At 40.1% G+C, this 226,098-nt stretch overlaps 2 protein-coding genes across 3 annotated transcripts; both read right to left on the bottom strand.

The window, feature by feature from the left end:
- Positions 1–33,783: 33,783 nt before the first annotated feature.
- On the bottom strand, positions 33,784–159,844 carry IA-2 (tyrosine phosphatase IA-2). 2 transcript variants are annotated; one of them, XM_065224072.1, is made up of 10 exons: positions 158,948–159,844; positions 123,117–123,512; positions 45,813–45,866; positions 44,094–45,474; positions 43,948–44,031; positions 43,642–43,886; positions 43,310–43,565; positions 37,835–38,111; positions 37,353–37,771; positions 33,784–37,288 (listed from the first exon to the last, which is right to left on the bottom strand). In XM_065224072.1, the coding sequence occupies exons 2-10, from the start codon at positions 123,274–123,276 to the stop codon at positions 36,865–36,867; spliced, it is 3,300 nt and encodes a 1,099-aa protein (XP_065080144.1). In that variant the 5' UTR covers positions 123,277–123,512; positions 158,948–159,844; the 3' UTR covers positions 33,784–36,864. The 2 variants fall into 2 exon arrangements, with proteins under 2 accessions (XP_065080144.1, XP_065080145.1); XM_065224073.1 differs by having other exon boundaries at positions 43,310–43,562.
- Positions 159,845–188,986: 29,142 nt separating this feature from the next.
- LOC135702987 (cytochrome P450 4c21-like) lies at positions 188,987–209,172 on the bottom strand. The gene is made up of 6 exons (XM_065224068.1): positions 208,826–209,172; positions 208,451–208,703; positions 208,264–208,390; positions 208,023–208,199; positions 189,616–190,036; positions 188,987–189,550 (listed from the first exon to the last, which is right to left on the bottom strand). Exons 1-6 carry the CDS (start codon positions 209,169–209,171, stop codon positions 189,324–189,326), a joined length of 1,551 nt encoding a protein of 516 aa, XP_065080140.1. The 5' UTR covers position 209,172; the 3' UTR covers positions 188,987–189,323.
- Between the last annotated feature and the right edge of the window lie 16,926 nt (positions 209,173–226,098).

The raw sequence follows: 226,098 nt of genomic DNA, 5'->3' as shown, positions 1-226,098 counted from the left end.
TTGTATATCAAATCGGCGAGGAATCGATATTCTTCCAATGGTGGAAGTGTATCTATTGATTCGGCACCGATTGTCACCGCCGTTGCATATTTCTGCCAATCTATGTTCCTTGTAAGATCAAATGGAACACGAGATGGTTCTGCAGAGTGAGGGGCACACTTAATTGAAATGATGATTGGCAAATGATCGCTACCATGGGGATCATTGATAACCTTCCACTGACAATCCAATGATAGCGATCTTGAACACAAAGATAGGTCGAGTCGGCTTTCTCGAGCCGGAGGTTTTGCTATACGTGTCGCTTCGCCAGTGTTCAAAATAGTCAAGTTGAAATCGTCGCATAAATCGTAAAAAATAGCCGCTCTATTGTCATCGTATAGATCGCCCCACCCAGTACCATGGGAATTCATATCACCTAGAATTAATACTGGGGATGGAAGAATCGAAACTAGATTCCAGAGTTGACTACGGCTAATGGAGGTTCTTGGTGGAACATAAACTGAAGCTATGCAAAGGTCTTTGTTATTCACATTTATTTGGCAAGCGACGATTTCGACGCCTGATAGAGCAGGAAGGGAAATTTTGTAGAAAGGGTAGCACTTTTTGATCCCTAAAAGTACTCCTCCATAAGAATCGTCTCTATCCAGGCGAATAATGTTAAAATCGTGGAAGTTGAGTTCTTTATCGGAAGAAAGCCATGTTTCACAGAGAGCAAATATATCACAATCAGAATTGTGAAGTAAAAATTTGAACGAGTCTAGTTTAGGCACTAGACTACGGCAGTTCCACTGTAGCACCGTGATCATATCTTCAACCTCGTTCGACGAATTATCCATCGAAAGATATGATTGATGCAAGGAGGGGCCATGAAACAGTCAATTGCTTAAGATATGATTCTAACGTTGGAAGCAAGGCAGAAACTAAGCTTCTTAGAGGGTCTTGTATGTTGAACATGTTTAATATGAATTCCACAATGTCCGAAAAAGCTAGCAAACCTCGTTCGGACTTGGATTTCTTTTGAGAAGTTTGAGGAGCAGCTTTTTTATTTCTTTTATCTTTGTTGGGCAATGGCGGAAAATTCTTGCTGCATCCAGGGATTGGATCAGCAGGAGCCTTCGGTTTTGTTTTTTCATCCCCATTACCCTGGGAATTTGGCAATCTTCTGGAGGTGATTTTAGTTTTCTTACGGCGCACTTTCGGGGAGGGGCATTTTCTTTTTGAGGAACCGTCTATTTTTGAAGGTGCGTGTACCACCGTAGAATCACCTTCATCGGATGAGTCAGAGTCCGATTCTTCAGCTGACAAAACCGAAAATTGGTTTGCATCTTGGACGGCTGATGCAGCCTTCAACATTTGAGCATATGTCTGCTTGGAGCGTCCAGAGATTGAACGCTGCACTTTATCGGAGTGCTGTTTGTACATCGGGCACTCCTGCAAGGGGTGAGGATTCTCGCCACAGTAAGCGCATTTTACTGATTCTTTGTGGCAAGAATCCTCTTTGTGGTTTTCACCACATTTGCCACAACGAGTTTTGTTGCCGCAATGGCTGGCCGAGTGTCCCAGCCTTTTGCAGTTGGTACAATTATAAACCCTCTGTACAAACAACCGCACCGGAAAAAAAGCACCATCAACTTTGACAAAGTTTGGGAGAACTGAACCAGCAAAAGTCACCCGAAACGAGTCTGAATGCTGATAAACTTTCTTGCCATCTTGTAAAGACACTGAATGCAGTTGCCTAACATCCAGTATCTTTACAAGCTCGCTTGTGACTTTTCTGTTTTTAAAACAACCCGAGGCACGTTTCAAGTCCTCGACAGACAGACTCGCGTCTTCTATCTCCACATCTCGAGAAGGGATGTAGATGTTGTACTCAACACTAAACAACTCGTGATCAGCAATTTTATTTGCTACATCATAATTCGGTGCTTCTACACGCAGTTTGTTGAATCTCTCCTTATGTACCAAGATTCCCGGATACTTACGCAGCAAGTCTCTCGAAATATCGAGAGTTTTCAAGGGTTTATTTTTAGGCCGAAAAAAGACAACCCATGGTCCTTTCGAAAGTGGTTGGTAATACCTGGTTCGCGCAACGTTGGCATCGGAAGATGCCATAAGTGTTGCGCAAAAGCGGTGCGCAACCGCTTAAGAAGGAAAAAAATAAAAACCTTCACTAATTAATTAATTTTAATTACTAGTAATTAAATTTTTTGCCCGACGTACGAACAAATCAAAAAGAAAAAAAAAATCGAAACAAAAAAAAAAACTTATATCTAGTTGCAACAAGTTGTCTCACTATGAACCATACTCCCTTACCAGGGGTGAGAGACAGAGCCACGCGCCACGAGGCAAAACAAAACTACAATAGGGAGGCAATGGACTTGCAAAATGTATTGTACTATACTTGTGCCGGTTGTGTAAACAACCTATCAGCCGGTGCAGCTAGGTATTCCGTTTGCTGCTGCTACTATTGCTGCTATTGACGGAGATGGTGCGATGATGATGGTGATGATTTTATGATGATCAATCACTGGGTTAAAGATGGACAGTCTATACGTAAGACTCAGCTTACGATAGCTGCTTCCGAAAACCGTGCGCGATTCACCTGAACACTTTTTTTAACACGAGAGCGATGGAAACGCGGTAAAAAAACGAGTGTCGTATGAAGAGACCAGGACGCTGTTAACTGGCTCAGCGCTCGATACGGAATGAGGAATAATTGTAGCGATGCTGTCGATGGAAAGAGAAAGGACTCCAATTCCAAAACTTCCTGGGATGCCCAGCAGCTCTGACTGAACCGGTCAACAATAACAGAACAGCCGACTGAGAAGAGTGAGTGAATGCGGGTCACTAAGCACTGGAAGCCGTCAAATTAGACGCTTACAATTGGTGGGAATACCCAAATTATTGTCAATGGCGTTTGTGACACGATCTGAATGAACACAGACCAACCTTCTCTGGAAATTGTATTTCGATGATGATTCAAATAACATGCATCAGTGCCAAACTGGGACTGCGGAAAACTACCGACAGGAAACTTCAGAAACTGTCAGTCAGCTGGAAACTTACTGCCTACCGAACAATTGCAGTGGCTTCATTCGGCGAAAGGGTCAAGTAGGTTCCGTTTCAACATCTTGATTTTTTTACCTAGGGGATGAGTACTTAAGGGGGTTAGATTTTGATAAGTTCTTTAGTGGGAATGACACTGATGAAGACTGCACATTGTAGTCGAAATACGTATCTGTCATGGATACCAAAATTTATTAAGTGGAATTAAATGGAAGATAACCTTTTTTGCTGTTTTATTTAGCATTCCGCTAACAACCCAATTTCATTACTTCAATAAAAAAAATAAGTTTAATCAACGATTTCCGAAGGCGGACTTATTTTTTTCGATCTTTCGAAGCACATTTCACATTAGATTTAATCTGTCATCTAAAAATAGACCACAAAATGAGAACCGCTTTGATATTTTTGTAATTTTTTCACATTAGATGAGGAAATTTTAGAATATTTTTGAAAGATTCATTTTTGAACCATGAATTTGGCAAGATCTGATGATATTTATGTATCCCTGTTTATCTTGATTGATGCTTTATTTTCAAGCATTGGCAAGCGTCAACGACAAATGGCACAAGTTTCGATGCCAAATGGTTTTTACTGTAGTTTTGATAAGGATTTCAAATGGTTTCGTCGTATTACCTTTTTGCAGCAAATCAATCTTGAAGTGCCTCAAATATGACCAGGGTTTTATGAATGTTGTTTTATAGTAGCCTTGTAGTACTTCATAAAACGTTAAATGTTACTTGGGTTGTATCAGTAAATTAGTTCCATAAGAGACATGTGTAGGTGATACCAATCTTCACGTTTGCTATGAATTTCTTTTTACTATGCTGGATGGGAAAGCTTGCAGTACGCTGTCACACGAAAAAGCAGCAGCTAAGTGTTACATTTGTGGCGCAACTCGAAAATATATGAACCATACGAAAGTCCATGATAAAACTGAGGATACAAACAACTTTAGATTTGGATTATCCGTTCTACATTGTTGGATTAAGTCGTTTGAGTGCCTTCTGCATATCGCATATAGGTGCGTAACATTTATTTCCTCACTAAGATTTGTGTACTAATGATTTTTTAGGATGACCTTTAAAACCTGGCAGGTTCGTGGAGAAGCAAATAAGAAGAATCACGAAGAAGCAAAAAAAAAAGAGGATTCAGCAACAGTTTGAAGTTCAAATGGGATTTATTGTTTATAAGCCTAAGCCAGGATACGGTACTTCTAATGATGGCAACACTGCGTGTAATTTTTTTTCTGATCCTGTTACAAGTGCTGCTATCCTGGGAATTGACGAAACTCTCATCGAAAAATTTGGTACGATTTTGAGAGTAGTAGCCAGCGGAAAACCAATTGATATTCCCAAATATCAAACATTATTACAAGAAACAAAGGATCAATACTTAGCGCTTTACAGCTGGTATTACATGCCTTTGATGGTTCATACACTGTTTATACATAGCGCCAACATTATTTCAATGTTCGAGTTACCCATTGTCGAACTTTCGGAAGAAGCCTTAGAAGCTACCCATAAAATCGAAAAATCGACTAAACACAAGGAAAACATCAAGAATCAATACCAAGAAGACTTGATGAGATCATAACTGTTGAATTCGGATCCTTTTGTTTCACTTAATCGAAAAACATTTTCAACTAAACATCGCGAAGATGGCGCAACTGTTTCATATTACATAAAACATGCCGAAACAGGAGAAGAGTAATGGAGTTTTTGGAGAACGTAACCATCCTTAAACATTGAAGAAACATCGTTAGTAGACAAGGCTGGAATCGGAATAAAGCAATCAAAGTAGAAAATAAAAGAAAGTTGCATTGAAGATTTTCCCTAAGATTGATACTAATTGAATTTTTATGTTCTTCTTGTGTTATTTTGTAAAATAAAAACAAAATTTTGTATGGTTATAAATTCAAATCATCACAAAAATTCAAAATAACAACCTTTTCCAATAATTTTTGGTTAACCGGGATATGAAACACTTTTGCAATTACATAGAAAATGGAAGAGGAATTCAATTTCATATTAAACATTTTTTATTGGATAGCACAATAATTATTTTGAATTATTAAAATTAAATTTGACATATCAGACATATATGCGATCACTTACTGCATATGTGTCAGTAATGCAAATTGTAGCTCTGAACCTCTAGAGTAACTTTTTCCATAACACCGATGGGGTAAAATTACGATAAGTTCATCTTTTTGTTTTTGTTTTTTACATTCAACGCACTGTGAGTTGTTTTGAATTTTGGTTTGGGGCTCTTAAACCTATTATCCATGCAAAGTTCCAGTTTGCTACCCATTTTTGAGTAGCTGGGAGTCATGTTGGGAGATAATACACTGAAATAAAAAGCTGCTTTGGTTATAGGGGCCTACCTTGTACGTTGTCTCGCCCAATGTCAGTACATATAGGTGTTGTAATGGGTCAAATTAATAATTAACCATTTTGGATTTTTGTATGAGACAGCGACCGAGTTTGTTTACAATTAGCTTTAAAACCGCACTCCTCACCCCCCCGTGATCTTCTCGCCGATATATAACAAAGCTTTATCACCATCCTATACCCACCATCGTCGTCGTCTATCACAATGAAGGTAACGGCGTTGACGTCATCGCCAACCTTGCAACGGTGCATCCATCGGTTGTAAGCGTGATCACCTCTCACCCCAGCAGGCCTGGGTTCACTCCCAGTCGGTGCCGCCGGGATGTTCTGAGGCATAACATCTCTGATCACGCCTTCCTTCGGAATGAAAGTAAAGCCGTTGGTCCCCGGTTCATGAGTTGATGGGTCGATAGGTAGGGTCCAGGTGTGGGAGCTGCCTCCCTGGCGTCGGTAGCATTGGTGCTCAGCACGGAAAACAAGATCGACGGAAAACAAATCAAAGAAAAAAAAAAAAGAAAAAGTTATACCTAGCAAAACTATAAAAAAAAGTCTAATCCCTATGCAGATGGTGTTTTAGGTTAATTTGGATCATCCTTGGCGATGTGAAGAAAAATTCAATACATTCTTATGTTGTGTTGTGTTATTAGCGCTTTATCTTGACCCCGATTTCAAAGGCACCAGTGAGCAGTTCCACGCCAAATGACGAATGAAAAAAACTCGACCTTCTCCGATTTGCATGAAACTTTGCATAATTGTTTGTTATGAGAAATGATGCACTGCTTTGCTGCTAAAATGGCCGCAAAACAGTTGTTCAGTTGTTATTTTTTTTTTGAATTTTTATTAAAACTTACTATAAAACATTCCGCATGTATGTTTCCTATAAAGACTTAATTTTTCCCTATAACTTTGCGTCGGACGTCATTTCGATTAGAAGTGACGTTTTCATGCTACGATTTATGGAACACGTCAAATACTGCATTTTTTGAAAAAAATGCAAGATCCAAGATGGTCGAATTTTATCACAAATGTGAATGATTGCCCATGACAACCAATTCAAGAGCAAATTTTCATTATGTCGTAAGTAACATTCGCACCGATCCGAGAAAAATAAAGTTTTGTTTTGATGACCGAAAAGTTATTCCTATTTCCAAGTAAACACATATAATCTCATAGTGATAGCAATGTTTAACATATTTAGCCAGGTTTTAATCATACAAATGCAAATCGCTAGCTTTCATGCTAAGAAATACTGGTTTTTGAGTCAAAGTGTATTTACCAGGATATTCGGGAGAATTATCAATTACGTCTCCTTACGTGCAGCCCATTCATCATTTTAGGACCACCGACATCATCTTAGCAACAAACAGTTCGATTTATTCACTTTAATAATGAGAAAGCAAAACGACGAAAGTACACTTTTCACGGGTTTCTCAGTGCTGTTACTTAAGGCAAACGGCATCTCCATAGAAATCGGGTGACTTAAGTAACATCGAAAACTATTTTGATCGGAAGGTGATTACGTCAAAAAGCAATTCGACTGGTAAATAAATTTAAAAATGGGATGTGTTCCTATATTCGGACAGCATATAGTGTAGCAGGAGCATCGATTGACACTGATAGCTCGACTTTGTTTACCTTTGTTACATTCGACGTAATGAAAATTTGCTCTTGAATTATGCAAAGTTTCATCACAGACAAACATACGTAACTCTTCAATCTGGATCATCGTTTGCGTATTTAACGATTGGTTTGAATGTTATCGTTTCCGCGAACTACTCGTCGCAGCGCTGGCATCGGATCACTTTGACGTTTCTATACACACTTAGAAATTACTATTTTTGCACGAGACGTAATTTAGCTTTGACGTAAATCATGGAACGTAAACAAACATGTCATGTAAAATGGAGTGTTCTGAAACTGAAACACATGCAACTCGACGAAAAGTGCGTTTGATTGAATTGATTTTCTCGTCCTTTTCAACTGATTCTTATGTCAAAATGGCCACTTGCATGTGTCGATCTCAGGGCACTGAAATTTACATGACTTTTTCGTACTGTGTATGTTCGGTTTTTCTTGCATGCAAAATTATTTGTGAATCAGTGAGCAAGCTTTTTCTCCGCTAGATGTCGTTAACGTAGTCCTATGTTTAGCGGTACTATGTTTTGAAGATAAAGTTATTCAAAGAGTTACGTCTGTTTGTCGGTGGTTTCATCCAAATCGGAGAAGGTCGAGTCTTAACGATTCGTCATTTGGCGTGGAACTGCTGCAGTACAAAGCATTGATGTTCACCAGACAAATATTGATAATGGTGATATTTTCCAATCTCGAAATATACTATTTACGTACATCATCATCGAAGATCGGCAAAGAACCGGAATGTTGACTTGAATACAATATGTGTAATGTTTACCTAGTAGTAAATTATGATACTCTGTCAAAAGTGCGAGCATCGTGCACTCAACAGCCGTTTAGCTCGGTTTATGTTCAAACACAGACTATAGGTAAACCACACAAAGGCTAAATATACCAGCTCAATAAACGTTTGGAAGTGATCATATCGGCGTACGAAATGGACATAACCATTGACTGTGTACTTTAGCGTTAACCTATCACACCCAATCCGGCAATCTACATGACGTAATTATTTAATTGAATGTTCAACCACCAAGTAAAATTTACTGTATTTTCCCACTTTTGAAGAAACAGATCAAAAATCTTTCCAATGTCATTGGACCGGCTCGGCGAAAGTTCACACAGTGGATAAATTCGACTACATTTATATACTCGGTATACGTGACAGGTCTGCCTATAACCAGGTGGGTACATGGATTCATTACCTGTTTATTACAGCTTTCGATGGTTTACCTTTCACTTGGAATGGTACCGCGCGGGATGCAAACTGTGCTGCTTATTTCCTTCGGAATATTCATTCAATGGTATGATCATGCATTTGGTGATTTTCCACCACCAATCCGGATATCGTACGAGGGAGAATGTTGATTTTTTTCAATTACTTAAAATTACTCACGATTTAAGTAGGTGTTCCCTGATGTTGAAGATGCAGGCAACATTGTTAGCGGGGAAGACGAGGTAAGACGGATTCACTCTAAGCTTAAAATATAATTTGGCATATATTTGGCATATTGCATGGAGTATTTGATTCAAATAAGTTTAACCTTTCTAATGCATTAGGAAAAAGTTACACATTGTGCATTAGCGGGTCAAAAAAAAAAAAACCCAACTGCACAAAAGTGCACTTCCAAAACCTCATGTACTGGTATCGTCCGACGGCTTAAAATTTATGATTTTTCGTCCAGAATGTAACCTGCGTGTTACAATTTATGCCGTTTTGTGTAGTTTTGCCGCCGAGTGTAATTCAGCCGTGTTTCACACGAGCGTGTGTCGTGTTTGTTATGTTTTGTTTTTGTTGTCATTTCACGGCCGGCAGCATACTCACCACTATGCTTTCGCGAATCAAATTTAATTTGTAAATTTTGCGCTTAATTTGATTTAGTTTTGTTTAGATTTTGTTAGTCTAGTTAGCTAAGGATAAAATTATCGTTTTATGTTGTCTCGCGTATTCAATAAAGTTAGGTCCTGTTTCTCCTCCCGCTGCAAAAGAAGGTGAAAACATAATCAACATAACAGTCGAGCGATGATTGTCAGTACAGGAGAGGAGAGTTACAATCCACGACAGGAGTACGACACGTTTTTGCCCCGTCTGTTGATTTTCCGGAAAAAAAGCTGGACATCCTCAGCATCGTCGGGTGTGTTATAATGGAGCTCCCCCGAAAAATGCCGGCCCGTGGATTGTGAACTGGGCATAGTGAAGGGTGTTGGATCGCCGCCATTGGGAAGCTAAGCGTAAAGGAGTCTTTCGCTTTCCCGGCTAATCACCAAGGATCCGTTAAACACCCACCGTCCTGACTGCGGTGGCTCAGCCAATAGAGCCAGTTTCGCCACCGCAGTTAATCGTCAAGCAGGACGAAGCAGGCATTCATAGAGGTGAGTCCTCTTGGGCAGACACACTACGGGATTGCCTACGGCGAGTCGGTAATCCGGTGATTCGTCACCAAAGGGGTTCCGAAAAAGGAGCCTCGCTCATCCCCCCTGTAACCAGCGGTTACAATTAAACGTAGCAGATGACTTTGTCACCTTGCGATTATTTTTTTTATAAGGTGTTCCATCCCGAGCAAAGTAGAATAACAACCCGATATCATCTAGATAACAAGTCTTGTTATCCCAGATATTATTTTGTTTTCAGTTGTTATCGCATAACCTATTTAGTTATCAGCCTTGATCAATTTTGTTATCAGTTGTTATCATTAAAAATTCACTATATATTTATTAACGATGCAAGGTTAGTTCAAAACTTCAAATATTATTCGCATTGAAACAATAAAAAATAGTGCTTTTAATCCCTAATCATATTTCAGTCATCAGCATAAGGCTTTGATATCAATATGACAACATGATTTGAAATCTATGGAATAAATTTGTATGGCTTACAGAATTTGTTATCAAGATATTATCAATGATAACAAAATTAGTTATTTTCGTGATACCCAACGAGCAATTTTGTGTTATCATTTTTGTTATGTTGGCTGTTAATTCAACCATAATGATAACATATTCTGTTATCAAAAAGTGATATCCGGGTAATAGAACTTGTTATCAATTTGATATTATACTTTCCTCGGGATCCCAATACAGAACCCTATTTCCTAAATATCACAATCATGTCTGACTCTCACTGTTTGTTGGCAGCGGTTTGAACCAGCGAAATATATCGTTTGCCGCTCCGCGGCGCCGTAAATATAAAGCATGACCACAAATGATGCCACGGAAGAAAGTGACACAAAGAACATCGAGTGACAAAGACTCGATGTTTCATAGCATGGGTTGATCGGCTCAGCCGTAGAATTGTTCGCTCTCTTCTGTCCGTGAACTCCGTAGGAAGTGGAAGTGCGCGCGCGTTCCTAAAATTAAAGATAAAAGTTTGATATATATTTAGGGGAAATGACGGCTTCGGCATGACAGACTATTTTCGGCAACCCAAATTGAAACACTGTTTTCACTGGATTTTCTTACGAAAACACTTCGCTGAATGCATGCAAACGATTCTTTATGCTTTCAGCTTCAATTTAACTATATTTTTATCACTGAGAAAAAGCAATCTAGCAGGGTTTTCTTGAAATGAAACACACGCACTACAAATTGTAGCTGATTTCGAGTTGCCGATAATAGAACAGCAGATTTACATGCAGTTCAAATGGAACGGTTGCCGAAGAAAAACTGGTTGCCGACAATACTCGCTCTAACTAGAGAAGATTGGAGCTTTGTAAAAGCGTTTCAAAACAGTTTTTGACAATTCTTTCGACTGAAATTGTTAGAGCAGCTGGCAGCAAAAGATTGTAAACAAACCAATACTGCATATGTGTGCGTTCCTTAGAGAAAAAGGCAATAGAAAGAAGGTTACTGCTTAGGTTGCCGAGAATACGTAAATTCCCCTATGTGGTGTTATAAAGTTAATGGCAGTAGTTAAAATCATTTAAAAGGTAGTGAAAATTAAAAGTGATTAAAAGAAGGATATTGTAAAAATTAAAGCTAGGGTAAAGTAAAGTTAAAAAGAAAATATTTTCTAATCTCCATTAGGTTTACTGCTGATACTGCATTCTATTAGTTTTTCGTGTTATCCAACGTAGAAATTAGGAAAAAGGTAATTAAATTGTTAAATTATATAATGTAACCCCGGACAGCCTATATTGTGACGTCATAGCACTAATGGGTTGGGTAGGTCCATTATCTGGGCCTATTTTCCTATTCGGACAAGTTCCGAAACTCTCTTCCGCAGAAAGAGCCAAGAGGAGCCAAGGATAGTGGCACCGGACAATTCGGTGAGCGTTCAGACTAGTCGCCACTTTAGTCACCGATACCAGCCAGGCGATCCACGTTAGTCAGTGGTATCGGAATCGATTTCTTCACGGACAGAAAACCCCATCAGCGTCCAGGTCCACTATCCTCATCAGACATTCTTGGAAGAATCAGCGTGGAGCAGAAGATCCGCCATTGCTCTCGACGATCAAAAAGGCCACTCGAGAATAGACGAAGGACCGCCATCTTGTTGGCATCAAGCAAGTGGCATCATCCACATCGTAACAACGATTCGACGTCGGCGTTTTCATCAGCCTCACCGCCTCACAACCGGCGCTCTGAACGGTCGATTGCGCCGATTGATCCACATTGCCACCGGTGCTTCCATCGGCGATCACCGCATAATCGTGGACTCAACGGCGACCTCATCATCAGCTCCGACGGCAATCCACCAGCAATCGAGACAGCAGAAACGACGCCGAAATGTCAGCGATGTCATGCTGGTCGCTACCGCCGAATCATCGATGATCCTGCTACGAAGGTTGACCTACCCACCTACCAGAAAACCGCAAGTACCCAGTGCAAGTGCATGGACGTCACCCTAGATTAAAATAAAAACAGCTAAAATGTTATAAAAGGCGGCTATTTTTTAGAGAGTGCAGTCCTTTAAATTTTTACCACCACCTTTTCGTTTGTCCTCGTTTTCCCCGGACCCGAAAGGGGTCTTCAGGCCTCGTCCGGGAGTTCCTAGTGCAGACATTTGAACTTCGACATTTGATTTTCCCCGAGTTAGTCTAGAGGCTTACACCCCGCTAAAAATAAAGGACCGCTGCTAGGCAGCCAAAAGTGAAGGAGAAGAGACGCTCGGCACATATCGTGTCTGGAGCCGACGTGAACAGAAACCACTGCCGCTACCATCGAAGGGCCCCACCGAGACACCGAGGACAGCGAGGAGGAAAAGGGAAGGTCAGGTTAGACAGTATAAGTAGACGTCTTAAGTTGCATTTTCTTCCTCTTTCTTTTTTTCTATCATAAACACCCAAAATCAGAACGTCTTTGGGGGAAGTACTGTGCTCATAGCCGCCCCGCCGGGGTAAATCGGGCCAGCTATAGGCTGGCAGGCAAGCCGTTGTAGAATCCTATCGCCATGAAAACAGTTCGCCCTGTCACACGTTTACTTCTCAACTGAACTCCCATCACCACTGTTCCATTCTTCATCCGCAATCATAGAACACTCACACTAGCATAGTAAACAGGGGTGTATCCAAGGCACTATCAAGTAGTTGTCAACTCTACAGCCGTAACTTTCAAGAAGTAAATAGACTTCATGCCACGGACCGAAAGGTGGATCTCCCCACATCTGGATACCCAGAACCGGTTCCGGTAGGGCCCCATATAGGACAATTCCAAAACCTCACGTACTGGTACCGTCCGACGGCTCAACATTGATGATTTGTCATCCAGAAGTAACTAGACATAATGCCATGGACCGAAAGGTGGATTTGGCAGATTTGGATACCCGGAACCGGTTCCGGAAGAGCACAAAAAGAAAACTTCCTAATCCTCATGAACTGGTACCGCCCGACGGCTCAAAATTTTAATTTTTCCTCTTGAAGTAAATAGTCTTCGAGTGACACGTGGCCTGTGATATTCGTTGCCATAAAAGATGTAGTCGCAATTATCAAAAATCAACAATAAATAGGTCTGAATTTAACGCATGTATCTCAATCGATATTTTTAAACATTTCTCGAAACTGGTTCTGGGTACCCGGATATTGCCAGATCCACCTGTTGGTTCATGGCATGATGTATATTTGCTTCTGGATGCAAAACCATAAATATTGAGTCGTTGGACGGTACCGGTACGTGAGGTTTGGAAAGTGTTCCTTTTTGGGGCCCTACCGGAACCGATTTCGGGTATGCGGATGTGGCCAGATCCATGTGATGGTCCATGGCATGATGTCTCTTTACTTATGGATGAAAAATCATACATTTTGTGCCGTCGGACGGTACCGGTACATGAGGTTTAGAAAGTGTCCTTTTCGGGGTCCTACCGGATCCGGTTCCGGGTATCCAGATGTGGTTATATTCACTTGTTGGTCCATGGCATTAAGTCTTTTAAATTCTGGATGAAAATTCATAACTTTTGAGCCGTCGGACGGTACCAGTACATCAGGTTTTGGAAGTAACGTTTCTGGAGCCCTACCGGAACTGGATTCGGGTATCCAGAAGAGGCCAGATCCTCCTGTTAGTCCATGGCATGATGTCTATTTACTTCTTGATGAAAAATAATACATTTTGAGTCGTCGGACAATAACAGTACGTGATGATTTGGAATGTGGCCAGATCCAAATGTGGCCAGATCCACCTGTTGGTCCATGGCATGATGTCTACCAATTTACTTCTGGTTGAAAAATCGTAAATTTGAGCCGTCGGACGGTACCAGTGCTTGAGGTTTTGGAAGTGTCCTTTTTAAGGCCCTGCCGGATCCAGTTCCGTGTATCCAGATGTGATTAGACCCACCTGTTGGTGATCCATCTATTTACTTTTAGATGAAAAATCATAAATTTTGGACAATCGGACGCTCAAGTACATGAGGTTTTGGCAGTGTCCTTTTTGAGGCCCTGCCGGAACCAGTTCCAAGTATCCAGATGTGGCCAGTACCACATTTCAGTCCATTGCATGATATATTTTTACTTCCGCATGAAAAATCATAGATATTGAGCCGCCGGACGGTGCCAGAACGTGAGGTTTTGGGAACGCTCTAGTTGAGGCCCTGCTGGATATCCAGATGTGATTCGTGGCATGATGTCCATTGACATCCGGATGAAAAATCCTAAATTTTGAGTCGTCAGACGGTACCAGTACGTGAGGTTTAGTGTCCTATTTGGGGCCCTGCTGGAAACGGGTCTGGGTATCAGAAGTTGCTAGATCGACCTATTTGTTTGTGGCGTAATGTTTATTTACTTCTAGATGCAAAATCATTGCAGTTGCAGTCTGGATCTTTTTTAGACCCTAATGCACAATGGGTCACTTGTTTTTAGCGCCACTGCGAAATGGGAAATGGGAATTTTGCCGAGATCTCAGCTAACAAACATAAATTATCACTGAAATCCAGCAAAATCAAATGTCGGTAGTGCCCACCTCGACAAAAAAATCTAAGTGTGTATTAGTATCCTATCTGAGATTCTAGGAGAATCCTATTTGGGATTATAGGAGGATCCTATCTGAGATTATTGGAGAATCCTTTCTGGGATTCTAGGTCAATCCTTTCAAGGATTCGAAAAGTATCGTTTCTAGAAAAAAATCTAGGAGAATCTATTCTGAGATTCTAGGAAAATCCTTTCATGGAATCTAGGACAATCCTTTCTGGGATTCTAGGTCGATCTTTTCAGGGATACTAGGTGAATTGTTTCTGGGATTCTAGGATGAACCCTTTCCTTTTGATGCTTGGAGAATCCTTTCTGAGATTCTAGGGGAATTCTTTCTGGGATTCTAGGAGAATCTTTCATGATATTCAAGGAAAATCCTACTGGGATTCAAGAATTCTTGCTGGGATTTTAGAGGAATCCAATCTGGGATTCTAGGAGACTTATTTTCTTTTGATTCTAGGAGAATCCTTTCTGAGATTCTAAGAGAATCATTCTTAAATTCAAGGAAAATCTTTTCTTGAATTCTAGAACAATCCTATCTGAAATTTTTGGTCAATTCTTTCTGAGCCCTTATTACTAAGGATTCGAGAAGAATCCTTTCTGGGATTCTAGGAGAATCTTTTCAGAGATTCAAGGAAAATCCTTTCATGGATTCTAGGTCAATGCTTTCTGGATTTCTAGGTTAATTTTTTTCAGGGATTTTAGGACAATTCTTTCCTTTTGATGCTATGGGAATCCATTCTGAGATTCTAGGGGAATCCTTTCTAGAATTCTAGGAGAATATTTTCTGAGATTCAAGGAAAATCCTACTGGGATTCAAGAATTCTTGCTGGGATTTTAGGGGCATCCATTCTGAGATTCTAGGAAAATCCTTCCATGAATTCTAGGACAATCCTTTCTGGAATTCTAGGTCGATCTTTTCTGAGATACGAAGTGAATTGTTTCTGGGATTCTAGGATGAACCCTTTCCTTTTGATGCTTGGAGAATCCTTTCTGAGATTCTAGGGGAATCCTTTCTGGGATTCTAGGAGAATCTCTCATGATAGTCAAGGAAAATCCTACTGGTATTCAAGAATTCTTGCTGGGATTTTAGAGGAATCCTATCTGGGATTCTAGGAGACTTATTTTCTTTTGATTCTAGGAGAATTCTTTCTGAGATTCTAAGAGAATCATTCTGAGATTCAAGGAAAATCCTTTCTTGGATTCTATAACAATCCTATCTGAAATTTTTGGTCAATTCTTTCTGGGATTCTAGGGGAATTCTTTATGGAATTATAGGGGAGCCCTTATTACTAAGGATTCGAGAAGAATCCTTTCTGGGATTCTAGGAGAATCTATTCTGAGATTCTAGGAAAATCCTTTCATGGATTCTAGGGAAATCTTTTCTGGGATTCTAGGTCGATGTTTTCAGGGATACTAGGTGAATTGTTTCTGGGATTCTAGGATGAACCCTTTCCTTTTGATGCTTGGAGAATCCTTTCTGAGATTCTAGGGGAATCCTTTCTGGGATTCTAGGAGAATCTTTCATGATGTTCAAGGAAAATCCTACTGGGATTCAAGAATTCTTGCTGGGATTTTAGAGGAATCCTATCTGGGATTCTAGGAGACTTATTTTCATTTGATTCTAGGAGAGTCCTTTCTGAGATTCTAAGAGAATCATTCTGAAATTCAAGGAAAATCCTTTCTTGGATTCTAGAACAATACTATCTGAAATTTTTGGTCAATTCTTTCTGAGATTCTAGGGAAATTCTTTATGGAATTATAGGAGAGCCCTTATTACTAAGGATTCGAGAAGAATCCTTTCTGGGATTCTAGGAGAAACTTTTCTGAGATTCAAGGAAAATCCTTAAATTCTAGGGCAATCTTTTCTGGATTTCTAGGTTAAATTCAGGGATTTTAGGACATTTCTTTCCTTTTGATGCTATGGGAATCCATTCTGAGATTCTAGGGGAATCCTTTCTAAAATTCTAGGAGAATATCTTCTGAGATTCAAGGAAAATCCTACTGGGATTCAAGAATTCTTGCTGGGATTTTAGGGGAATCCATACTGAGATTCTAGGAAAATCCTTTCATGGATTCTAGGACAATCCTTTCTGGTATTCTAGGTCGATCTTTTCTGGGATACGATGTGAATTGTTTCTGGGATTCTAGGATAAACCCTTTCCTTTTGCTGCTTGGAGAATCCTTTCTGAGATTCTATCGGAAATATTTCTGGGATTCTAGGAGAATCTTTCATGATATTCAAGGAAAATTCTACTGGGATTCAAGAATTCTTGCTGAGATTTTAGAGGAATCCTATCTGAGATTCTAAGAGACCTATTTTCTTTTAATTCTCGGAAAATCATTTCTGATATTCTAAGAGAATCATTCTGAGATTCAAGGAAAATCCTTTCTTGGATTCTAGAACAATCCTATCTGAAATTGTTGGTCAATTCTTTCTGGGATTCTAGGGGAATTCTTTATGTGATTATAGAGGAGCCCTTATTACTAAGGATTCGAGAAGAATCCTTTCTGGGATTCTAGGAGAATCTTTTCTGAGATTCAAGGAAAATCCTTTCATGGAATCTAGGGCAATCCTTTCTGGGTGTCTTGGTGACTTCTTTCAGGGATTTTAGGACAATTCTTTCCTTTTGATTCTAAGAGAATCCACCTTTCTGTGATTCTAAGGGAATCCTTTCTAGGATTCTAGGAGAATATTTTCTGAGATTCAAGAAAATCCTACTGGGATTCAAGAATTCTTGCTGAGATTTTAGGGGAATCCATACTGATATTCAAGGAAAATCCTACTGGGATTCAAGAATTCTTGCTGGGATTTTCAGTATGGGATTGTAGGGGAGCCCTTACTACTTAGGATTCTAGAAGAATCCTTTCTGGGATTCTAGGAGAATCTTTTCTGAGATTCAAGGAAAATCCTTTCGTGGATTCTAGGACAATCCTTTCTGGTATTCTAGGTTGATCCTTTCTGGGATTCTAGGTGAATCATTTCCTTTTGATTCTTGGAGAATCTTTTCTGAGATTCTAGAGGAATTGTAGAAGAATCTTTTCTGAGATTTAAGGAAAATCCTACTGAGAGTTCTTGCTGGGATTTTAGAGGAATTCATACTGGGATTCTACGAGACTCATTTTCTTCTGATTCTAGGAGAATCCTTTCTGAGATTATAAGAGAACATATCTTAGATTCCACGAAAGTCCTTTCTTGGATTCTAGGACAATCCAATTTGAAATTTTAGGTCAATCCTTTCTGGGATCCCAGCGGAATTCTTTATGGGATGTTAGGGGAGTCCTTACTAGGATTCTCGGAGAATCCTTTTTTGGATTCTAGGACAATCCATTCTGGGATTTTAGGTCAATCCTTTCTGGGAATTTAGGTGAATCCATACTGGAGAATGCTTTCTGAGATTAGAGGAAAATCCTTTCTGAGATCCAAGGAAATAATTCCTGGGATTCAGTTAGAGTCTTACCTGAGATTCTAGGGGAATGATTTTTCATATAAAATATGGGTAAATTTGAGCATTTGTTTTTATGGATCACTATTCTCTCAGTATTTTCCTATGGTATATATTGGGATGTTTTTGTTCATAGTCCCCCGATAAAAAAATTCAGATATATGTATATTTAATCTCTAAATGAAGGCAAATGTTCCCTCTTTCGAATGGTGCCGATATTTTTGTTTTAGTGGTATGCAACAACGGTGTATTTTGTGTATTTTCCATAAATAGGGTTAATATTAGTATCGAAAATACTTTTCCCTACTACCGTCAGGAGGGCAAAAAACGTTCTTGATAGCTGAAGCCATTATGCATCGTACTTGAAACGTATCACCTCACGCTTTCATCATACATTTTAGCTCAAGACAGAAACCCCACTTTTTGGATACCAAAATCAACTTGACTAGCAACCGAGACCTAAGGCCCGAGATGAGTGGAATTTGGACTAATCTTTCTTATGTTATACCCGATAACGGATAACCATATTCCGAAAATGTTGAATCTGTTAAAGATGAGTCAATTAACATGCACGCAGAAATGTTGCTCGGGTTCGTCTAGTTTATTGTGGTATGTAATTGAGTAATAAATTATGCTAATGGGAGAGCACCTTAATTCGCTTTATGCAAGCAGTTGGATATCCAGGATGGTAACGATGACCAATTTGTTCAAATGCTACACGTTGACGGCTGATGATTCAAAATTTGGGCAAATTTAATAATGGTTCGCTCATTTGAGCGTGTGTTAATCAATGGAATGAGAACCATAAGGCTGGAAATTCGGAACACAGAGAATATCGGCATATACATATATATATTTATGATCTTTTTTATAAAGCACGAAAATTGTCTACAATTTCTAAATGCGTTTATGGCGGTTTTGAATTCAAAATGTCAATTTCGTTATTTTCCCAAAGGAAACTAATCACATCTAGGAACACTCTATTCCAATCGAAGTGCATACACAACTTGTTCTATGCCTCATAAAATTGATGAGTTCTAAACTATGCTAGTAACATTGGGGCCTCCCTTAGCTCAGTCGGTGCGACTACAAAGCAAGATCATGCTAGAGGTGGCTGGGTGTAAATTCCGGACCGGTCTAGGAAGTTTTCAAGTTTGAAAATTTTTCGACTTCCCTGGGCATAGAGTATGATTATGATTGCCACACAATTGCACTAGTGCAAAAATCGGGAGCTCTCAATTAATAACTGTGGAAGTGCATCTAGAACACTAAGTTGAGAACACGCAATAAGCTAATATGCAATAAGCAATAAGTTTGAAATGCAGAAGAAGTTAGTAACATTACGGTAGCTCTATCAATAATGGCTATGAATTCAACATCAGTGAGCTTATATGAGCAACAACATCAATTGAATTACGCTTTGAAAGCTTAAATTAACTTGAATATCTGGGTAATTGTTTAAGGATGAAGCCCTTGTTCTAGTATTGTGCATCCCCAGAATGTTCCAATGCTCTGAATTAATAGCTTCCTTATCGCAAATGAAAGAATTCGATGCGGATATTAACTACTATGCAACAATCATGAACAGCAAATTGGAAGACATTATGTTCATCCTATTTCAATCCGTTTCATTTTCAAAGAGCTTTCGAGGCTTTCATGCAAGACAGCATTGAAGTAGTTGAGTAAACTGCGGTGTAAACGAAAAGCTCGCTTATGACGCTGGGTTTATGATGTGTTTATTGAGGTGTAACGAAAAGCTTGGTGTTGCGGATTTTTTTGGAATGGTACTATGGTTTTTTTCACATAGTTTTGTTTCAGAATTCCTCTAAAATAAATTTAAGAATCACTCCGGGAATCACTTGATGTTTTTATAGCAATCCAGAAATTCTATAAAAAATCATGGAATTCATTCTAAGATTTACTATGAATTTTTAATGATTTTTTCAAGAATGCATTAAAGCTTTCTTTCCTATTTAAAAATAACGTGAATTCTCCAAAGAATTTCCATGCAATAAACGTCAGCTAAGTCTGAAAATTCTGCTCATATTTAGCTCTGTCTTTCTCGAAATTCATTAGGAATTATCCTTGGAATTCGTTTAAAACCTTCAATGAATTTCATAAGGAAATAAACCAACACACTCAAAGCTTTTCATAAAGGGATTCCGTTAAGAGGTTCGACAAATTTAAAAGATTGATCAACAAATTGTTCCTTTGGGGATCTTCTAAGAATTTCTTTGGAACTTTCTTGAGAATTCACTTGCAATTAATAGTGGAATTACCTTGGAATTTGCCCTAGAATTATTTTGGAATTATCCTCCGAATTCAGTATCCTCGGAGATTCCTTGAAATTATCATTAGAAATCTCTAGAAAAACTTCTCAAAGCTTATTTGTAATATTCATTAGAAAAGAACCAGGAATCCTTTTCACAGTCGTCATTGAATTTTCCTTCAACTCTGAACTCTCGTTAAAACTCACCTGGAGCTTTTCTCACAGTTACTTTGGATCTCTTCCTACACACTTAGATTTTTTTGCCGAGATTGGCACCACCGAGTAGCCTCGGTATTTATTTTTACTGAGATCTCAGCAAAAATTATGTTTGTTAGCCGAGATCTCGCAAAATTCCCGTTTGTTGACTGAATTCCGGCAAATTTTTCAATTTCATTGAAAAATAACACATTACAGTTACTTCCTTGTGGTACACCAAACGTGCTAGCAAATGTCGATGAAACATAAGATCCGTGTTTAACGTATAGCGTTCTGCCGAGCTACGCGTGTTGTTCGCGTTTGCTGAATTTCAATAAAGCGTCGAGCAATGCGTGCTATTGGCAAATCAAAGTTGGCTCCAGTGTAGAATAGAAGAACTATGAAAGTGATGATGATTTCAAAATTTTCCATCTTATAAGATCTGATTTTTTTTTATTATATGTCTATTGACGAGCTCTTAAGTTTTTTTTTTCTAACGTAGCATCAACCCGAATTTATTAAAATAATGTGTTCGTAAAATAAATACATTTTTTTCAAACCATCATCACTTCCATTGTTCTTCTATTCTCCACGGAGGCCAACTTTGATTTGCCAATAGCATGCACAATGTTATGTTGGATCTGGGAACACTGGGTCGAGTAGAGCAGAATAAAATGTGGAAGGAAGAATTTATTAATAAAGTAGTCCTCGATTCGTGAACATGTGTTTCATTGTGTATCCGAATATAACACTACATTTTGGCGACAAGGATGTTGGAAAAAGTGTCGAAATCGAATGGAATTAAGTATTCGTGGTTATCTTCGCGAAAATCCGGTTGAATGGGAGTAGCCCGGTAAGCGAAAAAGTGGAAAATTAAGAAAAATCGCGGTGGCGTCGTGAGTGCTTTGTTCGTGGTAGAGGCGAAAGTAATGGTGGATCTCACGCACACATATAAATAGTGCTGGTAGTGAGCGAAATGAATCAAAATATTGCACATTTTGTGATCAGGGAAGTGTCGTCGGTAGGAAGAAGATGGAAGGCATGGAAGCGCTCGTTCGAACTTTATTTGGAGTGCAATCCTACGGCAACTACAGCAAAGAAAAAAGCTCTGCTTTTGCACCTGGCGGGTCTCGAGGTCCAAGAAGTGTACTATGATGACCCAAATCACGACATTGCGCCTCCAGAGGGAAGTGATGTTTATAAACAAGCCGTTGCGCTGTTGGACCATCATTTCGAACCGATTGTTTGTATTCCGTACGAGAGGGCAATGTTCAGGAAAATGGCCCAAAAGAATAGTGAAAGTGTTACTGCATTCGCGAGGCGATTGAGACATCAAGCAAATTTGTGCGATTATGGTGACGCGTTGGATATGCGAATTACCGAACAAATTTTTGATGGAAGTTCCTCTAGTGGACTACGAGAAGCAATCTTGAAAAAGCGACTTGTCGATTTAGATAAAATTATCGAAGAAGGAAGAGTGCTTGAAACGATTGACTCAAACCAACAAGAGGCAGTTGGAGAAGACTCTGTAAGTGTGAACAAAGTGAGAAGTGCTACTAATCGTTGTTTTCGTTGCGGGTCTACGGGACATTACGCGAATGACAAAAGGTGTCCAGCCCGAAAGAAGACATGTGATAAGTGCGGGCTGATAGGCCATTTCAAGAAGTTGTGTAAAACGAAGAAGCCGGTAGAACAGAAGAAGAAAAAAGTACGTCAAGTGGAAGATTCTGAGGAAGAGGGGGCACAATCGGTTGGTGAAGAAGAAGGAAGCAAAAGTGAAAGCGAAGAAAGCGATATTTACCACATATTTTCGACCACGGCGTGCGAGAAGAAAAAGTGTGGCTCTAAATGCAACGACAAATATAACACGAAAGTGAAGTGCTTAGTCGGTGGTGTTCCACTGCAGTGGACGATAGATTCTGGGGCATCGGTGAACTTGATTGCCGAAGATACCTGGAAACTGTTGAAGAAGAACGGATGTAAAGTGAGCTTTGAGACTAACGAAACGCGGAAGAAATTAGTAGCGTACGGAAATCACAAACTACAAGTAAAGGGTATGTTCAAAGCCGATATAAGCCACGGATCGTTGACGGTGCACAGTGAGATTTTCGTGATCAAGGGGCAAGGCACTAGCCTGCTGGGAAAGACATCATCGGTGGATCTTGGTGTGCTGAAAATTAATTGTGAAGTGTTGCAAGTTATGGAAGACAAAGTTGCGAATATTGGAAAGGCAAAGGATTTGTTAGTGACAATCAACATTGACCGGAATGTCTACCCGGTACAACAGCCGTGTCGACGACTACCAATACCGTTGCAGAAGACTGTTGACGGGGAAATCCAAAAGCTCCTCGAACAAGGCATCATTGAACCAGCTACAGGTAAGATCACTTGGGCTTCTCCTTTGGTTGTCACACCCAAAGACGGAGGGCGTCGGGTGCGTTTATGCGTGGATATGCGCAAGGCAAATACAGCGATCATTCCACAACGACACCCCTTGCCTACTTTCGAGGAATTGATGCCATATTTGAACGGATGTAAATATTTCTCCAAGATCGATTTGAACCAAGCTTTTCACCAGCTGGAACTCACCCATGAGTCGCGAGAAATCACAACATTCGTCACCTCTAAGGGGTACTTTCGTTTCAAAAGATTAATGTTTGGAATGAATTGCGCGGCTGAGATTTTCCAGCGAGAGCTTGAAAAGATCCTTAAGGGCTTGGAAGGAGTTGTGCATTTCATCGACGACATTTTAGTTTCTGGGCGTACGAAAACTGAGCATGACCGAAGAGTAGCTGCGGTAAGAAAGCGACTAAGAGATCATGGATTAACCGTGAACGAAGGAAAGTGTCAGTGGGGACAAAAGAGAGTGACGTTTCTAGGACACGAGCTTTCTGAGGATGGTATCTTGCCAACGGAGCAGAAAATTAGTGCAGTAAAATCGTTCAGGCGTCCAGAAACAGCAGAAGAGGTGCGTAGCTTTTTAGGGCTCGCTAACTATGTGGGAAAATTCATCCCTCATCTATCCACTATCAGTGCACAACTGCGTGCAATAATACGAAAAGGAGTTCACTTCCAATGGACTAAGGAAGCAAACAAATCATTCGTCGAGATTAAGGATGCTCTGTCCAACCCGCGGCATCTTGGATTCTACAATGCGGACAGCGATACCACATTAGTTGTTGATGCAAGTGCGACAGGTCTTGGGGCGGTGTTACTGCAAAGCGACAATGACAAACGACGAGTGATCAGTTATGCTAGTAAGAGTTTGTCAAGAACGGAGCAGAAGTATTCGGTGCTAGACAAAGAAGCGATGGAGATCTACTGGGGAATCGGACGTTTCGAAATGTACTTGAGAGGAAAATATTTCACCGTGATCACCGATCATAAGCCGCTGGTGAGAATATTCGCCACCGATTCAGCTCCTAATGCACGACAGCAAAGATGGGTTCTGCAACTACAGGGATATAGTTTTAAGTTGGTGTATGCTGCTGGGAAAAGCAACATAGCCGATCCGTTGTCCCGATTAGCTCAAGACGATGGCTGTCGTAGTAATGACCGTGACTGTGAAAGTGATCTATGTGCCACGATCGAAAGTGCCTTACCATCCACGATGTCAATGACAGAAGTTATCCAACACTCAGAAAATGATGCCGAGTTCCGGAAAGTTCGCGATGCAATCAACGCTGGAAAATGGAGTTGTGAACTAAAGCAGTACTTGCCGTTCCAAAATGAGCTGTGCTGTGTGAATCAAGTTATTTTGCGACTAAACAAAATAGTAGTTCCTGAGAGTCTCCGTGGAAGGATTTTGGATCTTGCTCATAGTGGTCACCCAGGCAGCAATAAAATGAAGCGGCGACTGCGAGCATCCGTATGGTGGCCGGGAATAGACAAGGATGTGGAGCAGAGATGTAAGAAGTGTATCGAATGCCTAGCCGTTGGAACGGGTTCTAATCCGGAACCACTGCAGATTCGAGCAATGCCTTCGAAGCCATGGAGCCACCTGAGTGCAGATTTTCTTGGACCACTTCCGAGTGGAAGATTCCTATTCGTACTGGTAGATTACTACAGCCGATATTGTGTGGTGGAAATAATGTCCACTACGACTTCCGCAGCCGTTATACAGCATTTGGAGCGTATATTCACTCGACTCGGACTACCCGATGTACTGACTACGGACAACGCAGCCAATTTCTGCAGTCAGGAGTTTAAGGATTTTTGCGTCGATAACGGGATCAAGCTTGCCCACACTACACCGTACTGGCCGGCTGCAAATGGTGAAGTAGAGCGGCAGAACCGCTCGATTTTGAAGGTTTTGAAAATCGGACAGATGAAAGGAGAAACGCTGGAGCGATGTCTGCAAGAATACCTATATATGTACACGGTCACACCTCATTCCGTGACCGGTGTATCACCAGCGGAGTTGATGTTTGGGAGAAGGTTCAGAGATAAATTCCCACAAATAAGTGAAGACCCGATATTAGAAGACGAGATTAAAGATCGGGACCTGATGCATAAGTATCAAGCCAAATTGTATCGTGACAAAAGAGTGAATGCACAAGAATCGAATATCGGAATTGGAGACCAGGTGTTAATGAAGCAGCAACACAGAATGAACAAGCTTGCTCCAAACTTTCATCCTGAACCAGCTGTGGTAATCGACAGAAATGGAAGCAACGTAATAGTCCAAACAGAAAAAGGTGAGATTTATCGGCGAAATTCTTCACACCTCAAAAGGATTCCGCAAGACTCGATCGACCAGAGTGGTTCGGTCAAGGGTTCGGTGGATATACAGCAAGGATCCAGCTCGTCAAATTCCAGCAAGTATGGCCGAGTATCATCAGCAACCACATGCACCTCTATACGAAAGAACCATTTACCAGAATCTGCTGAAGCAGGCGAGGAGGATACGGAGAACATTCTAACTCGTTCAACAGAGCTGACGGGTAGTACAGTCCGACCCAGACGTCAATCAAAGGTTCCGGTAAAGTATAAAGATTATGAGATGTAATTTGATAATTGATTGGAGGGCTTTACATTTTGTTTGAGAATGGGAGAAGATGTTATGTTGGATCTGGGAACACTGGGTCGAGTAGAGCAGAATAAAATGTGGAAGGAAGAATTTATTAATAAAGTAGTCCTCGATTCGTGAACATGTGTTTCATTGTGTATCCGAATATAACACTACACACAGAGATGAAAAACTACCCAAACTTAAGTACTTTTCCCTCAATTACGGGGTTCAGCCCAATAACCCAAATTTGAGTAGATCGCGGATAGTAGCCTCCATTTAGTCAGCAAAAAAAAATGTATCTACTCTTAAGTATATTCTACCCAAAGTTAAGTTTAATTCACGTAAATTTGAGAATATGCAATTTACTCCAAATTAACTTATTGGGTTGAACCAAAGATATCTAATTAACAAGATATCCCACTAATCAATTCCTCATACAAGGCATATAATTCCACCCGTATGTGATCGCAGTGCCATCTGTTGAGTGCACATTGAAACTGTTGGGAGTTCCCCGCCAACTTCACCACCTGGTCTCAATAACTGACAGGTGTCAGCATGATAGATGTCAATCCGGACGTTGATGATCAGTCGAGGAAAGAGGACGATATCATTCTCGAAGTCATCATCATTATATTGCGATATCAAGATTCTTACTTGTTTGTGATTGTTCCGATTTTCAATCATTACCACTTTATACGCAACAGAAACACTTGAGATTACAATCACACATCCAAGCACGCATCATGATGTGCTTGTAATATGTTTTGCTTTCGAGCGAAAGATTCTCCAATATATCACCGGTACCAGTAAAACGCAAATCTCTAATAGTAATTGATGATTTGCGGAGCTGGTGCTCAAAAGAATCTTAATAATCATAGAAGTAAACATGGGAAAAGCATTCACTCTCTCTAAAGAATTATTGCAACACCCCAGTCAATGGAAATGCAACGTATCGAAATCATTGCTAAACGTAATATAATATGCCGTCTTCTTTGGCCAACGCAGCACGCATTTTATTCAAAAATTACATTGAAATAATCATTCTTTCCTATTTTATAACGTAGGAAGTATTTGTCAACGCCGGTGAAAGCAAACGCAAATGGAAGTAGCAAAAGCTGAATGAAGACGATGAGTGATGACACCGCTTCGTGTTTTGATTTGCGCTGTACCGCCCGCTCAGTTGTGTGGGTTCGTACATGTTGGTGTGCGTGTTATCTTCCAGTGCTGCAGTTCAACGTTGTCTCATCACAAACCGTTTGGCGCTGTTATCTGTCTCTAAAAATCCAAAGAGTGAAGGGGGTCTGGTTGAACTATATCGTTGGATTTAATTTCTCGTTCCCTTTTTCGACAACAATAAAGAGGTGCAAGTGAGAGACTGAACTCAAATTTTGGGTAGTATTTTTCTCCGTGTATATGAAATATTCAACGCGTTTATGAAAGCGCAACTCGGATTGTTTTCAGTCAAAATAACTGGTCTTCACGCTAATTCAAAACTACCCAATTGTCATTAGGATCTACTCAAATTCTGTCGAAACTAGGCTACTCAAAATTGAGTGCTAAAAGTTTGTACTAACAGGATGACAAATGAACATGTAACATGTAACAATTAACAATTTACATATAACAGGTAACATTTAATATTCAGCATTTAGCATTTGCCATACACATTCAGCGTTTAACATCTAACATTAAACATTTAACATTAGCAATTAACATATAACATGCACATTTAACATTTAACAATTACCGTCTAACATTTTTATAATTACCATCCAATATTTGGCATTTAACATTGAAAGTTCTGCATTTAACAGTTTGCACTTAAAAGTAACAAATTTAATATTTAACACTTAACATTTATCAATTAACAATTAAAATCTCACATTTTACATTTAGCATTTAACATTTAACATTAAGCATTTAAACAAAGATTTCTAATTAACAAGATATCCCACTAATCAATTCCTCATACAAGGCATATAGTTACCAACCTTATGCGATCGCAGTGCTATCTGTTGAGTGCACATTGAAACTGTTGGGAGTTCCCCGCCAACTTTACCACCAGGGCTCAATAACTGACAGGTGTCAGCATGACAGATGTCAACGCGGACATTGATGATCAGCCGAGGGAAGAGGACGATATCATCCTCGAAGCAGCGCTGCCACTTATACAGATTTATCTGTATTATACAGATTTTTTAATCTTAATACAGACCCGATACAGAATACAGATTTATCACAGATTTTTAAATTACAATACAGATTTATACAGATTTTTATAAAATGCTTGAGAAAAAAAATCTATATCAAAATAAGTTATCACGCAGTTCTTACTAATATCAATATATATAATAATTTTGACATTCTTCGCATATTTTTTAGCTCTCATTTTTGTTCTGTTAGCCATCAACTCCATCAAAATGAAATCAATTTGAGTTATCAGGAATAATGAAAACAACATAATTCTTGTTTTCATTTTGTTCTCACCCTCTGCTCGGGAACCTATCAAATTTCCATCGACAATTGATCATGTTATGGTGTTTTTGACAGCATTCACAACCAGAGGACCAACCGCTTTCGGATGCATATGGAGCTTGTAGTAAACGATTTGAGATTGTATGGGGATTTACAGTATTAATTGAATATTTCCAATATAAGCATGTATGTTAAATACAAGAAAAGTGCCCGAGCACATTAAAATGGTACAAATACAAGTACTCGTAAACATTTTACTTGCATTGAAAATGTATTTCGTAAGAAATTGCGGATTTTCTGATATTCTCCATACTGCAAAAATGATTTTACCAGCACTGGCGGGGCGACATCTCTCGACTTTTCGGTGTAACTATCACACAAATGATGTAATTAATTGTATTCATCTATATTAAAAATATCAAATAGTAATGAACTCGTGCACTTTTTTGCATTTAAAACTGCTTATCAGGAAGATAATGAATAGACACTAAAATCTCCATATATTTACAAACGGCTTCATAACACTCTTATAAATAAGTACGGACGATATCACAAATGGCGCAATTATATCCCGCATGGTTAGTACGATAGCCCTAATAGGTGGTTAAGCACTTTTTATGGTTATTTTGTATGCACTGTATTTGTAAAACAACAAAACATGATTAATTAAGATAAAAATCGTCAATACAGAAAATACAGATTTTTTAATAGAGTGGATACAGATTTTTTATAAAACCACCTGGCAGCTCTGCCTCGAAGTCATCATCATTATATTGCGATAGCAAGATTCTTACTTGTTTGTGATTGCTTCGATTTTCAATAAATAATAATACGCATAAGAAACACTTGAGAAGATAATCACACATCCAAGCGCGCATCATGATGTGCTTGTAATATGTTTTGCTTTCGAGCGAAAGAGTTTCCAATGTACCACCGGTATCAGTAAGATGCAAATCTCTAACAGTAATTGATGATTTGCGGAGCTGTTCTTCAACATATCAGTGCCAACATTTCAAAGGGGCGTAATTGCTTTTGTAAACAATGACTTTAGCCGTCAATTTCTCGCGAATGAAATCTTACCTCTCCAAAATAACAATGCTAGCTGGTAGAGGAAACATTCATCTACCTGCTGGTGTCATTATTTTTCATGAGTGAGCTGTTATTCGTGAGAAATCGACGGCTAAAGCCATTGTTTACAAATGCAATTACGCCCCTTTGAAATGTTGGCACTGATATGTAATCTTAATAAGCATGCAAGTAAACATGGGAAAAACCCCTTCCCTCTCTCTAAAAAAATATTCCATCACCCCAGCCACTGGAAATGCAAAGTATCGAAATCATTGCTAAACGCGAGGCTAAAAGTAATATAATATGCTGTATTCTTCGGCCAACGCAGCACGCATTTCATTCAAAAATTACATTGGAATACTCATTACGTTCCTATTTTATAACGTAGGAAGTATTTGACAACACAGGTGAAAAAAAAAACGCAAACGGTAGTAGCCGAAGCTGAATGATTACGATTCGAGTCGGTGTATAATGAGTCACGCCAAGAGAAAAACAGTTGAACTCGCATCACGGGTTTCGAAAGATTCCCTTTCTTTTCACTTGGCAACAGAGGACTGCTACATCAACTTCAAATGACTTCTAGCGAGCAAAAAAAAAATAGCAGCTGTTGTAAATCATTATATCAGTGATTTTGTCCAATCATCTTAACAAAAAATAGTAGAAATTCTCATTACTGATCATTACCAAACGTATCCCATGACAATTTAATGTTCACTGCGTGTTTATGATCATTTCTTCAATTATGTTTTAAATTTTATTGCAATACCTTTCGTGGACCTTTCATAGCATCGTAATGTTTGTTTACTTTGCACGATAGGTAGCCGGTTTGGCTTCACTCTTGGCGTGACTCATTATACACCGACTCTAATTACGATGAGTGATGACACCGCTTCGTGTTTTGATTTGCGCTGTACCATCCGCTCAGATGTGTGGGTTCGTACATGTATAGATGTTGGTGTGCGTGTTTTCTTCCAACGCAGCAGTTCAACGTTGTCTCGTCAAAAACACAATAACACAATAACCGTTTGGCACTGTTATCTGTCTCTATAAATTCCAAAGAGTGAAGGGGGTTCTGATTCTATTCTCCCACAGGTGTCGAACAAACCATGGTTCAAAGGGTTGGACATGAGCCATGACTTTATACGCGTTATGTCAAGGCTTATGTCCAATCACTGTTCGTTAGACTCGCACTTCTATCGAATTGGGCTCTGTGGCAGTGGTTATCATGATATCGAGCATGTTGTTTGGTCATGTACCCTACACCGTGTTGCCAGATCTGAGTTATCCACATCCCTCAGGGCCCGAGGAAAACAACCCGCGATTCCCGTTAGAGATGTCTTGGCTAGCCGATATTGCGACTATTTGAATTTAATTTATGTGTTTTTAAAACGGATAGATTTGAGGATTTAGTAGTTAGTGTCATCTTGTGTTCTCCCAAGTTGTTAGCTGCCCATCGGTGGACCCCCATGTTTGTCTTTTTCATCAGTATGTCGCTTAGTTCGAGATCAAAGGCACATTGCTCTCCAAATCTTGTGTTCTCAATCCCTACCCTGCCATCCATTGGTTACAATTTGTCACCCCTAACCGCGAGTAATCGGCCCCCGCTTTACTAACGTTAGTTTTAAGTAATTTTGTGATGTAAACAATGAATATCGGCTCCGCAAAGCTAGAGCAAATGAGCCTGGAAAAATAAACAGATAATGAATATAAACATGACAAACACAAAAGTATGTATGTATGTATGTAAGGTAGCCACCATCCCTTCAAAGATCTTGTCTTGTATGCAGCTCCACTTAATAGCAAGATCAATTTGAGCTACCGATCTGAATTCACAATATCGCTGTATGAAGGGCCAAAAACGGAGGTGCGGACCCGTAAGCAGAGACACTTACACGAAATCCACGGGAATTTAAGAATCTCCTTCCAACGATACGATCCAACAAATCGAATAACACAATTCGCAATACTTATTAAGCTTCCTACAGGATGGTTTGTAAAGAAGGACGTGCCAATCTCACTGAAACTGTTGAAGTAGAATTCACACCACCACAATCGAATCGGTAGGATAAAGAAAATGATAGTGTTTATTCCCTCCTAGACTCCGGTTGTCATACCACTCCATCGTCCAGTCTCAGGTCAAATGATACCCTGATGCTCCCTCCCAACCCAGTATTTATTTATATAATGAAAATATATGTAGTGGAGAAATTAAATATGAAATAATGAATATAAATTCTGATATTCTGCAAAGAAAATAATAATAAGATGCACATCCACAATATCAAGTGGATGTAACACTGAACTTTCAAGGTTATATTAAGCAAATATATATTTTTATCTCTAATTACTAATAATGTAAGGATGTAAATGTAAAGTGTAAAGTGTGATGTATAGCTAACATGATTAACAATAAAATGGGATTACGAGAAAAATAAAGGAAAGATCTCACCCGATATGTTTCAAAGGAATCCATGACATCACGATGATTTCGAAGAGCTCCTATAGATATGCTGCCGCTACTTCTTCAACCGGTGTTAAAAACAGTAGGTACTCTCGCCTTTCGGTTCTCACACAGCAGAGCAAACCCCATCAACCACGAAATACACTCTAGAGGGATCTCAGCAGAGAAAAAAAGGACTGCATCCACTTTCCATCACCAATCACTCGCGACGGCAGCTCCTCACCGGCCCAATCAACTCGCGACCAACGCCGAAATCAGAACCAAACCAGGGATGTGTTAATAATTTATTATATAAATAATGCTCAATAAACAAGACAAACACAAAAGTCATTATAAATTCAGGGTTGCCAAACTCATGACTTACTTGGTCATGTCCAACACAGCGCTACACGGTAAGAAAAAAGTACCCAAAATTGAGTTCCTTTCACTCATCACGTGGCTTCCGTGGGGCTAGGTAAAATTAAGTTAAAGAAGAAAACTCAATTTTGAGTAATCCTGATCGTTGACCAAGTTGACAAAAAATAATAAAACGGAGCAGACTGGAACCGAACCATGGACGTTGAGATTACGGGGCCCGTGTGTTGACCACTTGTCTATCAACGCTTGTAAAACTGAAATGGCTTAAGGCGCATAAGAGCAACCTCAATGAAAATAAACTTATATTTGAGTTCATTTATTATTACTCAATAGTTGAGTAAATTTTAACCAACGCCGCTTTTCTGATTCACTCAACGGCAGACCTCAAATGATAGAACCCAACGTTGAGTTTTTTTAAACTTAATTTTGAGTATTTTTTTCTTGCCGTGTAGGCTTAGCTTTCGGTACAGATTATTGTGTGCAGAGTTGAATACCCCTTGACAACTTCCTTTAAACTCACCTACACGAAACGAAAATCAATTATTTAATTTATGTGTTTCACTTATACATTTTTGCCAAAGCATCAGTCTTATACATTCCATAAGACAAACCACATAGGTCCTATTAGAATGCATAAAAGGTATGTGTGACCGCTTATACATTTCATTTGACACATGATCTTTATTAACTTTTTGCAAGGCGTCTGCTTATTAGTTGACTTATACAATTTATGAATAATCAGCAATGGAAATTTGCCAAAAGTTATAAGGAGATTTCTATCCGTGTAAGTTGGTTTCTGTTGAACAACCACTCCTCCAACACGTTCAGGAGACAAATCCAAAACTGTGATATTCAACCGGGCAAACAAGGCAAAGGAAACCACCACCGCCACCAGACACGGCGACTGTATTGTTTGTTACTCGTGACTGTCATAATTGGACTTTATTACCCTTCTGTTCGATTTTCTCTTTTTTTCTGGATCCTCGTGCGCCTACTAGGACGCCCGCCGCATTCGCAATTCCTCTCCCCGTCCTCTGTGTAATGTTGGCATGTCGTGTCACGTAGATTTCTTCCCCGCCTTCCATCTATTTCATGCATCAATTTGCTCTCCAGTTTGTTCAGTTTTATATTAGTATATTCTGTGTTTATATCTCAGGCAAAAAGGTATTTCACAACATTATACACATTTGATTACAATAACTCTCTGGATCGCTCTGTTTGTATATAGTACATAATTCATGTTTGTTTCTTTGTTTTCATTAAGATTTTTTTTTTGTTCTGATCCACCTCCGCGGAAATCCCCACCATTTCGGTACTTTTTTGTTTTTGTTTCTTTTCTTCAATTCAACATTCCATACGTCAAGCACTTCTCCAACGAGTTCTTAAAATCAGTTAAAGAGATAATCACATGCAGTTGTGTATTTTGTTTTAATAACGCAGATGGTTTTGCTCATATTCATGTTTGCCTTTATTTGCTGGTATTGGTTTTTCGACTCAGTGGTTTCTGTGTATGTATATATTTGTATAATAATGCAGTACACAACAGTTAATAGAGATGTGTTGGTTGTATTTTTTTTTATCTTCTGTTGACATATTGTGTGTATTGATTATAATTTGTGGCAAGACAGTTAGAAGTTTGATATTATTTTAAGTCCTTCTCTTCTCCCTCGTGCTAATTAGTCAATTATTCATGGTGGCATTTGAACTTCTCTTTTTAATTTTTGTTTCTGTGGGTGGCTTCTGTTTTTTTTTATCTTCTCTGGTGATTAGTGTTTGGTTGGAAACATTGTATTTTTTTTAAAGAGTGTGGTATCCACGCGATAAATATGTATGTATATGAATGATTTCTCCATGTGCATGTCGTTCGATTCCGTTTTCCGTTAGTTTTTCTATCATTTATCCTTTGTTGCGTTGCCATTGGTTGTCGTCGGTTTTGTTTCGTTTCATTGTTGATGGTTTCACTGAGATGTGAGTGTTGAAAATATGTTGTGGGGGGGACTGAATGTTTAAAAAACGTAATTTAAGTGTTTCTCTTTTCGTGTTCTTTATTCATTGTTCGAATCGTTAAGATTTTGAATTTTATCATCTGAATGCTACATAAAGTTCGTACTGATTCCAATTTTTACAAGCACATTTTTGCACACTTATCCGTTCGAGACTAGCTGATATACACTTTGCTTCGGCGTCGGCACTGCGCTTCTTCTGCTGTTTTTCCGATAAGATTATTATGCTCTATTGTGTGTGGACATTTATACACAAGAATATATGAATATTTATCTTTGCTTTCCGCGTCTACCGCAGAATATATAATGTCTATAAGTTTTTTTTTGTTCTTTGTCCTAAAGGATTAGGTTGTATTTGTTTGAATTTTGTTCAACACCTTCAATGCTTCTCTTCTCACAACAAACCGCACTGACGGCCCGGGAGGGATGCCAGCAATCGAATGTGCACGTTTGACAGCTTCGGTTGCCGTTGCTGCCCGCGCCATCAGTGCGATATTCTACCTAAACAACAAATGTTTCTCCGTCAACTGATTGTGATAAGTTGCTAAGATTAAACAATGATTAATGTATAATAATAAGCCCCATTTTGTGATTCTGTATTGTTTTAAGGATAACTTTGTATATACTCGTTTTCTTTTCTTTTGTTTATGTATATGACTCTCTGTATTGTATATATATATATATGTAATACGTCTACAACGTTAGGAATAAGGAATTAAAAAGTTTGATGCATCATTTAGTTTTAAAAACTTTATGACATTGAATATTTTGTAAGGTTCCTTCCTTATAGTGTTTGTCGGATAGGTTAGATCTGCTTCTTTGTGAAGTTTTTGCTCCAGAAGAATCAAAGGACAGATATTTTTCCAAAACAAATTCAATTGTTAAAGTATCGGCTCCCGGAACCAGAAGTAGTGGGACAAAAGTCTAGTAGCAAAAATCAAACTGGTGTAGTAAAAAGTATATATAGACATCAGTCTCTGCATAACTCGTTTGACAGTTCAAATGTAAATAAATAGTTGCCTCGATTGGATGTTTGTCATTCTTTTCTTTTAATATTCAATAATCAAGTCTAGCTCCTGCTGCGTCTCTCGCTCAACCGGACGAGCGGGAGGCAAATTTTGTCGCCAGCGTAGGTTTGTTCAATGGGGAAAAAATGGTATCTATGCTTTCGGTATGGCCCCCGAAATTAGAAAATGTAAACAAACAGGGAGGAATACGGCGAAAATTTGCCTCCACTCGCGGTGAACGTCGTTTATTCTTTGAAAGGGAAAACAGCTAAAAAGTTCTTTTGTTTTTTTTTATGATTTCTCCTGTCAACGAACCTAAACTGGCTGGATAGTTTAGAGTACGTTGACAGGAACGGGTGAGCCAATATATATTTGTTTATGTTTGTGTGCATGTTTACATTATACTTTTTTGTTTGTTAGCGATATTCAATAATTCATAAATACACCTTGCTGTTGGAGACGTGCGAAAATGTACCATTTGCTGTATGTTTACGGTGTCTTACAAGTCTAGATTTTTTTTTCTGTTTGCCTTTAGGTATAATATTTAGGAAATGCGTGAAGAGCCATTTCTATACTTTTAAAAGCTACTTAATGCTACCATGTTCATCATTTTCATCGAACAATCGCATGATTTTTGCCGTGACTAGTACTCAAAATAAGTGTCCGTGTGAAGTCTTCTCTTTTCCTTACGTTGTCAAATCCAATAAGGAATCAAAAAATATATATTTTCAAATCTTCCACTTGACTCTGCCCGGAGGGCTCTCCAGTCCAAAGTGCCAAAATGTCCCCCTATTAATCTATCTAATAGCTGCACCAACGTTAATTCAACTAATATGCCACCAGATGGCACTCTGTACTCGTTTGTTTATGTATTTGTTTGCTTGCGCTGTTTTCTCATAGCCTGCTAGGTGTGTGTGTTTTGGATGATGTGTACCGGTTGCATCTGATCTGTCATTCGAGCGATTGATTTTCTACAAACTTCATAACGTCAACTTACTTTCTGCTGCTCCTTCGTCCGCTCCACGCTTCAAAATATATACTTTTCAATTCGGTTATCTTCATTTCTAACGTCGATTAAAATTCATCTTTGTCTTAAAAAAGTTTCTCTTTAGAGGTACATATGTGAACTTGGTATGTGGTTAGATGTCAGAGTTGTGTTGTTTGCGCTATTTGTTTATATGTATGAGTTTTTGTTTGTTTGTTGTGTTTGCTGTTATTACTGTCTCGTATGATAGTTTATAGAAATAATTCAATAATGATATCTTATTTTGTTTCCATTCGTCTACTCATATTTGTCTACACACACACGTTTTACGATTGGTTGTTTTTGTTTTGTTTTTCAGGGCGGTCGGATCATCCCCGGATCGCACGTCCAACCGTCCGCGTGCGCTGGCTGGCGGCGGATCTTGATCGGAACGGTTGACGGCCTCATGTGATGTTGAGTAAGTTGTTTGTTTATTTTTTTATATATAAATGTTTCCCAATAGATGCTTGAAAAAACTTTGAATACTGAGCGGCGGGCTTTTCCTGGAAACTGAGCGAGGAAAAGCACGCCCCTTTTCATTGAAATTTGTGTTTTTTTAGTGTAGGATGCGTTGTCAATTCATTTCCTATTACTAGTCAGCAAAATTGACAGATAATAATTATTTTTTTCAAGATTTTTTTTTGGTTCCATTACTCTTATAAGGATCGATTAAATAACGGTTATGTCATATAATTTGTTTTGGTTTTCATCTTGTGTCATTCAAAATTCCCTAAGACGTTTGCATTGGTTTTCCAGTATCGTGTGATTCAGGTTCTGTCAAATCAAATTGCACTCAAACAATTTCATTTATAAACAAAAACAATTGTGCTAAGGCAAAATACTTTGATCATGAAAGCAATGAATTCGAACTAAAATTCAATCGTCAAATGATCAAACGCAAACCGTAAGATACTTCTTCTCTTTGAGCAACGTGTTTTTGGGGGGCAAAAACCGAACCTCAAACAACGGAAAAATTTCATAGATCATCCACATTTCATCCTAACCTCTAAAACAAACGAAAATATAAAAAACCTTAAAAACTCCCTGCTCTGACTTCATCTATTGTTTACTTTTCCGCCGGTTTGCTGTCCTTTTTCTTTGCCTCTGTGTCCTCCGGTTCCTTAGCACCACTTGGCGCCGCTACCGTTGCCGTGGCCGCTTGGTCCTTTTCCCCCGCCGCTGTCGTCGCCGCTGCCGTCGTTGTTGCCGCCGTCGTTGTCGTCGTCGTCGTCGTCGTCGTCGTTGGATCGCTGGGTCGCTTCTCGCCACTGGCATTGGAATTCTGCGGCAAAGCCTTCAGTATTGCATGAACCTCCTCGGCAACGGCCATCAACACAAACTCAAACTGCTGCCTCGTGGCCACCAGGCCCGCCCGTTGATCACGCAAGTGCTCCAACGTGGCCGCTATGTCGATCTCCCGGGCGCCCTTGTTCATCCGGCCGAGCACCAGATCCAGCAGGATGTATGCTCCCGTGCGACCGGATCCATTACTACGCACAAATAAGCACATTAGAGCATTCAAGCTTTCGCACAACCCAAAACCCATGAACTAACCTGCTGTGAACGACGATCGGGCACGATCGTCCCCGGTAGGACTTGTTCACCTTCCGCCGGAAGTCCAGCAGTGCCTTGGCCGAGGTTGGTACTCCACCCTGAGGCCACGACAGGAAGTGGAACTGCGTCACGGTTCGAGTCTCACCGGTCCGGAGGTTCTTCAGATAGAACGATCGCACCAGGTAATCGTCGCACCAGATGTGTTCGCTGACCAGATGGACCTCGTAGATGTGGTACACCTCGGCTCCTTCCTCTGGCCAGTAGCGAGCACATGCCGCTTCGCCGTTCTCCTGCAGTCGACAGAGAGCCACCAACACGACGGCTCCCTGTTCCCACACCATCTGCCAGAAGTGTGCCAGCGTGGACTGCATCGGACCCTGGGCCGCTACGTATGCCGGTGCCCGAGGATCATGATCCGTCTGAAAGGGAAAGAACTGTATCATTCTAGGGACCCCTCTCCGTCCCCGTCGGATTCGACTTACAATCGTTGAAGCGTTGATGTAGTCCATTCCTTCCGCGTTGGCCAGATGGTTCAGCACCACTCGCGAGTGGTCGTACGGCAGCGGAGCTCCCGGCCGATTCAACGGAGCACACTGAGTCTGCAGAGCCGCATCGCGAGCGCTCGGTTCCGCTTCGTACCGGCACAGTGCTTCCCACTCGCGCTGAAGTCTTCCCTTGTTCCTCAGATGGTCCTCCATGTACGACAGAACCATATGGCCGGTAGAGATGTCCATGTTCGTTAGCGCGGGTTCCTCGCTCCTGGAAAGGGTTGCAAGCGTTTCAATCAGTGCTGGAGGTTAGCTGGAAAATTGTTTTGTAAACAGGGGATTTCTACCGGGTCTACCCCGTTTGGCATAATGGTCATTTGTCAAAATAGTCGTTTAGTACTTAATACGCTTGGTAAGCTAATATGGTGCTTGAAGCTGTTAACCGATCAGTCGATTGTAATGACATTTCCGGCGTGATTTGAGATTTGGGCGTAATTGCTTTTGTTAACAAATATATCAATTACTGATTTCTCGCGAATAAATGCTCAATCTCATAAACAAACTATACCCAATGATAGAGGAATCATTATTTGTGTTCGAGATTGAGCTTTTATTCGCAAGAAATCGGTGAGTGACGTGTTTGTTTACAAATGCAATTACGCCCAAATCACACCGGGTTTTTGAAAAAATAAATAAACATAATGATTTTGAAAATCCGTTCCTTTGCAACAATCCAAATATATACTGCGCGACATTGGGGATGAATCGATTATATTAATAAACTGATTTTGAGCAGAATATTTCCCAGAATGACTGCCACCACCGGCAAAAAGAGATGATCGCCGATTTGCTCATGTACATTCGATGTGTGGAAACAGTTCTATCGATTGTACCGCACTCAAGTCGTTATCTGAAGAGAGGCATCTCTCTCCAACTGGGGACTTTGGTAAAGAGAGATGATTAACCCGATTCGTACCTTCCTCAAAGTTGCCCTTGCTCGTTTTCTACTATCTATGTACAATTTTTACACTGCCGTATTTTAACGTAACTATCAATTCTATACTTTCATCTCCTCATCTATCGTATAAAATTACCACTTTAAGTCTTTTATTAGACACTTAGCATCTTCAAATATGTTTAACGATTAACGATTCACGCATGAAGTAATACAAACAAAATAGTTAAAGTACTAAAAAACAACTTTCTTACGGCATTGTGCGAAACGATTGTTATGACCAACGACTTTATGCCAAACGGCTGTAACGTATGCATTAAAAAAATGGACTGATTTTAGCGATTTTTCTTGCGATTACCCTTCCACCTGCCGGTGAATCCACCTATGCATCGGCAATCATAGCAACCCTGTTGTGTACAGAAAAAAAAAAATGACAGTTGATTTGCAGCAGCCATGGCGAAAACAGTCAAGCAACTACGCTCGATGGTTTGTTCGTACTGCAAGCTCCAGCCCGGAGCGTAGAAGTTGGACATCCGTTTCCACCGGATATAGCCGATCCGGCATTTACAACATCCTCTCCCTTCTGGAAAAAGGCGAGAGCTTCGAACGGAAGCCTGGTTTCGGACACCCGACGGTGCTGCGTGACCTTAAAGTGCAGCAGATGCTGAAGAGGAAGACCTAGGGCAAAGTGGCCTCATCGTTCCGCGCCTTGGGCTGGCCAAACGGTGAATAAGTACCGGAAGCGTCCGTCGAGGCCGGCCATGTCTGAGCAGCAGGCAATCACCCAGAAAAAGCGACTGAAGGTGCTGGTGAAAAACATCTTTCCGGCGAAGCGCGACACCGTGGTCGTAATGGATGACGAGACCTACTTGTCGCTGGACGGCAATGACTGGCAGGGGACCGTATACTTTTCGTCCCCCTCCAAGGAGGTAAACGATGACGTCAAATATATCTCCCACGCCAAGTTCTCGAAGAAGGTCCTTCTGTGGCTGACGATCAGCGAGAAGGGAATGTCCAAGCCACATTCCTTAGGGGATTGCGGTGAACGGGGAGCGATACAGTACGAAGTGCCTGCCGGAAGTTACCGCCTTCATCAAGAAGTATCACGCGAAGGAGTATGTGGTATTTTGGCTGGACCTGGCTCAGTCCATTATGCCAAGAGAGCACTAAAGGAGATGGTCCGGCTGAAGATAAACCTTGTGCCTAAGACCGTCAACCCTCCCAACGTTCCCCAGCTGCAACCGATAAAAACTTGTTGGGCGAACCTCAAATGGAGGATCTATTCCAATAATTTTGTGGCCAAAGCAGAGCAGCAGCTGATCGCCAAGGCCACGAAAGAGCTGAAGAACATGCCGATATCCATCTTTTCATCGACTAAGGTTCCGGTCAACTACTGATAGGCCGCCCAGCAGTACGTCGAAGCATTTTTGTAGAAGGCTTAGCAAACGTAGGATTTAAGGAAAATTTGTTCCATTGGATTACCTTTTGTTTTTTTTTCATCGCCTTCCGAATTAAGTCCATTTTTTAAAATGCATAAGTTATGTCAAACGACTGTATGTCAAATGCATTATGCCAAGCGAAGCAGTAACTTTCTGCCAAATTTTCTGGAGAAATCGTTACCATAAGGTCTGAATCAAGTCTAATCAAGGTTCAAAACTTCAAGAAACTGTCAGAATGCCGAAAGAGGACTGAGTTCTAAGATCCAAAAAATGCAAATTCTAGGACTTTCTTCCATCCCAGAATGTCGTAGAGAAGCCTGAGATATGTACGTCTATCACACTTTGGAAGGACTTCTAAAAAATGTCAAATGGTAGCCTAGAGAGATTTTACGAGAAGCTCAGAAAATTCTGTGGAACATTTCGGAAAAAATCCCTGAAATTCAGAGCACTTCTTTGGGTAGTGTTCCATATGCTCAATGAATTACAGAGGCGTGTCCATAAACTACATAGTTAGTTTTTGAGAGATAGACTCCCCTCTCCTCCGTGGACTATCTTCTTCGTCAATATTGCATGCAAATTTCGAGGTACACGTGAGGCCAACTTAGTTCCAGTCTAGAATTCCTTTGGGTTTTAAAATTTATCGATTTCCCTGGACATTTTGCTTGCTACAAAACACATAAGTCTGTGCATCGGTTAGCACAGAAAGCTCTCAATGAATAACTGTGGACGTGCTTCGGGAATACTTAATTTAGAGCAGGCAAAACAAAACGTCAAAAGTCAGGAAAAAGTAGAAGGCACTCGTGAATTCGTTAAAGAAAATCCAGTGGAAACTCGAAGCAACTTCAAATAAAAGCTCCCTCAAAAGTTGCTAGGAGCTTCTAGGTGGAAATTCTGGAAACATTAGCATATCAATAACAGTGGAAGTGCTTCATTTCCGCACAAAGTGTGGATTTCCGGATAAACTGACGCGATTAGTCAAGGTGACGATGGATCGAGTGATGTGCGTTGTTGGAGTATCGGGGACACTATCGAGTCCCTATGAATCTCGAAGGAGGTTACGGTAAGGTGATGAACTTTCGTGCCTTCTATTCAACATCGCGTTAGAAGGTGTGATCAGAAGAGCTGGGATAGACACGAGTGGCACGATCTTCAGGAAGCCCATCCAGCTTCTTGGTTTCGCCGATGACATTGACATCATGGCACGGAACTTTGAGACGATGGCGGAAACGTACATCAGACTGAAGGCTGAAGCTAGGTGGATTGGACTTGCCATCAACGCATCAAAGACAAAATACATAAAAGGAAGAGGTTCTAGGGAAGACAATGTTAGCCTCCCACCCCGAGTTCAGATTGACGGTGACGAAATCGAGGTGGTCGATGAGTTCATGTATTTGGGAGCACTGGTGACCGCCGAAAATGATACCAGCAGAGAAATTCAAAGACGCATTATGGCAGGGAATCGTGCCTACTTTGGACTCCGGAGGACGGTCCGGTTGAATAAACTGGTCCTCTACGGCCACGAGACCTGGACTATGCTGTGAAGGACCAACGCACCCTTGGTGTTTTCGAACGGAAGGTGTTGCGTACCATCTACGGTGGAGTGCAGATGGATGACGGAACGTGGTGGAGGCGAATGAACCACGAATTGCACCAGCTGCTGGGAGAACCATCCACATTGCAAAAATTGGGTGACTACGGTGGGCTGGGCACGTCGTAAGAATGCCGCACGACGACCCAGTGAAAATGGTTCCAGAAAGCGACCCAACAGGAACAAGAAGAAGAGATGCACAGCGGACAAGGTGGATCGACCAAGTAGAAGGTGACCTGCGGATCCTTCGCAGACTACGAGACTGGCGAAGTGTGGCCATGGATCGAGTTGAGTGGAGACGACTTCTTCGGACAGCAGAGGACAACAAGGCCTTAGCCTGATTGGTAAGGTAAGGTAAGGAAGTGCTTCAAGAACACCAAATTAAGAACAGTCATAACAAAGCGTCAAAAACGAGGAATTCGTTAAAGAAAATCCAGTGAAAACATGAAGAAACTATCAAGAAATGCTCCAACAAAAGTTCCTACAAACTTCTTAGAGGAAATTCTGGAAACATCTAGGAAGAATCCCGAATTAGTTTTAGAAGCAAATTTTGGGAAGTCTCATTGTAAATCTCGTTAGGCAAAATAACAATTCAAGTTTAATTAAGGCACACACCAAAAAATTATGAATTTTAAGGGTGATGTAAATATCCATGCATGCTAAAATTGAAGCATGTAAACTTCCTTTTAACGTAAACTAGCAACTTGCAAGAAATATTGCTTACAAAGATGGATGGTTGCATACAATATTTAGAATATTTCATTAAATGACTCATAAATTTACACGATCTGTAATGTGAATTTGTATGATATGTGACGCTCCATTTATGTGCATCATAGTAACAGAAATTTACACTACTTTTTCGAACTGTGCAGAGAAGCTTTGGAAATCTTAGAGAAGGTCAAACACTCTCAGAGGAGCTGGAGGAACCCTCAAACAAATTTATGGATGTTCAAAGAAATTCAGGAGAACTTGAAGCTAGATGCTCAGAGAACTTGAGAGTTTTGAAAAACTTTCAGAAATTTCAGAGAACTTAATTCAGGAAACCTCAGGATAATTTTGAAAATCTCACTTACTATCACCTAAGAACGGTTCAGAAGTCTATTGGAGTTTTTAAACGCTATGAACGGGCCCTTTTAAAAGGTCAAATAGAATTTTGCTACATGTCATATGAGATTTAAACGAGAAGTTCGAGAAGTAGATTTTTCTTCGTGAAGAAGTTCATATAGAAACTCCTAAGGGTAATGTTCAAAACATACAATAAATCTGGGAAAAGCAATACATTAAAGGAATGGGAAAAACGCGACGAAACGGGATTTTTAATTTTTTCTGCATTTCGCATGAATAACATGCAGTCATTCCATAGCAAAACAATATAGTGGTTATCAGAATTTCGTGAAAACTGGTAGTTTCCTTAATGCATCATGGTCTTCCTCCTTCATTTGTAAACAAGAAAATTTCCCGGCATAACTCCAACCCAAACCTACCAAGAAGACGTACTGGACCGGGACGACGGTGGCCGCTCGGCTTCCTTCGCGAGCGAAGTTATGCGTCCACCCGGGGATTCGGTGCTTCCGGTCTTGCCGGCCATCCTGGCCCGGCACAGATCCTGGTAGTCCTTGCTGCAGCTGTCCGCCCCGGAGAGCCCGGCCTGCAGTCCACCTAGTTTGTCCTTCTTTTTATCGTGCTTCTTGATAAGAAATAAGGTAATCACGATCACGATGATTGCCGCGGCACCAGCTCCTGAAAGGGAAGAACGTCCCACACTTTACCAATCGATCGATTCGCATATGATCGCTGCAATCGCACGCGAGCTCACCTGCAAACATAAATGCCATCACGTGCGTTACATCGGGACCCTCCTCGATGCGCCGTTCCGACGAAACTCCATCTGCGCTGTCCTTGGTCTTGTCTCCGACTCCGGCCAGGGTCACCAGGACTCCGTACCGTCGCTGTAGATTGTTCTTGACGCGTGTGTCGTTGTTGATCTGCTTCGCAATGTCCGCGGCGGTCTTCTTCTCCGGGTTGGTCTCGACGCGAAACGTCACCTCGCGACGGTCAACCCTGAAAGAGGTGCGAAAAAGTTGTAGGTGGGACATATAGGGTCGCTCTTAACGTTACTCACCTTGGATGCGTGAAATATCCCTGCATGTGCAAAACTTCAGCCAACGCAGTCACAATCCGTGCTCCATCCTTCCAGTTGTCGATCCTGTAAACGAAATAATACTCATTCAAATCTTCTAACACCTTCTAAAATTGACCAAAACTTACGGATTCTTCAGAATGACATACGCGTACTCCGTGTCAACCGAATGTGGTGCATGGTCGTCGTCCATGTGCAGGTGCAGTTCCTTCTTGGATTTGGGCTTTTTGGCGTTTACGTCGTCGGCCGAATCGCTGGGTAGTGCCTCCTTGGGTAGTTCGTTCGGTGTTTGTGACGATGGAGGCGGAGCGGCCGGTGGTCCTGGTTTCTTCACGTCCAACCGCTCGTGGCGGGTAAATCCGAGGATATTGTCCAGCAAGGCCCGTGCTTCCGTTTTACCCTTGTTGGTACCGGCCTTGGGAACGTACACGAAACCTCCTTCGGTGTAGAGGCCAGCTTCCGAGGGAGCATACTGGGCATCTTCTCGGAATGTATCCGGGATTTCGTTCAGATCGTTCAGATGGTGATGCGGCTTCTTGTTGTAGAACTTGTCCAGCTTGGAAACGTCCTTTTCGTGCGCTACGCTGTTCACATTTTCCGGGGCAAAGTTGGAGATCTTCGGGATGTGATGCTTGTTGGCGTATTCGCGGAACGAGGAGGCTTTCTGATTGATAAAGGTGTAGTCCGGTGTGTCTATGGGAGTCAGATTTTCGACTAGCTTCTTCAGTGCCTTCTCTTCGTCGACATCGGCTTTCTGATCGTTGAAGATGTAATGATCACGTTTCTCGTTGTACGAAACCTCCGGCTTGATGCGCACGTTGAACCGTTCGATTTCGTTCGGGGCTTGATCATCCAGGTAATCGCTCACGTCCGGACTGGGGTAGATTTGAGGGCCTGGGTATCTGAATTCGAACTGTTCAACAAGTCGTCGGAGCGCGGCACGATTCCGGTCATCATGGTGCCGATTTCTTCCCGACTCTTCCGGTATACGGTCGATGATTGGTATTGGGATGGGTTCCATGGTTTCCACGATTGGTACAGGACGAATTTTCGGATACAGGGGATTTACTGGCTCGGAGAAGATTTCACGTCCTGGAGAGGATTTTTTGGTAGGTTTCCTGGCCGACACGAAGAAGCGTTTGTCGTTTATCGTGGAACGGGGGTTAGGAACTTGGGATTTCTTCAGGGGCGGATAGTACACCTCGTCGGCGTACTCATCATTGGGAGGGGTAAACCGAACAAAGGCCAGAGGGCTTTGCGGGTCAAGAACTTCCGGATCGGGTGCCAGATTTGCGCAGAGACTGCGTGGAATCTCGGAATTGGTTCGCATCGCGAAAAGGGCTCCCTGCATGCGACACTGGGTAAAGGGGTGTTCCCATCCCAGGCCGGCTCCCTGCAAATCCTCCAGCATGACCGCCAAAAACCGAGACTGTTCCTCGTCCAAAGCTTCCCGAAAGAGCTCCTCCGGTTCCAGCCCATACTGCGGGAGACATTTTCCGAATGAGAAATCTGCGAAAACAATGTAATAGGTTACAATCGAGTTACTCATTAGCGGCCAGGTTGGTTTCGTTATCAATTAAATAGAAACGATACGTCGTTGGATGGTCGGCACAGCAGCCGACGGGCAGGAAAATTACCAATTAGGAAAGTTTCTACTACGGACTTTGCGCACAGCGGAAAAATGTAATTTCCTGCAAAGGCATGATCCACGGCCATTGAAATTGTGTGTTTGTGTGTGATGCTATGAAAATGTAAATTCATCACGTACAACAAATGAAATAAAGTTCCATCAAGCTGTGTGCCGTGACGGATCCGTAATTTGTAATGCAAAGCAATGTAACACCTACCATCGTAGCACCATTCCAGATGTTCGATGCATAGCGTCTCGGCGAAAAGGCAACCTGTAGGATGAAAAGAAGAAGGCATTCGTATCAATTGTGTTGTAGTACCCATTTATTCAATGCGAGATCGATTTTATGCTTCAACGGTATTAATTATAACTTTTCTGAGGTGGAAAGCTTCGTGGATGGGGGTGGGCGTATGTCACGCATTCAAATAACTTATGTCAATGCTAACGATGACACGGATACGAAGTGGGAATATTCTTTCACAAACAGTTTGAACAATTATGTGCATGATGGAAACTGATCGTTAGCCAAACAAAGCCACTGATGCAAGTGGCTGATCTAAGATGCTGCTATCAACTGAATCAATATTAAATGTGGGTCAATCCGCGCCAAGTGAGCGAGACAAATTGCAAAAGTGTATTAACCTCTGTCGATTTTGACCAAATTTAGAAAAGCAGATTATTTAAACCAAATTTTAATTTTTTTTAGATTTTTGAGCTGATCGGGAGCATTGTATACTTTTCGAGATTTTAAATAAAATACTACTTTCATTTGAAAATATCTGCGGATCAAATAAAGCATTAGTTACTGCTTCATTAGAAAATTAACTAAGATTTTTAACTAAGTCTGGAAAGATTTTTCTGAACAGTGTTGCCAAATATTTTTAATTTATATTAAGTTTCTCAGAATTAGTGTATTTTAAATTGACATTTGACGAAACCATCGTGTTACCCATTCTTTTTCACATAAGAAACACTTAACAATTGAAAGTAATTTGCGTAGTTCCTGAGATGTTACGGTTTGAATCAACAAAAGCAAAAAATATGAAATACAATACAAAGATAAGTTTTTTTTACAGTGTTGTCAAATTTAAGTGTAATTTAGCGACTGATAACTTTAGATGTGCTTGTCAAATTTAAGTGTAATTAAACGACTGATAACTTTAGATGTGCTTTTTTAAGTGGATGCAACTAAATATACAGGGTGTTTGATTCCGGCTTCTATATTGGATAGAGCACCCAAAGTTTTGAAAAAATCCTCATGAAACATAGGGTTGAAAATAACTCCTAAGTTTCAACATTCTATGTTTCTTTCCATAGCCAACTTTAATTAGCTATATTTTTTTCAATATTAATCTTCAGAAGTTTTGGCCTAGATTTAGTACTAAGCAGCAGGACAAATCAGCTAAAATCACTGTTAGGATCATCAAAAGATTCAATAAATATCTTACTCTACATTGGTCCGATGAAAAGGACTTTGGAAACAAGGTTTCAGGAACACATCGCAGAGGTAACAAAGGCTAACAAAGAGATGGATGAACGAATTTAAATCCAAGGTTGCAGAACATATCTTTAAAAAGGGGCACAATTTGACAAAGGATAACATTAATATCCTGCGGAGTGTATCTTCGCCTTGAAAACTAGACGTAGCAGAAAGTTTAGAAATATTTAAACATAATCCATCAGCATTGCTTAAGGGGAGGTTTACTTGGATTTTTTAAAAAAAATGATTTTTTTTGCATAAAATGAAAGCTACAAGTGTGTAGAATATGTGGCCAAAAGGATTTTACGATCCGAAACTATTTAGCGAGTTATGGCGCTTTGAGTGAACCTTTGTCATGCGCGCTGAGGGACGCACCAAAAACTTTAAACGCGTTTTTCTCGAAACCATATTTTTTATAACAACTTAGAGCATAGGGCTTGAACAAATGATCCGATTTACAATCGGAAAATTGCGCTTTGAAGGATACTATTTTTTGTATGGCTTATACCTAAAATGAAAAAAAAATTGTTAGTTACTATTTTTTAAGCAAGGTCAAAGTGAGAAAAAAAGGGGTAAAAAAAGCACTAAATTTTCAAATGTCCATAATTTGGTCAATTTTTGTCGGATTTTGTTCTAGTTAGGTATAAGCCATAGGGAATATTATCAACTTTAACCACAATAAAAAAAAAACTTCATTTCAGTTCACCAGAGGGTGTGCACTCGAAGTTCTGCAGCAAAACCTGACTGACACTCCCCCCCGCGAGCCGCCATTTTGTTTTTTGCCTTCAAAAATTTCCAAGTATTCAGGAATAGTGGACAAATATAATTATCGAAACCGGAAGTTCGTATGTCTTTTCATTCTCCTGAAAAAAAAAATCCAAAGTTCAACTGTTTTTCAGCCAAATCCAAGTAAACCTCCCCTTAATAGAGATCAAGGAAACGGATACTCGAGACTCTTTAGCATGCTACCTAAAACCGCACATCGTAGCATGCATCTAACTGTTGGAGACTAAATTTAGGTACCTGTTTAGGTAAATTGTGACATGGCAGTGGATACCTGATGATTTTTAGTACCTATTGATTAGTATTTAACTCGTAGATAAAAGATGGATTCTTCAGTGGTGTTGAGTACTTGGCACTGATGAAGTCTGCAAGTAGTAGACGAAATACGCGTATCTGTCAAAAGATAAGCAATTATAACGGAATTTAAAGGAATTAAACTAGGATTGGGCGACCTTCAGAGAAAGATCGATCTTGACGGATCGATCTTATATTTGGCTCTAAAATCGATCCACGATCGTTACAAAAGAATCGATCTTATGACCATTATGACGTTTATAACTCGCACACTTTAGTATTGCTATTTTTTCAAGTGCTTAGTTTGCTATCCTCACTTTCGCTCTAGCCAAAAGTATTGGTTTGTTATTGTTATCCTCACTTTCGGACCATCAATAATCTTGTTTACGTGGTACCCCAAGAAATTATATCCTTTATAATATTCAATTAAATGTTGTCGTGACGGTAAGGAGCAATCAGCACAGGAGGGATGTAGTTAAAATCGTCAAATGTTGTGTTCGTTTAATTTACCACGCAGTATGGGGTGAGGTCCAAGCGCAACAACAGCGGAAACGGAATGGCAGCGGCAGCGGAAAAGCCCGATCTGAGTAAGCCTACTTTTCGGAATGAAAACTAGTTAGAACAAAATCGACTTCGGTTAGGCACCTTGATGTTATTTTTGACAACTGTCAAACTTTCCGTTTCCGTTCCGCTTCCACCCACATTGCGTTTGGGCCTTGACTCGTTAAGATCGAAAAGGTCGGAAGAAGGGATCGATTTTTTCGATCTTTTCGTGGACAAAGAATCGATCCGAAAAATCGGAAATCGGAATGAAAAAGATCGATTTTCCAAAGATCGATCCAAGATCGCCCAATCCTAAATTAAACTAACCCACTCAAAGCTCTTAAAGGGATCCCGTTAAGAGGTTCGACAAATTTAAGGGATTTAATATTAATCTGTTTTTTTTTTATACCAAATGAAAAATGCAAGTCTTATCTATAAAAGCTTCTTTAAGAGGAACTCGATTAAGGTTAATTGCGATACATCAAAATTTAAAAGTATGTTTAGAGTATAAAAAAAAACTTGTAAAATTGCGTACATTTCAGTGTTTAAAGTTGAAATTTTTAATTACTGGTAATTTATTTGATCTTCAAAACATTATTCATGCAGTTCCCTAGAATGCCATCCGATGAGCCAGTAGCAACGAAAACTCGGATTGGTTGGGTGGTATTCGGACGGAACCGAGGTCCCAACGAACGTACATCTCGCCGCATTATTCACATGTGTAGCCAACCCTGTGATCAGCTACTTCACGACCTAGTGAAAGATGTTTTTCGGGTCGAAGGCGCGGGAGTATCCTCGCCAAACGCTTTGGATTCTGCTGACGACCGACGCGCTCGAAGAATTCTAGAAGCCACTACAGTTCGTACTCCCAGTGGACGGTTCCAGACGGGGCTCTTATGGAAATATGACCAAGTAGAGTTCCCCAACAGCAGACTACACTGTCTGGAGAAGCGTTTGCTGAAATCTCTAGAGCTGTATTCTGAGGTCAAGCAGCAGATCGTGGCATATCAAGCGAAAGGCTACGCCCATATAGCAACGGATCCGAAGCAAGTGTGGTACTTGCCCTTAGGGGTCGTCGTTAACCCGAAGAAGTCGGGAAAGGTGCGCGTAGTTTGGGATGCAGCTTCGAAGGTTCAAGGTGTGTCCCTCAATTCCGTTCTTTTAAAAGGACCGGATCTGCTTACTCCACTTCCGGCGGTACTCAGTCGATATCGGCAAAGACAGGTTGCCATCAGTGGAAATATACGGGAGGCGTTCCACCAGATCTTGCTCCGTGTTCACTACAGTTTGTTAACAATTTGAATGCGGATGAACTGGCAGAGGAGTTCCCGAAAGCAGCTGAGGCGGTGAAGGAAAACCACTACGTCGACGATTATTTAGACAGCGTAGATACAGTCGACGAAGCGGTACAGTTGGTGGATGAAGTAAGGACGATTCACGCTAAGGGAGGATTCGAGATTCGACATTGGTTGTCGAATTTGTCAGATGTCATCGATAGAATCAGCGCATGCAGCGAAGGAATAAGCAAACGTTTCGTGATGGATAAATGTAGCAGTACAGAGCGTGTATTAGGCATGGCGTGGCAACCGGCGGAGGATGTCTTCTCATTTTCAATCCAGTTGCGCGAAAACCTCCAGCCTTTGATGACTGGTGATACAATTCCGACAAAACGGGAAGCCCTGAGTCTTGTGATGAGCGTCTTCGAACCACTGGGATTGCTGGCTGTTGTTCTCGTTCATGGAAAGGTGTTACTTCAAGATCTATGGAGAGCCGGTGTAGACTGGGATGAATTCATCCCGGCAGACACGTTCGGTCGTTGGAAAACATGGATCCAGATTTTGCGGCAGTTCAATGAGGTGAAGATCCCCCGTTGCTACTTTCCCGGCTACGGGCCTCAGGCGTACGATTCTCTGGAGTTGCATATCTTTGTCGACGCTAGCGAAGCAGCTTATGCAGCCTGCGCGTACTTTCGAGTGTTAGACCATGGGATCGTTCGCTGTTGCCTAGTTTCTGCGAAAACGAAAGGCGCCCCTCTCAAACCGTTATCTATCCCCCGGTTGGAGCTACAAGCCGCTGTTATGGGAGCACGCCTGTTGAAAACCGTTATTTTTAACCATACACTGAAGATTCACCGCAAAGTACTCTGGAGCGATTCCACGACAGTTCTGTTTTGGCTGGGATCCGATCCACGGCGCCGTACACAGCGTGTGGCATTTAGAGTCGGTAAAATCCTGGAAACTACGGACATCAAGGACTGGAGATGGGTTCCGACGAAGTGTACCGTTGCAGATGACGCTACAAAGTGGGGTATTGGATCTAATATTGAAGCCAATAGCCGCTGGTTCAAAGGGCCCGGTTTTCTCTATGAGAATGAAGACTACTGGCCCTAACGTGAGCTTCCGTTGGCTGATCCTCCGTTGGAGCTGCGGCCGACGAATGTGCAGATCCATGTAGAAGTGGAACAAGTGATTGACTTTAAGCGTTTCTCAAAATGGGAACGGTTATTACGAGCGATCGCATTCGTGGGCCGATTTTACAAGAATTGCCTTAGCAAAACTCGGAATGAACCGACTTGTTCTACATCAACGTTAAGTCGCGAGGAGCTGAGGAATGCAGAATTCACTGTTTGGAGACTGGTTCAGCTGGATGCATATCCGGAGGAGTTTACGATGTTGCTGAGAAACCAAAAGAAGCGTCCAGATCATCAGCAAACGATCAAGAAAAGCAGCCGTCTTTATGGAAAATCTCCAGTTATTGGCGAAGGTGGACTGATCCGTATGGAACGACGCATGGGCGAAGCTGATTGGATTTCCGACGACGTTAAATTTCCGGTGATTCTGCCGAAAGCGAACTATGTGACCTTCCTGCTAGCTGACTGGTATCATCGCACATACAGACATGCCAAATGGAGAAACTGTGGTGAACGAGATCGTACAGAAGTATTCCATTTAGGCCTTGAGAATGCTTGTACGGAACGTAAGCACTCACTGCAATTGGTGTAGAGTCTATAAGACGAAACCTCAAACACCACGGATGGGACCCCTACCTGCTATACGATTAACCCCTTACGTTCGGCCGTTCTCTTTCGTTGGGTTGGACTACTTCGGCCCGATTACGGTGAGGATAGGTCGCAGTAATGCTAAGCGATGGATAGCACTCTTTACGTGTTTGTCAGTTCGTGCGATCTACCTGGAGGTAGCATCGAGTCTCTCCACCGAGTCCTGCAAGATGGCCATCCGGCGATTCATTGCGCGTAGGGGAGCTCCACTAGAAATATATACGAACCAAGGAACAAACTTTGAAGGTGCAAGTCGGGAACTTCAGAAAGAGATCTGCGCCATCAACAACTCCCTCGCCGAAACCTTCACTAATGCTAAGACGCAGTGGAAGTTTAACCCTCCATATGCCCCGCACATGGGAGGCGCCTGGGAAAGCCTTGTACGCTCCGTGAAAGTCGCTCTAAGAAATTTACCAGTATGCAGGAATCCTGACCAAGAAACTTTGTCGACGGTGATGGCGGAGACAGAAATCATGGTGAACACTCGCCCGCTAACGTACATGCCACCGGAGAGTTCGGAGCAGGAAGCGTTGACTCCAAACCACTTCTTACTTCTGAGCTCTTCCGGTGTAAGTCAACCAGTAGCGCTTCCGCAACGCTCCAACAGGAATCTGGCACGTGCGATGTTAGACCGCTTCTGGGCACGGTGGGTAAGAGTATTTACCGGTCATCTCGAGGCAAACCAAGTGGTTCAGCGAAGCCAGGGCACTGCGAGTTGGCGATTTGGTAGTCATTGTGCAGGAAAACGTGAGAAACAGTTGGACAAGAGGAAAGGTGGTACGAGTTTACCCTGGACCGGACGGACGTGTTCGTAAAGCAGACGTTCAAACCTCTACTGGCATTAGTCAACGACCGGCGACTCGGATTGCTGTGTTATATGTACAAAGGCCTGATTAGGGTATAGCAGAAAGAACTTCGTGCAATACGGGTGGGGGCGTGTTGGCAACACGGGCCAGCACTTTCCCGCAGGGATCAATGCGACCAAAGTGACATTCCTTGACAATGACATGGTAGGGTAACGATAGAACTTTCGGACTTTCCTACAGCCATACTCAACCACAGTACAACGAGTTCGCTGTAGGAAAGTCCGAAACATCTCCGCTCCCGTAACAATTTCTAAATATAATTAATAATCACACCATATAAAAGATATTCGATAACCGTAGGTAGTATTTTGGAAAATAGGCTTTTTTCAACAATTCATAACTTTTTTTGTTTATGAATTTCCCAGCAACTACACATTGTCAGTGAGTAGCACTTTATCTAAACTACAAATATAAAAAAATATGTAATTTGATTACTTTTATTTTTTTATATTTTTGATTTTTTTTGTAAATAATAAAATAATTTTTTAAAGTGTATATTTTTTCTTGAAAGGTACAATACGAGTCCGCAACTTCGCGCAAGACACCATCTCGATCAAACAAATCGTTTATGAGATATATGTTTTTCTATTGGTGTGTTTCATTTTTGCGTAAGCCCTTTTCAAGTGTTAATCGTGTACAAAACTAGGGAACTAGATATGTAAAATATCATGTTGTACAATAACACACAGCTGTGTAAAATAACAAGTAATTCTAAAAACATCGATCCGAAACGATTTGCGAATCTGTGTGGAACTGCCCTACTACTACCTAAAGCTACAACACATTTAAACAGCATCTCTAAGTGCTCAATAGTACCTGCCAATTTTCTATCTTGTTCGATTTTTATTCCTCTTCGATCCTTGTTTGGACCCTACCCGAGGTTATCCTGCTTGGACATCGACTTGGAAATTTCCTCCTCGATCCTTCGGATTCTTATAGTAATCTGCTTGGAAGTCAATTTGGAGAAACGTTTTACTGCCGCCATGGCGCCTAAACGCAAAAGAAAACGGCAGTCTCTTGATCCCCCTTCTGATGAAATTTATTTGAGCAATCGATTTGATATGCTCACGGGTGATGAGAATGATCCATCATCCTGGAAAAAAATCCAGTAAACTTTCCTGGCTTAATGCAAAGAAGAAAAAGGTCCCCCTTATTGTGATAACCACTTCCGATTTCCATGCTCTTCGCACGGAACTTTTGAACTTCGTGAAATTTAAGTTTTCACTTTTCAGGTTAATGCCATGGCTGTAATCTTGGACGGATTCAAACGTCTTCTCAAGTATCTTACTGAGAAACAACACAAATTTTACACTTACGACATCAACACTGCACGTCGCACCCCGAACAAAACCTCTAAAAATCATGTTTTTATATTTTTTTCTAGGTTTCCTACACATTGAACAACGTTTTTTTTCCAAATTTCATGATTATTGGATACGATTTCGATCTACCATTTAAGGCTCACTTAAAATACCTGATACGAACTCAATTTTAACCCAATTTGATCACAACAGGTTTCATTTTGAAAGGGAGTTAAAACATATTATTCCTATGTAAATAAGCTTGTTCAGGTTGCTCTAAACTATATAAAAAGCTTTATGATATATGTTAAGTCGTTTGAAAAATGAAGCTCTCCTGATGGGGAGTTTTGCAGGCCACGAACAGTTCAATGAAAAGGGTCAACAGATGAGGTTGTTTTTGAGTTTATACTCCATGGCTGTTCGATCAACACAGCACAGCTTCAAGTGGACGTGGGGTAATGGATTTTCCAGAAGTCAGGTTGATCATTTACTTACTCATCTCAATTTCAAACTATATTTGAGAAAGATGTGCTGTGTTCGACCAGGTACAGTTTCAACTGATCATCAGCTATTAATTCGTGATATAATCGAGACTCGTACTAATGCAACCACTCCTGATGACTGAGGGACTATATCATTCAAGGCATCCAGCATGCCTAGGAAGAACCTAAATGTAGCACTTTTGAAGAATACAGGTGTTCAGAAGAAATTTCATGAAATATTGGGTCTGCAAGAGGTAGCCATTTCATCACAGAACAGCTTGGAAGATAATTGGCATTTTTTAAAGGAGAAGATACAAGGCATATGCTGTATTGGCAAAAACGTCACCCATTCCACCGGATAGAGTCTGCCGATTGGCCTTTGCCAAGGTTAAGAAACTCTTGTTCTGGGCAAATCGATCTTTTAATCCAAAATGGACTTATAAGCTCGCTGAGGCAAATGAAGAGTATAGAAAAATTTTGAGAATCTTTGAAGAGAAAGAGATCGAGATGTTCTTTCGAGACCTTAACCAGTACCCAGCCGGAGAAAGGATCAATCGCACTTTCAGGTATCTTAAAAGCTTCAATAAGTAAAACAAACCTCGGTCGAATAGGGTTCGTTTGGATGAGTGGATACTTATTAGCTCTGGTCCCTCAATGATTCCTGGAAATCTGCCTGAAGATTCTACAAGTGTCGTTCCTAACCCTCCTATCTTGAGTGAGGTGCACCAGATCATCAACAGCATGAAGAACGGGAAGTCTCCTGGAATAGATGGTCTCTATTCCGAATTTTTCAAATACCGCGATGACCGAACGATATAAGAGCTCCACAGCCTTCTAGTGAGAGTTTAGAACGTGTGGAAGAGAGTTCTGGTAGTTCCAATACCAAAGGTTAGGAACGCTAAATCGGTGGATGAGTGTATGCGTCTTGGATTCTACAGAAACTTCAAGGATCAATTGAGTCAATAGGACTTCACCAAGTTGCATTTATTCCGGAACGGCCAACAACTGATCATTTACATGTGTTGCAGAGGATTCTGCAGGAACGATGGGATGGTGGGAGACCTCTTCTATTGATGTCCCTTGACATTGATAAGGCGTTCGATCAAGTGTCTCTTGATGCACTACCTGGCATTTTAGGAGGTATGTTTTATTGATGTGAATGACGTATGCTAAATCTGATTTAACCTCTGATTTCCTCTCCTTTTTTCTCCCTTTCAAGGCAAGGGTGTTTCGGGCCTCTTCATAAATCGGATTATGGAATGTCTTAGAGATGAGCAGCAGCAAGTGTTGTGGGGAGGGCAGCTGTCGCGACCTTTCCAAGCAAGGTTGTCCGTTATCACCATTTATATTTAACTTGCTGATGGAATCTGTGCTCGGGTCAGTTGAGGATGAAATTGAGAATCTGAAACTGAATCAGTCGGAGCGTTTTACGCTTCCCATGATTTTAGCGTTTGCGGATGATCTTATAATCATTGCGGAATCGAAGGAGGGTGTTGAGAAAATTTATTCGAATCTGCAAGAATACCTGTCCTACGTCGGACTCAACCTGAATGAGAAAAATGACTACGCGCACGAGATGCCGAAATGCAGTTCGTGTCTCTAAAGCCGTTATGCAATTTCTTAAAAAGTATCAACCAGACTGGAGAATTGGGCGAATCATCTATGAAACTGTTATAGCACCTGTTATGCTGTACGGCACACAGGTTGCCGTACTAACGAAATACAGTCGAAAATCGATACGGGGATACGAACAACAAATCGTGAAAGGGATGTCCGTTCTATGTAGCAGTTCGGGTAGATCTCAACTTCCACGGTCTGTAAACCAATTGCTGCAGAAACGGCGGATCATCAAGAAGGTATGCATGTACCAGATGCGATGGTGGGGCCATGTACGGAGACGACCCTCATCTCATCCACAACGCTGTGCAGCTCGTATGAGAGCACAACATTTGCGCCGCTGCAGACCTAGTTTTACTTGGTGGGACAGTATCCATCAAACAATACAACGCTACGGCGATTTTACATACGAGCTATGGAAGGAACTAGTGATGGACAAGACAAGGAGGCATTTCACAAAAAGTTACTTGAAATCTACTATCAGGAAGAATCCGATTCCAGCGATTGGGGTATGGCCCTGAGAGATAAAAAAAAGGTTCACTGTATGTTTATTAACACTCTCCTTTTCTTTTTCAGAAACCACGCCAACCTCCGGGTAAAAAGCTCATCCGAACGTTAAGTTTTTTTTTTTAAATGCGTTTATTTTTCCAGGCTCATTTGCCGTAGCTTTGCGGAGCCGATATTCATTGTTTGGATGACAAAATTTCTTAAAACTAACGTTAGTAAAGCGGGGGCCGATTACTCGCGGCTATCTCGAGGTTAGGGGTAACAAATTGTAACAAATGGATGGCAGGGTAGGGATTGAGAACACAAGGTTTGGAGAGCAATGTGCTTTTTATCTCGAACTAAGCGACCAACTGACGAAAAAGACAAACATGGGGGTACACCGATGGGCAGCTAACAACTTGGGGGAACACAAGATGACACTAACTACTAAATCCTCAGATCGATCCGTTTTAAAAACACATAAATTAAATTAAAATATTCGAGATCTCGGCTCGCCAAGATGTCTCTAACGGGCCGCATAGGTTGTTTTCCTCGGGCCCTGAGGGATGCGGATAACTCGGATCTAGCAACACAATGTAGGGTGCATGACCAAAGCACGTGGTCGATATCGTGATAGCCACTACCACAAGCGCACAAATTGCTGCCTGCGAGCCCGATTCGGAAGAAATGCGAGTCTAACGAGTAGTGATTGGACATGAGCCTTGATATGACACGTATAAAGTCACGGCTCATGTCCAATCCTTTGAACCATGGCTTGTTCGACACCTGTGGGAGAATAGAATGTAACCATCTTCCCAGATCACTCTCATTCCATTTTTGTTGCCAGTTGGTGAGGACGTGCTGACGGGTAATTGAGAAAAATTCCGCAAAGGCGATTTGTCGATCAAAAATATCGCCTTCCATAGCGCCCACCTTAGCTAGCGAGTCCGCTTTCTCATTACCCGGAATTGAGCAATGAGATGGGACCCAAGCTAAGGTGATAGTATAGGAGCAGTTAGATAAAGTACTCAATTTTGCTCGGATTTCGGTCAGGAAATACGAGGAGTGCTTCATCGGCCTCATTGATCGAATAGCCTCCAACGAGCTAAGGCTATCAGTAAAAATAAAATAGTGATCAGATGGTAGTGAGGCAATTTGCTCTACTGCGTAAAATATGGCTGCTAGTTCCGCAACGTATACGGAACAGGGTTTTTGCAGTTGATATGAGGCGCTATGAAATTCGTTGAATACTCCAAATCCAGTGGAAGCGTTTATAGTTGACCCATCTGTGAAAAAACTCTTATTGTTACTAACATGGTGGTACTTGTTTGCAAAAATTAAGGGAACAACCATCGATCGATGGTGATCTGGTATTCCACGGATTTCTTGCAACATGGTCAGATCAAAATTTACAGAGGAACTATAAAAGTCTTGGAGGCAAACACGAGAGGAATTGAATGAAGAAGGGCCAATCTCCAGCGTCATGTACTCGTAATAGAGACTCATGAATCTTGTTTGAGGATTTCTGTCGAGCAGCTTCTCAAAGTTTTCTATTACTAATGGGTTCATTACTTCACAACGGATAAGAAACCGGAAGGACAGTTCCGCGAAACGATCTGTCAGTGGGAGAACACCCGCGAGTACTTCAAGGCTCATCGTATGCGTCGAGTGCATACAGCCAAGCGCGATTCGGAGGCAACGGTATTGAACCCGTTGCAGCTTCAGGATATGTGTTTTCGCCGCGGATTGAAAGCAGAAGCTTCCGTACTCTAGAACCGACAAGATGGTTGTTCGGTACAACCTGATCAGATCTTCCGGGTGTGCTCCCCACCAAGTTCCAGTGATTGTACGAAGAAAATTGATTCTTTGTTGGCATTTTTGTTTCACATACGCAATATGTTTTCCCCATGTGCTTTTGGAATCGAACCAGACACCTAAATACTTGAAAGATATACTTTGAGTGATTGTTCTACCCTTTAGTTGAAGCTGTAACTGTGCAGGATGATGCTTCCTAGAAAAAACAACCAACTCAGTTTTCTCCGGAGAGAATTCGATACCCAGCTTCATAGCCCAAGTAGACAAATTGTCTAAGGTATCTTGCAATGGTCCTTGCAGGTCCGGTGCACTTGGCCCTATAACGGATACAACGCCGTCATCTGCAAGCTGCCTTAGCGAGCAATTTTCATCAAGACAACCATCAATGTCTTTTACATAAAAATTATAAAGAAGGGGGCTTAAACATGAACCCTGGGGGAGACCCATGTAACTAATTCGTGAAGTTGTCGAGTTTCCATGAGAAAAGCTCATATATTTCTCAGACAACAAGTTGCTCAAATAGTTGTTCATAATTGGTGAAAGCCCACTATCGTGGAGTTTATCCGAAAGGACATCGATACAAACAGAATCAAAAGCCCCCTTAATATCCAAGAAAACTGAACCCATTTGCTGTTTTTGCGCATAGGCCAGTTGAATTTCAGTTGAAAGCAACGCAAGACAGTCGCTCGTTCCTTTGCCTCTCCGAAATCCAAATTGCGTATCTGAAAGTAAACCATTCGACTCGACCCATTTGTCTAGACGAAAAAGAATCATTTTCTCCAACAATTTCCGTATACAGGACAGCATCGCGATGGGACGGTACGAGTTATAATCCGACGCGGGTTTACCGGGTTTTCGAATGGCGATAACTCTTACTTGCCTCCAGTCATCCGGAACAATGTTGTGCTCCAGAAATTGATTGAATAAGTTCAACAAGCGTCTCTTCGCGACATCTGGGAGATTTTTAAGCAAGTTGAACTTGATTCTATCCATTCCTGGAGCTGAATTGTTACATGAAAGGAGAGCAAGTGAGAATTCCACCATCGAAAACGGGGAATCTATTTCGATATTACCCGACGGACGATCACGAACGTTGGTTTGAACCGACACCGAATCCGGGCAAACTTTCCGCGCGAAGCTGAATATCCAACTGTCCGAGTACTCCTTGTCTTCGTTAATCGGTGATGACGCGTTTCGCATTCTCCTGCCGACATTCCAGAGTGTTCTCATGGAAGTCTCTCGCGACAAACCATCGACGAACCGACGCCAGTAACCGCGTTTTTTTGCTTTAATTAAGTCCTTAAAAGTTTTCTCGAGGTCGGTGTACCGCTCGAAATCCCCGACCTTGCCGTGTTTGCGGAACCGTTTAAACGCGGCGGACTTCTCGCTGTTCGCGTCGGTGCAATCCTTATCCCACCACGGGGTGGGAGGTCGCTTGCGGACGGAAATACCCGGAACACGTTTCGTCTGTGCTCGCAGCGCAGAATCGATGATAAGACGCGCGAGAAAGGAGTACTCGTCCAGCGGAGGAAGTACGTCAACCGATTGGCTGGCATCAAGAACTGCGGTCGCGAATTTTCGCCAGTCAATGTTTTTTGTAAGATCGTACGTGATGTCGACCGAACGAGTAGAAGATGAACCATTGGTAATAGAAATTTTGATTGGCAAATGGTCACTACCGTAGGGATCTTGAATTACTTTCCACGAGCAATCCAACGATAGTGAACTCGAACAAAGTGAGAGGTCTAATCTGCTTATTTTTGCTGGAGGTTTGGCTACTCGTGTTGCTTCCCCGGTGTTCAGAATTGTCATTTTGAAGAAGTCGCACATGTCGTATATCAAGGTTGAGCGGTTGTCGTCGTACAGTTCCCCCCAGCCTGTACCGTGAGAGTTAAAATCTCCCAAGATCAACCGTGGCTCCGGCATAGTCGTGCAGATATCCGAGAAACTTTGACGAGAAATCGCAGTTCGCGGTGGAAGATATACTGAGGCAATACTGAGGCATTTACCTCGAATATTAACCTGACATGCAACAACTTCAATGCCTGTCACCGAAGGCAGATCGATTCTGTAGAAGGAATGGAGCTTGTTGATCCCCAGAAGCACCCCTCCATACGAATCTGCGCGGTCAAGGCGAATAATGTTGAAATCGTGGAAAGCAAGATCGTTGTCTGAAGAGAGCCATGTTTCACAAAGGGCAAATGCATCAGAAAGTGAGTTGTTAACTAAAAATTTAAATGTGTCAAGTTTTGGCATAAGACTTCTACAGTTCCACTGAAGAACAGAGATCATATCCCCGACCTCATTCGGAGAATTATCCATCGAAAGATATGATCGATGCAAGGAAGGACCACCTAGAAGCTAGTTGCTTCAAAAGAGTTTTCACCATTGGCAGCACTAAATTAATAATGCTCCTCGTTGAGTCAGAGACATTGAATATACTGAAGAAGCTATCCACAATACCAGAAAACGTGAACATGGGGGCATGTTCTTGCTGATTATTCAGCTGCTTTTCTGGCCGAAAAACTGGGACATCTGGGGTTTTAGATGATCCTGGAAGTGACGGAAAGTTCTTGTCATAATTACAAGGTTTAAAACCCGGTGGAATGGGTTTCGGTGTATTTCCGTTACCTCTTGAATTTTCCAAGGTGGAAGGGTGGTCCGTACGAGTGGCCTTACGAGGCTTTTCGGTGGTGTGTTGTTTTGCTCGTTTTCTCGTATTGCCTTTAAAGACAAACGGACTACCCTCACCGCCCTCTGAGTCAGAGTCTAGATCATCAACTGGCAAAATGGAGAACGTGTTACTGTTTTTTGGTGTGGTCTGAGAAGATGAAGCGGTATTCTTCAAGAGTTCTGCTAGTGTTCTCTTGGAGCGAGCTTGCAGAGACCGCTTAAGTTTTTCTCCCTGCTGTTTATACCTCGGGCAGTTAGTCAGGGTATGCAGGCTCTCCTTGCAGTACACGCATTTTGGTGGAGCACCGCAAGGGCCCTCTTGATGTTGCTCGCCACACTGATCGCAGCGTGGTTTGTTCGAGCAGTAGTCCGATGTATGACCAAGTTGTTTACATTTCGAGCAGTTCATTACCCGAGGTACAAACAGGCGTACAGGCAGCCGAACCTTGCCAATAGCGACGTAGTGAGGTAACGCTGAACCCGAAAACGTCACACGAAACGAGTTTGACAAGGAATAAGTTTTTTTGGAGCCTACTACGGATACTGACTGCATTTGAAGGCAGTCCAATATCTTCACCTTCGGCAGAGCACGGTTTTTAAAGATTCCGAAGGAATCGGGACCCAAGAAATCATCACTAGTCAAACTCGCTTCGGTGACCACTCCTTCAATTTCTACCTCACTACTGGGTATGTAGACTCGGTATTCCAATGAAAAAAGCTCGCACGCAACAATTTGGTTAGCCTGCTTCCGGTCATCAACGGTAACGCGCAGTTTTATTGGTGTTACCTTGAAAATATCGGTAACGGCCGAAAAATGTGTTGTTAGATCCTTAGAGATCCTCGGAATGTTCAAAGGTTTTTGTTTGGGCCGGAAAAAAACAACCCATGGGCCTTTCGAGGCTTCTGGGTAAGCCTTTAGGCGGGGGAGCGCAGAGGTTTTTGGGGGCAATGGTGTGGGGGGTGCAGGTGGACGAGGAGGAGATGGTGGGGGAGAGGGTTGTGGGCGATACCTTTTCTTGGGATATGCTCCAGTATTTTTGCTGGAGAGCGAGTCAACTGGAACGTCAAGGGTTTCCATTTCCACAACTTCCTCGAGACTTTCGTGTGAGGTGGAATTAAGAGTTTCGTCGTCTGAGATGGAAAGCGACCATCCCCCGCCTTTATCATTTTCATCCATTGCGGTTAAATATCGCCGCAATGGTGTTTTTTGTAAATTTTTTTACAAATAATTGCAGTAATTTCAAATAATATCAAAAAAAAAAAATATATATATATATATATAGTTTCACTCTACTAACGAGTAATACATGCAAAGAAAAAAAATCAAAAAAAAAATAAAAAAAAAAATAATGATTATATACTATTTACAGAGTTTTGGATCACCCTAAGTAATACAAAAATAATAATAAAAAAAAAATCAAGAAGAAAAAAAAATCCAGCGAAAAAAAAAAATTGGATTTTTGGATCACCCTAATTAAACACCAATCTAATATTGGACCAGGGAAACAAGGAAGATGCTATACTGGCGAGAACAATACAAACGACACGATTTATACCTAACGCACTGAGGCGGCAGCAGACTGGAGAGATATAATTGTTTGATCCAACTGCTGCAGAGTCAATAACCTCGATGCTGGTGTGCCTCGGTCGACTCGGTAGGCAATATGACGCTCTTTCGTTGTTGCTATCGGTGGGGTGATGTACCGATAGTGGTGATGATTTTGCTGATGATGTTGCGATGATGCTGGGTTAAAGCTGGACCGTAATGAAAGCACTCGGCATATCATTAACGGCTTCCTCACTCGCGCACTAGTCGTCTAAACACTATGCCAATTAACTTTGGCGAGAAAAAACCCTCGCGTGGGGAAAAACTCAAAACTAAATGATAGTGTCGTACAACGAGACCGATGCGACTTGATCGGCTCAGCGTGCGAGACGGAATGAGAACGTTAAGTTAAGATGTATAATTTTAACTTTGCACTTTTGCTGATACCATTTCTTCATCTGTTTTATTTTTCTATAAACTGACGAAACTCCAATTTTCTGATTGCCATTCAACAACTTGGTTAACAACTGACAGACCTTAAATAGCTAATGTGTGGAATAGCTACGAAAAACCAAATCGGGCGTGTTGCCTGGGATGCATTTGTCCCCTGTTCTATCCTTATTGCATTCCCGATGCATCCGACTATGCTGTAGCTGGTAGCGGATGTGGGCTGGCTGCCCTTTTGTTCGGATTTTTAATAAATTCAAGCTCAGTCGTCGTTTCCCACATTTCAGTATTGTTTTCCACAAACAATGAAAATAAAAAGGACATTGAGAAGGAACGGGTAATTAGTGCACACGGACAAATGGGATTACTCAGCTTCGAATAATCCATTTCCAATCAAAGTGGAAGTTCAACAGTAATCCCATCCCGCCTCATCTGTTCCACTGTGATTGCGGTCGTGGGTTTTCGGTGTTCAATGTTGCACAATGATGTTCTTCTAACGAGCAGTGTTCCTCCAAATCAGTAATTCAATCATTTCGCGGAAAATTCACGATACCATGATTGATGCTTCTGAAACGTGTTATGTAATCAGCTGGAAAAGTCATATGCTTTTAAAATTGCTTTCCTGGAAAGGGCCATGCAAAATAGACAACAGCGAAATAGGCGTGGTGTCCTACAAAATTACTAAAGACGCCATGCCATCCACCCACTCATCCCTCCCTCGCTAGCTATTCGTCAACTATCGTTCCAACTGCTTATAACATGCCTCGCATTCGCATAAATTGAATTGAAAATATGCGCGACATTCGTTGTTGTTTTCCGCTTTTCCGGGGATCCAGTCAGTGAGTCAACTAAAATCAGTTCACCATCATCATAGGCTTGATGGCGGCGCGTTTTGTTGCTACAAACAGATGTAAGAAAGGCCGACCGAATTTCGCCCCTTTCATCCTATAAAGCCGATGAAGATTGACGCGCCTCAAGGATGCCCTTGAGCGTGTAGCAGCTTCAATGAAAATGACTTCTTCCGCTCAAAAACATGACATTTGGATTTATCCGACATTTCATGGCAGCGCACACCTACCCACGCATAGAAAGGTTCAGTGCAAGTTCAGTGAATGAGTTAATATTTCCTCGATTTTCCGGGAAACACCTCTTGAATATGAGGAAAATCGAGCGATATTTCACTCTGTCTTTTAGTAGACTCATAAGCAGGGTTGTTTCCACTCACTTCACTGTAAAACGTTGTGATGATATGCTGTAATTATAAATTACAAGATGAGATTTTAAAGTATGTGTATGACACATGAAGCCTGTCACTTGCGCTTTCAGAGAGTCGCAATCAGCGATTTTAAGAATCATGAGTTCACACTAGACAGATGCATAGTTTTAAATTTTTCGCCCACAGTGATCACACAGTTTCAAATTGGGTCCCAAAATTTGAACTCATTTAGTAAAAAACTGACTTGGCACAAACCATTTGACGTTTATATTGAAATTACTATGGGTGAACAATTTGTTCTGTTCATATCTATCTAACAACTGACCATATAGCTCTGATTTAAAATGATAGCTGTGCTTGTAGCAAATTTTCGCAGCCACAAATTTGTTATTTGTGATTCAAGTCGCTGGTATCTTATGATTATGTTCAATCAACTGATCAGCAGGTGAATAATATGGCACAAAAATCAAGGCTACTATGTCACACTGCAAAATATAGTGTTGCTCACAAAACAGCTGTTTGATCATGCCATAAGATTATCTATCTTTTAAACAATTAATAACTATTTAAATTAATGTTTGAATGAAAAATGGTCTTCCGCAAAATTTACCATAATAATAGCTAAAGAACTTTTTAACAGTGCAATATGGAAAATGGCTATAAGACAATGAACAAAAAGTTTGGTTTTTCCACAGTAATTTCCATATAAACTTCAAGTTGTTTGTGCCAAGTCAGTTTCTTATCAAATGAGTTCAAATTTTGGAAGGCTAATCAAGACCCGATTGAAACTGTTTAAGCACTGTTGAGTGAATTCTTGAAATTTTGCATCAGTCTAGGGCTCACACTGACTGAACGCTCACGAACAGGGTTGCTTCCACTCACTTGCTAACAAAATGATATTCGGAATTTTGGAATCATTAGATGGTATAAGGATATTTTGTACTTGTAAGATACAAGAAGAGGTTGAAAGGCAATTAAAACCAGTCAAATTCGCTTTCCGATAGTCACAATCACCGATTTTACGACTCGCGAGCGCTCACTCTGAGTGAACACTCACGAATCATAAAATCACTGATTGTGGCACTCTGAAAGCAAAATTGACAGGAAAATATCTAAACTTTTCCGCAGTCTGCTGCAAATAACACGAAGACTTCTTCCCTTTAGCGGAGATGCCTGTGTCACACGCTATGTCTGAAGGCACTTTTTTTGGGCAAACATACTTTTGAACATAAAAACCAATAAATGATCCATAAAATATTGGAAAACGTTCCATAAAAAACATCCAAATGATCCATAAAACTTCGGAGAAAATCCTTAAAAAAGTGTGAATGATCCATAAAAAATATCAATATGATCCATATTTAATGTAAAATTTAGCAACACAATTGTAAAAATGTACCGCTAAATTTCTAAAGAATGAGCATTGAAATTGTACGAATTACCCATAAACATATTGCAATTGATCCATAAAACATTCAGCAGTGAACCTTAAACTAAAGAAAGTGATCCATAGAAAATCATGTTTGCGCACTTAAAAATATAGCCATGTTCGTATTAATGAAAGCAACTTCCTCAGAGCAGTCTCGTTTTGGACAGCTTGAAGCTGAAATAGGTTTTATTAAACTAATATAAAATCAAAACCAATCTTAATGCTTATAATGAAACCTATTTCAGCTTCAAGCTGTCCAAAACGAGACTGCTCTGAGGAAGTTGCTTTCATTAATCCGAACATTCTTGAAGAACAACATCGGATATAACCTCAAAATGTCAGAGAGATCAACACCACTGTACGCTTTGTGAAGGCCATGACCACGTAGATGATATGGTTCAGTGTGATGTCTGCGATTCCTGGACCCATTATAGTTGTGCTGGTAAGACAACAGCTGTAAAGGAGGTTCCGTAGACGTGCTCTAAGTGCACAAATATGCTGAAGGTGGCAAAAGGAACCAAGAAGTCTGTCTCAAAGAAACCACCTAGCAGAAATAATAGAGTGAGGAGTGATGCCGCAACCGAATCTGGGAAAGGAAGTACCAGTGAGGTCAGCCTGGAAGAATCCCTAGACCAGTTGCTGCAGGAGTAAAGCGCAAATAAGAAAACGCTGGAGGAAGAGAAATTGCTCCATGAAAAGCGATAGGAGGCTGAGCGGGAGATTTTCAAACCGAGAGTTATCTTCCGTCACTCTTTCAACAAAGATTTGGCTAGATTTAGCATTTAGGGATTCAATTATTATTTTAGTTAAGCACGCAAACGATGTAGAATGCGCTACTTACTAGTTACTTAGGGTAAATCATGTATATAGCGTTTAGGAACAAATTGTAGGTTACCAGATTTTAGGATCAAATTGTAGTATCTAGATTAAGCAAATATAGGGTTATTAAATTCAATATTTGCACGAATTCCACCTCCAACTAACCTACTTCAGTAGCTACATAGAGGTAACTTTAAGACCAGAAGGTCCCGAAGAAATGTACTCAACGTTTTGGCTAAACTCTGGTACTATCTTCGGTCCCAAGCTTATCGATGCACCCCTATAAAACACGAGAAAATCCACGAACCCCTCATTTTACCTGTCAAACTTTCATTGCGAATCAAAACAAACATTGTGTAGTACTAGAATTTTGACTAGAATGGGGTACGTTAATCGATTTGCTTGGGACCAATAGGCAAGTCAAGTAGTGAGCCAATTTAAAATCGTTAGTTTCTATTGATTGTTGGTAGCTAGGTCACTACAAATAACTACAATTTAATTAAACGATAAGTATATTAACAAATTTAGGCAATTAAAATAATTTAGCTATAAAACGTTTTATAGATGGTTTGGAATTGTATCTTCTTTTCCTCTTTTTTCTCGTTCATACTCCGACCTATCTAAGGTTTGGCTCAACGGAACTGTGAGTTCACAGTTCCGTTGAACCAAACCTGACGTCTGTCATTTCTGACAGCGACCGTTACCGTAGCTCTCTGAATCTCCCACAGGGTTGTCACTGGGTGACATGATCCATAAATTAGACGTATATTATTCACGTTTTGGACACTGTATTATTAATTTTGATCCATAAACCATGAAAAATAGCTCCATTACTGCTTAACTACTTAGATTTACTGTCCTGCCGTGTTTTTAGGTAGATGTTATCGATGGTCAAGCGTCTAGAATTAGCTTCCAAAAGAAGCTTCTATAATAATCTTCTTAAGAAAAATGATAAATAAATGTTAATTTTATGGATCATACCTAGGGTAGGTGTTCCAGTTGTTGGTAGACTGCTTATTTTGGTGTGTTCCAATTATAGTCTATATCGAGGGGGGCGACATACCCAAATCTCAATTCTAGATGCTCAACAGATCTACCACTAGCGAATCAATCTTCGAAAAATATTCTTTCATTTCTCGCATCTACTTGCATCGCGCCTCATATTTATTCTTACAGGAAATCTTCAGAATCGTCATCAATCTTCTTTCTATCTACTCAGCGTGTGCGCAGCTAGCCGAAACAAAACACAATTTTTCCTGCATCGTAGCTAGAATCGCCCCCCTCGGTCTATATACATATGTTTTTTAATTTGATCAATAAACCTTGGAAAATTTCTACATTACTGCATAGCTACTCAGGTTTACTGTTCTGACCGTGTTTTTTTTTTGTCAGAAGAGCAGAACGATGAGCGAGCGTCTAGAATAAGCTTCTTCCATAGGAAGCTTCTTTAGAATATTATTATAGAATCTTCTTTTGGAAGCTAATTCTAGACGCTTGCCCGTCGCTTCGCACATCTACCTTAAATTCACGGGCAGGACAGTAAATCTAAGTAGATAAGCAGTGGAGCAATTTTTCAAGGTTTATGGATCAAAATTTAAAAAAATAGTGTCCTAAACATGAATAATATACGTCTAATTTATGGATCATGCCTATATTTTTAAGTGTGCAAACTTGATTTTTTATGGATCACTTTCTTTAGTTTAAGGTTCATTGCTGAATGTTTTATGGATCAATTGCAATATGTTTATGGGTAATTCGTACAATTCCAATGCTCATTATTTAGAAATTTAGTGGTACATTTTTACAATTGTGTTGCTAAATTTTACATAAAAATATTGATAATATTGATATTTTGTATGGATCATCCACACTTTTTTAGGGATTTTCTCCGATGTTTTATGGATCATTTGGATGTTTTTAATGGAATGTTTTTCAATATTTTATGGATCGTTTTATCAATTCTAAAGGTGCAAACTTAGGGCTGCCCTTTTTTTGTAACATTCATGTACCTCAGATTTTTCTTCACATGATGTTAGGATTGATTCTAACAATCAAATCTGTGATGGTTTGAAAATATTTTATCTTGGATTTTTTGAGAACAAGTGTTTTTAAGTATCTTCTTCTTCTTCTTCTTCTTCTTCTTCTTCTTCGCATTTCAAGCTTATTGCATATCGCATATTAGCTTATTGCGTGCTCTCAACTTAGTGTTCTAGATGCACTTCCACAGTTACTAATTGAGAGCTTTCGATGCCTGTACCATTTTTGCATTGGTATAATTGTGTGGCAAGTCCAATCATACTTCTATGCCCAGGGAAGTCGAGAAAATTTCCAACCCGAAAAATTCCTAGACCGGACCGGGAAACGAACCCAGCCACCTCCAGCATGGTCTTGTTTTGTAGCTGCGCCTTTACCGACTGAGCTAAGGGAGGTGTTTTGAAGTATACAAAGCTGATTATGAAGGCGTATATGGACTATTGACCATACAACAGCATACAAATGCAGTCAAATAAGGTTAAAAAGTTGATTGCATTAATCCAAATGGCATTAAAGAAGTTTTCTTTGACTCCCAAGTAAGATTTATATTGATTTTGTCGACTTTGTGATAAATCAATTAATATTTGTTCGTAACACAATATCTTGTTTAATTTCTCTTCGCTCATAAAAGTAAAAGAGAAAGAAGCGAGCTGGACAATTCGAGACATCCACGTAATCATAGTAGGCGTTGATTTTCGTCCTATTTCGAGCGTTTTTTTTATAGATGTATCGTGTAGAAAATCTGGAAAAATTAAAAAAATCTCATGAAGAAAATAGATAGCTCGCTTGTCGTGCTTCGAAAAGCGACTCTTTATAAAAAAATGAAGCCACTTTAGTAGTGATGATCGTTGAAAGATTTTTACCGGAGTTAAATAAAGGAGATAGTAAGTATCCGAAAATGTTGTGGCTTGTACTCAGCAGCTGGCGAAGGTGGCATTTACCACTAAATCATCCTGAGGGGCGGAAAATTTGGTTGGATTTTTTAAAAATAAATAGATATGTTTGAGTCAACGGCGAGATCGAAAATAAAATCTGGCAACCATGACGATATTTTTTTAAAATCGTTTAACCGATAATGCCGATAATACAGGAATGAAACTCACATGATGTTAGTTACTCTTGCCCAGTGAGTTTAGGTAGTCCTCACCTTGAATTACTACAGAGTTGCTAGAGCTTCACTGCAGTTCCCATATTTTGTCCATGGAAATTTTCAGGAAGGTTCAGCGACCTTCTAGGAAATTCTGCGATCTAAAGGGAACTGTGATGAATTCTAGGAAAGTACTGCAAACTTTAAATAATTTCCTCCAATAATGCAGAGAAATTTAACAACTTTCTGATAAGTTCATTGAACTTCAGGGAAGTTCTACAAACTTCAGAAAAATTATTAAAACTTTAAAGATGTGTTTTGATCTTCAGAGAAGCTCTATAAACTTCAGGAAAATTCTGCCGACTTCAGGGACGTTTTGTGAGCTTCTGGGGAGTTCAATGTCGTTCTGGTAAGTTCTACGAACTTCAAGAGAGTTCTGTGAACTATAGCAACATCAATGATGCTCTGCAAAAAGTTCTTAAAACGTGAAGAAATTTTGGCAAACTTTAGAAACACAGGGAAAATTTAATAACATTAGGAAAGTACTGTGAACTTTAAGAAATATCTGAGAACTTTAGGAAAAAAAAGCCAAACTCAGAGACGGTCAAAGAACATCAAGAAAGTTCGAAGAATTTCATCGAAGTTCAAGGAAATCAAGGAAAAACAGGGCTTTGAATTTGAATGTAACTTCTATAAGCTGTTTCATCGGGTCGTTGGTTGAACAACTCCTACTCTATGTCTTAGAAAACAGGTATAGTAGAAATAATTTCTTGTGATATCTCTTTCTCTTTTACGCTTCCCTTATGAAATGTGATCGAGGGCATGAGCAGGGTAAAAATGAGAGTTCGCCACCTAAACAAATATCGTGAATACGACTCATGCATGTTACATTGCCGTTTACCGGTATAGAAAAGGGAGCAGTTTATGAAAATTGAGGTTCACAAATATCCAGAAGAAAGATGTTAGCAAGAAGTTCAAACCAAATTCGACAGTCAAAGATGTGCGGGTTTGTAGATATTTGTTAGAAAAAAATCACCGCAGAAAAAAAAGAAATTCATAAAAATTGCAAATTATGTCTGACGCACCTTTCAAACGTCATGCATGTAGTCATGCATGTAGTGAAAACCACTTTGTCGCCAAAAGCAGGCAAAAAACTAGCCAAGGTTATTTTTGTAAACGTCGCAGGAAGACCAGGAATCAATGTTTTCAATATAAAATCCCAGTTTTTTAATAACGTTTTTTACACGAATTTTTAATTACCTTTCATTTAATATTTTGATCTTTGAAATCAGCCCAATAGTTCGAAAGTTATAAATTTAAAACAGAGGCATTTAAAAAATAAAATGAAAAATAAACGATTTTTTGGACTACTCTAACGTTGAAATGGTTACCCTGATGACACAAAATAAAATAAAAATATTTTGCGATAAGGAATAAAATTACAATTTTTTACCAAATTCTTAGAACCACTATATCGTTTTGCAATGGAATGGCTGAATAATAGTAAATTTAGAGACTACACAATTGTTTGATTATTTTATTAATTTAAACATTATGAGATCATGACAAAGCTATGATATCTTACGGTACCGAAAAGGGAATCTTACTTTACCAGTATTTTGACAACTTTAGTCCCATTTTGAATCATTTTCAGCTGAATTTGTTTCGATCCGTAAACGCCTTCGTAAACGACTGAGTATACTTCAAAACACTTTTTCTCTAAAAACCCAAGATGAAATATTTTAAAACCATCACAGATTTGATTGTTAGGATCAATGCTAACATCTTGTGAAGAAAAATAGGAGGTACATGAATGTTGCAAAAAAAAAGTGCCTTCAGACATAGCGTGTGTTATCAGCGAACAAAGATTTGTGGCAATCCTTGAGGCAAATCAGGGAGGTCCGAAGTGAAAATGTTATACAATATAGGCCCAAGAATGCTACCGTGAGGAACTCCTGCTCCAACAGATAGTCGATCAGATTTGGAATTTTGATAATTTACCTGCAGAGTTCTGTCAGTTAAATAATTCTGAACTAATTTCATAATGTAAAGTGGAAAATTAAACTTTTTTCAATTTAGCAATCAAACCTTCATGCCAAACACTGACGAATGCTTTTTCTATGTCTAGAAGAGCAATTCCAGTTGAGCGGCCTTCAGATATGTTTGAACGAATGAAATTGGTTACTCTTAAGAGTTGATGAGTAGTTGAATGCCCATGGCGAAATCCAAACTGCTCATCTGCAAAAATTGAGTTCGTATTGATGTGAAGCATCATTCTATTCAAAATTATTTTTTCAAAAAGTTTACTTATTGAAGAAAGCAAACTTATTGGACGGTAGCTAGAAGCTTCAGCTGGATTTTTATCCGGCTTCAAAATTGGAACAACTTTTGCATTTTTCCATTTATCAGGAAAGTATGCCAAATGGAAACATCTGTTAAATAATTTTACCAAGAAAGACAAGGTACTCTCTGGGAGTTTTTGATGAGAATTTCATAATCACCTGGAGCTTTCATATTATGAAAATTTTAAGTTATAGACCTTACTTCGTCCAAATCAGTCCCCCAGGAATCATCAAAAATATTTTCCCGAGAGAAAATATTCCGAAAATCCCAAGCAACCTGATTCTCAATAGGACTAGTAAGACCCAAACTGAAATTATGGGAACTCTCGAATTGCTTAGCAAGTTTCTGAGCTTTTTCCAAATTTGTGATCAAAATTTTACCACCTTCTTTAAGCGCTGGAATAGGTTTTTGAGGTTTTTTCAAAATTTTTGTGAGTTTCCAAAAGGGTTTGGAATTCCGGTCTAATATAGAATCATTATTTTCAAAAGTTTTGTTCCTCAGGGCAGAGAATCGTTTTTTAATTTGTTTTGCAAATCCCGCCAGATAACTTTCATGGCAGGATCGCGTGTTCTTTGATATTGTCTCCTACGGACATTTTTAAGACGGATCAAGAGCTGAAGATCGTCGTCTATTATAATTGAATCGAATTTAACCTCGCATTTTGGTACTGAGGCAGCTCTTGCTTCAACTATGGAAGTAGTCAGAGATTCAAGAGCACAATTAATTTCATCTTTGGTTTGCAAAGGAATATTTGGATCGAGGTTATATTCCATAAATGTTCGATATTGCTCCCAATCAGCTCTATGGTAATTGAAAGTAGAGCTGTTGGGATTAGAAATTATTTCTTGGGATATTTCAAAAGTTACTGGAAGGTGATCAGAACCGAAGTCAGCATGGGTAACCAGTTGGCTACAAAGTTGACATGAATCAGTTAAGACCAAATCAATAGTTGAGGGATTTCTTGCAGAAGAAAAGCATGTTGGGCTGTTTGGATATTGAATAGTGTAATAACCTGCAGAACAATCATCAAACAGAATATTACCATTGGAATTGCTTTGAGCATTATTCCATGAGCGGTGTTTTGCATTAAAATCACCAATAATGAAGAATTTAGACCTATGACGGGTAAGTTTCTGAAGGTCACCATTGAGAAAATTCTTTTGCTGGCCTACGCATTGGAATGGCAAATAGGCACCTATAAACGTAAGTTGTCCAAATTTTGTTTCAACAGAAACTCCCAAAGTTTCAAAAACTTTGGTTTCAAATGAAAAAAGAATTTTATGTTTGATCCATCTATGCACAATGATGGCAACGCCACCACAGGGTCCATCAAGACGATCATTTCTATAATTGAAATAATTTGTGTCCTTCTTAACCTTATGGTCAGGTTTAAGGAACGATTCAGTTATAACGACAATATGCAAGTTATGAACTCTCAAAAAGTTAAAAAGCTCGTCTTCAATGCTAATGCTAAAATATTTAATGCTTTAAAATCCATTACTGAATTTTAAAGTCATGACAATATTGTTTGCAAATTTTACTGAAGTTTGAATAGCATCAAACATGGAGTTAGATTTAAGCATTTCAGAAATCATGTCAATTAATGATTTCTGTAAAAATTCCATTTTAGGGGCAGTAATGCTTCCAGTAAAAGTCAAAATTGTCAAAATTTCCGTTAGAATTACGTTGGTTAGTATTTTGATTTCTACCCGCTGCAATAGCAGCATAGGTAGCTCCATTAACTCGCTGAACATTGTTAGCAGCGAGGGGAGTAGGTATAGATGAAAAATTTGAACCAGGGGTGATATTTGTACCTATGGGTACGAATGTAGCATTTGTTCCTCGCTGACCGCTGTTAACCGTTGTTGCCAGCGGCGCCGGTGGTGTAGTGGTAAGCGTGATTGTCTCTCACCCCAGCAGGCCTGGGTTCAATCCCAGTCGGCGCCGCCGGGATGTTCTGAGGCATAAGATCTCTGATCACGCCTTCCTTCGGATGGGAAGTAAAACCGTTGGTCCCCGGTCCATGAGTTGATGGGTCGATAGGTAGGATCCAGGTGTGGGAGCTGCCTTCCTGGCACGTCGGTAGCATTGGTGCTCAGCACGGAAAAAAAAAATCCAAGGAAAAAATCGTTGTTGGAGCGTTTACTACCTGTCGCTTAAAACGAGATTGTAGGATCGCTTTGCGATTCCCAAAAATTGGATTAGTGATTTTCACCACAATTTGAACATTTAAATTTCATAGGATCTTCCTTCACAGGACAGTCGTCCTTTGCGTGAGGGGAATCACCACAATTCATGCATTAAGGTGGCATGTAGCAATTTTCAGCTCCGTGACCCCATCCCTTGCACTCACGGCACTGGGTGAGGTTTTGGAAATTTCGTCCAGTCTTCCGGAAGTGTTCCCACTTCACTCGGACATGGAGCATAAGGCTAGCTTTTTCTAAGGCCTTAAGGTTGTTTAGTTCACTAGACTTGAAGTAAATTAAATAAAAATCATTAGAAATCCCGTTGCACGAATCGCCAGGACGGGACTTCATTTTCATTTTGATTACTTGGAGTGGCACAACTCCAAGTAATTTTGCCAGTTCATCTTAGATCTGATCCAGGGATTCACCACTGAGCAGTCCTTTCATGACAACCTTGAACACACGTTCAGTTTTGGTGTCGTAAGTAAAAAATTTGTGCTGCTTCTCAGTAAGATACTTGAGAAGACATTTAAATCCGTCCACGGTTTCAGCCAATACACGGCATTCACCCCGACGTCCAATTTGTAGTGAAAACTTAACTTTCACGAAGTTCAAAAGTTCCATGCGAAGAGCATGGAAATCGGAAGTGGTTATCACAATAAGGGGATTTTTTCCTTCTTGGCATTAAGCCGGGAAAGTTTACTAGAATTTTTCTTGGATGATGGATCATTCTCATCATCCGTGAGCAAATCAAATTGATTACTCAAATTAATTTCATCAGAAGGGGGGTCAAGAGTTTGCCCCTTTCTTTTGCGTTTAGGCGCCATGGCGGCAGTAAATTTTTTATCCAAATCGACTTCCAAGCAGATTACTATAAGAATCTGAAGGATCGAAGAGGAATTTTCCAAATCGATATCCAAGAAGGATTACCTCGGGTAGGGTCCAAACAAGGATCGAAGAGGAATAAGAGTTGAACAAGGTAGAAATTTTACAGGTGTGCTGTTTAAATTTGTTGTAGCTTTAGGTAGTAGTAACACTTCCTTCAGCAAAAATAAAATAAATCCGCACGGCAAGAGAGCACGATGCGGACTGAACCAATCTATTGAGTGGAAGTAACCATGTCCTAGAGTGAGTAAAATTTCTGTAGATTTTCCTAATATTCAAGCTGTTTTTTTCCTGGAATAGTGAGGAAAATTTTACTCACTCACTGAGCAGGACCGACTGGAGGTCGACAGGGAAATTAGATTAACTGCATACACTCTGAGAGTGAAGCTGCACTCAGGTCGATCAGGGATAAAAGGGAATCCAAATAAAGTGAATGCGGTTAATTTTTGGCATAACAAGATTCCCGGGGATTGTCTGCCTTGAGTTCGATTGAGATTGGAGTGGGGGCATTCAAGGGTAAGAAGGCATGTGGGGGAGTCAAGGACGAAAAGACACTTATCCTATATGCCTGCCGTCAAAAGTGCCATAAAAATAAAATAGAGTTTTTTATTTCAATCAATACTTGAGTGCTTTCTTAGTCTACCATTACATGAGTTTGTGTATTATGTGGCAAACCCTATGAAACCCTGTATTGAGTTGGGGCAGGGGTGCGCATTGATCCGGACGGAAGGTGAACGAGATTATATGCAAATGAGGTATTATGCTAATTGTACAAGTGAATCTAGGTCAGCCATGAAGGAAGCAGAGAATAGATTGCCAAATTTTTCTTTTCACACAACTAAAAAGTTGTGTAAAAATTTCGAGTAATACACAAAAATACTCTCGCCAGAAAAATGTGTGTTTTATAAGAAAAGACGATCTCGTGCTTTGATTTATTGAACATTTTTAAAAATGACGAATGTGTCAAAATGGTGGAATTTCAGTCCTGTGGCTGAATGGGACTGAATTTTGCTACCACTCAAACTGCCAAACCATAGAAGCAGCGAAAAAGGATATCAAACCTGCAAACTGCGAACCAAAAGCGGTGAGATGCTAGTTTTCATTGTTATGACGACGATTGAATTAAGGGGCTTAGAAGCAGAGCTTGAGCGACCACCCACGGTTGCTACTCTGTTATTGCCAGATCAGCTGTAATTACACAGAGAACCAACAGACGATTCTTGGGACTAGCAATCATCCTCAATGTGTAAATCTCAAATTAGACAATACCAGCGCTGGTCGCGCCTGAACACAGGTCAAGAAAGGAATGGGTAGGAATGTGTTGACGTGAAACTCGCTTTGATGGAAGCCGAGAACACCTCTGCACTTCCACGAGGAATCACTGGGATGCTGGATAAGAGAGTTGGGTTTGCAGCAGGGTTCGTTTTGGTAAACGATAAGCTGAATTGATGTCCTAACGATCATATAACGCGAAGGAGCTTGGGATTAAACCACGGTCTTCTGCTCAGTAAGCAAAAACGTTTGCCACTAGGCAGACGAGCACCTTTTTAATCATCGAGTTGCTGTTATTACCATGTAGTCATATTATCAAATAAAACGATTGACGAATCTTGAATGTGTATGGGCCTGAGATTAGACTCATGATGTTCTGTTCAGTAAACAAAAGACGGTTGCTCTAAGGCCACCGAGCCCCTCATATCACATCACACCGTTGCTCAAGTTGTTGTAACCATTCAAAACCGGTGCCGACGACAACAACAAGTTTCGCAAAATACACAATACACAAGCGATTTTTACCATAAATCTTTTTAATATAAAAGGATCTGGAACCGCGTGAGGACACACCTAACAATACAACAAAAACTGATCGGTCAAGTGCCCAGAATGCATGTTCGATCGCGACATTTATTATCTTAACGAATCTTGCTTTAACATGAAAAAATAAATCATAATGGATTATTCGTAGACACATAACCGTAAAAACCCGAGGAACATGCTTCATGCGATCGAGATCCTCTCTGGAAACGATGAAAATAAATCTATATTACTAGAATTAAGGTCTAAGCCCCAGAGGGGTGAAAGTCAATTCTCTTCATCGATTGCCTCTTTTGATGACCATGGCTTCACTAACCTATTTCGCATGGCTTCACTAACCTGCTATGCTCTTCTATCATCCAGAACAACAAACGTATCAATGAATGTGTTTGCCGTCGAGTTATTAACGAAACAGAAAGTCGATGAAGAGAATCGATCAACATCACTTGCACCCCTACTTCCAAGTTTGGTTATAAGATTACAACTCTGGAAAGCATTTTGTGTGGTCTTTGGGGGCGTGTGATTCTGAATATGGTGATGAGTGTTCAAAATGTTACGCAATTGCATCCTTCCTATTCGCCCACGCCCGAAGATCGGAGGCGAATGCCACTTCAACATGTTTCGACTTCTACTAACGATTATCTGATGACTGTGTTGGGGAAGCAACATATGCATGTACGGAATTAATAGTTTTGTCAGTTATTTCGACGCTTTTGGACAATGCTTGACATTTACCACTTTTTCAATAGTTTATTGTTTAAAATCAACAGTCGTAGAAATATTTCTGATCGATTGGTGATAAAGTTATTGAAATTGGTCGTGGGGCAGCGGAATTATTAACGTTCAATATATTTCATAATTTCGTTACATGTTCCATTTTCGGGTTTCACAAAGTGTACGCCCATATAGAAATCACAGACGTAGTCCTACGTCAAAAGAAACTTTGATATCTGCCTTCTTGGGAAAGGATATAGAAGTTGGTACAGAATCATCCTTGGATTCGGACAACCTTTCGAAACTAAGATTTTTTTGAAATCTCTGATATTCGAAAATATTTTTCTGTATCGGACTGTGAGAAAAATAATCCTAGAATGCAAGATTCAAATTCAATGTTTCAAGATACTGATTTTTTTTACTGACATGGACAGGGTGATTCCTGGAACATTAGCAGAAAAGAATTGAGATCTCCAAAAAAACATAAAAGAATTTCTGGGTAGCCATCAATAATAAGCACTTTGAAGAAGTTCTGAGAAAAGAATGGAAATACCGAGGATTTTGAAGAAGTTTCATGAACAGACTGCGGGATACTATGGAAAATTCTGTAACACTTCGGAACTTTAGGCTAGCTTCGAGAGCTTTAAGGTGGTTTCATCAGCTTCAGGGAAACTGCAGGAACTTTTATGAAGCTATTGGAATATCAATAAAATAAAGAAAACTCCAAAGAAATTCAGAAAACTTGAGCAAAATTGTGAAAACTTTAGAGAAATTTCAAGGACCTCAAAGAAGATATGTCTAGAGATTATCACAATAACTTCAGCGATGTCCAGACTTTCGGGCAAGATTTAGAACCGCGTTAGTTTCGATGAATTCAGGACCGCACCATGAACGTCAGCAATATTTTGAGAAACTTTAAAAAACTTACGGAATTTCAGGGAAGTGAAAATTTTAGAAAATTCTAGACATATTTTGTGAATTTCAAAAAAAAAAGGTCAGAGATTTTCAGGGAAGCTTAAAGATTTTTACGACTGTTCTAATTTTTCAGGGCAGTACCAATAACTTAAGGATGGCTTCGAGAACCTCTGGGCAACTCAGAAAATTTCAGCAACTTAACAAAAGTTCCAAGAATCTTAGGGAATTTCCGAAAACTTCAGCAAAGTTCCGAGAAATTTCATATAACCTTAAAAACTTTTTAGAACTTCAGGAACCGCGTAGGTGTTCTGGAGATCTTCTAGAAGTACAACACCTTCATAGAAATCCAGTGAACTTCGTAATACTTCAGTGAACTTCGTAGAAATGCAAATTATTTAGTAGAACTTCATCAAATCTTATAGAAATTAGTAGGGAAAGTTTGCTAAAGTTTTGGCAATTTTCTTTATCTTCAATGAGTTTCCTTATACTTTAGAAGCTTTGGAGATGTTCAAAACTTTTCATGGAATTCAGGGAGTTTTGTGTATGGGAATAATGTAAAGTTTCAACATGATTTTCTGAGATCATGATCATATTTCTGGGAACAGTGAAAATAGGAAATATTAACAAGCTCAGCAATCTCGGTAAAAATTTAGTTGTAGTTTGTGTAAGATATAAACAATGAACCTTAGTCAATATAGTTCAAAAAACTTCGTAGGATGCAAAATTCCAGCAATTCACAGAACTTTCCACAAATTTAGGGAACATCATAGAAGCTCAGGGATAAGTTAAATTTATAAGAAAGAAGTTCAGGGTGCTTTAATTGATTGTATGGAATTGAATAAGTTTTGTAAAAGTTCAGAAACCTTCGTATTAGTTTTATAGAACTTAGTTGATATCCATGGATTTTCAATATGATTTCAATAAAATTCTTTGAATGCTTTTTAAAGTCTTGAAAGTGAAAAGGTTTATTTTGAAATATTTTTCTGAAGATCATAACCAATTTTTCACAGTTTTACACATATTTTCAAAAATAATACATATCTTCAAAACGAATGAAGAAATTCAACCTTTATACGTCACGTTTGCCTGTAGAAAAAAAGTGAATGGAAGGTGACGGCAAATAGGCAATTAATTAATTAATTCAAAGTTCCAGATTTATTAATTAGTTGCCAGCTCTGAGTTTATTTTAGATAATCTGGGCTAGCTCTTGGCTCGGTCCCCTCTTATTTTCGCCAATGATGTTCCAAGTATTTCGAGGAAGATCCGAGTTAGATAATTAGTTGAGCGAACTTTCATGAAACTCCGAAGACTTATGGAATATTCCAAAAATTTCATGGAAGTTCTGAAACTTTCTGTAGATAAATGGGGTATTCAGGGAGGAAGTTCAATTAATATTAGGACAATTGTTGGAACGCTAGAGAAGTTCCGAGAACTACTTGAAAAATTACGAAAGTTAGGAGAAAATTCGAGAACTTCCTTCTGAAAATTTAGGAAATTTCCAGGAAGTTTTGAAATTTTAATGGTAGTTCCATGAGCTTCAAGAAAGTATCGGAAACATCAGAAAAATGGTGGAAGCTTCAGTATAGGTCAAAGAACTTCAGAGCAGCTCAATTATCTTCAGGAAAATTGCGTCAATTTTTGAAAAAAAACCTCTGAGAAATTCAGGTCAGGTGCATGTTATGGAATGGATTGAAGTCAAAGATTGATAGCGATAAGGATGATCGCATAAACCAAACACTAAGTCATAGATAATTCAGCTTAGAACCTTACCAATTATTGAAACTAATTCAAACCCTCATCGAGTTATCACAAACTTTTCCATCCGTTGTATTCAAATGTCAAGTACACAATTATCCCAGTACCCAAACAAACAATCCCCCGACAATCGGACAAGCATGGCAGTAGAACGGAAATATCAAACCATTCCATCTTCGAGTGTACAAAAGCAGCAAATAACAGCCACCCTTTTCCATCGAAGACGAGTTCACGTTAGAACATAACAATACACACTGTATTCTTGCGCTATGTGCAATCGAGATCGCTGAAAATCCCACCCAACAACTTAATTCACTCCACCGTCGTTTCTCCGCTTATTGTATTGTATGTATGTCAGTTCAGGTCTATGTGCCTGGTGAAAATACACTTTTCACTTTGACGTCATCACGATCTGACGAACGACAAGAGGGACAGAGAGCGTGAGGAGGGAGGGGGTGTTTGAGCACGCAACATGACTGCTCTTTTTCCCACTTCGAGCTTTGATATGGAATTCGACCGCCCATTCTTCCCACTTCAGCCCACAAGCCTCACATTTTTCGGAGCAAGTGAGCTTTGGGACGGTTCGGTTTTGCGAGTGTGCATTTAGAGTTCCTATACACAGTTGACGGCATGGCTTGCTGGGAGTGGGTATAAGAAGCGTTCACAGTATTAACTTGGAACTTTGTTTTTGCACGAGAAAAATCGATTTCGGATGTAGAGACGTCATTTCTTGATAATGGATGCATGGGAAAGGAGGGAGATATCTTCGATGGCGGAACTTTTGTAAGAGGGAGGGAGGAAGCTGTTGCATGCGGTTTTACCGATGAACTTTTTCGACAAGTTTCGTCCAATATTGACTGTAATTAAAATGGACAGCACGTCCAGAAACTTCAGAGCGATAAAACTATCCTCTTGAACCTTAGTCAAACGGTTCAGTTTGGGTTGAATATATGATGTGGGGGGATGTAAAATTTAACCATTTTGCATTCGACTTTATTTTTGACGTAGGACTACGTCTGTGATTTCTCAGGTATACAGGGGGTACACTTTGTGTAAACCGAGAATGGAACATGTAACAAAATTATGAAAGATTTTGAACATTAATAACTCAGCTGCCCCTGGACCAATGTCAATAATTTTATCACCAATCGATCAGAACTATTCCTACGCATCTGATAAATTTAAGACTTTATCATTTTTCAAGGTATTGTAAATTGCACGAATGTACAACTGTTGCTGTGATAATTAAAATTACCACCGATTGCCTGCGAAAAGCGATTTCCCTAACACAGATTTCAAAGTTGAATTCCCTACGTTGTCACCAGAGGGTGTATATTCAATCACCGCGGGGTGAGTGGTGGTGTTCTCTAGCACACAACGAAAGGCTGGCTGCAAGCAGCGAGCTGAAACTCACATGAGCATCCATAGAAAGCGTAAGAAGCCGCACCGCTATTGATTGGAATCAGTAGCTCTTCATGAGTCGCTGTGGGTCGTCTATGTCAAGCGCGTCATACTAAAGAGTATAAATAGAAAGAACCCCGCTCAAATTCCTATTCCTACACAAAATACAAGCTCCTGCTGCAGTTAATTTTTTATTTTCGTTTATACACGAAATAAGCGCGTAGAAATCCGGTCATGTCAAGTCGAAGTTTACGGTCGAAACAGTCGGGCAAGTCTGGTGAAGTGGTGAAAAGTGCAAATGATGGTGTGCAAACGGTGGTCACGGAAGATCCGGAGGAGTCCCATCCCGGCCATACATGTCAGGTGTGCCGAGGAGAAGACACGGATGATATGGTGAGGTGCGACGATTGCCTGAAATGGCATCATGGCACATCCTCCGATGCCTATGCCGTTTCTAGTTCAGGGTACTCCACAGAATTATCCAGATTTTCCGCCTAGGAGATTCAGTCGTCCTCACGATCGCGACGAAGAAGATTTCGATCCGTGTCCGCTTACTCGAAAGCAACTAGCTGCAAGACAAGCTATCTCGAAGGATCTACCCATGTTTTCTGGGAATCCTGAGGAATGGCCTCTCTTTCTCTCTACCTTCAACAGCACTACAGCAATGTGCGGGTTCACCGACGAGGAAAATATAGTTCGTTTGCAGCGAAGTTTGAAGGGTCGAGCGTACGAATCGGTGAGATGTCGGCTGATGCATCCTGCCAATGTTAACGGAGTTATGTCGACGCTAAGGATGCTGTTCGGGCAGCCTGAAGTGATAAATTGGAAACGCTCGTTGACTTTGCAGTCAACGTAGAAAACTTCTGTGCGACAGTGGACGCGTGTGGACTGGAGGAGCATCTCTACAACGTAACATTTCTTCATCAACTCGTCAACAAGCTGCCGCCTTCTATCAAGTTGAATTGGGCTCAATATAGGCAATCTCTTCCAACGGTCAACCTTCCGTCGTTCAGCACCTGGCTCTATTCTTTAGCGGAAGCCGCCAGCGCAGTGATTGTTCCAAACACCAGCTTCGATCCCAAACCAGTTCGAAGCGATGTTCGTGGAAATAAGAAAGGGAATTCCTTTGTCAACGTACACTCAGAAGAATCTGTATCGGATCCCCGCACCACATCGTCATCCAGATCGAAAGTGGTTCACGATAGCTGCCCAGTATGCAAGGGAACCTGCAAATGGATCGCCAAATGCAAGAGCTTCAACTGTCTATGTCAAGCGCGTCATACTAAAGAGTATAAACAGAAAGAACCCCGCTCAAATTCCTATTCCTACACAAAACACAAGCTCCTGCTGCAGTTAACAAATAAGATTTATTATATAAGACCACGTAGTCCTACGTCACCAATGCGTACAACCTCATAGGGCTGTTCCTTATAGTTTTTATTCAGGAAATAATTCTCTAAACTTGAAATGCGCTGTATCTTGAAACCATTTTTTCGTAGCTTCTGGGTGGAATTCCAGGACAAAATATCCGACAGATATGAAAATGGTTGGTTATTTTTTTTTCTAATTTCGATACCTTCCAATCAGTCTTTTTACTGTAGTTTCTACATTCTTCATTCTACATTAATTTTTTTTTCTCAAAATGGGGGTTAAGAATATGCATAATTTGTCAGATTTTGAAGCAATCTCTATTTAAAGATACAATGGAGTGATTTTCCGGCTAAAAAGCTCAAAATTTTCCAGTCACTCATCTTGCCATATTCCATAAACCATACACTTAAAATTTCATAAATCTTGTTTGGTACTTTTTTTGCTGGATTCGTTCTGTAAAATATGAAAGCTTTGTAAAAAGTATTGATTTACCAATTTTCCGTAATCAAAACTGCTGAATTTCCGTTTTTTATAGAAATCTACCGAAAACTGTAAATCAAAATTACTGATCTAAATTGTTAATGGCTGCAATTCCGCAATACTGTAAACATTGTGACGAATGTGCTGTAAACATAATCTTTTACAAAAACAAACAGCAGTAATGTACCAGATTTTTGTAAAAAATACAGAATAGATTTGTAAACACTGTAAGCACTGTAAAGCTTTGCTGTCATTTTGAAGTTGAGGATTCTTCAGCTATCCTTTGTGACTAGTAAGTTCGTTACATTTTTCCTTTAATCCGTCCAATTTACGTCGAAAGTGTCAATTATATCATTCTTTTCATTTCTGGGCCAATTGCTTTCAGACGACATGGACAAATGTCACACACAAACCTCGTCCACAACAGCAAAAAGCGAATTTGTGCACGGTTCGCTACTGGGTCGCTAACCACGGTCAGGTTCTTACTTACTTTATATACGGACGCACAATGAAAATGTATGTTTATAGATAATAAATAAATGATTAGTCAAATAAATCTTCAGGTTTGTTGATAGAAATAAATAATTAATTAATCAATAAAAATCATGTTATTAATGATTAATTCAGGCACATTAAGTACAGCCAATTCGGTAAAAATTATACCAAACGCTGTATTGCAAATTTCACCAATCATTTAGCAAAATTTACAGTCCTGGTCAGTACATTTTGACAGCTCACAAGGGAACAAAATAAAATAATTACCGAATAGATAACCAAGTGTTCAGCTGTTCCATATTCGGTAAAAAAAATTACGGTATACTGTAAAAAAAATCTTAGTGTGTGTATTAAAAGCATTTTTTTTTATCGGCTACAAAGCAAGCTACACGTTCGGTCTTGGAATTTTTCCGGTTTGTGAATTTCTCGACTTCCCTGGGTTTAAAGTAAGGACCGTATCGTTATTTATGAATACACCTTTGGGACTCTCTGTGACTTGTTTTGACAGCTGTTGATTTTTGGTGTGTTGTTCACATAATAAACAAACATAAATGCTGACTAAAAGTAAATTGGTACGCCCCTCGCGCGCCGCTAGCACGCCTCTAGTGTCGGGAGTCGAAAATCTTTGACAGTGGTTTGTTTACACTTCTATACAGAACAACTGGTACAAGTTTGATCAAAGTAGTCGATCGCGTTCAGAAATAACGTCAAATGGAACTCGAAAAAAAAAATATTGTGCACAACACCTGGAAAATCCGGAGTGGTCCCCTTCCAAGCTGGCTAAAGTGCTGAAGATGCCGAAAACAACAGTTTGTCGAGTGCTCAAAACCTACAAGGAAACCCTGAGTGTGGAAAGGAATCAGCGGACCTACGAAAAAACTGGAACCAGGGATCGTCAGCTGCGCAGCATAGTGACGAAACACAAGGGCTGCACTTTGATCGATGACGAAACATACGTCAAACTCGATTTTAAGCAACTTCCCGGTCAAAAGTTTTACATCGTGACTGAACGTGGGAATGTGCCGGGAAGATTCAAGTTCGTGTTTGCCGACAAGTTCGCGAAGAAGGTCATGATTTGGCAAACGATTTGCAGTTGTGGCCTGAAAACGGAACCATTCGTCACATCCTCGACGATGACATCCCAAGTTTACATCGAAGAATGCCTGAAAAAGCGTGTATTACAGTTCATAGGGGCAAAGCCATATTTTGGCCCGATTTGGACAGCTGCTACTACTCCAAGGTGGTTTTGTAGTGGTATGCTGCCAACAAGATCGATTTTGTCCCCAAGCTAATGAATCCTCCGAATTGCCCGAAATTTCGAACAATCGGAAAATACTGGGCAATATCAAAGCAGCGACTTCGATGAAGCGGCGGAGCAGTCAAGGACATCCAGCAAATGCGGGCAAAATTGAAGAAATGCGCTGATTCCGTGTCCGTTCCCACTGTGTGGGCGCTGATGGGCTCCATCAAAATGAAGGTTCGGGATTTCATTCGAACTGGATAATGCTGTAACTTTGATGTTTTAATAAAAGTACTTTAAAGCAATTATTAATGAAATTTTTAAACATGTAGAACGAATTTGTAATGGCAAACGTTATAGTTTATTTCATAGTCTTCTAATTGATCTAATTTAGTGTAAAATTATGCTCAGTTCGCGTTTGGCTTTCAACTTTAGCAGTTCAGCTCGTGCCGTGTTCTGTGTGTGCATCTTGTCTTCCCTTTGTTTGTGCGTGCTGGCGTTCCGCCTCCCGAACGAATGTTGTTGTTGTCATCGTTGTGTTTGTGCGTTGAGGTTGTGTTTCATGCCGTTTTAGTTTGGTGAACCAGGTTCGAAACTGGGTTAGTTTCTTCAAACTATCACTCTCGCGGTCAGCGTTGCCAGTATTCCAGATTTATCAGGATTTTCCAGATTTTCGGTCATCTGGCCAGACACACAAACAGATCACGTATATTTCCAGATTTTTAAAATATGTTCCAGATTTTCCCAGATTTTTCAAACATGTTGCTTTAAAAATATCATTGCAATTAATTTACCCTCTAATCAAAAAATAAAAACTGCTTCTTTAATTATTAAAAGCCATCAACGATGGAAATTACAACATCGTACATGGAATTGTTACAACATGTTTGCATGTTAATGGGTTGCAAAATCATGAAAATGGAGCCATTTTCTAAAGATTATTCGCTGGAAAAAATCTTCAAACTCTTAAAAATAGTGGGCCTGAATGTTTGTTTAATTGGAATTTTTATTTATTTGCTATATTAAAAAAAATCAAAATTTCAATATGGAGGGATTTTCATTTTTTTTTTTTAATTTAGTGAAATCGAAAACTGTTCAGGATTGAAAACAATAAATTCAGCCTTGGAAGTATGTTTGTGATATTTTTGAGGATAATTCACAAGGAAAATTTGAAAAGCATCTGATAGTTTTTACCATTTTTTTAAGTACCTATGAATATTGTGTTCCAACAGTCTGAATTGCCCTAGAATTTCAGAATTTTAAGGTAACGTTGAAAATAGTTTGCAGTGAAGTGTGTGAACCAAAGGAGAATTTCAAGTTAATTCTGAGCAGAGTTCCATCCATCTTTATAAGCTTCTTGGTCGTGCGGTGTCACTCGTCCTTCAGGCGTAATATGAGTGTCACGAAGGGAGGGTTCGATTCGCAACTTGAAAATTCCCCTACTGGTCTACTGGGTGTGGTGTGTTGTCAGTAAAACTAGTGTTAAGTTTTCAGTCTGTGCAACTTCTGGTTGAAGACAGGGTCAGTTGTCTTTTAAAAACTCTGATGACAATTGCATAAAGATTTTGTGAAGAATGGAAATAGAATTCGGAAGAGAAATCAAAAAAAAAAGTTCTTATGATGAAACTTAAGGAGTATGTTGATACGAATCGTGAGAATAATTTCAATGGAATTCTGTTCAATGTTTCTATGGAGATTCATTTATGTAAAATCTTAAGAAATTTAATCGGAATTATGCCAAAAGAACATCTGACAATTTCTGGGAGACTTACAATGCCATTTTGGCAAAGAATTTGAGTACTTAGCAAATATTGAAAAGGATTTCAAAAACAATTCTGACCTTACCTACAAAGCAGCTCAAACGGAATTATCGGATAGGTCTGAAAATAGTGTGACGGTCATTCTGAAGAGTGTGCCAAGGAAATTATTAAGAATATTCTAATGGAATTTCATAGAGAAAAATGAAAACAAAATTATGCCAATTCTTGGAAATTAGTGCTAGTTTGAGGGAGTTGTCGAATCGGAGAGTGGTTTATAAGAGATAACAAGAGAACTCTTAGAATGTTACTGAAAACGTTTGGAGGGGAATCCAAAAAAGATGTATGATGGAATTCGGACGAAGATTTCCCGTAAAGAGTTCCAAGTAAATTCAGACTAACAAAAAGTTTCATGATCTGGGACCCAGGAAATATGTTAATTCCGCTTTCAGACTTTCATTTTAGTTATATAATAAAATTATTCGTAATGGTAATGCAAACAGTTGAGTTACCTGTAGTTTAGGTAAACTGTGTGTCAATACCATGATGTTAGGCTTTGATTTCCACTCTAGCCTGGTGAATTTTACTTTAAAATAAAATTGCCTTCTGCCTAGTACGATGTCAAGAATTACATTGTAAGTCTGATCAACCTCAGGGTAATATTAGAATTATTTAGAACTATTAAAATCATTAAGACATATTATGGTACTGCATCAAAAAGTAAGGACTACATCGACTATTAGTTTAAAAAATCCATCCCATCAAAGTTGCTTGATTATTTGCTTTTCTTTTTTTTTAAGTTTAGTTTAAGAAGCAATTCTTAAAATATTTTCTGCAGTATTTTACCAACAATTTAACTCAATTTTTGAAATGCTGCGTAATGGATATTCAAACTTTTTGGGCACACTGTGTCAATACTTTTCTTAACTTTTGGACGATTTAAGCAATGCTAACAAGTTGTTTGTTTTATATAATTTATTTAAACATGTATTTCATAAACATTCTAGTACTTTGAATAAATTCCAGATGATCATACTGACCGATTTTTACGGGAGATTGGCACATCACTTCGATTTCAATACCATTATGTTAAAAACAGGATTTTTTGGAGCCTTCCCGATTTTTCCAGGTCCCGATTTTAACTGGTACAGATTTTTATGAAAAAGACCAGGCAAAGCTGCTCACGGTAAACTGAAATGTTGCGTACATGTGTATATGTGACTTGAAATAGACTTTTGACTTTTACCCATACCATAAGTTTTGAAAGTATGCGTGAAACTGTTGAACGTCGAAAAAAAATCGGGTTCGAACCTAGTTGTTTTTCAGGTTGCTTGGTGGTGAACCTAGGTTGGTAACTGGCGTTCAAACTATCAGTTTGACAGCTCTTAGGTTGCAATTCGGGTGAGGGTTCGCTTCAAACTAAAACGGCATCAGAAATGCAATCGAAGTGAGCCGTGGCCGCTATTAGACGCGTGGGTTTTTGGTCGCTGGAGTTTTCGGTTCTGATTTCGGCGTTGGTCGCTAGTTGATTCAGCCGGTGAGGTGCTGGTGGTGCGTCTTCATTCAGTGTACTGGCGAACTGAAGTCGTTGTGTCGCGAGTGATTGGTGATGGAAAGTGGATGCAGTCCTTTTTTCTCTGCTAAGATACCTCTAATTGGAGCAGCTAGAGTGTGCTTCGCGGTTGATGGGGTTTGCGCTTCTGTGTGAGAACGGAAAGGTGAGAGTGCTGTTTTTAACACCGGTTGAAGAAGTAGTGGCAGCATATCTATTGGAGCTCTTCGAAATCATCGTGATGTCATGGATTCCTTTGCAACATATCGGGTGAGATCTTTCCTTTATTTTTCTCGTAATCCCATTTTATTGTTAGTGATGTTAGTTATACATCACACTTTACACTTTACATTTATCTACCTCCTTACATTATTAGTAATTAGAGATAAAAATATATATTTGCTTAATATAACCTTGAAATATCAGTGTTACATCCACTTGATATTGTGAGCTGAGGAAACATAGAGCTGCATCTTATTATATGTAAAATAATTCTTATTTTCATTGCAGAATATCAACTATTTTATCCATATAAATTTTTTATTTCATATTTAATGTTCTGATATACTTCATTTCTCCATTACATATATTTTCATTATATAAATAAATACTGGGTTCGGAGGGAGCATCAGGGTATCATTTGACCTGGAACTGGACGATGGAGTGGTGTGGTGTGACAACCGGAGTCTAGAAGGGAATAAACGTATCGTTGGAAGGAGATTCTTAAATTCCCGTGAATGTCGTGTAAGTGTCTCTGCTTACATGTCCGCACCTTCGTTTTTGGCCCTTCATACAGCGATATTGTGAATTCAGATCGGTAGCTCAAATTGATCTTGCTATTAAGTGGAGCTGCATACAAGACAAGATCTTTGAAGGGATGGTTGCTACCTTACATACATACATACATTACATACATTTAGTGTAAAATTGTGCTGTGTGCCGCAGAAGAATTGTTCCATAGCGTGCCCCGTAGCACTTTTCTATCTGGATAAGGTCCTGTTCATAAACTACATAGACAGTTTTTTTGGGATTCTTGACCCCCCCCCCCCCCTCCCCCTACGTAGACAATTGTCCATACAAAAATTTTAAAATTTGTATGGGCCGTGGATAATTGTCCACCCCCTCCCCCCTAAACTGTCTACGTAGTTTATGGACAGCCCCTAAGTTGAAAAACAATTGACACTGCAGCTGTTTCTCAATTAATTTACATTTTTCTTACGCCGTTTTGGTGATATCATTCCATTTTTATCTAAAAATTAGGAATTTGGGGAACATTGGAGGCATTTGGTGAAATCCTCCAATTATACTACATGATATAAACCATTCATTACATCACATATGATTGTTAAATTCACTCTTACTTAACTCGAAGCATTTTTTACGGTATGTCCACGCATCCTGTAGATTCACGAAATGCATAGCTGTTTAAGGTGATTCCTTGTAGTGTCCACAAATGGCAACCACGTAGGGTATACATGCACTTCCACTTCGGATTTTCAATTACACAAATTTCGGAAATCGGTGCTCCATTTCACCTGAAATTGCTACTTCATGTATGTTGCAGTGCAGTAAACGTGTAGTTACAATTTGAGTTTTGCACGTGTCGTAGAAGCTGATATTTGTGCACTTAAAGATTCGACGTGGTGCCGAGAATAAGGATATCACAGCTATTCACCTTAAATGTATTTATTTTAATTCGAATCATTTCACGGAATCTTCTTTGCGGCAAATGCAACGTAGTAGGCCTGGCCGTTTTGATATTTGTGTCATATCTCAGATATGCTGCAAACATCAATGTTGGCAAGAAAAATGATAAGGCTTTATCTAACCTAATCATTTTCCAGGATGCTTTCTCGTACTGGCTGCGCTTGTAAGGCCTGCAGGAAGGGCAACAGACGCTTCTGGAGGCTCTCGGTGCGGTAAATTTCGCTGTTGATGGTACCCATTGTGATGTACGGTTTACTCAGTTTACCGCATTGGCATATGGCCTGCCAGAGCAAATATTTTTTGGCGAATTTGTCCACTTTCTTCTTCCTTATGTCTTCCGGAACATCAAAACGTGATTTGGCAATGTAGAACTCCGGCCCTGGTATCTGCTTTGCGTCTGCCTTGATGTAGGTTTCGACATCCATAACCACACACATCGGTGCAGCTTCCTTGCGTGGGATTTGACCACCGTGTTTTGTTGATCACGCCGGTTCGGTGCCCTTCGGACCTTGAATACACGAAGCCCAGCTCGTTTCATGGTTTGCTGAACGAACCAGGCGGAACACTTTGCCTTCAGAGCCGCGTCACGAATCGAAAGGTTCGGATTACGGATTACGGAAACACAGTTGTATGAGTTATTCACAGTTGTCTTCCGAGCCATCTCATGGTCGCAGTCGGACTTTCCATGACGGCGCGCAAAATTCTCCGGCGATTTTCTTCTTGTTTCGATGACATATCAATAACCACTGAACCGATTGTAATGAAATTTTGCACATGTAAACAATTCACTCAAAACTAGTTATACCCAGATTTTCATCAATTTTTATCCACGGATAAAAAAGTTACACACGTTTAAAAATTGTGAATTTTTTTCAAGTACAAGCCTTTTTAGATTAGAACAATTGTTGAATGATTTGTAACAATGTGCTCGGAAAAAACTGCGCAGATTTAGTATGTTTATTAGTTTGTTAATTTTTTCCAAATCTTTCTTAATTCCTTTGTTTTAAATTTTGATATAATTTTAAAATTTCAAAATATTGGTAAAAAAAAAAACTACAAGGGACAGCTGCAATTGTGACGTAGGACTACGTGGTCTTATATCATAAATCTTATTTGTTAACTGCAGCAGGAGCTTGTGTTTTGTGTATGAATAGGATTTTGAGCATGGTTCACTCTTTTTATACTCTTTAGTATGACGCGCTTGACTTAGACGGCCCACAGCAACTCACGAAGAGCTACTGATTCCGATCAATAGCGGTGCGGCTTCGTCCTCCTTCTATAGATGCTCATGTGGGCTGCAGCTCACTGCTTTCAGGCAGCCTTTCGTTGTGTACTGGAGAACAATGTTCAACGGCACGCGCTGAAAGCACTGCTGCTGCTGCTGATGCTGACGACCGGACACCACCACACACGGTGATTGGAACTGAATTCGATCAGTGGTTGTGGACATCCTTGATAGCTAGCTGCTTGCAGGAAGCCTTTCGTTGTGTACTGGAGAACACCACGCGGTGATGGAATTCTACTTTGAAGTCTGTGTTAGGGAAATCGCTTTTCGCAGGCAATCAGTGATAATTTTCATTATCAAAGCAACAGTTGCACATTCGTGCAATTTTCAATAGTGTCATTTAAATAAAATGATGCAGTCTTAAATTTAACAGATGCGTAGTAATATTTCTGATCGACTGGTCATGAAGTTATTGAAATTGTTCCAGGGGCAGCTGAGATATTAACGTTCAAAATCTTTCATAATTTTGTTACATGTTCCATTTTCGGTTTTCACAAAGTGTACCCCCATATAGAAATCACAGACATAGTCCTACGTCAAAAATCATTATTCAAAGTATTGTGATGTCTTCAATGTTCATTCGCAGAGATCCCAGAGTGTAAAAATTGATCCAAAAAATTATAAGCTCTAGTTTTTATTTCTTCAAAATTTTGCCTGATGGAATTCTGCTTAATTGCCCTACACCAACAACAAAAAAAAATTCAAACTAACTCCAAAAAAAGGACTGTCTTTCGTAGAATTTTCCTTCGCCTTCAATTTATCGCAACCGGAAAAATCAATCGTGTGATCTTGGTCAATCTGTACACAATGTAAAATTAAACTTCAAATGCCAACAACAACACCAACAACTGTAAGCCATGCTGGCGACATTCGCTGGAGCAGCAAAAGTTCCGCGAAAATGCTTCCTCAAACAGACGCAAAACTTTTCTGTAATGTTTTGTGGGCACACCACGGTTTTCGCTCCCGTCAGCCGTACACCGGCCCCTCGCTACCTCAGGTAAAATACATGGCTGGGAAAAGGACCATTCCCCGGCATAGTTTATGAACCGAAGCGAAGTGCTATTTTTAGAACGTAACGCCGTTTTCCATTTGCCTACCACCGCCTCAGCCTTGGCTCGAACATTTTTCAAGTTCCACCGGTAGGTTTTCTGCTTCCAACAATAAAGAGCTTATGTGCGAGAGGGAGAAGGAGCAAAACGACATCACCGTGTCGATGCACTGCTCTGGCCCTGCTGGTCGGAATGAAACCGATCCGGCGGTGGTGGGTGGTTTCTAAAAATAGCATCATGCTGAAGTCGTGTTTTTTACGCTCAATCAAAACTTCCATATTGTTGGTTCGCAGGACTAGGGAGTGGGAATAAGAACCGGGAATTTGCTTTCACCAATATTGCGCTCCTAAAGTTTCTTCTGCGGGAACTGTGGGTGTAACACCACGGAAGAGTATTCCCGGTGATCCTCTGTTTCACCTCAAGGATGCTGTCGTCTGGTTCTCCGGTCGTGTCAAGAAAATGCTCGTTTTTCTTGAAGTTAACTCGGAGAGGATGTGATGGCAATCATCGCAGCCATTAGAGCGGAACGGTGGTGGTGCTTTGTTCAATTGAATGCGTTTATTGTCATTGATTTCGTACCTTTGAGAGCTTTTGTATCGCTTTGTTATGTGTTGAAGATTATTTTATGACCATTTTCAGAAGGAGGTTGTGAAATATAACTGCAGCTGTGATGATAAGTATTCGAATAATTTCTAATTTTCACCATTTCCGAATACGATTATTGCGATTTGGTGTTTCCGATAATAGCTTTTCCCAGATCCTTTATCACGATGGATTAATTCCGACACCCACTGTTCCGTGGGAAGATACCATGCTGAGCTGATGTTCATTTTGCCACAGGTCAGCTCGCCCACGTTTCGGCAGTCCAAGAACGAAGAACGCACAAAAAATCCAATTAATATAATCTAACCACCATATGCTAAGTTATGCAGTGGCAGTACCCAAAGTGGTTTGCATGATGAAAACATATTTTTCAGATTGATGTTTTCGTTTCGCTTCTTGGTACTTATACAGCCTAATTAAGTACCTGTATCCAAAGCCACTGAATAAGTCGGTGGTATCAACATGTTGCACATCTGCTTGTACATCAGTGTAAGAGGAGACATTTTATCATTTTACTCTCTGAACATCTAAAGATAGATTATTGTTAAACAGGCTACAATTAAATAAAAATTATGTTTTCCCCATATAGTTTAACCTGCTTTACTACCAGTCCCCAGAGAGCCAAAAAAAAAATCAAATTTGAGAGAGAAAATTTGCTCTCACGACCTAAATCTCTCAACATGCCATGCATTTTGATAACACTCGATTAACGATTTACCCTTCACAGATTACAAAATAGAGTACCTGACACTACAAAACATGTCTGGTACCTCTATGTATGCATTAAGTTTAACATTTGAAGTCCCTCCTTTTTAAATATTCTGCACAAAAGATACTTTCTGCTCCGCCTCATTCATAAAAATCAGTGGTAAATTCTGTGAGGGGTGAGCTATTTTGTGTGCAGAATGTGTAAAAAAGGAGGGACTTCGAATATTAATCTAAATGCATATATAGAGGTACCAGACATGTTTTGCACTGCACATTGCATTACAATCAACGTTTTTACTCTCGCGCTCTTCGCAAGCCGGTTGCCGTCAACGACCTGAGTTCGGACCACCAACCGGTGCTGACCGAGCTGGGCTACAACGTGGCCCCTGCACCGTGCCAGCGGAAGGACTACCATCGAGTCAACTGGGTTCAGTTTCGACGCGTGGTCGACCGCCACATCGACGACAACCCACCGCTCGACACAGTGGATGACATCGACCGGGCCCTGGAGGGTCTCCATCAAGCCATATCCGTGGCTGACGAAGAGTGCGTTCGACGAGTTCCTGTGAGGGGTAAGTTTCAAGCAATTGATTCCCACACCAAACTCTTGATTCGGCTCAGAAATGTTCGTAGACGCCAGTTTCAGCGGACTGGGGATCTGCAGCGTAAATACGAAATGGTCGATCTGAATCGGCAGATCGCTTCCAGAATGGTCTCAATCCGGAACGAGAGTTTCGGGCGGCTCGTTCAGAACCTGGACGACCGTTCCAGACCATTCTGGAAGGTTGCCAAGGTGCTGAAGTCTCACCCCAAGCCCATTCCACCACTTAGAGTCAATGACGAACGGCTTATCACCAACGAAGAGAAGGCCAATGCGATTGGGGAGCACATTGCCCAGTCGCATTTGCTTGGCTCTAAAATCCCAAGTCCACTCGAGAACCAGGTTGCGCAGTGCGTCCTGACGTTAGATGCCTCCCCTTGTGCCGTCCCTCCAGAAGAACGGATTACAGAGGAACAAATTTGCTCAGCGCTGAAATACAGTAAGAACATGAAGGCTCCCGGGTTTGACGGAATATTCAACCTAGCGTTGAAAAATCTCAGCCCGAGGGTGCACTCGCTGCTAGCTGCCACCTTCAACAGATGCTTGGAGCTGCACTACTTTCCAAGCATCTGGAAGGTGGCAAAAATCATCCCGATCCGCAAACCTGGGAAAGACCCTTCACTACCGTCAAGCTACAGACCGATTAGCCTGCTCTCAGCGCTGAGCAAGCTGTTCGAAAAATTGATCCTCAGCCGACTAAACAAGTTTGTGGAGGAACATGACATTCTTCTTCCGGAACAGTTCGGGTTCCGTAAGGGGCATTCCACCAATCATCAGCTAGTGCGGGTGATGAATAACATCCGGAGTAACAAAGCTGTATCCAAGTCCACAGCCATGGCCTTGTTAGACGTCGAAAAGGCGTTTGACAATGTCTGGCACGACGGACTTATATACAAGCTTTGTAACTCCAACTTTCCACCATACCTTGTGAAAATCACCCGTAACTATCTCCAGCAAAGGTCGTTCAGGGTGTCGTTGAATAGTTCCCTTTCGGGACAATTTCCGATCCCAGCAGGTGTTCCGCAAGGGAGTCTGCTGGGACCACTGCTTTACAGCATCTACACGTCGGACATCCCTCCTCTAGGAGACGGTTGCGTGTTCTTTCTGTTCGCAGATGACACCGCGATAGCCGTCAAGGGTAGGATGCCTCGTGAAATTACGAACAAGCTGCAACGATGCCTTGACACCTTTACTGATTATGCCACCTCGTGGAAAATCAAAATCAACGCCTCGAAAACCCAAGCGATCATGTTCCTTCACAGACAATCACCAAAACTTAAACCGTCTCCCTCCTGTACCGTAATAATGGATGGTACAAGGGTCGAGTGGTCCACTGATGTTACTTATCTCGGGATGTTGTTCGATGAGAAGCTCCTGTTCCGCTCGCACATAGAGAAAACCCTAGTTAAGTGCTCCGCCTTGGTTAGGTGTTTGTATCCGCTCATTTGCCGCAGATCCCGCCTCTCAAGGCAAAACAAACTGGCTGTCTACAAACAGATCATAGCCCCCGCGATCTTCTATGCCGCCCCGGTGTGGGAATCGTGCGCTCAGACCCACAGGAACAAAATCCAGGTTGCACAGAATAGAGTGTTGAGGATGATCCTAGATCGTCCATTCGACACAAGAATAGCAGACCTCCATCAAGAGGCAGAAATTCCCAAAGTAGATTCCAAAATTGATGATATGACAACTAAATTTATTCAAAAATGCAATCTTTCTGAACATGCTTTAATAAGCAATTTGTACATAGTAGGTTAAGTGTATATAGTAGAGTAAGTTAGTTTTAAGCTGTAAATAGTAGTATTAAGTAGTTTCTCTTCAAATTCTAAAAACAAAACAAACCAATCCCACCAAGGTGGTCGACCGTGTACTAAGTCTAGGACTAATCCTGTAAAACAAATTTTAAATTTTGCCCATACCTAAAGATGAAGAAAGCAATTAAATCACTTAGTAAAAATTTATATGGTAATCGTCCAAGTTAAACTAAAATAAAGATCATTTAAACTAAACTAAACTCGCGCTCTTCGTTCGTTCGATTGCGTTGTTCTGTTTTTTTTTTCTCGCGTTGAATAGTGACGCTCTCGCTAACCCAGCCATGGGTAACAAATCGCGCGGTGGCGCGAGCGCCGGCAATCCCGGGAAACGGTCTAGGCCTGAAGACAACAGTGACAGTGCGACAGTCGCGAATAAGCTGCTCGACAACAATCGGTTCTCCGTTCTGAAGGATGGTGCAGAACCCGTGACGGAAACAACAGGACCGCCCTTCTACGTGAAGGGCTTCCCTCCCGGATTGCGGGAAAAAGTAAACTTCATCATCAGCTGTGCACGGAAGGATACAAACTGATGGTTCCGGCATTGAAATATTACAAGGCGGTAAAGACCATACTGGACCAATCTCAGATGGAGTACTTCTCCCATGACATCGAGGCTGTTAAGCCGTTCAAGGTGGTCCTGCGCGGACTATACGACACGGACACAGGCGTCCTCTTGGAAGAACTGGTGGTTAATGGACTGAAGCCGGTCAAAATTCACAAGATGGCCCGCCACAACAAGGCCGTCAAGTACCGCGACCAGCTATACCTAGTTCACCTTGAGAAGAACTCAACAACTTTGATGGCATCCGCGCCCTGTTCAACATAGTGGTGAAGTGGGAGCGGTACAAGCCGGTCAGTCGTGGAGTCACTCAATGCTCGAACTGCCTGATGTTCGGGCATTGAACGAAGAATTTCCATATGGTCAGCCGCTGCATCAAGTGTGGCAAACAACACAAAACCGACGCCTGCGGTAGACTCGATGAAACCGATCTCATTTGCTCCATCTGCGGTGCTGATCACAAAGCTACAAGCAAGGCCTGCCCGAAGTGCACCGAGTACATCGAGATCCGGAAGAAAGCATCGACGAGAAACCAGCCTGGCCGCAAGAAAGTGCCAGAAATTAATGACCAGAATTTCCCACCGATACCACGACGACCGATTACAGTGCTGCCACCGCTGCCACTCAATCAACGATTGACTTCTGCTCGTGCCACTGCTATTGCTGCGGCGGCCGCCACCGCTCAAGTTCAAACTGCCGGCGTCCCTGCAAACTCAGGTCAAGAGACTACTGCTGTTCCACAGCCCCTGGGCTAAACTGGCGTCAGGGCGGACCGTCCCTACCGCAGCCAGAAATCAACGATGGTTCGTGGTTCACCGCAGCGGAACTAATTATCATCTTCCTCAAGATGCACGACATTGCCAACACCATCAAGAACAAATCCGACCAGCTCCAAGCTGTGGCTACCTTTATGCTAAGTTATGGACCGTGAAACCATCAAGATCGCCAACTGGAACGCTTGCTCGATCAAGAGCAAGATCATCGAGTTCGTTGACTTCCTCAACAAACAAAACATCGACATTGCCGTTATCGCCGAAACCCACCTGAAACCGGAGGTAAGTAAACATCTACCTTCCTGACTTCTGGCTTCTAAGACTTGATCGAACCAGCTCCGGGAGAGGAGGAGGAGTGGCCATTGCTGTAAGGAGAAACATCTGCTGTCGGCTTCTGCCGAGCTTCCAGCTGAAAACCATCGAAGCTTTAGGGGTAGAAGTCCCACTCCTGTCGGCCCTATCACCATCATTGCGACCTACTGCCTCAAGCAAGTCACCATCAGGGACGGGTCGGCAGCAGACCTGCGGAGGGACATCATCAAACTAACTCGACGGTGCGAAAAGTACATCATCGCTGGCGACCAGGCTTGGGGAAACAGTCGACGCAACCAAAACGGCACCATCCTGAACGACGACCTGCAAGAGACTCGCTACACCATATTAGCGCCGGACTGTTCCACCCGGTTGAGCCGGTCTGGCGTTCACTCCACGATAGACATCTTCATCAGCAACATGAGAGACAACATCTCGCTACCTGTGACCAATCAGGAGCTGAGTTCGGACCACTATCCGGTGGTGGCCGAAGTAGGCTCATCCGTCAACCGAATCCAAGCTTCCCGATGCAACTACCATCGTGTCAGCTGGGAGTAGTTCCAACACTGTGTCGACTCCACTGTCGACTACGGTGTCCTTCCGGAGACGCCCGAAAACGTTGACCGGTGTCTGCGTTCCATCGAGGAGGCGATATCCCGGGCTAGGGAACAACACGTGCCAGTATCCAGACAGGTGAGCAATACTTTGAACCTTTATAGAATTACCAAAGATCTCATCAGACTCCGTAGCTCCATCCGAAAGCAATACCAGCGTTCTGGTTTACGTATTTTGAAGACCCATTGCAATCGTCTTACAAAAACTATCCATACGTGGTGGACCTCAGAAGTCAAGATTTTGCTAACAAGATCCGCTCTCTCCCAGATTGTGCAAAGCCCTTCTGAAAAGTAACGAAAATCCCTAAAAATAAGCCAAGATCCATTCCACCACTGATCCCACTGGATCGTCCCCACAACCCAGTGGTTCATCTGATAACTCCTGAAGAGAAGGCTGCCGCGATAGGTCAACACTTCGTCAGCTCCCATAATCTCGGACAAAAAATCACCAGCCCTCATGAATCTGAGGTTGTTGAAAATCAGTGGTGGACAAGAAAACCAACCGGTACACACATGTACTGGTACGGTCCTCAAAATCGCAACACGTGTGAACGAATGGTGCACACCGTGTAAAGTTTTCATTTCGTTTACACGGTAAACGAAACTGAAACCAAAACCGGGCCTCGGTTTCGAAAACACAACCGAATCCATCAGCACCGTTTACACGTGTACACGAATTTGGGGTCGGGTGTATGGAATATCAACCACGGATTCGGTTCAGTTTTTGCAAACCGAACCTGGTTTTTGCTGAACATGGTTAAACGGTTGGGCGAAGAAGCTGTAAATGGAGGTGCAGTGCTGCCGAATGTGCAAGTGAATTAAAGCTTAGATAATCAAAATTCAAAGTGCCAAACTGTCAAATACCCCACAATATGGGCATTTTTGGAATCGTGGTGACATGTAGGAACCAAAAATTGATGTCTGACGCCACTTTGAAATCCAAGATGGCGGCTTCCGGTTAGAGAAAAAGTTGTGGAATCGGAAATCGATATCTGACGCCATTTTGAAATCCAATATGGGAGCTTTTTATTAGAGAAAAACTGAAAAATACTGTCAAATACTGCACAATATGGGTATTTTTGGAATCGCGATGACGCTAAGGAACCGGAAATCGACGTATGACGCCATTTTGAAATCCAAAATGGCAGCTTTCGGTTCGATAAAATCTGAGAAATAATGTCAAATAACCAACAATATAGGTATTTTTGGAAACAGGATAACATGCAGGGTCCGAAAATCGATGTCTGACGCCATTTAGAATTCCAAGATGGCGGCTTCTGGTTAGAGAAAAACTAAAAAAATACTGTGAAATACCCCACAATATGGGTATTTTTGGAATCTGGACGACGTGTAGGGACCGGAAATCGATGTCTGATGCCATTTTGAAATTCAAGATGGCAGATTCTAGTTAGATAACTGGGAAAGGCTGTCAAATACCCCACAATATGGGTATTTTTGGAACCGGGATGACGTATAGCGACCGGAAATCGAAGGAAGTCTGCTAGGCCGTTTGCTATACAGCATCTACACTTTCGACATTCCTTCCCTCGAAGAGGGTGGGTGTCCCTAAACGTCATCCCCATTCTAAAAATACACATATTGTGGGGTATTGACAGTATTTCCCTATTTTTCTCTAACGGGAAGTCACCATCTTGGATTTCAAAATAGCGTCAGACATCGATTTCCGGTCCCTACACGTCATCCCAACTCCAAAAATACACATATTGTGGGGTATTTGACAGTATTTCCCAGTTTTTCTCTAACGGGAAGTTGCTATCTTTGATTTCAAAATGGCGTCAGGCATTGATTTCCGGTCCCTACACGTCATCCCTATTCCAAAAATACCCATATTGTGGGGTATTGACAGTATTTCCCTGATTTTCTCTAACCGGAAGTCGCCATCTTGGATTTCAAAATAGCGTCAGACATCGATTTCCGGTTCCTACACATCTTCCCAATTCTAAAAATACCCATATTGTGGGGTATTTGACAGTATTTCCCAGTTTTTATCTAACCGGAAGCCACCATCTTGGATTTCAAAATGGCGTCTAACATCGATTTCCGATCCCCACATGTCACTCCAATTCCAACAATACCCATATTGTGGGGTATTTGACAGTATTTCTTAGTTTTTCTCTAACCGAAAGTCGCCATCAGACTTGGCTACTTCTCCTCGTGATGGAAGTCAGCTAAAGTCATACCCATCCGGAAACCTGGGAAGGATCCGTCCTCTCCTTCAACTTATCGACCAATCAGCCTTCTCTCAGGATTATCAAAACTGTTCGAAAGAGCAGTCTACCACCGGCTCCTAGCATCTGCCGAACAAAACAACATCTTACTCGAGGAACAGTTTGGTTTTCGGGAAGGTCGTTCGACCGTCCACCAGCTGACTCGAGTAACAAACATTCTCAGACGGAACAAGTCTGTTTCGAAAACATCTGCCATGGCGTTGTTGGACGTTGAAAAAGCGTTCGACAATGTCTGGCATGATGGCCTGGTGTTCAAATTACAGCAGTACGGTCTTCCAATCTTCCTAGTGAAGATAATTAACAACTACCTATCGAACAGGACGTTCCGAGTCTCTCTGAATGGTATCACGTCGGATGCTTTCAACATCGGTGCTGGGGTTTCACAAGGAAGCATCCTTGGCCCCATTCTATTCAACCTGTTCACCTCCGATGTGCGATGTTGTCTTTGTTCGCAGATGACACATTCATCGTCTACAAGGGTAGGGTCATCGGAGCTCTGACTGCCAAACTTCAGAGAGGCTTGGACGTCCTGTCTGAATATTTCAACAGCTGGAACATCCGTATCAACGCGGCAAAGACCCAGGTCATTATCTTTCCAAACTCAAAATCTCCCAGACTTGTTCCGTCTGAAAATAATAAGATCTGCTTAAACAACTAAGTGGTGGAATGGTCCAAAGAGGTCGTGTACCTCGGGCTAACACTAGACAGCAAGCTTCTTTTCAGGGAGCACGTTGCCAAAACCAAAACCAAGTGCAACATCTTGATAAGATTTTGACGTTGGATAACGTCTTTCGGCAACATACGGGGGTACAAAATTGAAAACAGTCATTTTGGATGCATTACGAAAAATTAAAAGATTTTAAACGATAATAACTCAACCGTCTCTCGATAGATTTACGAGATAATGGCATCAATCGATTGGAAATATTTCTAGCAATTTGCTGAATGTTTCAACTATTGATTTCATTCTGTAAACTATTGAAAAATGGTTAAAAGTAAACCATTGTCTAAAGATGGTGAAAATCGATTGATTTTTTTTATATTCTTATACTTTCTCCAACCGAGACATCAGATGCGAGTATCTGACACCTCTGACATTTTCTGTTCTACTATATAAGCGTCCAACAAGGTCACCCGTTCCATCATTAGCTGCTTGAACGTCAAGCAGTACAGTTCGGTCTTTGCTCGCTCTGTCGAGTTGTTCGATTAACCTATAGTTTGTTACAAACGTTCGCAGATATACTGCACGTCGCGTCGTCAGTAGTGTCGGTCGCATAGCGTGATGGGAAGACAGCGCTCTCGGAGCAGACTTCGTGACCAAGCGGAGAAGAAGAACAGTGGCGAGGGTAGCTCGGTACCTACCTCAAATAGGTACGCTACCCTGCCCACCGATGTTGGAAATACCAACCCAGTCCCGGTGAAGCGGACGAAAAAGAGGAAGAAGAACCAAGGACAGTCCGATGGTACGAGCGGACGCGACGATGTTACCGCGACGAACGCCAGCGACATCGGTGATTTCGGCGACGCCGTCGAAACCGAGAATTCTGCCGGCCCGAGTGCGGTGAAAATCAAGCTTCCTCCACTGGTGGTGAAGCAAGTACCACTCAACACGCTGATTGGCGATCTCTCATCGCTGGGCGTTGCCGCTGAGTTTAAGCTCGGCAGGATCGGCACCAAGGTGATGCTGCGAACAAAAGCGGAGTACGAAGTGGCCGTGAAATATCTGAAGGATTCCAAGGCGGAATTCTTCACGCACGACATCCCCGGTGAGAAGCCCTTCAAGGTAGTCATCAGGGGTCTACCAAATTTCGACCCCAAGATGGTCGAAGCTGAAATCAACCGGTACAAGCTAGCCCCAATCGCTGTATTCCGAATGACAAGGAGAGACGAAAACGTGAAGACGTACCCGGATTGCCTCTTCCTGGTGCACTTCCAGAAAGGGACGGTGACTCTCAATGCGCTGCAAGCCATCCGATCGATCTACTCCATCATCGTACGATGGGAGCCATACCGTGGCGGCCATCGTGACGTAACGCAGTGCCAGCGGTGCCTCAATTTTGGTCACGGTACCCGCAACTGCAACATCAAGCCACGCTGCAGCAACTGCGCTCAAGAACACGCCACTTCCAACTGCCCTGCGGATGGAGCCGTGGCGTTAAAATGCGCCAACTGTGGTGGTGCACATCAAGGTTCCGACAGACAGTGCTCCAAACGCGAGGACTTCAAACGCATCCGAAAGCAGGCGTCAAGCAACAATCAACCAGGACGCAAGAAGGACAAAACCCCAGCATTCAGGACGGAGGATTTTCCGCCTCTTCGTGCTCCCCAGCAAAGGCAAGCGAATTCGCGGGTGCAACCCGCCCCTCCTCAAGAAGCTTCCGGTGATTCTGCTGGCCAAAGCTCTCCATCCCCCCCTGGATTCTGGAGACAACCAACAACGCAAAACAACAACCCCGATCTGTTCTCAGCGGATGAACTGATGGAAATTTTCGTCAACATGTCCGGTGCTCTTCGTAAGTGCCGCAATAAGCCCGAACAGATCCAAGTGCTCGGTAAGTTCATCATCCAGTATGGCGTCTAAACCGCTAACTATCGTCACCTGGAACGCTTGCTCCGTAAGAGCAAAAAGGATTGAGCTTGCCGACTTCCTCCGCAAGCACAGCATCGACGTGGGCCTTCTAACCGAGACCCATCTAAAGTCCGGCGACAGCTTCTGGTTGCCTGACCACAATATTATCCGGCTTGATCGCACCAGCTCCAGGGGGGGTGGTGTTGCGGTCGTCGTCAAGAAAGGAATAAAATACCACACTCTGTCCCATATCCGCACCTCTATCATCGAGGCCCTTGGTGTGGAGGTGGAGTCGTCGACTGGATACGTCCAGTTCATCGCCGTCTACTGCCCTCGACAGTGTGCCGCCAGCAGTGGACTAGCGGCTAAATTTAAGAAGGACCTGTCCACCATCACCCGTACCGGTTCCCGCTTCGTAGTTGGAGGAGATCTGAATGCTCGCCATGAGGCCTGGCGGAACTACCAGCAGAACCAGAACGGTCGTCTCCTGTTCGACCACTCACAGCATGGGCTGTATTCCGTTTGGTTTTCGGAAGAACCAACATTCATCTCACCGGCGGGTAACCCATCGACGCTAGACCTGTTCCTGACAAATATCGGCTTGTCCAAGCCGGTAGCCTTGAACGAACTCAGTTCCGACCACCAACCGGTGGTGTCTGAGCTGGGCTGCAACGTGGCTCCTGCTTCAAGCCTGCGCAAGAACTATCATCACGTAAACTGGGCCCAGTTTGGACGCGTGGTAGACAGGCACATCATCGACAACCCGCCGCTTGACACCGTGGAGGACATCGACCGAGCGTTGGAGGGACTCCACCAAGCCATAACCGTGGCTGACGAGACGTGCGTCCGACGAGTTCCTGTGAGGGGTAAGTTTATTGCTATTGATTCCCACACCCAACTCTTAATTCGCCTGAGAAATGTTCGTAGACGTCAGTTTCAGAGGACTGGAGATCAAGCGAGGAAACGTGAAATGGCCGATCTGAACAAGGAGATTGCTTCCAGAATGGTCTCACTCCGGAACGAAAGTTTCGGGCGGCTTGTCCAGAATCTGGACGACCGCTCCAGACCATTCTGGAAAGTTGCCAAGGTCTTAAAGACGCACCCTAAACCCATTCCGCCACTAAAAGATGAAAATGATGACGATCGGCTCATAATCACCCCTCAGGAGAAAGCAAATGCGATTGGTGAGCATATTGCCAAATCGCACATGCTTGGCTCCAACATCCAAAGTCCGCTTGAAGTTCAGGTTGAGCAATGCGTACTCAACCTTGATTCCTCCCCTTGTGCCATCCCTCCGGAGGATAGAATCACAGTGGAACAGATTTGCTCAGCGCTGAAATGCACCAAAAACATGAAGGCCCCCGGGTTTGACGGAATATTCAACCTAGTGTTGAAAAATCTCAGCATGAAGGTTCACTCTCTGCTGGCTGCTGTCTTCAACAGATGCTTGGAACTGCACTACTTCCCAAGTATCTGGAAGACAGCGAAAATCATACCTATCCGCAAACCCGGGAAGGACCCAACGCTAGCTTCAAGCTACAGACCAATCAGCCTCCTTTCAGCGCTGAGCAAATTGTTCGAGAAACTCATTCTCAATCGTTTGCTCAAGTTTGTCGAGGAAAATAACATTCTCCTTCCGGAACAGTTTGGGTTCAGAAAGGGGCACTCCACCAATCACCAGCTAGTGCGGGTGATGAATAACATCCGAAGTAACAAAGCTGTATCCAAGTCCACAGCCATGGCCTTGTTAGACGTTGAGAAAGCGTTTGATAATGTCTGGCACAATGGGCTTGTATACAAGCTTTGTAACTTCAACTTTCCATTACATCTGGTTAAAATCACCCGTAGCTACCTCCAGCAAAGGTCGTTTAAGGTATCGTTGAATGGTTGTCTTTCAGACACGTTTTCCATCCCAGCAGGAGTCCCGCAAGGCAGTCTGCTGGGCCCCTTGCTTTACAGCATTTACACTTCCGACATTCCTCCCCTTGGAGACGGTTGCGTGTTTTTCCTGTTCGCAGATGATACCGCAATAGCCGTCAAAGGAAGGATGCCTCGCGAAATAACGAACAAACTTCAACGATGCCTTAACGCCTTTGCTGATTATGCCACCACGTGGAAAATTAAAATCAATCCCTCCAAAACACAAGCGATCATGTTCCTACATCGGAAATCGCCCAAACTGAAACCGGCTCCATCTTGTACTGTAATCATGGATGGCACAAGGGTTGAGTGGTCCACCGAAGTAACCTATCTCGGGATGTTGTTTGACGAAAAGCTCCTATTCCGCTCGCATGTGGAGAAAACCGTAGTCAAGTGTTCCGCCTTGGTTAGGTGTCTGTATCCGCTGATTTGCCGCAGATCCCGCCTCTCAAGGGTGAACAAACTGGCCGTCTACAAACAAATCATAGCACCTGCGATCCTCTACGCAGCTCCGGTGTGGGAATCATGTGCAAAGACTGACAGGAACAAAATTCAGGTAGCTCAGAATAGAGTGCTGAGGATGGTTCTTGATCGTCCTTTCGACACTAGAATAACAAATTTACATGAAGAGGCAGGCATTGCCAAAATAGATTCCAAAATTAACGAAATTAAGACTAAATTTGCACAAAAATGTAATTTATCAGAACATGCTTTGATAAGCAATTTGTATATAGTAGGTTAGGTGTACATAGTAGTTGTAGGTTAGTTGTAGTTGTAAATAGTAGTTATAAGTAGTCTCCTTTTTCCAATTTAAATCAAACCAATCCCACCAAGGTGGTCATACTTTAAAATAGGCCTGATAGGACTAGGAACTGTAAATAATAATTAAAATCTCAAATGTACTAAAGTTGAAAAGACGCATCTGTGTCACTTGAAAATTCATACATGTAAACCACACAATCACAAGAAATAAAGATCATTTAAATGGCAAATGGCACCCGTTCCATCATTGTCTATCCGATCGTCGACCCAGCAGCAGAGCAGCAGTACCAGAGCAGCGGAAGCAGAGCAACGGCAGAAGAGCAGCGGCAGCAGAGCCTGGGGGCGAAAGGGCAACTACGCCGAGTGCGTTGGTGCCAGTGCTCCGGTATACTGGGCCGCCGTCATGGAATGCCCAGCTGCTGCAGTTCTCAGTCGGTCGTATTCACCGTCTGCTCCGCAAGGGCAACTACGCCGAGCGCGTTGGAAAAATGGCCCTTTTCAGGGCCACAACATTATCAAGAAAGAGTTTAACGTACGTATGCGAGTATCTGACACCTCTGATATTTTCTGTTCTACTATATAAGCGTTCCATCATTGTCAACAACATCAGCCCAACAAAACGGCCCTTTTCAGGGCCACCAAACTTTCGCAAAAGAGTTATTAAGGAATATTCCTAAAATATAATATACACAATTAAGTACAACACATAACAGACGTTATCCAACGCCAACCCTGCGGTCGTATCTAGCATACAACCCTTCCAACTTTTTTTAATTGTAGCTAGTTTAACAATAGTTTCCGGGAAAAAACTGAACGACAAAGTCCCTGATTAATTTCTTTAGGTTGTCGTTAACGTTTTTTCACCTGAATATGCACTCAAAGCGAATTATTCATACTTCTCTCAATTTCTATATGGGGATTTTTATCACTTCCTACCAGCGGAACAGCGCCATCTTTGTGGAAATGGTCGAACAAAATGATTAATTGTAAACCACATAACAAATCAAAATAAAGAAGAATTTTACGACTACTTTTGCACTGCGCTGTCCTCTGTGAACAATTAACGTAAAACAGATTATGAGTAGTTTTCGATAGATGTCAACGCAAACAACAGCAGTGATATCTGATGGAGCATGAATGCAGAAGCTTGACAAAATGATTAATTTGCAACCAATCAGTGTTCGGTGCAAATTGTTGTACGTCCAAATTGCGTTTGGCTAAACGACATTCGACCAAACGGCATTCGACTAAATGGCCCGGAACCGTGGTTTCTGTTTATGTGAAATTCGCCAATACAAATGTGTGGAATTTTATATGATTATGAATAATAACTGTTCACTTTACAAATATGTTTCGCCAATTAACCCTAACCGAGCTGCTCGAGATTAGATCAACCTTAGTTGTCAGTTATAGATCCACGCTTCTAGCCATCCGCATCCACATCCAAGACGACAGCCCTTTTGCGAACGTCTCGATTCCATTACCGCAGAGCGACTGCTGCAAGTCATGTGAATAGAGGTGTCACATGACTAATACGTAATATGTTACTTTTCCGACGGTTTTCCTTTTATCGCATTCCGTGGGCTGAGAACTGCTCCATCAACGGCAGAGGTTCGCTTTCACAACGCCACCGCCACCGCCACCGACACTGCACATTGTATTTATATACCCATAGTACCTACATTATAATAGCAACAATGAACATGATATGCCGTAGCAAGAGCGAACGTGGGTTGAACTTTGACGGCATCGGGGATGAGTGATGTGTATATTAGGTTGAGTTTTTTTTTTTACGAGGATCATAATATTTCGTTGATCCCATTATCTTTCGGCCTGTCGCGTTTGGGGAGCAGGATGAGCAGGGTTGATCCGTCCTACACAAACATTACGGGTATACATGCCCGGGGAGAATGAGCCTGAGCGATGCGGTGTGATTTTGTCACGTCAAAGTTGTTCGTTGAGAGCGAGAGCGAGACTCCCCGGCCTGGACAGACCGGGATAGTCAGTGTCAAGCCCAGGCGTGTTGGCCGTGTGGGCGAGTGACAGCTCCGAGCGGGGATGCGAGCTGCCTCCGTTGGGATCAGGGAACAATATTGCTGCAAAATGGCGCTCTCCATGCGGGTGATGCAGGGAAACCAACAAAACACGTGTATCCAGTTTCATTGTGTGTTGACTGAACAAATGAAGCTATTACGGCAAATGATCTCGGTTAACACTTATGGGTTCGTAAACCGTTATGAGTGTACTTCCGAGTGACGACATCGCGATACAAATTACCATTGTGGGGAGACTTTCCATCGGTTAGATGGTATCATTTAATGGCGTTATTGTCTGTCAATTAACGTGATGGCATGTTTTGTATCGATTTAAAATAATAAGTAGCTGTCGTACTCTTTTCCGACTCCGAGCTAAGATGCTCTAAAACAGATTGAATAGCATGTTGTTTGCGTTGATGGAGCGCTACACAGTTGATTTGTAGCTAGAATTGGTGTACTCAAAGCGAACTTGCACTAGGGTTTTTGATATAATTTCCGTCCTACTAAGCACAACCCGCGCTTTACCTCTCTTTTCTGAACGAGTTAAAATAAAAAATGGAATATTTCTGTCAAAGATGACTTCTAAATTTATTCACCTTTCCATACGTACCGTTGAATTTGATAAATAGTTTCAAATTGTTGAGATATTGTTTAAAATCTAATACTGCTTCTTGATTCTAAATTCGTTCTACGAGTTTCAATTCCGTCCTAACGCATTGAAACGCCATTAGATTTTCTTCGTCCTACGGATAAACGGAGAAAAAGGGGATTCGCTAGGAGCGCTTCTTTTGTTTTGAGAACAATGCGCTCTAACATGATTTATGTTGTAGCTAATGAACTAACGCATCGGAACAAACCTATTATTGATTTCTGCGCGGTGAAATCATTGATATTATTGACCGTTTCTGATCGATAGAACGGAAATAGGCGATTACAAAGAAGTAGCGCTCTACCCTACCAGATTTCGAGAAGTTTTGTCACAGGAAATCTTTGAATGCTCAATGATGAATGAAAATTTTAGCCCAGTTATATTCAGGACCAGGGGTCTACATTTTCGAAACTCTAAAATGAACTCGAGTTTTGTTTCTCTCATACAAACGTGTTCAACGGTTCATTTCTATAACGCCTAGCTAGACTATCAGCAAGAAATGATAATGAAAAAGAAGCACGCTTAGAAGGAAACGTTGGCTGTGAATCTTCTAGTCGTTGCTTTGCTCATCGCTTTCAATGTAAGTAATGTCGATTTTCTAGTTAAACGAAACCTCATTACCTCATACCTCAGATTGCAAAACGGTCGCACTATTCGATTCCTTTTGATATTTTACACAAAATGACGCGAGCTTTTTGCAATCTAAAATAATGTGTCGAAAAAAACTGCATTTGAATCTTTAAAAAATGCATCAAAGTTAATTGAACCTTAAAGCAGTTCAGTACGTAGATGCTCCTTCACTTTAACGGCTCCATGTAATTGTTTTGCTAAAGTCATTTAATATCGTTTCAAATTTAGCTAATAAAAAAAATCTGCACATGCTTGTCAGTGACAGCATTGTCACTGAAAATTGACATGGTTTGCCTTGACGATGACTGTTAGCTGAAATGAGTGACCAAAGAAGAATTTTGAATATCGCCGTGTATTGTCGAGATTTTGCAGCACTGGCCAGCAGTCTCTTCGTCGCATCGATTTGGTCGATTGAAGCTGATATTGTGACGCCCTGGTCAGGACTAGGCGAACAATAGATGGCCAAAAATGGTTTGATGATGTAGGATTTGGCCATATGGCAACAGGCTGAACGTCATTAGGCCGAACCCTATTATGCCGAATGTGATGAGGTCGAAGGAGTAATTTTACCGAAATAGAAACTTCAGTGAGTATAAGTATTTTTCAAATGTGCATGGTGACGAGCAAATCCGGGTTTGACAATAATTGGTTATTTTCTATGTTTTCCCGGAATTATGAAAATCCATCATGCCATGAACCAAAAGGTGGATCTGGCCACATCTGGATACTCATAACCAGTGCCGGTAGGCCCCCACAAAGGCAATTCCAAAACCTCATATACTGGTACCGTCCAGAAGTAAATAGACATCATGCCATGGATTAACAGAAGGATCTGGCTACATCTGGATCCCCAGAACCCCAAAGGGCTCAAAAAGGAAAATTCCTAATCCTCATGTGTTGGTACCAATGACATCCCATTAGCCATGAATACGTTAACCATACGGAAGAGTGCCAAAATGGACGTTAACCATAATTCTTATAATCAAATTAATTAACATTTTGAAACATATGTTTGCTGTCGCATATAAATGAATATTTCAATTGAAAAAATATTAAAAAAAACAGCTTATGCTGTAAAGTAGCAGAAAACAGGCATGCTTGGCATGCACAGTTGTACACACCAACTACTCATTTATTAATAACTTTTAACTCAGTTGTTGAATTTTTTTTTTCTTCAAAGTAATTGATAGATTGGGATCATGGATTACTATAGACATGCAAAGAGTTGGTAAATCTAAACATTTGAAGCAACACCAATGAATTTTTACACTTAAAGTCCGAGATGTGCAGCGAGCATTTCTCACTTCATTTTTGCAACGCAAAATCAAATACAGTTTATTACTAAAATTAAAGTCTACTTATTTACGTATCTATAACAAGCAAGGGGTAAGTCACTCGGCACATTGTGCCGAAATTTGATTCGGTACAGCTTAGGCACATCCATCGGTACACCTTCGGCACAATATCGCAGGCATTGGATTGTTGTAAATAAAATGGGAGCACTGCTGGACAACTATCATTGAAGTTGTTCACTACATTACGTGCTTTTTCACTGTATATTCAGGAACATCCTCTAATTGAATATGCCAGAGGAACTCATACCAGCAGACTCAAGAGAAAGAAGCAGTTAATCAGACCCCATTAGTACCCTTAATTCAAATAATGCTGCAAATCACATAAAACAAACTAAAGAAGTCTATTCATCATCCTCTATAGTCGGTTTCCAACAATGCTCCCCACCGGTTTCAACTCTTTCCGACCGCTGATAGATCGTTGCTTTTCACACCGCGAAAGGCTAGGTTTCTGGTCTGCCTTTGAGGACATTATAAACCCCTAAAACACAGGACTTTTATTATTCTATGAACACAAAACACCAAAATTTCACACACCCGCGTCTTTCTCAATCCGATTTGTCCTTGCGATTTCAAACCAAAACATTCAAGGTGTCAAAACTACCGGGTTGCCAGAATGGACTTTTTTTACAAAAATTCGCAGCTTGTCACAATCGGCACACCTGCAGCACACCTGCAGCACACCTGCAGCACACCTGCGGCACACTGACAAAAAAGATGACCCAATATTGGTGTGCGGAGTGACATACCCCTTGATAACAAGCTTAAACCAACAATCAATTCGAAACTAACGATTTTAAATTAGCTCACTACTTGACTAGCCTATTGGTCCCAAGCAAATCGACTAACGTATCCCATTCTTGTATAAATTCCAGTACTACACTATGTTTGTTTTGATTCGCTATGAAAGTTTGACAGATAAAATTAGGGGTTCGTGGATTTTCCAATGTTTTGAGGGGTGCATCGATTTGCTTGGGACCGAAGAGAGTACCAGAGCTGAGCCAAAAAGTTGAGCACGTTTCTTCGGGACCTTCTGGTCTTAGAGTTACCTCTATGCTTAAACTCTATTCTATCGACTGCTTCAAAAAGCGCTGTTTCGTCAACTCTGTGCAAAGTTATTAGCAAATGACCAGGTCGTTACCAAAACTGTGTATGTCAAGCATGCCTAGGAGTATCCCACTCTTAACTTTAGATCTAATATCAATTACATATTTTAAAATATGTCATAAGTATTTTTAACTATTTTCAATCATGGTTTATCTTCATCTTAGTGACCAGTTACTAGTGAAGTTGTTTATTGTTGTAGTCTACGATACGTCTGATACAGACCATGTTCGTGACGTTTTCTTTTTAAAAACGGCTTCTGAAAGCCTTAACCTGTAATTGCAATTCTATATCGTTCACAAGACAGCACGCTGTAATACACGATACAATTACTCTAGGCCAGAAAACAATGCAAAGATCCTATCAAGTCAGAGACTTAGGTTTTATCCTCGACTCTACGTTAACCTTTGCTGATCACTACAATAACATTATCTGCAAAATAAACCGATTTATGATTATTTTTTTCCAATTATTACTGTAGCTTCCCAAGTAACCAAAAGTTCCGCATTCAACGATTAAAATCACTTCCAAGTTCCATAAAGTTCAAATAAAGTTCCGACAGAAATTTCAAGCCACATGAAGCAATCCGCACAAGTCTTTATTAGTAACAACATTTAATGTACGTAAATATGAAATGATCAGTGGCCCGAATAAATCATAATTCTTATATTTATGCAGTGCATCAACAATTTATACAAACATACAAAAAATTAAAGAATAATTTCCTGGATTCGAACCCGTGTATTCGGCATGCGATCTACGATTGCTAACCACTGCGCAACAAGTGTTGGAATACCGTGCGGGTAAACACCAATTTAAAATTCATCAAGGTGTTGTGTTTCGTATTCAAGTCAGTAAGCTGGCACTGAAAACTCCAACAGTAGGCGGGACAACAGCTCACTTTATTATATCTCAGATGACGTAGCAGTTCGTGCTGGGGATCTCACGCAGAAGGACTGGGTTTAATTCTTCAAACAGCTAAAATTCTACTACTAATGCTGATAAATCAAATACACATTATACAAATTACACATTATACATCTAAAGGTAGGTATTAGAAATTACTTTCATAAAAGTGCTAAATATAGAATTGGTGTAGAGGACAAAACCTTTTTTATTTTATTTTCTAAAAGTTACATTAAAGTTCTGCCAGAAGCTGCTTAGAATGCTCTTCAAATTATGGTACCGGAACTTTCAAGTTCTTATAATGACTTAAAAATGAGGCTGCTTAGAATTCTATAGACCACCTTCAACAAAGCTGCTTAAGCCACAAATAGGCGTTTATCAGAACTTTTGGTTACTTGGGTTTATTCTGTTTTAATTGGAATAAAGTGTGTACACAGATTGAAGAGCAAATATTAACTGACAGTCTAATGTCTAATGAAGAACAGTATCAAGACCGTGGAAGCCATGCTGACATGTAACTGATTTGGGAGAAAACATCTATTTTCAGAGCGAAGAAACGTATGCAAGACACTTGTCAGGTTGAGGGTGTCGTCGTCATATATCAGATATTGAAGGTCAAACTGGTCATCACTACCCGAGCAAAGTTAGAGATCAAATTGAAATCAGAATTTGCTGTTATGATGTAACTTATTTTGAATACTCCATTTGATCTCATTTTGGTTGACTTAACACAGCAAAAATTAGAGCAAAATTTACGCTGTTGAATCAAACGGAAAACTAATTCTGCTTTCAATAAAATCAATTTGATTTCTGATTTTGCATTCATAATGTTTGACTGAATACGGGCCTGTTGTAAATGGTTAGCATCCATGCTTCTCACGCTGAAAGATTTGAGCTCAAATGTCAGCTCGGGAAAGTCACGAATGACCTAAAATGTGTTAAACAAAACAAATAAACAATAATCGTTAGTTCAACGACAGATGAACTAAAATCAAATTTTAAACAAGAAATTAACCGCAGAACTTCAAGTGAAGTTGCTTTGATTTTAAAAGTCTTGACTGCATAATGAAATCACAATATGATATCAGACTTCTGTCGCGACAATTGGAATCAAAATGAGTTTTCATTATGATAGGAACTGCGAACTTTAATATCGATTTGCTTTCATTTTGCTACCGACTTTGCTCGGGTAGCCCGTCCATCCGACAACGATCAAGAGTATTTTGGACATGGTTTTTGCTGAGCATTGTAGATGTTCAAGCAGGTCAAGGATAATGGAGCTACGCTAGTCATTTAACAGAGAGATATGACGGTGAAGTGCACCATTTACAACTGCAGCCTAGGGGCATTCAACTCTGCGCACCTTAATCCATGCCGAGTGATTTAGCTGTGCCTAACGTGTCTATCAAGGTGTCAATCAAAGTGTGCCTATCAAAGTGTCAATATTCCATAGGTTTGGCAACCCCGAAAGTTATGACTTTTGTGATTGTGTTTACATTCTCAATTTCTCTCATGGATCACGGCAAGCATTCAGGTTTCCTTTATTTTCATTAGCGCGTTAGTGAATCGGTAGGTGGAAGAGGAAGTAGAACCCATCAAACCTGTACGGTGTTCAGGTAAATTCGACCTTTCCACCAGATTACGGCTCGATGTCCCTTTGAACTGCTGATTTCCTCCAGAGGTACAGAAACGAAGGCGATCGATGATGGAGGAAATTTCCAATCCTACTCTAAGGTTGAAATCCTTGAGCCAGTTTTTAATAAAGCCTCGCATCAAATTTTCAGTAATGAGCAAGACCTTACAGTTGACCGATCGGTAGGCCACCTATCGCTCTGGGGTCCCTTGATACGAGCTAGTTCAACAAAAGGATGATGACAGAGATGCATCTGCAAAATTACCGGACCTGGTTAACGTGACGTGCTTGATTTCGGACGCGTGCAATAGAATGTAATTGCATATCTAACTGCAATGATCCGTTCCTATAAATCCTATACTGTTACTGCGCTAAGGCAATCGCTTTTTGGATGTACACACAATTCCCTCCTCAATTCCGCGATGATACGATAACAGACTTCTTCAAAATGTCCTTCGCAGCCGGCTTAATTTTAATGTGTGTCCCAACAAGGATACGTACTACGAACGTGCACAAAGGACGTTCAATTTCTCCAGGTTTGTTTTTGTTTTTCGTGATCACGAGATCCAACCAGTCTGCACCGTACCGTCGTATTGGACGACCAAATCTCCCAGGCTTTGGTTGGTGTGAAGCCCGAATAGAAGCACTTCTAGATGTAATCACGATCCGCTGGGTTTTTTGCCGTGAATCAGATGAGATGGACAGAGTTTTGCTAGATTTGAAGAGGTATACGATTCAGGAAATACTTACAGATTTTTTTCCAACGATCCTTGAAGCCAGCTTGTCCTTTTTGAAGTCTTCTTCTTCTTCTTCTTTCCACTCAGTTTAACGCGGTTTCACAAGAATGACCTTCCCGGTATCCCGATTGTTCCGGTATCAACAAACAGTTACTATTTAAATATTCTAACAGCTGGCCTTTTACAACAAGTTCTAAAATTTTCTTTAATGTGTGCAACATGTTGATGGGACGAAACTCTTCGGCTTTAATCGTCCCAGCAACTTTTTGTATAGGAACAACTAAAGATTCTTTCCAAATATTCGGCACGTTCCCGGATTGCAATGATTGATTAATAAGGTCCCGCGGAGTGTGTCAAATGACATGAAAGCAATCTTGAATAACTCTAGCATTAACATTATCTACTCCAGCCGTTTTTCCCAATGAAAAGCAAATAGTTTTAAGTTCATCTGATGTACACTGGAGTCGCTTTTTACGCGGGTGATACGTCCGCGTAAAAAAAAACCGCGTAAATTCCGGAATCCGCGTAAAAAAAAACCGCGTAAATTCCGAAATCCGCGTAAAAAAAAACCGAGTGAAAAAAGACCGTGTAAGAAAAAACCACGTAAAAAGCGATATACCGCGTAAATTCTGAAATCCGCGTAAAAAAAAACCAAAATCCGCGTAAAAAAAACCGCGTAAATTCCGGAATCCACGTAAAAAAAAACCGCGTAAATTCCGAAATCCGCGTAAAAAAAAACCGCGTAAAAAAAATCCGCGTAAAAAGCGACTCCAGTGTAATTGGGTGAAAACCATCAAATCTACAATTATTTTTAATCGGCTGTTTTATTTCGGTTCATTGACCAGTTCAATAGATTGATTGATCAGTGAAACGCTCACCACGAAATAGTCATTAAACTTAGAAGCAATTACTGGTTCTGACTGTTCTAATAGTCCACGGTTTACAATTACTAGCCTTCATCAAAGATTTCGAAATTTTCCATAACTCTTTGCTGTTGTTGTGATGCTGTTAAAATTTCCTGTGAATATATACACATCGAGTTTTCTTTATCGATTGTGAATCTTTATTACGCGCGACCGTGTACCTATTCCAATGATTATCACTATTAGATCTACAAAACTTGTTGTACCATTTGTCCTTCTTATGTTCCAAATTGTACCAGCTGTTCGAGTTTTTCAAAGAAGCAAACTTTTGTTCAACTAATTTATTGGTACAAATTTTCAAATCGTTAGTAAGAACAGCTGCATCTTCATCTATAGTTCCGGTAACTAATGGAAAATCCACGCTTCTCTCAACAAGATTCGAAACAGCTTGCTTCGAATTGTTTGTGTCCTACTTGTCAAAGTGTGTCCTATCGTACCGAAAAGTGTGCCATGCTGTGTTTTGGCACAGTGTGCAGAGTTGATTACCCCTTGGCTGCAGCAGTTCGTTCGTTTGGTGAACTTGGACATCGTGCCGCGTTTTGAGGAACAGATACATTGGAAACACTGTATTATGTAGGGCTGGTTAGAGAGTTGAGTATCCTGCTAGTAGCCCATGATTTCTTTTAAAATCAACATGAATTTCATACTGTTAGGTTTCGAATCTACCAAGGTCAAGAAGCTGATGATTAATAATAACAAAAACACTCGGCTTGTCACCATTCTGTTCTATAGTGGCAAACATATGACACGTATGGCATGGAGAGCGGAAAGGATTATATTCTGAAATGTAAATTTATTTAGTTTTACATCCTTAAAGACTTTATTTCAAAAGCTTGTTGATCACATTTCGCAAATAACAATCCAAAGTTATATGTATTAAATTTATTTCAAACTATTCCCTAAAAAGGCCATAAATTGATGTTTTAAAATATCACAGCCGTTTCTGATAACTTGAGTTTTCAGACCACGGATATCCACTGACTCGTAAGCTCACTGATCCCATATTCGCTTGTTGGTATACCCGGAGCCCTTGGTCTGAAAACCAAGGGCTTTTAGAATCAAGGTTAAATCGTTTTCAACGGTTACAAAAGAGAGTAATTCATTTCGATCTGAATCCAAGGAATTGTTGTCCACTTCTAGATTAACGCAATCGACAGGAAGCTAAGAGATGTTGCTCCTCCGGATGCTAAAAGTACGGTGTGGATGGTGTAGAAAGTCTAATCACGTTTTATTCAGCTTCGGTCAGCCTAATGCCACGGATACACTTGGTTGACTAACTATTAGCATTATTTGTGTAATAATTATGAGCACTATACAACAACTATACCAGTGTCACCAGGGATGTGCTCATAATTGATTATGCAAATAATGCTCATGTTCATAGTTTGTCATACAAGTGTATCCGCGGCATAAATGACTTCAGTTGTCATCACATAGCCAAGATCCTAATGGATGGAAATTGCACCTATAAACACAACGATCCAATCCAAATAAACGAGCAATGGGTGGAAGATTCTGATTCTTGTAACATGATGAATGGATCACGGTTACTAGTACAACCAAGGCGTGGAATATTTGATAGTGCATTCTCCGCGGCATCATTCAATTAGTTTCCAAAATTGAAGCCATCATCACTTTACATTAGTTTCAAAATTTCACACAGAATCCCAGACGACGACAATAGATAAACAATCAAATTTAGTTTGTATAGCAATGATGGTAACAATCTAACGATAAATATTTCTTAAGTATTTTTAAGTGTTTCTAGGTATTTTACATATCAGTATGAACTTTCTATGTACAACGCGAGAAATATAAAGTTTAGAGTGAGATGCCCCTAGGCTGTTACTTTTGAGAATTTTCAATTGTAGTTTTCAAACTATTTTATCTGTCAAAGAACAGCTCATTATGTAAACAAGGAAACAACTCCAAAAGAAAATTTTTTGTGAGTATTTCAATTGTCTTCTTCATAAACAAAATACATCTATCAAAGAACAGCTCAAGCTATAAAGAAGGACTCAACCCCAAGAGAAAAAAAATCTGATTATTTAAATTGTATTTTTTAAACTATTTTATTTTTCAAAAAACTGTTCATCATATAAACAAGGATTCAACTTAAAGAAAAAAATAATTTCAAATTTTTATTTTTTATTTGAATTCACAACAAAAAAAAAAATGTCAGAAAACAGCTCATGCTGTAAAGAAAGAGTCAAATCCAAGAAAGATGTTACTTTTGAGAATAGTCAGATGGAATTTTCAAAAGCTTTTATCTGTCAGAGATCATTTCAAGATACCTTCTTTGTATCTTGAATCTTTCCAGTCAATTCCAAGAGCAACATCATTTATGAGTATTTTATAATAGAATTTTTTAAAGCTTTTATCCGTTAAAGAACAGTTTATAGTATAAAGAAGGAGCCAACTCAAAGAAAGAAAAGATTTGGGCATTTCCATTGCATTTTTATAAATAGAAACATTGTCTGTGAGTACAGTACCCGTTCGACTTTGGCATGGTTCGATTTTGGCAACAAAACCACAAAGCCGTTCGATTTTGGGACGGGGCTCTATTAAACGGATTTTGAAAATTATGTATTTTCGCTCCATGTGATCACAATTTTTAATAAAATTAAAATTATTTAAGTCCACAAGTAACAATTCAAGCTGAACATTAAAAAGAGAAGCTGATTATTGGTTGATTTAAGGTGTACGAAGCTGATTAACATCAGGCTGAATATATAGTTGATTAGTAGTGCATGAAGCGAATTGTATCCCCATAATTCAACTTCAATAAGTTAGCTGAACTGAAGACTGAACAAGACTTATTTAAGCTTAACACTACTCCACAAATCATCAATGCGCTACAAATATTTTGATAGTCTGATAGAATAATTTGAATATATTGCACAATATTGTTAAATGTCGTCAGTTCTACGCGTTGCATTTCCGACATTTTAATTCTTCTTAATTCACTGTGCCTATCTTACTAATTCCAAGCAGCACCAGCAGTAGAGACAAGGAAGAGGAGCTTTTGAGGAATATGTTCAGAAATAAGTGGACTGCAACGACGTATTTCTGTATGTTGACTGGTTGTATACACTCACTGCACTGAATTTTTAGACCATTATTATTCAATTTAAAAGGTGGAGGCGAACCAGCCTCAGGCTGAAAGCCTCCTAAATAGAGATAAATCAATCAATCAATCAACTTAAATTTGACGTCCTTCAAGTTAACGATCATACCTTTTGACACACCTATGCTTAAGCGGTCCAGGAGGTATGGTAGACGCCTGTAGATCAGCGACTGCCGGTTCGAATCCCGAAATGCAAAGGCAATTTTAAGACTTATTATAACAATATAAATATTTTTGTGAATACACTTTGTCAGCATTAAGTTAAAACAGTCCCTTAACAATTATAATATATGAAGCGGTCTTCCATGATTTTTTTTTTTAAATAAAAAATAGCAGGCTGAACAAGGGTGAACAAATACTGTTATTTAATGCCTTAAAAAGCTTTAAATTTATATTATTATCAAGTTGTCGGCATCACCAGATTTAGATGTTTAAAAGCTGAACAAAGGTTAACGTGGTCTATGCATAACAATTATTCAAACTAAGGCTGAATTAAAATCGTTGAAAGAACACTTGTTAAGCATCCAATTGTTATCTGGATCTAAGTCATGAAGATGAGTCCTCTCCACTTCTCGGTGGTCCAAAATCATCGAAATCATAAAAAAAAAATGCAAAATAAAACCCTTCGGTTTTGGGAACACTGTATGTACATAATGTGTTGAACAAAACAAATGAACAGTAATCGTTGTTAAACGATAGATGAACATAAACGTTAACAGCAAAAATTGAAGTTATATTGCATTCATTGTTGCATGGCATCATGCCAGTATAATATGATACAAGACATATGTCGCGACAATTGAAATCAAAATGAGTTTTCATTATGATAGGAACTGCAAAGTTTAATGTCGATTTGCTTTCATTTTGTTGACCGACTTTGTTCGAGGAAGCTTCCGCCTCTACATTACCTACGTAGTTTGTGGACAGCTTCTAAGCGTATTTCATTTTCCGTTTCGATGATAATCCCAATCCGTGGGGAAATTGGAGCCAGATGGAATTATGGAGTCTAATTATTCAAAGCAGTCCACCCACACACACGCACACACGTACAAGCCACCACATTCCGGAGCGAGAGCTGCATAATTGATGAGTTTTTGCTTCCTTTATCACCGTGTCGTCGTCGTCGTCGTCAACATCGTCATCGTGGAATGTAAAATTCTTCCACACAAGTCGGCTTCGTGCCTTGTGCCACATCAATTTGCATGTATAGGTGTCTATGCCTCTGTTTATGCGATGTAAGGGATGACTAGTTGCAAATTACTGTCAACCGTTACTCACAGAAAATGCAATTAAATAACCACAGTGGGACTATTCTGAGAAAAAAAAAACGGTCAAAACCAGGGGAACGACACTTCAGGATTATCCCATTTTTACGCAAACCTCTCGTATAATTTTCAACGTGCACAAAATTTCAATACATCCTATCTATTCTTTCTATTCCCAACTTATCCCTTCTGCATGCACACAAATTGTCTAGCAAGCCGTGCAGTTTCTCGAAGTTTTCAGGTCGACCGCGAAGCACTCTGCCATACTCACTGTCAGTTTACAACACTCTCCACAACAAACACCACGTATGTCAGCTGGCCATGCCGGTAAAAAATCGGTGCGAAAACTAAAAAAAAGATTACGGACCATTCTTCTATAATCGGTCTCGGGGGCAAAAAACATCAAGTGCATCACGGAGGAGACGTCAACGCACATCCATTTCCCGGACTCAACGATCGAATTCGACGGATATGAGCCCGGGTATCTGTGTGTTGTAGCATGGAAGTTACAGAACAGGCCGAAGCAACTGTTGATTTCATTCGAACGGCTGATTCTAGCCCCGGGAAAAGCCTTACCAATGAAACCCCCTACGACAAGCAGGTGGAAAAGGAATTCAGGTCATTTTTTCCACTCGGCCCAAGTTTTACTCGTCTCTGCTGCTGGTCAAGGGTTCGGATAAGAAAGAGCTAATTGTGAAGTAAGACACCCACCGGCTGATGTATTTCTGTGCGAGAATATTGCGAATCAAATTTCCGTCCAAATACAGCTGGGAATATTAACCGGAACCTTGTAATCCATCGCCATCACCCGTTCCTCCTACTGTGCAGTTTAAACCTATTCGGTGCGGAACCGTTTTCTGTACTTGAGCTGTGAGCTTTGGTTATTATAGTTGGGCGGTGTCCCGAGCGGTGTCCATTAATTCCGTTTCGCTAAAAATCAAAATCCCCCCCCCCTTTTGAACAAAACGTTACACTGAAAATGACCCCCCTCTATTTATTACGTAACGGTCTATACCCCCCCACCCGCCTTTTCATTTAATTAATGTTTGATTTTGTTTTGTATTTTTTTTTTCTATTATTAGGTAGGTAATTAATTATATTATTAATATTCAAAACAAAAACAAAAGATCAGCGTACCATCGAGTACCTCCTTTTCAAAAGTTCAAGGATAGCAAAAATCTCAATTTATAAAATTAAAACAGATCCATTTTGCAAAGCAAGATTTAGTGATGACAGCCTTCGTTGTCGTTGCCTAAAACGTCAAAAAAGACCTGTATTTTTAAACTTTACATCAAGAAACGAAAAAAAAAACAAAATGTTCTCTTTTATACGTAACGCAAAGCTTTACTACTCCTCCTCTATGTATATTTCTTAACGATATAGGATGACCCGCTCTCCCCTATAAGCGTTACGTATTTCATGGACGCTTCATTGTAGCAAATTTTTCTTCTTTTTCCACCTATCCTCTTCGCGTTCAGACTCGTATTCCTCTGAAATTTTTTAACACCCCTCACATCACATCAATTGCCTGTTCTATTCCCATCTATTTTTTCTATCCCTGCTCTATTTTCGTCAACACGACACACTCAAAAAAATCCCATCAATTATGTTTTTTCCCGAAAATCCCAAGTAATTACTTGACTGAAAAAATAAAGCCAAATGAGTGTCGTTCCCCCTGGTCAAAACCATTCTCATCATCTTATTGGCTATAGGCGTCTTGGGAAAAGTTTCTCGGAATGTTGTTCAGGTTCTTTTGAAAAAATAGCCTGCATTTTATTAAAATGGCATTACACCACCTAACTATCCCAAGTAACATTTTAAGTTTTATCATGGTTTGTGTTCTACAAGTCTAAATCATGGTCTTCAGAACCCTCATAAAACCCAAATTGCTACTTGGGATTACTGTCTGAAATTTTGTTTCAGAGTCCATCAAATGGCAGCATTCCTGTCTTGGTGGTTACTCATGGTTACTCCATAAGTAACCAGCACCATAGAATGCTCCTCTAATCCAAGCTGCACCAAATTGTTGGACGCCCATCTAGATTACTATGCTAATATATCCGCTGCTGTTTGAAGAAGGAAAGGCGAGAGTGCAGTTGTTAACATGGATTCTGTTGCAACAGAATGGATTCCTTTGCAACATATGGGGTGTGATCTTTCCCTTACTTTTCTCTTAATTTCCAAACCATTATTATATGAAACATAAAATGATTGGTACGGGAGTGACGAGAGAAACCAATTGAAGCGAAATTGATGGGGAGATTAGGAATGCCAACCCCCTATCTTTAACATTAAGTGAATAGAGGGCGGGCTCTTCTTCCCACTCATTGTGACAACCTCCAGTTGGATGGTCTTGTTTCTTGACCGGTTGTATGATCCTGTTATTGGAAGGAGATTATCAACTATAACGTGGAGGTACATGGGCGATGTTGCCCACGGATCTACCCAATTATTGGCCCTTCATACACACTAAGATTATTTTGCCGAAATCTGTGAAATTTTACCTCTGACATGTTGCTCAAGAGTTTGTCGTGAGATACACTCGCACAAAACACCCAATACATTCCAATTGATTGAACCGCTTCACTCCTAAGGCAACGAGCTGAACGGTAAATATCCACTTTTGAATTTCTCGATGCGATCGCAAAAAAAACTTTCCACCTCATTTTCAATATCCGTTCAGCAAAAAAAAAATCGGAAATTCAATACACAGCTAAAGGAATCACAACCGCCGGATGAAGGTACTTACCGATATTGCCCTCTGCCGATACGGCCAGCTGTTTAGTGCTGCTGCCCGGGATGGCCAGGATCAGCGCTGCCACCATCAGCAGATGTACTAGTTGTCGCCAAGTATTTTTCGTCCATGTTTTTGCTGCTACTGCTGCCGTCGATATGTCAATATTTGACATTGTGCTTTTATTACATCACTTTAAAGTTATGTTGGTCCCCTCTCGCTTGCACGGGTTGAACTTGTGTGAGCGACCTGCGCCCGTGCTATTTCGAGGGGAACGGGTACCGGGGGAGAGAAATATAGAGAGGGGCTAACTCACACCGGAACTGCCTACGAAACTGCTACGTGTGAGTTGTACGGTCCAAGTACTAGCAAATATCTACTGGAGCTAATAATCGGGCTTCTACTGTTTTCCTGTAATAAAAAAAAAAACACCGAAAGGAGAGAAGAAAACAGAAACGAAAATTAATTACATTTGTTTCTGAACTCTGGAGAGGATTGACAACGTCCTCCGGTGTCGTAGCAAGCCATGAAAATACCATGGCAAACAGAAGTGGTTACCCGGGAAACTGTCTTTCAATTGCTGTGCACAGGGTGGAAATAAATAATAAGCTACTCTTTTCCCAGAAAATGATCTTCGATTGATTTCGTCGTTCAATTTGAATGGAAGCTCTCGTTGGTGTGTGAAGATTTTCGTGAGTGGGATGAATAATAGCAGGAGACATAAGTACTGAACATATTTTGATTTCACGTAAAACTTCGAAACATTTTCTACAAAACATACTGAGAGGTAAGCACACATCATCGGTAAGAGACGCGTGTGTGAGAAAATTTGCGAAAAAATTTAAGGGCACCGATGGGATTCGAACCCACAATTCCCATTCAGTACACGGGTGCATTGCCAATTATACAACTAATGACATTTGAGTTTCAAATCCGTTTCCCACCCTAGTCTGTTTTGCGCAAGCGTTCTCTGGACATCTGGTAACTTTGTAACTAATGCTTTTCATGTAATTTGTATGTGAATTTTTAATGAGAATAATCGGAAGTATACATAGAGCCAGTCAATATTATGCAATTTTATCGGGAAGATAAAATTGTAAAATATTGACTAATTGATTATTACAAGGTGGAAACTTGTATGAGTTTTTTTTTTAATTTCTGACAAAATATTAACACCTGTTTGCAGACTCAACATGCTGATGACATCGTCTGAAATTATAAAACTAGAAAAAGGCTACATATAATCATAAATAAATTAATGTAAAAGAATCTAATTACCGTCCAACATTTGCAGCAAGCGCTGAGGAATTTTGAATCTTTGAGGAGTTCTTCCACCACGCTCGGTGACGCCATATTGATTTTTTTTGCGTACCTGAAAATCACGTAAATCTAATTTCACGGAAATATCGAAGTCCCAAACACACAAACACAAATACACTAATTCTGTTTACGGTCATTTTCACCAACAGTTTTAGTGGACATGACGTGTAATGCAGATCAAAGTTACTAACGTCACGTAGCATTTGAGATTTTCTAAATACAGATCAGGTTCCTGATATTTCACGTAAATCGGACATGAAGATTCTTTAGTGTGCAGATATTTGGCTGCATGCTCAGTATACACCACATTTCGATTTTGAGTTTCAGCAAAATAGTTTGCTGAAATGGGTTCAGCAAAACAATTCATTGCTGGAGTTCAGTATTAGCATTTTTAGCATTGCTGAAATCCAGTAAAATAGACAAACGTCAATTTTGTTTGCTGATAATCAGTAAGCTGTTCTTCTTGTCTACTTAAATGACAGGTCTTGCAAATCCCGCTACGCTACCTGACAATATATTTTAACATTGTGATTGACACTTTTTTCAATGCCACGATTCCGAAAATATTCAACCTCAAAACAAATCCAAAGGTAAATAGTTTTCTTTTAAAATTTTGAAAACCGTTTCATTATTCTTCATTATTATTGCAGTTTCAAGCAATTCTTGAAGTTGCCCAATCTCACCAAATGGCGTTATTGCTCGGTGGCTCTATCGCGCTCAGTTCATCGGAAGACATTTTCCCATTTTCTCCGTGGACGCAGAAGCAGCACGAAGGGCTTTGATAGCTATGAGCTTATGCTTGACGAGCTCATGACGTCAATAACTACTGGCGAAATGCAACGCGAAATGGAAGGTTTAAACGAAATTAATCCAAGTGACCTGCAGCTGCCAGCCTGAACTGAATTGAAACCACCAAAGTTGTCCCAAATTGCAAGGTCCCTACCGAGAGGGTCGTTCCAATCAACGGTGGCTACTAATGACATGTGTCTTCAAATGTATAGTGCTTTAATTGTAATTATTGAAGTGTTTTATAGTGTTACATATTGAAGATAAGAAATAAAACAATTAGTAACATATAACTAAAACGTGCTTTCAGTAAAAACAGAATAAAAATAATTTACTGTTGTTTCAGTAATATTTTCCAGAAATTTACTGGAAAATCAGTTAATCGCTGTCATTAAAGCATTATTTTGCTGGAATGTTTACTGATCTTTCATCAAGTTCAAAATCAGCAAAATTTTACTGAATTCCAGCGATTTAAATTTGGTGTGTACACGGTATTTGAAAACTACCCAAATGTGACTATAATACACCCTGTTGGATCAAAACTGAACCTACCCAAAAATAGGTAAACTATGTTTAGAGCGACAAGTTAACAAATGAACAACGTCAATCGGATTGTCAATGTTGTCCATTTGTAAACTTGTCACTCCCAACATAGTTTATCCATTTTTGGGTAGGTCAAGTTTTGACCGACTTGGGTGGATTCTACCCAAATTTGGGAAGTTTTGAAATAGTGTGTAAGCATTGACGTTGCCGGTGGCATGGTGGGTATAGCATGATGATACAGCTTTCTCATTATATGGGCGAAGAGATCGCGGGGGAGAAAAGTGCGGTTCTAGAGTAAATTGTAAACAATCTCGGTCGCTGTCCCATACAAAAATCCAACATGGCTGAATCATGAATTTGACACATTAGAACACCTATATGTAGTCACCTTGGACGGCAGCTCTGTACATGCTATTATTAGGCTGTGTTCCATTTGGTGAATTTTCAATATGGAATATTTTTAAATAAACCTGCTATTGTACCAGACTCATTTCTGACAGACTAGGAATCAATTTTGACAAACACCTTCTTGAAAATTGGATGATCAACAACAGAGGGATTTTCAAACATTATAATTTATTTTCGAAGTGTTAAATGTAAGTGAAAATTCACCAAATGGAACACAGCCTCAGTGACTGGGTAGATCGCACAAATTTTTGCATGCTGTATGGAGTTGTCAAAAAATGAGTAAGCTTTCGCTCCGATGAGTGGAATCTACGCAGATTCTCGGTAAATGGTTATGATATCAATTTTTCTAAAGTCCGAAATAGCGCACTTTAAAATTGTGAACAGGCGGTTTTTGCGCAGTGAGTCTACACTGAGGCAAAAGAACGTAAGAGTTCCATAAGAACCACTCATGAATTTTAGTCTCAAGAAATCGGTGTGAATTTCAAAGATTTGCCTTAAGAAAAATAATGTCGACAAAAAATAATAAAACTGAGCAGACTGGAACCGATCCATGGACGTTGAGACTACGGGTCCTGTTACTGAATGGAATGGAATGGCTAATGGCGTAGAAGAGCAACCTCATGTTAGACGAAAATCTTTCATAAGTCGTGCTTATGAAATTCATATGTGTCGTTCATAAGTTGACCCTTATGAAATGCTTAAGTCTATTCGCCTCAGTGTAAAACCAGCTTTTAGAAGTGAAGCAGTGAAAATAGAGCAGCGCTACGTAATAGCCTGGATGGTGAAAGCTATCAGCAGCTAGTTGGTGAGGTATACAACTCTAACAAATGGTTCGTTGGTATCAATAAGTACAGAAGTATCATTTTCATAATGTTTTTTTTTTACATTCTTCTTGGACGAAATAATTTATATACAGGGTGACTGGTAATTCATGTTACACCCGAAAGGACACAGATAAAAATTCTGAATTTTAATTGTGATGTAAACAATCATTCACGTAAACTTGTATATCATTTCACGCAACCAAGCAACTTGTAAACAATATTGTTTACAAAGATGGGCTTTTGTATACAATATTTGCTACATAGCATGCAATGTGTCAGAACTTTACATGATATATAATGTAAACGTATATGATATGAGACGCTCCATTTATGTGCATCATATTGAACAGAAATTTACACTAATTTTTCGAACTGTGAAGGTGAAAGAAGACCACATTTACAGCAAAAAATGTTATGGCAAGGTAGATCAAAAAATCATTCCTTACCGAGTTATTGAGCAATTAATTTTCTACTGATTCAAAGTGCCTCAGTTTGCTCCGGTATTCATAAGCCATCAAACATTTTCTTCAAACATTAAACGTAAGCCTGTTGTGCCACTTGAATAGAGTGGTTAGTAAACGTAGATTGATCATAGTAGCCAAGCAATGCTTACTCCCTGGCGGGTTTTGGTAATATTCGCGAGTGCCCGAGCAAAAAGTGGTAGTGTTGCTCGGCAATGTAAAATAAATAGATCAATAACTCGGTATGGCATGATTTTTCGGCCTACCTTGCCATATCATATTTTGCAGCAAATTTTGTCTTCTTGCCTACCTCCTTTCGGGTGTAACACGAATTACCAGTCACTCTGTATATAGCATTAATGGGGCATTCATTCATTTCTATCGAAATAGGTAAAGTTTACTCAATTGACAAATGTCATCATCTTAGTAAAAGTTACCTAGTTTCCTCCATACCAATTTATGCATAACTTCCCTTTTGACTGAACTGAGTGACCCTCGACTCAAAAATTAGTAGCCTCAAAAAAGCATGTAACTCTTTACTCCTGTTGGCGTTGAAGACACCGTCGAAAAATTGCCTAATTAGCAAAGATTGACAGTTTCTTATGGGAATTTTCGATGGAGCGAAACCGAATCCTACATGAGCATGAGCATGAGCATGATTGACCGCCCACGGTTGCTACTCTGTTATTGCCAGATCAGCTGTAATTACACAGAGAACCAATAGACGATGCTTGGGACAAGCAATCATTCTCAATGTGTAAAAACTGGTGATCTCAAATTAGGCAATACCAGCGCCAGCCGCGCCTGAACGCAGGTCAAGAAAGGAATGGGTAGGAATGTGTTGACGTGACACTCGCTTTGATGGAAGCCGAGAAATCCTCTGCACTTCCACGAGGAGTCACTGGGATGTTAGGTAAGAGGGTAGGGTTTGCAGCAAGGGTTCATTTTGGTAAACGATAAGCTGAATTGATGTTTAAACGATAGGGAGGGGTTACTGTATAAATAAATAAAAAGGAATGATCTCAGCTATATAACCAAGTGGAGCTGCACCAAAAGCAACCGGCCAAATTCATATTATATTATAATAAAATAAAAATTAAATAACAATGATAAGCTATTTGATACACCTTCTGGTCCTTCAGGATCTACAGGACAACTTTTTCTAGAAATGAAAATTATAGTTATATAATGATAGTTATATAGTGATATAATGAGATTTTAAAAATGTGAAATAAAACTAATTTACTAGTCATGCAATATATAAAATAATGTTAAATAAACAAGTATTACAAAATACAAATAAGCTCGATTTCAGTTCAATATATTCAACTGATTTCAACTTCTGATATTTTATTGAAATTGAAACAAACACCCTATTATGCACCATGGAATTTCTTAACGCAATATGGAATGCTTTTTTAAAATATTGGTAAACTTTCATAATGCATCAATAGTCAGAAAAATCGAGGTTATTTGGACAGTTAACAGTTTTTATGCAATTGTTATCATGCATTCCAATGTTTTTTGTATTTTCCTGAACGAAGGCTGAAAATAGTAAATCATTATAATATTAATCTAAAAATGTCGAAGAGCTAAAAATAAACTTAAAGATTTAAATCAATGCGTCCAGCCTAAACGGAGGGCTCGTGAACACAATAAGCTTCCTCATCACTCATATTCAGAATTTGATTAAATAAGTATTTACAAATATACAAATAAATATATCAATAAGTTATGTAACTTTCTATCCTGGATTTTCCTTTCCAAATGGTTAATTTCACTGTCATATAAACGTTAAATATACATTAGAGAAAATCAAATGATGTTGCGTTGCTTCTTCCAGTGACCCTGTTATAAATATTTATCAATGAATATTTAATAATAATATAATAGGACCTAGGATGTATTCAAACTCAAACTATATCAAGATGGAAATAAAATCATAGTGAATTATTTGTATACACCTAACCGTAAAAAGCCGAGGAACATGCATCATGCGACCGTGGTCATCACTCTGACAAATGAAACGATGAACGATGAACATACATAAATCTCGAATACTCCCCAGAAGGGACGCATCCACTCCCGCAAACAATGCATCCCATCGTCAATCTGGCGCAACCAGCATCCCGCCCACGCATGCCAACACCACCATCAGATAGGAGAAATTTCCCCCTACCTGATGGCGGCGCCACAGCGCGCGGGCGAGCCATCAACCACACCAAACCGACAACCAAACGCACTGCCCACAAAAGCAGACACGTCCCCCCGAAAATGCAATCGAGAAATGTCTTTCTTATGGGAATTTTCGATGGAGCGAAACCGAATTCTACACTGAAAAAAGTTTTCACTTAGTTTCTATTTTATCTATAATGATTCTTATCTGAATATCACATGGCATAAGAAATTCTAATTAATTCATTGGACACATAACGTTCATGTGATTTAGTGGTGCAATTTCCAATTCTGGGATCACATGAAAGTTATGTGAAATTCACGTGGATATTTTCAACTGGTTATGTGATTTATTTTATGGTGTCTGGTTTTACTAGTTCGGATCACTGGAAATTTAAATCGACCGTTTACGATTTTCGGACATAAGTCAGAATTAAGCGTCATGTCGGTTTGTCGGTGGTGGAAGGAAAGAACGAAGTCCGCCATGTTTCCACACAGTCTGACGTTTGCTTATGGATTTGAGCATAGGAGTAAGGAGCTACAGAGTCACCGTCAACGCCAATGGTAAAATATCTTATCTCTTCATTCCACCATGGTACCAGTGAGCCACCGTCTCTTCACGTAATGATTGACAGTATCTTATGGGATTTTTCGCTGGAGTGAAGAGTAAGGAAATGTCCGCCATGTTTCACGCGCAGACTGAAGTTTGCTTATGGGATTTTACCATAGTAAAGAGTTACTGGGTGGCCGACAAGGCGAATTGTAATGCGGCCATTCTTTTTGCGACTAGCTCAAAGGATTTATTAACGAGTATTTTCAAGTCGGTCAGAAGTCAATCAAGTCATATTGCCAATTTACATATGCAATATTTCTTCGTTTCTTCGACCTGGTTAATGTGAATTGGATTCATTACGTAAATTACGCTCATTGAATGCAATTTAATTCAAAAGCATAGAATTATAAACTACGTTTGAATTATTTTAATAGAATGGACTATCCTCTTGATCTCCTTTTTCATTTAAGAGCTGGTAAATCAAATTGACACATCAATGTCTTACAACAGAAATGACCCGATTTTGTCAGCCCCCTTTTAGAAAATCTTTTCTAATGTTCTACGAAACCCAAGCACTTTTTCAGTGATCTTATTGCACCACAGTATACCTTAAGCATCCATCTTGAAGAAGCATGAGAAAGATTTGGAATTACGATTATGTGAAATTATTGAAAAATGGAAATCTGATGCGTGGAGGGGCTGACAAAATCGGGCCATTACTGTATACCACTTGAAATCACTGAAATGGGGTCAATTTTTTATCATGGAGCTTCACATATGTTATGTGACCTAATCTTATCTGTGCTTCATTCGGAACGAGCTGGAACAGTGATATCAACAAAAGAAAGTAGTGCTTACTTGAAAATTATGATAAATAGAAAATGCTCACTTGGTACGAGGGGTGCTCCGACCGGCTCAACAAAGTTGGTCTGATTTAAGTATCTCCTCCAAATTCGGTCCAAATCGGAAATGGTTGATTCCACTATTGTAATTTTTCTCGGTCACTTGGTGCGGAATGACCCACAAATATAGAATTTGACCATCATCAGGAACATCCGGAACCAGTTCAACGGTGGTCATATGGCTCTATGAATTTTATCTTTTGTCATATCACAGAGAACAGACATCCAAGTCCAATTCCCAAAGTGTGTAAGAAGTTTAACTGCTATTTTGAACAGACATTTGAAACTAGCGCGAGTGTTGCTACCCATCGACGTCAATGACCGGCAGACGTCATCTTAACATAAATGTCAAAATTGTTTATTTATTTTTTAAGTTAATGTCAACAGGTAAAATATTCACCCCAATCACAGTATACTTACTTACTAGACAAATTAACATAAAATACTATTGAAATTGCACTTATTTCTAAAATGGGAAACATTGAAGTCAAATACATTGTAGCATCTGTTAAAGTTGCGACACATCCTCCGCATGGGCTCATTCCATCCTTTGTTGGTTCGTGAAAGGCGGTTGTTCAACGTTTCCCTGAAGAAGATCACCGACCAAGCTTGCCATTGCTACGTTACGTCTCGCATCCAAAAGCTCTAAGTTGATAAACATACAACGGCTTTCATAGCTAGGCATATTTCTAGGGTCATTCCAGCGAAAATGCCTTAAAGCATACCGGATGAACTTCCGTTGAATAGCTTCAATACGCATGGTTTCATTTTGGTAGTATGGAGACCACACGACCGTCGAATACTTCGAAATAGGTCACATCAATGAATAGTATAATGCTTTTTGGCAGTACAGGCCGGACTCGATTATCCGGAGGCTCGATTAACCGGAGAAAATGGCTCGATTATCCGGAGTCATATTTTTTTTTACTTATCTTGCAAATTATTTTTCATAAACCACTTGGAAAACCGACTTTTGATCCGAGGACGAGTAACATACATCGTTCGACTCAGTCTGACAAGATCGGGAAATGACTATATTTAAGTGTTTGTGTGCCTTTGTTACAAAATCCGGCGTTAAGGGGTTTTGGATTAACATTGACCTGAAAGGAATCAAACATATCATGTGCCACAACAACATACAAAAACTGAATCCCATGATGGTCCGGTCACTAATAACGTCATGTTTCAGGGGGGAGGAATGGCAACCGAACAAAATTTTTGAAGATCCGTAAAAAAATGTACCAAAGGGCCTTTAGCCCTCCGTTACTCGCGCTGTTGTACTTTGTACAACACACATGAGTTTTCCATTGCCATTTTGTTGCTAAGTTACCAATCGATCTGAAACCAACGAGTATTCCTCAAAAAATTTGTTTGGATCTAAACAAGCTAAACTTTGATTACAGTAAACACCTAAAAAATGCGGACAATAGGGAAAATGTAAATAGAATTAATTGATTACAACATGGAATATATCAAGATTCTGACAAGATAGAAAAATACTGTCTCTGACAAAGTTGTTCAGGAGATCATAGCCTTGTCGATGGCGGACAGTAGTTCAGAATTTTCTCACTACGTAGCGCTAGTATACATGTGAAATTCTCGTATGTGATATATCTCGAGATCCTGACCAGATAAAAAGTTATGGTCTTTCACAAAGTTTTTCAGGAGATCAAAGCCTATTGCTTGGTGCTCAATAGTTCAGAATTTGCTCACTACGCGACGCTAGTATACACGTGAAATTCTCATGTAAAATATCTCGAGTTTCCAACCAGATAGAAAGGTACTGTCTTCGGCATAGTTGTTCAGGATGTCAAGGCTTTTTCACAGGTGGACAGTAGTTCAGAGTTTTCTCACTTTGCGGCGCTACTATAGATGTGAAACTCTTGCATATAAAATATCTCTAGATCCTGACCAGATAGAAAGTAAATGTATTCGGCAAAGTTTTTCAGTAAGTCAAGATCTTTTTGTTGGGTGACAATAGTTTAGAATTTTCTCACTATGCGGTGCTAGTATATACGTGCCTTTCTCCCATATTCAATAGCTCGAGATCTTGATCAGCTAGAAAGTTGCTGTCTTCGGCAAAGTTGTTTAGGGGGTCAAGACTTTTTGGCTGGTAAACAGTAGCTAATAATTGTCTCACCACGTGGCGTTAGTATACATGTACACTTCTCGCATATGCTATATCTCGAGATCCTGATCAGATAGAAAGTTGTTCAGGAGGTCAAGGTCTTTTGGCTGGTGGACAGTAGTTCAGAATTTTCTCACTTCATGATGCTAGTATACATGTGAAATTCTCGCATATAAAATATCTCACGTTCTTGACCAGATAGAAAGTTACTGTCTTGAACAAAGTTGTTCAGGAGTTAAAAGCCTAGAGTTTATGAGAAAATTCTAAACTATTGTTCACCAGCCAAAAGACTTTGACCTCCTGAATAACTTTGTTGTAGACAGTAACTTTCTATCTGGTCAGGATCTCGAAACAAATCACATGCGAGAATTTCACGTGTATTCTAGCGCTACGTAGTGAGAAAATTTTGAACTACTGTCGACTAGAGAGATCTATCTGATCAGAATCTCGAGATATTTTACATGCGAGAATTTCGCGTGTATACTAGCGCCACGTAGTGTGAAACTTCTGAACTATTGTGCACCAAGCAATAGGCATTGACATCTTGAACAACTTTTTCGAAGACAGTAATTTTCTACCTGTTCAGAATCTCGAGCTTAGCATACGCAAGAATTGTACGAATTTACTAGCGCAATTTGGGGAAAAATTTCTAGGTTACTGTCCACCAGCCAAAAAGTCTTAAGGGGCTGTCCATAAACTACGTAGACAGATTTTTTTCCATTTTCAACACCCCCCTCCCCCCTCGTAGACAACCGTAGATATTTAGCAACTCCCCCCCCCCCCCCTACCTGTCTACGTGGTTTTTTTCCAATGCTCCTAAATAAGCTGAAAACCAAAAAAATTTAATTCTTCTGAAAAACAACAAATTCAAATTTTTATTTATATACGTCGATATAACTAAGAAAAAAAACTCAAGAGTAAAGTAAGAAGTAAGGAAAAATAAAAAAAATAAAAACAATAAAAAAATAAAAACAATAAAAAAAACCTTAATAGTGACTCTCCATATAGTCTTCAAAAGGTTGCTCAACACCAAACATTGAAATTGTCAATCACCGGGAACTCCATGTCTGAATTATTGAACAACATCTCATCAGGAGGCAACTCAACAGAAACGTTATCCAGCCAGACAACTTCCATAACATCTGCTGGGCCGTCAACCACACAAAGCACTTCCTCCGATCACTGCTTCAATATTTTAAGTGGCCGTGCCTTGAATTGACTGCCAGTCAGTTTGTGGAAGTTTTTAATGTGAGCTGCCACATTGCTCTTTGATGCAAAGTATAGGCCATATACAGTGCACACGCGTCCTGGAAAAAGGTAAACATTAAAAAAATAATCGATACCGATTGTCGTTTGGGCAAATCCAGACCAATGAGCTAAAATCGGAATTTCAGACTCGACCCTTTCAGATTACCGTGAAACTTTGCAAATTGTTCACTATGGGAAATCATTAACACTCCCGATAAAAGAATTGGGGGCACCCCCGAAACAACATACCATTTAACGTAAAATTTCCATTTTCTGTGTGAAATTTGAAAGATATTGAATGAAATTTACTTCGTAAGTATTTGGATCCATAAGTTTTGTAAAATAAAACTTCACCTAAAGTTACATTTTCCCAAATTCACATTAACAATCATGACTGATTTTCTCAGAATTTGGTTGGCCAAATTTTGAAATTAAAGTGGTAGTAGCACCCTTATTGTATACCCATCAAGCACCGTTCATGATATTTTTTTTATTTTGAAAATATTTTAAATAATTAAAATAGTTAATTATTTCATCGCTCACAAGTTTGGAGTCACCCTAAAAAACTGAAAACCTCGTACTTTGATAATTTATAACTCATTGTAGAAATGACGTTGTATAGAGAAATGATAAGAAAATTATCTCATCAATTACATTCAAATAGCAATCTATTTATCTGAAAAATGTTTTCAACGGCATTTATCACAGTGGAGGAAAATCAAAAGAAAAATCAGGAAAAACCTTTGCCAGGTTTATGAAAATTTTCTTATGGCTTAATACATCCTTGAATACTTCTTATCTTTCAGTGGTGATACTAACGACCGGCCATAGGATCTCTAAGAAAACTATCATTTTCTTGTTTAATGATTTTCTTAAAATGGCCCATAATCGTCCATTCGTTTTTCTGATAATTACTTTAAAACGGTAAAAGATACCCAGTCCGAAATTTGCACCAGTAAAAGATAAGAAGTAATGTACACCGGGGCAAGTTGAAACTGTATTTTGAAACTTGAACTTTAAGGCTCTCTGGAACAGTAATTAATTTAGAGACACCAGATGTTTTTACACAAACAGTTTCATGAAAGAGTTTTCCATTATAAAAAAATATAAAATTACACATAAGACCACAGAAGCATATTTGTTAAGCATACAATAATAGCAACAATCAATACGAAACTAACTAAAGTGTAGTGGTAAGCGTGATTACCTCTCACCCCAGCAGGCCTGGGTTCAATCCCAGTCGGCGCCACCGGGATGTTCTGAGGTATAACATCTCTGATCACGCCTTCCTTCGGAAGGGAAGTAAAGCCGTTGGTCCCCGGTTCATGAGTTGATGAGTCGATAGGTAGGGTCCAGGTGTGGGAGCTGCCTCCCTGGCGTCGGTAGCATTGGTGCTCAGCACGGAAAACAAGATCGACGGAAAACAAATCAAAGGAAAAAAAAAAAAAAATACGAAACTAACGATTTTAAATTGGCTCACTACTTGACTAACCTATTGGTCCCAAGCAAACGATTAACGTACCCCATTCTAGTCGAAATTCTAGTACTACGCAATGTTTGTTTTGATTCGCTATGGAAGTTTGACAGATAAAATGAGGGGTTAGTGGATTTTCCTATGTTTCGAGGGGTGAATCGATTAGCTTGGGACCGAAGATACTACCAGAGCTGAGCCAAAAAGTTGAGCACATTTCTTCGGGACCTACTGGTCTTAGAGTTACCTCTATGATAAAAGTGTGTATTATTTCATGTTACCCCATATAGTGGGGTTAGTTGAAACACTTATTATACAGCAGTTGAACGATGATGTAAAACACGTTTACTCATGTATAAATTACCCTTTGTGGATATTATAAACCCCTGGCGGCCTGGCGGGATTAAAAGTATCTCCCAAAGTGCACGGTTTATTTTTTTTTTTCCTTGTCGGGTATTTCCATCACTGCAACCATTTTTCTGATCTATTGTGATATATTCCCCATTTTTTTTTTAGCTATATAAATATGCCGCCATCGCTTGACCAATAGCATTATCCCAGCACGCCATTATACTTCGAATAAAGTGCACTGCTGTACTGGGAGTTGTTCTCCAAATGTCAAAGGGTTTTATCAGCCCCTTGTCGAAGAACTGACACCTTTTATTGAAAATTGCCGGACAGTGGCATAGCAAATGTTCCGAGTCTTCCTTTTCTATGCCACAGAAGTGATATACATCATCTTGAAGTTTACCAATCAGCTTCAAGTGATAACGGCTCGGACAATGACCTGTTGTAAGACCTGCATATATACTAAGATCTTTTCTTAGAAAGTTCCAGGATTTTGTGGGTTACAGAAATGTTTGGATTAATGAATCGCTTCGAATGCCTAGTAATAGAAGTGTTCTTCCAGTTTTCCTCCACTTTTGAAGATTCCCACGCTTTTAGCCCCATTCTAAAAGATGCAGCCGATAAGCCACAAAAGGGCTCTGGCCCGATGAACTTATGAGAAGATCCGAGTCTTCGTTGTTCCTTACTAGAGAGTTGATACTAACAGTTTTTAGAATCCTAAGATCTCGTCTAAGGTCTCCTTCAAAGAGTTTCACTGACCTTGTAATCCTTAGAGCACACTTTTCGGCTTCTAATTGTACCATGATACAATTGTGATAATTGATGATAATTGTACAAATGATACCAATTACTGTTGTCGTTACGTTTTGGTCTTCGTTTGAATTAATAATAGTGTCCATTATGAAACATTCTATTTTTTGTGAAATTTTCATGTTGGACACTTAAAAATTGATAAAAATCATAAAACAACAACTGTTAATCAAATATTTTAACTTTTTGTTTAGACGATTTTTTGGTATATAGTTGAACACAATTTAATTCTTTTGACCTAATAAATTGTTTTCTGTGAGAAAACTTGCAAAAAGTTGTATAAACAAAAAGTTTTAAAGTTTTTCCATGATTTTTGTCAATTTTTAAGTGTCCAACTTGAAAATTTCACAAAATATAGAACTTAGAGTATGCTTTTTAATAAAAATGGTTCGAAAATATTAAAGAGGTTCATTTCTGTTATTAATGTTTTTAACACTTTTTAGATTTTTTACCAAAAATTTCGTAAATTTTTGTACCATTTATATTTTTTTCTGAAAAGCATTTATTTCTTCCTACAACATTGTCTCAGATGTCATTTCGATTTGTTGTGGCGTTTTCGTGGAATTATTGAAATATTTTAAATACGCCATTTTGAAACTTTTTGCATGATTCAAAATGGCTTAATTTCTATAAAGTTTTATATAAAGTTTTATGCAAATCGGAGAAGGTCCAGTCTGAAAATCATTTTTTTTTGCTATTTGGCCTGGAACTACTCTGTTCAATCACAGTGATATCACACTTCTGCTAATAGTTACGCCTTTCTTTTCAACTTACCCCGGTGTACCTTATTCAAGCATAAAAAATTATAAGAAAAAATGTTTCACCCTGGCAATGGTTTTCCGGATTTTCCATGCGGGTTTTTCGTGGATTGCTGAGATGATTTACTTATGCCACGGATACTCTTGTATGAGAATCTATGAGCATAAGCATTATTTGTATAATAATTATGAGCACTTAGCATAAACTAGTAATCCTGACCAAGATTACCAATGGATTTTTTTTTTCAAAAACGATTTTTTTCTTAAGTCAATTTTTGAACCGCACGGCCGATTCCAAAGATCAAAATATAAAATGAAAGGTAATTAAAAATGCTTCTTAGGAGAAATATGATGATAATACTCTACTTGTCTTTTTTGATTTATGTTAGCTATGTATCAATGGAGACGTATGGTAGTCTAGTCGCTAAGGAGTATTGAGTAAAAACCCAAAACTTGATAACTGATAACATCGCTGATTTTTTTAAATTTTGTGTAAAAAAGAGAGAATATCTATTCGTGTTACTATGTCCTAAGTATTTCCTATATACATGGAACTGTTATGCGAATAGCGTTGGTATCCACAACCTATTTCCACTATTCCTGGGTCTCTCCTTAAATGATACTGCAAAATAATTTGAATATCCAGCTAATTTGTCAAATCTTACTTAAGGCTCACGCACATTTGTTTCGTTTGCGAAGCGTTGATGCAAATTTGATAGTTAGACAATAGATTGAGCTTTTATTTTGCAGGAACGTATTACAACCGGATCAAATGTGCGTGACACTTTATGCATTGTGCGCCGGCCTTCAACCATTTGCACTTAGCGAAATGGAATCCTTTTAGATGAATTGGAACAGCATTTCGCTGCTGACCTTATATTTTATTCTAACTGCATAATACTCCAGATAGTGGTCATTTGAATTTCATAGACTTAACAACTAATCAATAATCCAAAAAGGCCAATAATTCGGTCAGCGTCGCATCCTGATTTATCCAAAACTGAATTGAGGCACACCAAATTTTATGAAATTCAACTGTTTATTCCTGTGGTGATGTTTCCTCATAATGTTCAATGATTGGGATATTTTGTGGTTTTGTTCTTGATCTCTCAATGAAAATGTTCTATTCGGAATAAATTTGTAGATGGAAGCATCACAATAGTAAGCGGCTAAATACATAAAAAAACTGTTCTAATAAAACCACGTAGACAGGACCTTCACCCCTCCCCCCCCCCGTAGACAAACGTAGACATTTTTGGAACCCCTCCCTCCCCCACAACCGTCTACGTAGTTTATGGACAGCCCCTAACCCCCTGAACAAGTTTGCCTAGAACAGAAACTTTCTATCTGCTCAGGATCTCGAGCTATTGTATATGCAAGAAGTGCATGTGTATTCTAGCACAGAGTAGGGAGAAAATTCTGAACAACTGTCCACCAACGAAAAGATCTTGACTTCCTGAAAAACTTTGCCAAAGACATTTATTCTTTATTTCGTCAGGATCTAGTGATTTAGCACATGCGAGAACTTAACATGTATACGAGCACTACCTAGTGAGAAGATTTTGAACTACTGTTAATCAGAAAAAAAGCTATGATCTCCTGAACAGCTTTGCCTTAGACAGTAACTTTCTATCTGATCAGGATCTCGAGATATTTTATATGAGAATTTCACCTTTATATTAGCCCCGTGTAGTGAGAAAATTCTGATCTACTGTCAACCAGCCAAAACTACTTGACACCCTGAACAAGTTTGCCGAAGACAGTAACTTCTATCTGCTCAGGATCTCGAGCTATTGTATATGCGAAAATTGCATGTAAATACTAGCGCCACGTAGTGAGAATTTTCTGAACTACTCCACCAACGAAAAGATCTGGACTTCATGAAAAACTTTGCCGAAGTCAGTAACTTTTTATATGGTAAGGATCTAGAAATATTTTATATATTTGCGAGAATTTTACATGTATACTAGTGCCGCGAAGTGAGAAAATGCTGAACAACTGTCCACCAACGAAAAGGCCTTGACCTTATGAACAACTTTGTCGACGACAGTAATTTTCTATCTGGTCATGATCTCGAGATATATCACATGCGATAATTTCACATGTATTCTAGCGCTACGTAGTGAGAAAATTCTGAACTACTCTCCACCAGCAAAAAGATTGTGATCTCTAGAACAACTTTGCTCAAGACAGTAATTTTCTATCTGGTGAGGATCTCGAGATTTTAATGTGCCTCATGATAGGTTATTATCCAAGTCCGATTCTGGTCACTTTCCCGGGGCACCTGGAACTTGTCCGGAAGTGGCCAATATGGTCCAAGGTACTTATTTTTTTTCCACCATTGATCTAGATATCAAATTTTGATTTAATTTGATGTGTCGCTTAATGGGTTTTGTTCCTTTCAAGTCAAATTTAACCTCATGGCCCATAAACGCCGGAACTTGTTCCGGCCATATCTACACAACCAGTGGTCCGATTCCATAATCCTTCAATTACGTTCAATGGGACCACTAAAAACATTAAATGAGACCACATAAGACCAAAAAAAATTTTTTTTGATGGCTCGATTATCCGGAGGGCTCGATTATCCGGAGTGAAATTTTTTTCAAGACTCCGGATAATCGAGTCCGCCCTGTATACATCTTTAAGTTTTTTTTGGCGAAGCGGAATATGAACCCGAGCTGTGAGGAAGCTTTGGATACTACGTATGCAACATGATCCTTGAAGCTGAGCTTGGAGTCGATCAGTATTCCCAGATCCTTGATAGTCGATTGACGTTTCAAAGTTATGCCCGTCAGGGTGTAGTTATGGTGAAGAAGCGAACGCTTGCGGCCAAAGAAAATTACAGAGCATTTCGAGACATTCAGTGACATACGATTAATACGACACCACTCAGTGAAGACTTTCAATTGTTGATGCAAGAAAATGGCATCACTAGGTTCTTTTTTATCACAAAGTAGAGTTTCAAGTCGTCCGCATACGATAGTTTAAGGCATTTCAGGATGGTATTGATATCATTCATGTACAACAGAAACAGAAATGGCCCAAGATGGCTACCTTGGGGAACGCCGGATGTCACGGGGAAGGATGAAGAAACATAGTCTCCAATCTTGACAGACATGTTTCGACCAGTCAGGTAGGAGTAGAGCCATATAGATGGCATCTACTTGATGGCCACGTTCTACTTCATGAATGATGAACGCAGTGAACGCGTATAGAAATTGTAATGTAGGAAACATCAGCAGACATTTTCAAAACATTAAATTTAACTAAGTTGGTCGTCGTGGAACGCTTAGGCATGAAGCCATGCTGATCCGCGGAGATGCAGTGTGCGAAACTTTGAACCAATTTTTCGAGTATAATCAACTCAAAAAGTTTGGAGGTAGCACTTAACGAAGCTATTCCACGGTAGTTTGAAACAGTCCTTTTGCAGCCTTTCGTGTGGATTGGGAACACGAAAGACGCTTTCCAGCAACCTGGGAAAACCTCAGACATCAAGGAGAGATTGAAAACGTTGGCTAGAGGTGTCGCGAGAGCAGTCAGGCAGCGTTTGAGGACTAACGACGGTACGCCATCTGGACCGGAACCCGTTGAAGTTTTTAGCTGCTTCCCGGAGTGTTGTGATCAAAACATTGTTTGTTTAAAACTGATCAAAACATGGGCCGAAAGTGCAATTTTTATTGGTGCTCAAATAAACAAGGTGTTACCAAGCGAAAATCTTTTCACAATTTTCTTAAAGCTGGGTTTAGACTAGGCAAGTCAAATAATCATCTCAGTTGAATTCAATTGGCTTGAAAAGTTGAGCCTGGTTCACCTTTTTTCAATTCGAGTGAGTTGATCAAGCCAGTTGAATGGCATGGTTTACACGTTCAATTCGCACAAAGTTATAACTCGAGTCGCAACATTCCGTATGGCAGCGCTAGTGTTTCTAAGGTATTTTAATTTGAATTCTTACATATCATTTTTCGAAAAAAATGTTTAAACTTCGATGTCGGTTCTCTGTGGCCATATTTTGACGAGTAGATGTAATTTGGTGTGTCCTTTGTTAGTGTTATAATCGATAGCGAATTTGACCATATGGAACCATAATCCGGAATTTCTGGAACCGGTTCAACGGTGACTATTTGGCTCTATAGTTGTTGTTTTGAGTGCCATTGGTCATATTTCGTTGAGTAGATGTGAAGTTCAGGATTCTGTGTAGAACTTCACAGAAAATCAAATAAATTCAAACAAGTTCAGGGAACTTTGCAGAAGTGCAGCGAATTTCGTAGTAGCTCAGAAAACATCGTAGAAGTTAATCAAATTACGTAGTAATTGTTCCTCGAATTCGTATGATTTTATAAAAGTGCAGGACATTTTGTAAAAGTTCAGTGACCATAATTGAAGAAGCTTTTCATAGAAGCTCAGGGAATATCGAAGAAGTTCAGCAAACTTCTTAGAAGTTTAGGGTTTGATTTGGGAGCTCCCTGAAAGTTTTGAAACCTTTTTTCACCCAGATGCTCAGGAAAATTCTTAGAAAGGTTCAGACTCTTCCTGGAAGTTTGCAGAAGTTCTTGGATGTTCTGAGATCGAGGTAGAATTGAAAGGGCTTGTAAAACAATATATTGGAACCCACAAGAAGTTCAGGGAACTTCGAATAAGTTAAGAATATAGTAAAGGGTAAATTGGTATGGATGAGCATGACATAAGAGGTAAAATACCAAAAAATAATACCAACCAAATATCAATTTTTGTTATTTACAAAGTATTTTGAATGCAATTTTTGGTATTATTCTTTGATATTTTACCTCTTATATCATGCTGATCAATACCAAATTTCGTTATTAGAGTTATTTTCTCCTGCTCGGGTATTGTATTAGTTATAGGAGATTCGTACATGTTCAGAAAATTTGGCAGACACTTAGTTGTAGTTTGTATAAGTTTTGAAAAAAATTATAGAAGTTTAGGGATCTTCGTAGAAGATGACGGAACTTCCCACAAGTAAAAGGAATCTCAAGCGCAATACAATTTGGGTAAGCTCTATAGATCTGAATTGGGATATTCAACAATTACGTTAATGTTTAGGGAGAAAGGAGGAGGAGGTGTTAGAAATTTTGTAACATTTGCTTGCATGGGAGGGAGGAGGTTTCAGAAATATCTTATACGATGGAAGGGGGGAAGGGGTGTATTCTATAGCTGTCAAACCCCTAACATGAAGTTTGAAGTCAGCTTGTACTCGATTTTGACGTTCTGGTGCCTATGGGATTTTACGTTTTGGTTCAGACCTAGCACACGACGTTTCTGCTCAGAGATTTATTCCCTGATGTAATTTATGGTTCAGTTTACCCGTGTTGACTCCAGTGTTGCCAAATATTTTAATAAAAATATTAAAATAAATTTAATTCGATCATTCACATCCGTCCAACGAAGCGATGTCAATTTGAATGATCCAGGTTCCATAAGGATTCTTCTGGCCATTCAGGAAATGAGCCTACAATTATCAATCAACCCAAACGTTGATAACTGGAAACTCAAACGGCGCCGGTGGTGTAGTGGTAAGCGTGATTACCTCTCACCCCAGCAGGCCTGGGTTCAATCCCAGTCGGCGCGGCGGGATGTTCTGAGGCATAACATCTCTGATCACGCCTTCCTTCGGATGGGAAGTAAAGCCGTTGGTCCCCGGTTCATGAGTTGATGGGTCGATAGGTAGGGTCCAGGTGTGGGAGCTGCCTTCCTAGCACGTCGGTAGCATTGGTGCTCAGCAGGGAAAACAAGATCGTCGGAAAAAAAACAAACCAAAGAAAAAAAAAAAAAAAAAACTGGAAACTCAGATAATTTAATTTACGATTTACACTTAAGCAGCACATTCTGCGTGAGGAGAAAGCTTAAAAAAGGAATGTCTTCCTCGTTTGCGTTTCCTAAACAGTATTTAATCCACTCCCGGTGGACAATTAGATCCTTCGACAACTGATAAACGTTAAACTCTGGGTTCGACACGTCACTGTGCCCACATTTAATAAGTTTGAAGTCCACTTCGTTTTCCCAGTAAAATGTGAAAAAAAAAAAACACTGCAAAACAAAGCAAAAGTTTGTTTGCGGTCAGTTGCCTCTTTGTCAAAAACAAAAAATTGAAAAAAATTACCATCTGCTAGTCGCACGGCCAAGCCAACAACAAAGTGCCCTCTCATAATTTTACTCAACGGTGTGAAATCAGGCGTTTGTCAACGTTCGACCAATCATAAGTGGCCTTTTCCGACAGGTCTTATTTTTTCACTAGCAGCTGCCGGGTCCTGTGCTAGGTTCAGAGGCATATTCTAAATCAATGGACAACATTACAGGTTGTTTCGATATTCCATTAAAATCTTCTTCTTCTTCGCATTTGAACCTAATTGGGTTCTTTAATTTTGAAAAATATATCGGTTTCTATACATCATCTGAAAGGGCTTCGTTTTCTGAGCACAACGATATTTTTTTCGATCCCATTTACTTCTATCTTGATTTTTAAATCAAGATTTAAAGCATACTAATCACTTAACTGTTTGAGACAAAACTAACATATTGACAGCTCACTACCATACAAAATACCACCGAGGGCGCTAAGATGGTGATTTTTGCTTATGTAATCACACTTATTTAAAACAGTTCCAGTGCTCTAAAATTGATGAAATTTTGGATTTCGGTTCCATTTGTGATGCAGATTACGAATATCCAATTACCTTAAAAACCTTAAAGAACCCAATTGTTTATCGCATATTAACTTGTTGCGTGCTTTCAACTTAGTGTTCTAGATGCATTTCCACCTTTATTAATTGAGATCTTTCGATGCCTGTTATCATTTTTGCATTGTGTATAATTGTGTGACAAGTACTATCATTCTCTATGCCCAGGTAAAATTTCTAGACCGGACCGGGAATTGAACCCAGCCACCTCCAGCATGGTATTGCTTTGAAGCTACGTCTTTACCGACTGAGCTAAGGGAGGCCCCAATGCCATGAACATGAAGGTTCCAAAATCTTTACAAAACCTGAATTTTCTTCAAAATGTCTGCGTGAAAAAGCATCTTCACTGAATTTAACATGTCTTCAAGTCTGGCGTCTCTGCCGTTCAATACCTACCATAAGAGTGTATTGGTGCCCGATGTCCAAAAAGGATCGACCTGTTGAGGGGCTCCTTATTTAAATTTGCATGAATGTTGGCTGCTCACCCGTCGCTCTTGCTCTCGCAATCACTACACTATTATACTGAAGGTATACACATAAGTGCCACACAGTTCATAGGGTTTTTATAGAACATGGGACACTTATGCTTATAACGGCAGTATAGGCTTCACCAGTTTTCCAATTTTCACCAGAAAGGAATTCAACATCAAATTTCCCAATTTCGTGGAGACGCGTAGTTGTTTACCTTTCCAGATGGAGAAAATTCCTTCAATCGATAAAACACGGCCAATGAGAGTTACTCAAAGTAGAGACGAGTTTGACACGGGGGCAACAATCACGTATTTCACCGGAGCTCACATTAATGTGATGAATATAGTGGGCGAGAATGACTGCAACAGACTACTCTGTCTAGCATTATGCACTGCGATGCAAGTGTGACAGAGTAAGCTGTTTTGTTCTGTCGGTTTGCTCAAAAATGTCAAAATCAAGTGAGCTATGGTGCATCTATATGTGGTTGACAGGGACAGAGTCCCCCTGGAATTTGACTCAAAATTTTCAAAAAGTGGGCTTACTCAGAAAATGTGTAAAATTTCAGGAAAAACTTCTTCCATGTGAGGAAAATCGAGAGATATTTCACTTAGTTACTTTCACTCAAAATCACAAAAAAAAAACGTACATAGCCAATTGACCACTTTGTCAAGCAGTTTTGGTGTGACTTTCTACCAGCGATTTCACAAAACTTGACCTATTTTTTATGAAACGCGCAAATGTTGGCAACTTTTCTCGAGGTTCTAGAAGAAAAAATCTCAAAATAATGTTTTATTTCAAAGTTCCAGTGGTAGTAAACGTCATTTTAAGTGCTCGAATAAAGTGGTTAATTAGAATAACTTCTACTCAAAGCAATGTAGAAATTATAAAAAAAAACTACAGAAACTCTCGCTCTGCGTTATTCTCATTATTCATGTAGACTGAGCAAAATGTTTCTCGATTTTCCAGCGAAAGCTTTTCGAATATCATCAAATCAAGCGTGGTTTCACTCAGTCTATTAGTAGACTCCTAGACTGAGTAAAATGTTCGTCGATTTTTCTCATATTCGAGCAGAATTTGAGTGAAAAATACACTCAATTTTAAATTGATTTGATCGGTCGTGTGGACTGAGGAAAACGATGGTCGATTTTCCTTACATTCAAGCTGTTTTTTCCCGGAAAAGTGAGGCACATTTTACTCGCTCACATTTTGCAATTTTTAGGTGAATTCGACTCAGTTACTGAGCTACTCTCATCGGCCGTGTAGTTGTAAATCTTTCCTATCTCCTTGCTGACCAGCGTAACGCGCAATAGTGGTATTGGTTTCAAATCCCACAACGGTTGCGTGTGTGTGTATGAATAAAACTCATCAGCCACATCCAGGAGGTGAAATGTGTAAATGCAAGAGAATCACCCATCGCTATGCCCCTGTATGAGTGTGTGTGCGTATGTGTATGACAGAAACGACCATGGCACGCTGTGATGGGTGGAATTTATTTTGCAACCTTGGGTGCCTCGTTTTTCCCGTTCTCGTTCCTTGCCTAGATATTATGACATTGCCAGCAGCCAGCAGTTGATCGACGACGGCCACAATCACTGGGAAAGGAAAATTAAGTAGGGTAGAAAAGGAAAAAATGCACCCCGGGGCAAAACACCCAATATGGATTTTCAAAGCTGTTCCATTCCGAATTATGGGGTGTTTTTCTGCAGAAATGGTAGTTTACGTGCAAAACTGAGGTGCGTTTTGGACTGCCTTCCCATACAAAACATAAATACTTGATGCAGTACCTAATGCGATGTTAGATAATGCAAGAATAACGATAAGAATTATTCACAGCGACTGATATGTTGAGCAGGGAACTGTCTACGATGGCAGCTGGCTTCATTTTTTCTTCATCAAACTGTTAGATGTTTTTTCGCATAATGGCTCCACATGATTGCGGAATCATGCCGTAATGGAATAAAAAGCACTGTGAAAGGCATGAGCTTAGCATTTTTTTCAATTCAATTCAATTCGCATTTCATGCCGAGCGTCATGCACACTGACATTTTGTCACGTTTTGACGAGTGCCAGGCGTCAATGGACTGCAGGACATTTAATGGAGGATGAAGGCATTCCAGTGTGATTCTGTGGATTTCCATTATCCTTTGAATAGTGCCCCCATCAGTAGAAGAAAGGTTACGTTTGGAGGTTGGGAATGTTTGGTATTTTCGTGAAATGAATAAACCGTATCAATAAAAAATAAAATATACAAGTAAACATCATGCTATGAGCTTTTAAAGTCTGCTGAAGGTTGCATTTTTTTTCGACAAATTAAGCTAGTCAATTTTGCTTTATGTGTAACTCTGCGATTTTATGATCGTTATGTGAGAAATGTTAATGTTAATGTTAAAAATGCAAGGGGTATTCAACTTTGCACACCTTAATATGTGTCGAGAGATTTTGCTGTGCCGAAAGCTGTGCCATGCGGTATGCCGAACGTGCCGAAATAGGCTGAAGTGTGCCTATCAGGTATCAATATCCCATGAGTTTGGCAGTCCGGAAGTTATATTGACATTTGTGATTGTTTTTAATGTTTCATTTTCGGAGTGAGAGGTGAAAGAGAACCTGGATGCTATCAAACCTATACGGTATTCAAGCAAACTCGACCGATCCACAAGATTCTGACTAGATATCTATGTGAATTACTGACTCCATTCAGGTGTGCAGAAACGAAGTCGTAACCTGATCGATGGAGGAAGAAAATGCCACCAGCATCCTTTGAAATCTTCTACAACTAGAGCAAACAACGAATTCGAACGGACGGAAAGATGAACGACGGTCATGTCGACGCGTCGAATACCTAGTGCGGACTCAGAGTCATTCCTACAAGGAAATAGCTCGTAATCTGAGGATTTTCCGGATTGGAATCTGGAAACCTTATGTACAATTATTACTACTGCCTGCTTGTCCATAATTTCGTCAATAATCTAGTGTTGATGTTGCTAGTGGTTCAGATTGCAAATATTTTCATATATATAAAGCGCAATTCAGATATGCTTCGCATCGCTACCAGGAAAAACATCTGCTGCCGGCTGCTACCCAGTTTTCAGCTGAAAATGATTGAAGCATTGGGAGTGGAAGTCTCCACACCTGTCAGCCCCGTCACCGCGGATGGATCCCCGGCAGACCTGCGGAGGGATATTATCAAGATAACACGATGCCGTGGAAAGTTCATCATCGCTGGCGACCTGAATGCGAAACATCAAGCTTGGGGCAACCATACGCGGAGTCAGAACGGCACCATTCTAAACGACGACCTGCAAGTACAACATCCTGGCGCCGGACGCTCCCACCCGGTTGAGCCGGTTCGGCGTGCACTCCATCATCGATATCTTCGTCAGCAACATGGAAAACATCCCCCAACCGGTAGACCACCAAGAGTTAAGCTCGGACCACTTTCCGGTGGTGGCCAAGGTGGGCTCCTCCGTTAATCGATTCCATGCTTCCCGTCGGAATTACCATCGGATAAGCTGGGATTGGTTCCAACAAGTCGTTGACGAAGCCATTGATTTCGGCGCTCTACTGGAGACGACATCGATAGATCTCTGTGCGCCGTCGAGGAGGCGGTATCCCGAGCCCGTAAACAACACGTGCCTGCTTCCTGACGGGTGCGAAATTTTCTGAACCTTGATCAGAATACTAAAAGCCTAATCAGACTCCGTAACGCCATGCGTAGGCAGTACCAGAGAACTGGACTGCCTACCTTGAAGACCCATTCCAACCGTCTAACCAAACTTATCAAAGCCAAAATGGTAGACCTCAGAAATGAGAATTTTTCCAATAACATCCGTTCCCTCCCAGATTGTGCAAAACCCTTTTGGAAACTAACAAAAGTCATCAAAACTAAATCGAAGCCTATTCCATCGCTGGTTCCACTAAATTGTCCAGACGGTTCAGTGGTTCACCTGATAACACCTGAACCGAAGGCTTCCGCGATAGGTCAACATTTTGTCAGCTCCCACAATCTCGGACAAAACATCATCAGCCCTCACTGAGGTTGCTTAAAATGTAACCAATCTCCACCAGATTCCTAACTTCTTTCCCGAGGAATCCGAGATCACGGCTGACAAACTGTTGGCTTAAATCAAAACTTCCCAAAACATGAAGGCCCCAGGTTTCGACAACATCCTGAATCTGGAGCTCAAACACTTGAGTTCCAGATTCTACAACCATCTGGCACTGATTTTCAATCAGTGCCTCCAACTTGGCTACTTCCCCTTGTGCTGGAAGTTAGCTAAAGTCATCCCCATTTGGAAACCTGGAAAGGATCCTTCCTCTCCTTCAAGTTACCGACGCACCAACCTTCTCTCAGGGTTATCCAAGCTTTTCGAAACGGCAGCTTACAGCCGGCTTCTAACATCTGCCGAAGAAAAGAACATCTTACTTGAAGAGCAGTTTGGCTTTCGAAAAGGTCGATCAACCTTCCACCAACTGACCCAAGTAACAAACATTCTTAGACGTAACAAGGCTGTTTCAAAAACATCTGCAATGGCATTGTTAGACGTTGAAAAAGCGTTTGACAATGTCTGGCATGATGGCCTGGTATACAAGCTGCATCGATACGGTCTTCCAATCTTCCTCATCAAGATCATACAAAATTATCTATCGGACAGGATTTTCCAGGTCTCTCTGAATGGCATCACTTCGGATGCCTTTAACATCGGTGCAGGTGTACCCCAAGGAAGCATCCTTGGGCCCATCCTGTTCAATCTATTCACCTCCGATATTCCGGCTCTCCCTGATGGCGGATCGTTGTCTTTGTTCGCAGACGACACATCCATCGTCTACAAGGGTAGGGTCATCGGAGCTCTGACTAACAAACTCCAGAGAAACTTGGATGTCCTGTCTGAGTATTTCAACAGCTGGAAGATCCGTATCAACGTGGCGAATACCCAGGTCATAATTTTTCCACACTCAAAATCTCCCAGACTTGTTCCGTTTGAGAATAACAAAATCTGCCTAAACGACACAGTGGTGAAGTGGTCCAAAGAGGTAGTCTACCTCGGACTAACACTCGACACAAACTGATTTTCAGGGAGCATGTTGACAAAACAAAAACAAAATGCAGTATCTTGATAATGTCGTTGTACCCGCTAATCAATAGGAGATCTACCCTACCCCTGAAAAACAAGCTTGCTGTCTACAAGCAAATAATCCTTCCCGTCATAGAGTACGGGTTGCCAATCTGGGAGAGTTGCGCACATTCTCATTACCTCAAACTACAAAGGATCCAGAACACGTTAGGCTAGGCAACTAGGTTAAGTAGGTAGAATATCAAATTTTCTTATTAAAATCAACAAATATGCTTTCCTTAAAAGCAAAATGTAAACTATTGCAATGTAAAACTAAAATCAAACAGTAACTTGTTATCACTAAAGATGAAGAGCTTTCGGGCTAAATCAATTAATTGTAAACCACAAGACAATGAGTAAATAAACAAACATTTTAGTAATATGCTTCGCATCTGCAGTTCAAATGTAGGCAGCACCAGGCAAGCACTTTGTAGTTGGTTCATCTACGGCTCATGCGAGGCTCTTGCTAAATAGCAAATTGCTTAGGGTTGTCGAGCGGGAACCGTTGACCGCACCGAAAATCCCTCTGCAGCGAATCACATTTTTTTAAATTCAGCAAGGCCTTACAGTGGACCGATCGGTAGGCCACCCATAGATATTGCTGACGTTTATCGTATGCACACTTCGTCGACTACGTCTCGTATACATATACGCAAAATGTTTTCATCGGGAAAAAAAAAACTTTATAGCGGAAAATTTTCCCGATGAAAAAAAATCGCTGACACAAGCATACTTTAGCAATCTCTATGGCACCGGGGTCTCTTGCGATGAACAAGTTGTACTAGTGAGGTGACAAAAGTCATGTCGTGTGAGGTGACTCTTCGTGCAAATCACTTCACTAGTAACAGAGAGTCACACGATTCACAGAATGATAAGCAAGAATATCTGAGAAAAAGCTCAGGAGAAATCAAGAAAAATTCCATACCGGAAGATTTTCGGCAAATCCGTTATTGAACCCTGGCCGAAAACTCCTATGATAAGCTTTTTGTCTTTATTGTTTTTTCGGAGCTGGGTCATTATGCCGAAGTTCGTTAGGCTGAAGGACTTTAGACCGATAAACAATTCTCAACTAACAATTTTCACAATGTAAACGCTTTGCTCATTTCATTTATACAGCCTCAAGTTGTATTCAAATGCTATACGATATGAGGTAATCTTTACTTAACCTCTCTATACAAGAAAATCTGGGGAACTTAGTCAGCTACTTATGGCTGTTAGGATGGTTGTGGCAAGCTCTTATAACATATCCATTTACGCTTCTATACAGCTGTTACTCTGCTGTTTAGTTGTGTGTGAACTTGAAAGGCACTTATTACACCTTTTTACGATTATCTAATAATCACTACACAGCTTGATCTTGAAGCCGAGCTAAATATTGTTTGCTTTTTTTTGACGCGGCGATTTATTGAATTTATTTTGCTGCGAATCAAATTACTCGAAATAAGTTATAAATACACCACCAAATTATTACCCAGCACCGGAACCTGAACTCGAACTCGAGACGACCGCATTTGCAAACCTTGACACTACCAATTTCGCTACGCCAACACTTTGAACTGACGTTAACAAGTATACATGACTTTCTACAATAAAACCGTTGAGTAGAGGCTAACAATACAGGTATACCTCAATATAATGTAACTTTTGACTTCCATATCTCACAAATAACAGATCAATTATTTGGTGCAAATAATGTGAATATTTACCTTATTTGACAAAACCCAGGAAATCATGACGTTTGATTATTGAAAACAATATGAATGAAGAAAAGAGACCAACTGCTGTCATGATTACCTGAGGTTTGTCAAATAATGTAAATATTTACATCGATTGCATCGAAGAATTATTCAAATTGAAATGAACAATAGGTGGAGGATTGTCTTATATCTTCGATGGTGTTATTACATTACTTGATTTAATTGTTGTTAGCTTGTAACCTTTGGTCCCAATCTTGTAGCTTGTTGGCTCCTCTACAAGCATCCCAATGTCATTTGTCACGCCTGCCAGTGAGAACCTAATTCCTTAATCCAAGCCTGTAGAATATCGGACAGCCTCACTGGCGGTTGCAGAGCCGTCCATTTATTTAATGAGTACGCGTTACACAACTCTCACAGGGTGTTTGTTGACAGCGGTTGTAGCCAAGATAGCACCCATCTTAGTAGTCGACAAAGAGTTCCTTCTTTGGAAGGGTTACCAACCGTAAAGAAAAGACATGTCAAACTTCGGATTTTCCCGAAGATATTTCAGAATATTTTAACCAAGGTATTAAATAACCGCTTCAAAGCATTGGTCGCTCTCATTCCTGTCCGTGACTTACAAGGTAGTCGAAGTGCGCGATAATTTAAAGTGTAAGAGTGTTAAAGTTAAATAAAATGGTGTATATAATTATTCTTTTTGTAGTGCTTTATTGCAGTTAGTCGATAGTTGGACGGTCACAAACAATTCATAAAAAGTAGTGCTAGTACAAAACGTTAATAGTACGGTCAGTTTTAGTAGTAGTACGTAAAAGAAATCTATAGCCTAATTGTACGCTTTGTTAAACACAGTTAGCTATTGTTATCCGTAGTCAAAGCCGTCAGCGTCTGGTGTCAGCGTGAAGATTATAAGAAAAGGTAACAACATTCATTCCTTTTAAATAGAATTAGTGGCATTTGAGAGAGATATTATAGAGGTGTACTAATAACCCTGAATAGGTCCATATTCGGGCCTTTTCGTTTACGTCTTCTGGTGTCATCCGGAAGGGTTGTATATATCCCACAGCAATAGCGTAGGCCGAGTGCTAGACGAAGCACGTCGGTATCCTTGTAAGACGCCGATATTCCGTGACATTTTGGGAAGGAAGTTCGGTCAAATTGGATTGAAGGAGAACGTCTTGTGGCCATTTTCCCAGCGCCATCTTGGAAGCTGACCAGACAACACGCAGCTGCCAACAATACAGGTCGTCTGCCTGAATAGTCCGTTGATCAACCCCCAATACGGTTGAACCGGGCCGTGACCATCACCCACTGTCCAGAAGCCACCAAGACGTTTCAATTATCACCACCACCACCAATGCTAGCCACCGAAGCCATCGTTCACCATCAACACCACTGCAGAAAAAACCGTAAGTAGTACACCCATTAAGATGTCTCTCTCTCTTTAAAACAAAAGCCCTAGTATGGGCTAATAAAAACAAATTAGGCATGTAATGAGGTAGTAGTTGGCTTTCTTTCAAGCAAGCATTCCCAAAGGTAACTTATATACACCATTCTCGTTCTGTATGATTCCGTATCCAAAAAGGGGAACCCAAGCCTCAACCTTAACGGCGCCGGTGGTGTAGTGGTAAGCGTGATTACCTCTCACCCCAACAGGCCTGGGTTCAATACCAGTCGGCGCCGCCGGGATGTTCTGAGGCATAACATCTCTGATCACGCCTTCCTTCGGATGGGAAGTAAAGCCGTTGGTCCCCGGTTCATGAGTTGATGGGTCGATAGGTAGGGTCCAGGTGTGGGAGCTGCCTTCCTGGCACGTCGGTAGCATTGGTGCTCAGCACGGAAAACAAGATCGACGGAAAAAACAAACCAAAGGAAAAAAAAAAAAAAAAAAAAGCCTCAACCTTTTAAGTCCACTATACCTTAGATATTTTTACCTTGGTGTTTTGATTGGTAACCGTTCCCTTTACCTGGAAAAGTCAATTGTTGACGAAAGTATAGCGCCGGCTAAAATGAATATTCTGTTGACGTTGTGTGATAGTGCTCATTGAGTATTAGCGACCCAGTGCTCAGCATAACCTTACCCGTTTTCCCTTCGGAGCAGCTAAAAGGCTACAAGCTAGAAAGTGACAGTTACGTTACAGAAACACTTTCAACAGCTCAAAGTTGTTCACCTCGAGTCAGGGTTGAAAAAGTCACCAGCATTCATCCATAGTGAACTTTGATGAATTTTAGTGCTTTTTTTTCAGTCCTGCCTCGAGGAAATAAATAAACTTTTTTTTTAAGATCCTTGCTAATCTTCATGTAGCCGACCTCCGCTTGCAGACGATTGAACAGTTCGACCTCCACTTCGCAGTTTTTATCGTTGTTGTATTGTTCCATAGTCAACGCCATGGATGAAGAACCACATCCAGCTTTCCGGAATCCATCCGACGGAGTATAGCTAAGAAACCGACATGCACCAGGGCTACAATCAGTCTTCTTGGAACAAATTTGGTTTGGATTGCTTATTCTGGTGAAATTTCCGTGCTGCAGTGATTGTAGGCTGCATACCTAAATTTATTTTTATCACGCTTCGTTTTCATGCACAATTACAAAAGTCATTAAATCTTCAGGGTTGCCAAACTAATGGGATACTTGATTGACACGCTTCGGCACAGTAAAGACTATCGGCATAGATTGAGGTGTGCAGAGTTGATTCCCCCTTGATTAATATAGCATTTTCTCCCTACTCCACTAAGTATTGTTTACTTTTCCTGGAAATCGCAGGATACGTTTTTTTCCGCTTTGCTTCAAATCTGAAAATGGCTTTTTTCGTGTTTTTCAGCGTTTTCTTCAAAATGTTTGGTTGAAACTAGTTTATTCCTTTGCAAAAGATTTGTTTTTAGCGTGATAATGAAAATATCAAAATAGATTGTAAAAACAGTTTTTCATGTAATGTTTTATGATTTCTCGCGTCACTTTTCAAATAGACCAATGTAACAAATGTAAACAAATCGAGTTAAGCGATACAAACTATTGCTCTACTATCATTGTATGTGATAGAAAACATCCATCCAAATTTACTGCCTAACATGATTGGTGCTCATTTTCCAAAGGCGGGGCCAATCTAAAGTTAGGTACTATACTCTGAAATCTAGTATCATGTAGACAAAACGTCCAATGTAACAATGATTGATTATGTCATTGAGAAAAATCGTCCAATGTAACATGTCAGATGTACAACTCGACTTGTCAAAACGTCCTATGTGTTTTTTCTATGTTGTAGCATGAAATCCAAAGTAAAATTGTGATTTTTCCGGTTCTTCTGAATTTTCAACGTTATTATACACTGACTACATTAAAAATAGTATTGCAAAATGTATTGTTTTTAAACAGTTAAAATAATAATCTGTCGAACTTCAACTTCGATTTTCTCAAAATGGTGGATATGTTACATTGGTCTATTTGAAAAGTGACGCGAGATTTCCAAATAACTTAAAAAAGCAGACAGTGGATTGTTGACGTCCATAGATGAGTTGTTTGTTTTGTAAAGATGAAAAACTTTGAGTAAGATGTCAAGTCTCCAGAATGTCCCAGTAAAAAGTAAGATTTTGGCACCATCAGTGCGGTTGGGTATCAAACTGTCTGTTGCTGTCAATAGATGGTCCTAATCTGAGACGGCACTTGACAATTCGCCTTGACACCAGTCCCGAAGTGACGATTCTTCACTCCCATTTTGACAGTTCCTTATGAGGTTTTGCGTTGGAGTGAGAGAATAAGAAAAAGTGCGCCATGTTTCACACATAGACTGACAGTTACATATGAGATTTCTCCATAGGAGTAAAGAGTTACAGAGCTCTCGTCAACGTCAATTGGGTAGAGATTTTGAGCCAATTTGCTGTCAAATCCGAGCCAGTTGCTGGTTAGTCGATTGGACAGTAGCAATCGTGTAATAAGAAGAACAGAGGGATCACAGCAATCTTACTGGCAGTGATGCCGGAAGCAATGTTGACCTCAATTTGTTATTTGTTTATATTTGTGATAGTAAAGTTTAAAAATTTAGAACAATGTGTGTTTTAAGTGCTGGATACCATTGTTTGTTTATGGCCGTTTTTATTGTGTTGAACAGAAATGGTAGAAACAACGAATCAAATCAAAAAAAATTTAAAAAAAAATCTAAAATCCTGGCATAACTCCGTCAAACACCACGCACAAGTTTTCGAAGGGCATTCATCAAAAACATTAAGAAGAGTGAGAAGCTCGATTGTCAAGTCCCGTCCCAGGTCAAAATTGTTGTGAAAAACTTTGCTCAACACACCAACTCACGGAAATGCTTCGTTTCGGAGCAATTAATTTTGTTCTGCTAGATCGCATTCCTGTCCCATAGTGCATTGGCCACACCTGGGCATGTCCCCAGTGCTCACAGACGAAAATCCTATCGCAAGAAAATTCAGACGCGTTCGTGTACCTCGGCTCACTGGTGACCGCCGATAATGACACCAGCAGTGAAATCCAAAGACGCATTTTGGCAGGGAATCGTGCTTACTTTGGACTCCGAAGGACGCTCCGGGCAAATAAAATTCGCCGCACCACGAAGTTGACTATGCTCGAGGAGGATCAACTTGGTGTTTTTGAACGGAAGATGTTGCGTACCATCTACGGTGGAGTGCAGATGGAAGTCAGAAGTCAGAAGGTGAATGAACTGCGAATTGCACCAGCTGCTGGAATAATCGGGCCCTACTGTGGGCTTGGCACCGTTGGGTAAGAATGCCGGATGGCAGCTCGATGAAAATGGTTCCCGATAACGAACCGACTGGAACGAGGATCTACCAGGTGGAAGGCAATCTGCGAGCCTGGCGACGTGCACCCATGGATCGAGTTGAATGGAGACGACTTCTGTGGACAGCCTGACTGGTAAGGTAAGGTGTGAAAAATTCAGACACAGACCCACGTATCATTCACAAATCATCTTAATTCACTTTCCTGAATGCGGACTTGAGCTATTTTGTTGGAATTTAAATTAGTACACACTTAAAAATTTTCGCCGAGATTCCAACAGCGGAGTAATTCTGCAATTTATTCTGCTGAGATTCAGTCAAACAATTGTCGAGACTCAGCTAACAAATAACATTTTGCTGAGATATCAGCTAACAAACAGGTATTATGCACAGATATCAGCAAAAGTAAATGCCGAAGTAATCGGCTGTTGGAGATTTTGCCGAGCTAGATTATGTGTGTAAGAAGGGTCCGATCTCATCCTAGGTGGATAAATCCAGGATTTGTTTTTATTCTCATAGGAAGACTTCCCCAAACACTACGAAAACATAACTTATAATATTCCCACGTAAACCTAGAGCATCATGTTTAAAACTTAGTACATACTGATCTCAGCAAGTTTTTCACTGAGATCCAGCAAAATAAAATGCCGAGCTGCACAGTGGCACCCATCTCGGCAAAAAATCTAAGTGTGTAGTAGTCACATAGTCACTATGAACGGAGCTCCGATACCATGGTCACGCCAAATAAAATATTTTGGACTTTTTTTTTCATTTAGTTTATCTTTTTAGGCTCAAATGTGCAAAAGAACTCCACGGAGCCGAGAACCAGTAAATAATTTTATATGTTGAATAAACAATATTAATATCTTAAACTTGTTCTTGATCAAAAATCAACTTTCAAGAATCCTGATGGATGTGGGCGTCTTGTCTACTTTCAAGAATCAAATTGTAAAAAATCTCTATTACGTTGCCATGTAACAGTGGCTATAAATCAATGAAGACGCATGGTAGTCTAGTCGCATAGGAGTATTGAGCGGAAACCCAAAACTTGATAACTTCAAAACAATATAACTCATAAGCAAACAAAGAACACATCGCTGATTTGTTGATATGTTGTGCGAAAAAGCCAAAATTTTCCAGGTAAAATATTAAAACATATTGCGCCCTCTGTCTACAAACCATGAAAGTCATAAAAAAAAACAAATACAATCAATGTTTTTCATTACAAAATCCCAATTTTTATCATTATATTTTTTAAATAGAATAATTTTAATTACCTTTCATTTGATATTGTGATTTTTGAAATCGGCCCAGTGGTTAAACAGTTATATATTAAAAAAAAAAGTAATTCAAAAAACTGTTTTTTTGGACCACCCCAGTATGGAACTGGAGCCCTAATGACAAAATCAACAAATGAGTCAAATATTTTCCCATAAGGAACAAAAGTAATTTTTTTTCGAAATTCTGTGGACTGGCTGTATTTATTTAAAACGGTTGTACGCTCATATATACAGAAAAACCATGGTTGGAACTAATACCATATTCACAACGTTCAACTCGCCTATCTTTTGCAATGGTCGTACTATTAGCCATACAAAAATTCACATCATTATGCTACCCAAAATTAGCAACAACCGCTCCCTCAATCTCGACAGATTTTTCGATGCAACAAGTTGTACAAGTAATCATATCTTAGGAGCAGGCATGGAAAATCATTTACATTCATTTGCCTCTAACTTTTTTCATCAACAGCAATAAAATACATTCACTGAAAAAACAGTATTTATTTTGCGGAATTCTGTTGATGAAAAAAGTGAGAGGCAAATGAATGTAAATGAATGCATGAAATGAATGCAAATAATTTTCATGCCTGCGTAGGAGTATTGAACTACGAATTTGATTTTCGGGAAAAGTAGTCAATTTTATTTCCATCGTAACTCTAACTAGCAGCACTTCTCGCCAACAATTGGAAAATACCCCATTACGTATCTGAACACCACTACCACCAAAGTGCCAGCAAGTGGTGAAGATAACATCATGAGTGGACAGGGGGAAAAAGTACCATCACCTACCAACCAACTGCTGCTCACTTGAGCTCCTGCTCCATCAATTGATCCACCCATGGTGAAAAACAACCAGTTCGGGAAAAAAATATGACAGCCTCCCACCTAATCCACCGCTAGCTCAAGAGGAGGAAATACTGGGAAATTTTGCAAATAGAGAAGCCACACACAGAGCGGATTAGGAAATGGATCCATCTTTGCCGTCGCCATTAGCGTGGGTGGATGATCTGAAAGATGGGTTTCATCTGTTTGCCTGGTGGCCGTGGGCAAATGGCTGGAAAACTACTGTAGAGCTAATTAAATGCAGCTATACTTACCCGAATCTATTTGACGCAGTTTTCGATCTTCTATCTATCTGTCGAGCGGGTTTGTGTGGGTGTGTGAGTTGTCCCTAGTCTAGCTAGTGGACTTAGCAGGAATCCATTAATCCCATCATCTTCGCTGGCAACTTGCACTCTTCCAGCCAACCACTGGCACTTACCCTAGGGGGACGGCCCCCACCCGTCAAATTCACTTTCTTCACTCAACTCCCTTTTGGGTGTCGTTTTCGTTTTCGATTGGAAACTTAAAAAAGAACTACACTGGTAAGAGAACTGAAAAACCAAAAAATGGAGAAAAATTTTCCAGGTGAAACCAGAGACAATATGTTTGTCCCGCTGCTTTTCACTTCACCTTTCTGGAAGAAAAATCTGCTCAAGACTGAACCTCTGCCTCGGAGGAGGACCTCCGCGAAATGAATAGATAAGCAAACTGCGAGAAGCGGACTGAGAGAAGAGCTCTACCGAATCGATCCGAGGAGAGATAAAACACTCATGGAGCTGCCTGGTACTTTTCCACCCACTACGTATCACAGATGTGAGGGGCAAAATGTCTTCAAGTATCTTTTATAGGAAGTCCTTCCAATAATAGTGCTCTACAATGTCACACACTCACTACGCAGAAAGTCCCGTCGTCGTCGTCAACCCGTTCGTCTGCACCGTTCCGGTTCCAGGTAGCGATTGTGGAGACCTTCCTGCAAAATGCTGCTCCACAGCTCGAGGGGCGCCACTTCAGATACAGCGCCCGATGGCTATGACGTAGGTACGGTGGTACCTAACTGCAACTTCGGAGTCGCGAAATGAAAAGCTGAATGAAATTAATGTGCTACACAGCAGCGAGGCGAGAATCGTCGTCGGCCTTTGCCAAGGTTTGTGCGTGGGCGCTTGCTTGCTCCTGCGATGCTTCGGAACACTCTGTTGCGCTTTTTTCTCCGGATCCCGCACCATTCATCTTCCCCGGATATCACGAAGTTGCCTCGCTCTTTCTCTCTTGCTGTGGCCTCGCACGTACGGAAGCATGCCATAGGTTCGATCGATAGAGCTTCATTTGAACGCGTAATTACTCTTTCCAGTGCTCTCTGCACGCATGCGTTTTCCTTGCTGGTATGATGAAGCATCTATGTCGTCCCGTATGGACGGTTTCATTCAGCCTACACTATTTCAGGAGGTAACATAGGCGGTGCTAGGAACATTAATATTCTTTCAACAGTTTCCTCGGATGCCCATGGTCTGCCTTCCTTTACTGCGATATCTTATCGCGTTTCGATGCAGCACATGCTTTGAGTACTGAGACAACTTCACACAGCCTGTAACGTGTCTGAAGTAGGACCACAGACAGTGCTTGAATTACAAGTGGACATTATTGGGCAAGGATGCCAAAGAAAATGGTTATCTCGAATTTCAAAAAAGATAGGGGTTCCCGGGGAAAAATACACCAGTTAAGGAACTCAAATTAAGGAAATTAAAAGCAACAGTGAATATCATGTATTGCATAAGTTCTCTTAAGCATTATTTAGTTGTTTACATTCGCGACATAGGTACATGAAAACACTGAAAAAATACCTTAAAAAGTGATTTTAGGATATGATAAAATATTCTGAAAATGTCACTAATCGAGGCAAAATGCACTACAGCAAAGGGGCAAAACGCACCATAATAGGGGGCATTATGACAAATTGATGCAGAAGAACGTCTTCGTTTTTGACTGCCTCCAGTTCCGATCGTACTTGTTCTAAGGTCCATGACCGCTTAGTAGACTCCGGAACGTTGCGGACAATTTATGAAGAAGAATTGATCGTAAACAAGCTTGTTCACTAAAGGATCATTTTGCCCCACACTTAGGAGTGCATTTTCCCCCAAATGCATGAAGAAAATGTTTTTGATCATAAAATAGAAATACATATTAAAACTTATCGGTATTTCATCTGAAGGTGGGGTGAAAAGTAACCTCTTTGGGATTGATTTTTTTTTTTTTTTTATTTTATTCAATATAGTCCAATTTTAGCTCGATACACTTATTCCAGCGATTTTCCAACTTCGTGATCCCGCCCGAAAAGTAATTTTCCGTAAATATAGTAAATGTAGTATGTAGATGATGCCTGTTTGCCATTTTTCTCAAACATTTTGAACGAACATTCAATTTATGTGAATTAAAACACTCATAAACCAAGATTATAGGAATGCAGATTTAACCCTCCGGTACTCCCACTGTTGCACTTTGCAAGTGATCTGAATGCTGTGTTTCTTATATCATTTATCGCTAAAGTTGTGGGGCACGATGTTTAATCATTATTTTTGAACACGGAATCTGTGAGAAACGCAAGAACACAAATTCGCCTACAAATGCAACATGATTTAAAAAAGTCGTACAAGCCACATATAAATTTAGCACTGGGACTCTAAGCTGCTACCTAAAGGGTGATACGGTCAAAATTTGGTCAAGGGAAAACGCGTGTAAATCGGTGAAATCGTTAATTTAAAAAATCAAATTAAATTTCTTTTTCAAGTTCAATTAGTATAAAATTCAGGAAAAATATTCAGTTAGGCTTCCGCTTTTCCAAATCCGAATTGCCGGGCCTTACGCTTGACCCCTGCCATCAGATTTTGTACAGCCACCTTGTCCACCTTCTTCGCCGCAGAAAGCCAGTTTGCCTTGAAGTGCTGCTCGCCCTTAGCAGTTTTTTTGGTCTTCTTTAGGTTCCGCTTGACAATAGCCCAGTATTTCTCAATTGGGCGGAGCTCTGGCGTGTTGGGAGGGTTCTTGTCCTTGGGAACCACCTGCACGTTGTTGGCGGCGTACCACTCCATGGCCTTTTTACCGTAATGGCAAGATGCCAAATCCGGCCAAAACAGTACGGAACAACCGTGTTTCTTCAGGAAAGGCAGCAGACGTTTATTCAAACACTCTTTCACGTAAATTTCTTGGTTGACAGTCCCGGAAGCTATGAAAATGCTGCTTTTCAAGCCACAGGTACAGATGGCTTGCCAAACCAGATGTTTCTTTGCGAACTTTGACAGTGTCATGTGCTTGAAAACATCTGCTACCTTTCCCCTTCCTTTTGCCGTATAAAACTCCTGTCGCGGAAGCAGCTTGTAGTCGGCTTTGACGTAGGTTTCGTCGTCCATTACCACGCAGTCAAACTTCGTCAGCATCGTCGTGTACAGCCTCCGGGATCGCGCTTTGACCGTCGTATTTTGTTTATCATCGCGATTTGGAGTCACTACCTTCTTGTAAGTCGATAGTCCGGCTCGTTTTTTGGCTCGATGCACGGTTGTAGACGATACACCCAGCTTATTTGCGGCATCTCGGAGAGAGAGGTTAGGGTTTCGCTTGAAACTACCGGCAACTCTCTTTGTCGTCTCAGCGGCTTCCGGTTTTCGATTTCCCCCCGATCCAGACTTCTTGGCTGTCGACAAACGTTCCCCAAACACTTTAATTACATTTGTAACGGTTGATTTGGCAACTTTTAGCGATTTTGCCAACTTTGCGTGCGAGTAGCTCGGATTTTCGCGATGCGCGAGCAAAATTTTGATACGCTGCTCTTCTTGCTTGGACGGCATTTTGACAACTGAAGAGTGAATTCCAAAATCAAAATAGGAGCAACATTCTACACACACACACCTTCAAAATGAGGTGTGTTCATGTTTTTTAAATGCAAAATTGAAAGAAATACGTCAAGTTGATATTGACCAAATTTTGACCGTATCACCCTTTAACATATTACCATCCAAAGCTCTTCCAAAAATCAAACGCCTAGCCATTGCAGTGTCAGGTGAAGGCATTCGTAAATTATTGGTTATTTCACCTATCCAAAATTCAACAGGGGCAGAACAAGCAGTTGCAGTGCACAACGCAGTCATCGAATGGGGTCTTGCCAACCGGGGGATGTAAGATTTGTTTACAATTATGTGGGATGGTATAGGCGAAAGCGTAGACAGAACACAAAATAAAAATGATAAAAAATCATTGCATCGTCTGTATGGTCAACTTATACTATTCTTAGCTGTATTCGCTGCTGAGGATGATAAGAAATGCAACTAATATTGATTGTAATAAATTTTTGATTGACGTGTGGGGCTCCCTTGTAGACATCACATACATGAACTATTGGTTGCCAACGCTGTCAAAATTCTAAAATTTGAAACGTCACAGTCTCCTAAGTAATTTCAAACTAAATGGCACATTTTGGAAAAGAGTTCATACCACTCAGGAATGCATACTGATTTTTTTTTTTCAAACAGCGATTACAGAAACGGAAAAGTAGACTTTATTAATCTTTTTTGAAAAACAAAACATTGAGCTAAACTACCTTGAGGAGTACCGAGAAGTTTTACAGTTAGCGATTTTATGTTTGGGTGCAAAGATGGATAACAAATTAAAAATAAGAGCTCCTCCTGGTGTTCTCCACAATGCGAGGTGGATGGCTAAAATAATGTATTCGCATTGCCATGGCGCCGAACAACGACTTAAATTTGTTGAAAATGTTGAAGGATTATGAAACTATCAATGAAGAAGTTTCGAAAGCAGAACATGAAGAAATTTTGACTCATTTGCAGTGCCTGGACAACAGCTTTATCGGGCTGTAAATTTAGGCCTCCTGGTTAAGAAAAAGGCATTTGAAGCCATAGTTGCAACAGGTTTAATGCATGAATTTGAATTCAGTTTTATAACGATATTTTTTACAGAAATCCAGAAATACGTTCCAGCAAAATCCATCTGGAATCGATAGATATTTCAACAATTGAATTACACTCGTTTGTACAAGGCAAAAATGGTATTCAAAATTTGTTCAAAATTCTTCAAATTCCAGAGTCCTTGCTGGATATCAATGTGGAGCAGTGGATTAATTCAATCGAGTTTCAAAACGCCAAGCGACGGATTCAATGTTTGGAAGTACAGCAAGAATTGGATAACTTGGCAGTCTTTAACTGCCCAAGTAATAATTTTGGTTTCATGAGGGTTCTGTAGACCATGATTTCGATCATCGTACACACGATCGTCCATCCATAGTTTGATCTCTTCATCAGAAGTTGTGGTTCCAGCTAGAACATCTATGGCCGTTATACGCAAGGGCCTTACACGCCGCCAGCCAGCATAAAAACGTGATCACATATCAATCCAAGCGGGTCCAGAGCGTAGACCCGCACCTATTCCCGCTACGACTACTTTTTATTAGTAGCGTTAGGCGTGCCACCTCCTTGGTTATAAGAGCTTTTAAGTCATCGCAAATATCGACTCACCGGGATCAACTGAATTCCATCCTGAATGCGGAACCAATGAAATCGTAGATGAGCTGATCTCATACCACGTGGTTGTAGAGAAATATTTTTGAGTCGATCCTCGAACTTCGATCTTTGAGATCTTTTTGTTCTAGAACCAACTTGAGCATGAGCCTTCATTTGTATCGCATTCTTACAGCGTAAATCACCACCTGGTCCATAGGTTGGCACTCTGAAGTGACGCTTGGTGGTAAATAAATTACCGAAGGGACATTCAAAGTGCCGTTGTTTTACAAATTTACAAATTAAGCCATCATCCGACACCAAATCTTCTCCTCCATCGTAATGTGCGGTGCAATTATCCAACACCAGCAACGCTTTAGGTTGTAAGGTAAACTTCTTAGAAAATTTCCTCACCGCTGGTACGAAGTCGTTGTCGAACCAGGTTCTGCATAAATCACGCGTCATCCAAGCTTTCTTCGAGTTGTGGTACGAAACTGGCTGAAGTTTTCTAGCCGGAAGTGAGCATGGTTTGGCGGCGGTTCCCATGAACATTAGTTTTAATTTGTTGAAGCCATCGATATTGCTGGCAATTCCTCGCGATAATACTTCACTTTGTGAGCGTTTTCTGCTTCCGCTTCAGCGTGGATCTAGACGCGGTATCTAATGTAGAATAAAATACGATTTATCGCACTATCAATCTTCTAACAAAAACACTGCGCAGGCATGGTAAATCATTTGCATTCATTTTGTGCATTCATTTACATTCATTTATCCCTAAGGTCGAGTTTCGAACGCCTTTGGATACGGTTGTGTGTTAAGTTCGTTCTCTGTTTTGTGCGTGCATTCGCTTTCATAGTTTTCGGCTGCATTTGCCGGATTAGCGCTGGCACTTTGCCTCCCGGACGGTTAAACGTGTGTGATTGGTGGTTTTCTCGCTTTCCGAGAAGTTTTAGAATCGAGAAAGAAAACATGATTCATCATGTTTGCAAAATTAACCACTTCATTCGAGCAGATAAAATGACGTTTACTACCACTCGAACTTTGAAATGAAACATTATTTTGAGATTTTTTCTTCTAGAACCTCGAGAAAAGTAGCCAACATTTGTGCGTTTCATAAAAAAATAGAAATTAGTTGGTCCAGTTTTGTGAAATCGCTGGTAGAAAGTCACGCCAAAACTGCTTGACAAAGTGGTCAATTGCAAGCATCAGAAGATTTGACGCGTGGTTTGATTGTTTCTCCCGGACCAGAAATTTGTGGCATCGCGAGTGAAAAATTTAATTTCTGTACGCGGTGATGAGAACGGCGCTGATCTATTGTCAGGGTGGTTGGAGTGGAGGGAAAAAAAATATGCGTGGAAGCATAGGGAATGCGCTCCCGGGTGAAGTGATTTGGTGAGTACGTTCCAGTTGAAGATTGTTGACAAGTGTATTTGTGGTGATGCAAATTATGATTTTGATGACGCATGGCTTCAAACATTTTGTGTATCCAAATAAAACAAATTACATACTAAATACGTACAGGGCATCGTCTGCTGACCATTGCCGCGGGTATATCGTGGGAGTCCCAGGTACCCGGTTCAAGCTTTAGTTGGCGGCGGTGGCTCTTCTTGACCTTCTACCCCCTGAGTAGTTAGTGTGAATAAGGGCGTCTATGTGATGTTTTGCTGTACCTGTTGTGGACATTTAGTGCATCCTGTTCCCTTAACTTGTTGAGGACACCCTGTTTTGCCTCAAAAGTTACCCTTTTTGATGTACTAGTCTTCACAACATAAAGGGCACCATTACGGAGCATGAGATTTGATCAAATTATTCGCAGTTCTACTTGCCCAACGCCCCCGGCTGGGTGAGGGATAGAGGATGACACACACACACACACACACATTCATTTATCCCTAACTTTTTTCATCAACAGAATTCCACAAAATGATGCAAGGAGTTTTTTGCAGGCTCTTATGCATAACGAACCAGAGCGAACAGAAGCCACTACTGTTTTTCTGTGAATGTATTTTATATTCACTGAAAAACAGTAACAAGTTCTGCCCGCTCTAGTTCGTGATGCATAAGAGATACAGATTTGAGTTACGGGCAAAAGTTGTAGTTAATAACAAAACCTACAAAAGCTCTTTACATTATTTTGCGGAATGCTGTTGATGAAAAAAGTTAGAGCCAAATGAATGTAAATGAATGCATTAAATGAATGTAAATGATTTTCCATGCCTGACACTGCCTTCTCGTAGTTTCGAAGTCAAACTGAAAACAATGCAAACCATGTCTATCAAGATTGCATCGGAGTTCCCCTCGGTGTTTATTTACATTTGAAATGTCAGCCCAGTTAGGGAGCAGCATTCGATGTCCCAGCATTCGATAACTGGGCGGCAGGCTTAGCCCAGTTAGCGAACGGTTGCTGTAGTTAATCACAATGCATAACGAGGATTGATAAAAACATACAATACAAAATTATCAAGAGATAAAGATCAAAAACAATAAATCTTACAGTTAGTTGAAGATCATCGACCAAAATTTAAGAGTCCCAAGAAATCTGATTTAGTGTAGGTAATCGAAAAATATAAGCCAATGTATCATGCAAATGCAATATTTGTATGCATATTTCACTTGAAATAAATGAACTTTTCTCAGACAACTACTGTACTCTTTAAAAGTGAATACCACTTTTTCAAGAACTTTCCTGAAAAATATACTCATCATTTAATATTTTACTTATGACAAAAATTCAAGCCGGCACGGGTGGTGTAGTGATAAGCACCCAAGTAACATTTAAAGTTTTATCGAGGTTTTAAAGCATTCTACAAGTCTAAATCATGGTCTACATAAGCTTCATGAAACCATACTTGATACTTGGGCTTGACTGCTTTATCACCCCAATGGGTCTGGGTTCAATCCCAGCCGAGGTCACGTCTTCCTTCGGAAGGGAAGTAAAGCCGTTGGTCCCGGCCCATGTATGTTTGAATGGGTGCGATATCCTACGCAGGTGTGAAAGCTGCCTACCTGCCTCTACGTCTGTGCAATATCCCACAGCTCGTTCCTGAAGCCACCGAACCCGCATCGTCCCATCGTTTGGCGCGATAATGTTGTCGATAAAGGAATTCATTCAAGTGTTTCAAGTGCCAGAAACATGCAGCTGACAAACGTCAAATCGAAATCGGGTATTCGGTTAACATTGGAGGCATTTGGTGAGATCCTTCCATTATACTATATTTTATATACCATTCATTACATCAAATATTACTGTTACATCCCCTCTTAACCTAACACGGAGCGTTTGGTACGGTATGTCCACGTATCCTTGCAACCCTGAAGATTCATGAAATGGATCGCTGTTTAAATATATTTATTTAAACTCGAATCATTTCACAGAATCATGTTTGCGGCAAATGCAACGCAGTATCTCAGATATGCTGTAAACATCAATGTTGACAAGAAAAATTATTAGTTTTTATCTAACCTAATCATTTTCCATGATGCTTTCTCGTACTGGCTGCGTTTATATAAGATAAGATTAGATTAGATATTAGGATATAAATGTTATGCTATGATTAAAAGTTAGTAAATTTGTCGGAATTAATTTCAGATATATTTGTTAACATGTTATGACTTTTTATGTATTTTGATTTTTGAACCACCCTAATGAAACGTAAGTGAACCACCCTAGTGAAGCATCACGAATCGGATGCTAATTGGTGGTTTAAATCGATGTACAAATAGTTTGGAGATGATTGTGAATAGTTTTAGAAACCAATTCATCAATATTCAAAATCTCGCATACAACTTATAAAAAAAAAACCACAAAAAGTCGATTCCTGACAGATCTCGACGTTTCATGTATTTTTAATCCATTTGCATTGAAATTTTTTTTCTATTTCCACAATTCCATGTTACCGCCCCCCCCCCCCCCCCATTTGGGAGATTTTCGAGAATGAAAAATGTCAAACATTGACCGCTTTGCACTAGGGGCAAGATATCGCCTAATCATGAGCAATTTCAGAGTTACTTTTGAGGCACCTCGAGTAACTTACATTGCTCAGTGAGCAAGGATCACTGTCATTTGCTTTCTCACTTTTCACTTTACCGCAACATATGGAGGTGCGCGAAGCCGAAAAGCTGCAATAAATAATCGGGGGTCTCGGCTTGAAACTCCAGGCGAGTATAATTGTGATTCTGAACATTCGGTACCTAAATTTCGTTCGGTTTCCAGCTCCCGGAATCGCTCCTCGAATGGCCTCCGAATTAATTATCAAAGCATACGTGGGCTGAGGACTAAAATCAACTCGTTCGGTACTGAATATGATTTGATCGTACTGACGGAAACGTGGCCGGATGGCCGAATCTATTTATTGCAACTTTTCGGATCACTCTATTCCGTCTTCAGAACTGACCGATCTCCCCTGAACAGTCAATAATCACGCGGTCGAGGCGTTTTGATTGCTGTCTCAACGAGACTAACGAGCTACCTAGGTAAACACTTATTCGAACCGAAACGGACGTTTGCTAGATCTTGTCCTGGCAAATGATTCCGCATTATGGGGCACATCTAATTCTACTTATTTGCCGGTCTAGATGCTGACCATCCCGTTCTCGTCAGTCATGCAGGTTAACTACACGCTATTTCAAAACTACCCAAATTTGGGTAGAATCCACCCAGATTGGTCAAAACTGAACCCAAGGGCGTAGCCAGGTTTCGAGCTAGGGAGTAGTGAAAAAAAATTTACTATGGAAAATTTGGCCGAATTCTATTTCACCGAACGCCATTTCCTCGAAAGCCTTTGTGTTGCTGTGTCGCTCCCTGCACCCCTCTGGCTACGCCTATGACTAAACCTACCAATAAATGGGTAAACTGTGTTGGGAGTCACAAGTTGACAAATGAAAAACATCGACATGAAGCCGATCGACGTTGTAAATTTGTCAACTTGTCACTCCTAACATAGTTTACCAATTTTTGGGTAGGTTCAGTTTTACCAGATCTGGGTGGATTCTACCCAGATTTGGATAGTTTATAGGTACGCCACCATCTGAGTGCTGCTCTTTGGACTTTCGCCGGGCCGATTACGCTGCATTGAACAATGCGGACATTATTTGGCAATTTATCGAATCGACCGGAAGTGTCAATGCTGCTGTGGATTTTCTCAGTACTGTGCTGTAAGATGCTATTTTCTACATTCTTCCAGTACGACGACCCCGAGAAAACTCCGTGGTCTTACCCACACCTTCGCGCACTAAAGCGTCAACGATCAGCCGCCCTCTGAAAGTACTGCAACTCTCGTTAACCGCACTACAAACAACTGTTCAGTTTCGCAAGTCATCGCTATTGGCGTCTTGCAGTGAAACTTTTCCAAGCTTTCGCCTCCTACATTTCGAAGTGAGAACTACTAGAAGGAGGATAGTTTCCAAATTTTCCAAGTAAAACAGACGATTTTTGGGGCAAATCGGTCCATAAAGAAAAACTAATAATTTCCCGTGGAAACTTTTGCTTGAATCGTGTAAGAAAACGTGTTTGAAAACTAATTGTTATTATTTCGGTATGGATCGGAGATGTTTTCATGGAAAATAATGCATAACAAGTTTGCACCCACAGCGAGAGGTTACCTCCTGCGCAGCTGCATTTTTCGGAAAATTGTGAATATGTGCGATTTCCACTAAGATGAGAGTGGAAATTAAGTGAATTTACTTAGGAAAGGTTGTATCATGCTGGTGGTAATGGAGAATTGGTTGTATAGGACGCCAATATTCAATAAATGTTCATTTTGGCCTTTTCTAAGCAAACATATTGATACTCACAATTTTCGACGGAAAACGCAACGGAACTTGCTTTACTCAACACGCACCATACTATAAAATGGTGCTAGATGGTTTTCAAAGTGATAACAAGATGACAAATCATCTTTATTTTGAGTAATTGAGCAATTTATGTCTGTTTATACATCATATTTACGATGCAGCATTGATGGAGCCGCGAAATGAAATGAATATATCTTATGAAAGTTCAACTGGAAAAGTCAAAAATGCACATCAGTCTGATCGTAATAACGTTTTCTTCTTCAATTCGAATGTTATATTGGAAGGATTTTACACAGGCTTGATGAAAATTATGATTTAACGCTAATTTTCCCGAATTTTATATGCAGTCTGTCAACATTATCATCATCATGCAGTGGCGACATCTGCGTTGAGCTTTTACGGCAATCTTCCAATCGAAAAATATTCATTTTCTTTACCACCGACACGTGAGACGCGCGGAAGCGAATCTTCGCACGAACCCAACAAGTTTTTGGTCGTTTGTTAACTCCAAACGGAAGGAATCCGGGTTGCCCAAAAGCACTTCCAAAACAGTAAACACAGCAGCAGCAACCAATCGGCACAGAAAAGCAGATGAAAAGCCACGCCAATGCACTGGCGACGAAGGCCCCCTTTGGGAGCTTTTTAAGCATCGCTCGAGTCGTTTTCTGGACAAATTATTGAAGCCGATCTGAGCAATAATTTAATTTCAATTATATTTTGTTTACAAACAAAACTGACGTCTAATATGTGCAGGCGGTAAACGGAGTAAGCCAAGCAGTAAACAGATAGAAAAATTGATGAACGTTGATTACATTTTGAGATGCATTGAGCTACTCACTGCAAAAATGCAACTCGGAATAAAGCTGTCGCACCCCTTAGCTTTGTACCACCCCTACACTGAACGAATTTGACATATTCCTGTTATGTGGAAGTCTAATAAATTTGCGCTATAAGATAATCCATTGAAAATGATATATTGAAAATGTGTCAGGTAAATTCTATATGAATATCTGATACATTTACAATGCTGATAATTTGGTAACTTTTATATGATCGTCATATGATAAATGAAAATCGATCAAATTATAATAATTAACTGAAATGGATTTGAAACCCATAAGCATAAGCTATACTTTTCACCACAATATAATTTATGTGTCATAAATCAATCGAAGTAAAGTTTATGTGAAAATAACATGAAATTTACTTCTTCTTTTGACACATATATTTAATCGATTTCTAAAAATAAATTTGAAAAAATAAACATCAGGCAGTGGGAGCTTTCACAGTTGTGCCTTTTTTTATTGTAGCTGATTTGGGATTCGATCAAGAACTGTTGAGGTGTGATGCTTTCGGTGTCTGTGCTCGATTCCACTGGGCCACGGCTGACTTCAAGATTGAGCTCGTTCAAATAGCATGAAGTAAGAACAGCTCTCCCGACATGGAATGTAGTGCAACTTTATGCTCGTTCTGCTAGAGTGAAGACAAATAGCACTGTTCCGTTTCGGTGGTGTGGTTTGCTCAAATCTTTCTTAATGCACCTGTGTGCAATAAATCAACGACTAAATTATATGATTTGATAGAACTGGCTCATGAAGTTCGAGTACTACTTAGGGCTGGAATCTGAATTAGCCGTGTAGAAGGGTTACAATTAGAATCATAGCAAAGTAAATATTACAGTAGAATCATTTTTTTTTTCAATCTCAATACATTCTTTTCTGGAACCAATTATCATATGAAACAATAACAAACAAAGATTATTCAATACAGTATCATTTTTGTTAGTAGTATTTAGTTCAACTAATCATTTTAATGAGTGTACGTTAACATCGTTGAAAATTGTTTCAATAATTTATAAAGAACAATCATGTAAGATGTATTTTATTAGGAGCGATATTCATCCCAGAAAAACATGCAAAAACAAATGCTTGCTGTTGGATTTCTTAAAAGGCATTTCTATATGACTATTTATTGATTGGGATAGATCTGTTTACAATCTTTAAACGTCAAAAATCAAAGCAAGCTATTACAATGAGGTATACATGTTTTCCTATACTGCAAAGTTAAATGACAGTCCAATAGTTTCTACATGTCTATTTACACGCGACATATCAACAAACGTCAAAAATCAGTAAAAGCAACTCCAATAAAATATACATGATTATCTTATAAGATATATATTTTAGTGAGCAATATTCATCATGAAAACAGGTATATTTTACTGAATTTTCTCATAGTGCAAACTTATATGATTTTCCATTAGTTTCTAGATGTCTGTTCCCACCCATGACATATCAACAGTTTTTCACGATGAAATATATCAGACAATATTCATATACTTCTTACCTTCGCTAAACACGTTCGAAGCAAAGTATTATCAAGTACTAAGTATGTGAAATTACGATAGAAATCATTCCATATCGCAGTCATAGTTTTTAAGTGATAATCCAATGGAATCTATCAATCATCACATAGAATGAATAAATCTGCTGACATTGCTATGTTATAAGATGGATCCAATAAACGGTACATGTCGATTTGTTTCAGTGTAAATCAAGACCGATTGAGCTCAATTTTTGCATAGGGTTTTTCGAGGAAACACACATTTTGTTGGGGGTAGGGGTACCTGGGGTAACATGCACCATTGAAGCAAGATGCACTTCCTTCGTTTCAAGCCTAAAATACATTTTTACAACAAATTAGTTACCCTACAAATTAAATCAATGTTTGCTTTGGACGGCGTATCTATGTTATCAGATAATGTAAATAAAAACAGAACCCAGTTTGCATTGGATATAGTGTAATTGTATACTCCGCATTGTTAAGATTTTTAAGCGATTCAAACATTATTAAGCGTCGGTGAAAGATATTACCCATTTGACTGAGGTTGAAGCTATAGTAATCCGCATCCCTTTTCTGGACACACCTGTGCATAAATTCTGCTCGCCTACTGTAGGAAAGTTAGAAAGCTCCATGTTCGTGTAACGAAATTATATCGCCATCGTATGTTGACGTAGGTGCGCTGTGAAGGTTTCCCACGGTCAAAAAAAAAGCATTTGCCAAGCGCAGCAGGTTGTTGGACTAACATAGCCACTGAAAGCTCGTACAGTTGCACTCCTGGTTGCACTGAACTAGTGTATTCCAGAACATGACTTTCTCTTTGACCCACCGCGAAAATAGCTATTTCGTGTTCTCAACTCAACATATGTGTGTTCCATATGGAAGCCCTACCCAAACAATCCAGGGGAAACACGACTCCTTCGCAGTGGGCAATTATCGCAAGCGAGAATTACCTCCCCGTCTAAATCAATCACCTTGTTTAGTTGCTGCCGTCACGCGATTGCTCTCAAAGCTCTTTTTAATGACACTTACAGTCGTCAGCCGGCACACATACCAGAGGGTTACCCCCTACTATAAAGCTACTCTATGGTACATGGTATAGCAACAGGGTCAACAAAGGGGACGCTCTTATCGGAAACACACAATCTTTTCAGAGACAAATCCTTGATTCCATCCTGGACAGCGCAAGAAGGCACAACAAATCCCGCAGAAGTGGAAATGCGAAGTTGATTTGAGCTAATTTCTCTCGATAATTTAACTTGTTAAAGCGTACTTGGAGAAGACTCATTTAGCCTGTACCTTCCCACCTCTTCTTTGCAGAGTGACTGCAATTGCGAATGGTATTCCATTTTCCACAACTGGAAGCGATGTTGTAACGAGTTTGCACCACGAGAGGAATTATATTACGCTATTTGATTATGGCTTTTTGCGGGCATCAGCAAGAGTGGCTTCGCCGCGTGAATGATGTGTATACTCAATGAACAAATTGGCAAGCTACCTGTTGTGGAAACTAATTAGTAGAGCGTGGGTTTCCTTATCGACGGTCGGGGAGGTGAATTAAGTCTCTTTGGGGGTGCTTCGTCAATACGGTGCAGTTGAATTATGGAAAGTCATTATGTGGTGTATCCCAATAAGACATGCCATTTTTGTAGGACAATCGGAAGTCAGAGGTAGGGACGTTTTTCTCAAAGACACCATGGCACAGTGGGTCAGAATTGAAAATTTGGAGGTTATAAATATTTTGACTCAGAAATTGCAACTTTACCATCATGGTGTTTTCCGTGGATAAGGCCTAAACTGAGGCAAATGGTCTTAAGAATTTCATAAGACAGGACTTATGAACGACACATACGAATTTCTTAAGCACGACTTATGAAAGATTTTCGTCTAACATGAGGTAGCTTATACGCTTTTAGCCATCCCATTTTCCCATACGTCGATAGACAAGTGGTGCAGACACAGACCCATAATCTCAGCGTCCAAGTTTCGGATTCAGTTTGCCCCGCACGCTATGTCTGAAGCAGGCTTCCAGTGCGCGCGCTACCGTATGCGAGACGCAATACGAATAGTCTCATAGTCATAGCAGTCTCATGCGCAAGAGATTTGTAGCACTCTGTTTCTCTCTCTTCAGTTTTGTCGCATCTCGCATTCTCATAATGTCTGTGTGTCGCACTGTTTTGTAAGCACAGCACATTTCCGGATGTATGCGTTTCATGAGAACGAGTATCATGCGACGTCGCGTGAGCCGAAGCTCATGCGCTTTTCGCAATGAGACGTCGCTAAGCGACGTTTCAATGCGACATCGAAATAACAAACTCAACTGGAAGACCAACTCGTGTTCTTGATGTGGGAAAAGTGTTGTTTTGTTTTGAAAACGATGGAAAGCGACCTAGCTACTACACTCTTATCGAACATGGAGAAGAGGTGTCAGATGGCTATGACCAACAAAGTTTTTCTAGCGGCAATTTTCGTTGATTAAAGGATTAACTTGAAAAATAGCCCATTCATGACGAATGAAGGAAGAGATGTGGCTTTGGTAAGCGAAGTGTACAATCAAGTTGTGGGTTATTTGCTCGTTAATATGCTTTTTTTCAATTTCACCGAGGGTCCAAGGTACTAACACTAGAACTTTTTGGAAATCTGTTATAGCAAATTGATTGTTTCAGCATCATGGTGGCTGGTATGAACTATCCTGTGAGCACTAACACATCTGAAGAATTCAGATGCTGCCGTAGTAAGTTTTGTTGGTTGACAGGTATTCAATACAATTCCTGAAGCAAGAAGCCTAGCAACAATCCGTAATACAGATATGACACAACTTTTTCCTAAATTTATTACATTAACATTAATCCAGCATTTCGTACCTAAATACGTACACTCTGGTGCAAAGTTGATCGGACAAAGGTAGTTTTCATACAAAATAGCCAAGTTTAACATGTTGTAAATGTGTTCTGTTATGATCAATTGAGCTGAAATTTTGACGCAAAACTACAAATATGTTGAATTTCACTTGCAAGAAATACAAAATTTTTTGAAGCACCTGCTGGAAGGTGACAATAAAATTAAAATTTGTGCATAGCTGATTGGACTAAGGTCAATGGAAAAGCAAGTTTTGAGTCAAAATTTCAGCTCAATTGATCATAACAGAACAAATTCACAACATGTTAAACTTGGTTAATTTTTAAGTGTAGAATTGTGTGTATGTAATGAGAAGTCACCACCAACGTTTTTGCAGCAAAGTACACTTCTGCGCTTAAAATAATCCCTTAAAATAGTGTTCGCTGAAGCCAGACAAAATAAAAATATTAATCTTCAGAGTTCTATCATTACTTGCGTGTTGATATGATAGTCAGACCGAACTGTGACATTTTATTTGATTTCGAGAAAAACGAATTTAAAGTTGGCTGTTCAATATTGTTTCCTATGTAATGGGACAAATCATTTGACCGTTTTCTCTTGCTACTCTAATTTTTCAAATCTGGCTGAAACAGTGAACTGTAGCTGAGGGAATTCTTGATCTTATGATATCATTAGCTCATTTTTTGTTTTTATTTTGCTACTTAGTCCTTTCTGACTTAACGTCGACCATATTTTTCCACCAAATGGGCTGAAAGCTTCAGAGGCTTCCAAAAAATGTATTTTAGAAGATTTCCGCATAAGGACTTGTTGAAGGACACATAGTTCCAGAGATATTCCGGTATTATTTGGGGTGCTAACATGCTAACGGTATCCCAACTACCGTAAGGTTGCCATCCACCGCTCACGGAGGCTTCCTTTACCTTCCTTTAGCATCCTTTCGACAAGCAATTGCGTGATGTTGAGCGTTCCAGTATATCTCTGGAACCATGTGTTGAGTCTGCTTGAATCTATACTAGAAGATATTTCTGGAACCATCTAAAAACTTCAACCCATTTCAAAAGCCACATGTGAAAAGGGCACACAAGTCTTCTGTGAACAAACCCTTGCAGTCCCTTATCTCGTCACCCGACAACATCACTTATGATGGGACCGCGAGAGTCAAAGCATGCAAAACAGCGCACGGCGATGGCGCCCTGAGAGAGCGCATTGAGATGTTTCAATGAAACAGTCGCATGTGATTGAATACATGCGTCGCATTGAGAGAGCAATGCGATGAGACAAACAAAAAATGAAACGCTCGAATTTGTTGAGAGCGTGTAGCTTGTCGCGCGCATCGTTGTGGTCTCTCTTTTGTACAATTAATGTAGCACACCATGGATTTGAGAGTCATGTGACGCTCCGTATCACAGCTCGCTGTCGCATTTGCGTACGCGTGAGATTTCCGGAAGCCTGGTCTGAAGGCTCTTTTTTTTGCAACTTTCATGTACTTAAGTTTTTTCTTCACAGGAAGTTAGTATGGATCCCAACTATCAAATCTGTAAAGGCTTTAAAATATTTATCTTGATTTTTTTTTTAGAAAAAGTGTTTTGAAGTTTACATAGCAGTTTATGAAGCCTATAGGCTGTTTCTATGCACCCCCAATGTAGAGTGCGCTAGGCGATTATAAAAGGAAACGTCATTCAAACCGTTTGTTTACATCAAAAATACAATTTTTACATCTCAAATTAACGTATCTTGCATCCTTCCATCGGGAGGGGTCTTATTTTATTATTTTTCACATATTTGAACGGATTTACAGCTCAAATAACACCACATCAAAAATCCGAAAGATCATAACCGCTGGAGTAGTTTTATAAATCTTCACTTTTCTTAACAAAAACATATGGAAGCACTAGCCGGTTCACTCCAAAATGGATACAGAAAACAAAATATTCCATGTGGATGATGATTGCAAGCACCTGCGATGGATAAATTAATCAGAAAAGGTAAAAACATTTTCCTTTTTTGGGAATGTAAGACTCGCAAAGCGATCCTACAATATCGTTCTAAGCGACAGGTAGGAAACGCTCCACGTTTCCGATCAGGTACAAATTCCTCTGCTGTTAACAACGGTCAGCGAGGAACAAATTCTACATTCGTACCCGTAGGTACAAATATCACCCCTGCTTCAAATTTTTCATCTGTACCTACTCCCCTCGCTGCTAATAATGTTCAGCGAGTTAATGGAGCTACCTATGCTGCTATTGCAGCGGGTAGAAATCAAAATACTAACCAACGTAATTATAACGGGAATTTTGACAATTTTGACTTAGGAAGCATTACTGCCCCTAAAATGGAATTTTTACAGAAATCATTAATTGACATGATTTCTGATATGCTTAAATCTAACTTCATGTTTGATGCTATTTAAACTGGGGTAAAATTTGCAAATAATATTGTCATGACTTTAAAATTCAGTAATGGATTTTAAAGCATTAAATATTTTAAATTGGAATGCTCGATCTCTTAGAGATAATGAAGACGAGCTATTTAACTTTTTGAGAGTTCATAACGTGCATATTGCCGTTATAACTGAAACGTTCCTTAAACCTGACCTAACCTTATGGTCGCAAATTATTTGATTTAGAGAAATGATCGTCTTGATGGACCCTGTGGTGGTGTTGCCATCATTGTTCATGGACGAATCAAACATAAAATTCTTTCTTCATTTGAAACCAAAGTTTTTGAAACTTTGGGAGTTTCTGTTGAAACAAAATTTGGACAACTTACGTTTATAGCTGCCTATTTGCCATTCCAATGCGTAGGTCAGCAAAACATTTTTTCTCAAGGATGACCTTCAGAAACTTACGCGTCATAGGTCTAAATTCTTCATTATTGGTGATTTTAATGCAAAACACCGCTCATGGAATAATGCTCAAAGCAATTCCAATGGTAATATTCTGTTTGATGATTGTTCTGCAGGTTATTACACTATTCAATATCCAAACAGCCCAACATGCTTTTCTTCTGCAAGAAATCCCTCAACTATTGATTTGGTCTTAACTGATTCATGTCATCTTTGTAGCCAACTGGTTACCCATGCTGACTTCGGTTCTGATCACCTTCCAGTAACTTTTGAAATATCCCAAGAAATAATTTGTAATCCCAACAGCTCTACTTTCAATTACCATAGAGCTGATTGGGAGCAATATCGAACATTTATGGAATATAACCTCGATCCAAATATTCCTTTGCAAACCAAAGATGAAATTAATTGTGCTCTTGAATCTCTGACTACTTCCATAGTTGAAGCAAGAGCTGCCTCAGTACCAAAATGCGAGGTTAAATTCGATTCAATTATAAAAGATGACGATCTTCAGCTCTTGATCCGTATTAAAAATGTCCGTAGGAGACAATATCAAAGAACACGTGATCTTGCCATGAAAGTTATCTGGCGGGATTTGCAAAAAAAAAATTAAAAAGCGATTCTCTGCCCTGAGGAACAAAACTTTTGAAAAAAATGTTTCTAAATTAGACCCGAGTTCCAAACCCTTTTGAAAACTCACAAAAATTTTGAAAAAACCTCAAAAGCCTATTCCAGCGCTTAAAGAAGGTGGTAAAATTTTGATCACAAATTTGGAAAAAGCTCAGAAACTTGCTAAGCAATTCGAGAGTTCCCATAATTTCAGTTTGGGTCTTACTAGTCCTATTGAGAATTAGGTTGCTCGGGATTTTCTGAATATTTTCTCCCGGAAAATATTTTTGATGATTCCTGGGGGACTGATTTGGACGAAGTAAGGTCTATAACTAAAAAGTTTCAAAATATGAAAGCTCCAGGTGATGATGGAATTTTCTATATCCTCATCAAAAAACTCCCAGAGAGTACCTTGTCTTTCTTCGTAAAATTATTTAACAGATGTTTCCTTTTGGCATACTTTCCTGATAAATGGAAAAATGTAAAAGTTGTTTCAATTTTGAAGCCGGATAAAAATCCAGCTGAAGCTTCTAGCTACCGCCCAATAAGTTTGCTTTCTTCAATAAGTAAACTTTTTGAAAAGATAATTTTGAATAGAATGATGCTTCACATCAATACGAACTCAATTTTTGCAGATGAGCAGTTTGGATTTCGCCATGGGCATTCAACTACTCATCAACTCTTAAGAGTTACCAATTTAATTTGTTCAAACAAATCTGAAGGCCACTCAACTGGAGTTGCTCTTCTAGACATAGAAAAAGCATTCGACAGTGTTTGGCATGAAGGTTTGATTGCTAAATTGAAAAAGTTTAATTTTCTTCTTTATATTATGAAATTAGTTCAAAATTATTTAACTGACAGAACTCTGCAGGTAAATTATCAAAATTCCAAATCTAATCGACTACCTGTTAGAGCAGGAGTTCCTCGGGTAGCATTCTTGGGCCTATATTGTATAACATTTTCACTTCGGACCTCCCTGATTTGCCTCAGGGTTGCCACAAATCTTTGTTCGCTGATGACACAGGCATTTCCGCTAAAGGAAGAAGTCTTCGTGTTATTTGCAGCAGACTTCAGAAAAGTTTAGATATTTTCTCTTCTTATTTACAAAAATGGAAGATTTCTCCCAACGCTTCCAAAACTCAACTTATAATATTTCCACATAAGCCTAGAGCTTCGTTTTTGAAACCTAGTAGTAGTCACATAGTCACTATGAACGGAGTTCCAATTTCCTGGTCAAACCAAGTGAAATATCTTGGATTAATACTTGACCAAAAATTAACTTTTAAAGATCACATTGAGGGCATTCAAGCCAAATGTAACAAATATATAAAATGTTTGTATCCTCTTATAAACAGGAAATCCAAACTTTGCCTGACGAATAAACTTCTAATATTTAAACAAGTTTTTAGACCGGCCATGCTTTACGCTGTGCCAATATGGTCTAGTTGTTGCACTACCAGGAAAAAATCACTTCAAAGGATTCAGAACAAAATTCTGAAGATGATTTTGAAGTTGCCTCCCTGGTACAGTACTACCGAAGTACATAGAATTTCGAATGTTGAGACTTTAGCACAAATGTCCAACAAAATAATTAATAATTTCCGGCAAAAATCGTTACAGTCCTCAATTGCAACGATTAATTCCCTTTATACTTAGATAAGATTTAGTTTTAGTTTTTTTAGTTTTAAGCTATCAATTGTTATACTGACATGCAGGTTTAAAAAACCTGTTTAAAATACTGAATTGCCAAGACAGGAACAATGTAAAAACACTTAGCTATATATCATAACAATTAAGGCTGGTAAGTTACTGTAGTAACTGGAGCACCTAGGTTAAAATGATATGTAATTTATTTTGAATTTGGAACAAATAAAGAGTTAAAAAAAAACTACAAACACAAACGAAGTGACAGACGACAAACTGGCGAGAATCAATTGTAATAATTGTAATAGAATTTTCTTAAAAGCTTGTACTATCATCCACCAGATGGGATATAATTTTTGTTTTGGTTTTGCACAAAGTTGATTTTGTGTACAATGTTTCTTTGACAGTGTGCAAAGAGTGTATCATTTTGTCATTTTTTATGCATTTCAGTTTTGAGTAGAGTGAACGAGATAGAACTAACAATCAATGCAAAACTAACGATTTTAATCGGTCCCAAGCAAACGATTAACGTATCCCATTCTAGTCTAAATTCTAGTACTACGCAATGTTTGTTTTGATTCGCTATGAAAGTTTGACAGATAAAATTAGGGGTATTGGTTTTTCCTATGTTTCGAGGGGTGAATCGATTAGCTTGGGACCGAAGAGAGTACCAGAGCTGAGCCAAAAAGTTGAGCACGTTATTTCGGGACCTTCTAGTCTTAGAGTTATGTATCTCTATGATAGAACCAAAACATTCTAGTACATTTGATGAAAATGCTAGTTCAATCCAGTAGTAGCATAGAGGTAACTCTAAGACCACTGGGTCCCCAAGAAAATCATTATTATTTTTGGCTCACTCAGTACCAGAACAACGGTCCCAAGCAGTCCCAAGCTATTTCACTCACCCCTGCATGCTCTGCATGAATCCACACACCCCTGATGTTATCTGTCAAACTTTCATAGCGAATCAAAACAAACATAGTGTAGTAATAGAATTTCAACTAGAATAGGGTACGTTAATCGTTTGCTTGGGACCAATAGGCTACTAAAGTGGTGAGCCAATTTAAAATCGTTAGTTTCGTATTGATTGTTGGTAGTAGTGTTACCATGTGGTACACTGAAAAATTGCAATAGCAGGTTAGTCACCAAAGTTTTCGAGCCGCTCCGTCTGTCACTTTGTTTGAGCTTCAAATGAGCACTGTTATACGATTTCATCGCTGTGAACAAGTTCTCGTCGTATTTAGCATGATTTTTTGCTACCGTTCCGATTCAAATTTCGGACACTTTCATTTTTAATTAAATATTACATCCAGTTAGAAACAAAGTAATAATGTTAGATGATCGTGGAGGGCACCAGTCAAAAAAAATTTACAAGACATGTGGATCATATTCGACCGAGATAATCAACTTTAAAAGTGTCCGAAATTCGAGTTTAAGTGTCCGAAATTTGAATCGGCACGGTACTTTATAGCTACTCCATGTTTGCTCAGTCGGTAAAGGCACAGCTGCAAAGCAAGGCCATGCGCTGGAGATGGCTGGGTTCGATTCCGGTTCAGGTCTAGAAAGTTTTTGGGTTGGAAAATGTCTCGGGCATATTATAATAGTATTGTACTTACCACACACACAGATAAAAATTCTGAATTTTAATTGTGATGTAAACATTCATTCACGTAAACTTAAACTTAATTTCACACAACGGAGCAACTTGTAAACAATATTGTTTAAAAAGATGGGCTTTTGTATACAATATTTGCTACATTGCATGAATTGTGCTAGAACTTTACATGATATATAATGTAAACTTATATGAAATATGACGCTCCATTTGTGTGCATCATATTGAACAGAAATTTACACTACTTTTCGAACTGTGCAATTAAACTAATGCAAAAATGGTATTGGTACTGGCATCGAAACCTCTCAATTAATAAGTGCACCTAGAATACTAAGTTAAGAGCACGCAATAATCTATGCGATAAGCAATAAGCTTGAAATGCGAAGAAGAAGAAGAAGAAGAAGAAGAAGAAAAAAGAAGAAGAAGATGTTTGAGAAAAATCATGATGGACAGCTTCGGTTGTTTTTTCCACGATCCTGGCGAATCCTTTGACTGTACTCAAGGGGTGAGACAGCTTTGCACTGAGTTGATTTTTTTGCAGCGAGTAACTCACTGCACCTCAAAATTTAATCGACGTTCATCGATACTTTTGTCTGGTTACTCCTTGGCTTACTCCGTTCATCCCTTTCACATATGAGTCTTGTTTGTAAACAAAATAGAATTTTTCGGCTATTATAACGATGTGAATTCTAGATTTTGTTCAGAAAATGGATTGAACGATGCTGGAAAAGCTTCGAAAGGGGGCGCATTGGCGTGGATTTTCATCTGCTTTTCTGTGCCGATTGTTGTGGAAATGCTGTTTGTTCGTATTCCTTCGTTTCAAAACGTTGAATGTGAATTAACTATAGGTAGGTGGACATATGCGATTTGCTCTCGTAAAATAGCTTTAGAAATCGTTTTCAGATGTCCACCGAGGAGAACGTGAAATCGTTGTGGGAAATCACCGACATACATAGGAAATACATATTTCCCCTGTTGGATGAAAACCAAATAATATCAGATTTCCAATTCCAGCTTCGAAGGAAACGCTGCCAACCACTACCCCAGAATGTTCAGCCAGAGCATCAACACAGTCGACACTGCTGAAGTCGAAGAGGAGGAGGACGATGAAGAAGCAGCTGCCAATGTTTCCGGTGAGTACGATCCTCATCCAGACTTCAAACCCATGATCGATCCACCCGACGAAATCGAAGTGAAAACCGGTGTTCTGCGTTCGCTTCAAGCTACTGCAGATGGTTCAGAAAGAGTGGTAGGAAAAGGTTCTTGGCGATCTCAACCAAGTACAGCATCATTGCCATAGACTTTGCTGACGAGAAACCAAAGAACGAAACATTGGGGGAGGTAGCTCATCGATTCTTCCAGTTCGCCTCCTACCATCGTGCTATAAGGTACCAGGCGATAACCAGGGTAGTTGATCGATAGCTCGATGACGTCATTTCGTTGGCGTCTGCAATGGGAAATTCTCATAGCAGGCGTTGACGATGGGACGTTGTCGAGTTGTTGAATAGCAACTATCGTGGTAACTCACCGATTACCTGTCCATCTGCCAAATTTGGAAAGACGTCTGCATTGAATTGTCTCATATAATAATGTTCCACCCAGTATATCACAAGAAATTGCGAGCAGCTGAGTGGAATTGAGATAAGTTAAGCATTGGGTACAGGACCAAGTCTCCCCTGGGTGGTGCCAGAAAATGAGCGCAATAGTATCATCAAGTTGCCATAAGGCACGGAATGAGACTATTGCATGGCTGGGTAGTCAAAGTCTTCCATACGTTAGTCATTTCAGGTGGATTAGAACAGGTTTAGGTTTAGGGTGGGCGTTGACCAGATTTGGATTTTTCAGATATAATCCTAAATAGGACCTAGATTATTTAATACACTAGTAACCTCAACTTCTGTCACAATGTTTCATTGTGACTTATCAACACTCAATGGGTAAAATATCAAATTTGCGGTAAATTTGAAAAAAAGGTAACTTGGAGTGTAGAGCGCACTGCCCACTGGACGATTCTGAAGCCTGACCAATATATATAGATACATTCATACCATTGGCATTTTGTATTTGAGATAAGACAGAGACAGGAGGCGGAGGGCCCGCTTAGGGGGAGCGTAACCCATGTTAAGGCTTCCATTTATTAAATAGTTCAGATAGGCTGGAAATGATAGGTTCATGTTGAGAAAATGTACCATATGGTGCCCGTTCACTGATCAAAATTAAATTAGATTCAAATCGTCAGGCCCTGCCCTGTAATAAGGGGATTGACGATGATTTGTCAAGTTTCATTTTGCATTTGCATATAATTGTAAGTTTCGGTTTGCTTTTGTAATTGTAAGATAGATAGTTTGGCTCAATTGAAACATTGAGTTGTATAAACTTGACGAATCATACCTCTAAAATAGTAGTAGTTACAGTGCCGCATTATCTAACAACCACTGCCTGCAACTAATGTTGGAGGGGTCAGCAGGGCTGATTATGCTCATTCATTGCACTTTGAGTCATAAAGTAGTTTTATTTATTTTCCTACTAATCTATCTACACACTTAGTTTTTTCTACCGAGCTCGGCTGTGTGGGTCTCGGCGGGGAGGGGGTTTCACTGAGATCTCGGCGGGAGTGACATTTGATTGCCGAGTCTCGGATAATGCCTTTTCTAATAATCTGCCTACGTTTCTTTTATTTGTTATCTACTTCATCCCTTTTTTATTTGTCTGCTCTTCTTTCCTCTTCTCTTCTTTTGTTTTGTTTGTTTACATATAACTAATACTAATACCTCCTTGTTTTCTCTCTAATTTGTCTACTATGTCCCACCATCACGATGAGAGATGAGCTACCGTACATGGTACACGCTCATATACACTCCCAAAATGGTATGCCGCAAGTAAGTATATCACAGAGGCAACTAAAGATCCAGAAACGAAAACCGATAACGCTGAAGATAATGAGGTGTGGTGATTTATATGACTAAATAGTATTATTTATTTATACTAACCTAAACACAACGTGGGGTGACCCAAATCCAAACGATCACTAACCAAAATAATAGACTTATCTTTTTTCAGCAGCACTACACCAGCCAGCAAAGTTCAACAATCCATCGTTGCTTATGCCTTTGTTGTCGTTTGGAACCAGTTTTGCGAGGTAGGTGACGATTGTGCGTATTTCTCGCGTAACTTTTGAAAAGAGCCTATTTATAGCCTGAACAATACGTAAAGAGCAAATTGAAACATTGAACGTCGCGTGAAAGTGGAACTTAATGAAGGCCTAAGTACTTTTTCGTAGTTTTTAGTTTTCGGATTTGAAAGATCGTCGGTTACAGTGGCCTGCTTACTGAGCAGAAAAACGCGGTCCCAGGTCCTTACATATCAAAGAGATTTATGGTAAAATCGCTTGTGTATCGTGTATTTTGCGAAACTCGTTGTTGTCGTTGGTTCCGGGTTTGAATGGATACAAAAATTTGAGCAACGGTATTATGTGATATGAGGGGCTCGGTGGTCTTAGTGCAACCGTTTTTGCTTACTGAGCAGAACATCATGAGTCTAATCTCAGGCCCATCCACATTCAAGATTCGTCAATCGTTTTATTTGTTAATATGACTACATGGTAATAACAGCAACTCGATGATTAAAAAGGTGCTCGTCTGCCTAGTGGCAAACGTTTTTGCTTACTGAGCAGAAGACCGTGGGTTTAGTCCCAAGCTCCTTCGCGTTATATGATCGTTAGGACATCAATTTAGCTTATCGTTTACCAAAACGAACCCTGCTGCAAACCCAACCCTCTTATCCAACATCCCAGTGATTCCTCGTGGAAGTGCAGAGGTGTTCTCGGTTTCCATCAAAGCGAGTGTCATGTCAACACAATCCTTCCCATTCCTTTCTTGACCTGTGTTCGGGCGCGGCCGGCGCTGGTATTGCCTAATTTAAGATCACCAGTTTTTACACATTGAGGATGATTGCTAGTCCCAAGCATCGTCTATTGGTTCTCTGTGTAATTACAGCTGATCTGGCAATAACAGAGTAGCAACCGTGGGCGGTCAATCAAACTCAAGCTCAAGCTCAAGCTCAAGCTCAAGCTCAAGCTCAGAGAAACCAAAGAACGAAACATGCTCCGAATATAATGAATGATAGTTAAAAAAAACTTTTTTCTTTCTGGATGAAATATTTTTTTAAAGAAGTTATGTTCAACTTCACCGGTGACTTCCTTCGACGGTGGTAGCAAAATCTCGGTGGTATATCCCAGAAAACAGCCCATTTCACGATCGCAGTTTCATCTAGCGGCAGGTTGTTGAACGATGAGAACGGGATTTGCTTCGACGAGTATCGGAGGATGTCGAGGTACGTATAATTTGGCGGATCTGGACTATTTGGTCAGGTGGAACGAGTTCTTTTACCACATCAATCAAGCCAGTTGTTTGTTGTTGTTTTGCTTGAGAGCAGCTTTTCGGCTTGGCACCTTCATATCTTCCTGAGATGTGAAAAGTGAGAATGCAAATGACAGTAATCTTGCTCACTGAGCAATGTGAGTTACCCGAGGTGCCTCAAAAAGAACTCTAAAATTGCTCATGATTAGGAACTGTCTTACCCCTTGGCTGTACTCTTGCAATAATCGCTTATGTGATAGGACTTTCGGCCTATGCACTTTTCGAACTCATCCATGCTTTAGTCACCAAAACAAAGTCTTATCGTAGCAGGCATATTGTCCAAAACCTTTAGCTGACGATCTAAATTGCATCCTAATCTAAGCTGCACGTTTATCAAGCAACGGCCTACAATTCAGTCGCCATGACCAGTGAATCTAAATTGCGCAGGCCGGGTTACATTTTGCATTTGAGGCAGCCGCCCAAAGTTATTAAGATCATTCTTTGCCACGTTAATGTCCCGCATAAACGCGAACCATAACCTAAAATGGTTAAAAATTGTTTATAATCCCTGATAAACTTTAACTGAAATGGTTATGGAACTTTACATGAACGTTTAATGATAAAGTTTCAACCTTATGTATTATGGTTTTTTGGAACTGGACCTTACAAATAATGGGTTGTTAAGAACCATTACCGTTCCAAATTCTTGTTTTCTCCATACATTTTCGGAAAGAGAACTATATTAGAACCTTTTAACTTATGGTTTGAGAACTTTAATGGTAATGGTTATGGTAGTCAGTAAGGTCCACGAATGGTTTTGTAACATCGATCAACTTTATGTGGAATATATCGCCAATTGGTTGCCTGTAATTTACTGATTACCAATTCACGATATATTCCACGTAAAGTTGAGCGATAATACAAAACCATTAATGGACCTTACTGACTACCATAACCATTACCATTAATGTTCTCAAATCATAAGTAAAAACGTTCTTATATAGTTCTCTTTCTGAAAATGTATGGAGAAAACAAGAATTTGGAATGGTAATGGTTCTTAACAACCCATTATTTGTAAGGTCCAGTTCCAAAAAACCATAATACATAAGGTTGAAACTTTATCATTAAACGTTCATGTAAAGTTCCATAACCATTTCAGTTAAAGTTTAGCAGGGATTATAAATAATTTTTAACCATTTTAGGTAAGGTCAATTTATGGTTCGCGTTTATGCGGGGTGTTCACTAGACAAGTCTTTCCTTTGCCTGATATCATGTTAAACATCACCATGGAAAAGAATTGTTCGAGCCTGGACAACATTTTGCTCATAGCTAATTTGAGGCCGGACTGCGTAGTTTGACGGTCGTTGTGCCTCATACGTTTAGCGTCTGTAATATAACAAAAGTATAGTGTAAAGTTATGTAAAACATAAAGTTATCAAGATGCCGTATTCGTGATAATGTCGGCGCCATCATAAGTGAATACGGACAAAGTATGTATGTCCTTCCGTGGATTACTGAGCAATATGGACCGGAGCCGAATGCGGTTTTTCAGCAAGACAGCATCCTAGTCGAAAGATATGTGGCCATCCAGACCCCAATTATAACCCCTTGGATTATTCAGTGTGGCGCGTCAGGAACGTCAAGACCTGTGCCAGACTCACCTCCAGTTCAGCAAGCCTCAGACAAATATTGACCCGTGCCTTGAGATATATGGATCCGGAATATATTATCAGAACCTGTCGAGCATTCCGGAAGCGTTTAGAGGCCGCAATTGCGGCAAATGGAAATTCTATCGAAGATTAACATAGGTTTAAGCTCTTACAAACATATTTCTTTTAAATATTTTTTTTTTCACTCGGTAAATTTTCAGATTTTGTTTCGTTTTCAGAGTGTATAATGATGCAAACATTATCGCGCATACGGTAACTAAATGTTACATATTGACCTTAAGGAGAAGTTTACCGCCCCGAGAATATTTATTTTCTCCGGCACAACTATTAATATGATTTTACGCAAAGTGAACAAAATCAATGCGGGCCTTAGTTGAAAGGCAAATAGAACTCGTTAATGCCATTTAGATAACTTCAATCCAATTTTGAAGGTTATGTTTCTGTAATTATTCAATCCGTAATAGTTTTGTACCGTCAATAAACGGCTAAGTAAACCTCAAAACAATTTTTCTCAAAAAAACTCCAGATGAAATAATTTAAAACTTTCACAGATTTGCTAGTAAGGATCCATACTAACTTCCTGTGATGAAAAAACTGAGATACATGAAAATTGCAAAAAAGAGCGTTCAGATATAGCGTTTACAAATCAATTAAGTTCATATCAATTCCATGGAGCTAAAATTCATAAGGCGCTCTTATGGAAATCATACGTTCTTTTGCCTCAGTGTATATTTTGGTAAAAGTTGGAAATAGAATCCTTAAATTTACAATTTTGTTTTTTTCCTTGATTTGTTTTCCGTCGATCTTGTTTTCCGTGCTGAGTATGCTACCGAAGCTAAAGCCCTACAGTAAAAGTATGGACGTCTGTCAAAAGTTGTTCCAATCGATCCGTCAAAATGCACCGCTTTGCTCGATTGGAACAGCTTTTTTCAGTTTTGTGGTGACAGTCGTCCATATTTTTACTATAGGGCTTTAACCGAAGCCACGGAGGCAGCACCCACACCTGGACCCTACCTATCAACCCATCAACTCATAGACCGGGGACCAACGGCTTTACTTACCTTCCGAAGCCAGGCCGTTCGGTGTGAGAAACAGTCAATTACAAATATGTATAAAAATTTAACTTTTTCAGCTCTGTTTATATCGAATGATTCTTCTATTTTTGTTTGCTACTTTCATCAAAATAAAAGCCTTATTCAAATTTTGGGTCAAAATATTAATTTTCTCCTAATTTCCAGGACCACTGTGCACGTGATTTGGAGACAAAGCAGCTAAAATCGAAGCGCTAATTAAACATAGTAGGAATCGTTCACTTTGTACATTTATGGTTTAATTACTGCAAGGATGAAGAAATTACCTTAAATATGTAAATATTAACACCTAACAGAACCATTCCTTCTAAGAAATATTAATAAAATTACTAGTCTCTACCCGCCTTCTGCACCGGTGCCGCTCGCAAAATATCACCGGTGACATTCATCGAACCCGTGCACCTCTTCGTCACTTTAATCATGTGATCAAAGGGAAGCTTCATCGTCAAATCGTGCCGGTAGCGTACATCCTCCGGTCGAATCTTCGTTTCGAACTGGAAATTCCTAATCAAATAAATCAGCATGACCTTCATGCTGAGCATCGCATATCGCCATCCTGAAAGCAGAAATTAAGTTATTCGAATCCAATTAGACCGGCTGTAAGTACAATATGCCACTCACCGATGCATATCCGGTTTCCGCCGCTGAATGGCAGGTACGCAAATGGGTGTCGATTTTGCGAGCGCTCTTCGGAGAACTGTTCCGGGTCGAACTTTTCCGCATCCGGGCCCCACAGGTCCTTCCGGCGGTGCAACGCGTAAAAGTTCATCACGAAAATGTTCCCGGGAGGCACCTTGACGCCGTCGATTTCGATCTCGGCCATGTTTTCCCGGGAGATGTTCGGTGCCACCGGACAGTGGCGTAGGCACTCCTTCAGAAACTTCTCCATGTATACCAACTGCTTCAGACTGTCCGGATTGATATCCGCCTCTTCGGTCGGCATGAATTCCATGATTTCGGTGTACAACTTTTCCTCAATGTCCTTGTAGAAGCACAGGAACAGGCAAGCGTGAGCTATCAGCAGCCCGGATGTGTCGTTGGCCTTTTGAAGAGATAAAAGATGAGACAACTATTTGGGCATTTCTAGTAATCCTATATACAGAGATTCGTGACTTATTTTGTTTACGAAAGCTGCCAACACTTGCCGCGGTCGTGGTCTACGCTACGAGTTCGTTTGTTTACGTTGTTTGAATTCTCAGTGAACTGGTGAACTATTTTTTCCTTAAATTTCGAATAACATTTTATTGAATGTGAAGTGCATCGTCAAGTATTTCAAAGCGCGGTCGTGGAAGTGCAACGAAGTGTAACAATTAGAATTTTTTATCCGGTTTCCGAAAAAACGCGGACTTCTCAAAAAATGGCTAGCGTTCTGCCGACTACCGTCGGATTTTCTCTTAAACATTTGTGCAGTGTATGGAGTGATGCATATGGGTCATTCCGCGCCAAGTGGTCACAAAAAATTGCAATAGTGAAATTGACCTCTTCCGATTTGGACCAAATTTGGAGGGAATGTTCATTTAAGTTCGAATTTTAAAAATCCAAAGTTGTATGCTGATCGTAGCACCCCTCGATCAAGGGGCACATTTTTCATTTTTCATTATTTTTTAGAAACCACTACTTTCTTTTGTTCATATCTCCGGAACAAATAAAGCTACAAATTGCATTAGGTATTATTTTAATAAGGAAATTAGACAAGACATCTAAATCTGCATTTTTTGTTTCTGTACAGTGTTGCCAAATATATTTTTTATATATGTTTGAAAACTTTAAATGCAATTTTCTCATAATACGTGTCGTTTAATTTTCATTTTAAGGACACCATCGTGTTTTTCACCTTTTTTTACATAAGAAACACTTAACGACAAAAAGTAATTTGCGTAGTTCCTGAGATATTGCATTTTGAATGAACGAAAGTCATAAATTATGAGGGTTATTTTTTTAACGTTTCCTCGTAATAAGATTCATTCTCATGACTTACTGTGTTAAATAATACTTGATGGAAACAAAATAGGTATGATAAAACCAATAATAGTTTTTTTTGCAGTGTTGACAAATTTAAATATTATTTAGTGGCTGAAAACTTTACACTAGTAATAATCTAAACGAATTGCATTATAAATTAAGACATTCCAATACATAAAATATTGTATCATCGATTTGATCGATTTGTTTCTTACATTTTATTATAACAGTGTAAAACATAAATTACAATTTACTTATTTTTCTTCTCAAGGCTAGCACTTCGTGATGATTTCTTTCCATTATTATTCAAATCCACTTGCTTTGCACGTTTCGTTGCCACAACTCTAAAAGCTGAACCAGTTGTGGCACCAGTAACAGTTTTCATAATAATGGTATCAATACCAGAAGGAGCTGCTGCATGTATTGAACGAATACCAGGAATAGATGCAGCTGAAGCAAAACGGTGGAACAGTATTTGTTTTTCTTCGGAACAGATCTCAGATGACACAAATCTAACGTTTGTATTGCAATTCTTCATTGCCCAGTCATAGAGCTCCTTTGGCGTGTAAACTAGCTCGCGTTGCCAATCTCTTCAAAGTTCATCCCAATCCGTCGTTTGGTCCTTTGCCATGTGCCGTAACAAAGTAGTGCCACTCAGTGGGCACCCCAAATTTGCTTTCAGGGAAAACCAGGGTACCGCACCATCAGAGAAGTACGAAATTTTGGACAACTGTGATACCTAGGATTTGAGATACTCTATGAAATGGCGCTGGAAAGCATGAAATGTTGTTGTGCTGTGCTCTAAAGTATCGGACATTATGACGCAGTTCAATGGTACACATATATTCTGGTGTACAGTGTAGGCAGCAAAAGTGTGAACGGTTGCCAGCAAATTATTATAATGAATACCCTGTACACTTAATAAAACAAAAGAATAGTTTTCAGAGAAATCTGCCACTACAACGACTTCACCTTCACGTAAGCTATGACGAGTGAATTTGAAAAACTCAGATTGTTTCGCTACAATATAGACGTGAATAATTCAAGATGAATTTTACCTGCAGATAGCTGGTCATTATCCATGTTTTTTTTAACCGCCAGATGACATTGCACGCATACTTTCCGACCTTCGATAATTTTTGGCAAAGTTCTTATTATACTCGTCATGAAACCGTGCAGAAATTGGTTTCAAACTCTTGCGACGAATAACTGTATGCAGATTCAATGGGTTGCAGCACTGCCGTTGCATTGTCGCATACAGGTCTCCATGGCCATCACAAACACTTAGCATGGCCATCACAAACACTTTTCAGTTCCGTAACACCAGAACGAAGCTTGTAATTGTGTTCCACTGTTCGGGACCTAACACCACCAATTGGACCAATAATTTGATCTATTGTAGTATTTCCCGTGTCCTTAGTTTAGTGCATGTCGCATTACTCCATCACTATTGAGAAATGATGAAGTATTCGATTTTTTTTTACAGTTGTCATTCTTGCATTTATCTCAACGATCCGACTCTAATTGAAAGGTCCCGCTATTTATACCCTTCGGAGTGTTGAAAAACCCTCCAAAGGCACGCCCCTTTGTCAGTCAAAATTGGATTCCTTAGCAACAAAATTAAGGAATGACACCAATATTGACCATGCATCAGAACCGTAGTCTTAAGCACTTCAAAAAAAATCCTGTTCCCCTAGTTTGAAGTTGTCAGGACTAGGAATCAGTGGTAGATCTTACATCTCTTAACGTACCACGAAAAGGTGATCTACCCACTTTACGGGGGGTAATTGTGTTTCTTGTGTGTTTTAGGGTGTCGGAAGGTGTTTATGGGTGTTTCTGCATGTCGACCTAGCTGTCAAAACGTTTATTAAAAATTAATGCTTACAGGCTAGCATTACATCCACTTTTGTTTATAATCAGAATTCTTTTTTTTTTGCTTTCCAAAAATTTACCAATTTAATCATGTGAAAGCACGGAATTCCAGAAATAATGCACACGTCTATGTAAACAACTTACAGGAATTCAAATTCGCATCCCTGATCGTCATCCGCAATACCTATCTAAAAGAATGTGCTGTGTATGTATGTCTGGAGTTCCACTCCGATCTCAAAAAGTACTCCCTCAGCCGTCGCATTCTCATGTCATGATGCTTGACATCCTGGCTCAAACCAGTAAAGTCCTCTCGAATCCATCCCAACCGAATTCCAGTCGCAATCAAGCCCAGATAACCAAACTGAGCACACCCCTTTCTAAGCAACCGCTGGATCTAAATTTCGCAAAAGAAACGAAACTATTTGTAAGCGGCAGCTAGTAGGATGGGTCTCTCTGATTTGGTATTGTGTATATGAAATCCACGACTAAAGGGCATCAAACACATTAGAAAGAAATATCTGTCTTCAGCTATCGATCAATAATTGATATGATAATTATTATCCGCTTCATTCATATACAGTTACAGATATTCTAGCTTGTTAGAGGTTGAAATTGTCTGTTTTTTCAATGTTGAGCTTGATGTTGAATCTTCTTTCCTAATTGCGGGAGTGAGGTGTCCCGATCAGTTTTTTGTGGAATCCTACCGATTTCTGGAAGTCCCTCCTTCAGAAAAAAATCAACAAAAACAAAAAAGGGCATCAAATGAATGGCAGTGCTGCCAGAAAAGCTATCTTATGTAAAAATGCTGTGAGACACGATGGTGCAATCAAACCAAATATTTAGATGCATCAAATTAAAAAAATCACGTTTAAAGTTTTTAGTTGCTAAATAATATTTAAATTTGGCAACACTGTTCTTGGTAATGTAATCGATTTTTTTTTCTTTAAATATTATTTCACACAATAAGTCATGAGAATGAATCTACTTATTAAGAGTAAATGGAAAAAAAATAAAAAAAAAGTTTTACCCTCATAATTTATGACTTTCATTTATTCAAAATGCAATATCTCAGGTACTACGCAAATTACTTTTTGTCGTTAAGTGTTTCTTATGTAAAAAAGGATGAAGAACACGATGGTGTCCTTAAAATGAAAATTAAACGACACTTATTATGAGAAAACTGCATTTAAAGTTTTCAAACAAAAATAAAAAAAAAATATTTGGAAACACTGTACAGAAACAAAAGTTACAGTTTAGATTTTTGTCTAATTTCCTTATGAAAATAATACCTAATGCAATTTCTAACTTTATTTGTTCCGGAGATATGAACAAAAGAAGGTAGTGCTTTCCAAAGAATCACGAAAAATGTAAAATGCGCCCCTTGACCGAGGGGTGCTCCGATTAGCATAAGACTTTGGATTTTTTAAATTCGAACTTAAATGAACTTTCCTTCTAAATTTGGTCCAAATCGGAAGAGGTCATTTTCATGTGCTGTGTACACTTGGCGCGGAATGACCCATATATTATGTCAAGCTCTAAGGAGGGAGGGGGGTTTAATATTTTGTGACAAACAATGAATAAGGTATAGGAAAAACGTGTCGAAAGGGGGTTAAGTTTTCCTCAATTTAGCGTGACATAATTAATGCATCGTCCCTATGTTACAATAATAATTGTTTGGTGGTATGTATCTAGTTAAAATTAAAACTTCTTCCAGTACCACTTCAAGCACACGCAATTATAGTTAGCTAAAGAATCAAGAAATATTGGCCGTATGATTAAAAATAGTTTACTTTACTTTCCCGTGCTTTTCTTACGGGAAAAGTAAAGTAAACGCTTTTATTCATACGACCTATTGCTGAAAAAAAAACAGGAATATTGCGCACTTCACACCAAACTGGACAAATAGGCACGTTTTCACTTATTAAAAAGGATGATAAAAATGCACGATTTCGTCATGGTGTCTTTGGTGCACTCATTCCTTATTATATAAGCAATAAGTGTTCCGAAGACACCATATTTGACGGAATAAAGACTGTACTCGGAAAAATGCAACAGACAAAAATGATAACCAAAAATTCATTTTGGGTCGGATATTTTTGAAACTCTCAGGGAATAAATAAACACATATTAGCAAGGGGCAAGACAGCTCCTAATCATGAGCAATTTCAGTGTTGCTTTTGAGGCACCTCGAGTAACTCACATTGCTCAGTGAGCAACATATGAAGGTGCGAAACCTAAATGCTGCTATCAAGCAAAACAACAACATAAATCGGAACTTCCGGCCTACAACTCCAGATGGGTATGGTTGCGATTATGAACTTTCGGTCCTAAATTTCCTACGGTTTCCAGCTCCCGGGATCGCTCCTCGAATGGCCTAGGAATAAAAAAATATCAAAACGTACGTGGGCTGAGGACTAAAATGTACTGACAGAAACGGGACTGAATGACCGGATCTATGCATCGCAACTTCGGATCACTTTATTCCGTCTTCAAGTGACCGATCTCCCCTGAACAGCCAAAGATCGCGCGATGGAGGCGTTCTGACTGCTGTTTCAACTAGACTAATCAGCTACCTTAGTACCTCGCTCATTTCCAGCCTGCTGGAACAGCTCTGGATTGTCGTGGAATTTCCACAAAACATCATCCGTGAGCATCATCGTTAGGTCTCGATTGAGTCCCCGATCTTCCGCATTACTATTTGCGACTACAACCAAGCTGGTTTACAGTGGCGCTTTACCAACAATGGCACACCATTCACTGACCCCACTGCTATTGCATATGCCGGTGGCTTGCTGTACTCGTTTGGACGGATTTAACTTACACGGATTTAGTCAAATAAACATTTTTCCCAACCGAAACGGACGTTTCCTAGATCTTGTCCTGGCAAATGATTTCGCATTACCGGCCACTGATCAGTCTAGATGCTGACCATCCCGCTCTCGTCGTGTCATTCAGGTTACCTACTTCGATTTCAAATAGAGCAATCTACATTCTCTCAATTCTCAATTCTCTTCATCGACTCTCTATTTCGTAAATAACTCGGCTACAAAAACATTTGCTGTCGTCTTTGTCGTATTATATGCTAGATTGTTGCGTCTTCCCATCGATCTGGGTGTCCAAAATATCCGGAAATATCTTGACACGGCCGTGATGATCCAAAGAGAACGTCGATGAAGAGAATCGATCAATGCAGAAAGGGCCTATTGAAAAGTGACGCGAGAATTTTATTCTGTTTACAAACAAGACTGACGTCTAAAATATCGATAGTGAGCATGCAATTCTCTTCGTCGATTTTCTCTTTTGTTAACAACTCGTGTTAATTAACGTTTGCTGGTGCTTTTGATAGCCAATACAACCTGTTACAACTCTGCATTGAACAAATTCTAGAAAATTGTATCGCTTAGCTGTATCAGTGTAAAGAGAAAATCGACGAAGAGGATCGATCATCTCGTGCATGCTCACTGTCGATATGAAGACGGTAAACGGAGTAAGCCAAGTAGTAAACAGACAGTAAATCGATGACCGTCGATTTAATTTTGAAGTGCATTGAGCTACTCGCGAGTTACTCGCAGCAAAAACGAAGCTCAGAGTAAAGCTGTCGCACCCCTTGCATATTAGCTATGTTTTTGCAAAGCTGGTTTATTCAACCTCCTCTCCTAGGCTAAATGCCCGCACCTCAGACTTAACGCTACCCATCAAATCCTGTGCAACATTTGCGCCATATTTCTAATACACTTTCACTTTCGTTTTTGAAAACCTTCCCTGTTTTCCGGAGCTTGTCCTTCATAATCGCCCAGAATTTTTCTATTGGGTGAAGTTCTGGCGAGTTTGGCGAATTTGCCTCATTCGGCACACAAACAACATCGTTGTGTTCGTATCAGTCCATCACCGGTTTCGCGTAATGGCACGGCCAAAACAGAGCGTCAACAGAGGTGCTTCTGGAGCCATTCTTCTCACAGATCGCCTGCCACACTAAGTACTTCTTGGCAAATTTGTCGACCTGCTTCTTCCTGTGGACATCCAGGATGAACATGTCGACGAAAAACTCCAGGCCGAAGATCTGCTTGGCGTCCGCTTTAATGTACGTCTCGTCGTCCATTACGATGCATTTCAGCTGCACCAACCACTCACGGTACTGTTTATCGGTTCTGTTAGGCGCCTTCCTTACCTTGAAAACATGAAGTCCGGCCAGCTTCATTGTCTGCTGGATGAACAAGACTGAAGAATTGATTCGAATTGCACTTGAAATAATCCCTCGCCTTCCTTGCGTTCACGGGGTCGTTCGTATTCGCTTTTCTTCCGCTGCCAGCTCGCCGCTGGGTCGTCTGGGTCTCTTTGAATGATTTTATCACACGGTACTTACCTTACCTTACCTTACTTTACCACTCAGGCTAAGGCCTTGTTGTCCTCTGCTGTCCGAAGAAGTCGTATCCACTCTACTCGATCCATGGCCACACTTCGCCAGCCTCGTAGTCTGCGAACGACGTGCCCAGCCCACCGTAGTCGCCAAATTTTTGCAATGTGGACCATGGATGGTTCTCCCAGCAGCTGGTGCAATTCGTGGTTCATTCGTCTCGTGCACGTTCCGTAATCCATCTGCACTCCACCGTAGATGGTACGCAACACCTTCCGTTCGAAAACACCATGGGCGCGTTGGTTTATCTACGAGTATAGTCCAGGTCTCGTGGCCGTAGAGGACCACCGGTCTAATCAGCGTCTTGTAAAAAAAAAACTTCGTGCTGCGGCCGGAGCGTCCTCCGGGGTCCAAAGTTGGCACGATTCCCTGCCATAACACTCCTTTGAATTTCTCTCCTGGTATCATTTTCGACGGTCACCAGTGAGCCCAAATACACAAACTTATCGACCACCTCGATTTCGTCACCGTCAATCTGAACTCGTGGTGGGAGGCTAACATTGTCTTCCCTAGAACCTCTTCCTTTACTGTATTTTGTCTTTGATGCGTTGATGGCAAGTCCAATCCGCCTAGCTTCAGCCTTCAGTCTGATGTACGTTTCCGCCATCGTCTCAAAGTTCCGTGCCATGATGTCAATGTCATCGGCGAAGCCAAGAAGCTGGATGGACTTCCTGAAGATCGTGCCACTCGTGTCTATCCCAGCTCTTCTGGTCACACCTTCTAACGCGATGTTGAATAGCAGACACGAAAGTCCATCACCTTGCCTATCCCCCTTCGAGACCATCACACGGAACATGGTCGAATTGTCGATTCCAAACTGTTTCGCAATCCACCTGTGGGACAACCTGAATTTTCCAAGACCGCTCCCATAATTTTTTGTCGATACACTTTTTGCTTGGAAGCCATCTCGATAGCCAATTGACAGATTGTGACGAGATTTTGCACATGTAAACATTACACTCTAAACTAGTTTTACTCATAATTTCATCAATTTTTACCCATACTCAAAAGAAAGTGTTGCATTTGTTTTTGAGTACAATCTTTGTCAGCAATATTACCAACAATCAATACGAAACTAACGATTTGAAATTGGCTCACTACTTGACTAGCCTATTGGTCCCAAGCAAACGATTAACGTACCCCATTCTAGTCGAAATACTAGTACTACGCAATGTTTGTTTTGATTCGCTATGAAAGTTTGGCAGATAAAATGAGGGGTGAGAGGATTTTCCTATGTTTCGAGGGGTGAATCGACTAGCTTGGGACCGAAGAGAGTACCAGAGCTGAGCCAAAAAGTTGAGCACGTTATTTCCGGACCTTCTAGTATAAGCGAATCAAAACAAACATTGTGTAGTACTAGAATTTTGACTAGAATGGTGTACGTTAATCGATTTGCTTGGGACCAATAGGCTAGTCAAGTAGTGAGCCAATTTCAAATCGATAGTTTCATATTGATTGTTGCTAATAGTAAGTTGGTACGCCACTCGTGGCCCGCTAGCACGCCTCTAGTGTTGGAAATCGAAAATCTTTGGCAGAGGTTTGTTTACACTTCTTTAGAGAACAACTTGTGTAAGTTTGATCAAAGTAGTCGTTCGCGTTCAGAAATAACGTCAAATGGAACTCGTGTGCGTAAATAAAACCTGGTAAATCCGGAGTGGTTGGGATCCAAGCTCGCTAAAGTGCTCAAGATGCCGAAAACAACAGTTTGTCAGAGTGTGGAAAAAAAAATCAGCGATCCTGCGAAAAATACTGGGCAATTTCAAAGCAGCGACTTCGACGAAGCGGCGGGGCAGTCAAGGACACCCAGCAAATGCGGGAAAAATTGAAGAAATGAGCTGATTCCGTGTCCGTTTCCACTGTGTGGGCGCTGATGGGCTCCATCAAGAGGAAGGTTCGAGATTTCGTACGAACTGGATAAATGTAACCATGTAATGCTGTAGCTTTGAAGTTTCAATAAAAGTACTGTAAAGCAACCATTAACGGACTATTTAAACTTATATACTGGTCGAACGAATTACAGGTCTTTGCTAATTACAGGAATTTTGCTGATTTTCAGCGATTTAAATTTGGTGTGTGGCTGTGAAGACGAACTGGTAGTGTCTAATAGCACATTTCATTTTTATTCAGTTCCGGTCGAACGTTTAAATTTTCTCAATAGCATTGCGGCTCGAAAGTCATTTGAAGCCACTCAAAGAAACATGGTTGCCTGTGACATTACAAAAAGATCTCTCAAAAACCGTGCTGCTGTTTTGACAAAAAATTCTTTGCGTGTCTCTATCAACTTATCTGCGTTTTACTACTTTTCCGACGACAAAAAACTTCTATCTTTCGAAATAAAAAAGTTTGTATCGCTGCGCCATCTTTGCATCAAAAGCTTTAACTAGTTTTATCCACAAAATTGTTGTTCTAATTAATTCAAAATATTTCGCTCAATACGTCCACGTAGTTGGATGCAATACCAGAGCCCAGATTAATACCAGATTATACCATCGATTTTGTTTTGCCGCTGTGCTGTTGACTTAGCTGAGCCACTGTCTGCAATTTTCACCCGGTCACTCGATGAAGGGGTTTTTCCTGAGGTATGGAAGCAGTCATTTATGTTTCCCGTCTTCAAAAATGGTGACAAGAAAAACGTCAGGAACTACAGAGGAATAACGAGCTTATCAGCTGCGTCAAAGCTGTTTGAAATAATTGTCAGCTATATGATTCTACGCCAGTCGCACAGCTATATTTCTACCGTTCAACACGGTTTTATGCCTGGAAGATCGGTCACGACGAATCTACTAAGTTTCATCAACACTTGCAAAACTGCTATGGAAAGCAAGGCTCAAGTTGATGTCATCTATACTGACCTGAAGGCGGCTTTCGACAAGATCGATCACAATGTGCTGTTGGCTAAACTGTCACGTCTCGGATCATGCTCTAAGCTAGTGTCTTGGCTGAACTCTTACCTAACGGGAAGGAAACTCCGCGTTAAATTTGACATCCGGTGCTCCCCAAGGAAGCAACTTGGGACCATTATTGTTCACACTGTTTTTCAACGACGTTGCTTCGAAATTAGGCTTGGACTGCGTGATTATCTACGCCGAAGACCTGAAAATTTATCGATTATCGCATCAAGGATACTTCACTTAAACGAGTTGAAGTGATTACTGTGCTGGATCCAAAACTGACGTTCAATTCTCACTACACTTCGATAATTGCCAAGGCGAATTGACAGTTGGGCTATATTTCGAAAATTGCAAAGGATTTTACGGATCCATATTGCTTGAAATCCTTGTATTGCGCGCTGGTACGGCCAATTCTCGAAACCGCTTCTGTTGTTTGGACTCCAAATGATGTTTCCTGGACCTTAAGGATTGAACGTATCCAGCGACGATTCATCCGGCTAGCACTGCGTCATCTACCTTGGCGCGATCCGTTGAACCTCCCTGCCTATCCCGATCGATGTAGACTGTTGGGCATGGACACCCTTGAAAGAAGGCGAAGACTACAACAGGCGACATTCGTGGCGAAGTTGCTAAATGGTGAAGTCGATTCTCCCCGGCTACTTTCTATGTTGGACTTCCGTGCTGCTCAACGTCCTCTTTGGCAGCGGTCACTACCACAGGACAGATTTCACCGTACTTTGTTTGGATATAATGAACCAATATCGTCGATGATTCGAGCTTTTTCGGTGGTGGAGGATCTCTTTGAGTTCGGCGAAACTTCTGGTCGTTTTAAAATAGAATTACTAGTTTGTCAATTTTGTAGCTGTTTTGAAAATGTGTTCTCATATTCATTAAGACTACATATGTGAGATGAATTACAAATAAATAAATAAATAAATAAATAACCAGATTTATCTGTAATCATACAGATTTTTTCTCAATATTTTGATACAGAATCTGTACACACAGCAGCAGTTCCATTTCAAACGACAATTTTATTTTAATTTTTTTGATCGGCCTTCTACGATTATGTTGAAACTTTGCACAGTTGTTTGTTATTGTCCAACATGCCATTTTACATATTTGGTTCCCTAGTTTTGTACACGACTAACACTTGAAAAGGGCTTATGCAAAAATGATACGCATCAATAAAAAAAAACATATATTTTGCGAACGATTTGTTTGATTGAGATGGTGTCTTCGAAGAAGTTGCGGACAAGTATTGTGCCTTTCAAGAAAAAATATACACTGTAAAAAATTATAATGTTTTTTTTTCCAAAAAAAAATCATATTTTTTTAAACTATTTTTTTAATATTTATTTTGTAGTTTAGATAAAGAAAAACCTTTTGACACTGTGTATTTGCTGGGTACATCATAAACAAAAAAGTTATGACTTATTGAAAAAATAAGTATTTTCCAAAATACTACCAATAGTTATCGAATATCTTTAATTTTTTTTTTTTTCGAGGGTTGACCAACTGCAGTCTTAATAGGCTAGCATCTCGGTAGGGCTCTCCATTCGATACACAATACTAACAAACGACTCGAGCTATGGTCAACCGGTGAACACTCGTGTTTATTTCAGTTACCATGGAGACGTAATTTGTGATTAGCCCCGGTCCCTTTCAAATTGTATAATTATTTATGAACGGCCTTATATTTGAAATGACGTTTCACATTCATCTAGTGATGTCCGATTTTCATTCGAATAATCGTTTAATCGATTAACGAACCGAAAAGTAAACTATTTATAATCGGTTAGATCATACCAATATAAGCATTAACAACTCCACAGGATCATCACCGATCGTTTCAAACATGTGCTGCACTCTCATTCGTGGAAAAATGGCAGCACAGCGAACAAAAAATAATCGATTAGTTGTTAATCGAGTAATTAAAAAATGGGACATCTCTGATTTTGGTGAGATTGTTTTGATAAAAATTAGCGCAAAATTTCATCTATTCCGAGGGGGCAGCAAAACCACAAAATAACCTTGAATACGGGGGTTCTCATTGGATGAAAGGGACCGTGAAAGAAGACACTAAAATAGTAAGTTTTTCTTCCGACCGTTTCATCTTAGTATTCATCTTTGCTATGGTGCTCACTAGGTCACTGCAGCTTTTAGGCTCGTATTGTGATCAAATGTGGACGTAATCGCCCCTGCAAACAAACACGCCATCCGCCCGCCTCCCACGAACAAAAGAACAATCTTGCAAACAAACTATACCAATGAGCCCCAATCCGCGAGAAACCGGAAAATGACGTGCCCATCTACAAAAGCAATCACGCCCTAACTTCGAAGCTCTCCGGAAATATGTGCTAAATCATGATAATGTAAATGGAATACAGTAATGTCCCAATTTTGTCAGCCACCTTTTTTGAAAATGTTTTCCAATGTTCTACAAAACCCATGCCCTTTTTCAGTAATCTTCTTGAACCTATTGCACCAAAGTATACTTTAAATATCCCTCTTAACGATGAATGAGAAAAATTTAGATTTATTTATATGTGAAATTATTGAAAGAAAATAGTCTGAAGTGCGGAGGGTTTGACAAAATCGGGTCATTACTGTATTTAAAATAAATAAATTCATTCTTACCTTTTTATGGGTGTTTGATTATTAAGTGCTATTATTACCTGCTTAGAGTTGACTCCTTTAAAATACTGCATAGAATTTACCTCATTATTCCTCAGCTCCATCGATTTCCGTTCCTGCGTGGTTTTTGTGATAGAACCATGCTCGGCATATTACCAACAATCAATACGAAACTAACGATTTTAAATTGGCTCACTACTTGTCTAGCCTATTGGTCCCAAGCAAACGAATAACGTACCCCATTCTAGTCGAAATTCTGGTACTACACAATGTTTGTTTTGATTCGCTATGAATTTTTGACAGATAAAATGAGGGGTTAGTGGATTTTCCTATGTTTCGAGTACCAGAGCTGAGCCAAAAAGTTGAGCACGTTTCTTTGGGACCTTCTGGTCTTAGAGTTACCTCTATGATATTACCATAGAGGTAACTCTACGACCAGAAGGTCCCGAAGAAACGTGCTCAAATTTTTGGCTCAGCTCTGGTACTATCTTCAGTCCCAAGCTAATCGATGCACCCTTCGAAACATAAGAAAATCCACGAACCCCTTATCTTATCTGTCAAACTTTCATAGCGAATCAAAACAAACATAGTTTAGTACTAGAATGTCAACTAGAATGGGGTACGTTAATCGATTTGCTTGGGACCAATAGGCTAGTCAAGTAGTGAGCCAGTTTTAAATCGTTAGTTTCCACCGGTTGATATTACCCTGTAGTACGACTTGGGCGTGCACCATGCAAGTAACTCATCTCTCGTCAAGATGATGGGATATGGGGTGATGGTGAAGGGATATAGGAAACGAATAAAAGAACAGAGAGAAAGGTATTAGCATAGATGTAACTCTAAGACTAGAAGGTCCCGAAATAACGTGCTCAACTTTTTGGCTCAGCTCTGGTACTCTCTTCGGTCCCAAGTTAATCGATTCACCCCTCGAAACATAGGAAATTCCAATAACCCCTCATTTTATCTGTCAAACTTTCATAGCGAATCAAAACAAACATTGCGTAGTACTAAAATTTCGACTAGAATGGGGTACGTTAATCGTTTGCTTGGGACCAATAGGCTAGTCAAGTAGTGAGCCAATTTTAAATCGTTAGTTTCGTATTGATTGTTGGTATTAGTATTGGTTACATTAATCCCCCCCCCCACACACACACACACACACACACACACACACACACACACACACACACACACACACACACACACACACACACAACGAAAAAGAAACATAGATGCACAGACAATCAGAAATAACACATTTAATATTTCTCTCCACAAAACATATTCACTAAAACACTACCGCCATCTGTTGAGTATCATGTGATGGATAGTTCGCTGAACAGATGGCGCTAGTGTGCAGACGTCAAACGCAAGGGAACCGACCGTGCGGGCCACTCAAATTGATCGTCCTACGACCTGCGAGTGTTATGTCTGTTTGTCTGTGATAGAAGGGTTATTAGGAAAGTACAACTGCATTATAACTATTAGTGCAATGGATGAACGTTAGTTTCGGGGTCATTTCAGTGTTAGAGTTTTGTTAGTATTGACCCGTATTCAGCCCTGTCGGCCCCTCGAACACTAGTCGCAGGCAGTTGTTGTTAGGACATGCGACACTGTAACTGCTACTATGTTAGAGGTATGACCCGTCAAATTTCGAAATGCAAAAAAAACTGTTAGAACTTTCTTTAGTTAACTTTACACTCAAAGCAAACTATTTACCTTTGCATTACTGTAGCGAATTTAAAATTACTATTTTATTTTATGCTAATATTAAAATTATGATAAAACTACAATTTACGACTCCGTGAAATTAACTCGCATGAACCTTTCAAATCAATGAACTGGAGAAAAACTACAATTTTAACAAATTACAAAAAAAAAATAATCATAGTGACGCTTGACAAATCATCATAAAGCCCCGCATCCTTGGACAGGGAGTTATCGAATATCTTTAAAATAGTGTTAATATTAAAACACATTAAAATTACAGAAAAAAAGTTCATAATGCTTAAATTGCTTAAAGTTGTTATTTTCGAGGTTAAAATTCACTTGTCGCATAATTGGAGCAATTTTCGCTCTTTTGAGATGTTATTCGTGAGTGTTCAATCTTGAAAATATTTTTAGCAAAAATCCCAATTAATTGTCTTAAACTTTGCTCTTCACAGTTTTTCAATCATAGGGAAGCTAGAGAACCATATATGTAAAATGGCATGATTGGCAATAACAAACAACTGTGAAAAGTTTCATCATAATCGTAAAAGGTCGATCCGAAACGATTTGTAAATCTGTGTGGAACTGCTCACAGATTACAGATTTTTAGAAAATGTACAGATTTTTTTAATAAGTGGAACATATTGTTCTTGTTTTATTATATTTATGAATTCCGCTAAATAATCGATTATTCATTTTGAGCAGCTTCAATTCACTCTTGGCACCAAACCCAAATCGCATTTTTCACAAAATGAAGTATTATTACATTACCTACACACCAAAAATTGAAATCGAGGTCCAGCCAAATGGATTGTTGAACTGCTTCCAGCACAAACAGTTTTTACTGAACAAACAGCAATCCTGAAAGTTTTGCTGGACGATCAGTTAATTGCATGATCTGTCAAACTTTCGATCATTTTGCGTTTTACATTCCTTTGATCTTTATGTTCAGAAATAGCAAGTCGGCTAGAAAGTTCCTTTTTTAACATCATCATCGTGCAATTATGAAGTAAATTTATGAACTCTATCATTGAATCAATATGGTAATACTTTAATATTTGATTTCAGAGCAGTCAAGTGCTAAATTGCTCGAGTTTTGTCTATACGACTGTTGCAATTTTTACCCGTCAATATTCTCTTATATTTGCCCAATAAATAAACGAGTCAAATTAATAATTATGAACAAGTTTTCTTTCGAAACCAAAAATGATATTCAATTTAAAAATAAACCATATTGCTGGCTATACAGCAAAATAATTGAGGTTTAGTTTTGCTTCCAGCACGGAAAAATCCAGCAAAATTTTGCTGGTTAACGGCAAATGGGTTTGTATTATCGATCATTTTGAAATGACTTTTGATGTTCAGATGTTCGGATTTCTAATTTCTTGTTTGCCAAGGCGAACCAGCCAATTGCTGAAAGCCTTGTAAATAAAAGAAAAAAAATAATCTCTTGTTCGATAGGATATTAGTTTTCCTTTCTTATAGTTTAATTAATCAAAAATATTTGGTTTTGTTAAATCGATGAAACCATAAAGGTAACTCAAAGACTAGTAGGTCCCGAAGAAACGTGCTCATTTTTTTGGCTCAGCTCTGGTACTATCTTCAGTCCCAAGCTAATCGATGCACCCCTCGAAACATAGGAAAATCCACGAACCCCTCATTGTATCTGTCAAACTTTCATAGCGAATCAAAACAAACATTGTGCAGTACTAGAATGTCGACTAGAATGGGATACGTTAATCGATTTGCTTGGGTTCAATAGGCTAGTCAAGTAGTGAGCCAATTTAAAATCGTTAGATTTCACCGGTTGGTGAAACCGTTCTAGAAACCCACAAACTGATTGATTACGGTTGGAGACTCGAAGAGTTAGCTGAATTATTTTAACACTTGAATAGTGTCATATCTGAAAAATAACATGTCTAACAATGTATGAAGTAAGTTTGCCTGCTGGTGAGCTAGTTTTTTTTTCAGCTCAGTTCATGAGCGGATTACCCTCCTCCAATGTTAGAACTGTAATGTATTCACCGTATAGACGAGTGCACCGATGGATTTGAGTGCATTGTTGATCCCACCATGTCTTGACGTCTTCACTAAATTCAACAAAGACTATTTCAAGTGCGGATTTCTCGCGCAACACGAGACAAGGGCCTATCATTGTTGATCGATTCTCTTCATCGATTTTCTCTTTCGCGAATGCTGCAAATTAATTTTCCATAGGAAGCTGCACGCTGACATCACGAATGAATGCAATGAACTCCCGTTCATCGGTTTGACAGACAGCAGTGGTTTGTTTACCTTTATCTGTTAGTCGATTCAAGTGGATGCTAGTTTTAAAATTTTAATAACTATAAGATGTGTCATCCAACGATGTTCTTTTAAAAAATCTTCCTTTCTAAAAAATCAAAAAAAATATTTTCAAAAAAATTCACAATTTAGGCATAACATTTGATAACGGCACAAAAGCATTTGTAAACAAACTTTATAAGGCCCTTTACACGCGAACCAAAGTACATCCACGCAAATCAACAACATCATCGGATAGGGGTAACTATCACCTTTCCGAAAATAATATTGGTTTGCGTGGGCGTACTTTGGTTCGCGTGTAAAGGGCTTTAGAAAGTTTGTTTACAAATGCTTTTGTGCCGTTATCAAATGTTATGCCTGAATTGTATTCTAAGTTCATGTAAACAAACCACTGCCAGATGTAAACAAGTTCAGTTAACTCGACGCCGCAGCTCCCTATTGAGTGTGTTGTTTCAGGTGCAAGCTAACATCATCTTCTGTCGAACTGTGCTGCGAGCTTAGCGAGAAATTCGTTTATGTTGCCGTGGTAAACCCAAGAGAAAGGCTCTTTTCAAATTTTACGCGAAATTTCATCTTGTTTCGAACCTAGTATTCAGAACCGCACTACCATTCATACTGGCGACAACGCTCTGATGGGACAACGAAACCTTACCCCCAAACTCCTCCCCTGATCCTATCCTTCGACAATGTACCTCTCTAACCTCGAGTAAGCCGCGAGTATTCGGCCCAACTCCTACTAGACATAGAATTAAGTGAATTTTGTTACAAACAAAGAACAATGAACTATCGGCTCCGTAAAGCTAACGCGATTGAGCCTCCCAAATAAACGAACTAGTTAAAAAAAAAACCTAGTATTCATTGGCGAAGGGGTTAACTCTTTTTAAGGAGAGTTTCAGGTCCATTTTAAGAGCTTCTGTTATTAACTCTCAACGTCAAAAATCTACCCCATTTCATTCCAAAATATTTTCAGAATAAAAAGATTTTTCATAATCCTATTATAAAAACTTGAAGAGTTTCCGCTTTTTTTAGATGGATATTAAAAATATGTGTTCTGAAATGACGGAGCTATGGTAGTTTTAGCGTTTGTAAATACCAGACGTTGCGGGTTTGAGAGTTAATTCGATAGCGCAATTATTTTCTTCTGACCGTTTTACTGGCTCTCAAATTAGTGTTCTTGATGCACTTCCAGAGCTTGTTATGCCTACCAACTCATGTAAAACATTGCAACAATATCTTACCCCTGTGATGACTGCATAGATATTGTCATTGATTTCCGTTTCACTGAAGTTTTTGCCATCCTGGGAGACGCTCAGCAGTTTGTCGATCAGAATCTTTGGCTTGTGATCCTCGTCCACTTCCTCAATTGTTTTGCTGTTGTTGCATAAGCCTAATGTGACGCGTCTTTCAGTCACAAGCTGAACGTTTAATGTATCATTTAGTACTTTTCCTCGATACATACTTAAACAATGAGCTACTCACTCGATTGAAAAAGTCACACACAACCTTCCTGGCATGCAGCAGCTCGTAGTGGTATTTGGTCAGCCGGTACACGATATTCGGATAAAGATGAACGCTAACCATTCTTCGGGCCGCTTCGCCGAAAGCTCTAGAAAAAAGTCAATTGTCTTCACATGTGCTCTGTTAATCGAAACCGAATTGAACCTACATATCTAGCCCATCAACAAATTCCTCCTTGCCTTCCCGTTTGGTGATGTCACTGCCCAGAGTCGTCCCGCAGGCCATCTCCAGCGTGCAGACCGAGGTGTACTTGTGCATACTGACGGTCGCTCCGTCCGGGTTTTCGTTCAGGTTGTCCACCATTTTCCGGGCGCACTGGACAAATATGGGAATGAAGCCGTGCAGAATGCGCAAGTTGAAGCTCGAGTTGAGACGCTTCCGGGTCGTGCGCCATAATTTGTCTAAAAGTGGGCAGAAGGAACACGACTCATAACAATTTCTTCGCGTTTAATAGCAAATCAATAGAAATATAATCTATCCTATATTTTGAATAATTTAGCAACTGATAAATCAATCAACCTACATTTCGAGGTGAACAATCCATGCTCAAAGCCAGCGAAACTATACAGAAACGGCTTTTCCAGACACACCGAACTCGTCAATATCTGTTGCACCAGATCCGGATGGCATGTGAAAAGTAACATCTTCGGACCGGCCCATACCCTCACTAGCCGATCGTGATCGTGGAATATCTTCACCAATATGGCGAACCGTTGCACATCGTCCTTGCCGAACATCATTGCCCCATTCCCCAGCACTGGATAGTGCTGTTTCAACTGCGGTAAACTGTCAGCAAACTTGTATCTTCGCCTCTGGCTTAGATACAGCAGACAGAAAATTAATCCCACGATAACCGCCAGCACAATCATGTTACCAACCCTATCATCGAACCGAGTAGAACTGACTCATTATTGCAGCAACAAGTGCTAATCAACCGAGACACCGATCGGTGGTGACAGTTTTCACGCCCCTCAATTCAATAATGGGTGAAGACAATGAAACCCTTAGATCATTCCAACTGGGCGCGATAATCGTCATATGAGTCTACACGCATCAACAACAACTACTTTCCTCGGTGCTATTGGAGCACGAACGACTTTGGTAATTGAAGACATTACTAATTGAGCACCAGTAAACGCATGTTTGCCCAACACCCGCTAAGGGCTGAACTGTATAATAAATGGTTCGTGTAGGCGTCAATCTATATGACGGTAGCTGTAATTGAAGATTATCGAGGACTTCTAAATCAGAAAACAGCTCTAACTTCGGCTAAAAAATCAATTGATCACATGATCGAGCAGCTTAGTCCCAACCTTTTACCAGAGATTTATAAAAAATGAGGAGCAAATCTCGGAGTTCTTTTTTTCTACCGAGCTCGGCTGAGCAAATCTCGGCAAAAAAAAATTTCACTGAGAACTCAGCAAAATGACATTTGATTGCTGAGTCTCGGATAATGGTTAGCTGAATCTCAGCAAACAAATGAAATGTTTATTGAGATCTCAGCAAAACTTTTTTTTTTTCTGAGATTTGCCCAGCCGAGCTCGGTAGAAAAAACTAAGTGTTGACTTCGAAACCCATTGACTGGTTACGGCACCAACATTTAAACAGCTTCAATCTGATTCGATTTTTACGACTGAGCAAACGCATTTTGTCAGCCTTTTCTTTAAATGAAACATATGCAATACAAAATGCGGCTGATTCCGAGTTGCCGATAACAGGTCAGCAGGTTAACACGCAGATCAAATGGAAATGTTACCGAAGAAACAGAGGTTTCCGACAAGAGTCAAACTCACCTGAGAAGTGAAAGCAGGCTGTGCTTGTGAACGAACGTCACGTTTATTTTTGCTGTTCTAATTTTTTTTTTTCTCTACTTGGGTGCTGCTCGAGTGAATTGTTTTGATGATACCTATCAAGACTTTGACTCTACAACCAGAAGTCAAGCAAATAGAGATCTGAAGTTTGTAAAGTGTGAATCTGAACCATGAAGTCTGAGCAGTGATACTCAAATTGGATGGATCTGCTGTGATTTTTGGCTAGACTGGTTCCACATTTCCTTTGTGGTTCGTCTTCATGAGGGCTGTACTGCAATCAGGAGCCAACAAAGTCACTTTCAATCGAAAATCGTCAAGCGACGACGAAGCTGTCAACCATCACTTACAATTGAAAGTCATTCCGTCATATCTTCGAGCAGATCCCCTTCAACATCAACAGAACCAATTTCGATCACTTTTCATGCGGTTTTTTTTTTGGCTTGACTCGTGTTCATTGTACCGTGCCGATTCAAATTTCGGATACTAAAACTCGAATTTCGGACACTTTTAAAAGTTGATTATCTCGGTCGAATATGATCCACATGTCTTGTAAATTTTAAATTTTTTTGACTAGTGCCCTCCACGATCATCTAACATTATTACTTTGTTTCTAACTGGATGTAATATTTAATTCAAAATGAAAGTGTCCGAAATTTGAATCGTCCGAAATTTGAATCGGAACGGTATTTCATTTCAACTGTTCGATTCACATTTCAGATTTTCTGACTTTTGTTGATTGTTCACTCATTTAAGCGCATGTGCACGTGGATGTTAAATTTATCATTGACGGGTGGTTTGTTTACCCAACAATATGTGTATTTTTTTTTTTAATCGGGGTGACGTTTAGAAGCCGGAAATCGATATCCGATGTCATTTTGAAGTCCAAGATGGTGGCTTCCGGCTCAAGAAAATGTGGAAAGTAGTGTCAAATACTAGAGCTGCACCGAATTGTGCTATTTGGTGCTGTTTACATGCGAAGTTTCGCTAATATTCGACCTTTTTCTTACAAATGAGCGGTCGACAAAACGATTGAGTGAAGTTTTGTTAGCTTAACGCTTGATATTCGGCCGAATACTATGGGTATTTTTGGAAACGGGATGGTGGCTTCCGATTTTTTAAAAAAAAAGTAGGAAACACTGTCAAATACCCATCAATATGGGTATTTTTTTAATCGAAGTGACCTCTAGAGGCCGAAGATCGATATCCAACGACATTTTGAAATCCAAGATGGCAGCTTCCGATTTCAGAAAGAGTGGGAAATACTGTCAAATTCCCGTATTTTTGGAAGCAGAAGCCGGAAATAATTGATTTTTAAAATAAAATGCGGAACTACCACCGACAAACCGACATGAATGATCATACAAATTACAAATAAATGTCTGATCAAAGCACAAACTGACATCTGCCGCCGTGTTCGTGGAAAATATTTATCCTAGCTACGAACACGCGTACAACATTTATGAGTTGGTTCGTGTCTGATCTATTTCGGACAAATTATTTTTATCTAATATATGATTTTGACAGATGGGATCGCTGCACATTTGAAACTGTCGGTTATGGATTCTCGATCAAGAGTTAAGTTTAAGTTCCATGTCGGTTTTTCGGTGTCAAATGCCAATCAATGAAGGTATTTTTCGAAGAATATTGACGTCTAGAGGCCGGAAATCGTTGATTTTTTAAATAAAAGTGGGAAATACTGATGCCGACCCGTCCAGATAGATATTTTTGGAATCGGTATGACGTCTAGAGAATGAAAATCGATATTCGACGCCATTTTGATGGCAGTCTCCGATTTATAAAAAAAAAAGTGGAAAATATTAATTTCCATTTAATTCTACTACCTTATTTGCATATCCTTGACAGATACGCGTATTTCGTCTACAATATGCAGACTTCTTCAGTGTCAAAATACTGAATACTGAAAAATATCCATCAATATGGGTATTTTTGCAATCGGGGTGGCTAGAGATTGGAAAAAAAGATATGCGACGCCATTTTTTAATTCAAGATGGTGGCTTCCAGTTTAAGAAAAAGTGGGAAATACTGTTAAATACCCATCAATATGATTATTTTTGGAATCGAGATGACGTCTAGAGAATAAAAATTGATATCCAACGCCATTTTGAAATCCATGACGGTGGCTTCTGGTTTAAGAAAAGTGAGAAATTATATCATTATTTCAAAAACATATGTTTTTTTTTTTTTTAATCATGTTAACGTCTAGAAACTGGAAATCGATATCGCCATTTTGAAATCCGAAGCGACGGCTTCTGATTTGAGAAATAGTGTCAAATAACATGGGTATTTTCAGAACGGGGATGACACGTAGAGGTCGGATATCGATGTCAGACGCCATCTTGCTGTCCCAAAGGGCGATTTCTGGTTTCAGAACACGTGGGAAATACTGTCAATTAGCCATCAATGTGGGTATTTTCGAAATCCCACTAACGTCTAGCGGCCAGAAGCCGACGTTTGACGGCATTTTAAAATCTTATTCATAACAAGAGTAAAATACTGTCAAATACCAATCAATACGAGCAGTTTTGGAATCGAGGTGACATCTAGAGGCCATCTTTGACATAAACGATGAGACGTAAACAAACATGTCATGTAAAACTAAGTTCTCCGAGACTGAAAAGTTCTTTACTAAGTAAAGTACATTTGATTGATCTGAATTTTGCGTTTGTTATGACTAAATTTTATGTTAAAATTGACGCTCGTGTATGCCAGTCTCAGAGCACCCAAATTTACATGATTTTTTTCTAAGTGTGCAGATCTTAGGGTATTTAACACTTTTCGTGAAACGTCAAGTATCGGTTTTCGTCCCCGTTCTGTAGGGTATTTGACACTTCTGAAAACCAATGGCCACTAAATTGGATTCCAAAATGGCGTCGAGTGTTGATTTTCAGCTTCTACGCGTCGTCCCTGTTCCAAAAATACCCATATTGTAGGGTATTTGACACTTTTGCTGAAACTTGATGGCCGTCATCTTGGATTCCAAATTGACGTCGAATATCGAATAACCATATTGTAGGATATTTTACACGTTCTCTGAAAACTGATGGCTGCCATCTTGGATTCCATGTCGATTTTCGGCATCTACGCGTCGTCCCCGTTCTTTCCTTTCCTTTATTTAACGTCGGTCTCTGTTCCGCAATCTAGTGCCAATCACCGACGGACATCGATTGCCATCCATTGACGGCAATCGAATGTGCAGGAAGGCAGCTTCCACACCTGCGTAGGATATCGCACCCATTCACAACACACATGGGCCGGGACCAACGGCTTTACTTCCTTTCCGACGGAAGACGTGACCAGAGATTTTTATGCCTTAGAAAAATCCCACCGACCTCGGCTGGGATTGAACCCAGACCCATTGGGGTGTTAGAAAGCAGTCACGCTTACCACTATACCACCGGCGCCGGCTATCGCCCCCGTTCTGAAAATACCCATATTGCAGAGTATTTGTGGCTTTCCTGAGCCCGATGACCGCCATCTCAGACTCCAGAATGGCCTCGTTAGTTTAGTTTTCGTTTAATATAAAACAACATTTTATTACCAAATATAATCCGGATGCCATCCCTATCGGCAACCGATATTAACTATCTGGATACTATATTTTGATGCCTGATAACGGGATGCTTGACAAGTCGAATGAGCCCCGAATTGAAGTGAAAGTGAAAAAAAAAACGAAGGCAGCAGTTTTCGAGTCATTCATTGCGTCAATTGAAACAAGTCTTTGCTTCAAATGAAATGAACTGATGCGCTTGACGAACGAAACAAGCGACTCGATAACAAGAAACACAATGAACTACACGAAAATGATATTGCTCGAAATTAAGCGATCCTGCGGAAAGCTCATTTTCTTTTCTTTGTTTCGAAAATGCAGAACCCTGACTGCAATGGCTGCTTCTGAGCCCCGGACAGTGTGTATTTTTACAAGTGGCCTTGCAGCCAAGATGGAGCTTCAAAAGAACGCGTGACTTCCCGATATTATGATGGAGGTGTGGCTGAACCTATCAAAGGAGAACTTTACTCGCGAAATTTAGGACGGATGAACCGGAATGGTATATGTTGGTTCCTGTCAAGAAATGGATCATCTACAATTGGAATTGCTACGCTGAAAAGTGGCATAGCTTCCTATTACAGACATGGTGAAATCGTTATTTTTAATTTTTTTATTTTTATCAGTTTGTACTTTGTTTACGTGAATCCATTTTTGAGGTTGATCATGTGCCCACGGTCTGAGAAGGAGTAGACTGTGCGTGTGATCGAAAGTTATTGGAATATAAATTTGTCATTCATTTCTACTCGGGATATGAGATCCCAATAATCAGAAGAGAGGGAGAACGAATTCTCTCACCACACAATTAGGCATAGGCAAATGAAATAGACCGCGTGGATTGTAAAGTTATATATGTATCGCTAGAATAGATGGGACAGTGAAATGTATAAGATCAATAAGGAATACAGTGAATTTATCCTCATTTTGTATCAGCAAACGGTTGACGGAATAAAGACTGCGTAAGGCAATTTATTCACAGAAACTACTTTTTGAAAGCTGATCCGAAACTGGAAGAAGTCGTTTCTTTTTCAGGTTGAGAACATTCTTGGTGAGTATACTGGTTATGATAGTGGTGACGACCCCATTGGTTTCTCACTACATAATCAGAAAGCTGCTGTTTCTGCCAACAGGTTATGGGCCCAGACGAGTTGACGTTTAGGAGTTAGTTTATAGAATTGTTCAGACGGAGGCCTTCTCTCTGTGGAACAATTTCTAGGGTTTGCTCAGTCGGAGACCTTTTTTTCTGAGGAGCAAACATAGGGATTATTTGAGAAAAGTTTTGCTCAGACGGAGACCATTTTTCTGTGGAGCAAACTTTGATCAAAAGATTATCGACTAGACTATTTTAGACGGCCTTCTTCTTTTTTTATTATTATTGCAAATATGGAAAACCGTCTCAAGCGAGTGGTTATTCCAATGTTTAGAGGGGACGAAAAGACATTCCCGTTCTGGAAGAAAAGAATGGAGCAACATTTTAAATATGAAGGTTTGTTGCACACTCTCGACAAAACTCCTGAAGAAGAAGATTATTTCCATGCGATCGCCGGGGCTACCGCCGAACAAGAGAATGCGAGGAAAGCCGCATTACAAAAACGGCTTAAAGAAGAGGATACAGCAGTTAATGAGCTGTGGCTTGCATTGGATGATGAGCCAATGGGGCATGTTATACATTATAACTATGCTAAGGAAATTATGACTCGATTAGGGGAAATTTTTCAAAAACATGGGCCGATGGCTATGATTGGACTCCGGGCGAAATTATATTCGTTAAAATCCCAAAAATTTAACTCTTTGAAGCAACTCTTTGCAGCTCACCAACAAATTGTTAGGGAAATTGAGAGTATGGGGGAGACTATTGGAGGGGTCGAAAAATTAAATACTTTGCTCGTTGCTATACCGCAGGAATTCCAAAATTTGATTGGTGCCCTCTCTGTGTTGAGGAAGGACGACTTGGAATTGATGTCACTGGAGCAAGTCCAGCGGGTATTTTTGGACGCCGAAGAAAATAAGGGCAAGCGAAACGATTCGGGACCATCACAGGTGGCCATGTACGCACCCCAGCAACAACCCCAGCATCGACCAGATCATCGACCCGATCAGCGATACGAACAGAGACGCCAGCAAAGTTCGGTGAGATGCTTTGAATGTGGTCGGTACGGACACAAGAAACGTAATTGTCGCGAAGCACGCCGCAAGAAGGAAGCCGAAAGGACGGAATTTAGGAACCACCCGGGAGGACAACGTCGTGATGTGGCTATGGTCACGCGACAGAATGGCGCGTTCAGAGTACGGATACCGTTGGAGATACTATCCGAGGATTCCGTTCGTGATTATAAAATAGCGAAGATGGATCTCACCAAGATGCCGGTGCCATCCGGTGGGGTAACCTTGCTGGATTCAGGAGCTACGAAACATATGTTTCATGACATCGGAATGTTCAATGATTTGTGGGACGCCGTGGCTGCCATTCAAACGGCCAAAAAGGGAGAGATGTTGAGATCTGAAAAGTCCGGAAATGTGAACATAGGAACAAATAAAAATTTCAATGTTACACTGTATAATGCTCTTTATGTTCCTGATCTGAGTTACAATATTGTTTCTGTTTCAAGAATCGAGTCTTCTGGGAAGTCAGTTGTATTCAGAAATGGTGGAGTGGAAATTTTCGATGAAAAAGGAATGTTGATTCTTACGGGAGAAAGAGTTGACGGTTTGTATATCTTGAACGTTAAGTTTGATGGAAATTCAGATAAAGTATTTTCTGGCAAGGTATTAAAAGATCATGAGTTGTGGCATGTTCGGTTCGGTCATTTGGGAGCACAGAATTTATTTAAACTGATGAAGGACAAAATGGTAGAGAGGTTGAATATTGAACTATCTTCCATGTCTGGTTCCCCATTGACATGCAAATCATGCATTTATGGAAGACAAACCAGAGAAGCTTTTGATAATTCGCCTAAGATCCGATCTAGTAGACCACTAGAGCTAATTCACTCTGATGTTTGTGGTCAACTACCAGAAGATACACATGACGGATACAGATACTTTGTAACGTTCATTGATGATTATACACATTTTGTAGTTGTATATTTAATCCGCTATAAGAGCGAAGTCTTGGAAAAATTTCGGGAATATGAGGCTATGGTAACTTCACATTTTTCTCTTCGAATTTCGAGGTTGCGAACAGATAATGGTGGGGAGTATTTCAGCGGAGATTTTGTGACGTTCTGTCGAGATAAAGGGATTCAGATGACACCCACTGTTCCGTATACACCACAACAAAATGGTGTCAGCGAAAGGATGAACCGGACCTTAATGGATAAAGTGAGAACAATTCTTCATGAGAGTAATTGTCCGTCAATGTTTTGGGGAGAGGCATTATATGCCTCAACATATGTATTAAACCGTAGTCCTACAAGTGCATTGAACGTTTCAAAAACGCCCTTTGAAATGTGGTTTGGGGTAAAACCTGACGTAAGCAAACTTAGAGTGTTTGGTTGTATTGCCTATGTACACGTGAATAAGGAATACCGTACAAAGTTGGACAAGAGAAGCAAGTCTCTTTGTATGATGGGGTATGCACCAAACGGGTACAGACTATGAGATGAAGATATACGAAAGGTTATAATTTCAAGAGATGTAAAATTTGATGAACATAGTTTTTATTTCACAAAAATTAAAGAAACATCCGAAGAAGAACCGATTTTCTGTGAGGTAGAAAGAAGACCTGAACCTGAAATTTTTGAAGTAGAGAATCATTCCATATCTGATGAAAACAGTGACGATGAGTTCATGAGTGGGGAAGAAGTAGTTGAGGATGAATATAATCCTGAAGAAGGAAATCGTCCTAAAAGAACTGTTAACGCCCCTGCGTGGCTAAATGATTTTGAAACTGTTTTTCTATCTTTGAGCGGTTCAGGTGAAATTCCACAGAATATTGATGAATTACGTAAACGGAGTGATTGGGGTCAATGGAAGCAAGCCATTGATGAAGAATTAAACGCCTTGAAGGAAAACAACACATGGTCATTAATCAACGAGCTACCGGACGGAAAAAAGGCTATTAATTCCATGTGGGTGTTTAGTATCAAGGAAGAAGGAGAGTCCATTCGATATAAAGCAAGGTTAGTAGCGAAGGGGTGTTCGCAACGTCCAGGTGTTGACTACTGTGAAACCTTTGCTCCAGTGGCAAAGATGACAACTGTAAGGACGATGCTTTCGATTGCAGTAAAGAAAGATTGGTTAATACATCAAATGGATGTCAAAACTGCATTTCTCAACGGAACACTGAACGAAGAGATTTATATGAAACTTCCTCGAGATGAGAATGGAAACATTAAGACATGTAAGTTGAATAAAAGTCTCTATGGGTTGAAGCAAGCCGGTAGGAGCTGGAATCAACACTTTGATAAAATAATGTCACAATTAGGGTTTCAGAGGCTGAATTGCGACACATGTCTTTATAATTGCTCTAAAAAGGGTCTTTTTATCATCTTGTACGTAGATGATATATTGATTTTTGGAACTAACATATCTGCTATCAATTGGATTAAGGAAATGCTATCGAACCATTTCAAGATGAAGGATTTAGGGGAAGTTAAAAGTTTCCTGGGTTTAGATATTACCAGAAATCTTGAGAGAGGTACATTAGAGCTGTCTCAGCAATCCTATATTGAGAAGATTTTGAATATATTTGGTATGATGGACTGTAAGTCGATGGCTACACCTATGGATGCGAACTATAAATGGGTAAGATCTGAAAAATGTACTGATAAACCATTTAAGCAATTGTTGGGATGCTTACAGTACTTGACACTAATGTCAAGACCTGACATAACTATTGCTGTGAGTATTTTGAGTCAATTTCAGAGCATGCCAGGAGATGATCATTGGGCAGGATTGAAGAGGATCCTTCGATACCTTCAAGGAACGAAATCGCGACGCTTGGTTTACTACCGTGAGAAGGATGACGAGCCATTAAAGGGATACGCGGATGCGGACTTCGCAAACGATATTGAAGAGAGAAAGTCAAATTCCGGAAACGCTTTTCTGGTTTATGGCAACATCGTGTCCTGGAAGAGCAAGCGGCAGCACATTGTGACGCTATCATCAACAGAAGCGGAACTGGTTTCATTATGTGACGCTTCTAAGGAAGGTGTATGGATATCGTGTATGCTGCGGGAGATGGGAATCTCGTTCACTCCATTCACCATATACGAGGACAACATTCCCTGCATTCGAATATCGGAGGAACCTAGAGAGCATCAGCGAACAAAACATATTGATGTGCGGTATATGTTCATTAGAAACTTGATTAATGAGAAGAAAATTAAATTGGAATATATTAAGAGTGAAGATCAGATTGCAGATGTATTTACAAAACCCCTATTAAAATCAAGATTTTATAAAATGTGCGAATTGTTAGGAATGATAAATTGAAGGGAAGTATTGGAATATAAATTTGTCATTCATTTCTACTCGGGATATGAGATCCCAATAATCAGAAGAGAGGGAGAACGAATTCTCTCACCACACAATTAGGCATAGGCAAATGAAATAGACCGCGTGGATTGTAAAGTTATATATATATCGCTAGAATAGATGGGACAGTGAAATGTATAAGATCAATAAGGAATACAGTGAATTTATCCTCATTTTGTATCAGCAAACGGTTGACGGAATAAAGACTGCGTAAGGCAATTTATTCACAGAAACTACTTTTTGAAAGCTGATCCGAAACTGGAAGAAGTCGTTTCTTTTTCAGGTTGAGAACATTCTTGGTGAGTATACTGGTTATGATAGTGGTGACGACCCCATTGGTTTCTCACTACATAATCAGAAAGCTGCTGTTTCTGCCAACAAAAGTGACGTTTGTTTCTTTCTGTGCAGTTTTTTTTTTCTTATCTATGATCGGTTGCTGATCTGGTCAAAACCAGGCCCAGGAAACGATTTCTAGTTTGTCAGCGAGTTCGTTAAGACAGAAGAAATCCTGCGAGAGCTGCATCTAATTGTAACTAGTTCTACCTTGCTGTTATTTTCCGCTGAGAAGCTGTTCCGAACGAGGGGGACGACTCTATCTACGATGCAAAAAAGATTGTGTTTTGCTGTGGCTAGCTGCGCGCACGCTGAGTAGATAGAAAGAAGATTGATGACGATTCTGAAGATTTCCTGCAAAAAATTGATGAACGATGCAAGTAGATGCGACAAATGAAAGAAGATTGTTCGAAGATTGATTCGCTAGTGTGAAATTTGTTGACCATCTAAACTTGAGATTTAGATGTGTCGCCCCCCTCGGTTCCGAATACAAGTAGAATCTCTATGAGGCGTCCCATCATTTGTCCCATCATTAGTTCCATCATTCGTCTCAGCGTTGAGTCGCAGCGCTGAACCTGACAATTGTCCACGAAAAGGCTTTCCAATGCACATGCACTTAGACAAATTAATATAAATGTAGGTGCTCTGAGAGCGACATATACGAGCGTCAATATTGAAATAAATGTGAGTCAAAACAGACGCGAAATATAGCTTTATAGGTACTTTTCATCGAGCAACGAACTTTTCAGTCTCAGAGCACTTAATATTACATGACATGTTTGTTTACGTCTCATCTTTCATGTCAAAGATGGATTTCGTTACGTGTAAAATTAGTTATTCCTAGAAGACATTCCGCTCAACTACCATAAACCGGACTAGTTCATGTTGATCTACGTCAAGCTTCGTCCAGTAATCAAAGGATCACATTTTAGTTCTTGTTACTTTTTATGACTTGATAATAGTGACAAGACTCGGATAGTGACCACCGCCGTTATGGATTTCTATTTTGTATAGGGGAAATGAAGTAATGTCGGCCTAAATGCCCCTAATATGGGCCCATACATAAATTCAGCAATCGACTAAATTTTCAATAGCGACCAAAATTATCCATTAGTAACGTCCCAATTACGCGTTCATCTAGATAAAATTGATAGATAGCAGATTTTTTAGCGATGGCCCCAATCTTAGATCCATAGGCCAACATTAGAGCCATTTAACCTATTTCAAATCAAAAATATTGTTTATGTTCATAGAGCTTACATCAGGCATAAGATTTGATAACGGCACAAAAGCATTTGTAAACAAACTTTCTAAGGTCCTTTACACGCGAACCAAAGTACGCTCACGAAAACCAATACCACTTTCGGAAAGGTGATAGTTGCCCCTATCCGATGATGTTGTTGGTTTGCGTGGGCGTACATTGGTTTGCGTATAAAGGGCCTTAGAAAGTTTGTTTACAAATGCATTTGTGCCGTTATCAAATGTTATGCCTGACATAATCCTTTTCCCTTTGTCCTTCTCCTTTTCCTTTCCCTCGTCTCTTTTCAGAAAGCGAGTAATGGCGCTATAGCCATGAGCCATAAAGGCTAGGCCAAGAGTTAGTGCTCATGTCCCAACCGTTAGAAGAAAATGGAGCATAACTTAACCTTTCGACGCACTTCGAAATACCTAATTTTACACGTGACGGAATCCATCTTTTACATAAAGGATGACAGGTAAACAAACATGTCATGTAAAGCTTAAGTGCTCCGAGACTGAAAAGTTTGTTACTCGACGAAAAGTACGTTTGATTGAGCTGAATTTTGCGTCTATTATGACTTAATTTTATGTCAAAATTGAAGCTCGTATATGTCAGTCTCAAGCAAACCCCACACGCATCAATATATTGACGCGAAGGGGAATTATTGACATTAATATTGATGATGTGAATTCAGAAATATTGTCAATCTCGATATATTGACGTCAATATAGAATGTATTGACAATACGATTATTGTCAATAAAAGTAATCGTGTAGGGTCCACTTCAGAGCAGCTAAATTTTCATGATTTTTTCTAAGTGTGTAGCTTTGATGCTTCCAACGACCAAACAATCATATAATTACCAAAATCGGAACGTACGGTACGAGATGTCCACGTTTCTTCCATTTATTGGATTCTGAAGCATCGTTTTCTGAATCCTTGCCTAGATGTCCGTCGGTGATTGGCACTAGATTGCGGAACAGAGAACCTCAAGTCACGAATTTCGGAACAAGTCAATTTTTTGTTAACGAACCATGAATAAAATCATTAAATCGTGAACATTGTTTCACAAAATAAGTTTAACGCCTGCGTGAACTTTGTTATCTCAAAAGGTTGGTCTTGATATTGTGAACCTGTTTTAAAAAACGGGAAGATGGTTCATAGGCTATATTTTTTTGTTAATTATTTTATTTGTAAATGCTCAATCGAATATGCTTTACAGAGCCAAATTATAACATCCATTATAAGTTATTACTGTCTTAAATCTAAACTTAAAGGAATTCAACCGAATACTCGTGGTCTTCTCGAGGCTACTGGATGACAATTTTATGGATGTGAAGAGGGAGAAGGAGATTTGAAGTATGATCCTATTCAACGTTTTATCAGCTCTGTAATTATACAATTATTATAGAAACAAAAAAAAATCATACACGAACACACAAAATACAAACTAAACACAAGGTTAATCAAACTTACAATAAAAGGTAAATATTTTTAAAGAAAACATATATGAGTTTCATAAACTCCAGATATAGACTGTAAAATGTCAGCATTAAAATAATTTTCAACATTTTAAATGGAGTGAGGAAGTAGAAGGAACACAACGGAAGAATGCAGGCAAAGGGTGTTCAACATCAAATTGAATCACGGAAAAAACGCTGTAGAAAATTACCCATTGGGTATTTTCTCTTGAAAATTATGATAGAAGTAGTTTAGAGTGTATTGTTTACACTGTACACGGAGAACAAAATTCGTTAAGTTAAGATAACAATCCTAATAGTTACTTTCACATGGAAAAATATTGTTGTTTGAAAGAAACCCTATAGTTATTATAACTTTAATTAGACCGTCAACTCAATCATATCTACCTAATAGATTCAACTGTTCATCTTATACTCAATTCAACTATAACTTTGATCAATTATAAGAACCGTCAAATGTAATTTATTCCTATAATTTGGTTTCAAGAAATCATCATGAATCCACATACTTTTAACTTGTGATGCGTAGAGCAGGAGATAAGATAGTTGGCTCTCACGTAGATGAACGCGGTTCAAATCTAAGTTGAATGTTCTTGTTCACTTTTTTTAAATGATTTTGCAGTTGTGTTTTTGAGATCGATAAAGAAGCAAAACAAACTTCCTAAATGTGTCGATAATGAAGAGCAGTTCGTTTAATAAACATTGTAACATTTTGTTTTCCCAACAATAGTTTTCTTGAATCAACTACTGCTTAGTTGTATTTTGAAGTTTGCCGTTTATACATCTACTGAAAAATATAGTTGAGCCAACTTTGGAATAGAGTTGTTGCCCTCTATAAAGGGTGATACGGTCAAAATTTGGTCAATATCAACTTGACGTATTTCTTTCAATTTTGCATTTAAAAAACCTGAACACCCCTCATTTTGAAGGTGTGTGTGTGTAGAATGTTGCTCCTATTTTGATTTTGGAATTCACTCTTCAGTTGTCAAAATGCCGTCCAAGCAAGAAGAGCAGCGTATCAAAATTTTGCTCGCGCATCGCGAAAATCCGAGCTACTCGCACGCAAAGTTGGCAAAATCGCTAAAAGTTGCCAAATCAACCGTTACAAATGTAATTAAAGTGTTTGGGGAACGTTTGTCGACAGCCAGGAAGTCTGGATCGGGGGGAAATCGAAAACCGGAAGCCGCTGAGACGACAAAGAGAGTTGCCGGTAGTTTCAAGCGAAACCCTAACCTCTCTCTCCGAGATGCCGCAAATAAGCTGGGTGTATCGTCTACAACCGTGCATCGAGCCAAAAAACGAGCCGGACTATCGACTTACAAGAAGGTAGTGACTCCAAATCGCGATGATAAACAAAATACGACGGCCAAAGCGCGATCCCGGAGGCTGTACACGACGATGCTGACGAAGTTTGACTGCGTGGTAATGGACGACGAAACCTACGTCAAAGCCGACTACAAGCAGCTTCCGGGACAGGAGTTTTATACGGCAAAAGGAAGGGGAAAGGTAGCAGATGTTTTCAAGCACATGAAACTGTCAAAGTTCGCAAAGAAATATCTGGTTTGGCAAGCCATCTGTACCTGTGGCTTGAAAAGCAGCATTTTCATAGCTTCCGGGACTGTCAACCAAGAAATTTACGTGAAAGAGTGTTTGAATAAACGTCTGCTGCCTTTCCTGAAGAAACACGGTTGTTCCGTACTGTTTTGGCCGGATTTGGCATCTTGCCATTACGGTAAAAAGGCCATGGAGTGGTACGCCGCCAACAACGTGCAGGTGGTTCCCAAGGACAAGAACCCTCCCAACACGCCAGAGCTCCGCCCAATTGAGAAATACTGGGCTATTGTCAAGCGGAACCTAAAGAAGACCAAAAAAAACTGCTAAGGGCGAGCAGCAGTTCAAGGCAAACTGGCTTCCTGCGGCGAAGAAGGTGGACAAGGTGGCTGTACAAAATCTGATGGCAGGGGTCAAGCGTAAGGCCCGGCAATTCGGATTTGGAAAAGCGGAAGCCTAACTGAATATTTTTCCTGAATTTTATACTAATTGAACTTGAAAAAGAAATTTAATTTGATTTTTTAAATAAACGATTTCACCGATTTACATGCGTTTTCCCTTGACCAAATTTTGACCGTATCACCCTTTATATACAGTCAAATCAACTATAGTTTCGAGTTATCTCTAAAACAATTGAACAATATATCCTGATGAATGTGGGCGTCTTAGTGGAATACCTGTATAATGAGAGAGAGAAGGATTAGTATTTTCCATTTAATTCCACTACTTTATTTGCTTATCCTTGACAGATACGTGTATTTCGTCTACAATGTGCAGACTTCTTCAGTGTCTTGTACTAATACTCGACTGAAGAAAAACATCGCATTTACCGAATATCTGTCAAGGATGAGCAAATAAAGTAGTGGAATCAAATGGAAAATACTAATCCTTCTCTCTCTCATTATATGAACAATATAGTTATTTCGATGGGAAAAATAATTGCGTCTGCTATAATTTGTTCTCCGTGTATTTTTTATCGCTGTCAGTTTTTCGAAGGTTGGAAAAAATGGCGTCACCCGAAAAGCAACGTCGCGAATTGATTTTGCGCAAGCATCTGGAAAATCCTCAACTCTCTCATCGGGACATCGGAAAATACCTCAGAATCGTGCAGTCAACGGTGAGTCGTGAGATTAAACGTTAATACAAAACTCTGATCATCGAACGGAAGGAGAAATGCGGTCAGAATGGATGTTCTATTAGTGATCAGGATCGCAAGCGTGTCGTGAAACCGTTTAAGCGGAATCCCAATGCTGCGGTCAGGGATGTGGCCAAAAAGTTGAATCTGTTCAAGTCTTTCGTTCAGAGAGACAAGGACCGGGAGGCTCCAATCGTGATGAACGGCAAAATACGGTGGGAAAGTCACGGACGCGGAAACTGTACACCCAGAAGGATTGCTGACGAAGGCTCATTGTCTCATAATGGATGATGAGACTTACGTCAAGACGTATTTCCGGCAGCTTCCAGGGCTACGCCCAGCACAAGTTTGATGTTCCGGAGGAAGTAAGGAAGCAGAAACTTTCAAAGTTTGCCAAGAAATACATGATTTGGCAAGCGATCTGCTCATGTGGCAAACGGAGTGCGCCGTTCGTGACTACCGGGACTGTAAACGGAGAGATCTACCTCAAGGAGTGTCTACAGAAGCGTCTGCTAACTCTGTTGAAGCAACACGAGGGTCCTACGATCTTCTGACCGGATCTAACTTCGTGCCACTATTCAAATGTTGTCCTGGAGTGATACGAAGCCAACGGGGTCCTTTTCGTACACAAGGACATGAACCCCCAACGCACCGGAACTAAGGCCCATCGAAAAAATACTGGGCTATTATGAAGTAGGCACTACGGAAGCTTCCCAAGGAGGTTAAATCTGAGGAAGACATGAAGAAAAAGTGGGTTTCCGTACAGAAGAAACTGCAGCAAGATGTTGTACAGAACCTAATGAGTGGAGTTAAGCGTAAGGTGCGAGCGTACGGTTATGGTATTGAAATTAAATGGAATAAATATGCCAAAAGCTTTCTAATGGGTTATTTTTTATTGTCTGAAAGTTTGAAAAGGATCGATCGACTACAGCGTTTTTCCGTGATGCAATTTGATGTAGGTCACCTTTTATAAGACGTCTTATAATTGATAAGATAGCAGATATAATTGACATACTTTCAGTTCAAACAATCAATAACACCGTCTTCCATCGGAGTGGTGGGAGCAAACACACAAAATGCATTTCTTCGAAGTTTACGGCGAGTTTGATGACACATCCCAGTCACTGGAATTGTGTCGGACCAACGTTCTGATGATCCGGCTCAGCTGCATTCACTAAAAATCACGATTCCACCCTAAATAC

Source organism: Ochlerotatus camptorhynchus, unplaced genomic scaffold (genome assembly GCF_037179485.1).
Source record: "Ochlerotatus camptorhynchus isolate MF236.1 unplaced genomic scaffold, CSIRO-AGI_Acam_v1.1 ptg000204l, whole genome shotgun sequence".
NCBI lineage: Eukaryota > Metazoa > Arthropoda > Insecta > Diptera > Culicidae > Ochlerotatus > Ochlerotatus camptorhynchus.
The sequence above is the reverse complement of the archived record's forward strand: the minus strand, read 5'-3'. Positions and strand labels throughout refer to the sequence as shown.

Bases quoted from the DNA above. Each gene is read 5' to 3' on its own strand.
- IA-2 (XM_065224072.1), bottom strand. From the start codon at position 123,276: ATGTCAAATATTGACATATCGACGGCAGCAGTAGCAGCAAAAACATGG. The intron at 45,867-123,116 runs GTAAGTACCTTC...TTCATCCTACAG, and splicing joins ATCGGCAGAGGGCAATATCG to GTTGCCTTTTCGCCGAGACG. The intron at 38,112-43,309 runs GTAGGTTTGGGT...AACCCTTTCCAG, and splicing joins CGGTCCAGTACGTCTTCTTG to GAGCGAGGAACCCGCGCTAA.
- LOC135702987 (XM_065224068.1), bottom strand. From the start codon at position 209,171: ATGATTGTGCTGGCGGTTATCGTGGGATTAATTTTCTGTCTGCTGTAT. The intron at 208,200-208,263 runs GTGAGTAGCTCA...TTAAACGTTCAG, and splicing joins TGTGTGACTTTTTCAATCGA to CTTGTGACTGAAAGACGCGT. The intron at 189,551-189,615 runs GTGAGTGGCATA...TTCTGCTTTCAG, and splicing joins CGGAAACCGGATATGCATCG to GATGGCGATATGCGATGCTC.